Source organism: Apodemus sylvaticus, chromosome 4 (genome assembly GCF_947179515.1).
Source record: "Apodemus sylvaticus chromosome 4, mApoSyl1.1, whole genome shotgun sequence".
NCBI classification, from domain to species: domain Eukaryota; kingdom Metazoa; phylum Chordata; class Mammalia; order Rodentia; family Muridae; genus Apodemus; species Apodemus sylvaticus.
Genome location: NC_067475.1, coordinates 86518055 through 86806412, shown reverse-complemented (window position 1 = coordinate 86806412; position 288358 = coordinate 86518055). Strand labels below are relative to the sequence as shown.

Here is a 288358-nt window from a genome sequence, read left to right as displayed (position 1 = left end):
TTACACATTCAGAAGCAGAAACTAGCACCCAACTATTGGACTGAGCTTGGGGTCCCCAACAGAGGATCTGGAGGGTGGTCCATAGGAGCTGAAGGGGTTTATAGCCCCATGGGAAGAACAATGACTTTGGACACCCAGACACCCCAAGACTCCAAGGGACTGAACCATCAACCAGGAGGTATACATGGTTCCAGCCAAAAATGTGGCAGAAGACTGCCTTTTTTGGGCACCAGTGGGAGGGGTGGTCTTTGGTCAGGTAAAGGCTCAATAGAGGCCACAAGAAAGGGAAACAGATGGGAGGGAGGAAGTTGAGAGGAAGGTGGGACTGTGTCGGGTAGAGGGGCGCATACATGGAGGCGGGGGGGGGGGGGTGGGGGGGGTGGGAGGAGGGGTAGGGAATCATTGTGGAGGGGGGCTTTTGGGAGGGGGGAAATTGGGAAAGGTTTTATCATTGCAATGTAAATGAAGAAGATACTCAATAAAAAAAAATGAAAAAAAAAATAAAAAAGAAAGCAGGCAAGGATTGTTCCCTTTCCCCAAAAGCCTTATTTACACAGAGTACCTGCAACATTCATGATGGAAAGCATATTTCATGCTTTTTATATGATAGGCTGGCACAAAGAATTAATCCATTTCCTTTTCAAGTCTTCCTGAGGTAGATTATTCATAGAATATTATACATAAAGGATTTTAAAATAAACATAAGGAAGTAAAATTATAGCACTGAACAAAAATAGAATATATAAAAATGATACAATTTAGTAGAGCAGCTAGACATATAGATACAGGGATATACTTCTAGAAAGCATACACAGAAAGTAAAGTCTGACAGCTTCAGCACCATGTATAAGTCATCATATGGCAATGAGAGACTTCTAAGAGCTTTCACAGAGTTGATTATTTCAACTTGATAATACCAAGATCAACTTAATTGATCTCAGGATAAAATAGTTTATCTCATTTTTGATATATAGCAACCTCTTATTCTGTTTTATGATTGGATATGAGGTAACTGACTGCTTCCAGATTCTGCTAGTTGGACTACTCAATCATGATGTATAATATGCTTAAACTGTGAAGCAGAATACAACCTTGGCTCTATTTAGAATATAATATACAACAACATAAAAGGAACTAATACACATATTAAAATGAACAAATTACTGTGGTGGTTTGGGCAAGAATAACCCTCATGAGTTCTTATGTTTGACTGTTAGTGGAACTGTTTGGAAATAATTAGAAGGTGTGGAATGCATGCAACTATATTGAAGAAGGTGTGTCACTGATATCAAAGACCCATGCCATGCTAAATCAATCTCTATCTCTCTATCTCTCATCTATCTGTCCAAAGCAAAAATAAATAAATAAATAAAACCTGGTAGACAAAACTTTGAGGTTTTCTGACCAAAGCCAGAAATCCTGCCAAAAAAATTCCAAGAAGAAAACTACAATAGCTCTCTGCTACCTTATCTCTTGCATATAATAAATAAATAAATAAATAAATGCCCGGTCTTTTATTTATATATCAATTCAATCATTTACCCTAGGTTTCCTTTTGATGATCCCATGAGTTAACATTTTCTGGTCTTGGTACCTTGATTCATAGAAAAAGACAGCAAGTACATTTTTTTAAACATAGCAATAAATTCAGATATCTGCCTGCCTTTATAAGTACAGACAATACACTAGCTGGGAGGGATCTGGCTCTGAGATCACCATTCCCAACTCATCTGGGCCTAACCTAGCTCTGTCCCAAGCTGACCTTGAACTCAGAAATCTGCCTGCCTTTGTAAGCTCTTACAATAAACTTAGCTTACTAGGAACTTGCCCTGTGATTACAATCACTAAATCTCATTATATCCTTCTTTAGTATCTTTCTGACAAGCTCTCTCATAGTGGAGCTACCTCTGTTCTTTTAGGTCTGTGAAGCCCCTCAAATAATTGATATTGCACCATTATATTTTGCATAGCTGAGAGATTATATATTCTTGAACTTGTGTTTTCAGAGCCTTAAGGTCTGTCCTTAAGGTCATAGTGTTTAGCATTTTACTGAAGCATACCCTTGTCTCCGGGACTTGGGATTCTTGCTGCTTCTAATTATCATAGAGTCATTAACCTTGGTGGGAGAACATTTCTGGAAGGAAGGATATAAAGTAAATTATGTACGTTATTATACAAACAAGTGCCATGCCCACAGCAATTGTCAACACTCATGGAGGCCCATATCCTTCTGGCACTGTTCCAGGGGTGGAAAACTATGTCACACTGTCCCTTTCAGGTCATTCAGGACTCAGAAAATCTCTATTATTCCAGGAACTTCTGATGCTGCCAGTGTGTCATGATGGTGGTGTCCCCATTATGCAACAAAACATCAATTGAAACAAGTGCTGGGGATTTTCTTTGGCTCTTGGTTACAGAGAATTCAACTCTAATTTGGTCTTGTTGGATTTTTTCTTGTTTGTTTATTAGTTTTTTTATGTGTTTTAGTTATTTTATTTCTCTTGATGATACTAATCTCATTCCCTAGTCCTCCTCCTCATCCCTACCCATGGTCATGCTTTCCTCCCTCATCAACCTCAGTGAACTTCTCCTTTTACCACTTCTTAGGACAACTCCCTGCTCCTGTGTTCATAGAATATAAGAGACTCCATGAATACCATGCAAAAGCTATAGAGTGCCTTCCTCTATTCTCCACCTTGGCTTCTGAAACACTATAATCTAGTCATTTGAAGCCTTGCTGCTTCAGCTATGTTGTCCAGCAGGACAGATGTCTCTGTCCCCACAATGGGGTATGGATAGATACGGTCATGCCTGGATTTTACATTCGATCTAGGGATTTGAACTCTAGTCCTCTTGCTTTTAGAGTAAGTATTCTTGCCTACTGAGCCAGCTCACCACCCTATTTGGCTCCCTGTTTCACACTAGGCCTGAAGTAACATAGTCCATCATTATGGAACATGTGGCAAAGGAGATCTAGTCTCTTTATTGTTGCTAGGAAGCAAAAAAAGAAGAAAGGGCCAAGATTTTAATATACCCATAGAAAGCAAGCCCCAGTGACCTAAGTTCTCCACACACACCATCCCTTAATGTTCTTCCCACCTCTCAGTAACTGACAAACTTAAAACCTTAATACAGGGACATGTGGGGACATTTCAAATCCAAACTCAGCACCATGAAAGGAATTTGCAATATGGTTAATTAATTAGTCAAAATTGACTCTATCTAGTTCCATATACAGCCAGAAGTTTTCCTTCTGGCTGTATAAATTGTATGAATTATATATTTAAATAATATAAGGATAATATATTTACTTACTATTTATTTTCCAATATGTAATACAATGGTTCATTTAGAAAATGAACTTAGCAACAGAATCTTGAGTTTATAACTTATAGAAAGTTTTTGTTTGGGTATGCTATAAACCAAAGGACTTTCTAAAACAACAACAACAACAAAAATTCTTCATTTGTCCCCATTCTATTTTTGTTAAATACAATTTCTTTTTTTTGTTGTTTTTTTTTTGTTTTTTTTTCTTTTTTATATATTTTTTATTTACATTTCAAATGATTTCCCCTTTTCTAGACCCCCACGCCCCGAAAATCCCATCAGCACCCTTTCCTCCCCCTGTTTTCCCACCCAACCCTTCCCACTTCCCTGTACTGCTTCACTGAGTCTTTCCAGAACAAGGGGCCTCTCCTCTGTTCTTCTTGTACCTCATTTAATGTGTGGATTATGTTTTGGGTATTCCAGTTTTCTAGGTTAATATCCACTTATTAGTGAGTGCATACCATGATTCATCTTTTGAGTCTGGGTTACCTCACTTAGTCTGATGTTCTCCAGCTCTATCCATTTGTCTAAAAATTTCATGAATTCATTGTTTCTAATGGCTGACTAGTACTACATTGTGTATATATACCACATTTTTTGCATCCATTCTTCTGTTGAGGGATGCCTGGGTTCTTTCCAGCTTCTGGCTATTATAAATAGGGCTGCTATGAACATAGTGGAGCAACTTCACTAGTCATCAGGGAAATGCAAATCAAAACAACCCTGAGATTTCACCTTACACCAGTCACAATGGCTAACATTAAAAACTCAGGAGACAGCAGATGTTGGCAAGGATGTGGAGAAAGAGGAACACTCCTCCACTGCTGGTGGGGTTACAAATTGGTACAACCACTCTGGAAATCAGTCTGGCGGTTCCTCAGAAAACTGGGCACCTCACTTCCAGAAGATCCTGCTATACCACTCCTGGGCATATACCCAGAAGATTCCTCAGCATGTAATAAGGATACATGTTCCACTATGTTCATAGCAGCCCTATTTATAATTTCCAGAAGCTGGAAAGAACCCAGGTATCCCTCAACAGAAGAGTGGATGCAAAAAATGTGGTATATATACACAATGGAGTACTATTCAGCCATTAGAAACAATGAATTCATGAAGTTAAGTGCAATTTCTAGCAAAAAATATCATATGTGCAGTTGATTGAGTTAATTATAATTATTCAAAAAACAAATTAGGATGTCTGACAAGATGCCTGGTGAGATACAGATAGCTCAGGAAACAGCTACAAGCAACAAGCAACACAGGCACCATTAGGCTAGTGAAAGAAGATTTACAATTGGTAGTATAAGACAGTCTACATTGAGTTTCTCATGTGTACCAAAACATTGGTCTTAACAGATTCCAACTCCAAATGGGGAATGATCTAGCAGAAATTCAGAAAAGGCCAAATTTGAAAACTGTCAAACAAGCTGAGATGTGAACATCAGAATAAAACTGAGGAGATTTAGTATCATTTTCATGTTTGGGGAATAATGTATTAAACTGTCTTTATAGTAACAAATAGAAGTAGTTTCAGGAAGTAGACTTCCTCACTTGCCCAATTCATCAAAGAAGATGATTTTGTAAGTAAATGAGACATTATTGATTTTTGAACTTTAGCTTAAGCAGATAATAAATAACAATTGAGAGTTCTTTCAATACATAGACTTTAATATATTACTTCATTTTATTTAGTTCAAAAATGAAAATCTCATTTACTTATAAAAGTAAAATATGAAACCCTCCTAGATGTGAAGTCTTCTGAAGCAGAGCAGAAGGAATCTTCCCTGATCAGAGATCCTACATAGTGGATAAAGTAATTAATGACACAGAATACAGGGGTTATATACTGTTGTGACTATGTTAAAAAAATAATAATAATATTTTAAAATTAACCTGAAAAAGAGAAGTTAATAAATAAATGAACTTCAGCTTAATGTTCTAAGTATATTTTTAATTGAATTGTTTTTCATGCTGTCTCCAAATCAAAATTCATAGAACATAGAATTGAACCACTGAAATGCAAAAGCTTGGGCCCCAAATATTCTGGAGATATAAGTCCTATAGAGCTGATGATGGCCCTAAGGGAACCTGTGCCTCAAATTAAAAGTAATTATAGATAACAGTAAACACAGGTGAGAACTACCCTGTGAGAAGACTCACAAGGCACCATAAAATGAGGTGTACATGAACATAAGTCCATTTAAGGATTCATCCAAGAAGTTCTGTCTTCTCAAATCAGGAAAGAGAATTGGCATGTAGCCACTAGGATTTTTGTTTGTTTGTTTGTTTATTTGTTGTTTTTTCTTAATTTACCTTTGTTCCATATGATGGTACACTACTATATATTGTACAATAAGCTTCACCTAGAATTCATGGGCATAGAGCAACACCCAGATATCCATGCATTTAGAAATTGGTAAATTTCTGTCATCTTCATGGCAGAGGGTACATGACAAACTTGTATTCCAGTTTACAAACTCTTAATATTGTAAATTTCTGTCTTGTAAAATATCAAGATAGTCTGGGAAACAAGACAACAGTCTTTTTCTCTCACTACTCTGAAGGTCTTGGCTGACTGTTCTGCATTGTGGTAACTCATAAAAATGTCAACTGATACTTTAGTTGACTTTGGTGACCTGATGTATATCCTTAGACAGCAGGATCTTCAGCTCCTACCAGATCTCCTCTTCTTGTTGTGGATGGGCCTGGTGCTGTTCTTGTGAATTAATCCCCTAATGAATAAAGGAGTCAATCATTGGACAAGTAGGCAGGACTTCCGGTTTGGACAGAAGAAGAGAGGAAGAAGGAGAGAGTTACTTCCTTTTGGAACCAAGACAGTAAAGGGGTAAGATGTAGCTGCCTAGTATCATGGCAGATTCGTGCAGATCCACCAGCAGAGGAAACAGTTGTTGTTGTTTCCATTTTTTATTTTTTGGCTTTTTTAAAAATATATTTCGACAGTAATTTTATTAGATATATTCTTTATTTATATTTCAAATGTTGTTCCCATTCCTGGTTTCCCCTCAGAAAATACCCTGTCCCATCCCCACCTCCCTCTGCTCACAGTCCTGGTATTCCCCTACACTGGGGTATAGAGCTTTCTCAGGGCCAAAGGCCTCTCCTCCCTTTGATTTCCAACAAGGACATCCTCTGCTGCATATGCATCTGGAGCCATGGGTCCTTCCATGTATATTCTTTGGTTGGTGTTTTAGTCCCTGGGAAATCTAGGGGTACTGTGTGGTTCATATTGTTGTTCCTCCTATGGGGCTGCAATCCCCTTCAGCTCCTTGGATTCTTTCTCTAGTTCCTCCATTGGGGACCCTGTGCTTAGTTCAAGGGCTGGCTGAGAATGTCCCCCTCTTGTTACAGACCGTTCGTCTGCTTAGGGATATCCAGGGTCCTCTGGTCCAGGAAGGCACAGGTCCAGCTGAGATGACAGACAGAACAAACCACGCACACACAGAGGCGGTTTGAACTGAATGTATTTTGGAGTGATAAGGCAAGGATTTTTATACAGGAAGAGTTGGTATTACCATATCAAAAGATGTAGCCAATGGGGCAGGCACAATTATCATAGCCATTTGGTACAAGGAAATGCAACATCAGGAACAAAGTTTCTCAAGAAACAGATACAGAGGATCAATTTACAGATGCCATCAAACTTCCTGATTAGAATACAGAGTCACTCATAGTTTACAGTAAACCTTCAAAGAGTTTGAAGTTTCTTATACCACCTGGGCCTTAACAAATTCTTGTGAGAAATCCTTATCTAACATTTAGCCTTTTACCTTATAAAACAAAATTTCCTGAGTAAGTCAATGCTTTCAGTACCAGAGTGCCCGAACCATCCTCATATACATACACACAGCCATAAAAACCTACATGTGGTTGGAAGGTAGTAATTATGTAAACAACTATGAGGCAAGGCACTGAAATTCTAAAACGGGGTTTGGCGGTCAGTGAGTTGACTTCAAAGACCGGATTATCAGCCAGGCCTTAGGAATCCCGGTGAGAAGAGAAAAGGGAGGAAGTCAGGGCAAACTGCTACTTGGGAACTAAGGGCTCATCTTAAATAGCCAGAAAGTAAGAGAGTACAGTAAATTGCCAGGTGAGATTATCAGCTTCCACAGCTTCCAGAGAGTTCCGTTCTTCCCAGGAGGCATTTCTTTTCCGCCTCTGTCTGTAAAATATCATTTTTACAGACATCACTGGGCCACCGTGGCACCCTCTGAATTTGTCATGCACTGGCAGACCCTCCCAGGTGACAGCAGATTTTAATAAGGCTTACAACCATGGCTCCAGCTGCATATGTAGCAGAGGATGGCCTTGTTGGACATCAAAGGGAGGACAGGCCCTTGGTCCTGAGAAGGCTCGCTGCCCCAGTATAGGGGAAAGCCAGGACAGGGAAGCAGGAGTGGGTGGATTGGTGAGCATGGGGAGGAGTGATGGGATAGGGTATTTTTGGAGGAGGAAACCAGGAAAGGTGATACCATTTGAAATGTAAATAAAATATAATAAATAAATAAATAAATAAATAAATAAATAAATAAATAAATAAATAAATAAATAAATAAAGGATTAGGTGGTGTGCCCAGAGACAGAGTTACCAGTGTTTCTGAACTAAGTTGGTGTTATTTTCCTTCATGTGGTGGCTCATCTGGGTTCAGGAGCGAAAGGTATGACAGCAAAGCATGGGTTTGCCAGATATGCACCACAAAGGCTGTGGGAAATTTGAAGTACAGGGTTGGCATGGTAGTGACAAGCCATTAGGAATCTCGAAAACTGAGTGGAGACGTTTTGGGAGCTCAGGGCCAGTGAATCTCCATGAATCCCCAGTGCATGGCCGGCCAGGCTGTCAGAGCAGAGAATTAGAGGCACAAGTGCAGGAATTTCTACTTTTTTAATATTTCTCCCAATATCGTCTAGCTTCAATTTCTGGGCCATGTGTGTGTGTGTGTGTGTGTGTGTGTGTGTGTGTGTGTGTGTGAGTGTGTGTGTGTAAAGGAGCTCCAACTTCTACGAGTCACACACTAGTGCTATTGGCATGAAAGGAGAGGAGGCTGATGCAGAATAAAACTTGTCAGCATAAGCTCCAGTTTGGTTTTGCTGTCTGCCATGTTATATCCATTTTTCTTTCCACATCATTTACTTTGCTAGCTGCAGATTCAGAATGAGATGTCAAAATAATTGCTCTACATGCGATTGCTTACAAAAAAAAGTGATCTTTTACAGCAGTACCTATAATTCTTTCTCTGATTAAACTCTGTTTTTCAATCACAAGAAAATTGGGGCATCTAATCAGAGAGGCAGTTTTTAAGTCACCAGATGAATGCCCATCAAATCAATTTCTTCTCCCTGGGTATGTAACTACCTACATAACCTAGCTTTACCTGTCCAATTCCAAGATGAAGAGAGAAGAGAAGGAAGTGGAGGAAGATGAATAACATGAGGCAGAGTTTGGGCAAGAGTCAGATAATCAGTGTAACAGGAAGATTGACAGCATGGCTGTGTCTGCAAATTAAACAAGAAGATGAAGATTCATCTAGATTCTTGAAGCATAAGAAGTTATTACTTTGTATGGAAGAGAATGAAAGAAAAGTAAGGCTGTGTAATATATGAAATATCTGAAATAGTCATTGTTGATTAACTAATTAACTACAGTAGAATAAAACAATAATTACAAACTACAAAGGTTGGGATAAATCTTCCCTGAATCCCCTCATGTTCAAGGCTGGCTGGATCAACAGTCTGTGGCACTATAGGTAAATAAAGAAACATTCAGTAGGTTGGGCCTAGTGGAGGAAAGTTGCATCACTGGAAAGTACCCCTTAAGATAATGGGACCCTATGCCTTCATTTCTCTTTGTTTCCTAGTTGTTATAAATTGCTCAAATATACCCTCCCCACCATGGGTATAAAAAAATCAATGGAATCACTGTGTACTCAAATTGTTAGGTAGCTATGTGGGCCAGAATAGGCTTAAACCCAGTTGTGTTGCATTTGCTAAGACATTGAAACATTCCATCCCCCAAGGATACTGTTAAGACAGAAGGTAAACAACTCAATATAGTTTCTGGAAGTCCTTGAAACTGACCGGTTTCCCCAAGCTCACGACACCCCCAGACTAAGCAATTAAGATGGCTGAGGGTTTCTCTTGGATAAGCTAAGCAGCAAAAAGGACTCTTGAGGCCAGAACAGAAGCCTAGAAGAAGCAAAAAACAAGCTTAGTTGTCTAGAAGAGTTTTAGAGCAACTGAGTCTCTTGGAAAGGATACTCTCCATCCTGTTGAGCTACCTGGAGGCTATGCAGTGTGTTCAGTGTTCCCAGCATTTGTGAGCTATCACCCATACTAGGGTACACTTGGTGCTGCAGCTGTCTTTAAGTCACTTCTGCTCCTCTAAGTAACCCCTCACCTATACACCTTCCACATTCCTTTAAGTAACCCCAACTGAAACTCAGTGGTTCACCAAACTGGTCTTTGGTCTCTGGCAGCTTCCATACTTTGGTATATGTAGGCTTGTTATCTATGATGAGTAAATATGTTGCACCTCCCCAGAAAAATCTTGACATACCACGGACTCTTACATCATCATTGGCTTTGCTTCCTCTTAATATGTAAGATGTTCTAACTTCCTTTCTTTCATGTGCTATGGGGTTTTTGCTGAGACCCATTAAGGGAAAGCTACTTCCTTCTTGTCAGAATATAATCTATGCTCTACCTGCATCATTCTAAGACCCTAGAACATTTCATACTTCTATATTTAAACAAGAAAAGAATGAATCAAATTTTGTTTGGCTGTCATCTGTCCAGGAGACTACCCCTGAAACATCCTGATGTATCTGAAGATACTCTGAAGACAGGGAAATAGTCATTATATTCTTACTGATTATTATTTATTTTTTTATTTTTTGATGTTCTTTTTGTTTGTTGTTTGTTTGCTTTGGAGAGAGTCTGATGTACCTCAAGCTGAACTCAAACATGATACATAGTGGAGGACCTTGAGTTTCTGATCCCTGTCTCTACCACACAAATGAATCAACATTCTTAGCTTGCCTTTCAAGTCTTTCAAATATTCAGTAATCAGAAGTCCTAAAAATTAAATGGTTTATTTCTTAATTTTTTTTACAGTATCATTGATACCTGTTGCATCCTCCTTAGGGAGTATTAATCAAATGTACTCTCATGTTTTCTCCTAAAATGTTTCTGATTTATCCTTAATGTTTTTACACAAAGTCATATGACACTAATATTTGTGTGCTATTGAAGTAAGGGACAAAACCCCACTTTCTCAGTTGGCAGACATTTCAGCTACTAAGTAGCATTCATTGAAAATGCTATCTACCACAAACATATAGATTTATCATATAGATATTTCACATATTAATAGACATGTTTGTATAGGCTGGGAAGAAGATGATGAGATGGAATTAATCAGGTCCATAGTATGTTGTAGAATGCTCTTAGAATCAGGTTAAGTTTCAGGCTAAAGAATAGACTGGACAGATATTTGATATTGGATATATAGCAGGAAGTGAAATTGAAGTGTAGCACCAGTGATAGCATCAGTGAACCACACCAGGCACTCTGGAGTTAAGGTCTGAAGCTGAGGTCTTGAAGATGCTCTTCAGTCCTTTGGTTCAGAACTTAAAAAGAAGCATAGCCTTCTACAGAGATCCTGCCTTTGGCTAAGAATATCCTATTCAATGAGGACTGATAACTAAAAGCCATTTTCTAGCATTACTAATACCAGAGGAGAGAGGATCTGTTGGTAATTTCTGAAGCAGAAGCCATGACCCTGAGTATAACTCTTACACAACATAGATCTACTTCCTCCAGGATTCTAATGAGCCTCCCCTTCCAGACAACTTTAGAAGAGGAATCTTAGAGAAATAAACACTACTGTCCTGGATTTTGGAGATGGTCTTCAGTGTACAACTGATAGTCGTCATTTATTTCTTCTTAAATATATAATCTGCTTGTGTTAGTTAAGGTTTTACTGCTAAGAATAGACACATGACCAAGGCCACTCTTATAAGGACAACATTTAATTGGGACTGGCTTACAGGTTCAGAGGTTCAGTCCATTATCATCAAGGTGGGAGCATGGCAGTGTCCAAGCAGGCATGGTGCAGGAGGAGCTGAGAGTTCTACCTCTTCATCTGCAGGCTGCTAGCAGAATACTGGCATCTAGGCAGCTAGGACTAGGGTATTAAAGCCCACTCCCACAGTGACACACCTACTCCAATAAGGCCACACCTCTAGATAGTGCCACTCCCTGTGCAGAGCATATACAAACCAGCACACTGCTTAATCTTTGTGATAGTGTGAGTCATATCATCTGCAGCAGTGTTACAAAAGATCTCATGCTATTGGACCAAATAGTGGGTAAATGCACATCAGTGGTGTTTGGTGATGCCCTACATATAGAAAACTTAAACTCTTATTATAATATGTAGTTTTCCTGTCAGATCCACCATGATACTTTTTTCTTGACAGGTGCTCTATGCAGTCAACTTCACTGCAGCAATTAGTAGAGTTCCTCAAAGGAAAAGACTCTAAAAATTTGGATTCTATTTTTTGAGGCATAGGCATTTGACAGAAAGGGGAATTCTATGCTGCTAAATGAAGCCCAAACTTCTGGGCCAAGCCATAATTAACCCGAGCCACTATCACTGTTTCTTTCATGAATATACTGAGTAGCCCTGGGAAGCCACAGTGACAGAGGCTGGCTGGAGTTAACTGGATGAAAAATCATGCCCATTTGCTTGTTTCTTCTTTCTTTACAGGTGTTCTCTTGTGGAAACTTACATGTGATATAGAGATGTTTCATACATGGTTCCCATCTCTGTGCACCTAATTAAAAATGCTTCTCCAGAGACTTTTCTCAAATCTCCAACTCTTTTTTCTCTAAACTACTGACTAGCTCGACAAGCCATTTGTTACTGACCTTTATTCCATAGAATTCTCACTGTTACCTATTTCTCTACTCATGCAAAGTTAATAAGCTGGTACTTCCCCAAAGCTTTATTCATTACAATGGTGGTTTTTCCTTACTTCCAAGGACAGACCAATGCAGAATGAATCTTGAAACTTTTACTCCTTTAGACAACAAACTTAGCAATGAGTATGAACAGAAAGAACTGTGAAGAAGCTATTGATAAAATGGGGTCTTGAGTGATATCATTGTTCTCATTTTATTCTGGTTTTGTGACTAACACTGTTATCAAAAGCAATTCATAGGAGGAAAGTATTTATTTGACTTTTCCAGGTCACAGTCCATTGTCAAGCAAAATCATGCAAGAAACCTTGGCAGAAACTTTAACAGAATGCTGGATTTCTTGGCTCACTTGCAGATTCATGCATTTTAGCTTTCTTATATAGCCTAAGACCACACGCCTGGGGTGTGATACCACTTGTAGAGGTCTGGTATCCTATATAAAGAAACATTAAGACAATCTCTGACAATAATACCCACAGACCAATCTGATCAGGACAATTGCTCAGCTGAGACATCCTTCCAGGCAACTCCAGGCTGTGCCGACAGTTCAAGCTAACTAGGGTGTGCTAGCTGGTTTTGTGTGTCAACTTGACATAAACTAGAGTCATCCAAGAGGAAAAAGGCTCAGTTAAGGAAATGCCTTCATGAGATCCAGCTGTAATGCATTTTCTCAATTAGTGTTAATGGTGGAGGGCCCAACCCATGGTGCGTGATGCCCTTTCTGGTCTAGTAGTCCTGGGTTCTATATGAAAGCAGGCTGAGCAAGCCATGTGAAGCAGGCCAGTAAATAGCACTCCTTTGTGGCCTCTGGAGTAGCCCTTGCCTCTTGGACCCTGCTCTGTTTGAGTTCTTGTCTTGATTTTCTTCAATGATGAACTATAAGCTGGAAGTATAACCCAAATAAACTCCCTATTCTTACCCATGATTTTTGGTCATGGTGTTTCATCCCAGTAAGAGAAAACTTATCTAAGACATCGGGTAAGCCTCAAGTACCAGCTTAGGCTTTTCAACATGCCCATCTTTGGTCTGCAAAATGCACTAATTCTGATTCACAGAGGATTATTGGTAGACTTCATTTCATGGCTGATTTGTAAGAACCTGGCTTATCACGAGCAGTTTTTACATTTATAGTTCTCCAGTACTTTCTGAACTGTGATCATTCTATAAGCACCAATCCAGGGATTGTTCTTCAAAGGCATCAAATTATCTAGTGGAGATGGTGTGGCTTTGCTGTAGAACCTTGAGGTTCCATGTGATGTTGTCCCCTCGGAGGTTAATAAGTTCTTCATATTTTTTTTAACTACTGATGATGCATTAACTAGAATAAGGGTGAAAATCACAGACTACATCTAAAGAACATAGGATCTTCTTAAGAACTATTTTCTGGGGGAGGGTCTGTGAATGTAGGACTGGGAGGAAAGTGTTGCAGTGGCCCAGTGATGTCTATAAAAATGATATTTTACAGACAGAGGGGGAAAAGAAATGCCTCCTGGGAAGAAAGGAACTCTCTGGAAGCTGTGGAAGCTGATAATCTCACCTGGCAATTTACTGTACTCTCTTACTTTCTGGCTATTTAAAATGAGCCCTTAGTTCCCAAGTAGCACTTTGCCTTGACTTCCTCCTTTTCTCTCTTCACCCGGATTCCTAAGGCCTGGCTGATAATCCAGTCTTTGAAGTCAACTCACTGATCCGCCAAACCCCCTTTTCAGAATTACAATGCCTTGCCTCATAGTTGTTTACATAATTACTATCTTCCAACCACATGCAGGTTTTTATGGCTGTGCGTATGTGTATGAGGATGGCTCGGGCACTCAGGTACTGAAAGCATTGATTTACTCAGGAAGTTTTGTTTCACAAGATAGAAAGCCAAATGTTAGGTAAGGATTTCTCACAAGAACTTGTTAAGACCCAGGTGGTATAAGAAACTTCATACTCTTTGAAGGTTTACTGTAAACTATGAGTGACTCTGTATTCTAATCAGGAAGTTTGATGGCATCTGTAAATTGATCCTCTGTATCTGTTTCTTGAGAAACTTTGTTCCTGATGTTGCATTTCCTTGTACCAAATGGCTATGATAATTGTGCCTGCCCCACTGGCTACATCTTTTGAAATGGTAATACCAACTCTTCCTGTATAAAAATCTTTGCCTTATAGCTCCAACATACATTCAGTTCAAACCGCCTCTGTGTGTGCATGGTTTGTTCTGTCTGTCATCTCAGCCGGACCTGTGCCTTCCTGGACCAGAGGACCCTGGATATCCCACAGCAGACGAAAGGTCTGTAACAGGAAAGTGGGGAGCTTCAATTAGCCTGTAAAGTGAATAAACATATTAATGAGGGGTAAAGAACCCCCTTTGTTTTGCTGTAGGTCATACCCACAGGGTAGAAGATTCTTGTGATACTTGCTAGTACAATAGTAAAATGGTCATCACCATTTTCCAGTTTAGCATGTAGTATATCCTTAATGGAAATGGATCTACTCAAGTGTCTTAGTCAGGGTTTCTATTCTTGTACAAATATCATGACAAAGAAGCAAGTTGGGGAGGAAAGGGTTTATTCAGCATATGCTTCCACATTGTTGTTCATCACTAAAGGAAGTCAGGATCTGAACTCAAGCAGGTCAGGAAACAGGAATTGATGCAGAGGTCATGGAGGGATGTTTCTTTCTGGCTTGCTTCCCCTGGCTTGCTCAGCCTGCTCTCTTAAATAAAACCCGAGACTACCATCCCAGGGATGGCAGCACCCACAACAGGCCCTCCCTCCTTGATCACTAATTGAGAAAATGCCCCACAGCAGGATCTCATGGAGGCACTTCCCCAACTGAAGCTCCTTTCTCTGTGAAAACTCCAGCATGTGTCAAGTTGAAACACAAAACCAGTCATCACACCAAAATTGTCCTTCATTACAATAGGAGATAAGAAAAACAATAATCTGTCTCTCACTTCTAAGCATAAAGGACCTCTTGACCCTTGAAAATGTTAGTGTTGTAATAAATGCTGATAATCTGTGAGTTTTATTGCAATATATGGATGGTATGAAGGCCTCTAACCATTAGTCACCTGTGGCATATACATTCCAATTAAGATAATGATATCAAACCAATTGAACCATAGAATTTCTGTTCTGTGCTCTATCTAAAGGTACAGATTTTATTGAACTTAATCATGGAACAGCTTAAGAGAATTAACACAATTCAAGAAAAAAAAAACTATAAATGTCTGTGAATATTCTGATTGTTCTAATTAATTCCAAGGTTTTTTTTTTTATGACTCTCCTAGTAGGTAAAGATGGGAAAGAATGCACAGAAAAATCAATGAATCAATGACCACAAATCAAACATCTCCTGTTTTGCCATCCTAAAGAACTTGCATCTGGTCCTGCAGGTGCAAGTAGAACTACTTACGATGTGGTTGCCTTTGCAGAAGACTGCTGTCTTCCATCAGCGAACAGATGACTTGACTCTGGAACCACATTCTAGCATCTGCCTTTTTTTTTTTTTCAGAGTCCTGACACTAACTGCTGCAATTTTGCTTTTCCCTGGAGCAGGTTCTGAAACAAAGATGAGCTTGCCAGGCATTTATGAAGTACTCTTGGGATTCTACTTAAGTATAGATGAATCTGAGAAGAAGTGGCATCAGAAATAGAAGATATTCGGAAAAGCCATCTCTACAAAATCTTTTGTGGATTCCGTGAATAGATTTGGAATCTTCCAGAGTTTCCCAAATTAGTAAGTAGCTGTGCCTTTCTGTCCTTCTGATGGGTGAAGGCTCACTTAGAAGAGGAGCTGACCACTTGTATTCAACTGAAATGATCCTGAAAGGAGAATTGAAGATGGTGAGCTTCAAGCAGCACTGGTAAATGGGAGGATAAGCTTTTTCTTTTGAAGGGAAAAATAGACTACATATAGCTCAGTACATTTATTCACAATGTGATAAGGGGAGGATAGGGTGTTTTTAGATATTCCGTTCTGTTCCATGGTTATTAGGCTGTCTGATTATAGATATTATGCTGATTTACTTACTGTACCTTTAGAATGGTGCCTGATGTTTAGTAGGTCTACTTTTATTTCTCTTCATCAGCCCCGCCTTGGTGATTATTGAATTCAATAATCTGAATTGAATTCATCCGTATAAGTTTTAAAATAGCTTTTCTTTGAGATGGAATCTCTGTATATAGTTTAGGCTGTCTTGGAACTCAATATGTAGACTAACTTGACCTTAAAAATCACAGCAATTCACCTGCCTCAGCCTCCCAAACATTGAAATTAAAGATGTACATCACTACACACTGTTATCAATTTTAATTTAAGATTAAAAGTAGAACCTTTGGGATTTTTGTTGTGTTTTTTAATAGCATCTATGCAAACTTTGAAGAAAATTTATGTTCTTTTTTAATATTATGCCTTCAAACATTATACCATCCAATTCGTATACATCAACATCATGCCTATACTTAGTGTACAGGTTTTGGTACATTTGGTTATAAATACTTGATGTTTATTGATAGTGATAGAGTATTGCCATTTATTATTGTTTCATTTTATGCTTGTTGTCTTATTACTATAATGCAATTTATATCTGCATATTGAACATTTATCCAAAACGATCAAGTGAAATTCATCACTTGATTATAATAGCAATTTTTCATGCCTTTTGACTTTGTTTATCTCTATTATTTTTTATTACTGTGTCATTTTCTTACCTTATTTCACTAGTCATTGTGTCAGTAGTTCTGAGCAAAATATTGAATGGTATACTGAAAGTGAATTTTTAAATTTCAATTAAGTAATTGTTACTGTTTTGAATGAAATATTTTCCACTTTTATATTTATTTAATTTTTTCTATTTTTTAAAATTCTCTCTATAAATCTTACTGGCTATTTTTATTTAAATCTATTTGCTTATAGATTAATATGATTTTCTTTATTACCAATATTTTAGAAATTTTATCATGAATAAATATTACACTTGCTTAAATATTTTTTCTAAGTGTTATCAAAGTAATCATGCTATTTTCCTTAGCTCCCTTTTGCCCCCTTCATGTAAAAATTGCAATCATGTCATTTTTGCAAATGTGAAACTAACTTTGCATATGGAAAGACCTCATCTGGTATTGGAATCTATATAATTGTAAAACATGCTGAATTGCATTTATGCCTAAGAGTGGTGTGCAAATTTCTTTGTAATTTCCTTATTAGAATTTGGAATGAAGATTTGAATATTAACCTAATGAAAATAGGAACCATGCCTGCTGTGGTGGCTATTCTTGGTTGTGAACTTGACCACATCTGGAATTAACTAAAACCCAAGCAGCTGGATATACCTGTGAGGGATTTTTTTCTTAATTAAATCATTTAAAGTAGGGAGACCCACTTTCAATCAGGACCTTTTGAAGTGAGAAGATATGCCTTTAATCCGGATCATTTGAGGTAGTAAGGTCCACCTTTAACCTGGGATACATCCTCTGTTGGTAACCTTTATAAAGGGCAAAGAATAAGGAAGCTGACTCTCTGTCTACTTGTTTTCATTCTTGCTGGCAAGGTTTATGCCTTCACTGGAATCAGAGCCTACTTTCCAGGATTCCAGAGTATACTGAAGACCAGCGGAGAAATCCAGCCTTTTGGTCTAAGCAATTACTGGATCCTTGGACCTTCCGTTGGTAGACAGCCATTGTTGGAGTAGCTCGGTCACAGCTTGTAAGCCACTCAAATAAATTCCCTTCACACACACACACACACACACACACACACACACACACACACACACATACACACACACACACATCATTCATTCTGTCATGTTTGTTTTTCTAGAGAACCCTGACTGAGACATTTCTTTTTCTGTTCTCTGGCAAAATTATGTCTAACTGGTGCTGGTTCTTATTTATATTAATTCTTCAAATATTTATAAAGACATGCTAGTAACTATATATTGGGGATAGGATTTTCATTGTAAGAAGGAATTTGAATGCTACATTTAATTTTTCCTCTTAAATTGAATAATGTTTGGCCTGGAGTCTCTGTATAATTATTGGATATGTCCATATAGCACACTATATATCTACTACATATGAGGAATCATTTGGCCTGAGTTCACAGTAAAGGAACAAGGGAAGAAATGTGTGTTCTTATAGAATTCATATTTTGAAGGGGAGACAGACTTTCCAGAAATACAGTAATAAATCCAAATTTTCAGTTACGATTAATTCTAAGTAGAGAGTTCTATTGCCATGGGAATTGAAAAGTTGAAAACGGGAAGCTTTGATTTAATCTAGACATATCAGGAGTGCTTTTTATGAGTAATTTATAAATTATTATGTTTTCAACTTGAATTTAAGCCATTCCGCTTGTCTTTAAAATATACTCTTAATATAGTGGTCCTTTTCTGTGCTACACTTTCACCTTGGACTGTGAATGTAATTATATCTCTAGTTCAGTACAAAATATCCTGCTTACAAGAGAAAGCAGGTTTTCTATGTGTCCCACAGTTAGGAAAGCTGGTTTCATTATCTTGGCTGCCATTGCTTCTCCCTACCACATGGTGTCTCTATTGACAACTGGACAGCCATAGCTACTGAGCCTTGCAGTTCCCAAGAAGGATGGCATTTTGAAATCTGCATTGCAGGGATTTTGCTACTGGTCACTATTAACCATAGTTTTTGGCAGCCATAGCCCAGACTCTGCTAGTACTGTTTGAGAAATATTTGCAGCAGTGTCTTAACAGATGAGAAAGACTGTTTATAGGTCTATATAGATTTAGTTAGATCTTGTTGTATTCCTCAAAACTCTGGAAGTCTTGGATATTTCTTTCTTTTACTGTTTACCACGGTAAGAGATAATTAATCAGGTATCTGTTTTCTAATACCAGCCAAATACAGAAGATACCTATGTAGTCCATTTCATACTGGGAATACTCTGTTCAGAAAGATCTATGGACCTGCTTTCCAATTTCTAGAGAGACTTATCCTCCCAAGGATTACAGAGATGACATTCTAGCATTTCCATCAGAGAGCAAAAAGGGCAGAATCAAAAACAAGTAAAGGTTGTTTTGTTAAACCCCTTTTGATTCTAGGCAGCATTGCCAAGGTGGAAATATTGATTCTAATATTAGAAAAATGCTCAAGCATCCAATCATAGCAACCAGACTGTTCCTCAGGGCTTTTCTCGGTGTTACATTTTAGTATTTTTTAAGCTTCCTCTAGGACTCGATGATCTTACCTCTTATTGTTCTTGTCATTCCTCGATCAATTTCAGTTTGCATATACCTTTTCAAAAGTGCAGTGACCAAAAGTGCCACAATATCCCAATAACTAGCTTGTGAATGCATAATGTAGCACACAGATTGCTTCCAAATGTTCCACACATTGTTCTGCTTAATAAATTCCAGAATCATAGTGTTGGAGTTTAGTGTTAGCCTCAGGTCTTTCTTGTTTGTGACCATAGTCACAACTTCCAATATTTTTATTTCTTTACTACAGTTTTATTTTGTTTCGGAATCCAGTATTTTTGTTAATGTCACTATGATTCTTCTTTGAACATTCCAGAAAATTACCTAGATTTCCCGATGCCAATATAGCCGACACTCAACGCCTATGTATGTGCTAGACTTATTCAGTAGTTTCAAAACTGAGTTATTTAATAACTACTGTGCAATTTTCCAAATATATCATAACTCTCATGGAGAAAAGCACTGTTGAGACAATAGGTCACGATGTTCTTCTGATTCTCACAATGTTCTTCTGATTCTGGGAAAAAGTAATTATGTTTTCTCCCACTTCAATAAAAATACAATAATTCTGTATAAGACACAAAACAATTCTATGTCCTCCTACAAGTTCTATAAGAACAACTCAATGAAAAACCCTTCTTCTTACAATATGCTGTAAGAACAATTCCATTAAAAACACTCTTCCTATAGTATGCTATAAGAACAACCTACTATAAAGACATCTTCCTACAATGTGTTATAAAACAGCTCTTTTGAAAATGGTCTTCCTACAATGTGGTAATACTAAAGCCTTTCCTCTTGGCTTACATGTTTACAAGCAAACAGATTGATCCAACATTCATGAATATACCTGTTTCCTAAGCTTCTATATGTAAACTGTTTTAAAAACCAAATAAGTTCAATTGCTCATCTAAAAATCACAGAATCAAATAAACCCAGGAAGCTTAAATTTTATTGGCAGTCATTCAATAAAACACCACAATGAGTAATGTAGAGTTTTGGCAATTTTTAAGAGATTTGTCCAAAATCAATGATCAAAATTAAATTAACAAGTAGTTGATGGGTTGTAAATTACAAGGTCTTTTTCCCCCCATACAACACTATCCCTATACTTCCTACATCAATCTGACATGAAATTCAAATAACACAATTAATATACATTGTCAGTTACTGCTTTTTAGGTATGTTAGATTTTGAGCCTTCAATGAGCTCCAAATTAGCCTTTCAACAAAGGGTCTTGTGGAAGTGAAATTGAGATTCAGAAAATTATTTAACTAGAGTTTCCTGCCCACTAGCTTCCCATTATGTCCACCCAAGGGAGTAATCTAGAGGGAGTCTAGGAAGTAGGACAGACTTCTGACCACCTGTTTACTCTCCTCTGCCATCAACACTGAGCACTGTAGCTGGCTTCAAGGTTCAGCCTTTTTCACTTTCTGCTTCTGCTCAGTGATATCAATAGAAGCCCCGAAGTGTCCTGCCTTGTTGTCTTTCTCTTCCATTTGTTTGAGCATTGGGGATGGTAGCTAATCTCTGCTATTTCTTTCTGTGGTTTGTCTCATTGTTTTTCCAAAATGTGGGAAGCAAATTCTATCTTAATTCTTCCTACCTAAGACTGCTTGCTCATGCAGACCAGGGAGAAAACTGGGCATTTTTTGTTTCAATATTCTGAACTTTATACAATTAAATTCAATATTCTTTGATTTGAAAAACAGAGAATGGTGTAAGAATGCTGAAATCAAGTTCTCTAAAAATAGTCAATCCTGAGAGCTGAGGAGTTAGCTCAGAGCAGAACAGTTGTCTAACATTCAGGACCTTCCCACCTAATCCCCAGCACTAATGGGAAAAATAAAAGCATGGTCAGTTGTGAGAAAGGACGCCTTTTACCACAACTGGATTCTAGAGTCAGTGTGAGCAAGCTGGTGGGTGACAGAGGAAAAGAAGAGAAGAGAGAACAGGGGGTTGTTCTTATTATACAGAAGAGACAGATTTCATGCAACAAATGAGCAAAGTCAATATGCATAGTAGAACCTAATCAAAGTATTCTTTCAAAATCTGTTACTATTTTATTAATATAATGCATAAAACTAGTGGTAAAATACTGTATTCAAAGTATTTATCCATCGATGGAGTGAAGCTGATCAATAGGGACTAAGCTCATAGATAAGGTTAGGAGGTTCCAGTATGTAGTGCAGGGCTGAGTAGCCAATATACATAAAAATAACAAACAAAACAAAGCAAAAGCAACAAAAATATTATGTAATATTTTAAAATTGTATATCTCTTGAGTTCTTTATCAGTATATTTTGATTATATTCTTTTCCCTTCCCAAACTCGTCCCTGATGTCCAAATCCTTACCCATCCAATTTTACATTCTCTTTTCCTCTTTAAAAAATGTTTTTATTTAGATGTTGACTTTGGTATGGGACATTGCATAATTAAAATAATAAAGAATTTTGAGAATTTTGACCATATATTCAATGACCACATATGACTCCCACATACATGCATATGCATGCACACATATATAAATGGCTATATATTTTTAATATACTCATGGAAAATATAATTTAAATATCACTACTGCAATTATTTCTCATTTTCACTTTTAACATTTATGGGTAAATGTTATACTTTACATTTAAATGTATATACATACTGCACACTATGTTAACAAATCAGATCTTAGTACATGTGTGAGAAACTGTAGACCTTAAAATGTGAATTTCTTCCCTATAGTAGAGGGAATCCAAACAAATCCAAACAAATATATCATCTAGCCACAGTTTAGTTTCTTGAATTATACGATCATTTAAATGTCGACATAAGCCCATAAGTAATACGCTCATTACATATGATTTAATGTGCATTTTTCCAGGACTTCCAATTCATAAGGCCTCTGGAAGTACTTAATAAGTAGAGAGAATTTGAGCACAAAATAAAGAACACTTCCTATTCATTTGCAAATAACGCAAATACAAATATTCAACAAATACTCTTATGGAAAATAATTATCATGACATTTATATAAGAAATCCAATTCCAATTAATAAGGAAATTGGGTTGGTTTTGAAATGCAAGTGTCTATAGTCAAGAATTTTTCTTATGATTTTAAGTTAGTCTTTTTATTATTAGTTTTTATCTAGGTCAGCAGTTCTCAACTTTCATAATGATGAGACCCTTTAATAACATTCTTCATATTGTTTTGACCCCCAACTACATGATTATTTTTATTTCCACTTCATTACTATAATTTTGCTACAGTTATATGTCATGTAAATATTTGTGGAGATAGGAGTTTGCCAAAAGAGTTGCAACCCACAGGTTGAGAACTGCTAATCTAGGGAGATCCTAGTGATTTCTGTGACAGCCCTACTATGAAGCTAGATTGGGAACAAGTTTTATTCAGAACTCACATCACTATCAGTTTTACACATTCACTTTCTGTGACTAACACATCTGGCAAGTGATTTACGGATTTATTTTTATGTGATAATTCAAATCGATATTACATAAAATTAATAGAAGTATTACAATTTGACTTTGACTCTGGTGATAAACTGTGAGCCTAACATGATTATCAAGAAAAACCCAGTAGTTATTTCATACTGAAGATATTTTTCATTGGTATCAAAAGTTGAGGAATATCTGGGTTCTTTCCAGCTTCTGGCTATTATAAATAAGGCTGCTATAAATATAGTGGAGCATGTCCTTATTACATGTTGGAGAATCTTCTGGGTATATGCCCAGGAGTGGTATATATGGGTCCTCTGGTAGTACTATATCCAATTTTCTGAGAAACTGCCAAACTGATTTCCAGAGTGTTTGTACCAGCTTGCAATCCCACCAGCAGTGGAGAAGTGTTCCTATTTCTCCACATCCTAGCCAGCACCTGCTGTCACCTGAGTTTTTGATCTTAGCCATTCTGACTGGCGTGAGGTCTGTTTCATTCCTAATCACATTAATTAAAGACCCTATACTCTGCCATAGCTGGAGGGAAGCAATTGATAATAGAATGCAATACTACAGTACAGTGTCATATATTAAACAAAACAAAACAAAACAAAGCAACAAGTAAACCAAAAACAGGAAAAAGAAAGAATGGGTCAGCAAGGTGCCTGCACAGGCACTTGCCACCAAGGAAGATGGGAATGGTCAATTCCTGGATTCCACATGGTAGAAGAAGAAAGCTGACTACTGCAGGCTCTCCTCACATGTATCAAGGCATTAACATATAACAAATACATGGTAGAACAACTAAGTATTGTATTTGTTACTTTTATTGTCTCTGTGTCAAAATGCTTAAGACAGGCAACTTGAAAGGAGAAATGTTTATTTTGGTTCACAATTCAAGATATTTTGAAGCCATAATATCAAAATCAAGATCCATAATATCAAGATCCATAATAGCAATCATGGATAAGAAGACATGCTTAAGTCCATGGTGGTAGGAAATATATGGCAAAGGAGTGAGGGGGGCCAGAAGTGCAAAATGCAGTTGAGGCATTCACATGCAAAGGCTCTTCCCTAGTGACCTGTTTCTACCAGGGAATTCTCACCCACCTCCTACAGTTTTTAACCCTTCCTAAAATGGCTCTGCCAGGTGGAACTCCATCAACAGCCTGTGGAATGCTTCAGATTCAAATCACTTTGAATATATATTTGGAAAAGCACCTCAAGGCGTTACAGCTTTAGCGTTGATGTTTGAAGGGTACATGCTTTAGATAAAGTATTAAATTCTCAGTGGTGAAATCTTAGTCTACTTGACCAGTTGAGCCAATGGGGCTGTTTAGGTTTATGCATGTGCCAACATTTTGAGGTTGGTCTCTGAGAATATTATCAAAACAAAGCCAGCAGAAAGGCCTCCATAAGGGCTAGTGAGTGGGGGTCTGTGAACTTAGAACACTGGGAAAAAAACCTTTCACTTTGAACAAGTTCTTGATTATTTAGGTTTGCAAATTGTACTCCTTGAAAGGGAGTTGAGCCAGAAGAAAAATAAAATTAATCTCACTTCAGAGAAAGACATGGACCATCATCTGTCCTCATTAGAAAATAATGTGATTGTTTTTCTCTTTGACCACTAAAAAGTATATATTTTTTTAAACAGTTAAAGATGGAACTTTGGCATGATGTTATAAAATTTGAGCCAGATTATCTTATTTTATTTGGATCCCTGTTTCATCTCAAGAGTTGGAATTCAGGGCCAGCCTCTGTATGGAACTTTCTAATTATTTTCAGAGTCTTGACTAAACCTTCTAGATCTTTAAAATAACTACTTATCTCAGAAGTTTGACTTTTTGTAAAAATAATTATCATTTCCCCTTCAAGGAAATAAATATGTTGAACATAACTGGGTCCTAATGACTTACCTAAGAAAACTTAGTATTAATTTTGGTATTTGACTGGGTTGTACATGACTATATATGTTAATGTAACTTAATTGCCATTGAAATTTGCTATTCATGAAATAAGACATGACATATATAACAGTCAAGTGAGATATCTTTAGGATTCAAGTATTTCCACAATAAGTGGCTCTGCTATGTGAAGAAGTAAATTACTATTTTATGATTTTATAATAGTCAAATATATTTGGGTTGATATATATAAAGATGAGTATGGAATATTTATTATGTTTGCCTCTGTTTACCTCATTATATCCTGTTAGAAATGTGAATATATACTTCTGCCCATTCACAGCTTCATCTTTGTTGGTGGTACTGATCTTTTCATGTTGAACAAAGTATCTTCATCATCCAAAGTGGTACCTTGTAATGAGAAGTTCTTTGCTTCTGATTTTCTCTAGTGTTTTCCTTAATTTCCAAAACTCCTGAAAGGATAAGTGTAGTTTCAGAATATAAACTTCTCAGCATATAGCTAAGCTATTTTGTTGTACAAGACAACTTGGAATAATAAATAAATAATTCTCATCAGAATACATTTATAAATGCTTACTATACCATAAAATGAAAAGCAATGATTGAAAAGGAATCTGGTCCTAAGAATGTAAATCGGAGGCAGTGCAGGAAGCCAGCAGCCAGTGAAGAGGAGACAGCCAGCACAGCCTACATGCAGAGCTGATCAAGGCCACAGAGGTACATACCCAAATACAACTACAAGAGAGTGGGTCTCAGCTGCTATCTTTGCTTCTGTGACTGTGCAGGTCTCATCAGAGTAGAGGATCACTTGGGACACACCACACCAGGACTCCACCTGCACCCAGGAACTCTACACCACCACAGCAATTTGTGCCAGAAGAAAGCAGCACACCCAGGGTTGCTGAGATAGGCCTATAGGCACACACACAGGAGGGGCAAGCTCCAGCCAGTGACAGCAGGCCCAACTAACACCAGAGATAACCAGATGGCAAAAGGCAAACGTGGGAACATTGCTAACAGAAATCAAGGCAATATGGTACTGTCCGAACCCAGTTTGCCCACAACAGCAAGTCCTGGATACTCCAACACACCAAGAATGTAAAACAGAAGACTTAGGCACATTTTAACATTGCATATAACAATAGGGAGGTTATTTAAGAACAGACTTTATATAACAACTTTCCAGCAGGTCTGCCTGTGATGGCTCCTTGCAAGTGTCTCATGAGAGGAGCAAATTATGAAAGCCTGGTTTGGAAGCCATCCACCTGTTTGTCCCATAAACTCTGTATAGTGTTGTCATGACTGGCCTATGGACTATATTTGAATGACAAGGCTCCAAAATAATATAATGTGATTCAGCATAGCTTGGGCAACAATGGAAGTCCCATAGGTGTGCTTCAGAATGTGTTAAACACAAAACAAAGACACCTACTGAGCCCTAAGATATTGTTAATGGGACTGAATTTTTATTAATTTAAAATGGGTTGAATAGAAATTACTGTATATGTTCAGTGCTAATATTGACCAAATACTACTTCCCAAGATTGCCTGAAAGTTGTTTCCTCATTTTGAAGGCATCTAATATAAAGTCTGAGGTCTTGAACAATAAGTTGAAAAAATACATTTACTATCTCTGTACCAGCAGCTTTTTCTAGTAGATATAGCTCCTTAATTTAGAAAACATGAATGGATGCTTTTAAGAAAGCAGAGCTGAATACTGAAGATACAATTAGCATATCAAATGATTCCCATGAAGAGGGAAGAAGAGGGCCCTAATCCTGGAAAGGCTTGATCCAGCATTGTAGGGGAGTACCAGGACAGAGAAAAGGGAGGGGGAAAGATAGGAGAATGGATGGAGAGAAGAGGACTTATGGGACATATGGGGGGGGGACTGGGAAAGGGGAAAGCTTTTAGAATGTAAACAAAGAATATAGAAAATAAATATTAAAAAAGAAAGCAGAATGAAATATATATATATATTTAGCTCCCAAGGAAGTTCTGCCAAAACAAGAACCTCATTCTCACAGGGATGCTGCCATGCCCAGTTTGCCATTTCTAAGAGAAAGTGGTCTCCTGGGGTGCATAAAATGCTACAGTTTGTGGCATACCGAAGTTCATAATTCTTTAATATACATTTTCTACCAGGAAGAATTTGTATAGTATTTTTTCTCTTTATATGATGTAAGGAATTACATTATAGAATGTGAAGATAAAAAACAATAAGGTTAGTATCATGACAAATTGTATCTGAATATAAATAAAATATTTTACATGGCAGTTCCCAAACCACAGAGTAGTTCATTTTCATTTGCTCAGAAAGACTGTGAATGTGACTGTAGGATGAATGGCTGTCTTTTATGGGTTTGATTTCTCTAAGGTATCTTAACAGGAGTTTCTCAGCCTGCCTTTGAAGAAACTAAAATTTAACCAAAGCAGGGCATGTATGGAATCAATGTAGGCACACGGTAACTGTCAGAGATACAAGCATGAGTTGTGGTGTTTTTGCAGATAAACATACATGAGGAACATTGGTACCTTCACCAAACCATCAAGAAGCTCTCGTTGCCTGGAACACGGACCTTGTGAGTTTCTGTGTAAGCCCTTGTGGTCTACATATGAAAGCTGAACTGTCTGGCTGCAAGGCCCCACACAACTGGAAGTCAGTGCATGGCATGGAAAGGAGCCAGCTCTGCCCTGAGTTGTCCTGCATCTCTCTGGGGATGATGCTCTTGCCCCACCCATGGCCCCACTCACAGTAGCTATGCTTAAATAGCAATAGGAGATATTTAAATGGTTGTATTATGAATAAGGAACATGATAGTGCAATTATGAGACTCAGAAAAAGTGTAATTTATCCTACCCAGATAACTCTCATAGGGTTCTATGCAACATCAAACACAAACATGACTCAGGCACATGCTAGGAAGTGTTTCACAGTGAGTTGTCTAGGGAGAGGGATTTCATAGTCTTCACTCTTTGCCCATTTTCAGAAAATAGTACCTTAACAGATATGCCTTAGGGATGCATCTATGACCTGAGGACGGGCTTGGGAAGAGGTGTATGAACTTGGTAAAGTCTACTGCACCTTCACTGTGCAAATACAAAAGAAATGAATTACCTTAAAATAGATAAAATGTAGGGAAATAATAAAAAGAGGCGAACTCAAATTAGTTCTATGTTTTTATCTGTTTGAAGTGTGTCTGTGTGTGTGTGTATATGTGTGTGTGTGTGTGTGTTGTGTATATTAGATATCTTTGCTCTTCCCTACTGCTTGTCATGTACACCAAGCCAGCGCACTGTGAGTTTCACAAGCTTCAGTAGACTTTAGTGTTTCTACCTCCCATCTCTCCATTAGGAAATCTTGGGTTACAAATGTGCTTTGTGTGAGTTCAGTGATTTCAAACTCAGGTCCTTACACTTGAAGAGTAAGCGCTTTGTTGAACTTAATTGTGTTTTCAATGTAATTTTTAATAACATTTAGCAACTGGCTTATAAAATAGCTCCTAAAATGCAGCTATCACCTCTTAGAAGCAGACAGCAATGACCCACAGCACACTCCACCTCGATGAAAATAGAGACAATGAGCATAGAATAGACTGCATTGAGATATCTGCAGGTTCACTGTCCTTTTAAGAAATGTTGGTGTATTAATGTAAAAGGTTATTTGTGATAACCATAAGTTGTTGACCAACAAATTACCAGATTTTTCTCATGAACATAACTGGGTTCTCTTAGTATCTTATTTATATTAGCAGGAAGATGAAAATAATGTGCTGCTACATTCTCCTTTTTTATCACAAACTTCAGTTTATTCACACCTGACAGATTGTTCTTGCTTTTAGAGAAACATCTCTCCAGGGCAGTCCTGTCCAACACAATGCATTCCTCTAGCCCCATTCATCCAGGAAGATGAAACTCCAGCTTGGTTTCCAGTCTTACTTTATCTTATAGCTCAGAACATATTTGTTCAGTATTTCTTATCTATGAAGAAATATATCTTATTGAGTTAAAAATGAAAACCACAAATTATTTTGTCAACATTGTCGAGTTAGTAGACAATTTATATTAATTGTTCTCTTATTGAAAAGCCCTGAGAACCATAAAGTTTGGGTCAAAAAGATTTTACTGATACAGAAAATGACAGAAACCCCTTTTTTCTCATATTGAAAATAGGATGTTTTCCCATACAATATAATCTTATTATAATTTCCTCTCCCCCAACTCCTCCAAGATCTTTCCCACCTCCTCTACCATTGGAATCCATTCCCTTTCTGTCTCTTATTAGAAAACAAATGGACATCTAAAAATAATAATAAAATAAAATAATATAAAACAAAACCAAGCTGGAGTAAGACAAAAGAAGCAAGAGAAAAAGAACTGAAGAAAATCATAAAAAATACATAAAAACCCACAGACATACCTGTTCATACACAGTGGAATCTAAAACCCGGAAGCCACAATATATACACAGCAGACCTGTAAGGTTGAAATAAAAGCAGTGACAAAACATTATGAGACCAGCACCCTCCAAGGATGCCACTGAGTTTGTTTTGTATTTTGCTGTGTCTACTGCTGGAATAAGACCTGGTCTTAGGAGTGATTTGTATCCTGGGTGAGATTCTATTAGAAGAAACTACAAGTAGTTATTGATGATTAGAGATAGCCTCTGAGTTCAGGATGGGAGCATGTGTCCTCTGCTACTGTCAGCTCTCAGCTCACCAAGCAGGCCTATGTAGGCTGCCAATTCTCTGTGAATTCATCTGAGTATTGGCCCTGGGGTGTTTATAAGACCTCATTTCCTTGGTGTCCTCCATCCCTTCTGCCTCTTACAATCTTTCTGCTGCCTCTTCTGCAGGGTTCCCTGAGCTGTGCAGAGAAGGATTTCTCTGTAGTTTGGACTAAGGGTCCCAAGGTCTCCCACTCTATGCACAATAGCCAGATATGAGCCTCTGTATTTGTTCCCATCTACTGCAGAGGAATTTGTTTTCTAGGTACTGGGAGCTAATACAAAGAAATGGTGATGGACTAGAAGTTGGGCAGTCTGAGAGGGTTTACAGGAGGGCAGAAAGCTTGATTAGCCACCATGATCTGTGTATACTCTTTGATACAGAGGCAGAGATGAAGGGGAGGACACAGCAAGTGGTCTGTTACACAGCTGAGGATAAGCCTGGGGCACTGGAATGGATAGAGGAAGAAGACTGAAGATTGTCCATCTGATTCCCTCTCTGGAGTGGTCAGCAGGTTCCCTGGTAGTGCCTGTGTGAGTTGGGTGCTGAGACAAAGGAATGGGCTTGTGGAGGAAGGCTCTAGGGCAAGATCTGCTTGGTCCACTGAGGATATGGAGCAGATAGGAAGACACAGAGGTGAAGCTGTATCTACTTTCTGATCCCGTCATACCATATATCTCTACCATATATATAGTCTATCAATGATGGTTTGTATATGTGGCTCCCTGTGCTAGGAATAATGAAGGCAGTTCAATGTAAAAGAAGAAGAAGACTAAGAAAAACTAGCTAGAGTCACTGAGTAAAGAGGTTTCTAAAGATTACTTTTTTAAAATGAACATGCAATAGAAAAAATTAGAACATTAATGAAAATTGGAAGAGAGAAGTAGGGCAACAGCTGTCTCTTTTCAGGACCTTGAAAAATAGATTTCAATAACTGAGGAGTTTCTTTAGGCCTTGGGCATTTCTCAATAAAGCTCTTTATATCTTTGAATTTTAGTAACACCTAGGCCTTTTGACGTCTTTTTCTGTTTTGTTTTATTTTGTTTTGTTTTATTTCTGGAGCTGAGGACCAAAACACAGGGCCCCATACTTGCTAGGCAAGTGCTCTTCCACTGAGCTAAATCCCAGTTCCCAACCCAGGTGTTTTTCGAATGTCCCTTCTCCTACTCATACCTTCCTGGAAATTTGGAGAAGATACATGTTTATCCATAAGCATATTATGTTTAGGCTTCTCCGATTTATTTTATTTTATTTTCTCATTCATACTCCACTAACTCTAGGACTAGCCTCATTTTAATGCTTCCAATCTGTAATACTATTTTTAAATAATTGTCATTAAAAGGAATAAGAACTTGTAGATGAAGAAATAGTTCAGTGTTTAATAATGTTTTTCTCTTCTGGAAAATCTGTGTAGGTGGCTTACAACTGCCTATAATACTACCTCCAGGATATGTGACCTCCTGTTCTGGCTTTTATGGGTACTTGCATTCATATGCACATACTTAAGACACACATAAAATGCACATAATTAAATATAAAGAAGCTCTTTTAAAAAGAGTCATCAGTTTCAGCAATGACTTATAAAAAGTATAAGAACTTAAAATAGGCAAGGATTTTGCAATATTAAAAATAAAATTCCTTCTCAAATTCATCTGGAATAACAAAAAACCCAGGATAGCTAAAACTATTCTCATCAGTAAAAGAACTTTTGGAGGAATCAGTATCCCATTCCTCAAGTAGTACTACAGAGCAATAGTGTTAAAAACTGCATGGTATTGGTACAGTGACAGGCAAGTAGATCAATGGAATAGGATTGAAGACCAGGAAATGAACCCACATACCTATGGTCACTTGATCTTCAACAAAGGAGCTGAAAGCTTACAGTGGAAAAAAGATAGCCTTTTCAATAAATAGTGCTGGTTCAACTAAAGGTCATGCAGAAGAATGTGAATTGATCCATTCTTATCTCTTTGTACTAAGCTCAACTCCAAGTGGATCAAGGACCTCCACATAAAACCAGACACACTGAAACTAACAGAAAAGTAACTGAGTGTTGAGCACATGGACACAGGGGAGAATTTCCTGAACAAAACACCACTAGCTTATCTTCTAAGATCAAGAATTGACAACTGGGACCTCATAAAATTACAAAGTTTCTGTAAAGCAACAGACAGTGTCAAAAGGACAAAATGGCAACCAACAAATTGGGAAAAGAACTTTACCAACCCTATATTTGACAGAAGGTTAATATTCAAGATATACAAAGAACTCAAGAAGGTAGACTCCAGAGAGCCAAATAACCCTAATAAAAAGTGGGGTACAGAGCTAAACAAAGAATTTTCACTTGAGGAATATCGAATGGCTGAGAAGCACCTAAAGAAATGTTGAACATCCTTAGTCATCAGGGAAATGCAAATCAAAATAACCCTGAGATTTCACCTCACATCAGTCAGAATGGCTAAGATCAAAATCTTTACTTTGTATTCCTAATCATAACAGTGAGCATCAATGGTTTAAATATGTGGTAAGAAGGCCCTCAAAGCCCAGTGAAATGGTTGAATGCTCATAGTGTTCCAGATTAGAGACACTCCTTCATTAGACCTGATGATATATTCTCTGGAATCATATTCAAATCATCCTTCAGAAGAATGGACTATACACCAGCTCTTGATACAGTTTTGTTTATTTAAAAGATTGATAGGTGACATCCTTCAAAATAACCATGCAATGCACTCATGTTGACCAAATTCACTCCTTTGCTTATTTTTCAAGTAAATCCAGTCTTTGGTGCTGATCATTTTTGTTGGCTCATTAATTGCATTTTTCTTTGTTTAATAAAATCCTCGAATGCTCATGTTGAGTTGACAGAACCCGATGAGAGGAATGGCACCGGAGAAATCACTGCTTTTCTTGGCCACAAGCATTTCCAGGCCGAACAATGCCTTTGTTCCTCATAGCTCTCAGCAATTTCATATCATGAGCAGGAACTGGGTGAGGTCAACAAATTAATGGCAAAGGCTGCAGATCTCCGGTAGGTAGTCCAGAAATATGAGATAGATTCTGAGAGCAAAAAGGTATAACAAGATATCTAGGTCAAAAAAAACAAAACCAAACTGCTGAAATAATGCTCTAAAACTTAGGTGATTTGGTCAGCAGCAGCCCAGCTTTTCTTCTGATGGTTTTATTTTTCCAAGGAATGAAAAGAAGGAGATCAAAAATGTTCTACTGCCAGACAATATAAAAATATTAAGAATGCACATTAAAGAAATGCAAAAAAGTTAACTTTAAAAAAAAGAATGCACATTATATAAGAATATAGACATTTTAAGGAATTTTATTTTATTTTTATTTTCTATTTTCTTTGTTTACATTTCAAATGATTTTCCCTTTCCTGGTTCTTCCCTCCCCATAAGTCCCATAAGCCCTCTTCCCTCTGCCCATTCCCCAATCATCCCCCTCCCACTTCTCTGTACTGGTAATCCCCTACAATGCTGCATCAAGCCTTTCCAGGACCAGGGCCCTCTCCTTCCTTCTTCTTGGGAATGATTTGATTTATGAGTTGTGTCTTGGGTAGTCAGAGCTTCTGGGCTAATATCTACTTATCAGTGACTGTATTCAATGTGTGTTCTTTTGTGTATGAGTTACCTCACTTAGTATGATATTTTCCAGTTCCACCCATTTGCCTAAGAATTTCATGAATTCGTTGTTTTTAATAGCTGAGTAGTATTCCACTGTGTAAATACACCACATTTTCTATATCCATTCCTCCATTGAGGGACATCTGGATTTTTTCCAGCTTCTGGCTATTATACATAAGGCTGCTATGAACATGGTGGAACATGTGTCCTTATTGCATGCCGGGGAATCCTCTGGGTATATAGCAGGGTCTTCCGGAAGTGTCATGCCCAGTTTTCTGAGGAACTGGCAGACTGATTTCCAGAGTGGTTGTACCAACTTGCATTCCCACCAGCAGTAGAGGAGTATTCCTCTTTCTCCACATCCTCGCCAATACCTGCTGTCTCCTAAGTTTTTAATTTTAGCCATTCTGACTGGTGTGAGGTGAAATCCCAGGGTTGTTTTGATTTGCATTTCCCTAATGACTATTGATGTTAAACATTTCTTAAGGTGCTCCTCTGCTTTTCAAAATTCTTCAAGTGAAAACTCTGTTTAGCTCTGTACCCCATTTTTAATAGGGTTATTTGGTTCTCTGGAGTCTAACTTATTGAGTTATTTGTATCTATTGGATATTAGCCCTCTGTCTGATGTAGGGTTGGTGAAGATCTTTCGCAATTTGTTGATTGCTGTTTTGTCCTTTTGACAGTGTCCTTTGCCTTACAGAAACTTTGTAATTTTATGAAGTCCCATTTGTCAATTCTTGATCTTAGAGAATAAGCTAGTGGTGTTCTGTTCAGGAACTTTCCCCCTGTTCCCATATCCTCAAGGGTCTTTTCCAGCTTCTTTTCTATTAGTTTCAGTGTGTCTGGTTTTATGTGGAGGTCCTTGATCCACTTGGAGTTGAGCTTAGTATAGGAGATAAGAATCGATCAATTTGCATTCTTCTGCATGCTGACCTCCAGTCAGACCAGCACCATTTGTTGAAAAGGCTATCTTTTTTCCATTGGATGGTTGAAGCTCCTTTGTCAAAGATCAAGTGACCCTAATTTGTGGGTTCATTTCTATTTCTTCAATTCTATTCCATTGATCTACCTGCCTGTCACTGTACCAATACCTTGCAGTTTTTAACACTATTGCTCTGTAGTACTTCTTGAGGTCAGGGATACTGATTCCCCCAGAAGTTCTTTTACTCTTGAGGATAGTTTATCTATCCTGGGTTTTTTGTTATTCCAGATGAATTTGAGAATTGCCCCTTCTCACTCTATGAAGAATTGTGTTGGCATTTTGATGGGGATTGCATTGAATCTGTATATTGCTTTTGGCAAGATGGCCATTTTTACTATATTAATCCTGCCAATCCAATAGCATGGAAGATTTTTCCATCTTCTGAGGTCTTCTTCGATTTCTTTCTTCAACGACTTGAAGTTCCTGTCATACAGATTTTTCACTTGTTTGATCAGAATTACACCAAGATACATTATATTGTTTGTGGCTATTGTGGAGGGTGTCATTTTCCTAATTTCTTTCTCAGCCTGTTTATCCTTTGAGTATAGGAAGGCTACTGATTTGCTTGAGTTAATTTTATATCCAGCCACTTTGCTGGGGTTGTTTATCAGCTGTAGGAGTTCTTTGGTGGAGTTTTTTGGGTTGCTTAAGTATACTATCATATCATCTGCCAAGTAGTGATAATTTGACTTCTTCCTTTTTAATTTGTATTCCTTTGTCCCCCTTTTGCTGTCTAATCGCTCTAGCTAGAACTCCAGTCAGAATGGCTAAGATAAAAAACTCAGGAGAAAACAGGTACTGGTGAGGGTATGGAGAAAGAGTAACTCTCCTCCACTGCTGGTGGAATTGCAAACTGGTACAACAACTCTGGAAATCAGTCTGGCACTTACTCAGAAAACTGGGCATGATACTACCGGAGGACCCCGCTGTAACACTCCTGGGCATATACCCAGAGGACTTCCCAGCATGTAATAAGGATAAATGCTCCACTATGTTCATAGCAGTCTTATTTATAATAGTCAGAAGCTGGGAAGAACCCAGATGTCCCTCAATGGAGGAATGGATACAGAAAATATGATATATTTACACCATGGAAAATATGATATATTTACACCATGGACTCAGCTATTAAAAACAATGAATTCATGAAATTCTTAGGCAAGTGGGTGGAACTGAAGAATATCATCCTCAGTGAGGTGACCCAATCACAAAAGAACACACATGGTATGCACTCACTAATAAGCAGATATTAGCCAAGAAGCTCAGAATAACCAAGAAACAATTCACATATCAAATGATGCCCATCAAGAAGGAAAAGAAGGCCCCTGGTCCTGGAAAGTCTCAGTGCAGCAGTGTACAGGGATAGGAAAATGGGAAGGGGGTGATTGGGGAACAGGGGGAGGGAAGAGGGCTTATGAGACTTTCAGGGAGGGGAGATCCAGGAAAGGGGATATCATTTGAAGTATAAATAAAGAATATATCAAATTAAAAAAGTAAAGCTTCTTAGTAACAGCCACAAAGAAAACATTAAAAACACACATTAAAAATTCAACACTATGTGCTTGGACTCTAGTAACTATGGATGACCTATAGTGAGGGAAGGAGCGAAGTATATTTTTTGAGATGTTAGCAAGAACTTTTTGAAGACTGGAAATTGGGAAACAGAATTATCAGCTGAAGGAAAGATTATAGCAGAAGACAAACATTGAATATGTCTGTTTACCTTGTATGTCTTATTGGATAGAAACTTGCTTTGAGTGGATAATAAATACGATGCACCTTAAGACTTCAGTCCTGCCTGTGGCCTAGTATAAACACATTAGAATATGGGTCTGGATGGTTTTCCATAAGCTCTTAAAATGTTATTCCTGGATTAGTTGTCATCTTCAAATTGAACTCGAAGACATTTTGGGACTATGGCCTACATTGGCTAAATAAATACATGCCCCTATTCTTTTCTTTGTTTGACACAATGCTCTTGAGGGGAAGAGAAGTAGAAAAATATAGGCAACATGGAAATAAATGTTCTTAGCCAGATTTGCAGGAACATAGAATTCTAATGCTGGTCTTTCTGCTTCCTTAGTCTATGGGCAAGGGATGAAACAATTAACAGATCAGTTTTCTTTGTTGGATGAAAATGTTGAAATCCTAAACAGCTAATTAATGATGAAGAAATGCATGACAATTCTGTCATTGTATATGTGCCAAATAGACCCAATTTTCATTAATGTGCTTTAGAATCTGTTAGAGAATGAACATCAGGAAGAAAGATCACTGGACTCCCCTCAGTGGCAGTTTTGAGAGACCTTGCATGGCTGTTATACACGGTCCACAGATTGTCCTGTAATATAACTGATGTGGATTGGCTCTGTTGTGTGGTGATTCTAACTCATCTGAAGCATAGCTATTGCATTCTATGCCAAGTGTTAATCTATAATTCAGATGTTAAATGAATAAAACTGGGTATTTAATTCAGTCTTGTCTAATACTTGACAAATACATGAAGCATGGTTAAGGAAGAAAAGCATATTGGCCTCATTATTTAAATCTCTATGATTTTGACAATGTAAACTACCATGCCTTGGCATTTTAAACTAATAAATAAGACAAATGGTAAAGCAATTTTTCACTTGCAATGCTTTCCTGAGCAAAGCACTTTTTACATATTCTTATATATTCTGGAATATTGTAGAAAATATGGGGAAATTATGGTTTTTTAAATATTTTTATTTTCTATATTCATTGTTTACATTCCAAATGATTTCCCCTTTCACGGATCCACCCTCCCCATATGTCCCAAAAACCTTCTTCTCTCCATCCATTCTCCAATCACCTCCCGCCTTTTTTCTCTGTCCTTATATTCCCCTCCAATGCTAGATCAAAACTTTCCAGGACAAGGAGCCTCTCCATACTTCTTCATGGGAGTCATTTGTTATGCGATTTGTGCCTTGGGTATTCAGGGCTTCTGGGCTAATTAATATCCACTTATCAGAGATTGCATTCCATGTGTACTCTTTTGTGATTGGGTTACCTCACTTAGGATAATAATTTCCAGGTTAAACCATTTGCCTAAAAATGTTGTGAAAGCAATACTACAGAGCAATAGTGTTAAAAACTGCATGGTATTGGTACAGTGACAGGCAGGAGGATCAATGGAACAGGATTGAAAACCCAGAAATGAACCCACACAGCTATGGCCACTTGATCCTCAACAAAGAGGCTGAAAACATCCAATGGAAAAAAGATAGCCCTTTCAACAAATGGTGCTGGTTCAACTGGAGGTCAGCATGCAGAAGAATGAGAATTGATCCATCCTTGTCTCCTTGTACTAAGCTCAAATCCAAATGGATCAAGGACCTCCACATAAAGCCAGACACTCTGAAGCTAATAGAAAAGAAACTGGGGAAGACCCTTGAGGACATCGGTACAGGGAGAAAGTTTATGAACAGAACACCAATAGCATATGCTCTAAGATCAAGAATTGACAAATGGGACCTCATAAAATTACAAAGTTTCTGTAAGGCAAAGGACATCATCAACAAGACAAATCGGCAACCAACAAAATTGGGAAAAGATCTTCACCAATCCTACATCAGATAGAGGGCTAATATACAATATATATAAAGAACTCAAGAAGTTAGACTCCAGATGCAAAAAATGTGGTATATCTACACAATGGAGTACTATTCAGCCATTAGAAACAATGAATTCATGAAATTCTTAGGCAAATGGATGGAGCTAGAGAACATCATACTAAGTGAGGTAACCCAGACTCAAAAGGTGAATCATGGTATGCACTCACTAATAAGTGGTTATTAATCTAGAAAACTGGAATACCCAAAACATAATCCACACATCAAATGAGATACAAGAAGAAAGCAGGAGTGGTCCCTGGTTCTGGAAAGACTCAGTGAAACAGTATTTGGCAAAACCAGAACGGGGAACTGGGAAGGGGTGGGAGGGAGGACAGGGGAAGAGAAGGGGGCTTACGGGACTTTCGGGGAGGGGGGGGGCTAGAAAAGGGGAAATCATTTGAAATGTAAATAAATTATATCGAATAAAAAAAAAGAATGATAAATAAAAATGGGCAGTGTGCCAGTTTCCAGCTTCAAAAAAAAAAAAATGGGGTACAGAGTTAAACAAAGAATTCTCACCTGAAGAACTTCGGATGGCAGAGAAGCATCTTAAAAAATGCTCAACTTCATTAGTCATTAGGGAAATGCAAATCAAAACAACCCTGAGATTTCACCTTACACCAGTCAGAATGGCTAAGATTAAAAATTCAGGAGACAGCAGGTGTTGGAGAGGGTGTGGAGAAAGATGAACACTCCTCCACTGCTGGTGGGGTTGCAAATTGGTACAACCACTCTGGAAATCAGTCTGGCGGTTCCTCCGACCGAAAACTGGGCACCTCACTTCCAGAAGATCCTGCTATACCACTCCTGGGCATATACCCAGAGGATTCCCCACCATGTAATAAGGATACATGCTCTACTATGTTCATAGCAGCCTTATTTATAATTGCTAGATGCTGGAAAGAACCCAGGTATCCCTCAACAGAAGAGTGGATGCAAAAAATGTGGTATATCTACACAATCGAGTACTATTCAGTCATTAGAAACAATGAATTCATGAAATTCTTAGGCAAATGGATGGAGCTAGAGAACATCATACTAAGTGAGGTAACCCAGACTCAAAAGGTGAATCATGGTATGCACTCACTAATAAGTGGATATTAACCTAGAAAACTGGAATACCCAAAACATAATCCACACATCAAATGAGGTACAAGAAGAAAGGAGGAGTGGCCCCTGGTTCTGGAAAGACTCAGTGAAGCAGTATTCGGCAAAACCAGAACGGGGAAGTGGAAAGGAGTGGGTGTGAGGACAGGGGAAGAGACAGGGGCTTATGGGACTTTCGGGGAGTGGGGGGCTAGAAAAGGGGAAATCATTTGAAATGTAAATAAAAAATTATATCAAATAAAAAAAATATTGTGAATTCATTGTTTCTAATTGCTGAGTAGAATTCCATTGTGTAAATATACCACATTTTCTTTCTGTATCCATTCCTGTTTTGAGGGGCATCTGGCTTCTTTCCAGCTTCTGGCTATTATAAATAAGGCTACTATGAACATAATGGAGCATGTGTCTTTATTGCATACCAGGGAATCCTTTGGGTATATGCCCAGGAGAGGTATAGCAGGGTCCTCTGGAAGTGTCATGTCCAGTTTTCTGAGGAACCGCCAGACTGATTTCCAAAGTGGTTGTACCATCTTACAGCCCCACCAGCAGTGGAGGAGTGTTCCTCTTTCTCCACATCCTCGCCAACACCTGCTGTCTCCTGAGTTTTTGACCTTAGCCATTCTGACTGGTGTAAGGTGAAATCTCAGGGTTGTTTTGATTTGCATTTCCCTAATGACTAATGATGTTGAACACTTCTTAAGGTGCCTCTCGGCCATCCGAATTTCTTCAAGTGAAAATTCTTTGTTTAGATCTGTACCCCATTTTTAATAGGGTTATTTGGTTCCCTGAAGTCTAACTTCTTGAGTTCTTTGTATATATTGGATATTAGCCCTCTATCAGATGTAGGGTTGGTGAATATCCTTTCCCAATTTGATGGTTGCCATTTTGTCCTTTTAACAGTGTCCTTTGCCTTACAGAAACTTTGTAATTTTATGAGGTCCCATTTGTCAATTCTTGATCTTAAAGCATAAGCTATTGGTGATCTGTTCAGGAACTTTTCCCCTGTGCCCATGTCCTCAAGGGTCTTCCCCAGTTTCTTTTCTATTAGTTTCAGTGTGTCTGGTTTTACATAGAGGTCCTTGATCCACTTGGAGTGAAGTTTAGTACATGGAGATAATAATGGATCAATTCTCATTCTTCTGCATGCTGACCTCCAATTGAACCAGCACCATTTGTTGAAAAGGCTATCTTTTTTCCACTGGATATTTTCGGCTCCTTTGTCAAAGATCAAGTGACCATAGGTGTGTCGATTCATTTTTGGACCTTCAATTCTATTCCATTGGTCCACTTGTCTGTCACTGTGCCAATACCATGCAGTTTTTAACACTATTGCTCTGTAGTATTGCTTGAAGTCAGGGATACTGATTCCCCCAGAATTTCTTTTGTTGTTGAGAATAGTTTTAGCTATCCTGGGTTTTTTGTTATTCCAGGTGAATTTGAGAATTGCTTTTTCTAACTCTGTGAAGAACTGAGTTGGGATTTTGATGGGGATTGCGTTGAATCTGTAGATCACTTTTGGCAAGATGGCCATTTTAACTATATTAATCCTGCCGATCCACGATCATGGCAGATGTTTCCATTTTCTGAGGTCTTCTTTGATTTCCTTCTTCAGAGACCTGAAGTTCTTGTCGTATGTTTTAATGAATCAAAATCTAATAGTATTTTATCTCATTATGAGGTGTGTGTGTGTGTGTGTGTGTGTGTGTGTGTGTGTGTAGACAATCAGATAGGAAATGGCAGAGACAGGATCATGACTGAAGGGAGAACAAGGCATAATTCCCACTTTCTGCCTAAGTCACATTCACAAACAGAGGGGTGTTAGTGAATACTGAGTGTTCTTGATTGTGACAAATACCTTTTGCAGCATGAATTTCATTAGCATACACTTGAAGTTCTCTCCTGAGAAAGAAGCTACTCTTGAAGAAGACTTGCCTTCTTAGACATCCTGCCATTTTAGACAACTTCTCCCCATACCTTGCATGTGTTCCTCTTCATTGCTCTTCTTATTATAATGATAAAATTTACTAATATACATATGTATCAGTATAAATTTATTTTTTTATGGATGTGATTTTTAAGTTTTAGAAAGAGATTCCTACGCTAAAGTCGAAAAGAACAAATTAAAGCACCTAACTGAAGTTAGTATAGGTTATTTTCAAACTTATGATCCTTCCTCCTAAGCCTATTTAATAGTAGAACTATAGGTATATGTAATCAAACATAACTTGTCATCCTGATTTTCACATTAACCCACTTCCAAGTATATTGTATATGCCAAGCCATGAGGCTCCTCTTTGACTGCTCACTTTTGGCATCCAGACTTGGATTACAAACTCAACGATAGACCAGTAGAACGTCATCTCAGACTAGTGAAAGCATCCCCCAGCTTCCAACACAAGTTCCTTTCTTCCTTCACCAGTTTATCCGAATGTATTTCATTGCTTCTGAAACAAGGAAAGAATAACATTACAGTTATGTAAACAAATACTAAGAAATGTCTTTTCAAATCATTCCTTACCCACCCAGTCAATTGGGATACAGAGAATCTGTCTGACAGCAGAGCACTTCAGAAACAAAAAAGCACAGCATAACTTCCTGAAGGCATTCTCAAGAATGCCTCTCAATGTCCTGATCCTGGAAACGATTGATCTAGCATTGGAAGGGAATATAAGGACAGAGAAAAAGGAGGGAGGTGATTAGAGAAGGGATGGAGAGAAGAAGGTTTATGGGACATATGGGGAGGGGGGATCCAGGAAAGGGGAAATCATTTGGAATGTAAACAAAGAATATAGAAAATAAAAATATTTAAAAAAAAAAAAGAATGCCTCTCAATGATAGATTTCTGAGATTTGGGTAGGCATGAAAAGGGAGTTCAAATTGGAAATTTTATTTTTTGTTTTTCAGTGTTGTCATCATTTCTTTCAAATAAAAAATACATAGAAAGCCAGTGAAGAATATTATGCCCTTGCTTTTTTTTCCCATAGGAATAAATTCCTCAAGCCTAAAAGATAAAAGTTCCCCCATCATCATGAAACCTACTTCTCCCTAATTTTGTGTCCTTAGATGATCATGTGAGAAGGACTGAAAAGCTTTGTCTTGCTCTGACTGAGTTTTGAGGTTTAAGCTCAACTACCTAGGTGAAAGGAAACCTTAAGTCTAATTTTAGTATATTTATTTTGCTATTTATAATGTTGAATGCAATTTGAATGCTCTGCTGATACAGTACTGTGAACATATTGCTAATAAAATCTCTGGAAATGCTCAGTTCCAGTACACTCCACCCTCTGTTCCTTACCCTCATCTCCCAGCTCTTTCTTTCTAATTTTATTGAGGCCTTTCCCCATCCTGTTTTGTTAATAGGTTTTAATACTTTGGTTTTGGAACAAATATATTTTAGTTATTCTTAAGCAGTACTTATGTGATATTTGATGCCATAATTTGAATCCAAATATTCAGCAACTGCCCATATATTAATGTGGTAATCAAAAATCGACTAACAAATTTCCTCATTACTAATGTAGATATCAGGCATTTGTATCCCTTCCCACAACATTGTTTTTCACTAGATGTCTTAGTGAGGGCTTCATTATTGTTGAAAGACATCATGACCATGGCAACTGTTATAAAAGACAACATTTAATTGGGGCTTACTTAAAGGTTCAGAGCCTCAATCCATTATCATCAAGCCAGGAAGCATGGCAGTGTTCAGGCAAGCATGGTTCTGGAAGAGCCAAGTGGTCTACATCTTCATCCAAAGGAAGCCAGGAGCAGACTGTCCTCAGCCAGCTAGGAGGAGGGTCTCAAAGCAAATTCCCATAGTAACACACTTCCTCCTAACAAGGCCTCATCTCCTCCAACAAGGCTATATCTCCTAATAGTGCACCCCCCATCAAGCATGTTCAAGCCATCACACTAGAGTTCCCTAGAGTTGGAGGAATAATGAGCATCTGCAAATTCCTGGAGGATTCTAACCTCCATGAGTAGTTCTTCATCTTACATTCTTATTAAATCTGCAGTAAAGTGGGCCAAGTTTGTAATTCATCCTGCACCTCTTAACCTTCGGAAGCCTAGCTGAGCTATCTATCCTGGAATGTGATGCTCATGTCAGGGGCCAATAACACTAAGAAAGTTCATTAGGCTTCAGTGCATCCAATGCTCGAAATACCTCATCCAGACTAACACAGTGATATTTCCATACCTATTTGCTGACAAAATGAAGCTGTGCATCTCCAACTACCATAGTGAATATAGAAATATATTCTCCCTAAGGGAAGAGTGAATATTTGTTGAGCGATTGCACATTTTTTCTTCCATTTTCCTTCTTGTTCTTATTACACTTGTTTTGGTTTTTGTTTGTTTTTTGTTTGTTTTTGTTTTTTCCTCATACAAAATTCTCTTTACACTTTTTGCAAGAAGATTACAAAGAAGCTGAGTGCTGGGCCCTGGACAGTCTCCCCATAAGGTCCAATGAGGCTGCATTTAACTTCCAGGAAGAAAGATTGTCCCTTTACATCACATTCTCAAACACATTTATAGGACAAAGCACTTGGAACTACATTTAACTCTCAACATAAATAGGGGAAGTTTAAGGTGTGTGCAAGCCAGGTGTTGTGGCACATGCCTGGCATCCCAACACATGGGAAGCTAAATCAAAAGGAACAAATCAGAAACCAGCCTGGCCTACATAGTAAGTTTTAGATTAGCTTCAGAACTGTTTCAAAGGAAGAGCAAAGGGAGAGCAAGTGGAGGATGAAACTATGCTTGGCAATCTTAGCTCCTATTTTATTTCTTTATTTTGAAACAAAGTTCCACTAAGTTGCCAAGGCAGGCCTCAAACCTATGACTCACATACTTCAAATAGTTAAGATTACAGACATGTAGGCATGCTCCACAAGGCTCTGCTAGAGGGTAGTTGTTGCTGGAGGATTTTTCCCCCAAGTTTGACTCCTTGGAATACTTCCACCACCTCACACTTGAAAGCACCTCTGTCCTGTTTCCTATATATTCCCCTGATTATATCTTAAGCTGCTAGTACTGGAAATATCAGGAATGGCTGAAGTGCTTCCTAGACCTTGTTTTTGCTCATAGAACTCGCCTCACACATGTCAATTCACGTTTTGCAGAGACAGTCTCTTGACTACTAGTACTGCTTACTTAGTTTTGAGATTTGTTTCTGTTTTGTTTTGTTTTGTTTTCTAGAAACCCAGTCATGCCAAATTCTTTCTGAGTTATGTTTCTTTATACTTAATCACCAATGCTGTGGCAATTCCCAGGGACACAGGGACTTCTCACTTTTCCTCAGCCATTTTATCCAACTGAAAGAAAAGATTAAAATAAAATAGAAGTTCACAATACTCTAAGGAAATGCATGATTAGACTGTGTTGATTTGGTTTAGCTCTAAAGTTATATCATTGTTGTCAACACCTATGGCCCAAGAAACTTCTCACTCATCAAATTTCTCACTAACTAGATTCAAAAGCCTTCCTTTATTATCCTACACATTTCCCAAGACTCCATACTTCTTATTCCACTTGGGAGCAATGGTTCCTTCCTGAACTTGTTCTTTCTGTATTATCTTGACATACCTAGAGAATGACAAACTCCAAATAGGAAACACATTGAATTCAAGCATCAAATAAAGTTAACTGAGTATTTCTTCTTTAAATAATATGGCTTGTTGTCTTGTCAGCTTGTTACTGCTACACACAAAGCAAACAATTTCAGTCATTTCTCTTTTTTTAATCATTGTGAAAAGGTTTGCTTCTATGTTTCACTATCTCTCTTATTAGCCTTTTTTAATTAATTAATTTTTTTACATCCCATATTTTATTTCCTCCCTGCTCACCATCCAACTGTTCCATATCCCATACCTCCTCCCCACCCTCCTGTCTCCACGTGGATGTCCCCATCCACTACCCCACCTGACCTGCAAACTCCCTGGGGCCTCCAGTCTCTTGAGGGTTAGGTGCATCATCTCTCTGAATGAACACAGACCTGGAAGACCTCTACTGTATATGTGTTGGGAGCCTTAGCTGGTGTATGCAGCCTATTTGGTGGTCCAGTGTTTGAGTGATCTCTGGGGTCCAGATTAATTGAGATTGCTGGTTCTCCTACAGGGTCACCCTCCTCCTCAGCTTCTTTCAGCCATCCCTAGTTAAACAACTGCTTCTGTCCATTTTTTCATAAATGAAGAGATCTTCTAAATTGGTCAGATCTTCATGACATATTTTGTTAGTATCAGCAGCATGATCACATTGACAGTTGTATAATGCAGATGTGCAGTCTGTGGCTTTGAGGCAAGTGTGCCTCAATGTTTGATGGATGCTGGTAATGCCATTTAAACTGCAAGTTGTCAGAGGGTTACTTCTTCCCATGTGCCATTGGTCAGATAGAGTCAAGTTGATGTATCCTGACACTGTTCAGGCAGGAAGATGATTTCTCTCAGTAGCAGAAGACAAAAGAATATAGGGTTTGTTGAACAATAATAATTTATGATTTGGGCTAAGCTGTTATAGGCTCACACCTTATTATGATGAGAATAACTGAAGGCAATGGAGGCATGGAAGTAAGAATTATCTACTAGGATGCTTCTGTTTCTCTGGTGCTTTTAGGATAATTTGTTTTAGTAATGTCCTACTTATTATGCCCATTGTTTTGAAAAAATGAAAAAAAAAAGCTTATCTACTTTTTTGTCCTTTATAGATGCCTCTACTAAAATTGTGGGCTCACCTTCCCAGTGTCAGGGCACATCCCTGGAGGACAGTTCATGGAGAAATGACAGTTAGTTCTGGTACTACACAAGTTACATGTGACATATGATTAGAATAGCAGAGACAAGTGGCAGACCCTTTTCACATGCAATACCAAATGTTTCAATATGACTTCATTCTCTGGACAAATGTCCATGTTGGATAAAAACTGCACAGCGACACTGAACTATATTTGACTGTAACATGGTAAGGAAATACTCAGCCTTCTTTTTCACATACAGAAAAAAAAATGCTTGTGTTCAGTATGAACGAGACACAAAGTGAAACTTTCCCACTTCTAACCCTCCAGCCCTGCCTCCTGTCATCATTGGTGAAGAGTTTGGAATTCTTTTGAATTATATGAAATTGTAGCTTTCATCCTTTAGATAATATTTATGTTCAAGGGTCAGGCTCAGAGCAATCATCTGGAAGCTGACTGCCAAGAGGGAAGTGTGAACAAAGACAGGCTGTATTTCTCTGATGAAGAATCCAGCTTATCCATTCTCAGAACCTTTAGAGACCATACTTTGCACCTGACAGTCATTTCTACATGGTAACAGATTTCTGGCACTCTGCAAAAAAAAAAAAAAAAAAAAACAAAAAACGCCACTCCATTAGAGCAGGCGCCACATGCACGTGTCCTCGTCCCCAGCCATCCTGAGGCTGTTGCACCATCCATCTTTCAGACTTCACAACTGTGGGGTAAGGGATAGAGATTCAATGCTTCCGAAGAAGTCTTATACCAGCTGCTGATGCCAGTGTTCCCCCTGTTTATCTTATAATGAGCTCTGATTTTTATATGGAGACAGAACTGCAACAAAGGGAAAGCTGGGACGGACAGAAAGTCTCGCTGGTTCTTTATTGGTATGATGTCATTTATTTAAGTTACTCATCACAATAGTCTGTTCTCCGTTTGCACATTAGCCCCAAAACATGGAAGGGATGAAGGATAGAGTTAATTGTGACTTTCAGCAAAAAGGTTTTCACCTGAATTTTCTGTACAGGTACAAGAAGTTGGGTGTTAGACTCAAAAAGTGGTGCAAAATATCAAACCGTTAAACCTGATTCTCAGAGGTAAATTTCATTTCTTTACCAGTTCCTTCCAATTTTCACACACAATAAGGAGAGCGTCTGTCTGAAAACTAAGTGACAGGATAAAAAGCCATAAAATCCAACGTGGAGAAGAATTACTATAGCCTTGAGATCAGAATGGCACAAATCCAGAGCGCTGACAGAACTGAGTGCAGATGCGAGTGTGGAGCAAAGAGAAGTCTCATTACCATGCCGGGAACGCCAGAAAGGAATCAGTCACACTTGAAGATAGTTTGGCAGTTTCTAATGAAGCAAAATATATTCATATCATGTGCTATAACATACTCCTTGGTACTTCACAAAGTCATTGGCATCTATATCTACATAAGCACACAGATATTTATAGCAGCTTTGCTCCCTTGGCAAAATGTGGAAGCAACTGAGATACCTTTCACTGGGGGGATTAGTATGGTACACTTATTCAATTGGAGGGTATTTAGAAATAAGAAAAGGGATGTATTTTTGAGATGTGGAACAAACCAAGGGAAATTAAATGTCTATAACTAAATGAAAGTAACCAATCTAAAAAAACCTACATTTGATACTCCTCTTTAATTACAAAGAAAGCCAATGTGTGGACAGAGTAAAAGGGCAGTGGATGTCTGGGTTTCAGGTGAAGGGAAAGTTTATGTGGGGTTTTCGGTTTATGACTGTGAAGTATTATTTATTATAATTACGGTCTGCTGATATTTTTACAAGTTTTATATGAAGTACAATGCAACTCTTGTAAAATGTGAAAAAAATAGCAGACTGAGGTTCTTTTTCTTTGTTGGGTCATTCTGTGGTTAGGTATCAAAGCAACTGTGGCTTCATAGAATGAATTAGGTAGTGTTTTTTCTGTTTTACTATTTTATAGAATAGTTTGAGGAGAATAATTGGTGGTAGTTTTTCTGTGAAGGTCTGATCGAAATTCACACTAAAACTGGCCTTGTTTTGTTGTTGTTTGTTTTTTGTTTGTATTTTTTTGGCTGGGGGTATTTAACAGCTGCTTCTATTTCCTTAGGGGTTATGGGACTGTTTATATAGTTTACATGGTCTTGATTTAACTTTGGCATGTGGTATCTGTCTAGAAAACCATCCATTTCATCTAGATTTCCGAGCTTTATCAAGTATAAGCTTTTGTAGTAAGATCTGGTGATTTTTTTAATTTCCTCAGTTTCTATTGTTATGTCTCCCTTTTCATTTCTGATTTTGTTAATTTGGATATTGTATCTGTGCCCATCAGATAGTTTGGCTAATAGTTTAATATAGTTTGTTGATTTTCTTAAGGAACCAGGTCTTCATTTTGTTGATTCTTTGTGTAGTTCCCTTTGTTTCTAATTGGTGGATTTCAGCCCTGCATTAGGCTATTCCCTGCCTTCTATTCCTCTTGGACATGCTTACTCTTTTTGTTCTAAAGCTTTCAGGTGTGCTGTTAAGCTACTAATATAGGTTCTCTCCAATTTCTTTATGAATGCACTTAGTGCTCTGAATTTTCCTCTTAACACTGCTTTCATTGTGTCCCATAATTTGATTATACTCTGACTTCCTTTTCATTCAATTCTAGAAAGCCTTTAATTTCTTTATTTTTCCCTTGATCATATTATCAAATAGAGAGTTGTTCAAGTTCCATGAATATGTGGGCTTTCTGTTGTTTTTGCTGTTATTGAAGTCCAGCCTTAGTGCATAGAATGCAGGTGATTAGTTCAATCTTCTCTTAAGTCTTGCTTTGTATGATTGTATGGTTAAGTTTAGAGAAGGTACCATGAAGGTGCTGAGAAGGAAGTACATTCATTTGTTTGGAGGCAAAATGTTCTCTTCATATCTGTTAAATCCATTTGGTTCATAACTTCTGTTGGTTTCACTGTGTCTTTGTTTCAATGACCTGTCCATTGGTGAGAGTGTGGTGTTCAAGTCTCCCATTATTGTTATATGAGGTTCAGTGTGTGTTTTGAGATTTAGTAAAGTTTCATTTAAAAACGTGGGTGTCCTTGCATTTGGGGCATAGATGTTCAGAATTGAGACTGTATTTTTCTTTTTATGAGAATCAAGTGCCTTCTCCATCTCTTTTGATTACTTTTGGATGAAAGTCTGTTTTATTAGATATTAGAATGGCTATTCCAGCTTGTTTCTTGGCACCATTTACTTGGAAAACTTTATTCCAGCCCTTTACTCTGAGGTAATTTCTGTCTTTGTTGTTGAAGTGTATTTCTTGTATGATGCAAAATGATGGATCCTGTTTGTGTATCCACTCTGTTTGCTTGTGTCTTTTTATTGGGGAATTAAGTCCACTGATGTTGAGAGAAACTAAAGACCAATGATTATTGGTTCTTGTAATTTTTGTTGTGGGAGGTGGTATTGTGTGTGTTGTATTCTCTTCTTTTGGGTTTGTTGTGAGAGGTGGTATTATGTGTGTTGTATTCTCTTCTTTTGGGTTTGTTGTGAGACAATTTCTTGTATTTTCTTGGGTGTAGTTACCCTCCTGGTGCTTGAGTTCTCCTTCTAGTATCCTCTGTAGGGCTGGATTAGTAGAAAGATAATTTTAAAGTTTGGTTTTGCCATGGAATATCTCACCTTTTGTCTGTGGTAATTGAAATCTTTGCTGGGTCTAGTACCCTGGGCTGGCATCTGTGGTTTCCTAGGGTCTACATGACATCTATGAGAAATCTGATGTAATTCTCATGTTTGCCTTTTTTTTCTTTTTTTTTTATTCGATATAATTTATTTACATTTCAAATGATTTCCCCTTTTCTAGCCCCCGACTCCCCGAAAGTCCCGTAAGCCCCCTTCTCTTCCCCTGTCCTCCCACCCACCCCTTCCCACTTCCCCGTTCTGGTTTTGCCGAATACTGTTTCACTGAGTCTATCCAGAACCAGGGGCTACTCCTCCTTTCTTCTTGTACCTCATTTGATGTGTGGATTATGTTTTGGGTATTCCAGTTTTCTAGGTTAATAACCACTTATTAGTGAGTACATACCATGATTCACCTTTTGAGTCTGGGTTACCTCACTTAGGATGATGTTCTCTAGCTCCATCCATTTGCCTAAGAATTTCATGAATTCATTATTTCTAATGGCTGAATAGTACTCCATTGTGTAGATATACAACATTTTTTGCATCCACTCTTCTGTTGAGGGATACCTGGGTTCTTTACAGAATCTGGCAATTATAAATAGGGCTGCTATGAACATAGTAGAGCATGTATCCTTATTACATGGTGGGGAATCCTCTGGGTATATGCCCAGGAGTGGTATAGCAGGATCTTCTGGAAGTGAGGTGCCCAGTTTTTGGAGGAACCGCCAGACTGATTTCCAGAGTGGTTGTACCAATTTGCAACCCCACCAGCAGTGAAGGAGTGGTGTTCCTCTTTCTCCACACCCTCTCCAACACCTGCTGTCTCCTGAATTTTTAATCTTAGCCATTCTGACTGGTGTAAGATGAAATCTCAGGGTTGTTTTGATTTGCATTTCCCTAATGATTAATGAAGTTGAGCATTTTTTAAGATGCTTCTCTGCCATCCGAATTTCTTCAGGTGAGAATTCCTTGTTTAACTCTGTACCCTATTTTTTAATAGGGTTGTTCGGTTTTCTGGAGTCTAACTTCTTGAGTTCTTTATATATATTGGATATTAGCCCTCTATCTGATGTAGGATTGGTGAAGATCTTTTCCCAATTTGTTGGTTGCCGATTTGTCCTCTTGATGGTGTCCTTTGCCTTACAGAAACTTTGTAATTTTATGAGGTCCCATTTGTCAATGCTTGCTCTTAGAACATATGCTATTGGTGTTCTGTTCAGAAACTTTCTCCCTGTACCGATGTCCTCAAGGGACTTCCCCAGTTTCTTTTCTTTTTTCTTTTTCTTTTTTAATTTTTTTATTCGATATAATTTATTTACATTTCAAATGATTTCCCTTCTCTAGCCCCCCCCACTCCCCGAAAGTCCCATAAGCCCCCTGCTCTTCCCCTGTCCTCCCACCCACCCCTTCCCACTTCCCCGTTCTGGTTTTGCCGAATACTGTTTCACTGAGTCTTTCCAGAACCAGGGGCCACTCCACCTTTCTTCTTGTACCTCATTTGATGTGTGGATTATGTTTTGGGTATTCCAGTTTTCTAGGTTAATATCCACTTATTAGTGAGTGCATACCATGATTCACCTTTTGAGTCTGGGTTACCTCACTTAGTATGATATTCTCTAGCTCCATCCATTTGCCTAAGAATTTCATGAATTCATTGTTTCTAATGGCTGAATAGTACTCCATTGTGTAGATATACCACATTTTTCGCATCCACTCTTCTGTTGAGGGATACCTGGGTTCTTTCCAGCATCTGGCAATTATAAATAGGGCTGCTATGAACATAGTAGAGCATGTATCCTTATTACATGGTGGGGAGTCTTCTGGGTATATGCCCAGGAGTGGTATAGCAGGATCTTCTGGAAGTGAGGTGCCCAGTTTTCGGAGGAACCGCCAGAATGCTTTCCAGAGTGGTTGTACCAATTTGCAACCCCACCAGCAGTGGAGGAGTGTTCTTCTTTCTCCACACCCTCTCCAACACCTGCTGTCTCCTGAATTTTTAATCTTAGCCATTCTGACTGGTGTAAGATGAAATCTTAGGGTTGTTTTGATTTGCATTTCCCTAATGACTAATGAAGTTGAGCATTTTTTAAGATGCTTCTCCACCATCCGAAGTTCTTCAGGTGAGAATTCTTTGTTTAACTCTGTACCCCATTTTTTAATAGGGTTGTTTGGTTTTCTGGAGTCTAACTTCTTGAGTTCTTTATATATATTGGATATTAGCCCTCTGTCTGATGTAGGATTGGTGAAGATCTTTTCCCAATTTGTTGGTTGCCGATTTGTCCTTTGGATGGTGTCCTTTGCCTTAGGTATGGGCCTTGAATTCCTGTTCTCTCCAAGACTTTAAGCATGAAAGAATGCTGAATTTTGTCAAATGCTTTTTCAGCATCCAATGAAATGACCATGTGGTTTTTTTCTTTGAGTTTGTTTATGTAGTGGATTGCATTGATGGATTTCCGTATATTGAACCAACCCTGCATTCCCGGGATAAAGCCTACTTGATCATGGTGGATGATCGTTTTGATGTGTTCTTGGATTCGGTTGGCAAGAATTTTATTGAGTATTTTTGCATCAATGTTCATAAGGGAAATTGGTCTGAAGTTCTCTTTCTTTGTTGGATCTTTGTGTGGCTTTGGTATCAGCGTAATTGTGGCTTCGTAGAAGGAATTGGGTAGTGTTCCTTCTGTTTCTATTTTGTGGAATAGTTTGAAGAGTATTGGTGTTAACTCTTCTTTGAAGGTCTGGTAGAATTCTGCACTGAAACCATCTGGTCCTGTGCTTTTTTTGGTTGGAAGACTTTCTATGACTCCTTCTATTTCTTTAGGCATTATGGGACTGTTTAGATGGTCTAGTTGGTCCTGATTTAATTTTGGTATTTGGTATCTGTCAAGGAAATTGTCCATTTCCTCCAGATTCTCCAGTTGTGTTGAGTACAGTCTCTTGTAGTAGGATCTGATGATTTTTTGGATTTCCTCAGTTTCCGTTGTTATATTTCCCTTTTCATTTCTAAGTTTGTTAATTTGGATACTTTCTCTGTGCCCTTTGGTCAGTCTGGCTAAGGGTTTATCTATCTTGTTGATTTTCTCAAAGAACCAGCTCCTGGTTTTGTTGATTTTTTGTATGGTTCTCTTTGTTTCTACTTGATTGGTTTTGGCCCTGAGTTTGATGATTTCCTGCCTTCTACTCCTCCTGGGTGAAATAGCTTCTTTTTGTTCCAGGGCTTTCAGGTCTGTCATTAAGCTGGTAATGTATGCTCTCTCCATTTTCTTTTTGGAGGCACTCAGGGCTATGAGTTTTCCTCTTAGCACTGCTTTCATTGTGTCCTATAGATTTGGGTATGTTGTGTTTTCATTTTCATTGTGTTCTAAAAAGTCTTTAATTTCTTTCTTTATTTCTTCCTTGACCAAGGTATCATTGAGTAGAGTATTGTTCAGTTTCCACGTGTATGTGGGTTTTCTATTGTTTCTGTTGCTATTGAAGACCACTTTTACTCCATAGTGATCAGATAGGATGCATGGGATTAGTTCGATCTTCTTATATTGTAGTCTGTCAGCGGCTACATGTGAACTGGGTGGCCTGAAAGAGAATTTTGAGGTTAAGGCGAAAAAGATTTGAGTCAAGGCGGTAAATTCCGGTCAAGACTGACTTTAATATTTTTAAGGCAAGTTATATAGTATTTGGGGAATCGACCACCCCTCCCAGAAGTAGGTCACTTCAAAGGCGGGCCTGTGAATTTTCTTGGCTCCAGGTCTCAGCGGGTCACCTGCCTTCAGACTGGCAAGACAGGTGAAAACCGCCTTGAGGCAGTGTCGGTAGTCCAGGTGAGGAGCCTTATTGTTCACAGGAACAAAGGCCAGAGGTAGCCAAGAGTAGGGAGCTGCCAGCCACTTCAGTTGTGGGGGAAGAGACATTATATTTGTTGAGGTCTGTCTTGTGACCAATTATATGGTCGATTTTGGAGAAGGTACCATGAGTTGCTGAGAAAAAGGTATATTCTTTTGTTTTAGGATAGAATGTTCTATATATATCTGTTAAATCTAATTGGTCCAAAGCTTCAATTAGTTTCATTGTGTCCCTGTTTAGTTTCTGTTTTCCTGATCGGTCCATTGAGGAAAGTGCAGTGTTGAAGTCACCCACAATTATTGTGTTAGGTGCAATGTGTGCTTTGAGCTTTAATAAAGTTTCTTTTACGAAAGAGGGTGCCCTTGCATTTGGAGCATAGATGTTCAGGATTGAGAGTTCTTCTTGTTTTATTTTTCCTTTGACCAGCAAGAAGTGTCCCTCAGAGTCTCTTTTGATGACTTTGGGTTGAAAGTCAATTTTATCTGATATTAAAATGGCTACTCCAGCTTGTTTCCTGAGACCATTTGCTTGTAAAATTGTCTTCCAGCCTTTTACTCTAAGGTAGTGTTTGTCTTTGACCCTGAGGTGTGTTTCCTGTAAGCAGCAAAATGTAGGGTCCTGTTTATGTATCCAGTCAGTTAGTCTGTGTCTTTTTATTGGGGCATTAAGTCCATTGATGTCAAGAGATATTAAGGAATAGTGATTGTTACTTCCTATCATTTTTGACGTTATTTTTTAAATTTGATTGCTTAACTTCTTTTGGGTTTGATGAAAGGTTACTATCTTGCTTTTTCCAGGGTGAAGTTTCCCTCCTTGTATTGGTGTTGTCCTCCTATTATCCTTTTTAGGGCCGGGTTTGTGGATAGATATTGGGTAAACTTGGTTTTGTCATGAAATATCTTAGTTTCTCCATCTATGGTGATTGAGAGTTTTGCTGGATATAGTAGTTTTGGTTGGCATTTGTGTTCTCTTAGAGTCTGCATGAGATCTGCCCAGGACCTTCTAGCCTTCATAGTCTCAGGTGAAAAGTCTGCTGTGATTCTGATAGGTCTTCCTTTATATGTTACTTGGCCTTTTTCTCTTACTGCCTTTAATATTCTTTCTTTGTTTAGAACATTTGGTGTTTTGATTATTATGTGACGGGCAGTATTTCTGTTCTGGTGCAGTCTTTTTGGAGTTCTGTAGGCTTCTTGTATATTCATGGGCATCTCTCTCTTTAGGTTAGGGAAGTTTTCTTCCATAATTTTATTGAAGATATTTGCTGGCCCTTTAAGTTGTAAATCTTCACTCTCATCTATGCCTATAATCCTTAGGTTTGGTCTTCTTATTGTGTCCTGAATTTCCTGGATATTTTGGGTTACAAGCTTTTTGCATTTTGCATTTTCTTTAACTGTTGAGTCCATGGTTTCTATGGAATCTTCAGCATCTGAGATTCTTTCTTCTATCTCTTGTATTCTGTCGTTGATATTTGCATCTCTGTCCCCTGATTTCTTCCCAAGGCTTTCTATCTCCAAAGTTGTCTCCCTTTGAGTTTTCTTAGTTGTTTCTACTTCTGATTTTAGATCCTGGATGGTTTTGCTTAGCTCCTTCACTTGCTTGTTTGTGCTTTCCTGTAATTCTTTAAGAGATTTTTGTGTTTCCTCTTTCATGACCTCAGCCTGTTGACCAAAGTTCTCCTGTATTTCTTTAAGTTTTTTTTTTTTTGTGTTTCCTCATTGTTGGCTTTTGTATTCTCCCGGATTTCTTTCAATGATTTTTGTGTTTCCCTTGCAAGGGCTTCTAACTTTTGATCCATTTTCTCCTGAATTTCTTTAAGTATGTCCTTCATGTGTTCCTGTACCAGCATCATGACCAGTGATTTTAAATCCAAATCTTGTTTTACTGGTGTGTTGGGGTATCCAGGACATGCTGGTAGAGGAGAATTAGGTTCAGATATTGCCATATTGCCTTGATTTCTGTTAGAGACGTTCTTGCGTTTGCCTTTTGCCATCTAGTTCTCACTGGTGCTACTTGGTCTTGTCAGTGCTGGACTCACCAGTGCAAGCTGCCCCTTCCCAGTTGGCCTCTGGTGCACAGCTTACCCCCTGCACTGCCTGTAGACAGGGTGCTGCTGCCCAGGCTGTTCAGATCCGGAAGCAGGCACCCGAAGGCTCCCGCTGAGGCCTGCTGGATTCACTGGAGCACACTGACTTCTCCCAGCTGGCCGCCCGGACCTGGGGATGTGGTGCTGCTGCCCAGGCTGATCTGGATCCGGAAGAGGAGAGAGTTGAGCTGAGGGCTCCCGCCTGAGGCCTTGCCCCAGATTGTATCTGTGGACCAGATGGAGCCCGTGTGCACCCCAAGGGAGCGCCGATGGTGTATGCTGCCGATGGTGTATGCTGCCGGGACCTCCCCTGTGTTCCGATCACTCCGCTGGGCAGCCGATCCCCCAACCGGGCTGGCACACACAATGTTAGCCTGGCCGCCCAGGCCCTAAGTCCAGGCAAAAGCCTGGGAGGCCAAGGTCTGAGCCAAGTTCCCCTAGGGCTATGACTGTTAATTGGGTCCGCCAGGAGACCAGGATGGCGGGCGTGTGCGCCCACGCTCCCCGAAAGCGCCGGGAGAGTCTGCTCTGCTAACAGCCTCCTGGGCTGGTTGACTCACATATGGCCCACCAAGCCGCCCAGATCTTGGGGTCAGTCCTGTGCCTTTTGGGGTCTAGACCCCCGCTTTGTTAGCCTCAGGCTATGCCCGTTACGGCTCTGCCCGCCAGAGCTGTTGTCCTGCAGGCAAAATGGCGGCGAGCGCGCAGGCCCGGGCAAAAAACCTCCTGGCTGGGTTGGCACCCCGATGGCCCCCCCCGAACAGCCAAGGGCCTGGGTGCAGGCCAACGCCCGTCGGGCTCAGACCCCCGCGGTGTTGGCCTCGGATTATGTTTGTGTACCTCAGACTGTCCGATGTCACTGGATTTCGAAATCAAGATGGAGAGGCTGAGTTCTGAAGTGGCTTCCATGCAGTGAAAGGCGCCGCAAAACCGCAGCTGTTTGTAGCCCGGCTGGTCAGTGGTCATGGGCGCAGGGCCTAACTGGACCCTATGTCGCCTTGGTTCCACTGCTGATGGCCCTTCAGCTGGACCAGCCACTGCTGTACTACTGCCGCCGCCGCTGCTGCCGCCGCCGCCCCATAGGTCTGCCTTTAAATGTTACTTGATCTTTTCCCCTTACAGTCTTTAATATTCTTTCTTTGTTCTGTACATTTAGTGTTTGGTTATTTTGTGGCGGAAGGATTTACTTTTCTGATCCAATCTATTTGGTGTTCTGTGGCTTCTTTTATATTATGGCCATCTCTTTCTTTATGTTAGGAAAGTTTTCTTTGTTGAAGATGTTTTCTTTGACTATTTTGTTGAAGATGAAATTATATTGGCTTCAGCTGCTTGAGTTCTTGTGTTTGCCTTTCACCATCTGGTTATCTCTTGTGTTAACTGGCCTAGGTTTCTTAGACTGGAGCAGGCCTCCTCTGAGGCAGGTAAAGCTATGTGGTCTGGGTCAGAACAGGCCTCCTGGGAGACAGCCAGTGCTATTTCTGGTTAAGGCAGGCCTCTTGTGTCCCTGGCTAGAGCAGTCATCCTTGGCCCCTGGTTAGGACAGACCTTCTGGTAGACAAGCAGGCTGTGAGGTTTCAGGGGATAGGCTCACTTTTCCACCAAGGGTACAGGTGGAGGTACAGACCAGAAAGGGGATGGGGCTGAGGCAGAGTATCATAGAGCCCATATCTGCTTGGCTCTGTGGAGATCTCAGCAGATGTGGGTATTGGGGTGGGTTCTCACCTGTGTTCCCGGCTAAGGCAGACTTCCTGGAAGACAGCAAGCAGTGGGGTTTTGTGGGAATAGGGGGTGTCGAGCAGGCACACTGATCTGCCATAGGTTCAGGTGGAGGTTCAGACTGGAAAAGGCTGTGACTTTTTTTAACATGAAATTTTATCATGTAATTAAGATAATTTCTGAAGTAGTCCTAGTATTTGTCAGCATGAATTCTATTCTCTGATACCCTAAAATTTTCCCAATGCTATGTGTGTTTTTAAACAAAATAGTATATAAGGTAAATAAAATACAGTCACATAAAAGTTGAACATAGCAAACCAGCAGAAGGAAACTAGCCCCAAGGGAAGCCACAAGAATCAGAGACCCTTTCATTCACATATTTCCATAAAGTGACTAAACTGAAAGCTATAATATATGTACAGAGGGCATGGTACAGACCTGTATAGGCCCTGTGCTTGCTGCTTCAGTCTCTCTGAGTCCATATGAGTTGTTCATTTGATCTAGAGAGCCTTGTTCTCTTGGCTTCTTTCATGCTATCTGGCTTACACACTCCTTTGCCTCCACTTTTGCTGGATACTCTCAGCTCTCAGGAGAGGAATTTGATGAAGCCATGTCATTTACAACTGCGTGTTCCAAGATCTTTCTGTTTAATGTCTGGCTGTGCATCTCTATATGTAACAAGTCAATCAATATACACAGAATGAAACCAATGTAAACAGTGAAGTTTAGATTTATAATGTTTATGCTTATTATTGTTCGATTGAATGGTATTTGTGTACATGCATGTATATATAGCACATATGTACCTAGTGTTCACCAAGATCCAAAGAGGCATCTGACCTGATTGTCGAAGACTGTAGTTACAGAATGCAGGGCCTCTACAAGAACAACAAGCATTCTTAACAGCTAAGGTAACACTCGTATCTAAAGCATTTGATTTAAAAAAACAAAACTCATATTATCTTAACAATGCAAGCTTAAATATATGGAGACAGTAAAAGATCAACATACCATAAATATTTATAACTTTAAATACGTTAAAAGTAAATATTGTCTTCTAAAATAATGTTTAAGTTGAAAACATTTTTGCTGTTTTTTTTTTTTTATGAAGCAATTGATCAGACATAGGAGCCCAAATACACCGGGAGAATGCTCCACCACCAACTATATACCCAGAACATGAAAACATCTTTAAGCATTTATTTTTATATTGATTCATGCCATTGTTTTAGTTACAATGTGTATTATCTCTTTTCTACCATATTCATTTGCTTGTTCAACAATTATTCAATACTTGGCTATGTCAGGGAAAGCCTGTAGTAGACAAGAGGTGACCAAATTAGGGCCTGTGACCTCAGGAAACATAGTGTAATGAGACAAAGCAATGTATTGTTCAATTCCAGGTGGGATCAACTCTTCACTAAACAGTGTTAAGTTTTCAGAATCAAAAGTAAAGGAGATCCATTGTTAATGTGTGCCAAAATCTACCGTGGACTGATGAGCACTTCATAGGAAGCAGAATGTTTTAAGTGGAAAATGTCCCAGACAACAACTCAGAAACTCAGACTTCTCTATGTATTAGATCCCTTCAAGAAGTATTACTAAGATATTTATCAATTGGAAAGAAGAAAGGGGATCTAGGAGATAGAAGAGTGTGTAAAAGCTTGGCTTGTAGGCAGATGTATCATATGGTCCCAACCTAAGCATAAGTCAGCTAAAGAAGAACCGTGTGAGAGAAATGAGTTAGTAACGAGTCTGGTATGGTACAGCCAATAGGAAGTCTTGTGTGTGTGTTAATGAAGTAGCACATAAGTGTAGACAATTGATGTTGACATGAGAAGAGAGTTCTTAAATTTAATCTCATATAATACACTTACTTTTTTCATAAAAGCAAACATCTCATCCCTAGAGGAGGTTAATAGTTTTTTTATTGAATTAGCATGACATACTCTGTGGATGTTTATCAACTCCAGTAATTCTACCCATAAAATTAATCTACAGTTTAAGTGGTTAAAGTATAAATATGCAAAGTTATGAAAGCATGGGATAAAATACAGCCTAGTAATTCCAAATCACCCATCAACAGTCTGAGATCATAAATAGATTCACAGAGTCCCTACTGAGTGTGAGTTGTAGATATCCATCTTCACTACCTATATTGATGCTAGTAGTTGGTGTTTGTCAGATGTAACTATGACAAATTACAAAAAGGAAAGAACATATCAAGTGGGGCTTTAATAGGCATATACCATGGTGGAGAGCACTCAAGCACACAGAGTAGCTTACCGCATGGCAGTCTAGAGGTGAATGCAATGACAAACACCATATGTTCACTTTAGAATTATCTTACCAATTTTAATTATCAGAAAGTTCTTTGGATCTAGGGTATGATTATTAGGAATTTGAGAAAGAAAAATTTAACTCTCTTCATCATAGTTCCAGAATTCAAGAAAAAGGGAGTAAAAATGATTTTTGAGATATAATCGGAACAGTCCATTAGCACCAGGGCTACTTTTCTCCCCTACTCACATCTTCCCACAGTGCTCACTCCCACACACAGAACACTCTAGAATCATGTGATGCTCTCTGGAGCTGCACAACCACATCACAGCATTACTGGATGCTAACAACATCGTCATAGATGATTTTTTTTTAAAAAAAAAAAGAATGTGAAGAATGTCTTTGATTATGAAAAAGATCCATGTGAAATTGTTCCACAGTGGCCCTGCCCTAAGTCTGACTCCGCCCTTTCTTCTGTTAACATAATGGCACTGTTATGATTTGTGCTGATGAGCTGGTAGACTTCCAGAAAGCAAGTCTGTTTCTCATCCTTATTTATATATTCCTCTTTCTTCATGACACTGAGAAATGTTTATTGAAGTAGTAAGAGGATGGGTGGAGTCACAAATACCTTTCAGCTCATTTAGTTTAGATGAAATTTCAGTTTTTAGGCCATTTTTATTTAATATTATCAGAGCAAAACTGGCCTCTCAGGAACTTTTTATGTATGTGTAAATTTTACATAAAGAACCAACTCTAACCATGGATTGCTATGTGTTTCAGAAGACTTTATGAAACAAAGGGTAAATGTACAAAGCTTCATCTTTGAGAGTTCCCTACTGTAAAGCATGTATATAGTATTGTATGTGCTTATGATCTTCCTGATCAAATTAGGCTCTTTTGTTCTTGTATTCCTAGTTAGGAGTTTAGCATAAGTATTTGAACAGAGTGGTACTTATAACATGATTGGTGTGAGGTTCTGTTTTCCAAGTGTGCTTTTGAAAGGAACAGAAACATTGTAAAGCCCATGGGATCCTCTGATGGCATTCTATACACAGACAAGAAGAAAAAAGTTAGTGTTGCAGGATTTTCCCTGTCTAATCACATTAGGGCAGTGGGAGGCCTATGATTGGACTTGAAAAGGGAGGCAGAGCTAGGAGTCAGGGAGACAGGGAGAGATCACAGGAGGAGAGAGAAAGAAAACCAAGATGGCCTTGGATGTGTACCTGTGTGGCATTTACAAGGCCACAAGTTGCTGTGTTTTCACAAGGTTAGAAATATTGGGATAAATTTTATAATTATCAATTGGTTCCAAAATTATTGTATTGACATCTTGCAAATTATAACTGTAATTTGTGATATTATTATGTTATGATGTTGCTTATACATAAATCTGATTGCTAAATTAACCTTTAAGAATCTTGATTCTATCATTCTATTGGGTAATTAGGTGATTGTGGGGTGTATGGGGCATTGCTTGGAAGTGAGAGGTATTCAGGATCTCCACCAGAGAGATGGCCCTGCAGGAGCTGTTTCCAGGCTAGCAGGACCACCAGAAAGCCAGGGTCGCATGAGCAGAACCCTGTCAGGTCGCTTTTTTAATATTTCCTACAACAGGGTAGTCCAGAAACTTCTCCAAAATAGTCATCTGTTTCTTTCCTCTGTTCATCTCCAGATATATGTCTTCATTGTGTCTATAAGACTCTCTATCCATTTAAAACTTCTCCCCACAACTTTGAGCTTTGTACAGTAGCTCTTTTGTCCACGTATCTATTCCCTCAGCCTCCCAGGGCTGCCTTGCCTGAAGCCTACCTATTATGATAACCTCTACTACAATCTCTTTTCATTCTTTCACCTGCTATGTGCTATTATTTCCTACTGAAATTGTTACAGTTTGAAAGTGAACTGTTCGTTGAAATGCTCATTCTCCAGCTGCTACAGCTATGTCCGAGGGTGTGGAAGCTTTAGGAGACAGAGCATGTGTGGTGGGACTAGATTCCTAGAGTTGCGTACTCCTTACTTTTTTTTGTTATTGTTGCTGTGATAAATAGAAAAACCAAAAGCAGCTTAAGAAGGAAGATGTCATTTGTCTTGTGATTCCAGAACAATTAAGCCTGTAGTGGTGGTAAGAGCACAGCAGCAGGAAAAGGAAGATACTTGATAGCATGATCACATTTTTGTCTACACATAAGACTGAAGTAAGGTGAAGCTATAAATTCGAAAAGCCTATCAGAAATGATGCTTTTTCTCCAGCAAGACTCTTATTCTAAAAGTTTCATAACCTCCCGCAACCAGGACCACCAAGCAGGATTCTGTTTCCAACCCATGAGACTTCGAGGAACATTTCCTTTTCAAAGCACAATAAGTGGGACTTTGAAGGTCATACCCAAACCCTGCTTTCCTGATACATTTTGATATGAGGACAATACAGCCAATAGCCCTACTGCCATGTACTCTGCCTTGCCTTCCCCACTGTGGTAGACTAAAGATCCTTGAAAAACTGTGGCTATCTTTCCTTCCTGAGATGTTTCTTATGGTATTTAGTCTCTGCAATTCAACTGTGACCAACAGAAAAATCTTGAGGTTAAGATCATAAATGTGCAGCTCTTTTGCTTTGTGATGCTTTATTGTGAGAAACTTGCACAACAGGTCTACACTTATGACAATATAATTCCACTCATCTTTCCTTTTAGTTGTGACTAAACAAGATAAGTAGTATAGATCTGCCAGCACCACACAAATCTATGGGAAGGTGATTTCCTGAGTATTTTTAGGCAGTGATTACATGTGATTACATTAGGCAGTGAGTACATGGCAGTAGGGCTATTGGCTGTAGTGTCCTCATATCAGAGCTTCTTAGATTACTGTCATGCTATCTGTTTCTGGTTATCTGAAAGTATCTCACTGCTTGACACTAGTTAGGACTTCCTACCACCAATTGTTGGTCATACATTCTATAGGATTTGTGATCATGCTGTTTGCAAGCTGAGTTAGACTGCCAGGATTCTGTGGATGAGCAAACCCTTGTAAGTATGCCCTTGAAGGTGATATTGGGGCTCTATCCCCTTCACACTCCTTTTGTTTCCTACTGACAAGAAGTAAGAAGCTTTCGTCTACCATATGCTCCTACCAGAATTTACCACTTTACCCTAGCTCCCAAAACCTAAGCATGCAGATATGTGTGCATATACAAACACACTCACAGGAAAGCACACACACAAACACACATACACACACACACACACACACACACACACACACGCACGCACACACACACACACACACACACACACGCACGCACGCACACACACACACACACACACACACACACAAAAGCACACACACAGAGCAATATCAGCAACCTGACTATAATCATTTTCTTGGTCCATTTTTTATGACTTTACTTGCTAAACAGCCAGAACAAAGCTAGGCCAGAAGAAGCCCATGGACAGTGAGTTAGAGTAATAGAAAGGAAATGTAGTAGTTTATGACTGAAGCAAACTTATACACAGCCTGAACTTTTGGGGAGAAACTATCCTAATCATATTCGTGGAGATTAAATTAGCATCCTCAAAGGGAAGAAAGTTGTTGAGGCCTCAACTTTTGAGAAACACAGTAACATGAGAGACTTGGAAGATGTTCCTTATCAGTATCTACTCCTTTATACCAAGGAAAAAATTATCTTCTGTATAATTCATAAAAGCAGTGGAAAAGTTTTACATGTCTGTTGGCAGTAGCTTTGCTCAGTTTCTCCTTGGTTCCCTTGATATCAAGATGCTATTTCATTAGTCTATAGAAAAATTTAATTTTTCATTGAATATTTATATTATGTACAGTTTTTAATCATAACTTATTAAAATTACAAATTAATTATAAAAATGGTTGAACAACCAAAGTATACATTTGAAAAATGAAATATATGTATGCTTTTATGCATACACTCCCTAGATGAAGTTGAGTCAGAGGAAACAATCGTAACAATATTATTCAAATCAACACAAATGATAAGGATTCAAAAATTAAAATTAATAGTCACATTAAACCAATAGATTTCAGCAGTAGAAAATGCATTAGATATTGAATGGAGTATTCACTCAAAGGGTTAGAAAAAGCACAATGAAGACCCCCCCACACAAGGAAAAGGAAGGTAGAAAATAATGAAAATCACAAAGCACTGATGAAATACAAAATAAGAAACATTGGCTTCTGCTGTGTTAAAGGTCAAATGCAATGCGTAGAATTTAACCAAGTATAAGAACACAGAAGCAGGGATCCACAATGAGAGAAGGAAAGAAAGAGTTGATAACATTCTTCTGCCCTTTCCACTGCCCAGTCCTTTCTGCTGGGCAGACTCTTGGCTGGATCTGCTCCAGTAAAGACCCATATCCTGATCATTCCTAGAGGAACAGTTGACAACCCGCTGCACTCAGAACAGTTGAGGTCCCACTAAACTCAGAGTAGGTGAGGACCCACTGCACTCAAAGCAATGGAGGACACACTGCACTCAGAGCAATAGAGGACCTGCTGCACTCAGAGCAGTTGAGGATCAGCTGCAGTCAGAGTAGTTGGACAACATTTTGACTGCTTCACTGACAGTCTAAAGGCCTCCCAGGAAATCCACAGCAGCCAGGGCAACAAATCAGCAGCTTCTTTGCCCCTGTGAAGAGCACACAGTTGGAAGGTCCCTCAGGTGGTGGACTACAATCAGGGCTGCAGGCTTACCAAGAGACCTGAAAGAACCCAGGGACAAAAGAGGCAGACTCCAGACAGTCACCCAGGCCAACACCAGGGATATCTAGATGGTGAAAGGCAAGCACAATACCATAAGCAATAGTAGCCAGTATACGTGGGCATCATCAGAACCCAGTTCTCTGACCACAGCAAGCCATGAATACAACAACATAACTGAAAATAAGGAAGATCACCTAAAATCCTGTCTCATTAAGATAATAGGGTCCTTTAAGGAGGATATCAATAACTAAATGAAAAAATGCAAGAAACCATAGGTAAACAGGTGAGGGAATTGAATAAAGCAATCCAAGACCTAAAAGGGGAAGTAGAACCAATAAAGAAAGCACAAATGGAGGAAAACCTGGATATGGAAAACCTAGGAAAGAGGTCAGGAAGTACAGATGTAAGTACTGAATACAAGAGATGCAAGAGAGAGTCTCAGGTGTAGAAAGATACCATAGAAGAGATTGACACAAATGTCAAAGAAGATTCAAAACATAAAAAACTCCTAAAATAAAACATCCAGGAAATTCAAGAAACAATGAAAAGACCAAATCCAGGAATAATTGGAATAGAGGAGAATGAAGATTCTCACCTCAAATGACCTGAAAATGTCTTCAACAAAATCAAAGAAGAAAACTTCCCCAACCTAAAGAAAGAGATAGCCATAAAGGTACAAGAAACCTATAAAACACCAAATAAATGGGACCAGAAAATAAAATCCTCTCATCACATAATAATCAAAACACTAAATTCACAGAACAAAGAAAGAAAGAATATTAAAAGTTGCAAAGGGAAAAGGGCCAAGTAACATACAATGGTAGACCTATCAGAATTACACCAGACTTCTCAACAGAGACTATGAAAGCCAGAAGAACCTGGTCAGAGGTCATGCAGACTCTAAAGGTCTTACTCTTTTGTAAGAGAACACAAATGCCAGCCCAAGCTACAATACCCAGCAAAACTCTCAATCAACATAAATGGAGAAACCAAACTATTCCAGGACAAAACAAAATTCTAATAGTATCTATATACCAATACAATCCTACAGAGGATTCTAGAAGTAAAATTCCAACACAATGAAGGTACCTACACCAAAGAAGGAACAAGATATTAAGCAACTCTCAACAAAGCCAAATGGAGAGAACCACAAGCACATAAAACCACCTACAAAAAAATGAACATATCAGGAACCAATAGTCAGCTCTCTTTATTTTCTCTGAATATTAATGAACTCAATACACACATAAAAAGACATAAGCTACCAGACTGGATAGGCAAGCAAGATCTAGCATTTTGCTGCATACAAGAAACACACCTCAATAACAAAGACAGACACTATCTCAGAGTAAAAGGATGGAAAAAAGTCTTCTAAGCAAATGGTCCCAGGAAACAAGCAGGAGTTGTCAGCCTACTATCCAATAAAGTAGACTTTCATCACATAATAATCAAAAAGTTATCAAGCATAATAAAGAAGAATACTTCATATACCTCAAGGAAAAAATAAACCAAGAGAAATTCTCAATTCTCAACATCTATGCCCCAAATGCAAACGCACCCATATTTTCTAAAACTCAAAGTATACATTGAACCACACACAGTAACAGTGGGAGACATCAACACCCCACTCTCACCAATGGACAAGTCATTGAAACCGAAAATAAAAAAATAAAAACCACAGTAAAACTAAGAGAGGTTATGAACCAAATGGATTTAACAGATATCTACAGAACATTTCACCCTAAAACAAAAGAATACACCTTCTTCTTAGCACCTCATGGTACCATCTTCAAAATTAACCATATAATTGGTCACAAAACAACCCTCAATCGATACAAGATTGAAAGAAACGATACCATGCATCCTATCAGATCACCATAGTCTAAGGCCCATCTTCAATAACAGCAAAAACTACAGAAAGCCCACATACAAGTGAAAACTGAACAACTTTTTATTCAATGATAAGTTGGCCAGGGAATAAATAAATAAAGAAATTAAAGACTTCCTGTAATTTAATGAAAATGTTGACATCATACCCAAATTTATAGTACACAATGAAAGCAGTGCTAAGAGTAAAGTTCATTGCACTAAGTGCCCTGGTAATGAAACTGAAGAGATCTTACACTAACAACTTAACAGCACACCTAAAAGCTCTAGAACAAAAAGGAGTAGAAGGCAGGAAATAGTCAAACTCAGGGTCAAAATCACTCAAATAGAAACAAAGGAAACAATAAAAAGAATCAACAAAACCAGAAGCTGGTTCTTTGAGAAAATCAACAAGATAGATAAACCACTAGCCAAATTAATTTATGGGCTGAGAAGAAGTATCCAAATTAACAAAACCAGGAAAGAAAAGGGAGACATAGCAATAGGAATGGAAGAAATTCAAAAAATTCATCAGATCCTACTATAAAAGCCTATACTCAACAAAACTGGAAAATCTAGTTGAAATGGATGGTTTTCTAGACAGATAACACATGCAAAAATTAAATCAAGAGCAGCTAAACAATCTAAAAAGGCCCCTATTGCAAAAGAAACTAGAAGTCATGAAAAACCTCCCAATCAAAAAAGTCCAGGGCCAGAGGGATTTAGTGCAGAATTCTATCAGACCTTCAAAAAAGACCTGATACCAATATTCCTCAAACTATTTCATAAAATAGAAAGACAAGAAACACTACCTACTTTATTCTGTGAAGCCACAATTACTCTGATACCTAAACCACACAAGGACCCAACCAAAAATGAGAACTTCAGACCAATCTCCCTTATGAATACCAATGCAGAAGTACTCAATAAAATTATTGCAAACCAAATCCAAGAACACATCAGAAACATCATTTACCATGATCAAGTAGGCTTCATCCCAGGGATGCAAGATTAGTTCAATATACGAAAGTCCTTCAATGTAATCCACTATGTAAACAAACTCAAAGAAAAAAAATCACAGGATCATCTCCTTATATGCAGAAAAAGCATTTGACAAAATACAATACCCATTCAGGTTAAAAGTATTGGAGAGATCAGGAATTCAAGGGCCATACCTAAACATAATAAAAACAAGTTACTACAAACCAACAGCCAATATCAAATTAAATGGAGAAATACCTGAAGCAATCTCACTAAAATTGCAGACAAGAGAAGGATGCCCACTCTCCCACATCTATTCACTGTAGAACTAGAAGTGATAGCTAGAACAATAACCAAACTCAAAGAAAAAAATGAAAATAGGCCCATAGTTGTCACCTTTCACAAAGCTCAAGTTCAAGTGGATTAAGGACCGCAACATAAAACCAGATATACTCCATCTAATAGAAGAGAAAGTAGGAAAGTACCTTTAACTCATTGGCACATGGGGAAATTTTCGAAACAGAACTCCAATGTCTCATGCTCTAAGAATCAATTAGTGGGATCTCATAAAACTGGAATGCTTCTGTAAGGCAAAGGACATAGTCAATAAGGTCACCTACAGATTAGGAAAACATCTTCACTAACCCCACATCTGATAGAGGGCTAATATCCAAACTATATAAAGAACTCAAGAAGCTAACCACCACTAAACCAAACAACACAATAAAAAAATGGGGTATAGAACTAAATAGATAATTAACAACAGAAGAATCTGGAGTGGCTGGGAATCACTTAAAGAAATGTTTAAAGTCCTTAGTGATCAGAGAAATGCAAATCAAAATGACCCTGTGATTCTACCTTACACCAATCAGAATGGCTAAGATCAAAACCTCCCACAACAGCACATGTAGGCAAGGATGTAGAGAAAGAGGATTTCTACCAGACCTTCAAAATAGACCTCCTCAATTGCTGGTGGGATTGTAAACTGGTACACCCACTCTGGAAATCAGTTGGAAATAGATCTACCTGAAGATCTAGCAATACTACTCTTGGGAATATACCCAAAAGATGCCCCAACATGCCACAGGGACACGTGTTCTACTATGTTCATAGTAGCCTAATTTGTGATAGTCAGAAGTGGGAAACAACCCAGATGTCCCATGATAGAAGAATGGATTCAAAAAATGGGGTTCATTTACATAATGGAATACTACTCAGCTATTAAGAATGAGGACATCCTGAGTTTGCAGGCAAATGGATGGAACTGGAAAATATCATCCTAAGTGAGGTAACTTTGACCCAAAAGGACATCCATGGTATGTACTCAGGAATAAGTGGATATTAGCAAAAAACAAAACAAAACAAAACAAAACAAAACAGTACAGAATACTGAAGAACTCGAAAAAGGTCATGAAACTGAAGGGTCCAAGTGACGACCATTCAGTCCCACTAGGAGAAGAAAGCAGTATCAAGGGGGGATGGAGGGAGGTACCTGAGTGGGAAAGAAGATGGGGAGGGGATGAGGGAAGCATAACTTGGTATTGGGTGAGGGAAAAGGAAAAGCCCTGGGAGCCAACAAAAAGAATGGAGAGAGGCAACCTAGGGAGGTAAGAGATGGGGGGACCTTGCAGAATGTACCAGATACCTAGGTGTTGAGAGACTCTCAAGACTCAAAGGGAGGGACCTTAGATGAAATGCCAGATAGTGGGTAAAGGGAACTTGTAAAGCCCACCTCAGGCAGAAACACAGAACATCAAGTGAGTGATGGGGTTGCCATCACACAGTCAAAACTCTGACCTGTAATTGCTCCTGTATGAAAAAACCTCATGGACAAAATGGAGAGGAGCCTGAGGAAAAGGTGGTTCAGCAATAGGCCAAAAGTGGGATCCAGCTCAAGGAGAGATCCCAAGGCCTAACACTATTACTGAGGCTATAGAGCGCTCACAAAATCGGACCTAGCATGACTGCCCTCTGAAAGACCCAACAAGCAGCTGAAAGGGTCAGATGCAGATATTTGCACCCAACCAATGGGCAGAAGCTGTGGACTCCTGTGGTTGAGTTAATGAAAATCTGGAAGAAGTGAGGAGGAAGGTGACCCTGTAGAAGGACCAGCAGTCTCAATTAACCTGGATCCCTGAGATCTCTCAGACTGTGGACCCACAACCGGGCAGCATACAACAGCTGATATGAGGCCCCACTCATTTGGTCTCTTCATTTTAGACCCCTTCCTACAATCCATCCATAATTACCTATTCTCTTTCTCTTTCCTAGGAACGTCTATCTATTTGTTCCCCTCACCTAGCCACTTACTCACCTAATCTCTGTGATTGTATTTGGCTTAATATCACCTTAACAGCTAATAGCTAGATATAATGGATACATAACATATTTGTCTTCATGGGTCTGGTTTACATAATTCAGGGCGATTTTTTTAGTATTATTTCTTTTCCCTGTGAATTCCATGATTCTTAACCCAGCTTTGTAACTTAGAGTCTGGGGCTTGTCAAACATACATTTTTAATTTCTTTTTAATGATCACCATAACTGTGTAGTCTTGGATAATGGATGATAAAGATATTTTGTGAAAAATTTCTACTGCCTTTTCCATAGTGGAATTGCTTTTGTTCTATGAGTAAGAATATATTCTTAGAGCACTCCTCCACATGCATGCCCACATCCAAAATATACCCTCACATATCTCTTCCTCCCATTTCTCTGTCTTGAAACTTTCAGGGCTTTTCTTTCCAGGCCCTTGATAAAGTAGCTGTGACATCAGCTCAACCTCAAAGGTTGTGGACCAACTTCTCTGTGCTATGTATCTGCTTCAGGGCTTTTGGCCCCACTTGTGGCAACTCTCTCCACATTTCTGTTTGCACAGAAGCCTCTGACACAATCCTGTTAATCTGCAGACTTACTGCCTTGCCCTAAGGATTTCCCAGTACCAGAATATCTTTCCAGGCCATTTCTGAGAATCCCTCAGGCATTGGACTGTCATCTTTATCCAGAAATTCTTTGTAGCCCTTGCATTACATGGGGCAGTGGAGGACATAACCCACTTTCACACTGAAGTCCAATGGTAATATCAATTATGCCAAAGTGTGACCCCCAGAAGCTGACATCAAGAAAGAAATATAATGGTATTCCCAGGGAAAATACATGTACATAATAAAGAGTAAGGAAGAAAGAAGCAGGTCAGAGAGTCAGCTGATTACCAGGTTGGCTGTAAGAGAAAAAGGCTATGGGGCTGAGCAGGGACTGCTATGCTGCTATGAGAAAATCTAGACTTGGCCAGTGAGATTGTAGCTAGTCCACAGGAAGAACCCATTCTCTCACCCCCATTAGGCAAGTGATAATCTTCACAGTGCATTTAATGCTTTATGACAACTTTGTGATCTACTAATAGGTGGGTACTTGTTTTCCATGAAAGAAGTTTCCTAAAGCAACTTCTCAACACTTCATGTCCTCTCCTAGTATCATCACATGTCCATTACCAGACCACTGTATGCCATGAGAAACTGGATGCCCTCATAGTGTCAGACCATGTATTTGTCCATAGTCACTGTTAGGTCTGCAATAGGCCTGCTCATGTGCTATTCAGGATACTGTCCAGGATCTTAGAGCTGATTTAACATGAAACACTAACATCAATCATATTGATATCGGTCATATGTATACATGTCAATGCAGCAAAGTAATTAGTACTGCAGGTTATGGGTATGACATTCTGGGACAACAGCTTGAACTGTTATGAAAACTCCTAGTTCACCTTTGAAATAAACAAAATGGAAGTTTACTTAAGTGTAACCACAATTCAAAAAAGTATCAAACATACTATCAAGTGAGTTAGAGATTTGAAAGGATCATTTATAAACTATCAGTAACAAGAATTAAATCTGACTATGACACAAAATATCTCTCTGTTCTAGCAAATGATATTGAAAAATAGATCAAAGTATTGATAAATAAATCAAAATGTATATCGACATGCTATAAGAAAAGCAATACAGAGATATATTTGGCACTTAACTTATTAAAATACTGCACAATTTCCTCAGTCATGTTTGTAAAATTTGGTATTAAAATATTATTTAGCTTGGTTAAATATGAAACCTCCTTAAAGGAGGTTTAAATAAGAGAGGTTAATTAACCTCCTGATCACAAAAGAACACACATGGAATGCCCTCACTGATAAGTGGATATTAGCCCAGAAGCTCTGAATACCAAAGACACAATTCACATATCAAGTGATTCCCAAGAAGAAGGAAGGAAAGGTCCCTGGTCCTGGAAAGCCTTGATCCAGCATTGTAGGGGAGTACCAGGGCAGAAAAGAAGGAGGGGGTTGATTGGAGAACAGGCAGAGGGAAGAGGGCTTATGGGAATTATGGGGAGGGGGAACTGGAAAGGGAAAATCATGTGGGATGTAAACAAAGAATATAGAAAATAAAAAAATGTATAATGCAAAAAATAGAATTGTATCACCTCTGATTTTTATAATTTCATTTTATTTCCTTTCAGAATGTTGCAACTTGTAAAAGAGACACCTACACAGACTTTAAACCTACTTTCATAGATTTAAACAATGCTATGGGTTATTTTAATTTCATTTAGACAATACATGCTCAAGGATGAAAATATTTGAAATAGTAGAGTGCAATGCAGTATTGTCTTTTAAAATCCCAATACAAGAATTTAGATTGAATGGAATTATGAATTTAAATAATTTTGTTGGATTAAAATTTAAAAGTTTAAGATGGTCCTCATTAATTTTATGAGAGATTGTTCAGCTTTTCAACATGTACAAAACAGTAGTTCCTGTCCTGCAGGCCTTCTTCAGCTGGAAATACGGATGCCACAGCAGAGCAGAACAAACCTCACTGAAAGTCACCACAGTTAGAGGCTAGTTTTAGTTTTAAAACAAATTAAAGAGTTCTTTAAATTTTCTTTTTCAGTTTTGTCATGAGCTTATATTAGTCTTTTTTCTGAAAGTTGAAAGGACTAAGATAGGTGTCTCATTATTTTAAAATTATAGGAAAATAGCCATTAATTCAACAGAATAAATGGAAACCATCATTATACCATAAAAATATTCTGCTTTTACAATGATCCAAAGCCTATGAAAACTTTCAAGTTCTGTAATGGGCTAGTCAGTTCTTAACATTATCTGTAACAGTGCTTATCAATGTTACATTTAGATATACATATGATTATTATAATTAATTTTATCAATTTCTTAGCAAGAACATAAAAGATAATTACAATTGCTTAATCCAGGGGGACTCTATTGTCGTAGAGATAAGAAATCAAATATTGATGGCTTGGAGGGAATGGCAGTTTTTACTCTTAAAGAACAAACCAGAGGGGAACAATTAGTATGAAAGCCTTGGCTGCTGGAGACTGTCCTAGGCACAAGGGCTGCATGCCCAGGTGGCAAGGGGAGATAGCTATCCTTCCAGGAGTGCAGACAGGACTGAGAGTACAGGTACGACCACTCCTGCTGCTCAGAGGAACCAGCCTGAAATCCTCAGGACACAAGAACCCAGAGGCAGCCTGGGACAGAAACCTTCGGATTTCCATCTGAGTCCAGAGCTGATCCTGGGCCAGAAAGCTATATACACAAATATCATGATGGAGCTGGTCTCCCAGGAGTGCCAACACACCTGAATACACAGAGTGAACTTGCTTCCCAGAAGTACTAACTGGGAGTTAGTCCTCCCAGAAGGACTAACAAGCCATAGTCAGAGACAAAAAGACCAGCTAACGCAAGAGATAACCAGATGGTGAAAGACAAACATAAGAACATTACCAGCTGAAGCTAAGGTGACATGGCAGCATCTAAACTCAGTTCTCCACAACATAAAGTCCTGGATACCCCCAACACACCAGAAAAGCAAGTGTTGGATTTAAAATCACATCTCTTAATGCTGTTAGAGGACTTTAAGAAGGACATAAATAACTACCTTAAAGAAATGCAGGAGAACACTGGTAAACAGGTAGAAGTCATTAAAGAGGAAACACAAAAATACCTTAAAGAATTATAGGAAACAAACAAGTGAAGGAACTGAACAAAAGCATCCAGGATCTAAAAACATAAGTAGAAACAATAAAGAAATCACAAAGGAAGACAACTCTGGACATAAAAACATAGGAAAGATGAGTAATTATAGATACAAACATCAACACCAGGATACAAGAGATAGAAGAGAGAATCACAGGTAGAGAAGACAATGTAGGAAACATTGACACAATAGTCAGAGAAAATACAAAATGCAAAATGTTTCTAACCCAAAATATCCAGAAAATCCAGGACACAATGAGAAAACCAAACCTAAGGAAAAGAGAGCGAAGATTTCCAGCTTCAAGGGCCAGTAAATATCCTCAGCAAAATTTTAGAAGAAAACTTTCCTAATATAAAGAAAGAGATGCCCATGAACATGCAAGAAGCATATAGAACTCCAAATAGATTGGATGAGAAAAGAAATTCCTCCTGCCACACGATAATCAAAACAGCAAACGCACTAAACAAAGAAAGAATATTAAAAGTAGTAAGGGAAAAAGGTCAAGTAACATAAAGTCAGACCTTACAGTCAAACCTCTGGTGTATCAGAATTATACTAGACTTCTCACCAGAGACTATGAAAGCTAAAAGATCCTGGGCAGATCTCATACAGACCCTAAGAGAACACAAATGCCAATCCAGACTACTATACCCAGCAAAACTCTCAATTACCACAGATGGAGAAACCAAGATATTCCATGACAAAACCAAATTTACTCAATGTCTTTCCACAAATCCAGCCCTACAGAGAATAATAGATGGGAAACACCAATATAAGGAGGGAAACTACACCCTAGCAAAAGCAAGTAAGTAATCTTTCAACAAACCCAAAAGAAGGTAACAACACAAATGTAAAAATAACATCAAAAATAACAGGAAGCAACAATCACTATTCCTTAATATCTTTTAACATCAATGGTCTGAATTCCCCAATAAAAAGAAATAGACTGACAGCCTGGATACTTAAACAGTACTCAGCATTTTGCTGCATTTGTGAAATGCACCTCAGTGTCAAAGACAAACACTACCTCAGAGTAAAGGGCTAGAAAACAATTTTCCAATCAAACGGTCCCAGCAAACAAGCAGGAGTAGCCATTCTAATATCTGATAAAATCCATTTTCAACCAAATGTCATCAAAAAAGACATCAAAGGACATTTCATATCCATCAAAGGAAAAATCTATCAAGAAGAACTCTCAATTCTGAACATCTATGCTCCAAATGCAAGGGCACCCACCTTCATAAAAAAAATTTTATTAAAGCTCAAAGCACACATTACACCTCACACAATAATTGTGAGGGACTTCAAAACCACATTCTCATCAATGGACACATCAAACTAAACAGAGACACAGTGAAACTAACAGAAGTTATGGACCAAATGGACTTAACAGGTATCTATAAAACGTTTCATCCTAAATCAAAAGAATATACCTTCTTCTCAGAACCTCATGGTACCTTCTCCAAAATTGACCATATAATTGGTCATAAAACAGACCTCAGCAGATATAGGAAGATTGAAAAAAATCCCATACCTCAAATCAAATCACTACAGACTAAGGCTGGTTTTCAATAGCAACAAAAACAACAGAAAGCCCACATTCACACGGAAACTAAGCAATGCTTTACTCAATGATATCTTGGTTAAGGAAGAAATAAGGAAATAAATCAAAGACTTTTTAGAATTTAACAAAAATGAAGACACAACATACCCAATTTATGGGGCACAATGAAAGCAGTGCTAAGAGGAAAACTCATAGCTCTGGGTGCCACCAAAAAGACACTCAAGAGAGCATACACTAGCAGCTTAACAGCACATCTGAAAGCTCTAGAACAAAAAGAAGCTAATGTACCCAAGAGGAGTAGATGGCAGGAAAAAATCAAACTCAGGGCTGAAATCAAGTGAGGAAATTAAAAAAAAATCATCAGATACTACTACAAAGGCCTATACTCAACACAACTGGAAAATCTGGATGATTTTCTAGACAGATACCAAATACCAAAGTTAAATCAGGATCAGATAAATGATTTCAGCTGTCCCTTAACCCCTAAAGAAATAGAAACAGTCCTTGAAAGTCTCCCAACCAAAAACAGAACAGGACCAGATAGTTTTAGTACAGACCTTTAAAGAAGACCTAATACTAATACTTGTCAAACTATTCCACAAAATAGAAAAGGAAGGAACACTATCCAATTCATTCTATGAAGCCACAATTACACTGATTCCAAAACCACACAAAAATCCAACAAAGAAAGAGAACTTCAGACCAATTTCCCTTATGAATATTGATGTAAAAGTACTCAATAAAATTCTTGTCAACTGAATCCAAGAACCCATCAAAACAATCATTCACCACAATCAAGTAGGCTTCATCCCAGAGATGCAGGGATGGTTCAATATATGGAAATCCATCAATGTAATCCACTACATAAACAAATTCAAAGAAAAAAATCCCACATGGTCATTTCATTAGATGCTAAAAAAGCATTTGACAAAATTCAGCATTCCCTCACATTAAAATTCTTGGAATGATCAGGAATTCAAGGCCCATACCTAAGCATAGTAAAAACAATATAAAGCAAACCAGTAGCCAACATCAAACTAAATGGACAGAAACTTGATGCAATCCCACCAAAATCAGAGACTAGACAAGGCTGCCTTCTCTCTCCATATCTATTCAATATAGTACTTGAAGGTCTAGCTAGAGCAATCAGACAAAAAAAAATAGTGGGTCAAAGTGATATAAATTGGAAAAGAAGAAGTCAAACTAACACTATTTGCAGATGATATGATCTTATGCTTAAGTGACCCCAAAAACTCCACCAGAGAACTCCTACAGCTGAGTAACAACTTCAGCAAAGTGACTGGATATAAAATTAGCTCAAACAAATCAGTAGCCTTCTAATACTCAAAGGATAGACAGGCTGAGAAAGAAATTAGGGAAATGACAACCTTCACAATAGTGACAAACAATATAAGGTATCTTCATGTGACTCTGTCCAAACAATGAAAGGTCTCTCTGACAGAAACTTCAAATCTCTGAAGAAAAAAATTGAAGAAGACCTCAGAAGATGGAAAGGTCTCCCATTCTAGTGGATTGGTAAGATTAATATAGTAAAAATGAACATCTTGCCAAAAGCAATTTACAAATTTATTGCAATCCCCATCAATATTCCAACTCAATTTTTCATAGAGTTAGAAAGAGCAATTATCAAGTTCATCTGGAATAACAAAAAACCCAGTATAGCTAAAACTGTTTTCAACAACAAAAGAACTTCTGGGAGAATCAACATCCCAGATCTCAAGCAGTACTACAAAGCAATAGTGATAAAAAGTGCATGGTATCGGTACAATGACAGTCAGGTAAGAAAATGGAATAGAATTAAAGAGCCTGAACTGAACCCATACAGCTATGGTCGCTTGACCTTTCACAAAAGGGCTAAAACCATCCAGTGGAAAATAGTCTTTTCAACAAATGGTGCTGGTTCAACTGTAACTTTGCATGCAGAAGAACGCAAATCGATCCATTCTTATCTCCTTGTATTAAGCTCAAGTCCAAGTGGATCAAGGACTTCCACATAAAACCAGACACACTGAAACTATTAGAAAAGAATGTGGGGAAGAGCCTTGAGCACATTGGCACAGGGGAAAAGTTCCTGAACAAAACATCATTAGCTTATGCTCTAAGATCAAGAATTGACAACTGGGACCTCGTAAAATTAAAAAGTTTCTGTAAGGCAAAGGACAATGTCAATAGGACAAAATGGCAACCAACAAATTGGGAAAAGATCTTTACCAACCCTACATCCAACAGAGGGCTAATACCCAATATATACAAAGAACTCAAGAAGTTACAGTCTAGAGAACCAAATAATCCTATTGAAAAATGGAGTATGTGGCTAAACAAAGAATTCTCAACTGAGGAATACCAAATGGCTGAGAAGCATGCAAAGAAATGTTCAGGTACCTTAAGAAGTGCTCAACATCATTAGTCATTAGGGAAATGCAAATCAAAACAACCCTGAGGTTTCACCTTACACCAGTCAGAATGGCTAAGGTCAAAAACTCAGGAGACAGCAGGTGTTGGCGAGGATGTGGAGAAAGAGGAACACTCCTCCACTGCTGGTGGGGCTGTAAGATGGTACAACCACTTTGGAAATCAGTCTGGCGGTTCCTCAGAAAATTGTACATGACACTTCCGGAGGACCCTGCTATACCTCTCCTGGGCATATACCCAAAGGATTCCCTGGCATGCAATAAAGACACATGCTCCATTAAGTTCATAGCAGCCTTATTTATAATAGCCAGAAGCTGGAAAGAACCCAGATGCCCCTCAAAGGAGGAATGGATACAGAAAATGTGGTATATTTATACAATGGAATACTACTCAGCAATTAGAAACAATGGATTCACAAAATTTTTAGGAAAATGGTTTGATTTGGAAAATATCATCCTAAGTGAGGTAACCAAATCACAAAAGAATACACATGGAATGCAATCTCTGATAAGTGGATATTAATTATCCCAGAAGCTCTGAATACCCAAGGCACAAATCGCATAACAAATGACTCCCATGAAGAAGTATGGAGAGGGTCCTGATCCTGGAAAGGATTGATCTAGCATTGGAGAGGAATATAAGGACAGAGAAAAAGGCGGGAGGTGATTGGAGAATGGATGGAGAGAAGAAGGTTTATGGGACATATGGGGAGGGGGGATCTGGGAAAGGGGAAATCATTTGGAATGTAAACAAAGAATATGGAAAATAAAAATATTTAAAAAAAGAGAAATGTTCAACATCCTTAGTCATCAGGGAAATGCAAATCAAAACAACCCTGAGATTCCACCTTATACTAGTCAGAATGTCTGAGTTCCAATACTCAGGTGACAGTGGATGCTGGAGAGGATGTGGAGAAAGAGAAACACTCCTCCATTGCTGGTGTGACTTCAAGATGGTAAAACCGCTATGGAAATCAAGTTTGGTGGTTCTTCCGAAAACTGAACATAGTACTACTGGAGGACCCTGCTATATCCCTCCTAGCCATATACCTAGAATATTCTCCAACCTATAATAAAGACGCATGCTCCACTATGTACATAACAGCCTTATTTATAATAGCCAGAAGCTGGAAAGAACCCAGATGTCCCTCAACAGAGAAGCAGATACAGAAAATGTGGTATATTTACACAATGGAATACTACTCAGCTATTAAAAACAATGAATTCATGAAATTCGTAGGCAAATGGATGGAACTAGAAAAGTATCATCCTGAGTAAGATAATCCAATCACAAAAGAACACACATGGTATGCATTCCCTGATAAGTGGATATTAGTCCAGAAGCTCTGAGTGCCCAACATTTAATTCACAGACCAAGCGAAGCTCAAGCAGAGGATGGCCTTATTGGTCATCAAACGGAGGAGAGGCCCTTGGTCCTGAGAAGGCTGGATTCCCCTCAATAGTGGAATGCCAGGACTGGGCCAAGGCAGTGGATGGGTTGGTGAGTAGGCGGAGGGGGCTATGTGATAGGGTGTTTTTGGAGGGAAAACCAGGAAAGGGGATTACATTATTATTATTATCATTATTATTATTATTTGGTTTTTCGAGACAGGGTTTCTCTGTGTAGCCCTGGCTGTCCTGGAACTCACTCTGTAGACCAGGCTGGCCTCGAACTCAGAAAGTCACCTGCCTCTGCCTCCCAAGTGCTAGGACTACAGGCATGTGCTACCACACCCTGCTTGGGGATTACATTTTAAATATAAATAAAGAAAATATCTAATAAAAAAAGAAAAAAGCCTCAGGAAGTCCATATTAGAACCCCAGCCTCTACACACTGTCTAGTCCACTTTTTCTAGCATGAAACTAAAGACTAAGAATAGCTACTGGATCATCAGCCATCCAAATGATGGATCCAAGTAAACACACCTGACAAACTATTAATGATGTAGTGTCTGTCCAGCATATGTTCCTTAAATTTTATTTCCTAGAAATGTCCTTGAACTCTTTGATATAGTACCTTTTCTAGCAAGTGGTTTCTTGGCTAAAGCTAGCTAGAGAAGAAGTTTTCCCTGGAATTCAATATGTCTGCTGAGCATCAAAGTTGCCATCACTGGGATCTTAAGGGGAAGGTAGCAGGATGTGAGGTCATTCTGAACCACAGTGTGCTTGTCTTGTTTTCAAAGAATTTATTGTCATTAAGACTCTATTTCCATTGACTTGGTTAAGTTTGACTCTCTGACCTCAGCTCTTAGCTTTTTTCCCCTGGTTTCTGTCCTGGGGCATGACTCTAGTTTTCTGTTTAAAAGGAGACCAGTTGGTGATGTGTTTGAACATAGGTCTTACTTCCCTATTTGACTTCATTCCAATAATATATCTTAAGTCATTTTCCCAACTCGGATAATCATTTAACCTTTAGTCACCAGCCTCAGAGCTCTTCTCTGGTCACATCTCAGTTACCACAAGCAAGGATCTAACAGCCTGTTCCTTTCCAGGCAAGTTTGTCTTTTAGTTCTCTGAACTTATTGAGGAGTTTAGAACCCTTTCTTAAGCTTTGCTACAAGATAGCTATTCATTTTCCAAACCAATTGCTCAGTAGCTTCATTGCTGTCTTTATTCTCATCTTACTCTAATGTGTAGGACACCCTCTTTGCTCATTGCTTTGAGTAGAAAGCTCCTTTTCCTTCCCGCTGACATAATTTCACAAACATTCTCAAGTCCTAGCAGTGAAAGTGGGATCCTCAGAGATAACTCCTTTCTCTCCAGAACACTTTGTCAAATAAAACAGGGGCTCACTGTGTACTCTCACAATGCCTTCCCAGTCTAATATTTCATGATTTCAAGACAGCTACAGCACATTTCCTTATTTATCTCTATCTTTCAACTGCTGGGTTCACTTGTTGGCAGGTGTTCTTTGGCACTCTTCAGTGGGTTGTCTACACACCTTCCAGCAGGAATGGCTTCAAAGAATTATTCTATTTACTGTTACTGATTACGCAACCCATCATTTTTGACAGCCTTAACACGACTTCCTGGAATTAGGAGAACACATTGTTCTTAACTAGCAATATGTGGAAGAAATTTAAAAACAAATTCCCGAGAAAATAGTCTATGATGAATTCAAAAGTCATTAAAACTAGTCCTTGTATCAAACACTATCTAAATTGTGTTCAGTAATCTAGAGGACGCAATGACGGGTAATATTTGCTGCAAAAGATAACGATGACTAAATGTGCTCCTTAACTTCAGAAGATCAAATCTATGGTAATGATGTCAAGTTCTGCTCAAGTCTCTGAACTTGTAAACTAGGTTGTGAGTTCCCATCAAACTCAGAGATACAAAGGTAAATCATAGCATTATCTAAGAAACAGGGTTAAATTTATTACCCAAAAAAAAAAAAATAAGAAGTCATTTTAAAATAAGTTAATCTTGCCCTAAATTTTAGAACACTAAATAATAGAACACGAAGAAGATCCTTTGCATTGTCTGAAATATCTACTTACTCCTTTCTTTTCTCTACATTATCATAATTCTGTCAAGCAGTAATCTGTGTTTTTCATTCGATTTCTTTGCCTCATGGTTTCTGTCCCCCTTACAACTTATCATATGGTATTACTGCTGGTATCAGATAGCCTATGCTGTGGGGAGAGATTCTGAAAGTTTTGTGGTTTCACAGATCTGTGTGTGCACAAATATATTCAGGAACACACATACTTTCTGTCTGTGGGCATTCTGTATGCAGATCTCTTCAACAACAATCAGGACTCTAGTCTACTGCTATCTGTAAGTACAGAGCCACTATAGTCATAGCAATGACAAAATAACATGCTGGAGAAGTGTCTAAGAGATTTTCTTTACATTATTAATTTACTAGTCTCTCTCTCTCTCTCTCTCTCTCTCTCTCTCTCTCTCTCTCTCTCTCTCTGTGTGTGTGTGTGTGTGTGTGTGTATGTGTGTGTGTGTGTGTGTGTGTGTGTGCATGCATGTAATTTTTCTTGTCTGCTAGAAGTTCTGTGGATAGCTCCGATCATGATGGAAAGTTGTATTTTGTCTTCACTCTTTGGATTAACTTTCTATAAAAATGAGCCTTTATTCATTTCTTTTGTCTTTTTGATCCTTTCCCCCATTGGCCCCTTCCCTTCTCCTCAAAGAGGGGGATTCCCTCCTTGGTTCCTACCCTACCCTGGACAAGGCAATCTTCTCCCATTGAGGCCTAACCAAGCAGTCCAGGTATGAAGAAGAAGAGCCCATGGCAGGGAACAGAGACTGAGATAGCCCCTGCTCTACTTTTTAGGGATTCCACATGAAGAGCAACCTGCTCATTTGCTACAAATATGTAGGGGGTCTAGGTCCAGCCCTTCCATGTTCCCTGGTTGATAGCCTAGTCTCTGTGAGCTCTCCTCACAGGAGGAGATCACAGGTTAGTTGATTCTCTGGGTCTTCTTGGGGCATCCTTAACCCCATGGACTTGCCCACTTCTGTCCCCAACTCTTCTACAAGACTCCTTGGGCTCTACCTGATATTTGATTATGAGTCTTTGTATCTGTCTCCATCTGGTGCTAGATGAAGTCTCCCAGGAGTCATCTATGCTAGGCTCCTGTCTACAAGCATAGCAGAGTCTCATTAATTACGGCAGAGGTTGACTCTTTCACATGGCATGGGTCTCAAGTTGGGGTAGTGATTGGTTAGCTGTTCCTTTGGTCTCTGCTCCATCTTTATCCCTGCACATCTTATAGGAAAGACAAATTTGGGGTTGAAGGTTTTGAGGATAGATGTCCTCCTCTCTCCTCTGGAAGTTATGCCTGACTACAGGAGGTGGCCACTTCAGTCTCTATATGCCCTTCTGGTAGGAATCTCAGCTATGGTCATCCCCATATTCCTATATTCTATCCAGTCCCTGGCCTCCAGCTAGTCACCAGATATACACCAGCCCCCTGCCTCCCCTCTCCCCACACTTGATCTCCATCTCTGTTCCCCTCCTCCCCTCCTCTCCTACCCAATTTACTCTCTCTATCCACCTCTGTTGACTAGTTAGTTTCACCTTCTGAGTGAGATGTGTGCATCCTCCCTTGGGGTCTCCTTTTTAGCCAATTTCTTTGGATCTGTGGATTGTAGCATGATTGTCCTGCACTCTATGGCTATTGTTTACTTATAAGTGAGGAAATACTATGTGTCTATTTCTTTCTAATTAAATAGTTAGAATATTTGGAATTGTTAGAATAGAAAGGTATTGACTTAATATTGAATGAATAAATATGTCCAGGTAAGATGGATGATTAGAAGCTGATTCTATGGGATGAGGTAATCAGAACAGTCACGATAGCAGAGAATCAACTGTATTACAAAGAGAAAAGGAGAAGAGCCCCAGAATTCACAAAGGAAGTGAAAGCAGAGCTGAAAAGAGTGATGAAACAGAGGAAAACTCAGAAATACAAGTAGCATTAAGCTTTGGCCCAGCAAAAATAGGGGCAAAAATGTAGACATTTCACATAAAAGAGAGACCAGATAGACTAGAAATCAAGGCAAACCCACTGTTCTCACAAACCTGGAGTCCAGCTGGAGAATTTGGTCAGACAGTAACTCTTCAAGCATCCCAGGTGAGCCACTGGCTCAAACCAGATCCATCCCAAGGTACACAGTCTAGGGCATCTAGGAAGGGTGCAGGAACCTGTCCAGCCCACAGCTTTAAAGCTTTCTTTCTTTAGACAGGCTGCTCGGATGTAGAGAAGAGAAGTTCAAAAAGTGAAGGTGATGAATAATTTGACTTTGTGATCATTAATGTTGAGAAGTCTTCCTTAGATATATACCTAGTACAAAACAGCACAAGTATTTTTAGGGCCATTTCAATAATTGCTGGAACTTTGGTCTTACTATCAAGCCAAAATTTATTTAATAATTTTGTATGAAACGTTTAGCGATTTAAACCTTTTTGAAAAAAAAATCAACCATTCTAAAACAATGCAATATAAAACCATATCATTTGATACCTACATTTTTATATTGCCATTTTGAGGAATGACAGTAGAAAAATGATGAAACTCTATGTATTCTATAATTAAACCTGTGAGATTCCTATGAGAGAAAGAGGGAGAGGGAGAGGGAAAAGGAGAGGGAGAGGAAGAGGAAGAGGGAGAGGGAAAGAGAGAGAGAGAGACAGAAAGAGAGAGAGAGAGAGAGAGAGAGAGAGAGAGAGAGAGAGAGAGAGAGAGAGAGAGAGAGAGAGAAACAGTCCTGTGTGACTCCTACTATAATCTGGAGTCCTGGAGTCCAACCCAAGCATGTCAGACAATACTTACTTTTGATATGTTATATAACATCAAGTACAGGGTGAGAATGCGTGCTACACAATCAGAGCTGAGGATGCAATGGAGCCACATGATACAACGTGGGAAGGAACTGTCAGAAACAGTTTGTACTCCTTACAACTTTTATTTTGAAATAATTTAGGGCAATTTCATATTCAGAAAACTGAAGCTATTTTTGGTTATTTTCTATAATTCCTCATTCAGTTATATGACCTTATCTAAGATCACAATTAACAGAAGGAATTCCTTCTGTTAAGAAGGAATAGAGGCTACAACCAAGGAAATATATTCAACACATTAATATATCAATAAAAAATAATCTCTAACCCAAATCATCAAACAGCCATGCCTAAAACATTCAGGAACTCTGAGTACTTTAATACATTAAAACCTAAGAATTCGTAGGATAGAATGAAAAACTCTGATGAAAACTAGTCTCAGAAAATCTATTCAAAAATTACACAGAAAAATTCTGATTTTACCAAAAGAAATGAGGGTATTCAAGGGAATATTTTTACAAAAATTTTATTATTATTTAAATTACTGGCTATTGACAATGTATTAAAAAAACAATTCTCACCTCAAATGGAATAGGGGATAATTTGTTCTGGGGGCAAATACAAATGACCAAGGCCTGGGAAAGCAAATTCAGATTTGTCTAAGGACTATGTTTCACTATTGAATCTGATAAATGAGCTTTGTACTTGTTACAGAGGAAAGAAAGTAATATATGAAAATATTTACTAAACACATTGGTGGGAGCCATAGGTAGTTAGATCATTGAAACACAGAGGAAAACAATCTGTTACAACTTTTGTTTATCTGATGAAGTTCTTAGCTTCAGGTTGACAAGAGCTGATTGACTTTGATAGTCATATGACTGTTAAGATCAGACACAGGTGTACATAATGGATGACTTTTAGAAGAATTAAAAAACAGCCCAAAATAATTTGTCTCTAGCCTGTACCATTGATTCTCCATAGCTTTTAAGATTATTTTTAATATCATATGTAAGTGAATGTGGCTATGCCCATAGGTCCCAGGAAGTGTCAGATCACCTGAAACAGAAATTACAGGCACTTATAAGTTGCCTTAATGTAGGTGGTGGTAACCAAACCTGGATCCCCTGCACGAATAGTAGGTGCTTTTAACCTCTAAGCTGTCTTTCCAATGTGACTGGCCAAAATCTGGAAGTTTAATCTTTGGTCCCTGTGGCATCTCTAATATAGGTGTTGCTTTATCATTGTTGTTCTTGGTGGTGGTGATGGTGGTGGTGGTGGTGTTAATGTTTCTCCTTCAGGGAAGTTCTATTCACACTGTGGAATTTGACCAGATATTCTGTTGCAATTTGCCTCTAAGAAGCTATAAATGACACTTGGAAACTGTTTTTGCTGAATATTACTGACATATTTTGTGCCTAAGGCAACAAAAAGCAGCATAAAAGTCTGGGAGGCAGCTATTGTCCTAAACCTACAGTCAGTCACCTCAGGTTTCAGGAAGAATAAGACTAATTGAGAAATACCTTTGTGTAAGAGTTCAAAACTGCTTGAAGCTATGACAGAATTCATGTCTACACCCAAAATGAGGTCAATTATCAAGCTGGCAAGGCTGGGCCAATAGGAATCACTGCCTGAGAAGCATTTTGCTCCCTCAAGCCATCACCTTATAGGGACAGAGTGAGGAAATGATTATATATGCTCCACTTTGATTAACTGTGCAAACCTCTTGCCACCTGCCCACAATTTCCTCTATTTAAACCTAAAGCTCATGCTTGCACCCCAATGATGGACTTAGGCTCACTCTGTCAGAGTAGGCAAGGTGTAAGAAAAATGGGAGGAAGCAGATTCTAAAAAAGTCAGGTTAAGATTTCAATAGCTTACATTTCAGCAGAAAATCCTAAAACTGTGTCTCACTGCTTAGTTGAAAATGAACTAGAGGGCGGTGGTGGTGCACACCTTTAATCCCAGAACTTGGGATGCAGAGGCAGGCAGATTTCTGAGTTCAAGGCCAGCCTGGTCTACAGAGTGAGTTCCAGGACAGCCAGGGCTACACAGAGAAACCCTGTCTCCAAAAAACCATAATAATAATAATAATAATAATAATAACCCCAAAACAAAAAAAACCCAAAAAACCAAAAATAAAAAAAAAACAAAAAAGAGAAAAGCAAATGAACTAGAAGAGCCACTGAAAAATCCACCCCTTAGCTGCAAGAAAACAACAGCAGCAACAACAACAACAAAATGTTCATGTTACACATTTTGTCTTCCTTAACCTCAGCTGCCAATATCCAAAAGGTAGATTCACAGTAATGCATGTGGTTACCTATATCGATTTCAAATATCCAGCCTGAGTTCTAGAACATTGAGAATATTATTCAACTGATTTAAAATCTTGACCAATAGTAATGGTATATGGCTAATTATTTCTTCCTTGTTTGGTCAAAGAAGATGCAGCACAGTTTTGGCATGCATGGTTCATACTGCTCAGAGCAGAACATAATTTCTATGGCATACCTTAGCTGAAACCTCAGCAAAGACTTTCTGTCTTTAATCAGCCTGCCTTTTTATCAATTCTTCACCTGAACTCTAGTTTTACTGAAGAATGTTTAGCCTGTTTTCTGAGTAGATGTTTTAAGTGAGAAATTTCTAACTTTAGGCCCTCTTGTCACTGGAGAAACTGAGATTTTCTTTTAAAGATTCTTAATGTCACTGCTAAAAGAATTTGACTTTATATAAACAGAGGTGAAAGGAAGCACAGGACAATCTCATTATAGTCAGAGGAAGACCACAGAGTGGCTGCCTCAGAAGAAAGGCAGAAAGCCCAAGCATCCATATGGCAAAAGAAGAAGAAAAGGTATGAGAAAGCAACCCTGGGCTTCTGCCAGTGTACAAAACAAAAAGAAACAAAGAGGTTATTCTTTTTCTAATGACTCAGAAGAGTGGACCAACTCTCAATGGCTATGTAGTAGACATTCTGTAAACATTTACTAAGGGGAGGGACTTTGGGGAACAGGCAAGATCATTATCTGATTAAGTCCACAATTAACCCTCCCCCTCTTTAGCATATCTCTAACTGATTCAGTTGAGTCATGGTCAGGTGATTGACAGACACAGAGCTAGATTAACTTTAAAAAAAAAAAATTAACAGCATTCAATACTTTGGATCTCCTCTCAGGACCACATGTAGAATTTAGAATTTGATTCTTTGACCAGCACAGAATAACTCTGTCTTAATAGGTGTCTTAGTTACCCTGTTCTACTGCAACAACAGAACTATAACCAGATAGACTTAAAGAATAAAGAGTTGCTTTTAGCTTATGTTTCTGGAGGGAGAGTCCATATAGCAAGTGCAACACCACTTGTGAAGAAGCAGAGAAAACATATCTTTAACCTCTTTCAGAAAGCAGAGATTGAATAAGAACTGGGGAGAAGCTATAAACCCCCAAAACCTGCCTCCAGGGATGTAGTTCCTCTACTGAGGCCATACCTCCCAAAGACTCCATAGCATCCCCAATCAGTATCACCAACTAGGCACTAAGTATTCAAATGTATAATCCTATGGGGGGGGGGTGATACATCACATTAAATCCACTTCAAGAAACCGCACACATGAATAAAATAAAGGGCCACTAAGGCTGCTCTAACACCCTCACCCCTAGGAAAGAGTTGATTTTCCAACTCTTCAATGACAGCCAGACCCCCTTTGTCTGTTCCTTTTCCAAATGTGTCACACTGATTCAATCTCTTCTTTGTGCTCCTCACTGTTTTTGTCTGTGCTGGACATGGCTAAGTCTAGTCCAGTGGCACTTGTGGATCACGTGTTTTAGCATAAATCCTTTTTAGTGTGACTATTTCCACATCACATAAGTGATGGCATGATGTTAGCATGGATCCTCCACTGCTTTGCCTTCATAACTATGCTTTCGTGGAGTTACCGGAATTCCCGTTTCATAGGATATTATGATGAGGCTTTTTCCATGGTCTGTGAGTTTAGACCAATTTTCAAAGATGCCTTGGCCTCAAGGCATGATAAATACACTAGGAGTGACGATTTAAGGTAAAGAATAAAGTGCTTGTCAACATTCCAGAACCACAGAAGTTGATACACACCCAGATAGGCACTTACGCTATTCACACTCTTCTTCCCCACTTATTGCAGAGATTGACCTGTGATCACCACCAGTCGATCCTGAGTGGGTAATGGAGGTGGGAACAGCTAGGAGCAGAAGAGACCTCAGGCACATGTGAACCCAATGAGAATGAATCCTATGGAGACAGCTTTGGTGATAAAGTTGTTTAATGGGGTGGAACAAAAATTACTTTGGGGGGTGGCTATGAGTTTTCAAGATGAGTGTACATCATTGGCCAGAGCTGGGGTGGGTACTCAGGCTGCCTCATTTGCACAGCGAGGAATTCCAGGTGCTTCTAGGCCAGACCTTATTAGGGGAGAGGAAGTTTAATCTGGCTCCTGGCAGGCAAAGGTAGGGGCGCAGGGCTACTTGCACCAGGACGAAAAGGACCTGGGAGTGGGGAGCAGTCCTATTCCTGCCAATGTCAGAATGAGATTTTGAGAATTTGGACACCTCTGACTCCACTCTTGCTCCAGGCTATTTCTCCAGTTCCATGGCTCTCTGGCCCTACACACTTATCTCAGGCCTTTCCAAGCAGTGGCTGACATTGCTGATTGTGTGATCTCTGGGGCATGAGGGGAATGGTTTCTGGGACTCTGGGTATTAGCTCTTTTCTAGAAGAGTCAAAGTCTAGTCTAGTGCTGAGGCTGCTTGACAATCAGATCAAAGATTGCAGCTGCTAGGGGAGGGACTAGTCCTTGAAGAAATGGGACTATTTCCCAAAGCTGAAGGCAAGAGCCCTGGAAGCTGGCCAGGCATGAGTCATCAGGTAGGAGTCATCAGGAAAGAACTCAGCCCAGGATCACAGAAATACAGCTAGGGCAAGACCTGAGGAGCCATTCTAAAGAAGCAGCAGCACTTTACTGCCAGGGTTAGGAAACTGGATGAAGCTGAAGTTAGGGGGAAGGGAGAACAGAGTGAGGAGTATCCAAGTCCAGCCCTGGAGAAACTGTTTGGTCACTTGCCATGACAGAAAACCCACATTCATGATTGCAAGAGCACCAGTCCCATAAGGACTCATTCTTTTCCTGCCATCCTTGCATGTAACATCAACATTACCAGAGGAGGAGGAGTGGGGGGTGAGAGCTGGAGGAAGAGGATGTAGAGGTGTAGAAGGAGGAGGAGGAAGAGGTAGTGGTGGTAGAAGAGGAGAAGGAGGAGAAAGAGCAAGTGAGACAGGGGATATAGTCAGGCTGCCTTTCTCCATTGCCAAGCTGTCCACCACATGTGAAACTTGGGACCCAGAGATGCTTTGTGAAACTAGAATTATGCTACTAGCCCTACATGAAACTGTGCTGATATCCAAGAAGGACTGCATGATCATGGCCTATGCTCAGTGTATTAGGCAGACACCAAAGAGAAAACCCTAAAAGGAAGGTTTGTGGAGTGTGTTGGCTGTACTGTTTTCAGCTTGCACCAGAACAAACCAACTAATTTTATCAGCTATTTTCAGTTGTCAAAGCAAACCTTCTGTCTAAAATCAAGCTCACTCTTCCCAGTTGCATCCAAAGCTGATGATAGAATGACCCCATAAATCTATACATCCTAACCATTCAGGCTCAGTCACCATCACAATTACAGACAAAGAGGCAGGAAGATGCTATGTAATCAGTGCAACATATTGAGGGGAATAGATAAAAAGGTCATGTGTGTCCTCAAGTCAATCCTTGGGACCCTAGGCTTAAATAAAGGCTTAACTGGAGCAAAGGGAAAGAGGTGGGCATAACTAATCAGTCTTGGCCATGGTATGGTCCAATTGGGTCCTGCTTATTCAGGATGATTCCAGAAGTCTGTTGTGCCTGAGTGGGTAAGCTGGCACTCAGTATATAACTCTTCTCTAGGTTGCATCCTCTTGGTCCTGAATTTTCACCTTCATCTAGGTTATGATCTGTTTCTGTTTTTCCTGGAATGCAAGATTTAAGACAATGACTGGATACAAGGGTCTTCTTTTCCTCTTAGCTACCTTTTAATCAATGCTTTATAGGACAAAATTTTTACAGTACCTCTTTTAGGTGGGGTATTGAAAATATTTTCTGACTCTGTCTTTGTCCTTTGAAATTGAAAATATAATCAATCTTGTTCATTGGTTATATGTGAACATGAATATATTAGTTATTCTTCTCATGTCTTTGACAAAATATCTGGGGGAAAAAAGTGGCTTGTAGAGGGAAAGATTGATTCGGACATACATTTTGAGATACAGAAGATCATTGTGGGAAGGAGGAAGGAACAAGAGTCTAAGATCAGCTCTTGCCCACAGTGAGGAATCAAACCCATGCATGGTGGTGTTCCACTCACTGTCTCTTTACTCAGTCCTACTATGGCACGACATTTGTCAGATTCAAGGTGGGTCTTCCCTGCTCAATTCAATGTCTCTGAACACATCCTCAGAAAGCCATCCAGAGATTTGTGAAAGGGGCACAATGACTGTAGAGGTGACAATGAAGGTTGACAACCACTATCAATTTAACTTATATATTGATATATGGCTGGAGGATTTGTGTCTCCTTCTTCAACTACCTATTTCATCACTGGCTACCAGCCTAATTGAAGAAATATTATTATCATAAAACATGAAATTGTAGAAACATAGATAGATCTGAGTTCTAACTCCTCTTGGTCCCTCAGCTCTAAAAGTACAAAGGGGGCAGAAGAAACAAAGATTGTCAAAGGCCAGAGGTTTCCTGGTAAGGGAGGGAAAGAAAGAAAGAGGCAGACGGATCAAGGAAATAAGCAGTACAACTGATGACCTTTGAACTGAACTGAGGTTCTTGCCTTCTATTGAAAGTTAATTAGCATCAATTTTCCAGCACCCAGGTTTGCTCTTACAATAAAAGTCCTTTTCAGTATATAGAATATACTGAAGGACTTTGTTTATATTTTTGTAGGCTTGTATTTCTCTCTTCTCCCTCAAATATCTATATGTTATTACAGAAAGAAGTATGAACATGAGTTCTCAATACACCAACTAAAAACTAAATTTTTCTCTTTTCAGTTTTGAGTGGTCAAATGGCAGGCATTCATGCAGTAAGTACTTGCTGAGAAGATTGATTTAACATGGGGTAATCCTTTTAGAGAAAGCTACCCCACTGGTGGTTTATCTACAACACTACATCCCTTCTCCTTGCAATAAAACTCACATTAGGAATCACAGTCTCAAAAAGAAATAAGAATACATTCAGATCTATATAACTCTTCTTATGCATTAGCAATTATACCTCTCTTTAGTAATATCTGTAAGTATTAAGTGAAATACAAGACAGAGAAGGTATTAGTTTAAATGGTAAATATATGAATTTATTGCACCACAATGATCTTCCTATCTTAGACTCCAGAATGGTAGTGTCAAGCATGAGCTACCAGGCCTAGATGGGCTCCTGTATATTAAAACATTTTAAAATTTATATGTGTTATACTATGTTTATCCATTTAACAAATGTTTATGAAACAGGTACCATATATTATGTCTAACTCTGGGACACAACTACTCCTATTTTGAGCGTTTGACAAGTACAGTTGTTGGTAGAGTTTGGATCTGGACTGTCCCGCATAAGTCCATGTAGCAGAGGTATGGTCCTTGGATGGTGTTATTTTTGAGGTGGTAAAGCTACTGAGGGGTCAGAAAAGTAGGGAATCATCACAATGGGAGGCCACGCTCTAAGGGACTCTAGATGGTTTCTTGCTACAGCCTAGAGCTGAGACAAACAGATTCTGACACAACATTGAATAAATATTCTCTGAGATCAAAATCCACACAGTGACTAATATTTTACTTTTACTTTTGCTCTATGGTTATTGTATGGTTGCAGTGACTCTGGTCACTGTAAAGATACAGGAGGAAGTAGAAATGAAATGCATAAAACTTGAGGAGAAACAAATAAAACACTCATTTGTAATGAGCATATATCCCAAGGCTTCTTTAACAAAGAACCCACAATAACAAAAGTTCCTGATGCTGGTCATCAGAAATAAAAATGTTGGGGCCCTGAGTTTGTAAGACCCCAAAAAACTGAGGGTGCCCCAGCACCTCATGCCCCGGAAGGCAACACCCAAATCACTTGCCGAGAAACGATCTCGATGCAATAACATGAGGATTTCTTTATTCCAGAATTCTGGGTTCCACAGCCTTACACCGCGCAGGGCTAGAGGACTGTGGACCACGAGTGCAGACTTGCAACAGCTTTTATAAGTTTACAACAAAGCCCTCGAATCACAAACCAATCATTTCTTAGCATGGAGAGCCCGAGAAATGCAAGCCAATCGCGACAGCTTTTATAAGTTTACGACAAAGCCTGCAAATCACAAACCAATCATTTCTTAGCATGGAGAGCCTGCGAAATGCGAGCCAATTGATTTGTACCACTCCATAGCTTTTAGGCCAATCAGTTTAAATTATGGAGCCCGTGCTCAGTGGACCAATTAGTTTCCTATTTTCTGGAATATCTATAGCTGCGTGAACTCCTGAATAGGGGTAATGGCATAAGCAGTTTACAGAAGCAAGATAAGCTTAGCGCATTTACAGTTACCTGGTGGGGCCAGGATCACTTATTCAAGGCCTTTCTGTTAGGTCTAAGCAAAGGATGGTCTCTGGAATGTGACCTTTTACCTAGTTTCTAACAAAGCGAGATAGCATTTTAAACTTCTGACTTCTTGGGGTCATTAGAGTTAGGCTGTATTATTTTCTATCCTTTCAAGTTCTTGGAGATTTCCAGGGGAAGGTGAGTCTTAGCTTTTCCCAGAACCTGGTGGTGGGAAGCAGGGCAGCAACTTAGACAAATGACCTAAAGCAGAGACTGTCAGGGCCTCAACTTAATCATTTATTCTCTGGGTTGCTCTGCTTGATTTCTTATACAACCAGGACCCACCTGCTTAGGGATGATACTGCCAATAGTGAGTTGAGTGGCCCCATATCAATCATCCATTGTGAAAAATCCCTAACAGTCATAATCCATTACCGCAACCTAGAGGATTCAGTTGCTCAGACGAGGCTCCCTCTTGCCAGGTAACACTAATTTGTGTCAAGTTGACCATAAGTACTAACCAGTATAAATAGCAACTGAGGCAGGGCCTGGATTTCTAACCCAATTTCCAAAGGATCACCCAGAAGTATGATCAGCGTCTTCAACATTTTAAGTACAGAATGTTGATGAGAAAAGCATCCTTAGCTTACAATCCCAAAGGAAGACTGGAGGCAAGAACCACAGTCTCAGCCTGAATTAGAAAGACTGACTGCACAGAGGTGTGAATAGCACCTGCGACCTAACCTCCTAAAGGAATGCCTAGGGTTTTGATAAGCATCTAGAAATCCAGGATGGAATGCAGAGCTACTTAGACTGGAACCAACCAGCAGGTTAGACTCTACCTTGAAACAACTCTCACTTTTCCACTCTAACTATCTTGCTCTGTTGTCTTCTACCTCTTCACCTTGCTCTCCTCTCTACTCATATTTTCTGCTGAGCCCAGAGAGACCTTAGTGGGGACAGAGTGAAATCATTCCTGTTCCTTGGACAGGGTCCCCAAGGGTAAGGCTTGGTTGTGTAATAATGTACATATATTCTGGTCCCACCAGTAGTGGAGGACTTTTCCCTTCTGAGGAATGTCCTCCTTGTGAATGTTAATGACTCCATGATAATTACAAACCACATGAGTCCAGGAGTCGAGGGTGTGGCTATGTCTGAGCAAAATGGTAAACACTGTGACTTTCAGGACAGCCCTAAAGGTATGGGAAAGAGCTCTAAATACATGAGTTCAAAATCTGTAATTTCTCAATTCTGAAAAAAAGGAGGGGTAGAATGTGAGTTATGAGGGGCTTCAGGAATCTAAAGGAACAAAGGTGGCTACACTATGAGCCAGCTTGTCAGAAAGACACAAAGACCAGCAGATACAAATGCAGGCAGATTACTGAGTTCAAGGTCAACCTGGGACACAGGGTGTCCAGTCCCTAGTGTGGTGGAAATGGTGGTTTCAGGGCAGGGTCCCACCCAACTAGTTTATCTTCTGTGATTAACAAAAGCAAACAGATCTCTGAACTCTTTTGCAACGTCAAGAAAAAAATTTATGCTGTCTCCTTCCAGGGATGCTGATTTATAAGATAATCAAAGGGAGTAAAAGACTGAATTGATATGGAAAATAAAAGACTGGAGACTGGACAAATATTTTGCTGGAGACTATCCAGAGAAATTTTTAGGATAAACAGAGAGAACTATGTGGAGAACTCACACACACACACACACACACACACACACACACACACTACTCCCATCACAATTTAAACATTAATTTTTAAATTTACTTTTTATTTACAGAAGAAAGCATTTTCAGTAGCCAGGAAGAGTGTGGGAAGTATACAGACTTTGTTAGTCATTATCTTGAGTGATGTGAATTAAAATCAGTGTTTCTGACATCACCAATTGTAGAGCAGATAGAAATCTTATATAATGCCAATATAAATAAATGTAAAGGGTTATAAACCTGATGACAATACTTTAATGATTAGTTTATGAGAATGAATGTTTGATGTTTACAAAAGAAAATGCCAGATCGGTTCCTCAGAAAACTGGGCACATCACTTCTGGAGGATCCTGCTATACCACTCCTGGGCATATACCCAGAGGATTCCCCAGCATGTAATAAGGATACATGCTCCACTATGTTCATAGCAGCCCTATTTATAATAGCCAGAAGCTGGAAAGAACCCAGGTATCCCTCAACGGAAGAATGGATGCAAAAATGTGGTATATCTACACAATGAAGTACTATTCAGCCATTAGAAACAATGAATTCATGAAATTCTTAGGCAAATGGATGGAGCTGGAGAACATCATTCTAAGTGAGGTAACCCAGTCTGAAAAGATCAATCATGGTATGCACTCGGTAATAATTGGATATTAGCCTGGAAAACTGGAATACCCAAAACATAATCCACACATCAAATGAGGTACAAGAAGAACGGAGGAGTGGCCCCTTGTTCTGGAAAGACTCAGTGAAGCAGTATAGGGCAAAACCAGAACGGGGAAGTGGGATGGGTGGGTGGGAGGTCAGAGGGAGGGAAGGGGGCTTATGTGACTTTTGGGGAGTTGGGGGGGCTGAAAAGGGGAAATCATTTGAAATGTAAATAAAAAATATATGGAATAAAAAAAGAATTAATATACAAATAAGAATTGTGTTAAAAGGCAAAAAAAAGAAAAGAAAAGAAAAGAAAAGAAAAGAAAAAAGAAAAGAAAAGAATGCCAGATCCCCTGGAACTGTAGTTTTATGTGGCTGTGCCATCACGTAGGCTCTGGGAGCTGAATCTGGGTCCTCTACAAGAGCAGTAAGTTCTGTTAGCTGCTGGTCCATTGCTCTCCAGCCCCTGAAATCTACAAAAAGTAAAAATGTACATCTACTACACAATTCTATGTAAAGAACTAGAAATAAAGACAAATTTTCTTGGCATTTACATTAAACATTGTGAGATGGATTGTAATGCCAAGAATCCATGGACCTGTGAGATGCCCATCACTGAATGAGTTATATATAATGAGCGGGTGACATAACTACCAGCAGTAAGGAGGATTAACTTACTACCTCAGTGGCTTGGTTGAATGGAAGAACCAGGCCCATGACAGAGGCCATAAGGAGCTGCACCATTCTCTTTCTGCATCACTCTAAGGATGCGAGCTTCTCAGTAGAGATGGAAAGCTGGAGTGTGCTCAGTGGGATGAGGGTAGAGAGAAGAAAGGACAGTGAAACACTACAAAGAAAATTGGAGATGACAAAATTGTTGCATATCTTCAGTGTGCTCATCTGATGAAAACATCAAAGGGTAGCCTTTCAATGCAAGCAATCACCCCAATAGGAATGAAAATCAAAAGAACTTTTCTGGGGATGGTGTCTCCTTCTGTAGCCTAGGTTGGTTTGGAACTCACAAGTTTCCTGCCTCATTCTCTCAAGTGCCAGAATTGCATGTTTGAGCTCCCATACTTAAACGAACATTAGTTATCAAATGTATAATTTACTTTTCAACTCATTCCATTATAGATTTTCTCATTTTTTTTCTTCTCTACCCAATTTCTGGCTATGAGATTCTCAAGGTTAATCAAAGGTTCTGTTCCTTTCTACTTTCTCCACTGTCTTGAAGAATCTTGCATGGTGCCTGATAATCATAGTTAATAGTGGTTTTGGTTTGTTTGTTTGTTTAGTGGAGTGCTTAGAAAACAAGGCACACAGCTCAGTGATAAAGTAACTGGTCCCCTGAATTTCTACACACACACACACACACACACACACACACACACACACGCACACAGAGGGAGGAAAGGAGAGAGAAGAGAGAAGAGAGAAGAGAGGAGAGAGAGAGAGAGAGAGAGAGAGAGAGAGAGAGAGAGAGAGAGAGAGAGAGAGAGAGAGAGAGAGAATAAGTGAGTATAGAGAGAAGAGAGAGGGAGAGAGAATAAGAGAGTAGCCTCACAGACTACTCTCATTCACTACCTGAAAAGAAGTAGCTTTTACTAAGTTAAAAGGCTGAGAGACTGTTGAGTCAGCAAAGCACTTCCCATGCAAACATCTTGAATCTGTTGCACCCTTGCGAAAAGCAGGGCCAGAAGGTCTAAGACACACAAGCCCCTGCAACTCAATAGCCAGCAAGTCAGAGAGTCTCTCTCCAAAATAAATAAATAAATAATGTTCAAAGTGATAAAGAAGATACTTGAAGCAGTCTTCAGGCTTCCACCTGCATGTGTATCATATATATGCGCATGTGCCCATACATGTTCATGTTTATACAAAATGCATGTACACACACACACACAGACAGCACATACCAAAATGCAAGTTAATAATGAAATTTTCAACTGAAAAAAATGAATTATTAAATTTCTTTTTCTGTGCTTTCATTTTAAAAATAATTTTTTTGCACAACACTACATATTATTTATTCCAGGCTCTCTCTGTCACTCTTCCATGTTGTAGCTGGCAGTAAGCACTGGATCAGTGTCAAAGTGAATGATTCAAGACAGATCTGGATTTTTCTCAAAACTGCTTACTTAGAAATGACTTGGGAATTTTCAGAAGAAATGAAAAGTATGTTTATTATTCTTAGCAATCTGATTTATCTGTATCTTTTCTTTTGAAAGAAAAAAATTGAAGAACAAATGACAATAATGATGTAATGCCTACTCCTTAACTACTTGAAAGTAGGTGGACAGTAATGTTTTAAACTTGTGCATGCATGATCATTCTTCTCCTTTTAATTATGCATAGCAGTCGCCATAGTAACAGATGCAGCACCTCTTCTATGTGCCTCCTGGTGTTATCAATGTAAATAACTACACAATATTAGACTCACAGAAAGGCAAAGAACAGACTCACAGCTGTACATAGTGAGATAAGTTTTAATAACTGTAGAGCTCTTAATTCAGATTTAATGTATAGAATACCAATATTTATTATTATATAGTTTTGCAATGATGATGGAACTATTTCCTTTGTACCTAGTAACCGATAACTATAAACATTAATATTAATGTACGCAATTTGCATATGTATTAAAGAATAGACAGAGCTTTCAATAAATATCCATTTACCCTGTTCTATGGAGTTCCAATAACATGGCCTTGTTACCATAAGCAAAACCAAATTAGAAACTGACCACTGACATTTTATAATGCCCATGTACACACACACACACACACACACACACACACACACACACTTACAAATAATGATTAATAATATGAGCCCTAAATTTTTAAACATCAAAAGCAATAGATTTTTCTCTATAAATCAATATTTTGTTAAAAGATTTCAAACTTCCTACATTTGACCCCACTTCTAATCTTAGATTTCATGGATTTTTTTTTTCATTCCTGGATGCATTTATTGTTTCTTCATTTCTTTCCGATTTATGCTTAAATATTACATATTTCTCAAATACAAGCATGTTGACCTCCAGCAATTATCCTTCCACAAGGAAAAACCAGGAGGTGTTGCCTATCAATCATCTGGCACCTCCCAAGCCATCATCTGTCTTACTATCTATCAGTCACTTATCAATCTAAACAGAGAAAGAGAATAAAAAGCAAATTTGGTTGAAAACAAGACAATTGTAGTATGACCTGGAAAATGGGGGAAATGAAAATTCATCCAGGTCTAGTTCATTTTTCTAGTTATAAAAGTTTTGGCCCAGAGAAGTTAGTTAGTTAGTTGGTTAGTTAGTTAGTTTGTTAGTTTTCTTTGTTTGCATCTTTCTTTTATTATCTGAAGAAAAATTCATATTTCTGGTATTGAATACTGTCTGTTGTGTGATGGTGTCCTATAATAAATTAATGTTCTGGACCAACAATTGCTATATTTTAAAACATTTCAAAACTAAATTAGAAATGAAAATTCACTAATAGTTCCAGAAATACATGCGACCTTTCTCCTTTAATGCTTTGCTCAATCAAATTTGCAGGCACATTTAGGTGGTGTAGTGGTTGAAAACTCTATATTCACGTATGAGTTACAAATTAATCATTTAAGTATTTAGCATGTACTTATGTATCTAGAAAAACCTATAGAAAGATTTGAAATTCATTTTCCTGAATATATTTTAAAAGTCTGATATTAAGGTGAATAAATATTTATGAATTTGAACTAATATGCATAATTATATGTTCTTAGATCATTAAGACAGTTGTCATTAAGCTATTAATAAACTTATTTCCTAGAATAAAATATCAATGCACATGCATTTTTTAAAGTAATGAGTTGGAGTTTGCTAGGTAATAAAAGAAGTCACGTTTGGCTTATTCTAGAGCAGTTTGTCTTTTATGATATTAATGTAGGCTGCAGAATAAACTTTTGTAATAAATTAGGTTTCCCAAAGCATATAGAATTTAAATGAATTGCTGTTTAATTAGTTTACTAATTAGAGAAGACAGTTCATAAAATCATAACATCTCATAACTCATTGTATACCTTGATGAGTCTTAGAATCCCTTGTGAACAAGTAGCAGCTTTCACATGTAACATATACCTTAGACTGTAGCATACAAAGTTAAAAGACAATGACATTCAGCATCTTCTTACCAAGAAGCAAAGACATTTTCTTAGAACTTGTTTGCCAAAATGATGACATCTTGGATGAAATGGTTTGTTAATTAAGTAGACAGACACTTGTAAACCATATGTCATATATGACTTCCCAATCAGAAAGAATTAACTCAATCTAAACCAGTCAGACAATATGGGCACAGGATGTATGCCAGGTCTTAGAGACAGCCTAGTGATGTTGAAATGGAATTTAGCACCATATTCGCGAAAAGACATACACATTGTCACTTCCATTTATCTGCATGATTTTCACTTAGGTGTAGGTGTGAACTTGGGGAATCGCACAGTTTGACTGCTGTTTTCTGTAAGTTAGCACTTCCTTCTAGATCCCAGGTTTGACTGACAGCCAAGCAAGAAAATGAAGTCCACATGCTGCAGTCACCCAAGCGATGTCAGAAGTGGTTGCTTTTCCATCTGTGTTTCTTCCTCAACACAAGCATGGGTGAATCTGCATCTAGGAACTCAGGACTATGTTAATTCCCCCTCAACAACATATGTCAAACATGTGTGATGTATGGCACTCTGCCACTCCCAACACAGAGCTGTATATTGGAACAGGTGTTGAAACACATGGCTAACAGAGAGAAATAAAAAGGTAAAATATGAAATTTCTTCCATCAAAAGTTTGCAGCCATATCTAGAAGAATATATCAATAAATCTAGAAAATTAACCCATTGATGCTGAGTGTGGCAAGGTTACGGGTTTGTTCTATGGGTAAAGATTTTAGAAGATGAATGGAACTCAATCTGGTATCACAGAGATGGGAGGAAACAGACAGACTACGGGAAACATTTCTTTGCATAAATAAATGTATTAGTCTTCTCTTGGGTTTAACTCTACTTATCATGAATTTTCCTATTAAATTAGCAATCATCTTAGGAGGGAAGAGGGAAGAAATGACTTCTGAGTATGCTACCAATTAATTGAGATGTCCTTTGTTTGCTTTCATAAATATTAAGATACAAAATGTTAATCTCATCATTTTAAAGTGCAAATATACTCGTAATTATATAGGCTAAATGTCTTAAAACATGCAGGGCACTTCATGAAAGACCTTTCTTACCTTGCTCTATTTAATCCTACAGACTCAGAATTAGATTCAGTTGTTATTTATATGTAATTATATATATATTTATATATACATGTGTATGTAGTAGATATTGGGAATATTTAATTTCTGTCCATTATATTATATAATAAATAATATACAGTATAATGTATAATATATCCTACATAATGTATAATGTATAGTATATGATTTAAAATGTATAATATTTAATGTATAATGTATTATATATATACATATATATATATATATATATATATATATATGTGTGTGTGTGTGTGTGTGTGTGTGTGTGTGTGTGTGTGTGTAAGTGTATATATATGTAGCAGATACTGGGAATCTTCGATTTCTGTCCATGTTTCCTCAGCTAGTTAAGTGCACAAGACATTTCCATTCTGACTCTATTTCTTGAAATTTTGGATATCCTCCATTAAATAAGAAAGAGTGATTTAAAGATAAAGCATGGAGTGTGCATCTAGACTTAGCCTTTAAAAAGCACTTGCACATACTGGGTTAGTTTAAAAGCCAGCCAGGCGGCCGCCGCTTAACACCTGCATGTTACTGGGTGTTACTGCAGCTGCAGCCACTCAGCCTCCCACTAATGTCTTCAGGAGATCATTATGGTTTTATACTGTAGATACTGTGTGCTCTTTTGTGATTATAAACACACATGAAATTCTCCCATCAGTGGGCTTCATAAGGGAAGGGTCGGATATTACTAGTAAATGCTATGCATTAAGTACCAAGAAAGAGACTATAAAAAACAGACAATATAATACCCTGTAGTAAGTACCTACAACTGTGAAGAGAGCATAAGACAAGAAACCCCCCAGAACATGATATGAACGTGCACAATATACTGGGCTGGAAACTGTAAGACACAGTTGAGCCTCGGGCACATAAAGAGAAACAGCGTTGATCAGAGGACAGAGTACCTTTGATCTTGCAGGCAGGGTAGCCTGAAACCCTTTAGTGTGAGGGAATCTAGATCTAACTAGAGCACGCTGGTATTCTGATGGCAGTAGAGGGATAGGGGAGAGCACCACACCGAGAGCAGGTGGGAGGACTCTGTGCAGGGAGTAGATAATTGGAGAAGACAGGGGTTGCTAGACTGGAGGTGGAAACTAAAGTAAGTGCAGAGTGATTGGCTGGGCCAAGGGAGAGAGAACAGTTGAAGGCTGCAATAATGTATTTTTACTTACATTGTAACTTCTCTGGCCCAACCGCTTGCTATTAACGTTCTTGAGAGATGGCTATTTTTGTAAAGTCCAGGATAATCTCGGTGGCAACAGACAATGTGCCTCTCCCACTTGTAACTCTCACATTCATAAGACAATAATCAAGTCATTGCAGCAACTTCTTTGCACAGTACAGTTCTTCAGAACTGTATTTGAATCAAACCTGCATGCTTCCTTCATTTGGTTGTCAGAACTGGCCACACATTTAATGGGGATTTTATGGCTGGGTTTTATTGTGACGAAAAGAACACTAATTATTTATCTTTAGTGTTGTTTCAGAAGATCCATCTCTTGCTTCCAGTCCTGTGAAACAGAGTATTCAATCAAGATGCTGGGACAGTTTCACTGCCTGGATATCTGCTCCCTGTTTTGCCCAAGTCACTATTCTTTAATAGCAGACGAAATCAGGGTCATTTATATTTAGCTCAGAATGTAGTTGTCCTTTGAGCCAGCTGTACTGCTATTGCTATTTTTACTGAAAAGAACTGAAATGAGTTTGTCAAATGGATGTTAGGACCTTCATGTTCATTGCAGAGCAGTGCCCAAATGATGTACGCAACTCATGTGACCAAAGTAAAGAGCACACAAAGAAAATGTGGTACATGCACACGGTCAAATACTTCACAGCCTTTCAAATATTGATTTGTGTCTTCTATGGGGCAATAGAATTCTAACTTGCCTATTTATGACTAGAATTATGTAGGGTCATAAAATAAACACAAAATTCCCAATGTAAATATATTATATATATTTATATATAAATGTATTATATATAATTATATGTACATAAATATATAACATAAATATAAATTTAATATAATTTATAATTAATTTAATTTAATATATAATTTAATTTTATAAATTTATAATATAAATATATAATATAAATATATATAAATAAATATATGCTTATTAAGTTTGAAGCATTTTCCTGAGGCATGGTGTTCTTTTCACTGATGAGATGTTTTGGGACAGCAATGAGAAAATTAGGTACACCTGCTCTAGAACTACTTCAAAAATCTGCCTTCAATCCTTAAACACCCTGAGGCCTAGGTTACAAAATCTTTCTGTGGTTCAGTGTCCTTAGGGAATGTAGAATGAAACCACAGGGAGATACCATCTCATACTCTTGGAATGCCTTTTTTAAGAGAGGGGGAGAGAGACAGACAGAGAGAGAAAGAGAGAGAGAGAGAGAGAGAGAGAGAGAGAGAGAGAGAGAGAGAGAGAGAGAGGGAGAGAGGGAGAGAGGGAGAGAGGGAGGGAGAAGAAGAGGGAGAGGGAGAAGTGGCAGGGGAGGCTTGAGAGAAGGAGGGAGAGGGAGAGAGAGGGAGACAGACAGAAGTGGTGAGCATAATGTAGAGGAATGGGATACTTATACTGCAGGTAGGAACATAAACCAGTGAAACCATCTGGAAAACTCAATAAAGACTCCTTCAAAAGCTCAGAATGTAGTTGTCCTTTGAGCCAGCTGTGCTGCTATCGCTATTTTTACTGAAAAGAACTGAAATGAGTTTGTCAAATGGATGTTAGGACCCTAATGTTCATTGCAGAGCAGTGCCCAAATGATGTATGCAACTCATGTGACCAAAGTAAAGAGCACACAAAGAAAATGTGGCACATGCACACGGTCAAATACTTCACAGCCTTTCAAATATTGATTTGTGTCTTCTGTGGAAGAAACACTAGAATGCTTGCCAATGGGAATAAACAACACATAGACAGAAATACTTTACACTCCCACCGGGTGACAGAACCTTAAGCCGTGGGACTCATAGGCACAAAGATAGAAATTGGGGTAAGTAAATTTTCAGGGCTTTAAGGCCTCAGGAGGAGTAAGTTTTAGTTTATTGCATAATGAGGTGAAAAGTTGACAACAGGGATTTCAATACTTCAAAACAGCTAGGAAAGCAAATTCAAAGTTTCTAACCATGGAATGGCTAAGTATAGAAATGATGAATCTGTTAACTAAATGAATATAAAATATACTGTCAAGTTATAACAACAACAACAACAACAACAACAAGAAAAAAAATATAAGGGCCAGAGGTAGAGGTCCAGGTGGCAGGGCAGGGAGTGGAAAATGTATATATGACAATGAAGCTTAGGTGTGATTCCCAGCATGGCTAAAATAAACAAATAATTAGCCAGACAAGCACACAATAAAGTGATATTAACTTTGTGTGATGTAACATGAAAATAGATATTGTGCTTTGGATGCATGCCAGGTGTGGTGAATTTTTGTACCAGACTGACTTGGCCTTGAGGCCTGAGAAGTTTCGGTCTCTTAGCAGTGCTGGCAGGGCTGAGTGCATTTGCACAACATGATAATAATCTTTAAACAGAAGTCTACACAGGCAGCAAGAAACAAATCTAGATGGATATAGAGGAGAGGCTATTCTGAAGTACTTTGGAGTCTTAAGATAGGTTTTACTTTTTCTCTTTCTTTCCTTCTTTCTTTCTTTTTTCTTTCTTTCTTCTAGAGGCAGAAGATTTTTATTGATTATAAAAAGTGATTATAATAAATTGCTGATTCTTCCATTTTTCTGTCTGTATCATATGTCTTAAGTAATTTGTCACACACACGAACACACAAACACACACACACTCACACATACACACCACATATTTTTCCTCTAGCTATGGGGTGAGACAAAATCCAGCACTACCAAAGACATTTTATAAGTTGCATGCCCTCAGACACCAATGGAATTTATCTATGGACTTTAGAACTTCAGCTGCAGACTTGGCTTGCCTGAGGGCTTAACCAGTCCAAGCATGAAGAAGTCTTTGTGCTTGGAATCCCTCCAACTAATCTAAAATACCTCTGTAAAGTTATCAATGGAGATGCAAATTTGCCTTACCAAACAGCTTAAGAAAACCCTCCACCCAGACTTTTAAATCAGAAACATCTGGCTGAGGGGAGGAGATGTGCTTATATGGGTTCATGAATGATTCTGACATCTTCAGCAGATCATAAGTTGATTCCCCAGAAGGACTAAGATGGAAGACTGGTGACTTCTTCCAGTCATGATCCTTCAATCCAGTGGTAATCGTGAGTAGCAAAAGAGGAATGATAATTCATTCCCTTTGTCCTTAAAATACAGGAGAGACAGACAGTGGCATAACTGCCCCCAGATGGGCTAAGTCCCTGCAGTCGCTAGATGACTAAGGGTGGCCAGCAAGCAGACAACTCTGGCCAGCCTACACTTTGGGTGGGCTGCACCCAGACAGTGACTGCTCGAGGCCTTAGTCACCACCTCTGCCTCAAATGATCCGCATTCACTCTCCTCTTTTGGATTTTCACTTATGATTAGCTGCCTGCTGCTATATTAGTATTCCTGAACTCATGGGACAGTTTGTCTACCTGGCCTGCAGTATTCATTGTAAGGGAAGATACAGAGTCATGAAGAAGAATAGTAAGGAGAATCTAAGAAAGCTTCAGGTAAGGTAGCTTACCAGAGGAGGTCCAACTAGTGCCTTAGGGTGTTACACTGAAGGCACCAAGGAACTATATACCAAACTCTGTCGTTATTGTGTCCCTTTGGAAAGAGTAATGCTTCTTTCATTTTCACTTCTTTACAGTAAAAGAGGGAAAATAGTCAGGCAAAGTAGCTCACACCTTTAATTCTAGCTCTTAGGAGACAGAGGGAGGAAGATCTCTGAGTTCGAGGCTAACCTGGTCTACACAGAAAGTTCCAGGATAGCCAGAGCTTCACAATGATACTCTGTCTCAAACAAAATAAAATAGGGAAGCTATGCCCTGCCTCAAAGGATAGGTAGGAAGTTTAAGTGATGATTTGTATCTGGATGCATCTACCATTTCCTATGATAGGACAGACACTTAAAAAATGGATTGAACAGGACTAGTGCTTTCATTTTCATTCTCTGATTTGCTTTTGAGGAGTCTTTAGAGGAGAACAGGTTTTCCCCTAACTTCAAGGAAGGCAATTCAAAGAAGAGCAAGCTGAGGAGAAACAAGACGACTGTGTGTAAAAGCAGTTCTCACTTCAAAGGCAGGGGGACAATGTATTTTTTCTTGAGCTAAATATGAATGGCTATGGACCAGGACAGATTTGCTTACTCCAGACTCCATGAGAGCTTTTGTTTCCAGGGGTAAGGAGTTCAGGTAGAGACCCACAGACCCACAACTTGATAACTAAAATAGAATCTTTCGAAAGGAAATGATGCCTTTAAAATAATGCTGTAATTGAAGATGGAAGAGAGGAAGAAGCATGCTCATCACTTTGTGTGTATATGTATATTAATATTCTCATATTATATGTATTTACAGGCTATGTGTGGTACTTCAGCATGTACAGGAAAGTCAACAGCACTTTTTAAATGTGTACTGTAAAGTAATGACCTGAGACTGTGTCTTCTACAAAGGCTTGTGGTCAAGAAAAGGATTGTGTTTGAAACAATGGTCACAAAGTAAAAGGACTCTTCTCCCATGACCTTTGAAATAAGAGGGTCACTGTCTGAGAAAAGAGGGACTGTGGTTGTGACTTGACCTCTTTACTATGATTTGTCACGACGAGACAACGGCTTTCATATTCTACAAATGATTGCAAGGGAGAAAAAAAATGACATCATACTGACTCTACGATGGGGCCAAAAGATGTCCTGGGTTTTATGGGATACTCCTTGTGCTGTGGATTTCTTCACATTCCACCAGTGTGACTCTATAGAACAGTATGAGATCAACCTTCTGTCCTTGGCTGACAACACTATTATTTCCTGATTATTCACAAATCAGTTTTTATGGTAGCGATTTCACTTTATTTTGATATAGACTTGGGACTAGGCTTCCTCTTGGAGTTCTTGTCATACCAGCCAAATATTAAAAATTAAAATGTGGTTAGCACGCATAGTTTATTACTGTCCTTGAATGCAATATAATTTGTGATTCTTGCTCTAGCCAGTGATTTCCAAACTCCCTTTTCTCCCTTCCTTTGGGTTATCAGCTGAATATCATTCTAAAGCATAATAAGAATAATAAATTCAATAGGACTGTTTTGGCTAGGCAAGTCTAAACAGCAGCATCTATTCAGCATTTTTTCCTAGCCAACCGTGAAGACATCTGAGACGATGGCTAGGAAATCTCTGTTCTAGTCATTATAGCAGAAGCACACCAAGCTGGAAATATATTGCCATCATTATCTTTAATCACCCAAAGAATCAAAGAATTTGAAACCAGTCAGGGATCTGGGACAGAATCCAGAGCTGATTGCCTAGGAAAAGGTAAAAGAGGTGGAGAGAGCCTCTGCCGTGTGTCGGAGGCACAGCCAGGCTGAGTGCTTGCTCCCAGCGCCCTGTGTGTGCCAGGCTGAGTGCATACTCCCAGCGCCCTGTGTGTGCCAGGCTGAGTGCTTGCTCCCAGCGCCCTGTGTGTGCCAGGCTGAGTGCTTGCTCCCAGCGCCCTGTGTGTGCCAGGCTGAGTGCTTGCTCCCAGTGCCCTGTGAACTCATCTGTCGTTGTGTTGTTGTGTGTCCGAGGTTATCAAGCCTCCTCTTTCTTTGGGGATGGTTGTTGGCTGCTTACTTTCTCTGAGGTCTGAGTTAAACAAGAACTGAGAGTTTGCAAAACTCTGTGCATACTCACTGTGATTTCAAAAAGGAAACAGAAACTGTACTTCAGCGAGAAAGGGCACAGAGGGCAATTTCAACAACTGTCCTTGTCACCTGGGTGTCCCGTCTTGGACCACACACATCTAGCTTCTGACTCCTACTCTCTTACTCCATCTCAAAGTCAAAGTGAACACATTTTCATTCCTTGAAGAGAAGGGCCTTAACAAATTTGTCTTCAATCTGCCATAGAAGGTAAGTTTTGTCTAGAGAGCACTGAGATTCCTGATGCCAAGAGTGTGCTTTGCTGTTTCTAGATTGGAAATCCAGTCTACTACTACTACTACTACTACTTATTATTATTATTATCATCATCATTATTATTATCATCATCATTATTATTATTATTATTTTAAGAGGAGCTTCCACAACCAATATGAGGTGGCTGGAGAAAGCAGATGACACTGAGAAAAGTTTTCAGGCAGCGCATCTCATTTATTTATTTATTGCTATTTTTTCTGCAGGAACAGATATTATTTCTGTTATGGTCTGTGGCATTTTCTTTGCTTAGCAACAATTTCCTGGGCTGAGGCTTTTCCATATGTGGGTAAAATTGTTGCTTGTTAGCATTCTGGAAACAGGACTGATGGCATTTATGAAGAACAAAGGTTTCAGAGCGTTAGGAACTCATGCTCAATTGCCTACCACTGAAATGCTGAAAAGGTCTGTGAAACGTCTTAAAATAATTATGTGTGGGTGTGTGTATGTGTGTGTGTTACTGAAAAGGGACAATACAATTAGTATTATTTTATTTTCTGGTTGAAAAAATACATTTCTACAATCCCTGCCCTTCTTCCCTTCCCATTATTTTAGAATTAACTGGTGGAATATCTTGTCAGGAAGTGTATCTCAGTTTCAAATCTCTTTCTCTCCTCTCTCTCTCTCTCTCTTTCTCTCTCTCTCTCTCTCTCTCTCTCTCCCTCTCCCTCTCTCTCTCCCTCTCTCCCACCCTCCCTTCCCCCACCCACTTATTCTCCTCTCACCCACATGGCCATCCTAAATCAAGTGCATCCTGCCATAATTTCTGTATAGTTTTACATTGCACTCACTGTGCCATTGCAGAGGAACAGGGAGCAGGATTACTATGCCCACAGCTTCCTACTGTTAAAAAAAAAAAGAAAGACAGAAAGAAAGAAAGAAAAAGAAAGAAGGAAAGAAATAAAAGAAAACCACAAAGAATGTTTGAAATTATTTTTTCTTGGTTGGCGGCATGGTTGTCGCTCCTGAAGGAAAACGCCTTGGGCTAAAACAAAGCATATTCATCCAAAATGGATTGTTTAGTAATTACAGGACTCTGGATTTTGTAAAACTGACTTTCAGCTCAAGGGTTTTACTTTCCCGGGGAAAGTTTAAAAGCAAAAGAGAACCAAATACCAGGCGAGGACAAAGTGTTAAAAAGAACTTTGCCAAGGGCAAGAGCAGTTCAAACAACAACCATGTGAGTGCACTGAAAAGAAACCAGCCAGTGTGGCTGTGGTTTTGTCTTGGGGTCACTCAGGAGCACCTGGCTGGCTTTATTTATAAGGCAATTGTCAAATCATTCTGTAGAATATGGATGAGGTGAAACACAGAGGTGGCGTGGTATTGTAGATCATCTGTAACTTTTCAAATATAACCTTCTCTGAAATTCCAGGGAGAATGTGAGTTCAATAAAGAAACCTGTCAGTCAGTCCAGTGTGTTTATTTATGATCCCGGTGTGCCAGGCACTGTTCTAGCCAATCTGAAGTGATACAAAGTAAAGCTGAGTCATCACTCCTTGCAGTCTTTGGAGTGCAAATGGATTAAGTCTGAGCACACAAGTATCCTATGTGGGTGGTCAAGCTCGCTGATTGTGTGGAGATGCATAAAGCTCATTTACAAAACCCTGATCAGAAAACTAAGTAAATTACAAACACTGGACCTTAATGGATTGGATTGCAAACAGATCTATTCAGAAGGCATGCCTTGTGTGTGTGTGTGTGTGTGTGTGTGTGTGTGATTTTGATTAAAATTGGGAGCTCTCCTTTGCACATTCAGAAATGTACAGAACAGTTTTGGAGTACATGTATGGAACTATGGGGTTGCACTGAAGATGAGGCACTGCTAACTTGAATAAAGTAACAAGACTTGTGCCGCTAACATACATGCACTGAAAGTCTAAGCAATGTTTTCTATCCAGCACCATGAAGGTAAGAATCCACGATAAGAATGATTGAATACAACAGGTTTGTAAAAATTTCACAGGAGAAGAGCATCTTTACTTATTTGGTCCCCGGGGACTTTCTAGATGCCAAGCAGGAGTTATCATAAGGAACAACCTGTCAAGTGCTCTTTTGGAGGAAGAAAGAAGAGAAATAAGACCTGGCTAGAACAGGGCTGTTTGGTAGGCCCGAGTGGCATGCGAGAACAAAGAAAAAGCTTAGCATTTTCGCATGTGGACTGGACTTTTAGTCATGCCTGGTTTCAGGAATGTGTTTACTTTGGTGCTATGGTTGGACTGCACGCACTGACCGATTCACCTAAGTACTTGGTGATACATCTATGTGACCCCACACCAAGGCATTTGCTTGATATAATGCTATTTTTATTTTTCTTATTTTCATTTTCTTTTTTATTACCTGTCCCCCTACCCCGAGATGCATCATTTGCTCAGATTTCAAACCCTACTGTGTCTTCAGCAGTTTCATGAGGATTTTCTGCCCCTTGATAAAGAAAGCATGTTGGATCCTGTCGCAGACACATGCATTGCACGTGGAACCTCCCTAGGCCCTACTGACATGTTTTTCTCATTTTAGATAACCCTGTAGGAACTTTAGGTCTCAGCAAGGAAGCACTTCATGCAGAAAGGCAACCAGTTCAAACACCGGGGGGGCTCCAAGACAGCCTGTATGTGAATGACTTGCCACACTATGTCCCAGACAATCTAGGAGCTGGATGTCACTGTTGTGCAGCACCTCCTACAAAGGGCAGGGGACTCTTCTGCTCAGTGGTAGCCTCTACCCCAAGTTCCTCACCTAACAGGGTGCATTTGGATACAGTGGTGCATGGCTTTAATTCATGTTACAACTCAGACTCCTTATCTTTTGATTTATTCATTCTCCTTCAGACGGAGTCATCCTGGAAGGATCTTGAGTTCAACTTCCCTCCTTCAGTGCAGAACTCTGGCCACGAGTCCTGACAAAGCTCTTTGGGAGTGGGGATCCCCTCAGGAATGAAAGACAAGTTACAGCCAGGGAGAGTCAGAAGAGAAGGAGTGGCTGTCCTCTTCTACTTTTTTTCCTCTCTGCGTTTTGCAGCAGCACCCTTGAACAGTCCGCAGGCTCCTTATTTGGGGTTAGGGGCGCCCAGGGGAAAGGAAGCTGGGGCCGCCTGGCGGCATTCCTCGCCATAGTGTGGGCTCCGTCTGCCGCGGGGCCCGCAGTACCCCCTGTCTGCGCCAGCACCTGTTGGCCCGCCAGCTGGCGGCCCGCGCCCCCCACACCCCCCGCGCCCCCCGCGCCCGCCCGGCCGCCCGCCCCGCGCCCCTCGCGCCTCCCGCTGGGGGAAAGTGGAGACGGGGAGGGGACAAGCGCTTTCCTCCGGGCCAGCCAGGCCTTCCCTGAGCAGCTCCTGCTTAGCGGCCACTACTACTCAGCCCTGCGTCCTGCCCTGCCTTAGGGCAGGCATCCAAGCGCTCGGGACTCCGAGCCGCCCTAGCTCTCCCGGCTTCCTGCAGCACTTCGCCGGTACCCGAGGGAACTTCGGTGGCCACCGACTGCAGCAAGGAAGCGGCTCCGCGGTGGATCCGGGCCATCCTCGAGTCGCCCCCGCGGCCTCCTTGCCCGCCCGGGACCCGCGCGGCACTCGCAGGGCACGGTCCCCTCCCCCCAGGTGGGGGTGGGGCGCCGCCGACCGCTCTGATCCGCAGCTTTGTCATTGATCCCAAGGTGCTCGCCTCGCTGCCGACCTGGCTTCCAGTCTGGCTCGGCGGGACCCCGAGTCCTCGCCTGTGTCCTGTCCCCCAAACTGACAGGTGCTCCCTGCGAGTCGCCACGACTCATCGCCGCTCCTCCGCGTCCCCACCCCCTCTTTCCTCCCTCGCCTCCCCCCACCCCCAGCACTTCGGCACAGCTCAGGATTTGTTTAAACCTTGGGAAACTGGTTCAGGTCCAGGTTTTGCTTTGATCCTTTTCAAAAACTGGAGACACAGAAGAGGGCTCTAGGAAAAACTTTTGGATGGGATTATGTGGAAACTACCCTGCGATTCTCCGCTGCCAGAGCCGGCCAGGCGCTTCCACCGCAGCGCAGCCTTTCCCCGGCTGGGCTGAGCCTTGGAGTCGTCGCTTCCCCAGTGCCCGCCGTGAGTGAGCCCTCGCCCCAGTCAGCCAAATGCTCCTCCTCGGCCTCCTCCTGCTGACATCTGCCCTGGCCGGCCAGAGAACGGGGACTCGGGCTGAGTCCAACCTGAGCAGCAAATTGCAGCTCTCCAGCAACAAGGAGCAGAACGGTGAGTCTCGCCCCTCCTCCCCCTTCCCGCGTCTCTCTGTGCGTTCCGGTTGGCATTGTGCGGTGGCATGAGGGGTCCTCAAGCCCTGGAGCTGATGATCGCGTCTCTGGCGCTGTAGATGGGAGTCTCGTGAATCCGCGTGCACTTTCGGAGGGTTTAGGGGTGAGGATATTGGGAGTTTGCAACTTCCGAAGCTCACTGGGCAAAGGGAGCGGGAGTGCCCCGCAACCTCAGATTGGAGCGGACGCGTGGGCTGTGGGACGGATTGGAAAAGTCAGCTGTGACCACACTGCTAGGTGGTATATAGCCAGAGTTACAAGCAAAGCAACTGTCTTTAAGAAGAAATCCCAAAATGAATGAGTCCTGGCAAGTTTGACTTTAAGCAGGTATAGGGAGAGGGAGGGGCAGTTTAAGAATGGAGAGTTTAGGAAAGGTATCAGAGTCCTTAGTTGAAACACTGTATATGGGAAGGCAGCCACCAATAAAGAATTAGGTGAGAAATAGAGAGGTCAAGAGGCCACTTGGACATTTTCAAAGGAATTGGTTATGGGTTTTCTCTTGCACTTTTTCTTTCTTTTTTTTTTTTAGAAGCATGCCTTTGTGCCCTGAAGCCCTCACCTTTTGGTGGTATATTTTTCGAATGTTCATGAATGACTATTTTGTGTGTGTTGGAGGCGATTTAATCCTGCATAGGAAATGAGAATTACTTTCAGCTTTCAAGTGTACCTGAAATGTTTAGAAAACTTTCAGATGCAAGTTCCCCTGGGCTGGGATTGCACAGAGCTGGAGAAAAGCTTCTTTCATAAGTCTAGGGACTCTTCGGGTGTGTAATTTGCTTAGCCTCTGAACCCCATATGATTCACATCATTCAATTTCTAAACTCTTTTGCTCTTGATCTACCATTATAAAGCCATTTTTGAGACTCTTTTGTAAATAGAAATTTTATACCACACATGAAACCACAATGTTAATGTAGGCAGTCTAAAACTGGAATATTAAATGCCCTGTTTACAAGTGGAGGTTCTTGATGCTATTTGAAAGGAAATATACATGTTTTTCTACTTTGTCATCTGTTTACAGTGGGGCTTCACCAGCCAGATAAGATGCCTGCCAGAGACAGCTGAAAATGAGGATGGAGTGGCATTTTCTATATATAGGGGGGGGCTTCAAGGCTTCACATCTGGATTTCAACTCTATAAAGTATACATTAAAACAAAAGTCCAAAAATACCTATGTACTCTTCATCATTCCTATGAGTTGCTGAGCCCGGATATAGCATGGCTTGCTCCTTACCTCTGGCTAACGTGATGGCATGTGGCACCTTAAGGCTCTTGAACTGCTGATCAAAGGGCAGCCTACTGATCTATCTATAATAATAAGGCCTGCAGAGACCTGAGATCAAAGGAGTCATAACATCAGCTATACCCAGGCAGGAAGCAAATCCAACCAACCTTTGTCCTTCCTAATGCAAAATAAATGTCCAGTTTAAAATATTGCTTCTTACTAGGTCTCCATAGCAACATAGCTTCAACGTCTCTCTGCACAGTGCTCCTTTCCATTTCTGGTCCCTCATCTCCTGTTGCTGGGTCTCAGTGTCCCTCATACTCCTTGCTGTCTTTGCATCGTTTTGCCTTTTCCTTGCAGCTCTTTCTTCTGATCCACATGCTACCATCACTTTTCAGTGAGCCCCAGATCTTTCACCTGGCTGTAGCTAGCTACTGGGTAGCTTCATATCCTCAGAAGATGGGAGTTCAGTAAGCCAGGCCACACACATTCTGGTGCCATCTGATGCTGGGCCATTCTCATTCCTAAGATGCATGATGCTAAAAATAGCCTCGTCGTTTCCTAATCTGTGGGCAGAGGATCTGGCTATGTTTAGCTCTTTGGAGGGTTGGCAGCAGGAAGTAGAGGGGAGAGGAACTACTCACCTTAATAGTTTTCAGACTAAGAGAGATAGAACTGTCTAACACTAGGGGGCAATATAGAGCTATTTTTCTGCACATGCTCAGGTTGACTTTTACACTTAGGGTTGCAGGGTTTGAGACAACAGGTGGGCGTGGAAGAAGAGCCCTCTGGAATGTGACCAGATTTCTTAGAATAATAACAGCTTCCTCCTCCTTTCCTTTGACTTCCCAAAGTGCTACTTTCTTACGTTGGTTAACTGCCATCCTCATTTTGGGTTGTGCTTGAGTTTTGACTGCCCTGTTGCTCTTGGTGCTGTTGGTCGGCTGCTTCTGTAGGCATGAATCTTCTTAAAAGTTAGTTCCCTTAGACAATGCCAGGCATCAACTTGATTCCTGTAAAGGCCTTCCAAGGGCCACAAAGTGTCCAAATTGATCTTCTTTTGTGATCAGAGGCTGGTTCTGTTTTCAAGTAACCTCTCTTCTCCATACTGCTCATATTCCTAGGACTGGTTAGTTCCTGTAATAATTTGATGTCATAAGTGGAAATTGGGTGCTATATCTGTTCCATGGTGGAGCTAGATATGCACACTTAGAATGGAGCATGTGGACATGACTCAACATTAGGCATTAGGACTATTTACCCAGTTATTAGTTACTTGATTGTTGTTCTTTTGTTTTTCATTTTAAGAGTATAGCTCGATATTTGAATGTAGCACATTTTTATCTTTTCTTCCAGTGTCAGCAATGGAACTGAGGCCTCACAAGTATCAGATAAGCGCCATCCCAGTGAAACTTACCCCACCCTATGGTTATTCCGTACACTGATGGCTTCTATATGAAGCAAGGCTTTTTAGATTTTCCTTGAGGAAATGAATTGAAAAATAACTTTTACCTACTTGGAGAACATCTGGTTGTTAAACACTAGGAGGAAATACTTATGTTGGCTAGCTCTGGCTTTAGATAACAAGGCCTACTATGAGGTGGTGGAGTTCTTCTATTGAGTTCCAATAAGGAGGATTTACAGAGATATTCAGAAAGAGCAAGAAGAAAGGCTCCATTTGCGCATCAGATGTAGCAAACAGACACCAATTACAAAGCTAGTGGTGGAGGGATGCTTCACTTGTCTTATGTAAGGGGCTTTGGCTGACCCCTAATCTGAAGAAGTTTCTTTTTGCTGTCCTCATTCCCCCTAACCATTACCTTGGATTTTTTGATTTAGAGTTTGTCTTTATTAGGGATCATTTATGAGCAACAGTTACTGCATATGCTCTGGTGATCATGCTCTAAGGGGAGGTTTCATAATTCTTTGGGCAACTTCCCTTGGGGAGAATGGTCCACTGGAAATGCTTTTGAATATTTGATCCCTCTTTTAGTGCTAGCTCTTTACACTGCTGCCACAAGCCTGCACCTAATCGATCAGAGCCCACATTTTACCCTTTAGATAGGCACCTGGAAGCTCTTTTGTGAACAAACTGATCAGTCTTTAGAAAGATGCCCAACAGTACACAGGCTCCGACTGGGGACTCCAAGACTTTCCTGCAAGGCAGTCCCTAAGTTTTGGAATATGACCTTCATAACATTTATTTTTGTTATTTATGAGCTTTAAGAAGAAACTTCCTCCTATGGTTCTGTTCTGTAGGAGAATGCTGAGACAGCTGAATAAAGAACAATTATGTAATGATGAGTGCAGTCCTTTCCTCCCAAGAGATGGAGTTTGGAAGTCCTGCATCAACTGCTACAGTTTATACTGCATCAGACATACAATATATTAAATTTAAAAGGTATTCAGAAAGTATAAAGACCCTGTAGAAGTTTTGCAGATGGGCATAGAAAGTGTTAAGAAATCCTCTTAGACAGATGCTGGCATGGGAACTGAGCTTTCTGAGGAGTTCCAGCATGAATGCTACAGAAGAGTGGCATAGCTTTCTCAGTCAGCTAAGCCAGTCTATGTCTTGACTTTTTTACTTTCTTGAAATCTCCTTCTTACCTGTCTTACACTCTCTTCCACCTTTGTGCTTGTCGTGTGAAAATTATTAGTGCTAGCTATAAAGTTCCTTATCTCTTATGTAAAATTATGATAATCCGATGTATATTAATTTATATAAAACACCCACAAATCAAATATTTCCAAGACCACTAAAGTTGTCCCCATAGCTTTGTGTTGTGTCAGTCAAAATACCATGTGATAATTGAAGTTCCTTCATTAGATTATTCTCATTTCAATGTTTTCAGTCATTTATTTGAAACCATTGTCTGTATTAACAACATCTCCGTATTCTTTGTGTGATTGCTAAGTCACTTATTAAACAATCTGTACTGTGTATTTATTTTCACATCTGGCTTCAACTCCGAGTAAAATACTACCCTTTCCTTTCTCCTATGAATCTGTCTGGAGGTTAATTTCCTGTTGATGTGCCCTAGTACTTGTGCTATAATGTTAAAATGGGAAAATGTTTGTGATGAGTCTACTCTTCCACTAGTGTAAAGGGGGTCCAGCCATTCAAATCTGCCTTGCACTTTCTCAAGTCTGGGAAATGCTCCTTCAACTCTGGGACTCAGAACTGAGCGGTCAGTGTCTCTATCATGCCAATAGTAAAGCTTTCTGACACTGTGGACATCTTTGCAGAGACTGTAGGTAAACTTACAGGAGGGACCTAGATTGAAGAAGGGGTGTGGTTTCTTTTAGTTACCCTTCACCTCCTTGCAACCCTTTGTCTTCCTCTTTTAAGGACTGTTCTTAGAAGAGATGTAGAGCCCCTTCTAGAGGTCACAATCAGTGGCTTAGTTGCCTGTCCGTGTCCCTGGAAAATACTAACCACTATTCCTTTGTATAATTTGTAACTTCCTGTCATGGATGTTAGGCACAGCGTCTCCCAGAACAGATTTTGCTGACTCCTTAGTAAACATTAGCCAATCTTCCTGTCTTATCAAATATGATAGTATATGTATAATTAGCTGCATAGAACTTTCCATGCTTTGATATATTGCTCTTGTTTCTTGATTTTTTTTCTTTTCTCCTCTTTTAATTGTCTATCCTTCCATCTCTTACTATGGAGTCCAAGGTTTTTGAGAGCATGGACCTAGTCTGATATGTTCTTTGTAGGAGCTTTATAACACCTATATCAGAGTATGGAAAAACCTGTGTTTTCACTAAATATCTGTGAAATGTTCTGGATATGGGGTGCCTTTTTATAGTAAGACTGTGATATCTTCTACAGAAGCAAGTCCTTTTGAAAGATGCCTTCCATAGTGTATAGGCCTTTCCATAGGAAGATAAACTTGGAACTAGTGGGACAGATCAGAATACTACTTGATGATGTTGATGAACCTACCAAATCTCCAAGTGTGGTGTACCAACAGTGGGCAGATTTTCTAGATACGATGATGTTGGCTTCTCTCTTAAAAATGCTATTTGTTTATGCATATGTGTTATGTTTACTGAGGATGCGGATTTCATGTGAACCAAGACTCCTGAGAATGGTAAGTAGATGAGAAGCCAGCAAAATCGGGATGCTTTCTGTTTTGTGCTTTGGTTCATAGCTTGTACCTTAAAAGGCTAGAAATATGCAAGCAGTACTATGCTGATGATGTTTGACCTGGGAAAATCCTAGGATCCCCTGATAGGAAAACTCGGTGAAGTATTAAAGGGAAAACATCCCCTGTAAAGATATGAACGGATCGGTAGCCAATTGCTAATGGTGTAATTCTCTTATATTGGAATCAGGCCAACGGCATGGTGCTGTCAGATACATTTTAAAGCACTTTTTCATATAAGAAGGTTTTATGCTTTGCATTATGTTCAGTTTACAAAAGCATTAAAGAAACAACTTCATAATGAGCACATTCAATTCATAGATCAGCTTGTCTGGCTATTACATTCTGTGATAATTCTGCTATATAAACACAGGACAGTTAGGCAAAAGGTTCTTTTAAAGATTCTTACCATTCAGTTTCAGAGCATCACAGCAAGCAAGTAAATTGCTAGGCGAGTTATTCTTAATATTCCAGTTTATATTCAGTTTATAATAATTTAGTTTATAATATTTCATTGTTTAATGAATGTAGCTGACAGTGATGAATGGATGTTTGGCATTGGCAAATTTGGTTCTACAAGGGGATTGTATTTTTTTTTAAGATGTCAATATTTTGGTGAACTCTAGAAAACACAGTGTGTTATTCTGTATAAAAAGACTTGGTTTATTAAAATATTTTACTTAAAATTATTAAATTTGAACACACAAACAAAGGATGAGATGTCAGACTGATAGTAACACAGATAGTAACAACCTTAAATGTGGTATTTTTGTACATCTTAAATATTTTCTACATTTATGCCAGTGCCATCACATCACCTTAGGGGTTGGGCCTCACTGATGTTATTCTGGTTCATTGGAGGTGGCATTGCCTCCTTTTTAGAAAATGATCTTGATTGTCACCCACAGGTCATTACAACGCATTCAACTGCTTTTGTATGAGTGTGTTCTGTGGTAATTCTTCCGAGTTTCAAACAATGATGCTTTTGCACTTTGCTTCATCCCTTTCCAATTGTAGTTGAGTCATTTCTCAGTCAATCAAATAAGGTGTGTTCCTGCACACCTCATGAGGAATCCCGTCTCCCAACTCCAAGAGGCCCACTAATGTAAGTTCAAGGTTATGTGTTTCCATTGCTAGAGTGTCCATTGTGCATTAGTATGCCTACAAGAGCCACCAGGAAGGCTCAGTGTCTTCAGAGCGAGGATGGGTCTTAGAGGCTCTGAAAGTCTCTCATGTTGAGAAGCTTTATGAAGTCCCAGGAGTGCCTGTCAGGGAGCATATTTATGCCCCATGTTTGCAAGGACATCGTCCATCTGCAAGCATCCCATGAGGTATTAAACAAATAGCTTAGTGGAGTTCCCACAGCTGGTGAAAGATTCCACTTATATCTAACTCCAAAACAGGCCTTGGAGTCCTGTGCCTTGTCTTCATGAAATCGATCTTGTATGCTTTACTAGTACATTGCTTTCAATCAGCAAATAAAATGAGCAGTGCTCTGTGCCTGGCTCGGCCCTAGGTGCTGGGGTTATGCTGGATACTTGATGAAGAACTTGTAGCTCCTCCCCTCCCTCTTCCTGCCTCCTCCCTTTAAACATCTAGTCTTGCTTTGTAGTTCAAGCAGCTCTTGATCTCACTATTGTAGCCCAGGCTGGTTTTCAAAATCCCCATCCTCCTGCTTCATCTTTCTCAGTGCTGGGGCCATTATTGCCCTTGAAGTTGGCTACAGAAGGTTGGCCGAGCCATCCGTTACCTCATGTGCTATCAGCTCTGTGTGTCAACAATCATATATGGATGAAAAGGACCGACTATACTTAGTTTCTTTATCTGAATGGCTGATTTTGTCTGGATAGAAGATACAAGGATAAATGTTCCTTTAAGGATAAGCTGAATTGATTTGAAATGAATCTCCGGGTAAAAGAAGACAAACCAGAGAGGGAAGAGCCAGAGCAAAACAATAGAGGCAAGAAGAGTCCAGACTCAGCACAGGCTGGGAGGATGGCAAGTCAGGTTGTCCTAAGATCCTGTATTTGAAATCGATTGCTGGTTTCAGTGTTTGCTTCCTGAAGCCCCTACCATCAGCCCAATGAAAGACAAAGTTATTGTGTTTACAATACAGCTGAAAAAGCACTGGGCTATTTTTTTTTTGTTGTTGTTGTTATTTTTCTAGACAGGCCTGTAAGGACAGCGGTCTACTTTGGTGTTCCTAGTTATTTGCTCCTGACTGAAGTTTTCTGCTCTCACTGTAGTTAGGCATATTCTGAATTGGCTCTGTGAGCAAGCTGTATACTCTCCGCTCCGGCTCCCAAGCCCTACCCACTCCACACACTTCTGTATTGCCTCCTTTAGGTAAACAAAGAGCTATTTTCACACTTCATTCATGGAATAGATGGCATGCAGAAGGCTGGGGGAGGGTTCCAGAGGTTGACAAGAAGCAGCTTCTGTTACAGCCCCTCAGTACAGTGAAGCTGTTACTTAAATATGGGCTACAGCCTGAACACTTTTATGGAAACAGGAATTCAAATTTAGTAAAATATTAATCCTTGTGAGATGTCTTTGCTTAATCAGTTCTCTGGTAAGGTTTATTCTTGGCCCTGTATATATATATATACCAATGCTTACACCATCTTATGATACTTAAGGGCTAGAAATGACTAAATTATGGTGGGTATGCTATGTTTGTGTATTGCCACTATTTGAGGTTATACTGTTTGCACTCCAGGAAATCCTTGCTCCTGGGTGGATGCTATTTTAAGCCTTTCAGTGATTGTAAGATGGAGGGAGGCCTCTGTCTTAAGTACGTCCAGCTGTCCACTGCACCTGCCCTTGCATAACAAATAAATAAGACGCCATCACCAACAGAAGTCAGACTTCCATAACATTTAGGCTGTTTCTGACTGTTCTTTTTTTTTGCTGGCTATTTATAAGTACATCTGTCTTCTAAGAGTCATATCCTTTATCTTTTCTCTCTACTGAGGGATAAATCATACCTTACATCCCATACTGCCACACATGCTCATAGCTAGGGTGATTAGAAATGCAAATCGGGAAGCATTAAAGTGCCATAATTCTCCTTTCTATGGTGGCAGAGGGTATTTACAATCAGTGCACTGAGGAATATTTGCTTGAGGTGTGAGCAAGATGTGAACAGATGAGATGAAAGAAAGGGTCCTCTTTCTTTGGGGCAGGGTGGGAGACATAATTTTTCTACACATCCCTGGCTGTCCTGGAACTCACTCTGTAGAGCACGCTAGCTAGAAATGTCAATTTTCTTATTAGTGGGTACTTTCTCACTAATTTTGGGAAATGGGGACAATTCAAAGTGTTTACTTCTGACTATTATTTTAGACCTAGACTTGATAATGAGCACTGAGGTTCACATTGTTTAAGAACCTGGGAAGCACCATAAGTCCACAGTAATGCTTGGTAAAGTGTGCCCTGCCATCAGATCACTGAAGAATACACTTAGTATGCATAAGACTCCTGTTTCCATTAATAACAATAAAAAAGTAGAGTCACTAATAAATCTGAATTCATTAGAGTGACTTTTAGGTACTGTAAAAAGATTAAAATTTGATAAATTTGAATTGAAATGCATAAATCTATGTAAATATAGCCAAAGAGAGGTGTCCTTGGGGCAGAGGGGAGTGTGCTGTTCATGCTGATATTAATGTTGTTGTTGGTGATGATGATGATGACAATGACAACAGTAATCTAATTAAGCTGGATGCAGTAGTGTCTCAGTCCATGCATACAGTTCCCTGTGCTCTTGCCTGCATTCCAAGTACATGAAGAGCCTCACAGTACCAAGATCATATGTCATACACAGCACAGGCACGCCTTCATAGCCGCTGATGCAATTTTTATCCTTTAGAGGTACAGATGATGACTGCAGCAGAATCTTGCTTGGTGTTGATCATTGTGGTCTAGATCATCTTGACTCTTTCTACATGAAGCAGCCATCTAAAAATAGCACAGCACCACAGGTTGAGATCTGGCCAGGATATTCAGAGGCCAATCCAGAAACTTAATTGGTGACCATAAATCATTAAAGTGTAACTTTCATTTCTGTTTTCTTGAGCATATTTGCAAAGTTGAGGTTTAAAGGCATGATTAAGCACACGGAATAAGGGATTACATAATCTCTCTGCTTCTTAAAAAGAGTTTTTCTTTCCTGGTGGAAATTCATTTTTAATCTGTACTGATAACTTTTAATAGACATCAGTTGGGCACCCCATTAAGCTAACTGCTTTAAAATGATTTCCTTCTAGAGCCTGCATTTACATCTTAGGAATCCAATTAGCTTGTCTGGATTTCCCATTTCCCTTGCAGTCCTCCTCTGCAGCCTGCTCAGCATGGCTAGTTCAGCATAGCGAAACCCTTGGAGGTATGGGCCTTCTGGAAGAAGTGTAAATGCCACACTTATCATTGGAGAAAAACATACACGGGGAAATGGGCCTCACATGCTATATCTGCCGAACATTTAAAATGGCATAAAGCACAGGAAATACTTTTGGCGTGTGGGAATGTGCAGTGTTTCCAAACTACAAACACTGTTCTGCAAAGTTCCCCGGTAGTGGTGAATTATATGAGACCTCGTCCATCTAAGCACGGCTTGTTTAACTACCTTGTGGTTCTGGGGCTCATTCAAACACTCTTAAACAAAATAAAGGGAATGGATGTAATAACTTCTTTATGGAAAGTCCATAAAAAGCTAGAGGGCCGTGTAAACAAATTGGGTCATTTACTAGATGTTTAAGTGATAGATCTGCAGTCCAAATTTATGGCTGCATGTGATGTTTTATAGGGTCGCGCCTGTGTTCTACCTTGAGATTAGGAGGGCAAACGTGGCTGTTTGTGTGTTTGTTCTTGTCTCACACATGAAATCCCACCATTGCTATTTTATAGCATAACACCTTAAAAATACCTAAGATTTGGTCCATGCATTTTGTCCATTAAGTGTGAGAAGTTGAATTGGCCTACTTTTTGGTAGGACAACATCAGTGTTCTATTAAAGGAAAATATGATTGAAATTGAAATTTTCCTTTTGGGCTCAGACATGTCTAAACTAATTATAAAATAATTGTTCTGGCTCATAAGAGTAGACCTATAATTACAGCCATGTAAAATAGAAATCCAACAGCAGTTATGATTTGTGGTCACTGTAACTCTGCGTGTCTTGAATCCAACCTCATATGACCAACCTTATATGACATTGGTTTTTCTTCTTAGAGAATTAGATTTTAGATCTGTTCCCAGTTCTCCTCTCAATAGACTATTCTTTCTACATTAGAGTATTCCTTTTCCTTCTCTGAAATTTAGCCTGATGGTTGTGTCAGACTGGTTCAAAACACAGGGCCTGGAAAGGTGGTGTCATAAACCTTTCACATTAGGTAGACAGCAGAAGCCAAGCATACTTGTGGGCATCAGAGTGAACAGAAGATGTCTAATAATTTCTACATTGATTCTATAGCATATCTTAATTCTCTGGCATCCTTGGTTATTTTGGCTTTAAATGAAGTGAATGTGTAAGTAACACATCATAAAAAACAAACAAACAAACAAAACAATGAATAAATCAACCTTTCTATCCTTTAACAACTGACAGCATCGTACCATACTGGCCACTCTACATGATGCTAGGATTTAGGAGACAGACAGAAGTTTCATACATAGCCTTGGACAAGATTCTGGCTTCCGTAATCATTATGCAGCAAGAAATGCTAGGGGTTGTGCATTCTTCCTGATCTTGATTTTCTAGTTTATTGTCAGGTGATGCACATTTTTGTTGTTGTGTAAACAGTGTGTTTTTGTATGTCTATGAGCATGTGTGTGTGTGTGTGTGTGTGTGTGTGTGTGTGTTTTGAGTGTGAAGGTCGGAGAACAAATTTGTGGAGTCTGTTATCTTCTTTCACTTTTACATGGGTTCAGAGGGCCAGACGTGATGGTGATGTAATACCAGCACTAAGGATGCTGAGGCAGGAGAATTCCTGTGAGTTCTGAGCATCAAACTTATGTTGCCAGGCTTGAGCAGCAGTCCTTAGGTTCTCTGTAGAGCTCTCTTCATGTCTGACCCAGAGCTGATTCTCACTGCAGGGGCAGGAAAGATGGGGTCCTTGATATGTCTACAGGGAAATAGAGAACTGGAAGGTTAAGTTCTAATTATGTTGGATATTAGCCCTCTGTTGGATGTAGGGTTGGTGAAGATCCTTTCCCAATTTGGTGCTTGCCATTTTGTCCGCTTGACAGTGTCCTTTGCCTTATAGAAACTTTGTAATTTTATGAGGTCCCATTTGTCAATTTTTGATCTCAGAACATAAGCTATTGGTGTTCTGTTCAGGAACTTTTCCCCTATGCCCATGTCCTCAAGGGTCTTCCCCAGTTTCTTTTCTATTAGTCTCATTGCGTATGGTTTTATGTAGAGATCCTTGATCTACTTGTAGTTGAGCTTAGTACAAGGAGACAAGAATGGACCAATTCTTGTTCTGCATGCTGACCCCCAGTAGACCCAGCACCATTTGTTGAAAAGGCTTTTTTTCCACTGGATGATTTCAGCTCTTTTGTCAAAGGTCAAGTGGCCAAAGGTGTGTGGGTTCATTTCTGGGTCTTTAATCCTATTCCACTGGTCTACCTGCCTGTCACGGTACCAATACCATGCAGTTTTTTAACACAATTTCTCTGTAGTGCTCGTGAGGTCCAGGATACTGATTCCCCCGGAGGTTCTTTTACTGTTGAGAATAGTTTTAGCTATTCCTGGGTTTTTTGTTATTCCAGATGAATAAAGAGCTAAATAACCCTATTAAAAGTGGGGTACAGAGCTAAACAAAGAATTTTCACCTGAAGAACTTCAAATGGCTGAGAAGCACCTTAAAAAATGTTCAGCATCACTAGTCATTAGGGACATGCAACTCAAAACAACCCTGAGATTTCACCTCACACCAGTCAGAATGGCTAAGATTAAAAAACTCAGGAGACAGCAGGTGTTGGCGAGGATGTGGAGAAAGAGGAACACTCCTCTACTGCTGGTGGGAATGCAAGTTGGTACAACCACTCTGGAAATCAGTCTGGTGGTTCCTCAGAAAACTGAGCATGATACTACCAGAGGACCCTGTTATAACACTCCTGGGCATATACTCAGAGGATTCCCCAGCATGCAATAAGGACACATGCTCCACTATGTTCAGCCCTATTTATAATAGCCAGAAGCTGGGAAGAACCCAGATGTCCCTCAATGGAGGACTGGATACAGAAAATGTGGTATATTTACACAATGGAATACTACCCAGCAATGAAAAACAACGAATTCATGAAATTCTTAGGCAAATGGCTGGATCTGGAAAATATCATCCTAAGTGAGGTAACTCAATCACAAAAGAACACACATGGAATGCAGTCACTGATAAGTGGATATTAGCTTAGAAGCTCTGAGTACCCAAGACACAATTCACATATCAAAAGACTCCCAAGAAGAAGAAAGGAAAGGTCCCTGGTCCTGTAAAGGCTTGATCCAGCATTGTAGGGGGTACCAGGATAGAGAAGTAGGAGGGGGTTGATTGGAGAACGGGCAGAGGGAAGAGAGCTTATGGGACTTTTGGGAAGGGGCGAACCGGGAAAGGGAAAATCATTTGGAATGTAAACAAAGAATATAGAAAATAAGAAATTAAAAAAAGTTCTAATTATGAAGCGCTGTAGCTGACATATCATGGCCATCAGTAGAACATATATGGATGCTATTAATGAGCCCAACATGCTATTGAAAGTTTCCAGCCTTTAGATTTAGATTAGGTTCCTAATTTGATTTCATCTTAAAATAGATACTTAATATTTTTCAAACCATAGTTTAGCATCAAATACAATCGATAAATTAAAAAAAAATCAGTGTATTTACTATATTCAATCCAATGTTTTGCTTTGTGTGCTTACTGGAAAATCATTACCACACAGCAGCTAACTACTCATAACCTCACATACTTATCATTTTGTGTATATGATGTGCCTTTTAAAGTTATATTTTCTTAATATACATTTGTTTGTTTTTTCTTTGCTAGAGGATCGATCTATCACGGTGATTACCAACAGAGAGCTGTACAGAGCACACATCACAGTTCAGTTGCCAGCGTCTGACAATAAGGCCCATTTAGTTAGTGCTTGTGAGTGGAGTTCTTCACACTTCTTCAAAGCCTATAAGCATTAAGGGCCATTTTTCCTGGGCCTGTGCTAAAACCCTTTCCCATTTCTCAGTCTGATGTTCTATTCTCCAAGCTCTAATAGTTACTACTTGTAATTGTGGATTTGAATTATCAATGGCTCTTATCTTCCATAACTTTTAAGTGTTAGTCAATAAAATGTTGAATAATTGTTAGCACAGTGCTTCAGACTGTAGGTTTTGAGTAAAATACAAATAACACATAGGCACAGCACAGCCTGCCCTGCGGCTGTGATCTTTGAGTCATATGCCTTATTTCACAACTGAGAGATGTAGCTACTGTCTGGCTTCATTTTGAGGAACTAAAGGGGTACCCACAGGATGACCTCAGTCTTTCTGCTTAGACTGAATAAAATTGATGAACAAAGAACCTAATGGGCAGATTATAATGATGACTACTTAGAATATCATTTCCTCAACCAGAAACAGAAATGCATTATTTCCAGGAAAAAAAAAACAGTTTTAAACTGTGAACTTTGTGATAATGTTTCATTACAGTTGATTTGCTTAGAGAAGAGCGTGATCTACCGAAAGTCTATTTGCAAAAACTTTAACTTTTGGATTCTCTTCCCTTTCTGAAGTTTCCAGTTAACATAAGATGCAACTCAGGTGTTTTCTTCTTAGTTTTAGTTTTCTCTTTGTGCCCTGGAGTTTTGAAATTGACAATTTTAATTTATCCTTTAGAATGCAAAAGTATTGTAAACGTTTTAAATGTTTGTTTGTTTATTTAAAAGCCACTTGAAGGATATGTTTTCTTCCTCCTTGGAAATGAAGTTGATTTTTCTCAGCTCTGAACATATGAGATTATGGGAAAGTCTTTTGTAGCTCTGGCAAGTAGACAAAACAGAAGCAGGCTCTGGAGAGAGAGTTCAGAATTCATGGCAGGAAGTGCATGTTCAGTATGCCAATATTTACGGTGTCACAGGCAAACCAAAATCACACGCTGCTATTTACATACGTGTCATGCCTAGATAGCACTGCGCTTTGTGGAAGGCAGTTCAATGTTCGGGACCCATAAAACCAGGCATTTATTTCCTATTAACTTCCTTTCTTCATGAGGAAGAATCATTCATTAATGAATCATATTTAGATTTGAAGTCAGCCACAGTTAGAAGCTGTGACATTTAGTCGACAGGTAGACTGGCTTTCTGTTGCCATGGGAACTGTGTGTAGGTATTTGTATTCTGGCCCTCTTCAGGCCTGAGCTAAGGAAGGACTCAGATGTGCTGATTATTCACTGAACATGGATTGCTTCATAGGCACACAGGTAACTCTTGGCTGATTGTATGTTACATCTTATTCAGACTTTTGGTTTGTGTTCCATCTCCTTGCAAACACTGACTCCCATCCTTTGGGTAAGAATACATGTTCACTGCCATTTTTTATGGCAGATGTATGTTACCTTCTGGTAAATTTCTAAAGAGGAAAGTATATGAGAGGCATTATTGGGAGTCTGTCCCTTCTCTCTGCTTTCACAAGACAAATGCATGAGTAACACCATAGTGAAAAGCATGGTGCCTGTATAGTGGTACTGGAAATATTTCCCTTAGAAAGCAATGTGTCATATTTGCTGGGGTGCCGTGACATCAAATGTAACTTCTGAAAGGTCCATGTTCTACTTGGATTCTTTCAGATGTTACCAATTCCTTAGCTGACTCCAGTATAAAAAAAAAAAAAAAAACTCTCTGGCAAGTATCCAACTTACTGAGCATTTTAAACATTTTGTCCGTTTGATTTTGCTCTTTGAGAGAAGCTCCTGTAACTCAGTGTCAAAAGGTTTCTCAACACAGTAGTTATTTGAAAGCCAAGATCTTTGGTGCGGGTATATGTGTGGGGGAGGGAATGTTGCGGTGGGGAGAGTTTTCCTCTTGAAGAATAAAAGAAAAAAATAATATAAAGAGTAACTCCTAAGTGAACCATTGGAGCTTGACTGTATAAATTCTTCAACTCAGCAGACAGAGCCCAATATGTTAAAGAGTCATCTTTCTGTTTTGAGCTCTGTAATTTAAATATTGTGCTTTGGCTTTTTGCTTGTATTTTAAACATTTCATTCTTAGGATTTCCTTTAGTATTTTCATAAGAAGAAAAAATTAGTATGTTTACTATTATCTTCAACATAGATGAAAGACACAAGGAGCTGTTCTTTTCATACTAATTGGTCAATATTCTTTATATTCAACAACAACAACAACAACAAAAATGGAAACGATTATACATTATCCCTGAGATTTTTATTTCAAATTTTGATGTTAGGGAAAAAAAGTCAAAATCAAATAAAACAAAAGTTCTGTGCAGTTTATTCAGAATGTAAGTCCATTAGAGACTAATAAACAAAGCTGATTTTCTTTTGAGAGGTCATTACAAAGTTGAGGAATGGTGCCGGCTTTTTATAAATCAATTTGTTAACTCTTTCATACAGGAGCCTTCGAGGCTTGGGGACACACTGCCTTTTGCCACTCTCATGGTAGGCTAGCCACCAAAATTGATTTCCACATTTTGTGTGACACTTAGGTCTTTGTACTGGAGCTGACAGCAGGTTAAAGACTACGTCACATCTTAAAACATTAATAGGTTTAGTTCAACTGTGGCCCATATTGTCAGTGAGTCACAGAAGTGCCGTGTACTGAGACAATGTGGCATGAATCACAGCTCTAGGAAGTGGTTAAGTCTTAGGATCTTCCTCAGTGATTTAATACCAACAGATAGGTGGGACATTCCTTAAGTCCTTGGTTATCTCTGGAACAGCTGACCTGTAATGCCGTCTCCTCTCCTGCTACTCTGACTTCAAGTTCCTGTTTCTGAGTCTTTTGTGACTTCAGCACACATGTGCACAGAGGGTGTTGGTCAAATCAGAGACGTAGGCAGAACTACAGAATAACGTTTTGCTTAGTTTAAAAATAATGAAATTGGGCAGATGCTTCCTTTTGATTACTTTGTCCTCTGTTGTAGGTAGGTCATACTTACTTTATTTCAGCCTACATATTAAAAACAAGGCACCCTCTCCCGAAGTCAGGATGGTCTGAGTCGGTATTTTACTCATTTTGGAGAATGAAGTCCAGAACAGGATATTGCTGGGAGAATAACATTGTTTTCCTTTGCATGCAAGCAAGTCATTGGCAATTTCCTTGTCCCTGAAATTCATACATGGACGCACCTAGAGATTTTAAACGTGGACTATGTTGATGTTTGATTTAACTGTTTCTAATTAGATGGAGAGTGTATCATCAGGCTCAGATTTTGGCTAGTTGAGAACTACCTTAGTCTACAGTAAAAATCCAAATGCTAAGAATGCTAAGGAATGCTTCCTTAGTTCCATGTCATGGATACTGTACTCAATATATAGTACTATCTGTGTGTGTGTGTGTGTGTGTGTGTGTGTGTATGTGTCTGTCTGTGTTGGAAGGTTAAATTAAACCTCTGGCAAGTTCCATGCCATGTATACTGTACTCAATATATAGTACTATCTCTCTCTCTCTCTCTCTCTCTCTCTCTGTGTGTGTGTGTGTGTGAGAGTGTGTGTTTGTATGTGTGTGTATGTGTGTGTGTGTGTGAGTGTGTGTATGTGTATGTGTGTGTGTGTGTGTATATGTCTATGTTGGAAGGTTAAATTTAACCTCTGGAATGTTTCCTCAGACAAATGCTCAGTGTTTGTCCCAGGGTTTGGGACTTTTCACTTGGTACCTTCTCCTTTTAAAGCAATAAGGGTCATATTCATCCTGATTTGGGGACAAGGGAGTTTCCTGCCATTTTCACATGTTTCCACAAAAAAACCCTGTGTCCACCTTTTTTTCTCCATGCTTAGATTGTAAGCCATCACACACCACAGTGTCATGTTCAGGGCTTGCTAGGCATTCAGACATTTAAAAGGTAAACACTTAAATTCTGATTTCTTATAAATTTGGAATTTTGTTTTGATACATTTGAGAAGTATTGCCATGTTTTATTTTGGATTTTATATAAATAGAATTGCTATAAATATAATTGCTTAGCAATTTAGCACTTATAAGCATTTTAGAAATTTTTATATTTATAACATAAATACCTTTTTCTCATAGTACGTTACTACCTATTATGCCACAGGAAGGGAATAACGGCTTTGTATCCTAGCTTTTCAAGCTGAGGTGTGCAAATTAAGCCAAAAGTGTCAGGTAGGAAGAGAAAAGACAGGGATTTTATTAATCTTTCAAATTTTATAGTCTCCTGGGCTTCACAGAAAGATGTAGAAACTTGAGGAAGCAGTTAAGACTTTATGTGCTGTTATAACCAAAGACAAAAATTTGTAGACAGGGCTAAGATAATGCTAATGGGGATGATTAAGGTTTAGGAAAGTGGCTTGGGAGGGCCTGAGAGGTGGTTCATCAGTTAAGAGCACTGACTGCTCTTCCAAAGGTCCTGAGTTCAAATCCTAGCAACCACTTGGTGGCTCACAACCATCCATAATGAAATCTGACTCCCTCCCTCTTCTGGAGGGTCTGAAGACAGCTACAGTGTACTCACATATAATAAATAAATAAATCTTTAAAAAAACCAGAAAAGAAAGTGCCTTAGGAAAATAGCTAGGAACTAGCAGTGTCACTTGAGGGATAATATGATTTATTTATAATACTCCTGTAGATGAATGAAAAAGAGAAAGAAAAAGGAAAGGACATGACAGCTTCTAGGTATGGTGGGGGAGAATGCATGTTATGAATGTATGTTATAGATCAAAAGAAAAGTATACACAGAGGCAGAGACATCTGGGCATTCCTGAGTAGACATGACTGAGTCCTGTAAGGAGGCGGGCCAGAGGAAAGGAACTATGTGCAGCAGTGTGAAGACCAAAGGGTAGAAGAAAGGGGCAGGTAACCGGAAGTCCTGGATTATATAGGGAAAAGCCTCTGAGGTAAGGGCAGCCCAGCCCCTGGACTGGAGAGTTTTGGGCAGAGGGCAGTTATGTCAGCCACACCTCATAAGAGGAAGTTATGATGGAGGGACGCTGGGATAATCTGGCTGCCAGGTCTCTTTATTTGCTAAATAGGCAGCTCAACTTTTGTCCCAGAGTTTGGGACTTGTCACTCTGTACCTTCTCCTTTTAAAGCGATAAGGGTCCCATTCATCCTGATTTTGGGACAAGGGAGTTTCCTGCCATTTTCACATAGAGAAAATGGGTCCCATGTTTGCAGGCACACCATGAGCAGAGAACTTTCTATTCTGGATCCTTCAAAACCTTCAGTTAAACTGTTCAAACTTTTCTTGCAGCAGGCAGGCTTAGGGAAGAGAGGGTTCAGCCAGTGCTGGTGTCATTGGGGCATGCCTGGACTTGTCCAAAGAGAAAAGCCGCCTCAATTTCTGGCATGGGTCTTTTTTTTCCCTTCCTGGAAGTAAAGCCAAAACTTACAAATTCTGTGTCATTCAATGTGTAATAGCATCTGGCAGGACGGAGCCTGTGTCATCTTAGATGGTCCTCATGTGTGGTGCTGGGGGAAATGGGTAGAGGGGCGGACAGCTCTTTAATTGATGCTGCCCTTGAGTTCCTTAGGACCTGGAGGTCATCCCTCTAATGCACACTTAGGAGCTGTGGGCTGTTATGACTCATTTGATTTTGGCTTTGCATGGTATAGAAAAATTCTTGCCTAGGAAGGAATTCCTCCCTAAGTGCCAGTCTTCCCCACATAGCCCTCAGCCTCTCTGTCTGAATAGGCAGTTCTCTTTACATAGGCATTCTTGTGGGCTTAGCTGCTGTGTAACCTCCTCACCCCTCATTAATAATTTCCTGAGGCCAGGCCAGTTTGTTATAAAGAAACATTACCTTGCAAACAGAGTGTGTGTGTGTGTGTGTGTGTGTGTGTGAGAGAGAGAGAGAGAGAGAGAGAGAGAGAGAGAGAGAGAGAGAGAGATGTGTGTGTGTGAGAGTGTAATAGTGTATGCATTTGTATGAGTATATGTGTGTGAGTGTGTGTATATGTGTGTTTCTTTGTTTTCTACTTAATAACCAACCAGAGTGATACTAATGCTCTAGAGAAGGCACATCAGAGTTCTCATGACTTTGCATGTTAATCAAGGACATCAAACTCTCAGGCAGAATGTTCGGCACACTTTATCTTCATCATTCAAACCACCAGGAGGTTTAAGTTTCTACTTTGCTTACCTTTGGCGGATTTGAGCTTTTAAAGGAATAATTAAGCATCCTTTTTAGGCTTTGCCATTATTAGGGAATTAGAGAATAAATTGATCTTTCTTTGTTTGTTTGTTGCTGTTCTTCTTTATTAAAAGATAGAAAAAAAAAGAAAGGAGGGATGGAGGTAAAGAGAGGGAGTTAGGGAGAAAGGGAAGAGAAGTGGAAGAGGGAGAGGAGGGATGGAGGGAGGGAGGGAAGGAGGGAAGGAGGGAAGGAGGGAAGGAGGGAGGGAGGAAAGGAAGGAGGGAAGGAGGGAGGGAAGGAAGGAGAGAAGTCTTTTCTGGAAGCATTCCTGAGGGTGTGGATGAATTAGGGGAGAGTCGCTGGACCTGGTACCCTCTAGACTACAGTTCCTTCCTATTTTCCTCAGAGTTATACACATGTCACCCCTGAACCTTGTTTGGATGACTGACCCCCAGGGTAGTAAATCTCCCATGAGAAAAGCTGTGAATTATACAATTATATAATTATACAATTATGCCATTATTCATGGGATTCAGAGGAAGGTACAAATAAAGTCCTCCCCACTGAAGAACCCCCATTGCTCACCGTAAATATTTTTTAACTTGCTGTCATAAGTATTTCCGAGAGTGTATAAATATGTATCACTAAAGTGATGCATTGTACAGCATTGAAAATATATTTTATTGATAAAGACCAGGGTAGAAAGTGGTAAAGATACTGGTGATTTTATTCCTAAAATTAATTTATTCTTTTAAAAATGTTCTTCTACAATTAGCCCACATTCAATTAGAAACACCTCTGTGTTAACTAATAGCCCTAACCCAGGGGTTTGGATAAGCGCAAGTGCAAGCAGGATTTTATTTCATTCTGATAGACAGCATCCAAAATCCAGGATTGCGGGTTAGAAACCAGGCCCTGGCATTGCCAAAGGTGGTGTTAATATTTTAAACTTGGCACTGATTTTTAATCCCAGAGGCCAGTGTGGCTATAGTCAAAGCAGGAGAGTGCGTGCCCCATCCACACAGCGGAAGCATACTAATAATTATCTGTGTTGTTGTTGGCACTCAGCGAGACATACTGTTTTCCTGAGATCTAAGGGTTTGGGAGAAAGAAGACAGTTGCTGGCATTTGGCAACATAAAGGGATTTATTTTATTTTATTTTTTCTTTGTTTCCTTTCTTTCTCCCTTTTCTCTTTTCCTTCTCTTTTATTTCCTTTCCTTTCCCTTTCTTCTTCTCTCCCCCTCCTTTTATTGACACTTGTTGGAAGCATTGGGAATATGCCATCTGGTTGCACACAATTATAGGCAAATAAGTAATGGAGTATATAAACTGTAGACAAATTACTGTGTTTCCAGCTTACTTATAGCATGGCAAATTAATTTATAGTTCTCCAGTCTTCCAATACAGATAAATGGATTGAGAGATTGGACAACTATAAATTAATTTGCTTTTCTAAATATAAATCTACCAGGCATACTGGCACCTGCCTCTTATTGAAACAAGCTGCTTTTACTTGATGCAAATGATGATTTCTGCTTTCTGACCTGGACATCGACACTTTCATATTTGTAACCTTCCCATTGAAAAACCAGGTGAATGCTCTTTCAGACCCCAGATATAAAGAATGGGGAAAATTCAACTTTAGGGTACTGTACTTCCATTTGAAAGGAGCACTATCATTTGTAAAACTAATCTCACTCTAGGTTGCTGTGGTTTTTGTTTTTGTTTGTTTGTTTGTTTTCCTGTAAATGCAGCTATACCTCAATGGGATAACCATCTGGGCTGTCATTGATCATTAATGTATCTTCATGTAGAGAAATAAGCAGCTGAGCAGCCTACCCTCTGGCCTTTGGTCTTCCATCCTCTTTAGATCCTACTAGCTTGGACAACTCTGGTCCCCTCCACACACTGCAGTGGCAGTGGTAACTCAGCTGACTCACTGAGAATGCTTTCCTGGCCTACAGCCACAGGCATAGATTGCGGGACTGCCCCTACCTCATCTTCTCAAGCTGTGTACAGTTAGAAAGAGGTCTTTTCCATTCTTGCTTAGGTGTTGTCTACAAGTCTCTAGTGTTTTCAAACTGAAAGATACATTATTCACTGAGAATTATCAGATTAAGAAAATCTTTAAAAACACAAAGACGGATGATGCGAGTGACTTAGATGCCACAATGTCCTGTCTAGCCCTCCTGCCATTTAGCAGTGAGGTCATTCTGGAAGCAGTGAGGTCAATGTCTTACTCATGTAGGTGGCTGGCAGAGGGGCTGGAAAACTAGCTGACTCTTGTCTGACTTCTTTCTCATGATATGCCTTTCAGCTTGGAAGGGCCACATTATACGCAGAAAATCAAAAGACCCCCCCCCCATAGTAAAGTATTATAAATCAATCTAAAATACTTTCTTCTTGAAAAAAATATTTTTAATTAAAAAAAGGGGGTACTCCGTGTGGGAAGGGACTTCTGTGGCTCTTCCTTTAATTACCTTGGCAGCTTTGAGCTCCTTCAGGAAAAGGGGATGTTTCTAAGCAAATACAATCTGATAGCATGTGCAGAAAATGAAAATAATGAGACTTTTTTATACTGCAGATCTCAAAACCTTCTTATCTGGCATATTTGCTTACAGTTTCATTGCGATTTGCCAGTCAGCCAGGGAGAAACACTGCACCGGTCTGCAATGTTGGCACCTCTGGGGTTGCAGGCTTTTGCACTTCTGCTTGTTTTTCTGCTGGAAGATGTGAGGCCAGCACTGCTGTTTTCCCACAGTACAATAGCATACTCCATATTCCAAATACTGAATGTGTTCTCTTCCACACCTTCCGTGCCAGGCACAAGTAGGACTTTTTGTTGGTCTCACTCCTCTTTTTGGTATACTCTGTAACTTTTAAAATAGTGTATGACTCTTACGGATGGATGATATTTGCCTCCTGAAGGCGGGTACTGAGTGGTTGGTTCCTAGCTGGTGGCAGTGTTTTTGGAAGCTTCTGGAAATTTAAGGAGCCAGGGTCTAGTTACAGGATATGGGCAGAGCTTTGAGGTGGTGCCTGGTTTGCAGTTTCTTCCTTGTTCTTGCTTGTGTTTTCCATGAGATGAAGGATGTTTGTTACAGATTCCCCACTGCCCTGACATTTTGCTCAGATACATGCCTATAATCCACTGAGACTGTCAACCATGGGCTGAAATTTCTGAAACTGAGCAAAACTTCTTTCTTCCCTTTAAACTGTTTCTTTGGGTTATTAATCACTGATGAAAAATCTATCACACCCAAGAGTATATATATATATATATATATATATATATATATATATATATGTATGCATACACATATACATATATAATATTGTAAATACATTGGATATACATTTATACATATACACATACATATATACATATTATATATATACACACACATACATAGATATATTATACAGGCTTCCCATAAACATGTAGTTGTTAAAATGACAAATATTGTCAACCCTCATAGAGGCTAGAATATAAATTTTTGACTTATGACTTCTTGTAGTTTATATATATATATATATATATATATATATATATACACACATGTATGCATATACATGCACATATATAATATTATAAATACATTGGATATACATTTATACATATACACATACATATATACATATTATATATACACATACACACATACATAGATATATTATGCAGGCTTCCTATAAACATGTAGTTGTTAAAATTACAAATATTGTCAACCCTCATAGAGGATTGAATATGAATTTTTGACTTATGACTTCTTGTAGTTTATATATATATATATACATATGTAAGATCTGAGTGGTACTGAAATAAAAGCTGAAAACTTTATGCCATGAGCCTTGTGACTGGTGCACCAGAGGGGCTGGTGGGCGAGCAGCGTCATGGAGAGGGCCTGGTGTAGCCGTGGCTGTTTGCAGCGGAGAATTAAAACTGGACTGCAGCTCAAGAAATTCCCAAGATGCTTTTGTCAAGATTATGAGTGTTTAGACAAGACCCCCACTGATGAGTAACTGCCTGTCAATTGTCACTGTGATTCCACTTGCACAAACCAGTTGCATTTACTTCTTAAGCTAAATGGTCATGTTTAGGAGAAAGGGAGTTTGTGTGATCAACAAATGTCAAAATGTGTATCATTTTTGACCTTGCTTTAGAAGAAGAGAAGTTTGTTTAATACCTAAAAATTGACATTCTTCCATTGGTTGATTGATTGATTGGTTGCCATCTTGGGGAAAGCCTACTTGTGTCTCACACTTTCCTACTGATAGATTTGAATTTACCAATAAATCTATACATTTCTACAAATGTTCTAAGGCATTCCTGCACTCTCTTTTTCATTAATTCAAGAATATTAATAATTCAAGAAATATTTTTAAATGTTTATTACTTAGGTAGTAAGATACTTGTTGCCAGAAATATTAACTATGGACCTGCAGTTTTCCTGCACTACCCCTGACAACTGGCGGGCCATATGGCTCCTCCGGCTGGGTGATGTCCACACGGAGGTCTCTCTGAGCCAGAGCTCCTGAGTCCGATGGTGGACTGTTGCCATGCCAGCCCCATGTCATGACTGTTCAACCTTCAGTTAGCTGCCATACCACACATCAACTAAAATATTAGGGCAGCAGGAGGCCTGTGATTGGACAGGGAAAATACTGTCACAGATAATATTCACACATGATACAACAGTTAGCAGGATACATGAAGCCTGGCTTGGAGTTCACTTCATAGTGAGGGCAGAAATGACTAGCCATGCACACGAGTCAATTCTTTCTGTGCTGGAAGAGCAGTACTGGGAATTAGGGAGTGCGGAGGTTTACTTTGATAAAGGTCACAGAAGACCTTCCCAATATGAGGATTCTGAGCACAGATTGTGGAGATAGGAAAGAAGGCCTTTTTAGGTAGAAGCAAACACAACACAAAGACCATAGGACAGAAGTTCCTGCAGGATGTGACTAAAGAACCAGTGAGTGGATAGTGTTCCACAATGGTGATGCAGTGAATGGTGAATGTTGTGTAGGGATGCCTGTTTCTGCTGGCTTAAGAATTCTGTATAGTGACACAAGGATATAAATGTTATAGTAGTGACCAAGACAGGAACAAGAGAGGCAAAAGGTCACACTTTGAACATATTTTGATATTACAGCTATTGAGATCTATGGACTGACTGGAAGGAGGAGCTGTGTGGATTGTGAGAGGTGGGACTAGGGTTGATCCTCTAAACAGCTATGTGCAGATTTGTCTTTGGACACTGTTTCTGTCTCATAATTTGTCAGGGCACTTGTCAATATCCCTGTCATGGCAACACTACACCCCTGGATTTATCAGGACAGTGGAATTAGGTAAGAGATACAGGCTAGAGAGGAATTTGACTGTTTTTTTTCATCGTGATAATGATGTGAGTAAATCAGTAAAGATGAAGGAAACCAATGTTGTATTGACCTGGAAGACTGTTGTAAATCAAGTGGAACTCTGCATTGCTTTAAAATGGAGACCATTATACCAGAACAGTTTACATTTAATAATACAGAAAGGTATCATCAATCAAATATTTAGAATATACTAGTTATATACTTATTTACTTTGCCCTTCTTAATTCCTTCATCCTCACAAAAATCCTATTAGAAGAATTACTAGTATTGTTCCCAGTCTGAGAAGGATCTGACCCATTTAGCCAAGGTTAGCTGGCTGAAGTCTTGTAATAGCAGAGGTCTGCTTTTGAGCGATTCATTCTTAACTCACATTGCCTCTTAAGAGAACTTTAAGTTAGTAAAATTGAACCCTAGCTTGGTTAGGTGCTGTGAAGACTTGCTTAGTTTATAGTTTCATGTCTTATATGCAGACAAGTCACAGAATGTTCTTAAAATACTCTGGATGATTCTTATTAATATTGTACAGTTGTCTTAAGGCAAAGCCTAGATATTTGGGGTAAGAAGAAACTCTGGTGAGATAAAAGTATGGAGAACTGATAGCCAAGCCGAACAGTAAGCTTTGGCTCTTCCCAGTCACATGATCTTCACTCACTTTTTCTCAGCACTTAATTTCTTAATTTGTAAAATTTAAAGACTGCTGACTACTTGAGTAGGGGCTCTCAAAAAACTTCCTTTCCTGATTAACAAAATTAGTTTCTTTCTCCTTCTTCCTGGCAAGATGACTATAAATAAATATAGAAGTTCCCCGAAACAAAATAGATGGAAAGGAAAAAAAAAAAAACAAGTTCAATATAAGAAAAAGAATTGTGAGCATTATCTTAGATTTGTGTGTCTCAGTTTGGGCTTTCCACTGAAATTCTTAATCTTCTTCATATACAGATTCAGTTTGGCATGGAGGGTCAGCTGGTAATAGCATTTGCTGGGTAAGCCTGGTGACATTATTACAATCCCTGGATCTCATAATGGAAGGAGAGAATGGACTCAGCTGTCCTCTGACCTCTGCACACAGGCCCTGGCATGTGTACACATATATAATACAAGAAAATGAGAACATGCCAACTCTGCCTCAGTGAGCTTGAGGCAAAGGAAAGAGTGTCTGTACTGTAACAAGCGAACGTGCTATGATGCTGCGGAAATGTGGATGCTCGTTAGCTACAAAGACTTATTAAAGCAGGTTTATGAAGAAGTCAGTGAGAAGTTAAAGGGAGTAAAGTGAGCCCAGTGGGAGAAATTTGAACAGAATCCCACAGGCAAAATGAACCTCAGTGTAAGTGTTGCTCGTGGACCCAGCCTGAATGTGTGTTACTTCTGACTTGTGCTATGGCTTTCTCTGCTTTACTGGACGTGGGACCAGCTATCGCTTCTTACCAGGGAGGGCCAGCCTTAAACATGGATGGCTAGAGCACTGGAGTGTTACTAGTCAGAAAAGCCACCTGAGCTTCTTAAAGCCTTTCTAATTGTGAACCCTTTTTCCTGTGAAATTTCTGTTCAACCCTGAGAATCTTAGTCACTGTCCTGTTGCTGTGAAAAGGCACCGAGACCAAGCGAACCCTTAGAACTAAAAGCATTTAATGGGGGCTGGCTTACAGCTTCAGAGGTTTAGTCCATCAGCATCATGGCAGGAGGTATGGTGGCACACGCAGGGCAGATGCTGGTATAGTAACTGGGAGCTACAGCCTGCTCTATAGGCTGAGAGAGAGTGGAGAGAGAGGGAGAGAGAGAGAGAGAGAGAGAGAGAGAGAGAGAGAGAGAGAGAGACAGAGAGAGAGAGAGACAGAGACAGAGACAGAGACAGAGACGGAGGGAGGGAGGGAGGGAAGGAGAGGGAGAGAGGGGGAGAGAGGGGGAGGGAGAGAGGGAGAGACAGACAGACAGACAGACAGACAGACAGACAGACAGACAGGCTGAGATTCTAGGCCAAGCATGAACATTTGAAACCTCAAAACCTACTCCCAATGACACACTTCCTCTAACAAGGAACACACCTCCTAATCCTTCTGTTTCTTTTAGACAGTACCACTTCTTGGTGACTAAACATTCAAACAGATGAGCCCATGGGACCCATTCATATTCCACCCAGTGCCCTGTGTATATAGCCTTACAAAATAGACAAATCAGGCATTCTGAGGACAAATCATAAAGGTATTTAAAGCAGTATTTTGGTTTCCTTTAATTTTACCTCTTTTAAATGACAGTTTCTGCACGCTAAAGAGATGAGTGTGTTTATTTCGCTTTTACAAAATTGCCTAATTTTAGCTAAATATTTAATACTATAGAACATAGGTTTTCAGTGTTTTTCAGAATTGATATTTTTCAGTTATCAGTGCTGTGGAAGCCTCTTCACATGAAAATGTAGTATAAAGAGGCATCATAGGGACTGGAGAGATGGGTCTTGAACTATCAGCATGAGAAAGTGATTTTAAATACCCGGCACCACATAAAAACCAAGGCATGCTGGTGCACACATGTAACTCCAGCAGTAGGAGTCTGCAACAGATGGATCATTTTGAGCCAAAAGTCTAGATACCATGTCTCAGAAAAGGAAGGTACAGATGGAGGAAAATATTCTGTCACCAAACTCATCCTTAAGGGCCAGCACATCTGTACATGTGCAGACACATGTACACTGCACACATGTGGTAATTTACACACACAGAGGCACACACAATGACATTCATGTAGGAGATGTTTATGACATAGTATGTAATAAGTATTACATATCTAGGACCTTTCAGAAATGTTGGATATTTTGTCCTACTTGATAAAACCAGTAAACCAAACAGCAGGTTTTAAAATCAAAAGTTCAAACATAATAATTCCAAAAAACCTAAATAATTTGATAGGTGCCAAGGAATGAAGGTAATAAACTATACATCTTTGTTTTCCTTAATTAAGCTATCCTATTTCTGTAAAACCAGAAACCTTTGTATATAGAGAGAAAACACCTCAACTTGTAATGTACCATAGTCTCAGCGGAGTTCTTTCTGGCAGATTTAATTGTTGTTGACTGCTGTGAGTGCATCCCCAGTACAAGGTGGGTAGGCTGTAGGTTTGAGCCCAAAGATGTGGTGAAGTCATGTGAGACAGCATGAGTGAGTGCTATCAGAAACCTCTCAGATCTGTCACATATTTGGTCTATAATTCATTTTTGCCTGTTGTGTGTTCAGAAGCCTTTCCTGTTCCCAACTTTTTTTTTCTTTTAATAAGCTCTGCATCTGTTTTGGACGGTCACATAAAAAGTTGTGTATTAGAAGGAACTGTCTGAACAAGTGGTAACACATGAGATGAATGACCATAAGAAATAGCCTGGAAATTGTGGCATGTCAAAATCAGATAACAGCCAGCAGAGAATCATAATCTGTGTCTTAGGTAATATCCATTGCTGAATAGAAACCTCAGAATCCTTTCAGAGTCTTGAAGAGAAGCACTGCTTACTTTGACTCCCAGTCTCTTGAAAACCCTGTTGTCGCACCACCCTTGGACAGCATCTGTACATGTGTGTGCCTGCTCAATGTTCAGTACCCTGTGCCTCCGGGTGCCAGGCCTTTAATTTGTTGTTTGCTTTTGGCTTTTGACTTTTGGCTCATTTCGATGATTTATACACTACCTGCTCTTAAGAACTTTCAAAGCAGCTTTCTAACTTGCCAAGTAGAATAACTGCACAGCCCACTGTTACTGACCATAAACACATTCTACTTTATTCCTCATTTCCCTGTGGCTGCAGTGTTACTTGAAAGGGGTCTCTAACTATGGGGAACATGTTTTCTGTCCTTCTGAGGAAATATAAAAGCCTTCTTTTGAGTATTTCTAAAGACTTGTTAAGTTATAGTTACTCTGTGTATGTGTGTGTGTGTGTGTGTGTGTGTGTGTGTGGTGTAAAGAAGCTAAGCTAGTAAAACAAAATACATTAGATGTTGGGAGGGAAGTTGGAAGAGTTTTTGAATCCTGTTTGCTTTGAGTCCTGGGATCTCCTGTTCTGCCAGCCCTTTGGAGTGCCTGTGAGCACAAAGACATGGTCTGCATAGTAAATGTGATCCTGTGTGCGGTCTGCTGAGAACATGCAGACAGACCTTTTATGGTCAACCGGGGCTTCCCTCTGGCCTTCGGACAGACCACAGGACTGCATGTTTTAGTATATTTTTGATACCATCTCTAAAAGTAGATTTATAATTTTGACTTTCTTTTGTGAAAGCTTGGATGTATTGTTTTAGATATTTGCCTCTAGTCCATAAGAGATCATCCAAGACCTTTTATGAAGGGTTTTATAGGGAAAAATAGCATTTTAATTTTTTTTTTAAAAAATCTACCCACATTTCTCTTTAATTTGGCTAATAGAGTCTATTCTGAAAGTGGCAAATCACTTTTTTCTTCAGGCTCTCTCTCTCTCTCTCTCTCTCTCTCTCTCTCTCTCTCTCTCTCTCTCTCTCTCTCTCTCTCTCTTTCTCTCCTTACTTCTTTTTTTGAACATGCGCTCCATATATCAGAATTATTCATGTTCTTTTAAAAAATGGACTGTATCTTACTTATCACTTAAGCAATGTCTGATTTGAATTTGAAATGTCCTCCATGAGCTCATGTTTTGACCTTCATTCCTTAGCTTGTGATGCAAGTTTGAAGACTAGGGTGCCATTAAGGGTGGAACCTAAGTGGCATTGGTTTTGCTGCTTAGCCACAATTTCATGATCTCAGAGAAATCTTGTCTCATAAGATTTAGCTAATGAATTTTCTCAGGACACTTGGAAACTGACTAAAGTACTTAGAGGGAAAGGCTGTCTTGACATCACAAAACAACTGTGTGTAATGTAATAACAAGATAGTTTCTTTAAAGTTCTTTGGCCATAAGGTTGATTTTATTTTCTTCAAATAGGTATACTAGGCATACATTTGCAAATTCAAAATGACACTTACTCATCTAGTGTGTGTATAGGAGTGTGTGTGTGTGTGTGTGTGTGTGTGTGTGTGTGTGTGTGTGGCTGGTGTTAGTTCTCTCATTCCATGATGTGGGTCCCACAGATTATACTTAGGTTGTCAGGCTTGGTGTCAAGTTTCTATATGCACTTTTAAAATCCACATTGTTAAGTAACCCAAAGTCCGTTTGCATACTTGTTCCAGTATGGCAAATACTTTCTTCCTAGAACATGATTGTGAGTTGGGAAGAGTGATTCCAGAAAGTACTGTTGCATAGCAACTGAATGAATCTCTCTCCAGTTAGCCCCTAACAGCTTTCCATGTGATAAATTCAAGTAATTACACCCCGTCCCGTTCTACATTTTGTGTCCTCTGAACTGGATCTCTTACAGCAGTTGTATATGGTAGGAATAATATTTAGGGAGTAAAGCTTACAGAGAGTTCAGAGTTAAATCTGGAATCATCGTACAATGTTTGTTTAAAATTAAGTATTCTCAGAAGAATGTGTTCACTCCACTCCATTGGAAGGTGCATTTACATCAACAATGGCGTTGAGAGATTTTATGCACACAGACCATGATTTGTATCTGTAATGTCAAACTTTTACTTCTTACATTTCATTTTCTCCAAGCACAAATCTCTTGTTACTTCCTCAGTGCTACTGAAATGAATCAAATAATTTCTTAACAGCTCAGGTTGTGTGGGTTCTCACTGATGAGCCTGGCTTTATTTCTTAGGTTTTTGAAAGAAAACTTTGGGCAGTTCCTACTTAGTCCTTCCTGACTGACAGATTTTCTTTTACAGACAAGAGAAACTGCATGTTATTTCTTGCTTGTAGATCTGACTCATTGAATTGTTTTTTCTAATGAGTTCACACTGTTCTCGAAGTCAGTAGTACAAGTTGTTATGTAATGTAAGGTAATATTTGGAACTAGAATTAAAAAAAATCACACAGTATAAGTAAAAGTTTTGATATCTACAGTAGAGGTCAGGTAGCGTGAGTGTGTAGCTTAGCAATCTGTAGTTTTAATAGCACAATTTGTTTGGCTAATTAATGGTATGTGCATGGTTTTATTTACTTAGAGTTTGAGAGAGAAGCCATTGTATTCAAAGAGAGCACTGAATCAGAAACCTCTGGTCCTAAGGAGGATCAGAATCTATATTGTTCTTGTCATCTACTTAGTAGGAATTCTAGTCTGCTATTTAACATTAAGACAGTCTATATCTCACATCAACGTGATCTGAAAAGTTTAAATTATTGTACCTGGTCACTATCTAGATATTTTTTGGGAGTATTGAAGATGTCAAGTAAGTTGCACTTTTATTAGTAGTAGTTTCTTAGTGTATTTTGTCAGGTGTGCTCTGCTATTACGTAATCAGCATGCTCATATGGACAGTACTGATGGTCTGGATCATTGACAATTTTCAGATTTTTCTTCTGAATAATAACATTTTCTCACAAAATCTATTAAATATTTCCTTGGATAACATTACAGTTTGGTATATGTGATTTTTTAAAAGATTTATTTATTTTTATGTATATGAGTACACTGCAGCTGTCTTCAGACACACACTAGAGGAAGGTGTCAGATCCCATTACAGATGGTTGTGAGCCACCACGTGGTTGCTGGGATTTGAACTCAGGACCTCTGGAAGAGCAGTCAGTGCTCTTAACTGCTGAGCCATCTCTCCAGCTCATGTGTGAATTTTTAATCTAACTTTTTGTCATAGAAGTAAGGTTTCTTTCTTTTTATCTTTTTTTTGTGGGGTTTTTGAGGGTTTCTGTATATAGCCTTAGTTCTTCTGGAACTCACTCTATAGACCAGGCTGGCTTCAAACTCAGAAATCCACCTGCCTCTGCCTCCCAAGTGCTGGGATTAAAGGTGTGCGCAACCACTGCCCGGCCCCGAAGTAAGGTTTCATGCACACTATTTTAAGGTTGCCTTGTTCATAGTATACACTTTTGTCAGTAGTTTTCTCTATAAATATTTGTTAATGTTATCACTGCTTCAACTGTTTTCAGTCGTTGGATATACTAAAAATATCTGTTGAGTATTTTTTCTCTCATAAAACTTTATTCACAAGAGAGTGTTATATGACGTGCTCAGGGTGTCTGCACTATAAATCTCTCGGGGTAGCACCAGACCTGTTTCCTTCTTTTGTGCTCCATAGAATTGCTGCCTCTACTAACAACTTCAATTCCATTCGGTCAGCACCTTATGTCTCAACCCTGTCTGTATTAAATTTGGACATATAACAGCCTTACAATAAGCATCCAGGCAATGCCTCCCCCTTTTACATAGTTTCTTGTATATTTTATCACATGCTTTTCTATAAGTCAAATTTTTATTTTAAACTAATGTTTGATATATTTAAGAGAGTATGTAAAACACTCATGTATGATTATTGGATATAAATTGGTTAATGCTCCCTTAAATACCTCATTTTTTTTCTTTTACTTATCTCACATGATCTTCTTACTCAATACTCAAATGTAGTTTTAGTGCAAATTAGTATTTCTAGTAGATTATTAGCTTCGGAAGTCAGTACCTCTCTTCTCTTCATCTCCCCTTTATTTATAAGTTTTCCAAAATTTGTTCTTCCTTCTACCTCTGTGTGGATTTCAAGCATTCCATTAATCCTGTCACTAAGTTCAGGATGACAGTATTCCCAGAATACTATGGTCTCTTCTAATTTGGGGGTTCTCCTTAATGTGAGTGGTACATCCCTCATTCATGTCCTCTGTCCAGCAGAGTCACCTCCTGTGGCTTCGTGGATGGAATCTAAGAGTCGCAGCAGTTAAGAGCACTGACTGCTCTTTCTGAAGGTCCTGAGTTCAAATCCCAGCAACCACATGATGGCTCACAACCATCCATAATGAGATCTGACACCTTCTTCTGGTGTGTCTGAAGACTGCTACGGTGTAATTACATATAATAAACATTAAATTAAAAAATATTTTAGCTTTTATAAGGCAAAGGACGTTTCTCAGTATACCAGTTGATTCTGATCCTTCTTCCCTTTTCCTGAGTAGTAGCTCAGGTCTGAGGAGATGGGGGGGAGTAGAGGGTGGAGGTTGTAAGGAAGAGAGACACCAGGAATATAGAAGAAATTCTCTTTTAAAGGTTTCTCGTTTCATCTCATCAAGTGACGATTGCTTCTGGTGTATTTCTTTTCACAAACACAACATTTGAGGTATTGGGTCGCCATTGGCATTTTTAATAAGCTTTGCCTTTATATATTTTACATGGCCTTCCTGGCCAACATTACTGTTCTTGCTGCCAGGAAAAAGCTTGCCTGGCATACATTTTGTCTGTAAAGCACTCCTTACAATCTGCATTCTTATGTTTAGAAGCAGTGGATAGGGCTTCAGAACATTGCATGGATCCATTTTACATAGCACATTTATGGAGAAAAATCCAAAACCTAGGACTAATTGTCTTGCAAACAAGAACAGAGATCGTAACATAATAGAGCTGAAGATGAACATCTGAAGTATATAGATACAGAGCCTGAGAACATGAGCTGGGACAAATAGTGCCCCTGGCTCACTCTATGCAGTATCAGCATGTGTTCTAAACATCACAAATGTAGCTATATACTGGGTATTGATTTTCTTTTACAAATAATTTTTACTGAGTAGGCAAAAGCAGTAACACAGCCTCTGAATAAAGAGACTTTAGTTTAACGAGTCCAGATACATTATTAAATACAGTAAGCCATTCCGTAAGGATGAGGTCAGTTCTGAGGAATGTATTTGTGGGTTATTTTAATTTGAAATTTTATAGAGGGTGTTGGTACAAACCTATATAGCACAGGTCAATGGGATCCATACAGTCTCTAGATGCAATTAAGAGATGCATGAGGCTGCAGCTGGTGTGGCACCATGGCCTGATGTATAGTAAACAGCTCTGTATGTAGGAGGAACGTGACCAACAATAACAGACAATCCTGCAAGTGGGTAAATCAGTTTAATGTTAAGTTTCATGACTATACAGACTGTATGTGAGCAGCATTACTTTCCTTGTTTTTGACGACAGACATTTTAGCTGGTTATAACTACCTGCAGACCAGCATTTCATTAGCTTAATTTCACCAAAGTCTTTAAAAAGCCACATGGATTGTCTAGTGTCCTTGCAAGGGTGAGAAAGCACAAATGTGGGGATGCTTGGGATGGAAACTGGCCCTGGTCCACAGTTCAGTAGGAAGTGCCAGGGCCAAGAGTCTCCATAGGCCCGACTGCTTTACTGTAATGGCTGTCATAATTCTCATTCCAAACTTTTTTTTTTCACTCTTTAAGAACAAATATTGCATATTTGGCATAGGCTTACTTCCTTTACCATTACCATAAGATATATCTGCCAGTTTTGATTTGTGAATGCTAGACTTAAAGGCATGCATTAACAAAATTCTCGGAAGAATTTAAGTTGGAAAGGACAGTCTCTAGCTTAGTTGGTGGTGCTGCACATCTGTAATGTAGACTTTGGGGAGTGGAGGCAGGAGGATCAGAAGTTCAAGGTCATCTAGGGTTACATAGCTAAAGCATCAAACTCATCTAAGATATATAAAACCTTGCTTTGAAAGCAATGAAAAAAGAGGCTGGGGACATTGTTTAATAGTTAAGAGCAGTGCTAATTCTTGTAGAGGATCTGGGTATGGTTCCCATCACAACTATTTATAATTCTGGTTCCAGGAGAGCTGATGGCTTCTTTTGACTTTCTTGAGTACCTGACAACAATGATGTATGATGATGCACATCATATATGCAGGCAAAATTATCATACACTTAAAATAATCATGCATGATAAAACCACCTGGAGAGATGGCTTGGTGGTTAAGAGTACTTGCTGCCTGTGCAGAGGACCGGAATTTGGTTCCTGTAGATCAGCAGCTCATAAATGCGTGTGACTCCAGATCTAGGGGATCTGAGGCTCTCTATGGCCTCTCTGGGGATGCACACATGCATATGCATGCATACACACAAACATAAATGAAAATAAGTAAAAATAACTGAAAACAATATAAGAAATAGATAGGGAATATGAAGTTAATCTCTACTATGTGGGTCCTAACCAAAACAAGGCTTACTAATGTTACTAATAATAGATTAAATTGGTATTACACTAGAAAGCAAACATCTCTGTCTTATCTCTCTTATTTATACATTTTTCTAATGATTTGAGCTATTTTTAAAAGCATAAATGTCATGGATAGTTGTTATAAATGTTTTTAAAGTGTTGATAAGACATCCTTTTGTGGGGGATGTTCAGAGCAATTTTCAAGGGGAGGAAAATTCTAAAATAAAACCTTGAAGAACACTTCACTACCTGAGATGTTTCTGTCCAACAGATGTTTAAAAATCAAAGCCCTCCTATAAATGTAATGTTTAAAAATCCTATAAATGTAATGTTTAAAACTCCATGCAAATATCTGTCGCAGTGTAAGTATAAACCATAATTCTGAATAAATATCTCCACTTTAGTTGAAGAGGATATTTAGCATAGCTAATGTCTGGGTGGTCCAAAGCTTCGTGAGACTGGAACATGCTGGGGTGCCAGGCCGGCAGGCTTCCCCTCTCACAGGAGATCCTTGCGTTTGTCCCTTCTTGTGACATCAGCCATTCCAGTGTTCATAAATGACTAAGGTATATGAGGAATGGCAAGGTTTCTGCGCGTCTGGCTTACTTTAAAAACTGGGAGTGAATAACCATGGCCTCTCCCCCAGGCAGACATCCTGAAGCGGAAGCAGTAATTAGAGGTGAGCATCATCCAAGTGAGCATGACCCTCCCTGGATCTCTGCCTATTATGTAAGCCTCCTTAGCAGCACAAACATTACATGCTCTGTCTGTCCTATAGTCAGAGACATCTAACTGGCTTTGTACTGTCACTGTTACCTCTTCAGATGCTCCACGATTTGTCTTGGGAAGAAAAGGCAAAAACTTTTCATAATGGGAGCTACATGCTTTTGTATCCACCACACAAAAGGAGCCACGCACGCTTGCTTACTGATTTTAAGTTCTAAAGGTCAGAATTCCAAGGCTGCTGCATTCTTTGCTTTCACCCCTCCCCCGTATGTTCAGAATTCTCCTTTGAATCCCATACATGGTGAGGACCACCCTCCACCTCACTCAAAAGTAGTAGGAGAAGGTGTGAAATCAGTGCTAGGATTAATATGCAAGGAAATTAAGCCCAGAACAAATTTGAGACTGGTTTATGTATATTAAAATCTGTATTTTCAGTACATAATTATGATAAGTTAATAATTTAGACAAGGTGTTTCCACTTTAAGTTTTGGTTTTTCTTCACAATTATACAGCTGTCATCACAAGGCCACAAAGAAATGTCTTTTTAAAGAGTCTGCAAGCAGTTCACATTATTTCCTATCTTCAAAACCATTCACATTTGGGGTAGGTTCACAGAACTCCTACTGACCAAGTCAAGTCTCCATCTTTCACCCTTAGGTATACAAAGGAATTCTCTCCGCTCTGGGCTTTGGTGGTGGTGTTGCATGATTTTTGGATGATTGTTTTTAGTCTACTGTCTGACTTTGCTCCACCTATATACATGGAAAAAATATATATGTCAATAGGGTGTGCTATATAGAATTTTGTGAAACGGATTTACCTGTGAACAATTTTAGCTCCTAAAATTATAATTTTGAAGAAGTATTTGTAATTTGCACACACTGTGTATCCACTGTGAATTCCCTGGTATTCATCGAACATTACCCAGTAATATGCTTTTGAGGGGTGTCTGAGGCGCATCAGCAGAGTGCCAAATTAGCTGAGTGAGAAAACCAGATCATTTGGTTTAGAGCCATAATTTAGTGACTGTCTATTTTGTGTTCTAACATCTGGCATATCACCACGTGTGACCTAAGGAATTTTTTAAACATCTCTACTTGTGTGGGCTTTGGTGTAGGGCTTTCTGCTTCTCAGGACATTGCAAGCTCTGGCTTGTCAACACTGGTATCTTCAAAGGACTGTTTGAAATGTACGAGAGCAGACTTTTGAAATCCCCCAGTTAAAAGTGTTATCAGTGATTGCTGATGTCATAGCACAGGGCAGATGAGGAAGCAGGGACTCTCTCCCATTCCTCTCTGCATTGGCAGCAACAGGGACTCCCACTTTGTTATTAGCTGACCGGAACTAACCTTTTTTGAACATCAAGTCATTAACTGATAGAGGCAGAAGAAGAACACAGAAATATTTTTTTCTCTTGGGTTAATTCCTTTGTCTCTTAATACTTCTGTGAGACTGAGAGATTAGAAATTTCACAATCCAACTTCATGGAGCAAAAGCAGCTGTATTTTGTGGAGCTTGGAACTACTACTCTATTTTATTTTTCAAGGAAAAACTGATTTTATGAACTATAAAAGTTTTATAGGATATTATAATTACATTTTATTCTTCTACTTCCATTTTCTTCCCTTTCTTCTCCAATTGGTACCTACTCTTGATAGCTGAATAGAGGTACATTTTTTGTAGTGCGTAAGTTTGGAAGAGATGATATAAATACTCTTTGAACACACACAGATGTATGGGTACTGTATTCACATATCTTAGACAGTGAATAATTTTATTCTTACATTATTATTTTCCAAAGGCCAACTGATTTGCATGTTATCTCACAGGCTTCTCTGTCTTCTGTCAATTTCCAAATGATAGATGTGTCTCAGAGGACTTCATTAGTAGTCTTGTCACAGTGTTCTGTGTATTGCTGGCTTTCTTAGGTTACCCCTCACAGACTTATTGATCAATCATTTTTTTCTTATTTCTTGTTTTGGAGATACCACACATAGTATTTGAATTCTTACTTTTTCTCCCTTCGGTTTCTTTTTATTGCTTTGCTTGACTCTCCTGGACATGTGCTCATGTATTCTCCACATGGCTGTCCTCTTCAGGATCACTCTGGAAGGTCACTCTATCAGTAACGTGCAGAGGAATGCGAGTTTACCCACTCAGGCCTTGTGTAAGAAGCCCTATATGGTAACAAGAATCTGTAGGTTTAGAACAGGGGAAGTGGAGACAGTCAGTTCTCAATGGTTCCTGGTCATCAAATCTAGCTGACTGCTGATCTCTGGGTAGAGTGAGAGAAGCTATTATAAAGACATAATGTGGAAAGAAATCTAGAAGATATCCCATGTTAAGCTTTGGTCTCCATGTATACATACATATATGTTCATGTGCATCAGCACAGCAGGCACATAAACATCTTCTGCATCTGTATGCACTGAAATATACACAATGAAAGAAAGGGAGGAAGGAAGGAAAGGAAGGAAGGAAGGAAGGAAGAAAGAACCACCCAAGAAATCCACACTTAGTCAGTAACTATAAATTTTATTATTATGAGAAAAGGAAAATGTGGTTTATGTACTGATTTGTAAGGAGTCTACTTTGCTAAATTCTGTTTTTCAGAAGATGTGTACTATAAATTCCTCAAGGGAAACCCATACAACAATGTTTCTCAAGGCTTTTTTTTTTTAAAGTATGGGAAAAATAAACCAGAGTAGTGGGTTTAGATGTAGGATACCTAGGAGACAAGAGAGCGCATGCCACGGCTGTAAGATCTCTTCGTGGACTGTGCCTTGGCCGGGCCCCTCCCGGGCCACTTGAGCCTCATTCATCCTTCCAAGCAGCCTCAGCCTTTCCTTCCCTGCTGGACCAGGCATTCTGAGGCCGACTTCCATCTTTCCCTGCTCAAACAAGACCTTTTCCTTTCCTTTTACCCAAACCCAGTAATTTCATCCTTGGATGCATATTATGCATTGATGTGTAATTCATGAGGTTTCAATCTTTAGGAATAAAACTAGATAGCAGTGTAGATGAAAATGTATTAGGAAGTGACCTATGGACTGGAAAAATATAAACAAAGTGAGTCCTGTGAGTGAGAATCAAACGACTGTCCTCATTACCCACAGTCCAGTTGTCTTAAGGGAAAATTATGCTATGAAATGATGGAAGGGCAGGCATTTTTTTATAGCTTTTGTTTTCTTGAGCTCAAACTAGTATTTTGCCACTATCAAAAATTAGCTGCTTTTAATATTCAGTTTTAATGTTTTAATGTTACACAGGTAGTTCATAATAACCCTTTTTTGTTCTCTATCACAGAAGACAGTCAGCTCTGTACTGAACTATGACTTGGAGCCTTGTGTGTGCCTCAGGCTCCTGCATGTTGCTGTGCATTTCTCATTCAGAGTAGCTCCACGTCTTGAGAACTTCCAGGCTAGATTTTAAAAGGCTTTATGTCTTTAAACAGCTTCATTTTTTTTGTTTTGTTTTGTTTTTGGTTTTTTATTTATTTTTTTATTTTTATTTATTTATTTTTTTTGTGAGACTCATCCCTTTCCTGAGTATTCATGGTCCTTTATCTGCATCAATTATAAGAAAATATTTGGTCATTTTGGGGTCTCAGCACTAAAACAATGAGAATTGATATAGGAAATGCCATTACTATCCCACAGCTCTCTGCCTTTGGTCATAATTTCTTTGATGTCCAATATTTATCGAATGAATAAGAAAAATATTGAACTGACCATTTCATGATTTATAGAACAATGAAAGATGGTGGACACAGCTTATCCTCTTTTTCTTTAGGTTAAATTTTTTCAGAAGACCCCACCTATCTCATGCCTTCAAAAGGCCACATTTTTCATGTGCATGTGCATTTGCCTGTGCGTGTGTGTGTGTGTGTGTGTGTGTGTGTGTGTTTGTAACCTAATACACATCTTAACTTTAACATGGTCTAAAAAAATCATTTTGTTTCCACATATGTGCCTTCATCCTCCTCCTCTTCCTCTTGGGAGTGGTCATGGTCTTCACCTCATAGAGCTGCTGCTGGACAAGGGAGGCGTGCTGTGTTCTGCCTCTCTGCCACCTCTTACTACTGTGAGCAAGCTAGCTTTCTGCGTACGTGCTACCCTCACGTCTTTCCACGTGGTGACTTCCTAAAGTGTTTCTTTACTGGTATGGTCACCACTAGTCATCTGCTCTAGAGTAATCTCTTAAGAATGCAAAAGCAACCGATCCTGCCAAGCATTTCAGTCCGGTTCATGCTGCCTTTGAAGTCTGTTTTCTTGCCTGATGTGCTCGCTGCTCTGCTTGCCCAATTTTACATGCATTTCTACTCTGACCCTGTAGTCTGACAGGGCAAGTATGCTAAGCTTCATCCAGTTCGGAGATTGCTTCTGTCTGGAATCATTCACCAGCCTTGCAGCAGATCCCAGCATCCTGGTCCCCAGGAGCACTCCTGTTGGGCTTCCGAGCGAGCGGCTGGCCTCAGGCTGCTTGACAGGCACCTAGAACCCCTGCCTTCTAGGACTATTCATTGTCTGCTTGCTGCCAGCCCTCCTTTTGGAGCTTCGAGGAGAGTACAGGGGGCTCACAGGACTTGCTGTATAGATGCTGCCGAGCTCCCTTGGTCCTCGGGTGCGTGACTCAGGAGCACGGATGCAGAGCAGTCCTTCTCTGCTCTTTCCTTTCCTTGTCCTAGTTCCCTACTTCAGTTTCCTTTAACCATTTGAATAGAATAGACTCTTAGTACTTGAATCTCCATCCCAAAGCCTATGTCTAGGGAAATAAAATTTAAGATACCTTCTGATATTTGGACTTTCCAGGTCCAACCCTTTTATTTGTCTGAATAGCACTTCCGACTCTAACATTTCCCCCAAATTTTTTTGTTTGTTGTTTGTTTTTTTTTCTTTCTTTTTTTTTTTCCTTTGGTTTTTGGATTTGTTTTCTTTTCGAGACAGGATTTCTCTGTGTAGCCTAGCTGTCCTGGAACTCACTCTGTAGATCAGGCTGGCCTCGAACTCAGTAATCCGCCTGCCTCTGCCTCCCAAGTGCTGGGATTAAAGGCGTGCGCCACCACCGCCCAGCAAAAATTTTTATTTAAAAGCTCCGCCTCTACTGGGTTTTTTTTTTTTTGTTCGCTTCTTAAACACAGAATAAATACAAATACTAAATAAATTATTGATGACTAAGTAATGGCTTCATATATACAAATATATGTATATATACATCTACATTACTATATTTACATTATATATTTATACACATATATTTATACACATATTCACACACATATGTATGTGTATATGTATGTATATATGCATGTGTGTGTGTGCATGTGTATATATGTATATGTGTGTATGTATATATATATATATATATTCCCAGTTTTAAGAATGTACATTGTACGATGAAGCAGTTCAACTACTACATCGAAAGACACTTGGCTTCATCTAATGAAGCCTTAGACTTTTTTATGGACCGCTTTGGCAGAGAGCACAAGTTTTAGCTATCCATTGGAACAACATTTAAAACGTGGCTCTTTTGTGAGGGTTAGGCAAGGTTGCTTAGCTGGAATGCCATATTAGGTATGTGTTTAAAAGAATATTATTGTTAGGCAATAAACATCAGCAGTTCCAAACTATGGTGCTTAGTATCAGCAATTCCCAACTGGAAGCCTTTCTCGTCCCCATCACACAGCTGTCTGCGTTAGGTCACTCTAGCCCCTGTCCACCGCTATCATCGCTGCTGATTTCCTGTAGACTGTGACAACGGGAGTATATGAGCTACTTCCCCACCTCCATTCTCAGAGTCCTGCCTGAATTAGCAAACCATAAAGAAATACTTGTTCACTGGTGTGATACATCAAATTTTAGCCATTTTCCTGGATACTTTTTCTATATGTCATTTTAATTAAATTGGACCTTAAAAACACTCCTAGTAAGTGGTCTTTTATTGAATAGCACATGTCTTAGTTGCCCTACCATGCTATAAAATATGTAATCCAAATCCATTTTAATTAATTAATTAAATTATTTTTTATTTTATTGAAAATAGTTTTTTAATATAATGTATCCTGATTATGATTTTCTTCCTCTTTACTACTATTAGTTCCCTCCACCTCCCTTCCCAGCCAGATTCACCCCACTTTTGCTTAGCATTAGAAAACAAGCAGGCACCTGGTGCACACCTGTAATCCCAGCACTCTGGGAGGCAGAGGCAGGTGAATTTTTGAGTTTGAGGCCAGCCTGGTCTACAGAGTGAGGACAGCCAGGGCTATACAGAGAAACCCTGTCTCGAAAAAACCAAATCCAAAAAACAAACAAACAAACAAAAAAGAAAACAAGCAGGCATCTAAAGTATAATAATAATACAATACAAAACAATAAAATAATAAAAAAGAAACATTGAAATAGGACAAAACAAACAGAAAAAGGAGCTCAGAAAGCACATGAAACAGAGACCCACTTGTTTACACACTAAGGAATCCCATCAAAACAGTAAGCTGGAAGCCATTTTATATATATATATATATATATATACACACATACACACACACACACAAAGACAACTTAGGGTAAAAAGAGAAAAAAGACAAAAGGTAAGTTTAATATATATTAAAATATAATAATTATAAAATTATATAATCATATACAGTAATAATTTACAATAATATATAAAATTATATATTATATATATATGTATATATAAAATGAAGAGCCCTGTCATGACATATGAGACAGGGAGCATCTAAAGATGCCACGGAGTTTGTTTTTGTTGGCCATCTACTCCTGGACATTAAAAGAATGATTTGCTTCCTTAAAGAATGATTTGCTCCCCCATGAGACTTCCTTGGAGGAAGCTAAATTTTCACTTGCAAGTGGCTATCAGTTGGGGCTAACTTGAGTGTTAGGGATAGGAGCATACGTCTACATGTCCTTTCAGCTCTAGGACATACCTGCTGCAGACCACGCAGGTCCTGTGCATGCTGCCTCAGTCCCTGTGCGTCCCCATGTGAACCCATCCCGATGATGTAGGGGCCTTGTTTCTCTGGTGTCCCCTCTGACTCCTGCACCCTCTCTGCTTCTTTTTCTGTGAGGTTCCCTGAGCCCCGAGAAGAGGCATTTGATGGAGACATTATGGCTTACTGTTCCAAGATCCCTCACTCTATACATAATGTCTGATTGAAGGTCTGTGTTTTTCCCATCTACTGCCCATAGGGGTGTTGATTAATTATGTCTGAATTTTCAATTTGATTCTATTGATCTAGACACATCTCCTTTTGTGCCAATATCATGATGTTTCTTTTTTCTTATTTTAGCTATGCAGTAAAATTTGAAGTCTAGGATGATGATGTATCCAGCAGTTCTTTTATTACTCAGGATTGATTTAGCTATCCTGTTGTATTTTACTTTTTTACTTTTTGTTTTTGTTTTGTCTGGGTATTTTTAAAGTAAATAGCAACAAAAAGATTGCCATTTGAATGACTTTGAGGATAATTTAAAAAGAGAATTCTTGCTTTTACCTTTAGTTTCATGGGATGGCTTGAAGAAGAAAACAGCTTTTGTGTTTTTCCTTCTTTCTTATTTACAAGCTAATTGCTTTCATTAGCATTTTCCTTCCATGCTAGTAATTAGCAGTATTTGCAATTAATTGCTAATGACGTCGAGTCTTCATTTTCTATTACTAAATTTCCTTTTCTTTTTCCTTTTCAATTTGATTGTCTTAACCATGTGTGCTCAGGATTTGAAAGACATTGACTTTGATTCACAGATAGGAATCTTTCACTTAGCCTTGTGCTGTGTGGTTAGGTCTATCCTCTTCACGGCAGGCTATCATTTGGGGGATAATGTTAGATTAAGGTGTATGGATTAAAGATATTAATAGTAGAGCTATTTGTGAATTGATGTTAATTCTGTCCCTGAATTCAAGTTTTTAATCTTTTAAATTTTTAATTCTTCTTTAAGACTTTTGGCCATACTAAATGATCTCAAACAAATCAAATAAATACATTTTGTTCTGTTTTAAAGCAAATATTGCTCAATGTTCATTACACATCAAAATGAACGCTAGAATTTCACTTCTAATTTGCAAATATTACTGTGTCTATAGAGCTTCTCATAGTGGCTTTTCTATGTGAAAACCTAGAACTAAAAGTGTTTTTAAACCCATCTCTTTAGTGCCTTCCTCAGTGTATTAGAGGTGCTTACCACAGGTTTGAAAAGTGAAAATGGAGATGAATAACCTCCTTCTATTTGTGTTCCCTGCCTCTGGCTTCTCACTCTACATAGGCAATAGGCCAAAAGTGACCTTGGACTGAAACCTATGCAGTTAATGAGCAAAAATAAACCCGTTCTCTAGGAACTCTGGGAGTTCTGGGTTGTTAACACTGTTGCTCCTTTCATGGGGCTGCAATCCCCCTCAGCTCCTTCAGTCCCTTCTCCAGTCCTCCATCAGGGACTTTGTGCTTAGACCAATGGTTGGCTGTGATTGTCCACTTCTGTCTTTGTCAGGCTCTGGCAGACAGGAGACAGCCATATCAGCTTCTATCAGCAAGCACTTCCCAGCATCCACAGTAGCGTCCAGTTTTGGGGGGTGTATATGGGATGGATCCCCAGGTGGGTTATTCTCTGGATAGCCTTTCCTTCAGTCTCTGCTCCACCTTTTATCTCTGTATATCCTCCTGTGAGGACTGGACCGCCAACAAAGGAATACGCCAACCAAGGAGGGACCCATGTTGCTAGCCATATATGTGGCAGAGGATGGTCTTGTTGGACATCTGTGGGAGGAGGGGATGCCAGGGCAGGAAGAGAGGGGTGGGTGGGTGGGGAAGCACCCTTATAGAGGTAGGAGAAGGGAGATGGGATAGAGAGTTTCCAAAGGGGAGACCTAGAAAGGACAAAATATTTGAAATGTAAGTAAAAAAATATCCAATAAAAAATTTTATATAGGACTCAATCCTTGCCCACCTTGAAAAAGAAAGCAATGTTCAGTAAGCTAAATAAATAAATAAATAAATAAATAAATAAATAAATAAATAAATAAAATAGTAAACTATTTCTCTTTAAAGTCTATTCTTCTAGGTGATTGTTTTAGCAGAGACTCAGGGAAGGACTGGACAGGGTGTGTGGAAGGGGACTGCCCTAACTTTATTCACTGGAATAATTTTCTTCATTTGAGATTTGCTAAGAACTAAGTAGATTTGTAGACTGACTGCCTTCCTACCTTGACTCACACACCTTGTCAGAGCCAACATGTTCTTTGTTCTGATGAACTTTATTAAATTTGGAGGAGTCACTGAGGACACTTGCAGTTGCCTATATTTTAAAGGACATGAGTTTTCTGGAATTGAATTGTTACTTTAAAAATAAATAAATAAAAGGAGAAAGTTAGAAAGCATGGCTTGACTCTAATTTTCAGATATCTTGATATAAGATGGCTTAAAATATATTTTATGTTCTTCATTTTTAAACCCGTGTATCTATGTAGGATTAAATATATGGAAACAACCCAACATTTTCATAGGGTTGGGAATAGAAGATTGAATAGATGCTGTTGTAGACATATTCAAACTAGCAGCTACAAAGGCTAAAAGAAGTTTACATCTCTGCCTTAATTTTAGTATATAACTTAACATGTATAATACCAGAAACCTTCAAACAATACATACTCACAGAAAGTTCTCTGAGAAAATTGAAAGCTAATGTTTCTCACATTCTTATAAATCTTTGCTCTCAAGGATGTTATGCATAGCAAATTAGGACACTGAATGCTGTGGGAGCTGATGTATATTTGTGATTTGTCTGACTCCTGATTTGTTTTTCTTTTTAAATGGATTGTGTTAGCTCAATGCCCAACTTATATACAATCAGTCTCTTCTCATCCGCTCCCTCTCCTTTCTTTGTCTCTCTCTTCTCCACTCTGTCTCCTCTGTACACCCCTGCTCCACCTCTGTGTTTTGATTCCAAGGTTTAAATCTCAGACTTTATGGCTATAAGTTAGGAAGTTTACCACTAAACTGTACCCAATCCTGTTATATCCTTACTATTAAAGCAATGATCACTTAGAATTCCCTAAGAATGGGTTTTTGTGAATTGGTGTGTACAGTTAGTATGATAGTTTAAATAAGATTGCCCCCATAAACTCTGATAGTAAAGCATCTGGTCTTTAACTGTTTGGGGAACTGGTGCAGAATTGCTAGAGGTAGACTGTCACTAGGAGAGGACTCTGAGAGCTCATAGCCCCCTTCTATTTTGTCTGTTATATGTTTGTGGTTGAAGAGGTAACTTCTCAACTCCATGTCTGCAGATGCCATGTCTCTCTACCATTAGTTCTTTGGAACCAAAAAGCTAAAATAAACTTTTTTTTAAGCAAGTCTCTTCTGGTCATTTTTTGTTTATTTATTTGTTTTGTTTTTGTTTTGTTTGTTTTTGTTTTGTTTCTTGTTATTTTTGTTTTATCATAGCAACAGAAAAACTAGAATTAGAAAAACTAAACTTAAACTACATTAGAAAAACTAAAATATAATCCCAATACAGATTAAAAGTAAAAGGAAATGTATTTAATCATGATTTAAGAATTACATGGTGGAAGTGTTTGATCTTAGCATGTCAGCTTTGTAGGATCTTAGCAATATCCATCTCCCTAGGAAGGGTCTTTACACAGGCATATACCTCAACTCTCTAACAACATAATAACACCCCTGTCCTGGGTACTACTGACGAATTTAATTAGATTTAGAACAATTTGAAACTTCTCTGGGTGCTCAAGTGTCAAGTACTTTTGAGCCTGAATCAACGTGTGCAACTCATGAAAACAGAAAGTCTTTTCGGTAGTGGGTGCCGAATTTTATTTTAACACTTGGAGTTTGAAAGCTTAGCAACTACAAATGTTGTCTTAAAGCTGGATTAGGTTTATTTCTTTAAGGTTTTACAAGATAAGTACTTTGAAGCTACAATTTAATAACTGCATTTAGTAGGTCTTTCATTATATGAAATTAAAATAAGTCAAAGAAAGATCAGACTCAAGATAGAAATGAAAATTGCTTTAAGCTTAAAGTTTAGCATGATTTATGGTCAAGCAGGATAGGATTCGGATGGTTTTATTGTGATTTTTCAATTATATTCATATCCAATTGACTGTGAATGTAGAGAATTAGCCAGATTTATTCTTGGTCCCTAATTTTCATATCCTGCATTAAATATGAGGATTTTGAATTGAACACATGCCTCTTCATTAGTGACTCTTTGGGGAGTACCCTCCCCAGCTGTGTGGACACAGAAAGGAGGTAGAGGATTGCAGAAGGTCTTAGCTCTCTGCCATTAGACCTTTGGAACCAGCTTTAGCTTTAGCTTCCTTAGTGAATCACCGGAGGGAACTTCATAAACTCAAGCTCAAAGGGAACAATTAGGAGTTAGGGTCACATGTGGGTGACAGGCATTAATTCTTTTAACAGAATCCTTACTTCAGGAAGGTTAGATGTTATGTTGACAATGTACTAAATGTTTTATGTAATTATGCTAAGAATAAAAGTAGTTCTTAAAGGATAAATTAAAAAAATGGCAATTACTCATGTCAACTTAATGATCTAGCTAAGACATTTGGTTGCATAGCTCTTGAAATACACTAAACTTGCTAATTTGTACATTTTCAGTGGATGAATTGTTATGGATGTATTTGCATATCTGTAAAACTGTTTGAAAAGAGAAAAAGCTATTGACCCACCATGCTGGGGATTTCTGTTAAGATTTGTCTGTTCTGCGGAAGGATGAAGTGCGATTTCACACTGGGGAATCTTTACTATCTCGTTATTTGGTGCCCAAGGTGCATATAAAGTCTTTGTGAAAGACTTGTTCTTTCAAGAAAACAGCACAAGAGAGCCCAGGTTTCCCGAAGCAGATACCTTTAATGCCACCTTTTTCATGGAGGCTTTGGTGTTAGTGAATCATTGAACATCAGCTTCCAGATAGAAGCCTGTGTTTGAATAGAAGCAATGAATGGGAATACATCTTTACATACTTTAAAATACTGTAACATCACAGAGATGAAGGCAAAACACTATTTAACATAAAATTTTACTTTTTTGCTCTTCCAGCATTCCTTTTATTTTATCTGTTATTCTACTAAATCTAAGCTAAAAATCTATGAATAGACTATGTTGTATACTACTATGTAGGTCTTCCAAAAAAAATCAGACTATTCAGATATTAAGAATTATGGGTATTCATATAGTATTGAACGTATTCTTACTATTTCTTGCATTTCTCTCCTTAAGATTAAGATAGATTCATGTTTCAAGATTTTGTAATCTCAAGTGGACACAGGAAACCAGCTCCAGTGCACCAGGCTTTTATTTAGAGCTGTCAGTCTTCAGATGTTAGTGATACTTCTGGGGTTTTGTCCTGGGCACACCTTTCTTCACATGATTACCTTGACTACCAGAAAGCAAAGATAGAAGGAAGAAAAGAAGGCAGAGAGAGGTGGAAGAATGAAAATCGGGAGTATCACATGGGCTCTGGCTGGGACACCCTAAACACTGCCTAGAGTTAAGATTGACAGACACTTGCATATTTGAGACCTGTTACCAACTGAGTTCTTGTAGCTGATCCTATATAAAAAAAGGCAGAGTTCTTGGCCTTGGGCTTTCAGCATACTTTCAAGGGGCGGTCAGAGGCAAGTAAATACATGGGATCCATTTACTTTCAGTCATAAATATCACTCACTGTCAGTTTCCCTGCCTCCATATTGAGGTTTTGATCATCCAGTATCTGTAATACTATTGGCTTTTTCTCTTGACTCCCAGAACCCACATCAGTTTTCAAGTTCCAGACTAAATTTGGTCTTAGTATCTTCCTTATTTGTTTTTCAAGTTGAGAGACTAACTTTTCTGCTTCTAAGGTGGAAAGGTGCTCAAACCATTTAATTGTGTATGTATTGTACAATCACAATTAGCTATTAATTAGCTTTAAAGACATCTTGATTTTCCTTTGTTTACTCTTGACAAAGTCTTTTTATGTTACATAAAACATATATGCTAGTAAATGTATAAAGTATGAATAGACTTTAGAGCTACTTTTCTGATTAACTGTGGTGAAAAAATCACATATAAAATGATTTTAGGTTTTATGTGTCAAAGATATCAGTGTTTTACTCAGTCTCTTGATTCAAATGCTCATCTTTTCCAGCAACACCCTCCCCAATGCACCTACTAGTCATATCTACCCAGCTATGTGAATAGATCTTTGTTCAATTCAAGTTGTTATGTAAGATAGCCATGGTGATCTAGCAGTAAAGCTTGAGTAAGAGCTAATGTTAAGCCCACTGCTTGGCGAGAGCTGCATTGTTCGATCCAGTCAGTTATTAACTCTACAGAGATTCATTTTAAATTCTGCCACTGCTTATCAGTTTTGCTGCTTCTGATCTTCGTTTAAACATAAAGACACATATTGCTTTACTGTTTAAATATACAAAACATACCCTTTTGGTTTTCAACTCAGAGTTAGTCTTAATTACTGTCTTCAAAAGGTCTCTTTAAAAAATATGGATGGACAGATAGGTACACGTGAAATTATTTATGTAAGTGATAAATCATTATGGTTTTGAAATTTTTTGTTTTTTTACTCATTTAATTGGATTCTGAGGTTTGAGAAACATATTTCTACTATTTAACATATTAAATATTTTATCTTGATTTCTTCATTTTTGTATTATATTTGAGGAAAAGTTTAAGCTTACAAGTTTCATGTTCCTGTAAAGAAATAAATCATTTTTTTTCTTCCCGGACACTTAGTTCCCAACAATAATGACTCTGAGAATACTTATTTATTAATAAATGCCTAGGCCATAAGCTTTGATTCATTCCCTGACTAGCTTGTAAATTATTTAACCTTTTCAAACTCTTCAGGTCTTCCACATGGTTAGTTGCCTCTCCTTCAGTCCCAGCCACTTCTGCCTGTGGTTTTTCTTCAGCACAACCTTTCTACCCTCAGTGTCTCCTGAGAATCTCGCTTTATCTTCTCAATATTTCCCAGAGTCCTTTCTTCCTTCCAGTATCCCACCTCCTATTTCCTATCTCAGATAATTGGCAACAGACTTTTTATTGACAGGTGATGCTTATAAGAGTCTCTCTACATGTTCCTATGGAAATATTTTCACGTTAATTTTAATATTTGATTTTGAATTTGATAGATGCCAGCATCACAAACTAGAATAGAAGAAGCCACTCATGCTCAGATTTTAAACCAAGTTATAGATATCTATGTTATTACTCTGTGGCACAATCTAGCAAATGATTGACTTAAATGATGTAACATTAATCATAAGTTTTCTTAATGCAAACTGGTAGCTCTTTTTATAACATTTTAAAATACAAATTAGAAGAGACCAACACAGAGGCTTTTAATAGCCACTGAATGTTTTATTGAAAAGCTGCCTTCTCCTGTAATGTAGACTGAAGTACAGTAACTACATAAAATGTACATCAAACCTTACATTTAAACTATTACCCTACCCATGTGAATAAGTATTTGAATAAAAATGAGGGGGAAAGACAAATTTCTCAAGCAGAAGGAATCTAAGTTCTGTACACACCCTCAGTCATGGAAGAAATGGGGCTGATGTTGATAGTAATAAAACAATAGAGGATTTGACCCATTCTTCCTTAGCGTGGTGGCTTGCAGGGGCACTACCAATGACAATTTTGTGGATAGTATATTCTCTTAATATGTTATAATATGATAATATATATGCAACTTTGTTGCATATCCGGATGGTCAGTTCTCTAGACTATGATCTGATTGTGAGATATAGCAAAATTTAAACTGAGTGGCCTTTCACAAAACATCTTTCCCGCATTCGCCAATACAGTTATGCTATCCAGAAAAAAAGGAAAGGGACAAACAGAAACAAAACAAAACAAAACAAATCTATGAAAAATTCCACAGACAAGAGAAACGAGACAACCAACACATTGACCAGGTGTAAATACACTATCTTGGAACAGAAGAACTTTTTTGGCAAAACTGTGGAAACCTGAACAAGATGTTTGCACTGGTTAATAATAGTAACATTGTTTTGCTGGGACAGATGGAGTGTCTGGATACTAACTTGCTAATGAGAGACAAAAGTAAAAACAGGATACAGGAGTACTTGGACTATCTTCCCAGTTTTACTAGGAATTCAAGTTTCTCTGTATTAAAATGATAAGATTGCGCCTTATTACATGTAACTGAGGAAAACATCACAGGTGCCAGGTTTAAGTGAGCTGCCAGCTCCCCCTTAGTGCCGCTCCTTTTCCCTTTCTTCACATCTAACTTTCCTCTGAACAACTGCGAATAACCAGAATTCCAAGTCTGCAAAAGAAATGCTCTCATAACCCCTGTAGGAATCAGAAGTCTATTTACACTTTAATTATATCCCAGAACTTCAAAGATAAATGTTTGCCCATGCTCAGGAAATTTTAAAAGTACGTCATAAATCTTTTTTTTTTTTTAAAGCTTATCCCCCTAAGCTACTTTCCAAGAATTCTAATTACAACAAAGTGAAAACTCAGGAAGTCAACAGCTATTATTCACCTGCCTGCTCTTAAAATGATAGCTTTACATTCCTTTATATCACGTGTTTTACAAGTGGTGCAAAACAACACTGTAAATCAAAAGAATAAAGTGATTATTCCCACTTTACATTAAATAAGAGTAAAACCAGATCACTCTCTTCCTATAAGAAGCAGCTATTCTAGAATTGTAAACAATGAAATTAAATTGACTTTACCATCTTTAGCAATGGATACAACCATAGTATGGATCAAGGAATACATAAAATGTAGTACCTTAAGAAGTGTAAACAGGTAATAATTTTAAGTAATATGCTTTATTGAATTTACTGAACTTGTGGAATATTGTAAAATTAACATTTCCAACTTGATAACTTCAGAAACAGTAGTATGAAAAATGTATATTATATATACATTACTCTTGTCCTTGTAGACGCAGATATACATGCAAAAGCCTAGCTGTTAAAAGCACATATCCCCTTTTGCTTGGCCACACAAATTTTACTCGTTTTGGGTATACAAATTATCTTTTGGGTAAAGGCATTTTGTATGATTTACTTGTAACCAAGAGATCCATGTATATGCAGTCTATTCAGTGTGGGGCAGTCCATTCTCCTACTGTTTCAGGTATAGTACAGTCCTCAAGTATCCCTTGGGCCACCCAGAATAGCCTCTCAAATGTAATTAAAGTGAGACTGAGCTCTTCACTTTTCAAATGGATTTATTTAGTATATGGGAGTGTAGTGTTTCTGAGGGATTGAATCAGAGATCAGATGCATGGTCTAAATGGTTACTGGGAATGGAAGAATCCACACAGTTGAATCAGGTGGTGAAAAGGTCTTGAAGGCTAAGAATATTCTAGACAAAATAGGAGGTTTGCAGTTAGAGACTCAGGTACAAATCCTGCCTCTAGTCCTTTCAGTCTGTGTTATTTCAATAAACTGGATCAATGTCTTTGAGTCACATTTCAGTTTACATAGCTGCACATTAATAATGACCATTGTTGAATCTGAAAATCAGCATAAGACAATTCAACAGAATACCTTACTAGGACATCTGGCATAGAATGTTAAAGAACTCTACTGCAGCCACTCACAAGCTTTTACTGAAATCATGAACATGAGGTGTCACAATTGTCTGGTCTACACAGTAAGTGCATCATTCATAGCTTAGCAGGCATGTTCAGATTTTCACAGTCTTTTTTTCATTTTTTCTTGGTTATTTTATTGATTTACATTTCAAATGTCCCAATTTCCAGTTCCCCTCTACAAGCCCCCTGTCCCCTCCCCATCCCCTTACCTCTATGAGGGTGCTCTCCCACTTGCACACCCACTCCTGCCTCAGCACCCCAGCATTCCCTATCCTGGGTCATCGAGCTTCCACATGACCATGACTCCTCCCAGTGATGCCCGATAAGGCCATCCTCTGCTGCATGTCCAGCTGCAGCCATGGGTCTCCCACACCCCATGTGTACTCTTTGGTTGGTGGTTTAGTCCTTCTGAGCTTTGTGTGTGTGGTGGGGGGTCTGGTTGGTTGAAATTGTTGTTCTTCCTATGTGATTGCAAACCCCTTGAGCACATATGACCAATTCAATAAACTTGATGACTCTGTGAAATTGGCATTTATTCCTAGTTCCAAACCTAATCCCATCCATACCCACACATTGTGTCTTCATTGCTTTTATAGTTCCATTTGAGGAAGGTACATTAATCAGGATCACATATCAAATTTTATTCTTCAATTATGGGATTACTTGCATTACTTTCACCTTGGGTATTCATGTATTAGTTTCTTTAAAACAAATCTGAAGTAGACTTTACAGAATATTAATATTTGCTAAACTGCATAGTAGATGCCACATGTTATTTTTCAGAACTAAATGTCTAAAATAGTTGATAGAAGCCATATGTATATTTATAACATGATAAACTGTCAGTAGCTATATAAAACTAAGTTGAAGTAGTCAGGAATCAGATTATTGACATTGGCTGTGACTTGCTCAACATTTGGGTTTCCTGCATGAGTGTTTCTCCTGTGGTCTCCTTTGTTAGGCATTGTAACTTTGATGATTTCACAGCCACAGAGGAGCTCAACCTCATGCCCCCTGCTTCTCTCACTGAGAGCTTTCTCCGACCTGCTGAAGTTATTCGGGTGTCACTGTGGATTCAGCACGTCCAAAAAGAAACATGGTTTATATTAATCTCTGTGTTTTATTTTGCCTAACTGCCAGTGTAAGATTAGTTATCCTGCATACTCTCCCTTTCTTCCCCTCCTCAGTTTCATGTCATGGTCCCTCTCGAAGCTCTTCAACCCCTCTTTCCTGTTCTTCAGTAGTGATCTTTGCACTGCTCCCCTGGGTTTATCTACTTCCTATGATTTGTCACTGAGTTTTGTCAGGGTTCCTGACCATTACTTTGCTTACTGAGGCTCTTTTATGATTTTCTTCATCTCTAGGAGCAAGCCCTGATGTCTCTGTTAGAAATATGGATTCTGGGCCCATACAATGACTCAGTCGGTTAAGGAACTTGCCACACACGTGATGCTCTTGAGGTAGATCTGCCTTCTCTCACAGAGTGGTAGGAGCAAACCCATTCCTACAGGCCTCCCCAGACCTGCCACGGCATGTTCTCCACTCTAGAATAAATATATAAAATCCAATAAAAAGGGAAACAGTGTGAATTCCTGATATTGCTTCAGAGCTGATGGATCAGAATTCTAGGAGTGACTCTGGTATTTTTAAGAAACACCCTGGATAAGCTACACACACATTGCAATTTGAGAAGTTTCAGTTAGTTGCATAAAACACACCTCTTTGCACAGGTATGGAAGATGAATTGCGTATTATTCTTTTCCGTCTGCCTCATTGATATACCCTTACAACATCCTTTGGGCTATAATATGGCAGCATTGCATTTTAAACTAACATTGCTCACTTCCCAGGCTTCATATACTTACATCCTCTTCTATCCAGTGCCTATTGAAACTTCTCTACAGTGTGGTAATCTTTAGAGATGCTGTTGCTGAGCCCAGGTGACTTTTTTAAAGGTTATATACAACATAGTTCTGTATGTGAGACGGGCCTTTAAAAACAGTTAAATAAATGCCACCATTCTTTCCGTGGCTGAGCTTTCGAGCCTGAATTTTTAAGATCTAACAGAAAAGGAAGATCAAACTTGAACACAGATATTTCCAGTAAGAATTTTGAATTAGATGTTTCCAGGTCAAAATTGGAAATGAGGGTTCAATGAAAACAGAAGTGATAGCATCCTGGAACAGAGGAAGTGGAGGAGTTGGAAGTTTTAATGTTCATATTCCTATGTTGCATATTTTTCATTTGTTAACTTAATAAGCATGAGTATTTTTACTTAGAGATATAGCTCATGACCTTATGTATAAAAATCAAATGTTTGGAAGATATCAGTCTAGTTGGAATCTCTGAAATGACAGATTTAGATTATAACCGGAAGTAGGAAATGGAAGGTTTAAAGTACACTAAATGACATTATTTAAAGAACTGAAGTTAAGACCACAAAGTTAAGGCAGATGAGAGGTATGACTAGAAAAGTGTTGCTTTTATGAAGAGCAAATCAAACTGATAGCATACAATATCACATGCTGCAGAATGGCCACGTAAAATAAAGATAAAAAGTTCTTTTGTATGTTGTAGTTAGCACCTCAGTGGGGAACATCAAAAGGTAATTTAAGAGAGCAGTGGGAATACAAGTCATTAGCTTAGGACAGCATAAAGGTGAAGGTACATTGGTGGAGTTCCCTGTGCATTCCAGAAGCTTGGCTGAGAGATCAGAATCCTAAAGCAAGGCTGGATTTATGACCTTTCTATGTTAGTTTTAATTATGAAATGCTTAACTCAAGCATGCATACATGCCAGCAAGATGGAGTTCCTGGAGAAACATAGCTTCTTTTAGAACTTAGGCCTGACCTTCCCAGTATCATGAAGCACGCAAGTGTGGATTGGTAGCTCATCATGAAGTCAAGGCTGCCTTTGTCTTGTGTGTTCTGTCTCAGCCTACTATGGGCTGGGATTGCAGGTGTGAAGCACCGCACCTGCATGACTTCTTTTCTACTTTGATTGCACAGCACAGCATCCTACCTTACTCACAGGAAGAGCTTTAGGGGCCAAGATGATGGTGCTTCTGAATCAACCAGAAAAAGCCACAGAGGACAGATGATGTTAATTACTCAGGGTCACAGTTATAAAGAGAGGTCAAAGAAATGGCACCAGAGAGGCAGAGGCAGGTGGATCTCAGAGTTCAAGGCCAGCCTGGTCTACAGATTGAGTTCCAGGACAGCCAGGACTACACAGAAAAAAACTGTCCTGAGAAACATAAAAGAATAAGCAATTCCTTGTTATTGCAGTAAATATTAATGGGTCTTCTTTACCATGGATATAAGATTCTCAGGAATAAATCATTTCTGATTATTATAAACCACACCACCTTTTCAGCAAATGGTCAACACATATCTTCTCAAACTAATTTTAAGCCTTGAACTTTTTTCTTTTTAGAAAAGAAAGGAAAGGAAAGTTCCATTTCCACTATTGCTCAGTAAAGATCAGTTTTGTAGGATGTCATGTGTGTGTCCAGGGCTCAGTATGTTGGGGCTGCCTGTGGTTTTTCTGTGCTTCTAGTGCTTAAGAGACTGGGGCACTTCCTGATTTCTCTTCCTTTCAGTTGCTAAATACAGTCACTTGCTGTTCAGAAATCACAGTGTTTTCTGCAGTGTTTTCTGTATTTTTATCTTTTTTTTTTTTATTTTTAGAGCTGGGCTGGAGCTCTGGACTTTTGCCTGTACACAACAGTCCCTGAGTCACACCTTTGTCCACTTCAGCTGTTAATGTATGCTTAATGTTTTATGCATGAATTTTCTTAACTTTTATTTGTTTACATCAAATATTTAATAATATTCTAAATAAAACGTGTTTTGTTCAAAATTGAATAGAAGTTGCTGACTTTATGTTGAAAATGGTTTCTGGCTCAGGATGGAGGAATTCATAGCAGAGTGTACTTTCCTTTGCAGTTCTGTCTAGACAGCTGTTACTCAGGTGCAACACAGCCTTGATCTACAGGAGCAGCTTCTGTATACTGACAATCCTGTTAATACTTAGCTTAGGAGAATAATTGAATCAGTGTATGAGAGCATCTTCTGTGCCTCTAGCTGTGACCAATGTATTTACAGAGACTGATCGAGAGCAGCTTGTCCTCAAACAACTCCCACAGCAATGATTTTGAGTTCTAACTCTGCATGCTGTAGACTGCTAAGTAGTTTTGAATTATCTTTTAAAACTTCTTTAGTGGTTCTCTGTATGTTTCTAAACAATGTATCTGGTAAACATGCATTAGACTTGATGTGATGTGTTTGTTGCTTTCATTAATATTTAAGTAACCAGGATCCTTTAATCCTGGTATTTCTTTGAAGTTTATAGTTAAAATATTAGAACCATCTAATCTCCCTTGTTTTCTGCCCAGGTTTTGGCTACGTGAGATTGTTTTGATTCACTCTGACAAAAATGGATTACTTATTAATGTAGCAGAGCTGACCTTTAATAGGTTTGTGGTGTTTGTTCACTGTCTCAGTGAACCAGTACTCAGCTCTTTTTTGGCCTCATTAGCTTTTCTGTTTCATTCTTCTTTCCTGCTTACTCTGCCTTGCTCAGAGTTCAGTCCCGTGTTTGTTCAAAGACACTTATATGCCATATACATAGAGATATACAAACATTGTGAATATCTGTGATGTCTGTGCATGTTCCTGTGTGTGCAAGTGTACTAGGATACCTGAAGTTGAGGTTGGCTGTCACTCCCAGTCCCTGTGTACCTTCTATATGTATGTATATATGTATGCATGTAGGTATATGTGTGTATGTATGTGTGCATGTATGTATGTATTATGTATTATTTGATAGATATTCTCTCACTTTACCTAGAGCCCATTAATTTGAACAGACTGTCTGGACAATGAACTCCAGGACCCAGCAGCTCAGACCCTAGATTACAATCTCAAGTTGCCCAGTTCATCGATTCTATGTTGTATTGAGTGTTTTCTCTCAGGTGCTCCTGCCAGTCTGATAGACAGTTTAACTTATCTCTCCCCTTAGAACAGGAATGCACTTGTTAGTCACTTTGAGAATCATGTGGTTATTATTTTAATAAACAGAATTTTTTTATTTTTAACAACTGTGCTAGTCATTACATTATTTTATTTATTTATTTATTTATTTTTTGGTTTTTCAAGACAGGGTTTCTCTGTATAGCCTTGGAACTCACTCTGTAGACCAGGCTGGCGTCGAACTCAGAAATCCACCTCCTCTGCCTCCCAAGTGCTGAGATTAAAGGCATGCGCCCCTTCTGCCTGGTTATTACGGTTATTTGTTATTGATTGTTACATATAGACGTATTTAAATTTGAAGGGTAAGATAGCTCAGTGGGTGAGCGTGTTCACTGCCAAGTCTCAGGACTTGAGTTAAGTCCCTGGAATCCACATGGTTGAAGGAGTGAACAACTCTTACAGGTTGTCCTCTACTTGTAAAATTGTCAAAACACTAACAAGGACAATACCGATGGACGTGCCAAAGTGGATGAGGAAAGACTCCAAGACCTCAGTCTCACAGAAAGAACTGAAGAAAGTGAACGTAAGAGAGGTGGTCATCTCCAGAGAGCACTCCTATTGTTTGGTTATTCGACACTCAACTGTCAGACCTGAACATGCACACAAGTAACATTTTACAACTGAAGAAGTATATCAAGGAACATATATATGCTTATACACATATGAACAAAATAACAAATAATCAAAAATAGGAAGTCATGAATTTGAAGGAGAGTGTGGGGGGGATATGTGAGATTTTTGAATGGCTAAAATGGAAGTGAGACATGTAATTATATTATAATCTCAAAACAAAAACAATTAAAGTAAATCAGATGTATAAGAAAATATTTCAAATTATTTTGTTTTGAATTTTGTTATTTGATATTATTTACAGATTGAATATTTTGATAATTAAGCGAGTAGCACATGCCTGTTTTTATCTTATATCATCACTAGCAGAAACTCCACATGATACCCAAAGCACGTATGCATGATACTGTCTGTGGCTGGCCTAGGGTTTTTCCTATATCATTCATGAGGTAGTGGGATCTGTGAGGGAAACATGGAAGCTATTCTATGTTGTCTGAATTTACAGTATGCATACTTTACTTGACAGTATACTACCAAAGTAGAAATGAAGATCGTGTGTTAGATGGGACTCCATACCAGTGTACTTACAAAATTAGTAGACTTTGTATGAAGTCTTGGGGGTAGTTAGCTATCACTACACAAGGTTCAGTGACAAATATGATGCTGTATCCAAATATAGAAAATTTGATGAAATCTAAACCTAAACCAATGTCTTCAAAGGGATCAAGAGCCTGTTACTTTTCTTGTTTAATTTTTAGCATTAGTAGAGTAGCATTTTAGAGAAAAGCTGATGATTTATTAACTGGCCTCTTTTTAATTTCCTTTTGATAGAATTGCAATTATGCCCCTACCTCATGCTATCAATTTTGTATTTATACACACAGCCTATAAGTAAGGAGGTCACTTGGCTTTGAATGAAAATTGAAAATTAAAATGTTCCTAGGACATAATTAATTAGTTTCTATGCTGATTGTGCCTGACAGGAGAGGCAGGACGAGCCTTACTGACATAGGTCATTCACAAGGAACCACTGGAGCTATACGCTGCAGTTTTGTTTATGGAAACTGCTTATGCCGAGTGCACATATGTGTGTGTGCATGTGCAACTGCCTCTGTGTGTGTGTCTGAATAATTAGGCTGTACAGTTAGAAAGGTAGTGTGATAATCCAGGTTGTAATACCCTAGGAATTTTAATTTGGACTATAATTAAATTATTTATTTCTCCAAAGACTTTAAAATAGTTATGCTCTTCTGTTCTTTGTTAACAATAATATGCTGAGATTATGAAAATAAAATATTGTTACTTAAAATTGTTCAGCGAAGGCTATTAATGCAATGCACTTGCTACTCACTAATATGCCTTTGCTGATGAATTTAGGTATAACTGTCCCATTAGGTATTGGTCAAACAATAGATCAGCAGTAAGCTAGCTCAAGAATGCTTTCACAGTACCTGCTACATCTTAAGTACCTGGGCAAAGTCAGTAATATAAGGTAAATGTTACATTATAGAAAGCATTAGGGAAAATACAGTGTAAATCAAGGCCATTAATTTTTCTGCAGAAATTTAATAAGGATACATGCTCCACTATGTTCACAGCAGCCCTATTTATAATAGCTAGAAGCTGGAAAGAACCCTCAACAGAGGAATGGATACAGAAAATGTGGTTTATATACATAATGGAGTACTACTCAGCCATTAGAAACAATAAATTCATGAAATTCTTAGACAAATGGATGGAACTGGAGAACATCATCCTAAGTGAGGTAACCCAGTCTCAAAAAAACAGTCATGGTATGCCTTCACTGATAAGTGGATATTAGCCTAGAAGCTTGGAATACCCAAGATATAATCCACATTTCAAGTGATATCCAAGAAGGAGGAAGGAGAGGCCCCTGGTCCTGGAAAGGCTCAGTGCAGCAGTGTAGGGGAATACCAGAACAGAGAAGTGGGAAGGGGTGGGTTGGGGAACAGGGGGAGGGAAGATGGCTTATGGGACTTTCGGGAAGGGCGATCCAGGAAAGGGAAAACCACTTGAAATGTAAATAAAGAATATATCGAATAAAAAAATTTTTTTTTCTGCAGAGGAAATGTGACAGTCAGCATGATTTTCGCGGTTGACTTTAAAATAGGATGTGGCTATGTAAATATAGATATAATTGAAAATTTCCATCTAAAACATCAGCAAAATTTGAGTGTATAAGTTGCATAATTCAGTCACTACGGCCGTCATTCCTTCAGCTCATTACTAGCCTGTCTAGTTCAGAAACTGATAGACTGTGTCCCCATCATGGCTTCAGCAAAATTTATTTTTAATTGTGATGAGTGATCTCACAAATAAACGCAGTGGGGCTCTTTTATTTGTTGCACGTGTTGAACTGGCCTTGTTTTGATTGAATTTAGAGGCACTTCAGCTTGTCACTGCAGCCTTCACGGTGGCAGGAGAGCAGGGCAGATGCCTCTCTGTCACATTGTGTGAAACAGAGCTGGGGAAAGCAGCAGGAAGAACCTTCCAAGGCAGCATGGTAGCAATCTGCACTCGCCAGACCCCACTTCATGCAGGCCCTACAGTCTTCAAAATACCATCATATCGAGTAGTCAAGCGTTCAAGGCAAGGGACAATTTCAGACCACAGCTTTTCATTTTTCTTTTTCTAAATAGAGTGTCAGATTACCTAATACAAGGTTTGGATCAGTGAGAAGGAAGGTTGTAAGGTGTTCCTGAAAGAACTCCAGTGCTATGGGCAGTAGCCCGTGAGGTCACCATTGGATAGGGGTCATGTTCCTGCATTAACTAAGAAGGTTTAGTCTTCTAAAATACCAGCAAGGAAATAGTTGTGAGAACCTACAGCCTGACTTTGTAGAAGGCTGACACAGACAGGAAGAAATAGCTTGAGTGTCAGCTACCTGGGTTGCCATTTGTAGACAATGGTCATAGGGCACACATGCCTGAGTAATACAAATGTTGCTGTCAGCTGCTTCTGAGAAATTATGAGGCCAGCAGAAATCCCTGCACTCAAGGGCTCAGTTATTGCAGTTCTTCCACGGAAAGTTACTTTACTTTTCAACTGTCCTCTTGAGATAAGGTTTCTCTGTGTAGTGATCCTGAAACTTACTCTGTAGAACAGGTCGGCTTTGAACTCAAAGATCTGCCTACCCCTGCCTCCCAACTGCTGGGACTAAAAGGGCCTGTGTGCCACCACATCTATTTGTTTGCATGTCTTACTTTTTAAATCTCTAGGTATTGGTAGTTTTTGTATTATTTCTTGTTTGTTTATTTCTTTTTCTGAACTCATCTAACCCCAGTTATCACTGGAGATGTTCATATCATGAGGGTTTATTATTTATATTTTTCATGAATTAGGAGAGTATAAATCATGTAACTTCCTTTCTATTTGAAAGTTGGGTAAGAGAGATAGTGCCTTCAAAGAAATTTAAAAATTGTAGAATTACAACATCAACAATGTAAACCCTCGGAGCTATTTATGGGGGAAGAAACCATTAATTCTTTCTGGGATCTATTAAATTTTTGCTGCCTGAGGGATTTCACAGCTGAATTGAGGAACATGTATTGCTCTTGCTAATGGTGCTGGAACTGGAGCATTATCTAGTAAACTGAATGATTACCATTATAGTGACAATATCTGCCACCATCACTTCCCATCAATTATTGATATCTTCACATGTTTTCTCATTAATCTGTGAGAAAGGTACTGTTTACCAGTTCACAGATAAAGTTTCTAGGTCAGAGTTCAGTCATCCTCTTAGCTGACAGCAGAGCATCCCATTCTGCTCAGGGCTGTGTTCAGAGACTACGCTGCTCCTCTACAGAACATTCTCCAAGGGTTAAGTGAATATGTGACTGTGTTCATTGTTTCAGAGAAAATGAATTCTCTGCTCATTTTATAGTGTCAGTCACAGTATGAATTCCAATTTAGGTTTGTGTTCAATTCTTTCAATTATAAACCTTTAATAATGTACATTAGTGTCAGTGGAGAGCTGTTTTTTTTTTTGTTTGTTTGTTTTGTTTTTTTTAAAGAGAAAAGTGATTACCCACAGCTAAACCTTTGCATTACCACCACGTCTTAGGACATGTTAAGAAGGGGGCATGGGTGTGATTTACATTGGTTTGCTGAATCTGCACTCCACTTATTTAACTGAGTACTATAAAAGTCTGACAAAAATTTAATCTGAAGTCCTCTTAGTTTGTCTGCTCTGGCTGGGTGGAAATCACCATTTCTAAATGTGCTTCATCAAAGTGGAGACTGGCCTTGGCTTTGACAGTTCTCACTAGAGAGAGTTTGGATTATATTATCTATTGTCAACACGGACAGTAGTAATGCTTGTCTTCAAATTTTTGTTCTGCTCTTCTAATCTTCTGAAAGTTTGCAAATAAAGTTTAGCAAATATTTTCATTAAACCAACTGTGGTTCTGGCACATGTACATGTACATACATATGTCTATATGCATGTGCATGTGTATGGTTCAAGGGTCTGCTTTTAGTCCGGGGGATGCCTGAGCTAAGCTGCCTCACAAGGTTCTGGGAGGGTGAGTTGAATGAAACTCTATAGGCATAAGAGCTTACAAAATCTGCACTACAGGTTCCTATTTGTAACATAACCCATGTTTAGTATGGCCCTTACATCTGGACCAATGGTTACTAAATGCTTGGAGCTAAACTGTAAACTCAGCTTTGTCAGGTAGCTAAATACATTTGGCTTACATATGTCACAGCAATACCTTCCCCTCCCCTACCCTTTTTTTCTGAGTGATCCTGGGACGCTATAAGAGATTCCTGACAGCTTATGTAGTTATTTATATTAAAAAGGGCAACACATGGCACAATTGAAGCTGAGATTAATATATGAGTACTGTGTTAGGGATGTTACCACACCTGTGTGGGAGAGGAAGTCACAGAGGGCAATTGCTCAGATAAAAAGATGAGAGAAAAGTAACAGTGGACATAATTAAGAAATCCTGGCTAAGGGGAAGAGGGACCTCTGTCAGGATGTGAAATTTAGATTCCTAAGGATATTAACTTTGAGTGAAAGATGAAAGGTTCCAGGATGGATTCAGAACCCTTTTTGAATCCTCTATCACTTGGTTGGAGACATGAAGAATGTTTATTCTTTCACAGTTTTGACTAGAGCTCAAAGGGGGTATCATTATCACGAGATAAAGATCACAATTAGACCACTCCAGAGGACTAATTCAAAATACTCAACAAACTCTTAAATGTGTTTTTGTTTGTTTGCTTGCTTTTTATTCTCTCAGCATACAAGCTTTGGTTAAGCCATACCTTCTCTAATTATGTGGAAGTTACATGTTTTCTTTTATGGTAATTTAAATGTTTACCATTTTCTCCCACTAGAAGCTCATTCAACAATTGGTAAAGAATTTAAAAAAGATCAATAATAAATATAAAATGATACGCGTATAAGTTCCAGGGCACAAGAATAAAACTAAGTGGCAAATGTGAATAAAATAATGCCAATCCAGAAAAACTAAAAAATTATATAGGAATAATAAGAACAACTTAACAAATAAAGGTAATTAATAAAAATGAAGGTAGGTGATTTTTAAAGTGAGAGAATTCTCAATAAAGACTTGTGGATGATACACAGAAGGAAACATGGCAGGAGACTGAGGTGCAGCCCAGTGGTAAAGAACTTGCCTAGCACAAGGAAGTTCCTGGCTGGCCTAAACCCAATTACACAAAGATCTTATTTCCATTTCCTTAAGGGCTCCAGGAATCTAAATAAAACTGCCAATGTTTAGATGTGATAAATATGTGTACAGAGTGGAGCTTCCTAGCAGTACCTGTGCGGTGGTAATTGATTGTAACAAGATAAAGCTTATGCTTTGAGATATTAAATTTTCTTTGTCAACACATTATTCTTCAGCAAGATGCATGTGATAGTTCAAATAAAAACAAAATGAGGAAAAGAATATCCAACTGGAGCAATAGAGCAGAGTTGAAGTCTCATTACTTAATCACTAGTAACAAGCAGTCTACTCTACAGACTCCTGGGGGCCACAGGAACTCTGTCATAACTGACATAAAAACTAAACTACTGCAGCCTTGTGAAATTATGTATATAGCCCTTAAATTTTTGAGCATTCTGTTGATATTTATCAAGGACATGTTCTGAAAATGAGTGGTTTACAAATGAGATTATTTATTTTTACTGTAAACTATTTCAAAGTATAGAAAAAACAATTTTCAATTTTTTATTGGTTTTCTTTCAAACTCACATTTGTCTAGTATTGTTTTTCTTAATACTGGCATGGATACTTGAATTTTTCTTAATTGATGGTGGTTTGTTTTTTTGAAAAATGTTAGCTACTTATTAGTGAGAAATAGTGAAAACCAAGCTTCAGGCAAGTTATAGGAATATTAATATTTCAACAAATGCATGACATGTTTACTCTGTGACATAAATATTATTGTGGATGAAGAATGTCAGAGGGACATGGCAGATCTGTGTTCCAAACATCCAATCGTGTATAATCAGATGAGAGGAAATCTCATGACTAACATGCTAATTGGTTTCTATATGAAAGGCTGATATAAATAATGTGACTAATCTATAAATCTGTAGCAGCGTTTCCCACCTTACACTAGGGATGATACTTGTTGGTTTGCTCAGTCATGTCTCATCCTATTTGATGAGTGATCAAATGTATGAATAGTTCAGCAAGACATATGGCTTTGTCTTAGGGAACATTTTTTTTTGTTCTGTAGGCATCTACAGAAATGTTAACACAGGACTCTAACGTATGATGATTCTAGCTGCAGATAAGAGATCCCAAATCAGACTTAATTGTAACACTTGGTGTCTCATAGAATAGGAAGCCTAGGATTAGGATAGTTAAAGGGTTAATAGGAGGACTCAGGGGTTTCACAATTAGTCTCATAAACAGTTTCCTATTCTTATTCAAACTTTAAGTCCAAGGCTTGTCCCAGCATCAGAACCTCACACAGCTTTGTCCAGACAGGAAAAATCGTGCATTCCTACAAACATTGGCCAGGTCTGGATCACATGACAGGATGAAGGACAATTACGACTTATGGGTCACCAGACAAATTGTATTTGTCATAACTGTATGTTATTTGTGATCCACCACAGGACCTGATATTTAGCATTTCACTGAAGACATGGTCCTTTGAAGATAGAATAAGTATTTTAGATTCTGCTAAGACAGTACAGAGAGCAGAGTTGGTGACAAAATTGTCCCTGCAACATATTAATTTAAAATGTTTTCTAAAGCTCTGTTACTTTCCTGTTGCTGTGATAAAGCACCATGACCAAGAGAATTTACAAAAGAAAGCATTTATTTGGGCTTATAGTTATAAAGGCCTAGAAGTCTATCTAAAAGTCCACAATGGTAGAATAAATGTACAGTGACTGGAGGAGTGGCCAAGAACTTACATCATTAAGGGCAATTACTTAGCAGAGGAAGCGCACTGAGAGTGTTCCCAAGGCTTTAAACTTTCAAAATTTGCCTCCACCAACATCTTTATTCCAAAAAGGTCACATCTTTAATCCTCCCACAATAGTACCACTAACTGGAGACCAAGTATTGAGATGCCAAGTCTATAGGGGGAATCTCATTCAAACCACCATAGCCCATCTTGTGCATGTTTGTAGAAAGGCACATGGGTACCATGGAACATGTGTGGATGCGAGGGGATAATTTTACATATTGGTTCGTGCCTCCCTCCCTATTTGCAGCAGGTTTACTTGCCTCAGTACTCCTTTATACATCCAACTAGCTGGCCTGCTACAATGTCTGGCATTGCTTGTATTCTGCTGATCTGATCTCAGCTTCTCACATTTATGTTGCAAGTGCTTTACCCATCAAGACATCACCCTAGCCCATCTTTCTTCTTTCTTAATAACAGACAAGTTTTAATTTCATTTTGACATGAACTTGTCTCCATTTTCCCCCAAACCTCTTTATTTTTCAGGTTTTCAATATGGACTGTAACAAGCCTATTAGTGATAACTATCAAGCAATAATTGTGAACTTAGCTTTAAGATGAATATTATTATCCTACATGCATTTGAAGGACCTGGATTCAATACCCAAGACTACCAAAAAGAACAATCTCAGTGTTCCTGGATACCTTAGAAGAATTTCTGGAATAGATATTTTTAAAGTGTAAGATGTTGAAAATGGACATCTAGAGATTTAAATTATAATGATTATGAGATGACAGAAATTAGGATTTTTATTTGATGTGGCATCAGCCATTTATTTTAGGACCCATATAGCCTTATATGGCAGTACTTTGTTGGATACTTTTAAAGTAGAGAAGGCAAGATGAAAATACCAAAGTATATCTTTCTTTGTAGTTGTCTATGTATTATGGATGCCCAAGTGCATGTGTGCACACATAAAGAATGAGATTTCTATCCCAGGTTATACTTTTTTACATTAGAACTTTCATTGAGAAGTGTGAACTCACATAGTGAGTGTGGTTATTGTGTCATCTAACGTGGAACACCTGAAGCAACACTACTCACTACTATAATTATGGAAGTGTTTCTGATGGACAAACCTAGACTAGTTTTTTCAAAGGAACCAACTATCTAACTTAGGCTTCCACATTAGCCAACTGAGGCCCACAGATCCCTCCACTCCTTCCAGAAAACTTCAGTCTGGTTTTATTTTGCCCGAATCCATTAGGTGGTTTGGAATCCTTTTCCGAAGCACAGTAATATGTTTTGCACAAGGAACATGCAGTCACATTCACTTGAAATATTGCTTCAGAGATTTAGGTCTTGAGGTTGGTAACCTGCTATGCTTGTGCTTGAGGCTTGGACAAGAAGGGTCTCCTTTGCTCCTGGAAAGAGCTCTTCTGGACGCTAGCTCATATCAGTGGATTTTCTGTCATATAAGATTGGGCAGTGTTGAACTGATTTGTGATAGGCATGATTTAACTTACTTGACTTGGGGACAGAACAAAATCATCCGCTACACTTGTATGCCAAATTGACATTTCTGTTGATGACAGACACTGGGCACTAAAGTTTCTATTCACTTAGCTCCATATTTTGCCATCACAGAAACAAAGATTTAGTACGTTCTATGAATTGCAGCATACTGTGTATGCACTTGATTTTATAATCTAGTTCTCTTATGAGGAAAAGGAAACAATGATAAGAAATCTATAGATTTTTACAAATGCTCCAGATTAACTGAATTCAGCAGAGCTTATAGATTATAAAACAAATAAATTTGATGTTTGTTGTGCATTCTAAATAGATTTAAATGCAAACACAATATATGGGAACTAGGGTGCATTCACTAAATCTGTAATCAATGCATTTGCAGCTGCTTCTACAGAGAGTTTGTGTTTATATTTTTCTAGGGATGCAAAGGCTGAATTTTAATGAGAACTAAGAACTTAGAATTTGAAAGAATACTGCCCCAAATGGCAGAAACAGTAAACATCCAACAAATTTTGGTGCAACTCATAGATATTACATTTGCTATTTAACTTTATTTATATAGTACTGGTATTTCTAGAAGACACAGTTGGTCTTTGTAATCTAGGCCGGCCTTGACTCCTGATCCTCCTTCCTGAATCTTCCAATGACTGTGATTATACTTATGTATAGCTATACCTGGCCATCTAGATTACTTTATAAAGTATAAATAAGAGAACAAAGTCACAGGGTAGCTGTGGGATATATAATCGAATTTCCCTTTATGGAACTAGCAACAGAAGCCATACTAGACCAGGACTATTTTGCCTCACATTTGATGGATATAATCTAGCATGGTAAAGCTGATGTTAGAAGCAGGAGAGTGAGACAGCTGGTCATATTGCATCCATAATCTCTCAGACAGCTGAGAGAGGTGAACACTGATTCCTGTCTCCATTTCTCCATTATCGTAGTTCCAGGACTCTGGTGCATTCACAGAGCTCTTCATCTTCAGCTTGAACCATTTCTCTTCATTTAGAACTTTCTCAAAACGTTGTTTCCGTAGTGATTCTAAAAATAGTCAAGTTGCCAATAAAGATTTACTATCATACATGATCTATCATAGGATTGGGTCACATAGTCATTAATTGATAGTTCTATACTTTTAGTAAGCTATTTTCTTAATATTTGTATGATGTGAGCATATTTAGATAATAACACATTAAATTTTGTAATGCTTTTTAAATAAAACATTTGCTTTTTCTCTTGAGCATAAAAATAGGGATTCTTAAAAATACTTGATATCAGCAAATAAAGTACCAAAATAATATAATTGCTCCTGCTTTAGCCTTCTGAGTGCTGAGATTAAAGTTGCATATTTCTAGTCCCTGATCATCTCTGTTCTGTGTAAGGAATGCGAGGAAGGAAGATCTAATGATTGTTTCACTTATTTTTTTCTGTTACTTAACTGTTGAAAGTTTGTCTTGTTAGCAAGGAAAATATTTATGAAGCCTGCTATTTTCTAGTTAGCAATATGTAACTTTCTCCAGGCTGGACTCTAAGTAGTATATTTGAAGTAGGCATTCCAGAAAGAAGGCAGATGATTTAGTGATTAGGCTTTGGAAGTATTCAAGCTAACTTGTTTTTGTTTGCATTTTATATGTAGAAAGTATAATCAGTTAGGGCAATAGCCTGACAAAATACCACTCAAGGCTTATGCACTTCTACAATAGGGTTAATTAGTCCCCATTTGAAGTTTGTTATTTAATATTGGGGCATGTCAGAAGTAAGCCTGTCAAAGACAAATTAATGCAACAGGCTGAGACAAGCAGCCTAAGAGTTTGACAGTCAACTGGGAACACTTTCAGTCTTGGTATTTACCCTCCCCAAATCCTAATGACTTTGACACAATTATTTCATTGAACAATTCAGTGCTCATCTGTTAATTATAAGGTAGATCTAGTGATTTCTGAAGGTCTTTTTTTTTTTTACAATGTCATGTAGTAATGGAAAATATAATAACATGCAAAGTTATGTATTAGAGATGGATATATATGTTTTTAAAAGTTATTATCAACACCCCATATATGTACTTAACATGTATTCTAAGCATCTGTCCTAACAATTTAAATTCTGGAGATGGCCTCTGTGCTGTCATTTACAGGAACAACACAAACAAGCAAACAAACAAACCTGAAGAAACAATATAGTCCAGCCCGGAGTAAACTATTGCAATACAATTTGGGGGATATGCAGAGAGTAGGTTAGGAATCCCCAAAGGCATGATCTCATAAGCTTGTCCATTTTAATCCTGATTTTCTCCTCTGAATGCCCTAGAACTTAGATGTCTATTGAAGCCATTTTTATTTTATTAAATAAAAACATGACAAAAATGAAAAATAAATAAAAAATTAAAAAAACCCATAGTATACTCTGCTTCACAGCCTAGCTATCCTTTTTTAGAATGTGGGAGTTGGTATTTTTACGACTAGTGTGCCTTGGATGATGCTTTACACATAGCGTGTGCCCAACTCATAATTCACATCTGCCAGACATGTGATGAAGAACAAAGAAGAGGTTTTAATGATAATAACTTACCCAAAGGTAAATGTTCCTTTTCTTGTCATAGTTTAATAATTGCCTTATCAATTTTTCATTGATAAATTTTATATTAAAGAACAGTAATACTGAAAATGAAGCTAGACCACTAAAACCTATATCAGTGTTCGTCTTTACTGATGTTAATGTAGATGATCAAGGAGATGGGCTGTTTCTTCTAGCATTCTGGGTTGTTTCTGCTTGTGGAAGCCACACAAACATAGATTTGCTAAGATGTGCATCAAAACTTATACTATTTTGAAACAGTATATGGTTTCCTTTTGTGCTTTAGTACTGGGCAAAAAAAATCATTTTTTAAAATTTAACAGCATGGAAAGCTTCTATCAACAATATAGTATAAACAGTATGGAAAGCTTCTATGTTCCATAACTTCAAGAAAGACACACATCCCACTATATAATACAAAAAGGAACTTACAGTTATAGAATTCAAGCATCTGTATCAATCAGAATTCTCACATCATGAGGAAAGGTATGTTTCTTCAATATTCTATTTTTGGAAGCATAAAGGAGGTATATAGTAAAGGGACAACTTGGTGACAAAGATTCTTATAAATTCATAGAAGTGACTGAAGGAGTGTGCAGGTGTGTGTGTGTGTTTATGTTTACAGGTGTGTCTGTATACATGTGTGTGGGTGTATGTGTATATTCAAATGTGTTTTGTGTGCCCATATATCTGTGTGTATATTCAAATGTGTTTGTGTGCCCATATGTGTGTTTGTTTATATTCACATGTGTGTCTGTGTGTGTGCGCATGTGTTTTTATGTTCAAATGTGCATGTGTGCCTGTGTGTGTGTGTGTGTGTGTGTGCATGTGTCTATATGTGGAGGTCATAGGTCAGTGTCAATTGTTTTCTTCTCCAGTCTCTTCACCTCCCTGTGTTTTTGAGTTGGAGCTTATCCATTCCCAAATAGACGCTGGCCACAAGCTCCAGGAATTCTCTTGTGTAGCTACCTCCCCAGTGCTAGGAAAGCAAGCGAATGCAACCAAGTATGACTTTTTCCATGGGTCCTGGGGAGGTGAACTCAGATCTTCATACTTACATGGCATGTGGAGATGATGCATCTCCCCTGCCCGTGACTGAAGTCTTCAATGTCTTTATTGTTGATGGCCTTCCTTGTTTGTCAGTGTACCCATTATGCCCCATGATCCAGTGTAATTCTCTATGGATGGGTTTTCTCATCGGTATAGTGGAGGACTAAACAGCATCTGTTCAAAAACTTTAGTGAGCATGAGACAGAATAAATGTCTCAGAGTGAGAACATATTTAGTCCTCAAGGAGTACTCAGTTCCCAAAAGCAGCATTACTGGTGGTGACATTTGCTCCAAGGAAAAGAAAATCAAGAGGCATTGTGGAAGAAAGTAATGCCTGTTCTTAAGGATATTCTTGAATCATTAAAACCCTTTTTATTTGTGCATGATTGGTTCTGTAAGGAGAATCTTGGAGGACCCTCACCTTCATATTCTCATGCTTTAGAATACCACAAGGAAGTGACTAGAAGTAGCTTTTCTTTGGGCAGTAACACCCTTTAATCTGAACACTTCCCTGTTCCTGTCAATCTTGAGTTGTGCTTTGATTCTTTCTTCTGTTCCATCCTTGGGAACAGGTTTCTTCTTATCTTCACTCATCCTTCTGTGAGCTCCTTGTTACCTTCTCTCAACTCTGGGTAATTCATTTCTGAACATTTATTCATCAGGTACAACCTTTTTAAGATTGTTGCCTTCTGTGCTCTATCATCTTTGCTTTTATTTGTGTCTCTGCTTCACCAGTATTGTGTGTCATTCGCTTGATTTTAATGTGTGCTCTTTCCCTGTATTTGTAACCTATTTATAGACCATTGTGGAAAGGTCAAGATTTTACTGCATTTACTGTGGACTATCTTATCCTGTCTCAACGGACACCTGGATGACAATCACACATGTCTTTCAAAATTGACTCCTGAGTTAAGGTTCACAGGCCAAGGTTCAGCTCAATTCCCAGTCGCCAGCATCTTGGGAAATTAAATCGGGGTGTCTTTGTTTGTTGCCAGGCTAGAGATGAAAACCCAGAGGCATGCACAGGCCAAGAGAGTACACAAACTGAGATGCTGCAGCAGTTAAAGTTGGCCTAGTTTAATCTTCACTGCCTCTGATACTATGTCTCTTTGACTGAAAGTAGGCTATAATAGGCATCTATAGATCCTGACCTTATAGTTCCCAGAGGAATTCTTAGAGACACTGTGTTCCTAACACTCCTACATTAGCTATCCTCAAGAGTGTCAGTATCTGCCATCTTTCCTCCCTCCCTCCCTCCCTTCCTCCATCCCTCCCTCCCTCCCTTTCTCTCTCCCTCCCTGCCTACCTCTCTTCCTCCCTCCCTCTCTCTCTCCCTTCCTTCCTTCCTTCCTTCCTTCTTCCTTCCTTCCTTCCTTCCTTCCTTCCTTCCTTCCTTCATTTTTCCTTTCTTTCTTTTTTCTATATGCTCTCATTTTCTTCTTTCTGTTTTTGGCAATGGCAATATTTGAATTTTCATACACATAAGAGATTGGGAAAAATAAAATCTGCAGTTTGCTTGGGATAAACCTAGTGTTTAACTAGAAACTATAAGAAGTGTCCTAAGCACACCCTTTCCTTCTCTCAGGAAGACTGGTATTTTGATTATGGTTTTATTTTTGTTTTGAGATGGATCTAGGCTGAGCCACTAGGAGTGGGGTGCTTTCTTGAGGTGAGTCATGGGTTGGTTCCTGGTTTATCTTTCTACTATTGTTGCACTGACTTTCCCATTTGTGGAAATTCTTTCCTGAAACAATGAATCTCTTTCCTAGTAATGGGTTTCCATCATATTAGAGTTTGCATCCCTTTTTAGTATATATCTGAGAAATAATTCAAAATTATGTCTATCATGTTTGACTCCTGAAAGCTATTTAATAAGGGGTTAAATATTCAAGTAAATGTTGCGACTAAGCCTATGACCTCTGACATTAAAGTTCATTAATTCTAGTATGCACTAATATTCCTGCCATATTTGTTACAGGTAAATCAATTTATAAACTGTGTAATACTTAACTATGCTTTGTTGTCACACTGTGTGAACTTATCATCATTCATTGACACACACTAATGCCAGGCTGCTGATTTTTACTATAACATAGAATGAGCTTCATGCTTCTTATTTGGCCTTTCCAGATCTTCATCTGAGTCATGAATCTGAAAACTGCTGATGGAATGCTAGGTGTCTATGCCACGATAAACAGGAAGTTGGCTGCACACTAGCTATTTGTGGGTTAGGGTAAACTCTTAGTGTTATGTCCTGTAATAACTTGTGACCATTTCAAAATATACAGCAAGTCAGTAGAATTTTGAGGGGGTGTATGACTTTACTTCATAATTTTTTTTTGCAATGTGGGCTGCTTTTTGTCCAGGGGTGCTGTTTTCTTTTCTTTCTTTCTTCTTTCTTCTCTTCCATTCTTCCTTCCTTCTTTCCTTCCCTTTTTTCCATTTCATTTTTTTGAGTGAGAAGATTCATAAGTTCTATACTTTCAGAACATTCTATTATGAGCACAATAAGTCAAAGATTGCTGGAGACTAAAGTCGTGGACACGTTAGCCATGGTTCCATCTTCATGAACCTGTGTGTTTGAGACAGTTTCACACTGCCTGCCAAAATAAAATCTGCTTCTGTTTGTTCTTGTTCGTGAAACATCTGTCCTTGAATTGAGGAATTCTTATCATTTTTTTAAAGATGATATTATACTTTTAACTATGTGTGTATGTATTTGTCTCTGTGTGGTTATATGAATGTGAGCACAAGTGCCCTCAGAGACCAGACATGTTGATCTAGATTTTCTAGCTCTATAGATACATGCAGTTGGCAGCTGCCTCATGTTATTGCTGGGACCTGAACTGCGAGACTATGGAAAAATAGTAAAGATTCTAAACAGTCATGTGATCTTTCAGGCTCTTAAATACACTCTCAAAGGAAGATATGGAAATGTCTATAGAAAACACACACACATACATGCACATACACACACACACAGAGACATAGAGTATCAATGGTAAATAACTCAGTTATATATCATCTAAAACACCAAAATATTTGTATATATTGTCTATTAAGTGGATGATCAGCGATGAGCAACACAACCTAAGTGTTATAAAACAACCACACTCAGAGATTGGAGATGTCATTGTTCACTTTATGAAACAGTGTTCCAGAGCCTTAGTGCTGAGCTAAGCATGCGGAAGAATATTGGTTCTCATGGCTACCTTAGGAATTGATTTGTAGGAAATCAGTGCTAATGTCAAACTTCTCTCAAGCCACAATTAGTAGCTAGTGAGCTTCTGATGCTGTTTTGAAAATATTTCCTGAATAGCAGGGTTTGTAATAAACATTATGTGTTGTTCATATTTGAAATCTCATTATGTAGTAAACATTACATGGAATACATGTAAATTCTTTGACTGCAATAGATCCCAAGAGAAGCCTTGAAGTATAATGTTTTTTAAAAACAGAGCATTTCTAAAATGACTATGGTTAAGAGTTTATTTTGTGCAAGATCAAGTTGAAATGATGTGCCCAGTAGCAGTAACAGAAATACAAATTTTGAAAACAATATATACTAAGTCATGTTTGTAGCCTTAGGCTATTTCCAATTCTATTATAAAAGTGGAATACCTAAAGATATCTGGCAATTATCTTGTAGTAAGGCTTAGAAGCTTCACTTGCACAATATCAGTCTGCAAGATGTACCTTGGGCTTTCAGATAGGATGAGATCATTGTGTGCTGTGTATCCCAGACTTTGTGTAACACATCAGACTCACTGCTCCTTTGAAGTCTTGAGTCAACAAGGAATCCCAGTCGACATGCATTGGCAATGTTTGCTGATGGATGTGTTAGAAACAACAAATCCTTAATCACATTTTTGGATTTGAAGATCAAGTCTTGTTTTTGATTCTCCATTACCAGAGAAACCATTCAAGTTTAGTGATGTGTGTGTTTGTGTGTGTGTGTGTGTGTGTGTGCGTGCGCGCATGCATGCATATATTTGTACATACAATGGTGCATAAATGTGTATGTGCACACACACATACATTTCATTTTATCACTATATTGTGACACATAAAATGAACAAGTGTAAAATTTGTAAACAGCTATGACTCATGATTCAGAGTAGGCAGTAGTATTTTTCTTTATTCATAGTGGCAAATGAGAGTTAGCTCACTTCTTCATACCCAGATTTGTTTGTTAAGATGACTCTTTATGCATACAGGATATATAGATTAATAATACTGTGATTACCTAGAAACAGTATAGATTCCTTAAAAAAGGAGAAAGCATTTAGACTTCTCTTTCTGTGTACAAACATGAAGGACAGTTTGAACATTATTTGTAAAAACCCTTGTGTGTAAGCTGCTACCCTTGTATTACTCAGAGATTCAGTTTAGTCTGAAATACTGTTTTTAAAACAACTAATTTAACATTTAGCCTAAATTTTACAAACAGCTTATTGTGAGCCAGACTTTCTCCTTAATACGTCATGTTCAGTAAATGTGGTTGTGCTTGTGTGTGATCCCAGTGCTCAGAGAGCTGAGGTAGGAGTTCACAGCCACCCTGGGAACTTTTATTATTATTTTATTATTATTATTATTATTATTATCATCATCATCATCATCATCATCATCATTAGTAGTAATAGTAGTAGTAGTAATAGTAGCAGTAGTAGTAGCAGTAGCAGTAGCAGTAGTAGTAGTAGTATGAATAACCTCTTTTATAGATTCTTTGAATTTTCCAATCATTGCACTATACATACCAGTTTTTTGGTCACATAACAAAAAATTAACCAAACAGCAAAACCAGTTCAGAACAAAATAATCTAAACGCAAGAACTATTTTCATAAAACATGCCTTAATTAGTATTCATTTACATAGTAGTGTTTTAAGGATACTTCATATTTAGTCCACATGTAAAATTTATATAAATATGTACACACTAAGCAAAAATTACTGCAGGCTTTGACCTGGCTGACTTCGTAACAGATGGGGACACTCGGGAGGGGGTCACATGTCCACCAGTGAGTGCACCCCCTTATTTGCTTCGACTTTAGGTTGTAACTGCAGCTTTTCGCCTCTGGAGTCAAACTCTCAGAACAACACAGGGATGCCTAGTTTAGAGCCACTGGTTTCTTATCCTTATCCCTTACTTTCTTGATCTGCAGTATTTGCCAGGAAAATATTTTCTTGCTAATATTTGCCAGGAATGTTTTATGCAGTTCCCATTGTAAGTTGGTTCAATCCCTGTCTTCAAAGCTGCGAAAAGCAGCCACAGCTGTGCCTACAATAGCAGTTTATCTGCATGAACTTGAAGGCCTGTACCGTTTTCTTCTCACTTTGTTTCTTTTCCAGACTCAGTATGTAAAGATGCTCCTCCGTGTGCAGTGGTCCTGTTTGCCCCCTGGATTTCTCAGCATCTGAACTTTAACCTTTGTTCCTCTCAACATTCAACATGTTCTATTATTGATGCTTCTGCTGTTTTTTTTTTTTTTTTTCGATTTCACTTAGCCTTTAAAATTTCTTTAAACCATGAATTACATTTTTTTCTTTTTGGTCACATTAAAAAATCTAATGCATGAAAATACATTCTTCTAAAATTAAATTAAACTTTGGATAGCGGTGACAGCTTAGGCTGGAGAGAGTCACCCAGTTAGTTTTAAGAAATAACTTTGTATTAAAAAAGTATCTTAATCTTCAGGTTATATTTGTTCTGACTGCATGAGGCTGAACATTTGTTTAAGGCACTCAACCTTTGATTTATTAAATGCTTGATTTAACAATCTTCTTGAAGAGAGCTTATGATATGAGTTTGTTTATAGGGGAGGAACATGTGTCACTGAAGTGTAGCAGGGATGATTCAATCTCATTCGTCACGTTTCTAGAGAAGAACACTTGCGCTGATGCTGTATGCCTCAAAAGAAACATCCTTAGAAATATAAGATATTTTTTATTTCATTCAAGTCAAGGCTTTGTTGCTTCAAAACGCTAGAGCATAATGTTTATCATAAAGAACTCAGGAGCTTAATTTCTAGAGAGACTCTATTGATTGGGATGTACAATAAAAGATTGGAAAAGAAGAAAGAGAAAACCTCATCCTGATTAAATAATATGAAAACAATTAGATTTATTAAAGGTCAGTAAATATGTAGAGAGAAGTAAAGATAAGGGTCATTGGATAGAAACATGGTAAAGAAAATGGTAATTTTTGTGAAGCTGATTCTTCTGATTCATTGCCTATCTTGGATTTCTTTCATAGATAAGAGGATTAAAAATGGATACAGTTGTTCTGGCAAAGTCTGACTATATACATGTAAACCATGATATTATATAAACATGAATCTATTAATTAAATGCATGTTTTGTGTACCTCCTACACTTAGCTACTCTGATTGCTGGAGATTTAACAATACACGAAACAGACTGTCTCTATTCCCTTCAACGAATTGCCCCTGAAGAGAAGACAATGAAACACATTCTGTTGAACAAGATAGTATCAAAGCTCTATATATACTCAGGACCTTAAAAACTTAATTTCATATGACACTCTATGACAGACCAGTGAAAACAGATCCCATTGATTTAAATAGTATTTTATGGGGATATTTAAAGGTTAACAGTATAAACAGAACTGTTAAGGTGATTGCTATGACTTAATATAGAATTGATATCTTTAAATTTGGTAAACACAGCCAGTATTTAGATTCCATTATCAGGTTATTGCTGAGGAAGGTAGCAGTGGCAAACTTCTACTGCCTCATTGCTTTTATTTCCTATCTAAAATCTGTGATCTGTTTTTGAATAGTGTTCCAGTGTGGCATTGGCAATTCCCAGTTGACAGGGCTCTATTAAGTAACCATTTTTCATTAGTTATTATGGGCAGTTTTATGTGGGGGGTTCATTTATTTTCAGCATCTGCATTCACAGTTATTCAGCTAATATTAAAAGACAAAGGACACAGGAAGTCAGGGTAAGTGGAGAGAGTGAAGCCATTTTATTTATATGTAAATGTAATAATATAGATAAATAAGCCCCAAATAATTTTTATGAAATAAACATAATTACTGTGAGTTATAGTTGTTGACTATGTGTGAAGTTCTGGGTTCACTCAGGGGAATAGGGACAAATAGGATCAGTGTTACCTAAGTTACTGATAACACCTGTTAGAACCAGAAGTGTGAGTCTTCAAAGGAATACGGCAACAGACAGAAGTAGGAGCTGGCACTGTATGGTGAGGAGTTTTTAGAATGTTCCCTCTACAGCATTTTATACTATTCATATTAAACAGAAATAGTTAAAATATTAAGAGATGAGATACAAAAGAAAGCCTTTTAATATTATGAAAGCTATATTTCCTTAATTTAGATATAATGAATCATAATTTGACTATTTTAAGTTAAACATTTGGTATGTTAGTAAGACATTAACAAAGTTTGAAGAACAAGTTAGTTTAGAACTAGCTTCATACTAAAGTTATTTATTCTGTTATTTAGTTTAAAGGTGTTTTTGTCTATCTGCCTGTCATTCTACATGCATGTATGTATGCAATTTGTCTACATATGTGTGCGTATATATATGTAAATATATTTAGTATGTATGTATGTATGTGTGTTTGTATGTATGTATTTTGTGTATACATGCACTCCAATGTCAATGGCAGACATTTAGAAATCAGAAGAAATTCATGAGAACTCAATTTTTTTATTCCTCTACATAGGTTCCTGGTGTGAAATTCATTTAATTAGCTTTGGAGGTAAGCTCCCTTAACCCTAAGCCATCTTGCTGACTTATTTACTCATTCTGTTTAATAAGAACATACAGGAATAGGCTTACTTGTTCAAATGTCTTCACTTTTTCAGTTGATTATTTTGTAAACATCGATGTTAGCTCTTTATTTACACAAGCTTTTAAACTAACACATTGTTGTAAAATATACAAAGTTTCTTAAAGGCAACAAAACATTTTGGTTGGAGGCTGGAACACTTACCTTATATATATATATATATATATATATATATATATATATATATATATATATATATATATTTAAAGGTAGCTTATTGTAAGAGCAAGAATAATAATTCCTGTTGAAGACAGTTGCAGAAACAACTGAAGTGTGGGCTTAGTGATCTTTCACTTAACCATTATCTTGACCATGGTCGGCAGAAGCAATGCCATAAATGAATGATTTAAGGGTCCTGCTTGCTGAAATGGGGAGTCTAAGATGGCAGATTAGGAAGTGGGGAAGGAGCTGAGCTCATAAATTGTGCATGTGTCAGAGTGGGTGTTTTGGATCTCAAGGGGAAAATGCATGTGTGAATGTGACTTTGTGACTTAGAAAGGAGCTGGAGCTTCTAATGCAGATTCAAAGGACCTGTGCTGAGGGGCGGTGTTTATTTAAGTGTAAGCAGTGCTTGAGGGTATTGGGGATTTGGGCTGATAGAAGGGTGATTGTGGAAAGCTTGTGGAAGAGCTACTCCCATAGTTAGGAGGAGGCAAATCAAAAGAATGCCTAAAATAAGATAAAAAATACAAAGTAAGTCCATATAACAGAGGAAAATAAAGAGAGTCAATGATTAGCCAGTCACTGCTGTTTCTCAGTTTGGTAGGCTATTTATAGAAAATGGTCATACAAACAGTTAGAAGGACTTGTTCTTCACTTACCTCTGTTTGTACTAAAAAGTATGCCATGCTTCTGATTGGAGAAGAATTACCCTTTTGTTGTATTGTTCCTTATTTTGTAATTATACATAAACTTTATTTTAAAAAAGGATAGATCCTTCTAGCTTCTTCTGAAAATTTAGTTTTTGGAGGAGAACAGGCCCTGAAGCTCAGGGCCTTGTGTGCATGCATATGCCTGTACTCACCAGTGAACTCCCTCTTCAGCCTGGATGCTATTTAACATTTTTAATATACTTAAATTTTAAGAGTGTTTTGCCTGCATACATCTTTCTGTCCCATATACACACCCAATGATAATGGAGGGCAGGAGAGGATATTGGATCACCTGGAACTGGAGGTATTGACAGTTGTGATCTGTAAACTGGGCATTGGGTCTTCTCCAATATCAGCAAGTGTTCTGAACATCTCTCCAGCCCCATGGTTATTTTAAATTTGTGGTTCTTAGGTATTTTATTTTATTTTATTTTTTGAATTGAAAATAGATTTTTCATAAAATCTATTCTGATAATATTCCTCCCAGACCCTCCCTACTCTGTCATCCACCCAAATCCCCACCCTTCTTTGTCTGTTTCTCATTAGAATACAAATAGTCATCTAAAAATAATGCAATAAAATAATGCAAAATTTAAAAACAGAATAAGACAAAACAGAAAATCTAAAAAAAAATGAGCTAAGGAAAAAGAAATACATATAAATGGTATAACATGTATGTTCACACACACACACACACACAAATGGAAATCTATTGAACACACAATTCTGGTAACCATAATACATACCCAAAACACCTATGTGTAAAACTTCCATTGAATAAGTTTTGCGATGGGCATCTACTGGTAGGCGTGGGGCATGGCCTGAAGAATGGTTGGTATACAAAGTGAAACTGGTGAAGAAAACTAATTTTTCTTTTTTTTAAATTAGATATATTCTTTATTTACATTTCAAATGTTGTCCATTTTCCTGGTTCTCCCTTTCCCCGAAAATCCCATAAGTCCTTCCCCCTGTTCCCCAATCAACTCCTTCCCACTTCCCATACACTGCTGCCTCAAGCCTTTCCAGGACCAGGGGCCTCTCCTCCCTTTGATGTCCAACAGGTCCAACCTCTGCTGCCTATGTGTCTGGAGCCATGGGTCCCTCCATTTGTACTCTTTGATTGATGGTTTTGTCCCTGAGAGCTCTTGGAGTACTGGGTGGCTCATATCATTGTTCCTCCTATGGTGCTGCAAACCCCTTCAGCTCCTTGGGTCCTTTCTCTACCTCCTCCATTGGGGGATCCTGTGCTCAGCTCAATGGCTGGCTGAGAGTGTTCCCCTCTGTATTAGTCATGCACCAGCAGAGCTTCCCAGGTGACAGCTACAACTAGCTCTGGTCAGCAAGCACTTGTGGGCATCAATAATAGTGTCTGGGTTTTGTAACTATATGGGATGGATCACTAAGTTGGGTAGTCTCTGGATGATCTTTCCCTCAGACTCTGCTCTAGCCTTTGTATCTCCTTCTGTGGGTATTTTGCTCCCTCTTCTAAGAAGGACCAGAGTATCCATATTTTGTTCTTCCTTCTTCTTGGACATCATTTGATATGTGATCTGTGATGTGAATTGTGTCTTGGGTATTCCAAGCTTCTGGGCTAATATCCACTTATAAGTGAGTGTATACCATGTGTGTTCTTTCGTGAGTAGGTTATCTCACTCAGGATGATATTTTCCAGTTCCACCCATTTGCCTAAGAATTTCAAGAATTCATTGTTTTTAATAATTGAGTAGTATTCCATTGTATAAATATTCCACATTTTCTGTATCCATTCCTCCATCAAGGGACATCTGCATTCTTTCCAGCTTCTGGCTATTTCAAATAGGACTGCTATGAACATAGTGGAGAATGTGTATTTATTACATGCTGGAGAATCCCCTGGGTATATGCCCAGGAGTGGTATAAGAGAGTCCTCCAGTAGTATTATGCCCAGTTTTCTTTTTCTTTTTTTTATATTCTTTGTTTACATTCCAAATGATTTCCCCTTTCCCTGTTCCCCCCTCCCCATAAGTCATCCCTCTTCCCTCTGGTGGTTTCCCCAATCAACTCCCTCCCACTTCTCTGTCCTGTTAATCCCCTACTATGCTGCATCAAGCCTTTCCACGACCAGGGCCCTCTCCTTCCTTCTTCTTGGGAATGATTTGATATGTGAGTTGTGTCTTGTGTATTCAGAACTTTTGGGTTAATATCCACTTATCTGTGGCTGCATTCCATGTGTGTTCTTCTGTGAATGAGTTACCTCACTTAGGATGATATTTTCTAGTTCCAACCATTTGACTAAGATTTCATGAATTCATTGTTTTTAATTGCTGAGTAGTATTCCATTGAATAAATATACCACATTTTCTGTATCTATTCCTCCATTGAGGGACATCTAGATTCTTTCCAGTTTCTGGCTATTATAAATAAGGCTGCTATGAACACAGTGGAGCATGTGTCCTTATTGCATGTTGGGGAATCCTCTGTGTATATGCCCAGGAATGGTATAGCAGGGTCCTCTGGAAGTGTCATGCCCTGTTTTCTGAGGAACCACCAGACTTATTTCCAGAGTGTTTGTTTGCAATCCCACCAGCAGTAGAGGAGTGTTCCTCTTTCTCCATGTCCTTGCCAGCACTTGCTGTCTCCTGAGTTTTTATCGTAGTCATTCTGACTGGTATGAGGTGAAATCTCAGGGTTGTTTTGATTTGCATTTCACTGATGACTAAGGATGTTGAACATTTCTTTAGGCGCTTCTCAGCCATTCGATATTCCTCAGGTGAAAATTCTTTGTTTACCTCTGTACTCCATTTTGAATAGGGTTATTTGGCTCTCTGGAGTCTAACTTATTGAGTTCTTTGTATATATAGGATATTAGCCCTCTGTCGGATGTACGGGTAGTAAATATCTTTTCCCAATTTGTTTGTTGCCCTTGTGTCCTATTGACAGTGTCCTTTGCCTTACAGAAACTTTGTAAATTTATGAGGTCCCATTTGTCAATTCTTGATCTTAAAGCATAAGCTACTGGTGTTCTTTCTGTTCAGGAAATCTTCCTCTGTGCCCATGTGTTTAAGGCTCTTCCCCAGTTTCGTTTCTATTAGTTTCAGTGTGTCTGGTTTTATGTGGAGGTCCTTGATCCACTTGGACTTGAGCTTAGTACAAGGAGATAAGAATAGATCAATTTGCATTCTTCTGCATGTTGGCAGCCAGTTGAACCAGCACCAGTTTTTTTGAAAAGGCTATCTTTTTTCACTGGATGGGTTTAGCTCCTTTGTCAAAGATTAAGTGACCATAGGTGTATGGGTTCATTTCTGGATCTTCAGTTTTATTCCATTCATCTACCTGGCTGTCACTGTACCAATACCAGGCAGAAAACTAATTTTTAATTTGTATGTTTTTGTTTTTATCAATTGTAGATACTCTGGCTTAGATTGTTTAAAATATATATTGACGATACAGTTATTTCTATACAGAATATTAAATATTTTTATACAGTTGATTATGAATATATGGAGTATCCATTTTCCACAAACACTTGATCCACCCACCATTTCCTCTTTCTTTTTAAGTACTTGAGACAAAATACAAGTCATAGAACACTTACCCATCATGTGCAAGGACTGCGTCCCATCCTCAGAACTACAGAACCCAAATGACTATAATGCTACTTACCTTTTCACATCTTTAAATGAAGAATTTATTCTTTTTTTCTTTATGGTGACACAATATTAATTTTAGAGAAATTATTCTTCACTTCTTTTTAGCCAACAATCAGTTAAAGGTTGGTTTCTGATCATTCAACTCTATTTCATTAATCTCTGAAACTGGACACATTTTAGGGAGTACAAAATTTCAGAATAATCTTTACTTTCAGAGGTAGAATTAATGTGAAGTATAGTGATCCAAGCAATGAAAGTACTCCAGAATTTAGCAAATTAGTAACAACTGGTAATAATGTATCCAGATCACAATTTTAATAGAGACAATTACACAGAAAATATTGTGGGTCACTTTGTTGTAACTGTTTTAACCTACTTGAATAAAATACTGTAACTATAAGAGATGTTACCAAATTTGGGGGGGTTTGGGGGGGAGGAAAAATGTCTACTCAATGAGATAAACTGAACAGAATGCAAATGGCAACATTCATTAGGAGCTTGAAAATTAGACCTACATTTACATTTATTTATGGTAGCAAAATCAGTGGTCCTCCTTTTCTAATTCAATGTATTACATCTATTGAACACACTGTAAAAAGGTGACATTCCTCTTCATTGTCTCCAGTACAGTGTATCATTGTTACTTTTACACATGATCTGTGACATGATCTCCTGAGATAATGTGATTTGGTGGAAAGGGAGTTGCTAGTCATTATATTAGAGTGACTTGTGTTGAAGGTTGATGCTGTCTTTTGTCATTAAGATAACTCTATATGTAAGACTTTCAGAATCATTTTACGATTTATATTCATGGATCTTACATGATACTGTCACTCTTTTTATTCTTTAAATGTGGACTGGTTAGGGTCCTGGACAGGACCCTAACCAGTCAAATGCCCAAGACTTGTTTAAAAGGCTGGACACAGTTGCTCACCTGCCTATTACTGGAATATTGGGGTAGTGTTGGAGACAGGCAGATCAATGATGCATAGTGGTCTTAATTTTAGTACAGGGGTCCATATAAGACCTCGTTTCAAGAGAATAAACCACAGACCGACATAGCAGTGTAGCTGACATTCTCCTATGACCTCTTCATGCTTGCATTGATGAGTTTACTTACACACATCCGTATGTCTGCCCCCTCACAAACAATGAAAACGAAAATAAACTTACTGCTTTAGATAAACTATTATGGCCATTCACATTGGAAAACATAACTGTTTTGATAGGAAAACTCTGATATATATCCTTTAAGGTCATTGTCCTCACTGGAAAATACTTTGGCAACTCAAAAAAATCCATGACCTATAAAGCACTGTTAAAAATAGTGTTCTTATTTGGGAAGTATGATGAGGTAACGCTATAAAAATAGATGTTTACTTTAGTCGCGCTACTTTTGAATAAATTTGTGGGTTTTTTTTTAATTCGATTAGATGCATAGTGCTGTTTTCCCACATCATGCTCTATTAAAATCACGTCGCAGATCATGTCCTTGAGGAATATGGGGACTCATACTCTGAGGCACTGAAGAGGAGTGATGTCCTTTCCCAGTGGGTTCATAGTGTGGACATATTGAATGAGACAAGGAGGACCAGAGAACTCATCATTCCCCTCCATAGTTGTTAAGTTCAGTTAGCTTCCATATTAGCATCCAAGGATACTTTATTAGCTTTTGAAGGTGACAGAATCTGTTTTGTGTTGAGAAATCACTGGCAACAAGTGCAGACTTTTGTGTCTTTTCCTTTGAATTTGATCTCAAGAATGCAGTCCTTAACAAACCATCTTCCTTGTCCCTGGGTTCCCTGTGTTCTATTAAAGGTAAACAATCTAATGTGCAAATGATGGCATTCTGGCTTTATGAATTTCTCTGTGGATAGTTGTGAGAGGATATGTTGATTTGAAACAAAATAATATACAACCTTAGTTTTTATCACTGGAAAAGGGGTTTTCAATTCTAAGGCCCCTTTATCAGTAGTAGTAGAGTCTTGTCTAAAGTGGGGGATATGTTAATGATTGAGGGGGACTGAGAATCATGGCATGCAGGCATTATTATGTGAGCTTTAAGCATATTCAGTGTCTGGAATAGGACAGAAGTGGGGAAGAATACGTATAGGGTTATTACTGAATACCATATAATAAGCATCTGGCCAATAACATATTCAGAGTAAAAATAGGTATTAATTGAGTGAGTGAGCAAGTTTTAAGAGAACAGAAATGTCTAGGTAAAATAAACTACCAAATAATGCTCTTTCTTATATTTTTTTCTATGCCAGCCAAGACCCTGACCTATGAAAATTAGTAATAATGTCCACAAATAAAAGTTCATTTGACTTACTCAGACATTTTTACAAACTTTGTGTTTTTCAATTATTCAATTTTTTTCAATACCCAAATCCAAAATTGAAAATTCTTAACCCCCTAGATTAGGGTTTGAGGTCACCAAGACTCAATTTTACTATCTCCATCTACTGGCAGGGAGGAACTATACCCAGCATCTGGACTGGCATAGAAAAGAGGAGAAAGAACATTAAAAGGTAAGCCTGCCATATGTTTTTATTTCCTCTGAACATGTACACTTTCTGTCACATAGTCTATTGTATGTTCTGCCTTGAGCACTACTGTTCACAGAATGAGAGTTTAGGGGTTTTAGTGCTCTTGACTGCTCCTCGAAATTAACAGATATAGACACCCATGCTTAACTTTCATCACAACAGTTTTTTACATTTGGGTTCTTCTGAGTTTCTATCTGATCATCCCAATAACTAAGTGCTGCCTTCTGGTCATTACATAAATGCATATAGTATATTCTCTCTGCATTGGACCCTCTGGTATGCTAAAGAGAATTTTATCTGGAAATAACTTAAGGTGTGAGGGTTTAGATAGAATATAAACATGTTTGCTTCTGGGGTTTACATTTTCACTCTGGTATTTCTTAGGATCTTTTGCCAGTCTTATTAGTATTTTCAGTTTTAAGCTTCCTAGTTAATTAAAAGGTCAGTCAGTCTTGGCAGTCTTGGCAAATCTTTATATAATTATTTTCTCTCTCTCTCTCTCTCTCTCTCTCTCTCTCTCTCTCTCTCTCTCTCTCTCTCTCTCTCTCTCTCTCGGTCTCTCTCTCTGTCTCTCTGTCTCTGTCTGTGTGTGTGTGTGTGTATGTTTTGGAATTGTACTGGCTTGCTGGTAAAAATGATTACATCATTGTAATGAAAATACAGTATACAATACATACTGCTAAAAATTTAGTTGCAATAAAATAAATAGCTGATGGTTTATGTTGTTTATAGGTGATCTATATAAGATTCCCATATGTACTTAAAATGTTAGAAATATTTGTTCTTAGGCTTATGTCATGCACAGATTTCTTTACAAAACTTTATCTCAACTGGAAATGTGACAGCCATTTGTCAAGCTAATTGCTACTGCTACATTTGATGCTACTAAATGAAGTGTGATTCAGAGAGTTTTCATAACCATTTTCCTCTCCTGTTCATCCACCCCCAGATTAGCTCACCACCTTTTCAATATCTCCTGGCAGTGTTCCATTTCTTCAAAAGAGATATAGATAAGTATATCAGAAATAAGAGTGGGTTGTTTTCAACTTTAAAAATAGACTGCAAGCACAAGAATTTACAAGGAAGTTTTCTGCTGAAACAGGTCTGTTCAAATCCTGGGAGATCATGAATACAGCTGGTCCATTTGTTGGTTGAGGAATTAGCCTAGTGTAAGCAGCAACAATATCACAAAGAGAGATCTCACATCTTCCAGCAGAATCTAACAGTGTCCAACTTGGCAGAAATAGTCACAAAGCCTTCTTGAGATTAGAAAGGAATTTCAATAGTGAAAAAGGAATGATCAATAAGTAGAATATCAGAGGAAAACCTCTCTTCACAGATGGACACTCTTGTGGACTTGCTAAAGTCAGACTCTTTGGAATAAAATTCTTCTGAACTCTAGTTTTTCTTTTCTCATCATTTTTAGACTCTAGTGTTTTGATCTTCGATTCAATTTGAAAATTATTGTTCCAGATATACCTGTTGCCAAGGAAACTAATAATATGTGGAGCCAAACTATAACTAGAATGAAGGAAACTTTTATATTTACACATATTTACTCTTCCTTCATAGTTCCTACTGGTGGTAAAACCTTGTATGCTGTGATTACATAGTTTGGTGAAATTGGGTACTTTATTGATATTAAAATCTATGTCTCTCAGGAGACCCAGTTTCCCATTGAATTATATAATTTTATTATTTTCTTATGGTCTTAGTTTCTCTCAATATCATCACATTTCCTCATCAAGTTAAGATGAACAAGAATTGCTGAGGTAGAGTAGGTACAGAGGCAGTGCTGTCCGCAGCAGAATCCTTAAGGTGTTCATGAGCACATTTGTGTAAATTCTGCCATAAAGGGCAGTCGTGTCTCAGTATAATATTTATTTCATTTTCCTGAAATCACTATGTATGATTACTGATGGAACAAAAACAAGGTCTCTGATGTCCAGCTATCAAGCCTACTTATAGAAAGATTAATACCTTTTTACTTATTGCCAAAACACAAAACATGTAAGGTGTACATCCTTGGATGTAAGTGATTAAATCTATTTGTCTCTGGTTAGTGTTCATAAGAAAGCCATGTGCTGCTAGATAAATAGATAGTTCAGTGGTAAGATTGATTGCTAGGTAAGCAGGGAGTCCTTTTTTATAATGTACAGCTTAACCTAAGAGAATTTAAATATTTCTAACTGCAAAAACTAATTCATTGATTGTTACTTGCTGTGACTATGATTTGAATGATAATTATCTCATTGTTATCTTCATTGATAAATCCTAAGCATTCTCCCATCAAAAGACCACAAAGGTTACATAAGTAACTGATTTTCATTTAGAAATGCCTAGGAAACATCAAATGGATGTTTAAAATTATATACAAGAAAGTTATAAAATTAGTATGTATTGGTTTTCAAAAAATATTTTTTATTAACATATTTTTCTAAAGTAAATCTATGCATTTATTTTGTCATAATTGCATTATTTAGTATAAGTATATTTTGATGAGTAATTTTCAGAAATACTGCATTTTAAAAAAGTATTTGAACATTGTGCATTGAAATATAATTAAACAAAAGGGTACATTTGATCATTTTTAAGATTAATTTTTTTTACATATTTTCACTTCTTCCTAGTATTCTCTTCTATGTTCTGCCTTTTTTTTTTTTTAGAAATGATAAGAAATTTTTATCCCAATTAATACGATAATCAGTCAAGATGACATTAGGATTCCCAGTGTTTATGAGTCAAATTGTAGTATAGCACATTTTATAATAAACTGAATACTAGAAATAAAATACACAGGTTATCAACTCCTTAATGGGAGGTGGTTTCTCAGACAAGTAAAAAAACAAAACAGATAAGTAATAAATAATATAGTACATCAAATAGAGAAGTTATATATAAAATATTCCTTACAAATATCTAAGGTTATATATTCTACTCCATAATCCTTGGTAGCACTTCTTTTTTTTTTTTGATTTTTTTTATTCGATATAATTTATTTACATTTCAAATGATTTCCCCTTTTCTGCCTTTTTTAATGGTATCTAAAACAAAGTTCAACTTAAAAGAATAAAACCAGCATAATCTAAACATCTTTTTTTAAGGCTCAGAGCTTGTTATTGGCATATGACATATGTACAGCTATAGTTATTGCCTAGTTCTTGTGTGCAATTGCTTTAATGTAATGATGTGTGTGTGTGTGTGTGTGCGCGCGCACACACACACGCACGCGCTGCTTGGCTCTCCATGCCCTACCATGCTAGATAAGATTATATCCAGCTTGTCTTCTGTAGTAACTCATTTTCTAGGTTTACCCCCATTGAATCAAACAAGTTTATCATTATCAGAGAATTAAAATACTATGGTAAAAAATTTCTATTTGACAAATCTCAAGATGAGAATAATTCTGTAAACATTATTTACTCAGTCTTTTGTGATGTAAGTGGGGTATTTTTCAAGAAAAAAAGAGACAATATGACAATAATTGCATCAGTGCAGCCTTGAGTCATTGTCTTCCTGGACACACCCAACCAGATGGCCCTCCCAAGTTTTAGATCAGTTATAAAATGTTTAGTTCAATTGTCTTAAAAGTAAAGGTCTTCTTATATAAGTAGCTGTAGACGTCAGAGGCAGAGTGAGCTTATTGTATGATATCAACTTGGATTTAGCAGTGTTATTCTATATTACGATGTATCTGCCCACTTTTGCACATTGGCTTTTTCCCTAGACTGGATTCCATTATAACTGAAGAGCCACCGTAGCTTCAGGATCTCACTGTTCCTCTCAAGTTGTCTCTTTCTCAAATACAGAGATGACATCATTGAATTCATTCTGAATGACCCAATAATGAGCTCTGGACAATGAAAGAATTCAATTATACTAATAATTTTCCATAATGCTTCTGGGCAGGACCAGAACAGCCCCTATTCCATACTTCTGCAATAACTGAAATGGAGGGAAGGCTCTCTGCATTTAATTTTCCTGCACTGTGCATGGGCACTTCCCAATTTCTGCTTTACTCCCTTTGCAAGAATCAGCCAGGATCCTAGTGTGTGCATTCTTATAATTTCTTTAGATTCAAGAGAATTTTTAACGTCTGTAAATGATGGTGTCATAACAGTAACATAATATCTGCTTTACCTAATCAACTCCTAAGCCATTGCCTAGAAGTGACAGCTAAAGTTCCACCAACTTGCTCTTGCAAAATGGGAAGTTTTGTATATATGACTAAATTTGCATTGTGTCTCAATCAACAACCTCCTGAGTAATGACATCGAGTAACTTGACTATTGGTTAACTTTTCCCTCAGTTTTTTTTTTCAATTAGAGTATTATGAATAGTGTTTATCATCCACTTAAATGTAGATATGAAATTATTTTTCTTTAAAAAAACATTTTAATTTTTAATGGCATGTGATTATTTCTAGTTAACAAAAAGGAAGCATCAAGTTAGTTTTCCAAAATACCAGAATTTTATCTTTGATTGATTCATATTATAGGGCTTAATGTATTAAATTTAAAAAAGTAAAATACTATAAGACTGTAGTGTGGCATTCCTAGAGGGTGTAACATTACTGAACATGTTTTATTTTTTAAAATAAGCTGTCATATTAAGAAAATGTCTAATCTCAATATTCACTGTTCTCTAATCGAGATCCTCAACTGGCACATGTATAGATTATGTAGATGAACTTCAGCTAAGATATCAAATACAAATAATGGAAATTAACTCAGAGTTTATATAACATACATGTCTGATCTTAACTGTGTTGAAAGAAGCATGACATGAATTATCTGTGTAACGTTGGGATTTTTGGGGGAATGATTTAAAGGCTGAAATAATCTATAGTGCTCCATACTTCTGCCATGTTCTGAGGCCCACATTTCTTTATAATGTCACTGTGTTAGAGCTAGTGACATCTATAAGACACAGATAAGACAACATTTATAGATTTCCATAAATTACCTGCTTCATGAAAGTAATAGTGTGGCAGAAAAGAAAAAAACATCACCAGAGTGTCAATTATACTCTGTTTGCAGGTCTAAATTAGCAGACAGTGTGAGACCATGAGCATACACTGAAAGGTGTAGAAAGGTGACACTCACACTGGGTTTGGGTTGCAGAATATTCCTTAGTTGTTCTGCATTGCATAATACTAAGATAGAGTTACTAGTTACCATGTTAAGAGGACTAAGCTCTGTTTAGTCTCTGATATCTCAGAGTTCATGAGTAGTTCTTTTGATTGTTTACTCCTTTTAGAGGGAGTAAACAAGAGCGAGTCAGCTAGAGCAAGTCCAAGAACCTTAATTGGGCATTTCTTAAATAATTATATAATTTTTTTGTGCACTAAATATAGTACTCCCTTCTTTCACTCAGTGAGTTGTTCTCCTCACTTGTAAACTGTGATAGACAGCACTAGCCTTGTTGATTATCTCTATCTTACTCCACTATGGTGTTAAAGACACAACAAATGGTAGGTTTTAGTAAAATAATGTGAACAGTAAAACTGAAGCTAGAACCTAGGGTTCCTGTCTCATGTGCTATCTTACACATTTATCCTTATTCAGAATGCAAGACATCAAGAGTGCTTGTGGGGCTCTTCTCCATGGATGGGATAGATAGGAAGTGTTGATTGTGCTGTGAAGTACAAGGTTGACTTTGAAGAATCCAATAAAGGAAACGTAGCATCATTCTGATTTTTCTAGAATAAAAAAAACGTTTGATCCTGGACTCAATGAGCATATGTAAATACACTTCCATGTTGTATGCCATAGGGTTTCCAGTATTCTTAAGATGAAACTTGTTAATTAGCTATGTAAATAAACCGTCTAGATGAAGGTAAGGACGGATAGTAGGGCAAAAAGGAAATATGAAAATACATCTTTAAAGACACAAGCAAACTAAAACACAAATGAGATTAGTGAGTTCATGAGCTTGTTAAATAAGGATTAGTAAGAGATGCTCTTGTTCATAACAAAATGATTTTTGAGCATTTAAAAATAACATGTACTTGGAATCAAGCACAATGCACATTTAACAGGCCATCTGTGATGCCTGCTAGCCTATGGTCCGTGTCATACTGCTGATAACTGGCTTGATTATGCCAGACAGACACAGAACATGTTAGAGTTCATAGATAAAGTCAGATTCTAGATTAAAGGCAAAACCTTAAATCCTACAGTTCTTTTTGCTAATATGATGGTAAAATATTAATTTATTAGAGCTGGTATGATGGCATACTCTTGTAATCCCAGCACTTAGAAGTATCTGTGGGACAAACAGACAAGAATGATTATCTCTTATCTGAGTTTCATATTATCAATAAATCATTCAAATGTTATCTTTATCAATAATACACATTGAAATGTTACAATTTTTGTTGATTTTATGATCTTCCAACTCTTTTATTCTCTGTCAAACATAGTAAATATGCCTTTAGAAGAGTCAGTAATATGTAATTCATGGAAAATAAGATGGGATTTCTTTGATTTTAATTTTAAACTAGTCAAATGGATAAAGAGCTTAGTTGCTTCTGTATATATGTAGCCAGTAGTTTTACAGTGCTTACGTTACTAATCTCTATTCTTTCTTCTCAGCCCTGACATTGACTCATTTTAGTTTGAGGGTTTTGTTTGTGTGTTTGTTTGTTTATTTGGTTGGTTGGTTGATTTTTGTTTTTTGAGATATGGTGCCTCTGGAATTTGCTCTGTAGACCAGGTTGGCCTCAAAAATTAGAGAACCACCTGCTTCTGTTTCCTGAGTTGGAATTAAAGGTATACAACACCACTGCCTGGCTTCATTTCAGATCATAATGCTGTTGCCATAAGAAAGTTTGGTCCAGATAATATGACATTAGCTATAAATGTGAATTCTAAAACCAAATGAACCAGTTCTTTTATGTAGTTTTTCCTTCTGTCTGAGACATACAAGATTTGCTATTTCATGCACAATACAAGATTTTAAATTGGTTGCTGAGTCATTTGACTATAACCATGTGTTTTCTTGGTAGTTTGGGTATGGTGGTCACTGGTTATAAGCAAATCAAATGTTTATTAAACTAGGCAGATTCTCTGTATAGTACTGCTTGCTTGCTTTCTGCTTACATTCCCAGCAAAGTTATATTTTTGGAATGATGGCTGTAAAACCCACAGAATTGTAGTGTAGAGTCTTCCTTTGGCAAAGTATAATGTAGTGCTTGCGGGTGTGGGCACCCTCTCTCTTTTTCTCTTTCTTTTCATTCTCTGATAATAGGTCTGGCTGCTTGAGATTTACACGAATCATTGATTGTCCCCTGCAAATTACATATGTTTAGTGGGACATCTCATTCTTCTCACGTTTTGATGTAAAATTTTGAAGCTGAACTTTTAACTTAAATGATAGTACAATCTTACAACCACAAACACGGAGTAGAATTTTTTGGTTTCAAATGATGTTTAATGAAATCATAAATTCTAAAGGTGAAAAAAATTAAATAGAAAGTTTAGTTACAAACTTTTGATAGGTTTGTGAAAATAGAGTTCTACTGTCTCAGTAGCCAGCAGTTTTGTTCTTGAGTCATGGGTCTCAACTTTACCAATGCTGTGACCCTCTTGTACAAGACCCTCATGTTGTGATGGTCTTAACCATAAAATTATTTTGTTGGTACTTCCTAATTGTAATTTGCTCTGGTTATGAATTGTAATGTAAATATTTGTGTTTCCTGATGGTCTTAGGCAACACCTGTGGATGGTTCATTTGATGGCCAAAGGGGTCATGACCCACATTTTAAGAACCACTAATTTATATATAAAAAGACTGCTATATTTATAAACCATCTATTTCATATAAGGTATTTTGAGATATGTAGAACATATATTAAATATTTAATTAATTATTTTATTCATTTACATTTCAAACGATATCCCTCTTTCTGGTTACCCCTCCACAACTCCCCAATCCTCGCTCCTCCATCTCCTCACTCTCCTTTGCCTCTATGAGGGTGTTCCTCCACCCACTCACCCACTCCTGCCTCAACCCCTCTAGCATGCACCTACACTGGGGCATAAAGGCTCCCTCCTCTCCCTCTGATGTCAGAAAAGTCCAGCCTCTGCTACATATGTATCTGGAGCCATGAATCCTCCATGTGTACTCTTTGGTTGGTGGTTTATTCTCTTGGGGCTCTGGGTGGTCTGGTTAGGTGATATCGTTCTTCCTATGGGGCTGTAATCTCCTTCAGCTCATTCAGTCACTGCCCTTACTCTTCCGTCCGAATCTCTGGGCTCAGCCTGATGGTTAGCATATGCAGCTGTATTGGTTAAGTACTGATAGAACCTCTCAGGGAACAGCAATATCAGGCTCCTGTCAGCAAGCATATCTTTGCATCAGCAGTAGTATAGGAGTTTGGTGATTGATGCGATAGACCCCCAGGTATGGTGGTCTCTGAATGGCCTTTCCTTTAGTCTCTGCTCCATTTTTTTTGTCCCTGAATTTCCTTTGGACAGGAACAACTCTGTGTTCAAAATTTTGAGATGGGTGGGTGGCCTCATCCATCAACTGGGGGCTGTGCATATAGTTTGAGAGATATATAAATATCTCGTTTTACAGATCCCAGCCAGAAAGCCTGGGGAATTATATTGTCTGGTACATTTTTCTTTCGGATTTTGTAGTGATAAACTTAGGCCCAGAGAGGGAATGCAAGCATCCTTATGTTTTGTTGTCTTTAGATGATCACGAGTTCTGTTACAAACCTTGCTTTGCTCGAATTGCACCTTGGAACAATGGTTCTCAGCCTTCCTAAGGCCGCAACCCTCATACAGTTCCTCATGTTCTGCTGCCTCCCAACTATGAAGTCATTTCCTTTGCTACTTCCTAACTGTGATTTTGCTACTGTTATGAATCGCAATGTAAATGTCTCATATGCAGAACATCTGACATACAAGCCCAAAGAGATCATGACCCACAGATTGAGAATCATTGCTTTGACTGGTTGTGTGAGTCTTGGATTCATTTAGCAATTCCAGCTGCTGTGAAATTCCAAGCTTATATTGGATCCAGCTTGATAGAAACTTGAGCAATAAGTTTTTAATGACATCACTTTGTTTGATCATTTTCTAAGGTACCAGGTACTACTAAAGCAGATAGAAAGCTTTGAATACTTATAGGGTTGTCTGCTGTTGACAATCTCATCCAATATGAGATATGCTGGTAACTGTGGGTTAAAAGTGGTGGCCCTCATCTGGCCAGGGCTAGGGCCACAAGATGAGGCAGATGTGCAGGGAGTTTGATTGAGTACCCCTCACACACACACCACTGTGGTGAGAATCCACAGGACCTGCCCCCCCTACTCTGGGGGTGGGAAATGGAAGTCTGGTGTCATTCGAGCCGAGCTTGTGTGTCCCTGGGCCTCAGGGAGGCCAAGGACGACAGGTTCTCAGTCTTGGACACTTCAAACACCTCTGGATGTTGTGGAAGAACTGAGAATAGGGTCGGCCAAGGGGTTGGATCTAGCCTGGGACTGAAGAGGAAAGAGTGAATGGAGGCCTCTGACTGGTTCCCGAGGGGGTGAGTTTCTTTGGCTTGTCCATTGGCTCCACTTGGCTTGGTGGTGACTGTGGCTGGAAGCAGAGAGTTTTCCCTGCTAGAAATTAGAAGCACCTCTTTAGAGGAAGACCATTGCTCCAGCACTGCGGAGAGGAGGCAGTCTATGGTTTTAAAGCATTTATTGTTGGCAGAGAGCTGTGATGAGTGAAAAGTAGAGGCTGGCCATGGCCACATGGAGAGACGGGGAAGGGAGAAGAGCCCAAGAGAACGAGAGATAAACAGTAAAGGTGAGGGTAAGGGTGAGGGTAAGGGTGAGGGTGAGGGTGAGGGTGAGGGTGAGGGTGAGGGTGAGGGTGAGGGTGAGAGTAAGAGTAACAGAGGAAGGAGGGGAAAACAGCCCCTTTTATAGTGGGGAGGAGTAATTGTGGGGAGGATCAAACCTGGCTGTGGGTGTGGAGTCCAAGCAGAATACCAGGAGTTTGTCCTAAGTGACTGATGGCCACAGAAGTATGGAGTTGGGGGGCTCTTGTCAGTAGCCTGGTGTCTGAAATTATGGCAAACTGACCTGTTCCTTCCAGAATTATCTGGTGGAGCTCCAGTGTTTAAACCTAGCTCAATCAGAACAGAGGCTGCCTTTCATGGTCCCACAGGTGACCTCTTCCTATATTGTTCCATTTTCGCTTATTTCGTTTCACATTTCTCTTTTTTAAGTTATTTCATATTTTCTCATAAATAAAATTAATGCAAATTGTGACAAAACTTCTAGGCAGTCATGCAATCATTTTATTATTTATGAAAGGAGTCATGATTTGTATTTTTTAAAGGTAATTTTACTATTGAGCTTGATGCCTCAAGCCTATTATCTCAACACTAGTAATATAGACCCGGGGACCCAGAAGTCTGTCCCTAGGTCTATAGTGAGTGTGGCAATAGGGCTACATTGGATCCTGTCTCAAAATAAAAATAACAGTGATAGAAAATTATAGAATTACAACAAACTCATTTAGAGTCCAAAATGTTGGTAATTTACATTTCAGTAACTAGACTTAGAAAGATTACTTTTCTATTTTCTTTCCAGTATAAAATACATAGTTTTGACAATATTTTTGATATATTTTGAAGAATGATCATTGATTTATATTATAGGAGACATTCTTTTTCTTTTTTTTTTTTTCTGAATGGCATTGTACTTTGCCATTTCACTTTTTTTTATTCGATATAATTTATTTACATTTCAAATGATTTCCCCTTTTCTAGCCCCCCCCCCACTCCCCGAAAGTCCTGTAAGCCCCCTTCTCTTCCCCTGTCCTCCCTCCCACCCCTTCCCAGTTCCCCATTCTGGTTTTGCCAAATACTGTTTCACTGAGTCTTTCCAGAACCAGGGACCACTCCTGCTTTCTTCTTGTATCTCATTTGATGTGTGGATTATGTTTTGGGTATTCCAGTTTTCTAGGTTAATAACCACTTATTAGTGAGTGCATACCATGATTCACCTTTTGAGTCTGGGTTACCTCACTTAGTATGATGTTCTCTAGCTCCATCCATTTGCCTAAGAATTTCATGAATTCATTGTTTCTAATGGCTGAATAGTACTCCATTGTGTAGATATACCACATTTTTTGCATCCACTCTTCTGTTGAGGGATACCTGGGTTCTTTCCAGCATCTGGCAATTATAAATAGGGCTGCTATGAACATAGTAGAGCATGTATCCTTATTACATGGTGGGGAATCCTCTGGGTATATGCCCAGGAGTGGTATAGCAGGATCTTCTGGAAGTGAGGTGCCCAGTTTTCGGAGGAACCGCCAGACTGATTTCCAGAGTGGTTGTACCAATTTGCAACCCCACCAGCAGTGGAGAAGTGTTCCCCTTTCTCCACACCCTCTCCAACACCTGCTGTCTCCTGAATTTTTAATCTTAGCCATTCTGACTGGTGTAAGATGAAATCTTAGGGTTGTTTTGATTTGCATTTCCCTAATGACTAATGAAGTTGAGCATTTTTTAAGATGCTTCTATAGGAGACATTCTTGGCTTCAACACCTGCAGTGAAATGTAGCCACTTGTTTTGAAGCCTGTAATTTTGGAAATATCTATCTGTCCTAACAGTATGTCTGTGTCTCTGATTTAGGAGTGCAAGATCCCCGGCATGAGAGAGTTGTCACTATATCTGGTAATGGGAGCATCCACAGCCCGAAGTTTCCTCATACCTATCCAAGAAATACGGTGCTGGTATGGAGATTAGTTGCAGTAGATGAAAATGTGCGGATCCAGCTGACATTTGATGAGAGATTTGGGCTGGAAGACCCAGAAGATGATCTATGCAAGTGAGTGACACATGTGGAGTTCTAGCAGAGTGTAACGTTGCTGTTCTCAAGTTGCTTCTGTGATATGCGTTCAACTGGAGACTAAGTTTACAAGCATGCTCAACTCTTATTTCACCTAATGTCTTCTTTTAAAAAAAATTAGAAGACTCATACACACACATACTCAGTGATTACTTTTTATCTATCCCTAGCTATACAATTCAAAGAAAACTTTGGTTTCCAGTTTATCTGAGTGTTTCTGCATGGAATAGGAAAGAGAGAAGAAAAGCTATGTAAAGGATTGTGGCTATACCAAATATCCTGAATCGCCGTTGACATTTATCTTATATTTGAGCTTCTTGAAAGCTCAAATATAAGATAAATGTCTTATATTTGAATATATATATATATATATTGAACTAAAAACAGTATTTAAAGAGAACTGGGGAGATAGCTCAGTGGGAAAAGTTTCCATGCTACACAAGGATCTGATTTCAGATCTCTAGCAGCTGTGTAGTTTCTGTATAATCTCAAGGTAGAGTGAACTCTTTGGCCAGTTTATATATCTGAACTGGTGAGATCTAATCAAAGAGATCCTTTGGTGGAGAATGTTAAGGTGGAGAAGCAGTTGTGCAAGAGAACCCTTATCAAATTTTGGCCTCCACAGACTTGCACACAAATGTTCACTCATAAGTCACTTACACATACTTTTAACACATGCATACACACACACACACACACATTTGTGTTTGCGTGTTTTTGTGTTTAAAGGTTTACATTATGTAAATGATACATTGATACATAATTGCATGTATGCAGAACTAAGAAACCTGAGTTTCATTAGGAGGAAGGCATACAGTTTAGAGAGCAGGATTTGACATCTAGTATGAGTGCAAGGTAGGGATACACCATGATTCCCTTTAGCATTCAAGATCCAGTTAGCTGATGTATTTCAGCCACAGATGATCTACTGTAATTTGGACCAATATTAGTCTTTCAGTGCCATGTGAATATGTTTGTGAAGGCTTGGTGGCATTAAGAATTTTCACTTCAGTGCCACTCGTGCAACATTCAAATTATTTGACTTGATTGTCTTTGCTGTGTCTTCTTTGGCAAAATGCAAGTTGAAAGAGAAATTTCTTTTTGCCCTACATGAGATAAATATTTCAGGACGCAGGAAATATGTTTAGCTTTAGCATCTGTATCCTTTCAACCCATTTCTTCTCTCTGTGACTGTGGTTTACATTGTGTTTTCCTTCCTGTGTTTAATGTCAACCAGCAGAAATAGGAGGTATCCCAACATGTCTGGGATTTAGCACTCTTTTATACAGAGCATCATGTAGGTGAGAGAAATCAGCAAGGTGCCTGGAAGCTGATGCAAATTATGTAGTTAAAACTAATGCTTCTTGTTTCTTATTTAGATGATTTAGCTATAAATAAGAATTCTAAATTTTCTGAAACATATAATGAGTCTGGGGTTTACTCAAGTGAGTAGAAAACAAATAACTTAGATTACTAGAGGGAGGCCCTATGGATCTCTGCATAACTGATGGATATAGTATAGAAGAGGGCAAAGTATGTGTGTATATTGCCTAAGTACACACACACACACACACACACACACACACACACACACACACGTTAATGATTAGAATATAGCTATCATCTTACCTACCACAAGCAAAGCAAGATGTGATTTTATCTGGCATGGAGGTCGACTGTAAGAAACCACCCTTTCTGTGGCTTTGATGTCCCTCCTTGATTGCAATGTCTTGTTCCTGAGCGACACCCACTGCCCACAGTCAACCTTTCCTGTTTGTTCTACTTTAGTAAATCTTTGCGATAGCTGTCATTTTTTCCTTTTACACCATTGAAAACAATCTTTTCATCATGCCTAAGAGTGGTCAGAAAGTGGACCTAACACATTACATTCACAATTTGGCTAAATAGAATTAAATTACTTTTATAACTGACCATTTTAAGCATCTATAACTGATAAACAGAGATTTCTGTTTAATATTATACTTACTGTTATATTTTTGATAATATAACAAGTATGAAATAGTATGTGGTCAGTAACTTGAAATTTTTTTTCTAATGAATTTCAATTCTGATGAGACTGAGTTATTTTCATATCCAGTAATCGCCACTCTTGCTTCCTATTTTTTGAGGTGCCTACACATGCCTCTGGTCTAATTTTCCTTTTTCTGTTCAGCTATTCAAATCTTGTGTCTCATATTTAAGGCTTGCTGGCATGTATTTCTGTGATTGTGCAGGTTTTCCCCAGGGCATGTAATAGCATGCTGTCCTCACTGACTAAAGAATCATTCTCACCACAGGTGTGCAAAGCCAGATAGCTTTCATAGCAGTAGGCTTGTGCTAAGGATCCCTACACTGGACTGCTTGGTTCTTTTGGTCAGCATTATCTGTTTTACTGTATGGTTTTGTGTTAGTTACATTTTTATAGTAAACAGTTCTGTTAGGGATGTCTTGTCTTGCCTCCTTTGGGACCATCTTGGTTACTTTAATTTTCAATATATATATATGTTCCAATAGAGTCTTTTAAAAATTATATTACTAGAGTGTATTCCTCAGTGTTTTTTTAGAAGAAGAGAACTTATAGAATGAATAGATAGACTGATGCTAGACAAATGGACATACAACAGACAGATAGATGAGAGAGAGAGAGAGAGAGAGAGAGAGAGAAGTAGGCAGGCAAACAGATACTGGTAAATCAATGACTGTCTAGCAACAGAAAATTCAAGAATAAAATATTTGTTTCTATTTTACCTGGATATCTTAGCTAGCATAAGCTCTATAACAGTAAAGAAATGGATATGTCAGCAGGAATGATGGGAACCAGGTGAGGAAAACAAACTTCCTTGCTACCTGACAATGTGGTCCATATTAAATGTGTATCTTCCCACCTCAAAAGATCCAGACTAAAAATGGCTCTTCACACTTTAAATGATTTAGTTTGAAAGAAAAAAAAAATCCCTCACCTATGGACCCAGCCCCCGAGGATTTGGTTAATACCAGATGTAGTCAGATAACAAGATGGAAGAACCATATATCACTTAGGCACTAGGCCCAGCACCTCTCACAGGCTAGACAATTACTCCACAACTGTACTTCAACACAGAACTCTGTTCTTTTTTAAATTGGATATTTTCTTTATTTACATTTCAAATGCCCCTTTCCCAATCCCCCCCCCTCACCTTCCTGGAAACTTCCTATCCCATCCTCCCTCCCCCTGCTTCTATGAGTGTGCTCCTTCACCCACCCCACTCCCACCTCCCTGCCCTGGATTCCCCTACACTGGGACATCTATTGAGCCTTCATAGGATGAAGGACCTCTCCTCCCATATGTCTGACAAGGCCATCCTCTGCTACACATGCAGCTGAAGCCACGTATAATCCTTGGTTGATGACTTAGTCCCTGGGAGCTCTGGGAGATCTGGTTGGTTGATTTTGTTGTTCTTCCAATGAGGTTGTAAACCCCTTCAGTTCCTTTAGTCCTTTAGTTCTCTAACTCCTCCATTGGGGACCTCTCGCTCAGTCCAATGGTTGGCTGCAAGCATCTACCTCTGTATTTGTAAGGCTCTGACAGGGCCTATCAGGAGACAGTCATATCAGGCTCCTTTTAGCAAGCATTTCTTGGCATCCACAATGATATTAGGATTTGGTGACTGTATATAGGATGCATCCCCAGGTGGGACAGTCTCTGGATGACGTTTCCTTCAGTCTCTCCTCTACTTTATTTCCATACTTGCTCGTGTGAGTACTTTGTTCTCCTCAGAAGAACTGAAGCACCCACATATTGGTCTTCCTTCTTCCTGAGCTTCATGCAGGGTGAGAAAGAAATTAGGGAGAAAACACCCTTTACAATAGTCACAAATAATATTACATACCTTGGTATGACTCAAACCAAGCAAGTAAAAGATATGTATGACAAGGACTTCAAGCCTCTGAAGAAAGAAATCGAAGAACATCTGAGAAGATGGAAGGATTTCCTATGTTCATAGATTGGCAGGATTAATATAGTAAAAATGGCCATCTTGCCGAAAGCAATCTACAGATTCAATGCAATCCCCACTAAAATTCCATATCAATTATTCATAGAGTTAGAAAGCAATATGCAAATTCATTTGGAATAGTGAAAATCCCAGGATAATGAAAACTATTCTCAACAATAAAAGAACTTCTAGAGGAATCACCATCCCTGACCTCAAGGTGTAATACAGAGCAATGATGATAAAAAACTGTCTGGTATTGGTACAGAGATAGGCAGGAAGATCAATGGAATAGAATTGAAGACCCAGAAATAGACCCACAGTCCTATTATTATTTGACAAAGTAGCTAAAACCATCCAGCGAAAAAAAGGCCGCAGAACTCTTTTTATTTGGAGACAGAATTAGGGAAAGTTACCCAGACTGTCTTTGAGCAGTGTAGCTCTAACAATAGTTGACCTGTGACCTTCCTGCCTCAGTCTCTTGAGTGGTTGCAATTACAGGCTGATGTGGCAAACTTTGTTTCCTTCTAATATATTCTTTGGAAATAGTTTGTGAATTTTCCTTTCAAGCTATTAACATTTTTAGCTCATTTACCTAAAATTTCTAGAAAGTTTTGACTAACACTGACATTGTAATCCTGGAGAATCTTGACTTTAGGAAGTTGACCATGGTTCTGTGGCTATTGGGATCCATTCATGTCCATAAATTGTAAAACTTTTCTTCATAAAAGGGTTATGTGTACATACACATGCCCATTTATACATGTCTGTGTACATAAGTGTATAATTTAGGTTTATTCTTAGATTTCTTTTTATTTTGTATTCTTGTGGATTTGAATAGATATTTTTCTATTGCTATGTGACCCACGCTGTCCTCAAAAACTATGGTACTCTCCAAACCTCAGCCTCCCAGCTACGGTGATTAGTCGTGTTCCTGTTTCATTTTGATATTTTCTATAGATTGGATTTCCATTACAAAATTAAACCTTCTAGTTATATGTTGTGGTTACATAGCAATGAAATCATTTTTTTTTGTGTTAGTCTATTTTCTGGCTAACTTGTTTTCTTATTTATTTCATAATTGTTCTGGAGGTTAATTTGAACATATACAAAATGCCATATACTTTTTTAATTAAATGTTTTCTCTTTTATTGTTCTATTTTTTTCTGCTGGCCCTCAGGGCTTCTGTCCTTTCCTCCCACCCAATACGAGATGAGATAATGTTCCCCTCTTCCCCAAGCCCTAGTCTCCTTTCCCACCCAGGTCCCTCCCTCCCTCCCAGCTTGTGATTGCTTTCTTCTCCCTCCCAAGTGAGATTAAGGTGTCCTCTCTTAGATCCCTCAGCTTGTTGACATTTTTTGAGTTTTACGGACTGTATCGTGGGTATTCTGAATTTATTTATTTATTCTAATATCCACTTATTAGTGAGTACAGACCATGCATTTCCATTTGGGTCAGAGTTACCTCTCTCAGGATGATATTTTCTAGTTCTATCCATTTGCCTGCAAAACTCAGGATGCCCTCATTCTTAGTAGCTGAGTAGTATTCCATTTTGTAAATGAACCACATTTTCTATAGCCATTCATTTGTCATGGGATATCTGGGTTGTTTCCAGCTTCTGCTATGAACATAGTGGAACATGTTCTCCTCTGGCATGGTGAGGCATCTTTTGGATATATTCCCAAGAGTGGTATAGCTGGGTCTTCAGGTAGATCTATTTTCAGTATTCTGAGGAAGCTCCAGATTGATTTCCAGAGTGGTTGTACCAGTTTGTAATCCCACCAGCAATAGAGGAGTGGTCCTCTTTCTCCACATCCTTGCTAGCATGTGTTGTCACCTGAGGTTTCGATCTTAGCCATTCTGATTGGTATAAGGTAGAATCTCAGGGTTGTTTTGATTCGCATTTCTCTGATCACTAAGGAATTTGAACATTTTTTTAAAATTTTTTAAATTTTTGTTGAATATAATCTTCATTAACATTTCAAATGTTAAAACCTTTCCTCTTTTCCCTCATCACTGACAACCTCCAACCCCTCCTCCCACCCCCTGCCTCCAAGTATACGCCCCTCCACTGAACCCACTCCCACCTCCCCACCACAGTTTCTTTAAGTGCTTCTTAGCCATTCAAGATTCCTCTGTTGTGAATTCTCAGTTTAGTTCTATATCCCGTCTTTTTTATTGGGTTCTTTGGCTTTTTGGTGGTGTTTCTTGAGTTCTTTATATGTTTTGGATATTAACCCTCTATTGGATGTGGGTAAGTGAAGATTTTTTCCCAATCTGTAGTTTGCAGAATTGTATTATTGACTATGTCCTTTGCCTTACAGAAGCTTTCCAGTTTCATGAGGTCCCATTTATCAATTCTTGATCTTAGAGCATGATCCACTAGAGTTCTGTTTAGGAAATTTTCCCCTATTCCAATGAGTTTAAGGCTCTTTCTTACTTTCTCTTCTGTTAGTCTGAGTGTATCTGGTTTTATGTTGAGATTATTGATCTACTTGGACTTGAGTTTTGTGCCAAGTGATAACTATCAGTCTATTTTCATTTATTTACATACAGACAGCCAGTTAGACCAGCACTATTTATTGAAGATACTTTCTTTTATCCATTGTAATGGCTTCTTTGTCAAAGATCAAGTGTATATAGGTGTGTGGTTTTATTTCTGGGTCTTCAATTCTATCCCATTGATCAACCTGCCTGTCTTTGTACCAATACCATGCAGTTTTTAATCACTATTGCTCTATAGTAGAGCTTGAGGTCACAGATGGTGTTTCCCCCAGCTGTTCTTTTATTGTTAAGTATTGTTTTCACTATTCTATATTTTTTGCCTTTCCAGATGAATTTGAGAATTGCTTTTTCCATGTACTTCAACAATTCTACTGGGATTTTGATGGGAATTGCATTGAATCTGCAGATTGCCTTTGGTAGTATGGCCATTTTTACTATGTTAATTCTGCCAATTCATGATCATGGGAGATCTCTCCATTTTCTTAGATCTTCTTCAAATTCTTTTGTGAGAAACTTGAAGTTCTTGTCATATAGATCTTTCATGGGATAACTTGGTTATAGTTATCCGAAGATATTTTATATTATTTGTGCCTATTGTGAAAGGACTTGCTTACCTAATTTCTTTCTCAGTCTTTTTATCATGTAAAACAAGTATAAAGCTGCAAATTATCTCCTTCAGTTGTCTTATTGCATACTATTTTCAATAAGTATGCAGAAAATAGATATCCTTGTTCTGTTCCTGATTTTAGTAGAAATACTTTGATTTTCCAGTTTTGGTTTATGTTGGCTCTAGGTTTATTATACATTGCCTTTGTTACAGTGAAGTATGTTCCATATATCCCTAGTCACTCAAGAAGAAAGTTTTATTATGAAGAGATGTTGAATTTTGTCAAAGACTTTTTTCTGAATCTAAATAGATACTCATGTACTCCCCATCTCTTTGTGTGATAGATCACATCTATTAATTTATGTTGAGGCAGCCATGCATTTATGGCATGAAGCCAACTTACACATTATGGATGATCTTTCAGATGTGTGCTTAAATTTGGTTTATAGATATCTTGCTGAGAATTTTTTTTAATCTATGTTCATAAGGGCTATTAGTCTATTCCTTACTTTTTTGTTTGAGTCTTTGGTTTTAGTATCAAGGCAATACCAGCTTTGTAAAAAGAATTGAAAGTTTTCTTTTAGTTTCTGTTTTTGCAGAATAATTTGAAGAGTATTGGTTTCAATTATTTTTGGAAGTCAATAGAATCCTGTTCTGAGTCTGTCTGGTCCTGGGGTTTTTGGTGGCCAGAGGGAGGGCATTGGTTATTATTTACATTTCACTAGGGATTAAGAATCTGATTGAATTGTTTACTTCTTTTTATTTCCATTTCGCATATATAAAAAGTCATCTGTTTCCTTCAGATTTTCATATGCAGATGTTTTGAAAAATAAAAAAATGTGTCCTTAAAAAAAAAAGGAAGACTACTGATTTATTTGAGTTAATGTTATATCCAGTCACTTTGCTGACGTTTATCTGCTGCAGAAGTTCTCAGGTAGAACTTTTGTTGTCACTTATGTATACTTATCATATCATCTGTGAATAGTGATACCGTTATTTCTTCTTTGCCAATCTGTATCCCTTTGATCTCTTTTTGTTGTCTTATTGTTCTAGGTAGCACTTTAAGTACTATATTGAATGGATATTGGAAGAGTGGAATCCTTGTCTTGTCCCTGATTTTAGTGGGAATGCTTCAAGTATCTCTCTATTTAATTTGATATTGGTTGTTGGTTTGCAGTAAATAGCTTCTATGTTTAGGTATGGGCCTTGAATTCCTGATCTCTCCAATTCTATTAACATCATCTTTTAAAAGTATTTTGTCAAATGTTTTTTTTTTCTGCATGTAAGTATTTTTGCTTTGATATTCATAAGCAAGATTGGTCTGAATTTCTTTTTGGTTGGGTCCTTGTGTTGTTTACATATCAGAGTAATTGTGGTTTCATTGAATGAATTAGGTAGTGTTTCTTCTGTTTCTATTTTATGGAACAGTTTGAGGAATAATGGTATCAGGTATTCTTTTTTGTCTGATTTTCCACCTTCCATGGTGTGGGCTTTGCACTTAGCTGTTCTGTCTCCCAGCATCCTCCATCTCTAACTGTTCTTATGTCCTTGCCTTTCATAGCCTGCATTTTCTGAAGAAACCTCTCCAGGCACTTTGAAGAGGTTGGCTCAATTCTATCATGATTATACGGGGACTGGGGTCTTGAGAATAATTATGAAGTTATAAGTGCTTGTCATACCAAGAAGCCACTGCTAGCCAAGTCACCTATTATTGACTTTTAAGAGGTTACACTTGATCACATAAGTTTTCAACTCGGATTCTTCTCTAGGAAAATAATGTATTTCTTTTTCATGTCCTATTATTTGGAGTTAAGTAAGCAAGTTCCACCTCTTCTTAAGAAATGAGTAAGATTTGCTCCCTAGAGGAGGTGTGTGTGTGTGTGTGTGTGTGTGTGTGTGTGTGTATCGACATGTGCTCATGCACCAATATATTTATATACTTTGAGTATGTATATAAGCATATCTACTTGATTGTATAATAGTATAATAGTTGAAATCTTAAGTAAAGATGTTCTTTTCTTATGTCTGTTAAAATAATATTAGTTAAGCTCAGAAATATGACATTGTCTACTTTCATTGTCATTTTATTTTTACTTTAAGATATACAATTCCTAATATAAAAGACTCTTCTTAAGTTATTATTTGCCTTCATTCTTTCTGTCTTTCTATGCGTATGCATGGAAGAGTTTTTGTCTATGTGCACTGGTCACTAGTGTTTTATGAATATTTAATTATATTCTATTTTTATGTTTCATTATTTATGCTGTCTTTTCATTCTATTTTTTCCTTTTAATTAAAAAAGTATGTACCAAAATCTTTTTAATTACTATCTTTAAAATACCTTTTGATTAAACAATATATAAAAGTAGATGTCTTAGTAAGGGTTTCTTTCTATTTCTGCACAAACATCACAAACAAGCAAGTTGGGGAGGAAAGAGTTTATGCAGCTTACACTTTTATATTGCTGTTTATCACTAAAGGAAGTCAGGCCTGGAATTCAAGCAGGAATCAGGAGCTGATGCAGAGGCCATGGAGGGATGTTACTTCCTGGCTTTCTCAGCTTGCTTTCTTACAGAAACCAGGATTACCAGTCCAGGGATGGCACCACTCCACAACGGACTAGGCCCTCCCCCTTTTAACACTAATTGAGAAAATGCCTTTCAGCTGGATCTTATGGAGCCATTTCCTCAAGAGAGGATCCTTTCTCTGTGATAACTCCATCTGTGTCAATTTGACACACAAAACCAGCCAGAACAGTAAACTATATATTTTTTTCCTTCTGCAATTCAAAGCATTCTTCTGGAATAACCATTTCCTTTATATGAGAAATTGTGTCTAATGTCCCTTGAGACTGAATAAGGCAGCAGGAAGATCCATGACTTCCTACAGAACAGTTTATTGGGAACTTGTTGGTTCCTGACTCCAGAACATCAGTTGAATCTCTATGACTTGGGGTAGAAAGAAGGTCATGGATAGGGCAAAAGCCGCCTTAGTTAGAATATTTCTGGCTTATCTGAAGCTCACATCAAAGGTTGCATGCAAATTCTTGGGAGTCCATGGTACTAGAATCCTGTTGCAATGTTGTATCCTGTGCTCTAAAGGCTTGTTTAATTTTAGATACCAGGGAATTGCCAGAAAAACCAAGAAAGGTTACACAGCAGTAGGCAGTCATGGCTCCTATAATTCTAGATGGCTGGTCATGTAAAAATGAGTGCCTACAATGATGGTTTTCCCTTCTTGCTCTCAGGTGTCACATAAGTAAACTGCCTCTGACAAAGTACAGCTGAGTTGTTTAATGTGGTGATTGAGAACACCATTTTACAGCTTTGCTAGAGTTTAGGAGGAAGTTGTGCTAAACCAAGTTGTATGCACTTGAATTAGGTTTCAAATGGTTCTTTCATTGTGGAGATATGGATGTGGGAATTGGATTTGTCCTGGGTTCAGTTGCTGTGGTATCATACCCTGCCAGAACAACTTTATGAAGAAAGGGTTTATTTGGCTTACAACTTCAGGTTACAGCCCATCATTTTTGGTATGCCAAGATAGCGACTTAAAACATGTCATTTCCCCTGTGAAAAGCAGAGACAGAAATAAACACATGCCTTTTAGTGTTCTGCTAACTGGCTATACTTACACATTATCCAGGATTCTCTGCCCTGATAATGGTTGTAACACACCAGGCTAGGTTTTCTCATATCAATTAAGATTTTCTAATCAAGTCCTGTCTCTAACAGATATGAACTCAGGCTCAGACCTTCCAGACAGCCCCTCACTGATACTAGCTTCTTTCTAGACCATGTCAAGTTGACAATTAAAACTCAATATTGCAGTTACATAAGGACCATGTAGCAGCATTGAATTGGTGACATAACAGGCTAGCTCTGAGATTTTGTAAATGTCAGCTACTGCAGCTTTATAGGAAAAAAATAGGCAAGTTCCTAGGATAAACAATAACTTTGCCTGGGTACAAGGAGCGTCTCTGGCTTCTATGGAAGGCAGCACTGCGGTACTAGTGTGAGGATATACACAGTGAGGAGGACTGGAGTAGTGGCTTCACTCAGTACTGTATGAAGCCAGTGGGGTAGGACTGGGAGGGGATGTATATATACAAACACACACACACACACACACACACACACACACATACATATGTGTGTGTGTGTGTGTATGATAACTCCATACATATACATATACACATACGCATATGCATAAGCATACGCATATGCATACGCATACACATACATATACTTCACTAATTTACAATCTCAAAAGCTGTCCCCTTTTGGTCCACCTCCCAGAATCCCTTTCCAATCCCCCTTCACGTCTCCTCTGAGAGAATGGAACCCCCCCCCATGCTAAGTATTCCCCCACCCTGGCAAATTAAGTCTCTGTAGGGTTAGAGGCATCCTCTCCCACTGAGATTTGATAAAGCAGCCCTATTGGGGAACTGATTCCACAGTCAGGCAACAGACTTAGGGACAGCTCCTCCCTCCCTGGAACCAGTTGTTGATGGTCCCACATGTAGACTGAGCTGCAGGTCTGCTACACATTTTCTGGGGGCTTTGAACCAACCTGTGTATGCTGTTTGGTTGGTCTCAGTCTATAAGAAGTCCCTGGGGTCCAGGTTAATTGCCTCTGTTGGTCTTCCTGTGGAGTTCCTATTCCCTACAATGCTTTCAATCCTTTCCTCAACTCTTCCATAAAAGTACCCAACCTCCCTTGAGTGTTTGGCTGTGGGTATCTACATCTGTTTCAGTCAGCCGCCCCATAGAAACTCTTAGAGGACAGTTATGCTAGGCTCCTGTCTGCAGATATACCAAAGTATCATTACCAGTGCCAGGGACTGGTGCTTGCCCATGGGGATGGGTCTCAATTTGGGGCCAGTTATTGGTTGTCCATTCCTTCAGTGTCTGTTCCATCTTTGTCCCTGTGTTTCTTTTAGACACGACAAATTTTTGCTCAAATGTTTAATGGGTGGTTTGGTGTACTTATCTCTGCATTGAGGGTCCTGCCTGGCCCCAAGAGGTGGGCACTTCAGGTTCCATATCCTCACTGTTAGGTATTTCAGCTACGGTCACCCTCAATGACTTCTGGCAGAGGGTACTTATAAGTACATATATATGAATCTTTCTGCATTCCTGTAAACAGGAGATATTTTGTTTTTCATTTTCTCTCTTTTCATCTCTTTCTGTCTTTTTGCCTCTCTGTTATCTATCTGTCTATCTATCTATCTATCTATCTATCTATCCATCACTCTTTCCCTCCCTTGCTCCCTCCCCCATCTATCTATCTATCTATCTATCTATCTATCTATCTATCTATCTATCTATCTACCTACCTATCTATCTATCTATCTATCTATCTATCTATCTATCATCTATCTATCATCTATCTGAAGAGATGGGCTGATATGGAGAAAATGAGTACATTGATCGCCTGCTCTACACTCATATTTAATGTGTCATTTACTGACCCTGCTCCTCCATTGCCTTTGATGTTACAGAGATGTGATGTAATTCTCTGGGGAAGATTATAGTAGAAAGCTCTTTTGGGTATTTTTGTTTGTTTGTTTGTTTTAATGTTTCTTTTTTTTCTAGTATAAATCCCCTCATGGCCCATACATTTCTTAAAACAGGATGATAACAGACAGCCTCTGAAAAGGGATTTGTGAAACACCAATCTGAATGAAAATACTGCCTTCTTACTGCACATTTCTTTTTAAAGTAGGAATATTTGTACCAACCCACATCAGTTGTGAAGAGAAGATAATGGATTATGAAAATAATAAATTTGCTAAATTAAGCAGATTTTTTTAATATTTAGAAGTTAATATGATCAAAATGTGTAGACTTTCTCTAAAACGAACCATTTCTTTTAGACATTTGTTTGTCTTCCTCCTGTTTATAGTAGAGTTAATGTGTCCTTATTATTTACTCAGTTATTTATTCCCACATTCAACAAATATTTATTGAGCACTGTGTTGGGTAATATAATGTCAGCAGTGAGAAGGAGATGACTATGCATTCGCATAGTCCACAGTCTGGGTAAAGACTAGATAAAATGCTACCCACTCTAGTGCATAGACAGAGCAGTTGTTACTTATGAGTTGAGTTTATACTGCTTTTCTGTCCATTTTCTAAATCAGACCATATTGGGTATTTGTGCTGAAAACTAAATAAATATTATTTATACATAAATGGTTAGACTAAACTTGCCATGCAGACCTCAAATCTCACATATCCATTTTCCCTCTGTCATGCCACTTCTTTATTTGAGAGTACCATTGATTTAGTAGCTTAAGATTAGCTTTATCAGCTTAATAATACCTTTGCAAGTTGTGCAGTATAAAAATTTTAAGACACCATCACCTTATTAAGCTTTTAAATCAATAAAAACTTGCCTTAGTTGGTGGCCATAGAACATTAATAAAGAAATGTTGTTTATGTGACTGATAATGATCACAGAGACATTTAAGTGTACCATAAGGACTTCCCAAGTGAAATGTTTCCTTAAAAGGACTGATAGAATAGATGCTATAACAATTAATAGTTTGTATTTGGTTTAAAAATCATTTTTGATCCTGCAGAAAGCCAAAGCTATATCATGTAACCTTTTAGATATCCAATGCACAGCTTCTCTTCGACCTGAGGCAAGATTAAGTCTCTGAGAGTTGTACTGTAACTCATTACTGACAGTTTTTATGTTCCTGCACACAAAAGACAGATGAAGCAGGCAAAGCAGTGCTTCTGGAGGTGTGCTGTGGACACCCTGCTCGAAGACGAAATGGTTGCTGTGCTGGGCCCTAGATGCACTGAGAACTCGGTGACTGGCTTGTCCCCACAGAGACAGCCAGAATGGCCTGATGCATTACTGACCTCTCTGGATTTTGTCTTAGGAGGCACCCTGTACTGAGGCATGAAGCTGTTGGTTATTATCTCTGCCCACAGTAACACAATACAATAGAAATGTGGCTGATAAATGACAGAATTTTATTTCTCAGTTCTGGATGGAAGCAGAGTTAAGGTGCCAAAAGATCTTGGGGATGATGGCTACTTGGCCACAGGTGTAGTCTTCCTCCTCTTTCCCGACATAACCCAAAGAATGAGGGGCTTATTTTAATTTTATGGAGACAACAATGGCCTTCATAACCTCATCATTTTCCAAGGTACTTCATCTTACTACCACCACAGTCTTAGGAGTTATAAATTAACACTGGGATGTTGATAAGATACAAGCATTCCAATCATAAAAGTTCTGCAATGGTGAGGAAGAAGAGGCAGCAAGGGCAGTACCTGGATAATGCTGTGTTATCGTTTAAAAAAAAAAGACGTATACACTGACATGTAGGAGATCAGGTTCTCAAAGAACAACCAAAGAAGATGGTACAAATGAGGCCTGCTCCTTAACACTTATTGAAAATAAAATGATGCTTGCATGATGGGGAAGGGAAAGCTCGGTTTGCCAGATTTGGGAAATGCAGGCACTATATGAGAATAAGGAGTTTTACAGGACCAGGAGTTATCTTGGGGGCAGCTAGTGGAGAGTCTGCAGTGCTAGCTTAGGTTTAGCTAAGGTGAAAAGCCTTGGATCTTGACTTGGCTCTGAGCATCTTTTCTCATGCTGTCTGAAGACAAGCCTATTGTTGATGGAGGGTCATGTGCTATTCGATAGAAAGTCATTTCTTTTTTCTTTTTTTCTTTTTTACTTTTTGAATTTTCTGTTTTTTATTGTTATTTTTTTATTCGATATAATTTATTTACATTTCAAATGATTTCCCCTTTTCTAGCCCCCCCCCACTCCCCGAAAGTCCCATAAGCCCCCTTCTCTTCCCCTGTCCTCCCTCCCACCCCTTCCCAGTTCCCCATTCTGGTTTTGCCAAATACTGTTTCACTGAGTCTTTCCAGAACCAGGGACCACTCCTGCTTTCTTCTTGTATCTCATTTGATGTGTGGATTATGTTTTGGGTATTCCAGTTTTCTAGGTTAATAACCACTTATTAGTGAGTGCATACCATGATTCACCTTTTGAGTCTGGGTTACCTCACTTAGTATGATGTTCTCTAGCTCCATCCATTTGCCTAAGAATTTCATGAATTCATTGTTTCTAATGGCTGAATAGTACTCCATTGTGTAGATATACCACATTTTTTGCATCCACTCTTCTGTTGAGGGATACCTGGGTTCTTTCCAGCATCTGGCAATTATAAATAGGGCTGCTATGAACATAGTAGAGCATGTATCCTTATTACATGGTGGGGAATCCTCTGGGTATATGCCCAGGAGTGGTATAGCAGGATCTTCTGGAAGTGAGGTGCCCAGTTTTCGGAGGAACCGCCAGACTGCTTTCCAGAGTGGTTGTACCAATTTGCAACCCCACCAGCAGTGGAGGAGTGTTCGATCTGGGGATGAATGCATCAGAGACAGACTGCAGAGGTCTGAGTTCTCAAAGGGTTTTCTGTTTAGATTTTCTAAGCACAAAACTTACAAGATTGTAATTCTCCATAATTGCACTTTGCCAGATTCTTTCTCAATTGACCCAAAATCAGAACATTTTTCCCTTACTAGAATTTTTCCCTTAGTGTACTGGGAACTGTGGTACCCATATACTTGAGTGCAATGAGAATCTACAAAGCCCCAGTGTTTTCCATTTAATTTCTAAGTTATCTTCTGCTTCAAGACAAAATAGCCACTTGTACATTGTCAACAACTGCAGCATCTTCATTAGATACAGTTCACAGAGAATGCGTTGTTTTATGATCATAGGTCAAGGTGTCCTTTCTCTGCCTTCTCCATTACGGAAACAGAAAGAAAACACCAGGGCAGCCTGGAGCCCTTACTGCTTAGTGTCTGGGAATCATCTGACATGCTGCTGGAGCTGCACAGTAACAGTACACATTTCCCTAGTTAGTTAGTGATATGACTGGAAAGACAATGAGATCTATCCAAGGATTGCTACTGGGATTTGAAACAGCCACAGAAGTTCTCTAGTGAATAAAACTAGCTTGAATCATGCAGGTGGAGGGTTCAGTGATGGCTTTATCAGATGCCAAAATGACAGGATCTGGAGTCTGCTGCCCTCTTCTGCCTCTGTCTATCTCTCTCTAGATGACTTTTTTTTCCTAGATCCATATTCTTTTCAGATGTCAGTCAATCAAGAGGAAAGAACCTTCTTGTATAATTGTTTTGGGAGGGATTTTGCTGTGATAGTGTGGGTGTAAGCTGAGTACTAGAATCCAACAACTTACAGCAGCAGGAACAGGAAACTGTGAGACAGTGATTGGCAAGCTCCTGTTCCTTGGCCATTCCCCAATTCTAAGTGATGCCCTGTGATTTGAGTTCCTGAGAGCAAAGCCCTCTCTCCACTCAAAGAGGAGTAGGTGATACAAGCATAATAGTGCCTTTTCGTGTTGCTCAGGACAGATGAGGTTGCCAGGCAGCTTTCAAATTCCCAGTTACTATTTTCCCACCTGTACTTTTGGCCACAGAACAAAGCTCCTTTGAGAGTGCAGTTGCCCTTTCCAACAACTCTTTTGAGTATACTTAGCCCAGTGACATAATTTATAGCTTTCTTATCCTTTGACCTCTGTAGAATATAGTTTTGTAGTTAAAAAAAATCAGCAAAAACAAAACAGAAAACATTCCTCAAAGGACTTAAAATGATGGGTGGATTTCTGAATAAGGCCCAGATCAAAGGACTATGCTTTGGCTAATGAAATGTTTTGGTTTTATGTTTTGAAATGTTCAAAATCAACATTCCGAGTAGAAAAAATATGTGTCTGCAATGACCCACACTCCCGTCTGTCTACCCCAGAATTTGTCTGTCTGTCACTCGAATCTGACTTTTTTCCTGTATCCTCTTCTCATCTCCCAGCATATTATTCTGCTCGTGGAATTCCTTTCCCACCTTCCATGGGATTCTTTTGCCAAGACCAGTTTCCTTCAATTACCCAGACAGAGCCTTATCATTTGTAGACTGAAGTTTCCATTGTGACACGCCCTTAATTTAGGTTGTCTTGCTGGGAGTCAGGATGAAGCCACTCATTCAGGCTATTCAAGTGGTATATTGGCTTCTACTAGAGCAACCTCTAGGATTGAAGAAATGTTAGTAAGCTTCCTTGTTTGATTGATTAACTAATGCACCTGGATTTCTCTACCTAGAAGGAAAGCACTAGCAAAGGAAGCAATATATCCTTGCTTGCTAAGGAGGCTGTGGATCATTGCTCATTGGTTGCTAAGAAGGACTTTGGAAGGAGGAACACTCTGCAACAGCCTTTCTATTTCAGCTTCTCTTTTCCATGCTGTGTATATTTCCATCTCCAATAGTAAAGCATTCATTTCATTTTGCCATATGAGCTTTTAAATGACACATCTTCCTTAATATTTGCTTTGTGTGTGCGTGTATGTGTTTCGTGTGTGTGTGTGCATATTTGCACTTGTTTCAGCACACGTGGAGATCAGAGAAAAACATCCCCATATTCCAGGGTTGGTCCTTCCCTTATGCCATGTGGCTCCCAGGGATGGAGCCACATCCCTGTGGTCATTAGGACATTATCTGCAGAGCCACCTTAGAGCTCACATATAGCACACTTGTGTCACCTATACCAACCTTTTAAGTTACTGACTGCTGGGAAGCTAGATTTCGTTGAAGTAAGTCCCACCAGTCTTAATGAAAAAGGTTCTCCTTTAATAAAGTTAGTCTCTCAGTAAAAGGCTGCCTTCCCAGTCTTTTATAATGCAGGTAGATGCTGGTGTAAGATATTTTTCTGATTGTTTGATGGATTTATTTCTAAATTATTTGATTTTTTTTACTCTGAAAACTGACAGAATAAATAAATAAATAAAAACTTTAAAGAGCAAAAGGAGTGCTACTTGCTGTGCATCTGACCAAGGTTAAATGGAAAGAGGGATATGCACTATAGAGGGCCACTCCACTGCGTTTGATTACTTGGGAGAGACGTGGGTGGAAGTGCCTCATCCTGGATTCATGGATTCATTTTTATCCTTCCACTTTAAGGGCAGGCAGGCTGAGGATACCACCTTCTCACTGGTGCTTCCTTCAGGGACAGCTGTGTGCTGGTGAGCACCTGCTTACTGTGATGTGAGTGAGAGGCAGCTGCAAGCATGACGGACAACTAGTAACCAAACAACGGGAAACCTGGAAAGATTTCAATATGGTTGAGTAGTTGTGTCCAAATCTCCTCCCCTACATAGAAGTTCCAAAACAACAACTCTGTTACAGTATGTTGAGGTGAATGCTGTGGAAAGGCTCTGGATGTCACCCAGCGGAAGCTAGGAGGTCCATAGGACCAGAAAACCAGGGTGGCAGCAGAGAAGATCCCAGTGTTCAGCAGCCATAGACTTGGCTCCACTGTCTAGGAAAGAAAGAAGGAAAAAAGAAAGTGGGGGAACATAATAATATTTGGAGAGCAGCTGAGAAAAAGATAAGGGTTGACATGAGTGGGGCCATGGTAGAGGGTAGCTGAGGTAATAGAATCATAGTACATTGTATAAGAACATGATATTTTCATTTTTAAAAATAATCTAAATTGACAATAACCTTCATTGTTTGGGTAGCCTCCAAAGGTTTCAGCAACTGGAGAATAATTCACAGTTGTGTTCCATACCTGGTACACATGTGCTCTTATTTGAGGAGATAGAAGTACCACCATTCTACGCTGTAATTGTGTGTCATATTAAAATGAAGAGGGGATGGCATAGGGGGATTGCAGAGGGGAAGCCAGGTAAGGGGATAACATTTGAAATGTAAATAATTAAAATATCTAATTAAAAAATAAATGGTATAACCTTAAAAAATGTACAGATCCTGTGTGTCAGAAAAATAAATGTTGAAAATGAAAAGCTTTCTATTGTAATATGGACATGAAATTAAAGAAATCATTCATTATCAGATCAAAACTATGTGAGTATAAATGTCATGGAAAAGCCTCATTTAAAAGTAACATTCCATTAATTCACTTCAAAGTACAAGCTGTGTGCTGTGTCCTAAAGAAATGATATATGGTGGTTATGGCTTGCTTAAGATTTATTGAATGTTGGTCATGGTAGATGCTTGTATAAGCCATGCCCTGCCTTCTTCACAGAAACTCAAATGCAGGCAGTGAAGGAGGTCAGGTGACCAGATGTCCTTTTTCCCATCCATAGCTAGAACTCTCTGTGAACACAGTGTTAGAGTATAAACATAATAGACAAAGTAGTGCTGTCCTTTTTATGTGGATGCTGAAATTTTCCCAAGAGAGTTTATCTCTTATAATTATCAGTTATGCTAAGTATGTACTTTCTTAGGTTAGTGCTGTTGTTCCATTGTAGATGCTGGAGTTTGATCCTCAGCACTGCTCCTCCCCCACCCCATGTGTGTGTGTGTGTGTGTGTGTATGAGAGAGAGATCCTGTGTGTGAATGTGTATATGAACATTTATATGTGTGAGAGAGATGATATATATGAGTGTATATGTGTGTGTGTGTTTGTATATGAGCAAACATCCTCTTTAGACATAATCTTTAGTTTTTATGAGGATCTCACATAGGTAATTAGCACACAGATATTTGTGTTACTAGGCCTGTTAAGGTTACCAGGATTTAAGAGAGCATTTGAGTGCCTGAGGAAAGATGGTTGTTTTATCAGAATCAGGGTCAAATCCTGAATGCACCTTTCAGTACCCACACATGGGAACAACTGGTTTGAAAATGAAAAGGTTACTTCCATTCATCATACTGATTTCCTTGATGTTGATTAGGTTGAGCTAGTAGACTGTTTGCATGGAGAAACTTAATTTCTTGGCAGCAATGCCCTCTAAGGATGCCTGTCCTGTCTCAGATTCATTTAGGTCATGTGCTATTTGCAGGATGGTTTTGTTTAAAACACTTCACCTGTTTAATCATGATATTCATTTTGCTCTTGTTTTATGGTATTGTGAATGGAACCAGAATCTTACATATGTGTGATGGTTTGAATAAGAATGGCCCTGCCCTCATTGGCTATAGATTTGAATTCTTAGCCATCAGGGAGTGGCACTACTTGAGCAGGATTAGGAGGTGTGGCCTTGTTGGAGGAAATGTGTCATTGGGGTTGGGCTTTGAGGCTTTCAAAACCCCAACCCAGGTCCAGAATCTCTTTCTTCCTGCTGCCTGGGGATCTGCATGAAGAACTCTCAGCTACTTCATCAGCACTAAATCTACCTGTGTACCAACATGCTCCCTGCCATGATGAAAATGTACTAAACCTCTGAAACTATAAGCAAGTCTCAATTAAATGTTTTCCTTTATAAGAGCTGCTGTGGTCATGGCATTCTCTTCACAGCAAGAAAATACTAAGATAATCCGTTAAGGAAGCATCCTACCTCCTGAACACACCCAGTCCTATCAATTTACAATATTTAGATACAAGATGTAATATTAGGATTACATCAATTAGATATAAATTAGAATACAATATTTGCATATAAGATGCACTTCTTTTCTAGTACTGAGTAGATTTCTGTTGTTGCTTGTCCTTTTGAATCTTATATTTAAATATATATCAGTGATATATAATAATATATACATGCATATTAATATAATAATATAATAAGATACTAACAATATTTTTATTAAACTGATTTGAAAATGTTAATGATCTTTACAAAAATGTTTTGAAAGGCCTAGAGTTGAAAATACACTACTCAGGTTTCAGTTTGATATGTGAATGATTCCTTGCACTGGAGTTTATCTCTAATCCAGTGCTAGCTTTTAAATGGAAAATGTTTAAATTAACAGCTACTCCACATTGGAGTCAGCTCATGGAAAAACATTTCTTTGCAGTGAGTCTTCTGTGACAAACCGCTGACATTCTTTCCTCTCCAAGCACCTGTGCTCAGGAAACAGGCAGTGTGGCCCTCCCCTAGCGTTTAACCATAGGGCTCAAGCCTATGAAACCAAAAAATCTTCTTTCCTTCCATCCTGCTTTATGAAATCTTCTTTCCTTCCATCCATTCATCTTTATGAAATGCTAGCCTCTCTCTTGTCACCTTGAGCACATTTGAAATTCTTTGTCTTCAGAAGATACCCTCATTGCTTTTCAAATAATTTAAAAATGACTGGGTAAATTTTCAATCCTCAAGTAAAATTTCCTCCAAGTCTGTGGAAAGACCAAATCAATGTCCCAGATGGAAGCTGATTTAGCCCCCTGTTCAGTTCTCACCAGAAAGCCCATACTGACTGGAAAACCAGTCTCTGTGTGTGCTCTCCCTCTGTAACCTCCATCTCAGTTTGTCAATTTGAATAAACAAGCTAGTTCATGATAAAAAAAAAATGTGTAAATGGAATGAACCATAATTTATTGCTTCTAAAATTATTTCATGGGATTGTGGTAGGCCTTATTTTTGCTGAGGCATTGGGGTTAATCTCAGTGGAAATGAGACCTGTAGTTTATGTTAGTATAGTGATTTTGAGGAGAAAAAAATTTCTCTAATCTCAGTTTCCCTAATATTTGTCTAGATTAAGAACTTCCAAAAAGTGTCTACAATGATTTAACAAGTTGCTCTCATTCTTCTCCATTAAACTTCCTAAATTTCAGATGCATGTGTATCAGTCTCCACGTCCATAGTCTGAGGGTTTTCTCCTATGATGCAAGGAAACACCCAAAAGATTTCACATAACATGCAAAGAGAGAAAAGAAAAATAGAAGTGTAACAGTAGAGAGGGAGAAGGGGGTAAGATTATAACATGTGTAGGTTGACTTCTTGTACATTGTACAACTTTCTGATGATGTTAATTTTCTGGCAGCTGAATTATTGAAACCAAGGAAACCAGATGTGCGTATCACTTCTTAGGTCACTGTTTCATAAATTATGATAGTTATTAACAGCAACTTTTACTGTGGGAGAGATTGCTACTAGTTTTAATTCAATAATAATTTCATGGATGTATGCAGGCAAAACACTCTATGTTATCTATGTTATCTATGTTGAAATATGCATTATGTTATGGTTGGTTATGGCCACACTATTGTGTAAGAAAATATCAAAAACTATTGTTCTTATTATGTTCTCTTTTGTAATCATTGGCTAACCCTTCTCCCTCCCCCACCCCAGTCTCTTCACTAAATCTATAGGAAGAGCTTTTAGAATCCACATGGAGGTGACTTTCATTTAGTCTTGCTGTTACCTGCTCAGCAAGTGATGATGCAGACTGAAGGAAAGATGAAAGATACCGGAGCTTGCAGAGCTAATATGAATGGACTCAGATATAAGTGTAGTTATCACACAGCAACAAAATTACTGGGGCTAAACAGTTAAGGTCAGTTACTGCTCAAGCAAAAGATGACCTGGACTTTGTTTCCAGCAACCACATGCCAGGTGAAAACAGTATATATCTATAGATCCAATTCCTTCCTCTGACATATTCATATCATTAAATAATAATTAATAATAGCAATAATAATAAATAATGGTGATAAATCTGTAGTAGCCCCACGTGTTCATTATAACTATTGCAGTATTTGCCACAGTAAACAAAATCCACTCCATTTTCTGTCTTGATCCCTGAACTAAATAAAAAGAAAACTTATTAGAGACTATGGTTTGTCTAATACTGAGCTATCATGATTTGATAGTGGCCTTGCTAGTGGGTCAACATGACCTTGATGTGATCACATGTTTAGAGGATATCACTACATGCTCAATACTTTAATAATGATTTATGATTTGTCAGTCTTTTTCTATTGGCACATAGTCACTTATGCTGTGTGAGGGTTATGTGAAAGTCACCATTCTACATCAGAGCTAATATATGCTTATTGCATGTTTAGGGAGTGTATGTAGCTTGAGTGGCAGGTGAGAAGCATGAATTTCTCTGTCAGCAGAGAAATACTTATTTGGCCTGTCAAACGAAAGCAGAAGCAAGAGTATGGAATAAAGGGTATCTTGCAGAGACTGAATATACAAAGTATGTGAAGAATATGGGATGAACCCCACCATTGGGATTTGAAAGTGTATCCTACTATTTGGATGGCCCTCCACTGATACTTGTATTCAGTTTTGAGAGCCAGGATGACATTACTGGGAGATAGTAGAACCTCTGAAGGTAGAGTTTAGTGGGAGATCCTTAGAACTTTTTGGTCTGCTTTCAGTGAGGGGTTGTGTGTCTCCAGCCTATCCTGCTGTATTCCCTTTTGGTTAATGATAGAAGACATTTTGCTGGACGCTGCTCTCCTTCCATGTTATTTTACCTCAATTCAGTCTGGACATATGGTGCATGACCAGCCATTCATGGAGAAAAACCTCCAATGCTGAGGGTCTAAATAACCCTTCTCTTATACAAGTGGATTGTCTCAGATATGTTATAATGGCAAGATAGATAATGACTGATAGTATAGAAGTGTCAACAAATATATAATCTCAAAAGGTTTCCTTATTGCGCACTTAGGGAGTATAGGTAAGCTTGATTGGCAGGCAAGAAACATGAATAAGCTCTGATTTCTGAGAAATACTTATTGGCATAATCAGCAAGCTGGCTGCAAAGAAAAATTTGACTTTTACCTTGATGAGTTCCCCTTCTAGGATATGACCTTTAGAAGAGGTGACTCAACATCTTCTAAGCAACCTCCCCCAACCTGTTACTGAGTTGCTTAATAAGAGTCTCCTGGAAAATATCAGTGTCGAGAACAGAAAGAAATGCAAGGCAAATTAATGAAGGGATGATCCTAGAGATCCAGAATGAAAAGAAAATACCTGTTATTGACACCATGATCTATGTTTTAAGAAGGCAGTATGATCAGTTAAGGCCTGTTGTTATGGGAGGTGAGCTCTAATTCATGATGGGATGTGTCTTAGTTAAGGTTTTATTGCAGTGAAGAGACATCATGACCACAGCAACTCTTATAAAAGAAAACATTTAACTGAGTCTGACATAAGGTTTCAGAGGGTTAGTTATTGTGGGGAGCATGGCAGCAAGCAAGCAGACATGGGTGTTGGAGAAAGAGCTGAGAGTTCTATGTTTGGATCTGGAGCATGGCAGCAGAAAGAGATTGTGTGTCATTCTGAGAGTAGCATGAGTATGTATTTGTAAGAGACTTCAAATTTTGCCCCCCAACCATAAACTTCCTCCAACAAGGCCACACCTCCTAATAGTACCACGGCCTCTGGGCCAAGCATCCAAACACATGAGTCTATGAAGAGCATACCTATTCAAACCAGCACAGGGGGATTTCAAGATAAGTTGGTTTTAGAGGTCTTATGAAGGTCTACTGGAGTCCTTTGTAGTAAACTGATGAAGACCTCAGATTATGAGAGTCTAATGTGTAGGGGGAGCATAGATAAAATATTTTAAATAAAAAGCATTTGAAGTAACAATATCTAGTATCTGTATAAAGATGGTTAGAGATTAGTCACAGACTTCATAATTCCTTCATCCTTGTCTTCAGCAGACAAGGTGTATCAAAACATTTAACTTCAATATCTATAGTGACTTCCTAAAAGGAAAGTTATTTAGTCTGAGAAAATGATTAACCACTACTATAAGATGCTTGTGAAAATGTAATTAACACTTTCTTCTGAGATCTGTGTTCAGTAGAGTACAGACTACCTAGCTGGAATGTGTACGCATAAGTATGTTCTCAATTAGTTGCCTGTCCAGTACACTTTGATAATGTACTACATAAAGATAGAGTCCTTAGAAGGTGGAACAAAATACCCACAGAAGAAGATACAGAGACAAAGTGTCGAGCAGAGTCTGAGGGAAAGACCACCCAGAGACTACCCCACCTAGTGATTCATCCATAAAACCCAGACACTATTTTTTCATTCTTTTTTTTTAAATCTTGATTGAGGTTTTTGTTTTTGTTTTGTTTTTTATTTTTTCTTTTTTTTATTCGATATATTTTTTATTTACATTTCAAATGATTTCCCCTTTTCTAGACCCCCACTCCCCAAAAGTCCCATCAGCCCCCTTCCCTTCCCCTGTTTTCCCACCCAACCCTTTCCACTTCCCTGTTCTGGTTTTGCTCTATACTGCTTCACTGAGTCTTTCCCGAACAAGGGGCCATTCCTCTGTACTTCTTGTACCTCATTTGATGTGTGGATTATGTTTTGGGTATTCCAGTTTTCTAGGTTAACACCCACTTATTAGTGAGTACATACCATGATTCATCTTTTGATTCTGGGTTATCTCACTTAGTATGATGTTCTCCAGCTCCATCCATTTGCCTAAGAATTTCATGAATTCATTGTTTCTAATGGCTGAATAATACTCCATTGTGTATATATACCACATTTTTTGCATCCACTCTTCTCTTGAGGGATACCTGGGTTCTTTCCAGCTTCTGGCAATTATAAATAGGGCTGCTATGAACATAGTGGAACATGTATCCTTATTACATGCTGGGGAATCTTCTGGGTATATGCCCAGGAGTGGTATAGCAGGATCTTCTGGAAGTGAGGTGCCCAGTTTTTGGAGGAACCACCAGACTTATTTCCAGAGTGGTTGTACCTATTTGCAACCCCACCAGAAGTGGAGGAGAGTTCCTCTTTCTCCACATCCTCGCCAACATCTGCTGTCTCCTGAATTTTTAATCTTAGCCATTCTGACTGGTGTAAGGTAAAATCTCAAGGTTGTTTTGATTTGCATTTCCCTAATGACTAATGAAGTTGAGCATTTTTTAAGATGCTTCTCCGCCATCTGAAGTTCTTCAAGTGAAAATTCTTTGTTTAATTCTGTACTCCATTTTTAATTGGATTATTTGGTTTTCTGGAGTCTTATTGAGTTCTTTATAGATATTGGATATTAGCCCTCCATCTGATCTAGGGTTGGTGAAGATCTTTTCCCAATTTGTTGGTCGCCGATTTGTCCTCTTGATGCTGTCCTTTGCCCTACAGAAACTTCGTAATTTTATGAGGTCCCATTTGTAAATTCTTGATCTTAGAGCATAAGCTATTGGTGTTCTGTTCAGGAACTTTCCCCCTGTACCGATGTCCTCAAGGGTCTTCCCCAGTTTCTTTTCTATTAGCGTCAGAGTGTCTGGCTTTATGTTGGAGGTCCTTGATCCATTTGGAGTTGAGCTTAGTACAAGGAGACAAGGATGGATCAATTCCCATTCTTCTGCATGCTGAACTCCAGTTGAACCAGCACCATTTGTTGAAAAGGCTATCTTTTTTCCATTGGATGTTTTCTGCCCTTTTGTCGAGGATCAAGTGGCCATAGGTGTGTGGGTTCATTTCTGGATCTTCAATCCTGTTCCATTGATCCACCTGCCTGTCACTGTACCAATACCATGCAGTTTTTAACACTATTGCTCTGTAGTATTGCTTGAGGTCAGGGATACTGATTCCCCCAGAATTTCGTTTATTGTTGAGAATAGTTTTAGCTATCCCAGGTTTTTTGTTATTCCAGATGAATTTGAGGATTGCTCTTTCTAACTCTGTGAAGAATTGATTTGGGATTTTGATGGGTATTGCTTTGAATCTGTATATTGCTTTTGGCAAAATGGCCATTTTAACTATATTAATCCTGCCGATCCATGAGCATGGAAGGTTTTTCCATTTTTTTTGAGGTCTTGTTCCATTTCCTTCTTCATAGTCTTGAAGTTCTTGTCATACAGGTCTTTCATATGTTTGGTAAGAGTCACCCCAAGGTTCTTTATACTGTTCGTGGCTATTGTGAAGTGGGTCATTATTGATGCCCACAAGTACTTGCTCTCTGGAGCTGGATATAGCTGTCACCTGGGAGGCTGTGGTAGTGCATGACAAATACAAAGGGGGACACTCTCAGCCAGCCATTGATCTAAGCACAGGGTCCCCAAGAGAAAGGACCCAAGGAGCAGAAGGGGTTTGCAGCACCATAGTAGGAACAATGATATGAGACACCCAGTACTCTCAGAACTCCCAGGGACAAAACCATCAACCAGATAGTACACATGGTGTTACCCATGGCTCCAGACATATAGGCATCAGAGGATGGCCTTGTTGAACATCAAAGGGAGGAGAGGCTCTTGGTCCTCAATGTTCAATGCTACAGTGTAGAGGAATACCATGACAGAAAAGGGTTGATTGGGGAACAGGGGGAGGGAGGATGGCTTATGGGATTTTCGGGGGGGGGGGCAGGAAAGGGGAAATCATTTGAAATGTAAATAAAGAATATATCTAATAAAAAAAAAGATTAAAGTATACCAAGTCTCACATCTAGTGTTAAATTCAGAGTGGGAGGCATGTATACAAAGCTCAGTGGTCACCATGGTGATTGTGAGTGAATGAGAATTAGAAGACTACTAACATCAAAATAAATCCCGGAACATTATATCCAATTCATTACTCTAAACAAAGTCTAGTACCCTCATTTAAAAAGCCATGTGTAGTTACAAATGAAAAACAAATCTGTTAGCTTGTACTTAATGTGAATTGGATGGAATACAAGAATGAAATGTTTAAGAGAAAAATAGGAACTTTTATTTGAATGGAGTATCTAATTTTGTTTTTGCCAACTTGATCTCCTGATATTTGTTTTTGGATTTTTGAATCCTGTTTCCTTATTATCTTTGCATACACTCAGTCATTCTCCCATATAGCTAGCAGTCATGTACCTTGCTATCTATCAACCAAATATCATGTTATGGATCAGGGATCCAAAGAATATTCAGAACTTTTTTGACCTTCAGAAAGCATTGAACAGCAAAGAAATGCTCATGAAGAAATAAAATTCAAAACTGTGATGGGTGTGGTATGGACCGTGTTTCAAAGAGGTCACTGCCTCTGCCCCGGGGACTCCCAGAAGGCCTGAGGACCTCCTATGCAGCTAAAATCTGAAGATGTAGAAGTGTGTTTGGTGAAGTAGAAAGGTAATCCTGCATTAGGTGACTTCATATATAACTTTCAAATATTAATGTGGAATCCTTGAAAGTTACTATGAGGCATTTTTCTATGTACATTCAATGAAATGTACTTCTGTGAAGCTTGGAAACCCTGAGTAATAAATCTGGTGACATAAAGTTTTTGACCTATGACAGGGCCATTATTGTTGGAATCATTGTACCAAAAGATGTGGTCATATTTACCATCTGGTGAAATGTACTGTCTCGCCCAGGTTGAGGTTCATAGTGAGTAAAGGCTTAAGTAGCCCACAATGACTCAGTTGCCCAAAATCCCAAAAGTAGTTGGAGAACTGTCTTCAAAATTTCACAGTTTTCTGACTGACGTCTGAAGGATAAGAGGGAGCAGTTGTTTATGTTTTAATTCTGGGTAACATGAAGACTTTCTGTACTCTGACTCTCCCAGTGGAGACTTTCTATGCTCACACTGTAACGATAAACAGCCAACCAAACAGGAGTCATGAAGATATTGTCCCAAAAGTACATATTATCTTTTTAAGATTATAGTTCAATGTCTGTATTTTAAGCTCTAGGTTAAATGAAAATATAAACAGGTTAACAATTGAAATTACAGTACACAAATTGTTAAAAAAATACCCATTTATTCTCCCTTAGCCTTAACTGCATGTATGATAATTAGCACAGGTTTTCAGATACATATGTGAAATATCAGAGTTCATTTTCTATCTGCTTCTGTAAAAATCATTGAAGTGTTGCGGATGGAAGCTTTCCTATGGTAAAGAGCTTTGGAATTCATACCTATAACTAACTTATTAACAAACTAATGAGATAGATAGATAGATAGATAGATAGATAGATAGATAGACAGACAGATAGATAGATGATAGATAGAAGATAGATGGGTGGATATAAGATAGATAGTTTAGATAGATAGATAGATAGATAGATAGATAGATAGACAGACAGACAGACAGAATGGAGAGAGAGAAAGAGAGACAGAGACAAAGAGAGGGATAGAGATTCAGTAGTGAAATATATCATTTTTTCTGGGTATTTCCAGAGGGAAATTTAGGACCATAGAATAAATGGGGAGATAAAAATTTATAAATATATGAATAGAAGTCATAAGATAATTTGTTTAAAAAGTATCTTCTGGAGAGGAGGAAGATCTAAGAGAAATCAGCTGGAGCAAAAAAGAGGAATGTAGCAGTGTATGGGAAATTGTTAAATCTGCTAAGGTTCCTTTCAATGTGCCGACCTGTGAAAGGCTATGATGGAGTCCGCTATAAAAGCACCTTGAAAGGATAAGGCAGAGAGGAAATAGCCCAAAGGAAAGCATATTTCAAATTGTCCAAGAAGAAATTAAAATAAAAGTACTGCAGATAATCCCTGCCTCGGGATCTTGCCTAGGGAGTGAATTATCCAAGTGGGCAGTGAGCCTGGTGTTTCTCATTTCTTTTTTCACACCATCAAATATGAAGTAATCTCCTTAGCTGGACTTACAGCCACGATCACGTCACCTGATGACCACACCGGCTCCTTTGAGATAAAGCTTTCTGCTTTGTTTCCCTTCTTTGGAAATGAAAACATTAAAAGACTAACCCCTCCTTATTTACTCATTGGGTTCAAGAACAGAATCCTACATATCAGCTTAGTCCCATATCCTAGTAAACAAAACCATGTAGTAAACCCAGAAAATACACCAAAGGGAAGCAAAATAAAAAAAAAAAAAAAAAAAAAAACTATTTCTGTGCTTTTCTTGTTAGTTGAATAGGGGATTTTTGTTTATCTGCTTTCTGAGGTCCAAGTCTTTTACTGAAAGGGATCAATTATTGTCACATGTCAAGACTTGTGCTCTGAGTGTGATGACTGCATGCACTTCAATTCCCATTTGCTGATTTCAGTCTCCATGGGTTCCCTTTATCCAGTGAAGATGGACTGTGGCAGACAAGCCAATTTTGTCATTTTAGATTGTTTTGTGCATATATGAGTGCCTATATGTACAAATGTGAAATGCATACATGCTGTTCCCCACAGAGGCTAGAGGAGATTGTTAGAACCCCTGGAGTTAGAGTCACAGGCTAATCTGTGAACAGCTCAATAGAGTTGTTACCACATGTGTAAAGGTATCATATGTAAACTGGTATTTAGTTATGGTTGATTTATTAGTGCCTCACAGAATCTTTGCTTAAGGAACAGGTGTGTATCACAAACCATTCCCTGTGAATGAGATGCTTCTTAAAATTCATCACCAGTTAGACTGTCAGAGTGTTAGGATTTGCTCTTCAGAGGAGAGGGCTCTGAGTAGGTTGCACCTCATCTTATTAGTAACATGTTCTATTCTCCTCCTTGGGACCCATGCTGAATTGGTAGTTATAACTACTGTCCAAACCTTGGCTGCTTGTTATTAATAATACAGTGAAACAAAGTGAACTTCCACAGTAAGTAGAAGCAAACTGGTAAGTGTGTATTTCAGAATCTGTTCAACCTTTGATACAAGATATGCAGCCTTTGAAGAAATGCTTTTTACCTATTGTTCTATAGCCCCACACTAAGTATAACATTGATAATGCAGGAAACAGGAGAAAGTACTCAGAGTTTTTTTTCTTTAAGTGATCAATAAATGTCTCTTCTTACAAGGGAAGCAACTGTTAAGAGAAAATATCTACATCCTAATCTTATTCTAGATGTGCTAAATTCAAGACAGCTGTTTCCACGGAGGAAGTAACTACAAGAGCTGGGCTCCCCCTCTGTTGCCACTTAGGGCTGTGGCTTACTGTCATCATGCAACACCCTGATTAATAAGCTATTCCTTTACCATAATTGAAACTTCCCCTTGTGGTCAACAACTGCCGTTTCCATAGCCCCTCCCTTTGCCCAGCCTCTGGTTGTCATCTTTTTACTCTGTATATATATTACATTTCATGTATAAGTGAGGCAAAACAATATTTTTCTACATGTCTGACTTATTTCATTTATCATGTTCTTATATATTGCAGTAAATGACAGGAATTTCATATTCTTCCTTTTTATAGGTGTAACGCATCTCACTCACACACTGGACATTTTATTTACTCATCTGTATATTATAGCTAAATTTCTTCCATGAGTTTGCTATTGAGAATAATACTGAAGTGACTTAGTATACTGCCTTATGTTGCTGTGTATGTATCCCCAAAGTGGGATGGATATACACAATTCGAGATTCTGTACCCAGTTTTTTGAGAAGCCTCCATTTTACCTCTTAAATTAACTCTACAAGTTTGACTACTTAGCCGTTTTGGATAAGTTGTCATATTGTACTCACAACTATATCCAGGTACTTTCAAAATAAATTCAATATTTTAATTAAAGGCAGAATGTCTGCTGTGCTTATAATGATATAAAAGTTTTGGTGGCTTGTTCTTCCATAGGGCTGAAGTCTTTCATTAAAAGTTATATGTCAGATTCATGGCAATTATTGTCTTTAAGAACTAGTGGTTACCAGGATGAGAAGATGGTGAATGTGTAAAATGGTTTCAGCAGAACCAGGAGGATTCAAGTTGCAGAATTCAAGTAAGAAGCCAGGTGTGGCAGTACATATTGTATCCACAGTGCTGGGGAGGCACTGAGAAGGATCCCTGAAGTTTACCCATCAGCCAGTGTGGTTTAGAGGGCAAATTAACACACACACCTACACTGGTATATGCACACCACACTTATATACACCTATCCCCATCCCCAAAGCACAGGTAAATATTAATTAAGCAGTATGTTGTTAGAAATGATGGTAGTACCATGCACAGGTACTTTCTCTCATTTAATCCTCACAAATCCTTTTTAGAGTTAATCACTAATTATCTTTGTTTTGTAAAAGAGTCTCTGAAGTGTTTAAAAGGGACTTGCAGAGTCATTTATGAATAATGCCATTTAGGGTGGAATGATTCTTCATGTGCTCTGTTTAACCAGAGAAAGTGTTCTTCAGCTATGAACTCCTAGCCTAATGTTAGGCTTCTGCCTCTGCTTTCTTGAGTCTTACCTGTATGGTTTTGATTTATCTCATAGCCTATTATATCCTGTCCAGGCATAGTCAGAGTAGCCAGTTGAGTTTTGTCTGGTGATGGAGCTGATACTGAGGAGCAGAGGTTCCTTGTATGTGTCTCATTATGTTTGGTTTGTTAGGTAATTAACTAATTTACATAAAATTCTAGAAATATTATCAAGATTTTGAAAATATATAAACAAATCCATGATTTCTTGTCATTCAGTTATACATTTTTCAGACATTAAGTGTTCATTCATACTGACTAAGGGTATTTTTATATATTTGGACATCTGCAGTGACCTATATTTTCCCCTGAGTTTCTAAGTCTTCAGTCATAAACAAAACATATTGATCTTTGCCTATTAATCCCATATTCAGCCTTTTGACTGAATTATCTTTTTAGGTTCCAATTCTTTTTCAAAAGCCTAAAATTTCAAATAAATTTTGATTCCTGTTTTCCTTATCGCACATCAGTTCTTTTCAGATTTACCTCAACATAAATGATGTATAACAGTTACCTACATATGCTGTGTATAGCTTTATGCTACCTAGCCTGAGCTCCAGGAATGGGCCCTGCTACCAGCCCACGCCCAGCTTCCTTTGAGTCCATGGAGCAAAGATACAACCACAAATGTTCCTTTTCAACTTGCCTTTGGACACAATGGCTGGGCATTATTTTCTCCCACCTGGAAACATTATCCTTAACAATAATCTTACTTCCTCACCTCCTACCTGTCCTAAACTTTAGTTGCTAAGATATATCTAGTCCCTGCTACACATCCTTGACCACCCACCTGTAGGAGTGGCCACAAGCCCCTGCTCCTCTTGCAGACCTCACATGGCTGCTTGGCTCTTCTCTCTGCAAAGCATGGCGAAGCATCCCTTGTGTCTGTCTCTTTTCCTCCAGGTACCTGGAAAACCCCGACTATGCCTTCTGACTAGCAATTGGCTCATGGGTTCTTTCCTGACAGATCAAGAACCAATTGGGAAACAGGATCTTAGCATTAGAACCACCCCTATATCCATAGTATAACTCAATTCTTTTGCTCCAGGTCTGAGATATTTAGCCTCTATACTAACTGCTGAATTTTGTTCTCAAAATGTATTAGCTGAGAGCACGTAAGGCTCTGCTTGTAAAATGATTTATTTCAATGGTGAGGATCAGCTCAGTGCACAGACCTGATGTGTAAACAACAGGTCTGACTTATTCTTATAATAGCCCGGAAGGAAATGGCAGGGGTATCCACAGACTTGCTGGACAGGCAGTCTAGCAGAAACAGCAACCATAGGCTTCAGCAGGGGACCTTGACTCAAAAACTAAAATGGAGAAGCCATTGAGGAAGGCATCATGATAACAACCTCAAAGTTCCACAGTGAAGTCCTGAACAATGAGAAGCCTTGTTTCAAAGGAAATGTGCAGTACTCCTGAAGAGAGGACACCCAAAATTAGCTCCTGGTCTCACAGATGTACACACACACACACCCACCCACCCACCCACCCACACACACACACACACACAAACACACACACATACACACACACACACACATACACAAACACAAACATGCATACACCTACATTCAAGTTTTTGAATGTATTCAAAGATATTTATTGTCTCTGTTCTTATTATACTTTTCTTTTTTCTATTTTTAATTTCTATCTTCTATTTTAAATTATCTATAGCTCCTTCTCCAAAATTCCAAAATTCCAAAATAGTAATGAGAGCTTCTCACTATGTTGTAATGTGATAATCAACATAGTTTCATTTCAGAAAATGCATGTGGTTGCTTTCTGGTAAGAAAGTTTTCATCCAAACTTCTTATTGAAAGTCTTCTGCTCTCAATTTTTAGTGACCAATTAATTAAGCCTTATTGGTGATAGACCTTGGAGTCTGAGGTTTGGCTTTCAAAATTAAAACTATAACTTTGCAATTAATTACTTTGTAAACTTAAATCACTTAACTTTTCTATATTTAATAACCCATAACTGGGAACAATTAGAAATTTCCACTTTCATTTGCTAGCAGGGTCTATTGAGAAAATATTCAGAAGCACCTAAAAATGTGCCTAACATGTTGTAATCACCTAATAAATATGATAATTATTCCAAAGTATTTTCATTATTAATTGGTGTGTATAAGAGCATGTGGTGTTTGAATAGGAGGAGTCTGAAGATTCTGTTTGTGTATGGATAGCAAAGGCCTAAAGCGGATAAGCTCTGTACAGTAATTGTCATCTTATTATTTTTATTACCTATCCCAACATGCTCCTGAACCAGTTGACACTTGCAGAGCCAGGCTTTCTATAATCCACATGCACTTGGCATCTTTTCTCACCACTGTCAGGCTGATAATTCATGGGGCAGGTTTAATTGACAGGGTTTTATTCAGTATGAACTAGAGACGGCCTGTTCTGCAGGGTTGGTTTATTTTTGTTGAAAGAAGCTGGGAGTTTGACAATTGTGTTTACCTGTGAATTTATTTCCCTGGTATACTCCTTACATTCTTAGGAGTAAGAAAAGAGCTCCCATATCCTCACACTTCCTACATTCCCTCAGGAGAACAAAATTTTTGCCTACAACATTAGACTTGTTTATTAAACATAAAAGAACATAAATCCTCCCTGGGTCCCAGGGGTATAGCAGAGAGGGGCAGCGACCATTAGCCACTTTGCATTGAGTGTGCTGCATCATGTTGCTCTGGGAACGTGATGTTTGGTTGGCTCATGCTTGGTAAATCCTTTAAATAGTGGTGCGGGCAATTGTTCACCTTGAAAATTAATACTGGGAGTGTATTGTGAGGATTACTATGTCTCCAGCATGGTCACCTGAGCACAGTTCCTTACCTGGATCAGTTCCTACGCCCTTTTACTAGGACCTGGAGTTAGGGTATTCTCATTAGTTTCTCTCTTCCTTTCTTTCATGAGTTTTTAAACAATGTTAGTAAACATCTAACTCCTTTTATGAATCCCTTATTCTGCTGAAGGCCTCAGGGAAAACAAAGTGAGACACCTAATATGTAAATCATTAGAAAACATAATTGGATTAACATGCATTATGATTTTCCAAAACACACTGAATGTACTCTGTAGATTGAAAGCAAATATTGAACCACATGTTAATCGTATTTTTGTTTGTTTGTTTTTCCTTTACAATATGATAAGATATGAATAGTGAGATAGGCATATACATTTCAGGTATGACCTCCCAACCACACACACACACACACACACACACACACACACACACTGCCTGTTCTATTTTATTCTATTTTGATCTTTATTTAATTTTTAAAAATGTTTGTGGTGCTGGTAGATTGAACCCAGGACCTAGTACAAGTACAAGTGTTTTGCACCTGAGCAATATCTTCATGGACAATCTCTTTACCTGGACCTTCAGTGGAAGATTTTAAACAAAAGTATGTTCATACTGGCCCTTTTTAAAAAAAAAAAGATGGAAATGTAAGCCTTAATAAGTAATTGTTCTATTCATACTATTAAGTTTCTTATATGCCTCACTGATTATTAGATAGGACTGTGAAATTTACAATAATTAAATACATTTTCTAATTATATTATTGCATAATAATAGTTGTGGGGATCAAAAGTTTGAAGTGCCTAATTTACAATGGAACAATTAGTAGTTTATATTAAATTTTCTGTTTCATAGACAGAGTATACATTTTGATATTTCTTTCTTTCCTACAAAGTGGAAAACTCTATAGCTCCTTCAAAAAAAATTGGTGAACAGAACGTAGGATGTGTCTAAACAGGGCATGGTGAACTGCCAATATCTGGTCATAAACCCAGAACTTGCTTTAAGTCTGACACTAAATTCATTAGAAAACCTTCATGAAGTCGTAATGTACAGGACACCTTTCTAGAGAAGGGTGTCTGCATAGCAGTGAGTTCTTCATCAATATGTAAATCAGACAAGGCCCAAATTAAGACTTTTTGTTGTTTGCTATTACTGTGCTGGACATCAACCTCAAACTTGCTGCCCTGATGCCAGACATAGTTGGTTCATTATAAGGTCTTAACATTTATAGCCCCAGTGTTTTCTTGTGCTTTAGGAAACCCCTTAAAAGTGTTTTAAAGGAAATTGGCAATCGAGTAAGCCTATATGGTGTTTAGTTTTGAACGTAGATGAAAATTAGCTATAATGACAGTAGCTACAGGAATTGTTATACTTTTTCCTTATAATGTATTCTATCCAACAGTTTAATAGTCATTTTGAAAATGATCCCAAGAAACTATTGAACATAGTGTGTGCTTCTCAGTTTACTTGTTGAAAATGGCTTGCAGTTGTCAAATCCAATAAGTGCTCTTGACTAATTTTGAACTTCTTTGAGGTTTTGTGCTGCAGGCTGCTTCTGCTTCCGGTGAGAAGTCTTTTTCCCCACTCTGCTCAGTTTTCGTGCCACTGCTTCAAGATGGCACCCAATTTTTTTTTATTTCCTTGCAAGTTGCTTTTGAAAGGACCCTTTCTTTATGCTCACACCTGAAATTTCTTCACATTTCTCAGATAGGTGATGATGGTGTATCTGGTACTCTTTCATTAACTCTGCTGTTTACACTACAGGGATTGCAAACCCAGATACAAAACTGTTTCAATTAGTACAAATAATGAAATCTGCATATGTAAACTATGGAGAGCAGATCCATAGTTCTAAGACTGTTAAAACAGCCGGTCTCTTCGGCTATTTCCATCCAACTCTACTTCAGTTCAAGTGCACATTCACCTATTCACTACTCCATGTGTACCTGTCAAGCCTTTCCTGTGTGCTGGCCTACAGGTGTGAAGGAAAAGACAATAAAGTGAACAAAACACTCATGTCCTGGAACTGACACCATTCAGAAGCCTGTGTGAATCATCAGAGTAGCGATAGACGGCATCACCAGATCTTAAAATTTAAGGAAACTAGGAGCTCATACGTATGAAAGCATCAGACATCTATTGTATAAATTAAATATTTTAAGGAAGAATAGGCCTTATTACAGCTGTGCCCGCCTCTGTTCATGATCTTGTATGGCAAGTAAAAGTTTGACCGCTGATTCTGAAATACCAAAGTCTTAGTGCTTACACTGATTTTTCCCAGGTTGGTCTGTGTCATTGTCTTTGTTTGCCATCCTGTACTCACAGTTGACCATGCCTGGCCCCTCCCCTCTTGTATCACCTATCTATTGTGCTTCTTGCTAGTATACATCTCTGCTTCCCTCCTTTTTCAGTCCAGGTCAGGCAATCAGCACACATTCACAGCTCAGATATTAAGCCCTTTGTAAAAGGATCCTAATCTAGCCGTGTAAAGTTGCCCTTGCTCTTCCGGCATTCCACAGTGCACTTTCATTAGAGAATTTGCCATCTGATTTATGAATCCTGAGCCCAATGAAATGATCGTTCCTCCTTGTATCCTGACACTCTTAAACATCTCTGTAAGGAATGGGAGAAAACCAGTTGGACAGGTTTACTTCCTCAAACAGAACATAACTCCCGAAGTAGGAACTCTATTTTCTGTGCAGTTTTGTTATAAAAATGGTAAAAACAACTGTTTAAACAGTGATATATAAAATTTTAGTTAAGTGTGCCCTACTCAACTGTGTCTATTCTTGCCACCTCAATATGGACCCCAACTTTCATCCTTCTAAACTCCTGTGATGAGTAATGGCTGCCTGGAGCCACTATCACTTAAAGGTCTGAATTTGTTGTTAGATATTGGCATAACAACTGTCCTCTTTTGTTATTGAACATTTTGTTTTTGATACTTTTAAATTCTCCAGGTTATCTTAAAATATAGGTCTATGGATGTGGGTATGATGGGGGATAGATCTGGAGCAGGCTTCATTGAGTGGCAACTCTGGGACAAGAATTCTTCAACTCTGAGTGCATATTGTCATTTTAAAGGATCTTAGTTTCTTAGTTTTTATGAGAAAAATGAGCCTTCCTTAGTGGAAGATTCATAATTATACTTGGTTTATATTGTCTTTTTATTAACAATTTTGTCTTTAAATCTAATACTACATAAAATGTTGGTTTTGATTATTGTCTAGTATTTTTATATTCCATTATATTTTAAAATCTGAAGATAGAATATATCAGACTTCTCTCTCATTTAAAGGGTTGTAATATTCTTTTCATTATTTTGAAATTCAATCCAAAGAAACTCTAATTTATGTGTAAGTGCAATTATTAAAGAAAAATTTAAAAAATAGTCTGTGTTTTACGTAAAGCTGGAGAAGTATTACCCAGTAGTAGAGCAGTTACTCAGCATTTGTTAGACACAATGTCCACCCTAGCAAGCAAAAGAGAGCAGTAATAATGTCAATGATTGGTGAGGAAATATGTATGTTAATATCCAAATGCATGTTGTCAACTACCCCCAACATCAAAATAGATAGCTGGTACAGTGCTTCTACTTGATAAGTATTAGCGGTATTCTCCCTATTCTTTTGGTACCATGCTTTTCTAAATTAGTAACTGTTGGTAAAGTCCACAAAATACATCGTTTTTTTTTAACTAGGAAATTTGAACAATGATGGTAGGAACTAAGATAGGAACTTGAATAATTCATGAATTAAAAGTCATATAATTTTTCCCTTTGCAAAGTATATGTTTTAAGTGTCTCATCAATCTCAATTTTGTTACCATATTTTTTGAACTGGGTCTGCATTTCTAATTTCTCTTTACCTTTTGCACCTCAAGGGTTCTCTTTTCAAGCGTAATTGGGGACAACTCACAGAGTGCTCCATAGAAACATTGCACATGCAAAGTTCCCATTGCCTAGATAAGCAATGACGTCAGTCTCTGCCCCCTTTGCCTCCTTACAGGTATGATTTTGTAGAAGTTGAGGAGCCCAGTGATGGAAGTGTTTTAGGACGCTGGTGTGGTTCTGGGACTGTGCCAGGAAAGCAGACTTCTAAAGGAAATCATATCAGGATAAGATTTGTATCTGATGAGTATTTTCCATCTGAACCTGGATTCTGCATCCACTACAGTATTATCATGCCACCGGTAAGTAGAACTTTGAGATTCTCCTTAGTTCACTGAGTCAGTCATGTTTTTTGTTTTGTTTTGCTTTGTTTTGTTTTGTTTTGTTTTGTTTTTTATTTCCCCCTTTAAAAATGAGAATCAGAACAGCAACCATCAGATCCTGTTCTCTAGTTTGGATTATTTTTACCACAAAAGTTGAATTATAACTGTCACCTCCAGTATAAGAATTCTTTGTAGATTATTAGAAATACCAAGTGCCTTATCGATGTAGTAAAATGAAATATATAACTGTTTTAGTCATTTTAAGAAGATAGCAGAGTAGGCGATGGCTCAGGATACAGTGTTTATCTTGAAAAAAATGAGGATCTAGTTTTGATCCCTAGAACACAACTGAAAAAGCCAAGTATGACAACTTTAGCTCTCAGAAAACAGAGAAATGCATATGCCTGGGGCTCTCTGGCCAACCACTGTAGCCTAGGTGCTGAGCTCCTGCCTCAGAAATTCAAGTAGACAAATTCTGAGGCATATATGAAGTATATGTCTGCCCTTCAGCTTCTCATACTCACATATTCTCATCTACACACATATCTCCCAGAAACAGGAGACAGTGTACTCCTCAGGCCTGACTCATTAACTACCTTGATGGGAAATGACATATGAATTTTTGTCATATGAATAGAAAAATATGTGTCATTTCTCATTCTTTTATGATTTAATGGTCACTGCAATCTTTTTAATTTATTCTAATGGAAGTCATATTAAATAGTGAAATACAGTTGTAGCTTCCTAGTATTCGCTATGGCTTTTGGGTATACAATATATTTATGTATTTTGCTAGTAATGCTCTCAATTTATAGATGGAATTTTTGAAAGTTATTTAATGCTGTGTTTTTTAGTGTCAATTTTATGTGTAGATTTAGGGATGGATATAATGAAGAAATAGAAAGCAAGAACTATTTGCAATCAATAATACTTTACCTCAATCATGTTTATATTACATTTAAAAACCAATGTTTTTATGTTCTATTTTAACTTTTTTGAATATAATCATTTACATTTCAAATGCTAAAAACCTTTCCCAGTTTACCCCCTCCCCCAAACACCCCAACCCCTCCTCCCACCTTTCTGTTTTAATTTTTTATACTTAATATAGCACTATTTCTTTATCCCTCAGAATTAATTTTTATATCTATTGTTTGTATAAGCCTAACCATATCTAACTTTGCATATTATATTTATGTTTCCTAGTTATGCAAAAAATTACAGCCTTGACTGCTCATTATATACAATTTACATCACTGATTAGATGGAGAAATTTTAAGTATTGGTTGATAAGACAACTGACAGGCAACAAGAGAATGCAAGCTGACGTTCACACAGACTGCTTGTTCACTTCATTATGGAACCCTTTATAGCATGTGACTGATGTTAAAACAGCCCGAGATGTCACAGACTTGTACTGTGAATCTTCATTAACCTTCTTTACAGATATTCAGGTGCTATCCCATTCTTAATGTCATTCCCATCTTAGATTTCATAGTATTTTCTTTGTTACATTTCAAAATTTTTCTTAATTAATAATATTTTAAATGTTAAATTTGAGATGATTTAACAGTTTAACACAACCTAGTATCAGAGTCTTTACAACATCTTCATCTGTTCACATGCATCAACTTCCTGCTGCCCAGTTCAGGTCAGTTTGGTGGCCACAGTAGGGCGTCATGGTTGAGATATGCTGTGGGAAATGAAGACAGAATTCAAGGGTGGCATGCATAGCTCATCAGACTCAATGCCATTTAAACATACATTTAATATAATTTTCATTTGTCACGCAAAATTGACCGTGTGGGCAAGTCGCTTGTGAATTCCAAGTAATGAGTGAAAGTAAGATCTCTGGTCTTTCCTAATCTGAAGAGTGGTAGAACTTTCAGTAGGATGACATGGCGCTGAACCACAACACTCATCTGATGATCCTTATACATATTTACAGACACAACACAAATGTCAGTGGGTCCTCTTGAATAATATCTGGGAACTGGAGTGCATGACCAACTAAGGATTTAAGAATACAGTGGGAAGTCATAATGTGGTTATAATTATTCTAATCATATCGAGGGCAACAGTGGGATCTGGAATGAAAGAAATAAAGACATGTGAATGTAGGAATGTAGGGTCTTGCGTATCCTAAGAAGTGCAACTTGATGATGTTAGACAATTGCTTTTGTTTCAACTTTACAAACTTCAGCTTGTTTTTGTTTCCACTGGTAGCTGAGCTGGTACTTTTTGCTCTACAATTTTGGTCTCTTGTAGACCTCACTCCTTACTGTAAATACATCCATTCCACTTTCACTAACTGTCTGCAGAATTGTGACATTTGATGAGTGAAAATCTGAAAGGTGATGATGCTTTTAAACCTGGAAGAATGCTTCAAATTATCACTGTATGTTGCTAAATGTCGCTCTCCCTTCACCCACCCACACATGCATTAGCACTGACCAAGCAACAATTCATCAGTGTTAGTTGTCACTCAGATAAAAGAAAGCCCAAAAGAAGAAAGTATGCTTTTTGGAGAGGCAACTTAAAGGATCTCGTGGCATTTGCTCAGGGCATTTGCCCTTGCCTAACCCCCATCCCCCATGCACTTATTTCTTTGTGTCGTGGATGAACTCTCTTCTTGGAATCCTCACTTCCCTACACACAATGATTGGACTGACAGCAAACTCACAGCTATGAAGCCAGACATGCAGTGATGCAGACCACAATGGCTTCCTAGTTTTTAAAGATACAAAAATCGTGGGCTGCGGGCCTCAGTATTAGCTTCCTGTCCGAAGGAAGGAAGGTGTGCTACATACGCTTTGCTCAACACCATGCACTGTAGCTGCTCACTTAGATTTCTCAGAAATTCAGCCATTTTCCCTCAGACTCGCCTAGGATCTGATGGCATATCCTAGTGTCCTTGCTGCTCTGCATTACCTTTGATGCAGCTGAAATAGATGGAAGGCACATTAGAGAGCCAGAGTAACAGGGACGTTTTCAAGTGTTCTTCAGACGCTCATGTGTGTCCGAGGCACTAGGACCACAATTGGACAGCGATATAATTGGAGTTCCAGGTTCCCTCATTCTGGTAAGGAGAAGTCAAAGTGGAGGAAGCTAATGAAGTGTCCACTACAGTCAGTGAACTTAGTACACACTTTCTGTTTTAAATCAATGACTTATAGAAATTAATCCTTATAATCAGCCCTATGTGCTTTTGATAATCGAGGTAATGAATATTTTACACCTACCAAACACAGAAAGCTTGTGTCAAGGAAGTCTTGTTTTGTTTTGTTTGGTTTTTGTTATATATTTGCTTTATTTATATTTCGACAGTTAACATTAACCTTTCTACATTACCCCACTGAAAACCCCCTGTCCCCTCCCCCTCCCTCTGTTAACCCCCCCTCCCCAATTTCCTGACTTGCATTCCCCTATTCTGGGGATCCAAAGTGTGGATACTTTGATCCTTATTGGAAAGTGGATCAAAACACCCATGGCCCACAGCCAACCAATAGAATAAGAATAGGAAGGTTTTTAAAACTCAAATTAAAAAAACATATATCATATATATGCATATATACATATATATGTACTTTAGACTGACTTATACTTTATAAGGAGCTTATTCTATAGTTTTATTTGGACATAGAATGGACATCAAATTCTTGTCTGCCATTAAATTCTCTGTGGTTCTCATTACCATGTCATAGTAGAAAATGTTTCTCACAAACACGAATTTCAAGTTCCCAAATAACTTGTAATAAGTCAAATTAAATATGTTTCTCCATTTTGCAATGTTAAATTGGTGTCACAAGCTTAAAAACAAGCTAGGCTTAGTTTTAAAACAATCACTGGGAGATTTTTTTGTTACCACAATGAGTTATAGCTTACAAAATTTATTAAATATGTTTAAACTTTGACACTTTAATTAATTATATTTCAGATAATTATTCATAAAAATATGATTCTCTTGTTATACCTCATTGACAAGTAATGAGAGATAAATTTGTATAAATTTGTTAATAAATGATATATTATGCTTTATGATAGTTCACAAGAAGTTAATAATGTCTTGGATTCTTTTCTCCTTTTTTGATTAGAGGATAGAGAGAGAAAGGGGAGAATGCTCACACACATACCCTGGTTGATTCCTAGTGAGAGATTGTTTAAGGAAAAATGAAAACAGTAAGACCTTGTTTTCCTCTAAGGCCACACACAGTGAGAGCCCTGAGCATACCTCACATCTCTTAGAAAGAAAAGTTCTTGTTAATGTTGTAATTTGCATTAGGTTATATATGTCCTACTCTGCCATGTTGCATAAACACCATTCTTTAAAAGCCTAAGAAACAGACAAAGGATAAACAGGACAATGTTTCATCCAGTATCAAAATATCTGATCAACGTTTTCTTGTCACTTTTGTTAGGAAACCATTTCAAAAAACTTACCAGGGGTTTTAAGCAAAAATGTGGAAAATCAGATCTGCTCCACTTTGGTAGTCTTTCTTTCTTTCTTTCTTTCTTTCTTTCTTTCTTTCTTTCTTTCTTTCTTTCTTTCTTTCTTTCTTTCTTTCTTTCTTTCTCTCTCTCTCTCTCTCTCTCTCTCTCTCTCTCTCTCTCTCTCTCTCTTTCTTTCCTTCCTTCCTTCCTCTCACTTAATATATAAGTTTTCCTTGAGTATAATGCTGTTCTCAATGCTTATGAAATGTGAGTTCTTTAATTTTCTCCTTCCAGTTGGCTGCAGTATTTTGAATAATTTTTGTACTAATATTAAACTTTCTTAAATAATTTTTATGAAACCTCAGTTTTAAGTATTTTGGAGTTACTAATCATGAATAAGATAATACTTCTAGCAACTTATTTACTCCTTTTCCATCTGATGGGTATTGGTATAAATGAAAGGAACTTGACCCTGCAGTTATCATGACAGTGACTCCCACGTGTTGTCACGATTTTATTTATTGTTGGACATCTGGATGTCAGCCATGGAGAGAATGAACAAGGCACATCACTCACAACCACTCCAGGCCCTCTCCCTTTAAGTTCCTATCAAATTTTTCCTACTTGGTGGGGGAGACAGAGGCTGAGGAGTGGTGGAATAGGGGGTTTCTGAAGGGAGACCTAGAAAGGAGAAAACAGTTGAAATGTAAATAAAGAAAATATCCAATCAAAAAATGTTTTGTTCTTTCAAAGAAAAAAGTTATTTTTTTATTTGTTGAATTATATTAAAAGAAAACAAAGTAATGCCACCCCACCAAATGAATACAACGAAATCGTGCAGTGCTACATGGAGAGAGTGCCTTCTGGGTTCTGAGCTGCATCAGCACCCAGTTGAGCTCTCCTTCATTCTAACTTGCAAACGACTTGGGCTTGTGTGGAGTTAAGTCGGTGCACAGCCATCATGGTGGTTTCTTCTGTGGGAGGGGTTAGAAGGACACTTGGTGCCTCAGGTACTGCTGAAGAATGCATGACGGATTGCCAGACAGTGATTAATTATGTGGGCAAAGAGCAAAGCAGTTCAGTGGATACTGGAGTTGGGGAGAGGCCCTTGTCCCTTCCGTCTGTCTGTGACTGTAGACATTTCAGGTCAATGCTCTGAAGAAAGAAGTCTATCTAACCTAGGACAGAATTCATTGTTTTAATCAGGTGAAGAAAAATTCCAGTTGACTCTCAAAGAACCTTTTAAATTAAATTTTGGCTTTTTAACTTAGGACAGAACAGCATGCTCCTTGGAGTGTCCCTACACATAGATGTCGTGCGGTCATATTCTATGACCAATATGTCATAGACATATGACCAATAGTCTTCAAAATTTTAAATCTTATAACAATTTCAACATTATCCTACCTAACTTAAACAGTGGCGATTGATATAGAACTTGCATTTCAAATAAATTATTATTTAAGTGGCCAAAGAAAAGAGAAATTGGTCTTGGTATTGATCTTATAATTTTTGGTAGGACTGAAAACCTAGAGGGTTCTACAAGAAGAGTTTGTCTACAGTCATCAGAAGCACTTGTCCAATGACTAGATTCTTGTTACAATGCACAAGGCTTGTGTGTGTTTAGAAAAGGAGTCATGGAATCACTATTTTACTACATCAAGGATATTATACAATTATTGCAGAAGCTAAACTTGGCTAAGAGAAGTTTACTCCATTTTCTGTCTGACTTCTATCCATGGGTGCAGTATTCTCCTTCATAAGACATGATCCTACCTCTCTTAAATTTCTGCTGGCTCCTTTTGTTGCAGCTATTTTCATGTCTTTTAGGAAGGAGCTTCACATGTACTGCTTAGAGAAAGTAGCTAGAACTCTTGCAAGAAATGTGGAAATCAAGGGGGTGGGGCAGTGGTGGTGCATGCCTTTCAATGCTAGCACTTGGGAGGCAGAGGCAGGCGGATTTCTGAGTTCTAGGCCAGCCTGGTCTACAGCCTGAGTTCCAGGACAGCCAGGATTATACAGAGAAACCCTGTCTCGAAACAAACGAACAAATAAACAAACAAACAAAATGTGGAAAGCAGATAAACATTTGAATGGATTTGTAAGGAAAGATCTCGAACAATTGGAAGCTAGAACCTGTGAGGTAGGCCAGGCTGGCCAGCTAGAGAGTGCCTTTGACCCTCTGTCATACTTTTTGGTAGTAAGATTCCAGGTATGTGACAGTGCTCAGTAGAATTGGGTTTTGTGGTTGTTGATGATAATGCTTTGGGGGATGGAACCCAGGATTTTACTATTGTGAGGTAAACGCTTTACCCAGCTTGCTAGCTTTCCAACCCTTATGGGAATTATTTCAATGAACTTCATTGAAAATGTTTGATAAGTTATTTTGAGAAAAATTTAAACAAGTATGATAATACTCCCCCAAATCTCTACTACCTTGCCTCTATCTTACCTTAGAGAAAAAGTATATCTGTATATGTATATAATTTGCCATGTAAGTGATTTGGAACAATTTTAATAAATTGAGAGACTATTGAGGGGAAAAGAATGCCATGATTCTTAAAGAAAAACTAAATAGTCATATAAATAAAACCTTCGAGAATGATCCAGCATGGATTTGGTATCAGTTATGTAGCAAAATCTCTAAAGACCGTATCACTGCTCACTCACTATTGTCGATTGTCCACTCCCTCTAAGTTCACTCATATTCACCCAACTCCCTGTCATATTAATGATACTCTCTCTCTCTCTCTCTCTCTCTCTCTCTCTCTCTCTCTCTCTCTCTCTCTCTCTCTCTCCTCCTCCCTCCCTCCCTCCCTCCCTCCCTCCTTCCCTCTCTCTCTTTCAGTCTCTCTCTCTCTCTCTTCTCTCTCTCTCTCTCTCTCTCTCTCTCTCTCTCACACACACACACACACACAAACACACACACACACACACACACTACTGAATTCATGTAGTGCTTTTATATGGACAAGGGTTTATGGCTAACCTCTTGGGAGTAGATTATCAAGGGTTTCATCCCCAAAGGCTCTTACTTCCTCACTCAGTAACCATTGGCTATATCCTTTATATTTCTTTTAGCTAACCTGGATAAGGGTTTGTCAGTTTTGTTTAATTTTTATAAGGAAGAAAGTTCGATCCTTTGCCCCTTTTTATTTCTTGAATTTATACCCTTACTCGATCATTTCTCCCCATCCGCTATAATTGGTTTTTATTTGTTTAGGGTTTTTTCAAACTCTTGAGGTAAATCAATCAGTTATTTATCCATGCTCTTTCTGATGTTTTGATGTAGACATTTAGAGCTACAAATTCACCTTCCCAACTGCTTTTATTATATATCAATTGCTTTGTGTTTCATTTCATTCCAAGAATTATTTTATTTGCATATTTACTTTTTCAGTGACACTTTCATCATTCAATAACTCATTGTTCATTGAATGACTTTGTGCAATTTATTGTTTCTTCTGGTATTCATTTCAAGTTTTATTGAATTATGTCCTAATACATGGTCTACATACTTATAATAGGAAAATTTATATTCTGTTGGGTTAGGCTGGAATACTTTGTGGATGTCTATTAGGTCCATTAAATCCACAATGGCATTTAGCACAAAAATGTTTGTGTACCTTTTACTCTAAGGCAGTACCTATTCTTCAAGGTGAGATTTTTTTTCTGAGACATAGCAAAAAGGTGCCTCTTGTTTTCTGATTCAACCAATAAGCTTATGTCTTTTGACTGAGAGACTGAGACCACTGCACTTCAGACTTATTATTGAAAGAGTGGTTGCTTAATTGCTACCACTTTGTTGATTTTGTGTTGTTTTCTTTGGTTTAATTCACACAAGCCCTGTCCTAGCATCATTCATTTCTCCCCACAGTATCTTCCCTTGTTCTCTAGTCAAATTTTTCCTTCTAGTACTCCTTAGAGAGATGGTTTGATGTTTGTAAATTTCTTTAGCCTATTCCTATAGTGGAAAATTTTTCATTCTCTTTCAATGGTAACAAATAGTTTCGTCAAGTGAAATAGTTTAGTTGGCAGCTTTCCAAAGTTGTATCAACCACATGGCTCCAAGTTCTTCTAGCTTTTAAAGTTCCCATTGAAAAACCTGCTACGATTCTGATGGACTTGTTTCCCCTGCCTCTTGTACCTGACTGGGCATTTCTTTTCCTAGATTTGGGAAGTTTTCTTCTATAATTTCATTGAAAGTGTATTCTATGCCTTTGACCTCTAATTCTTTTTCTTCTATGTTCACAACCTATAGATTTGGTCTATTCATGATATTCCAGTGTTCATGAATATGATCGTCATTAGGAATGAAGAATAATAACTATCATCATATTCTGTGAATGATTCCATTCCTTTATTTCATCTTCAAAACCCCTAATGTTCTGTCTTCTGCAGTTTGTGTCATGTTGCTAGGGCTTTCCATTGACAAATTTTAGTTAAGTTTATTGAATGCTTCATTTCTAATTTCATTTTAATTTTAATTTTTCTCACTATTTCTATTTATCTTTTCAATTTTCATATCCTGAATTACTTTATGTGTCTACTTGTTTGTGTTTTCTTAGACTTATATGCATTCTTCTCTGTAACTAGTGAGATAAGAATCTTGCTTAAATGCCTTTCTTTTGAGGTCATAGGAAGGACATTGATAGGAATGAAGAAGGAAAAGCTACTTCTTAACCAAGTAACAAAAGTTATAGATTATAGGGAGTTTTGTATAACAGTATGTAGTCATCATACTTCTTCAGGAGTAGCATGTTTCCTTTCAGTTTATTTGCCATGTAACAGGGAATTTTGACCCTGTGTCAATAGAAGTTCAACTGTGGATGATGACTTCCCTTGCGTATGTTCAGCCAAAGATGACTATTTTGTACCTGGACTACTTTAGAAAATTTCCTACAAATGAACCTCAAAGAGATTTGCACCTTAGTTAATTGATACCTGCTTTCTAGCCAGCCCCACTATGATACTGATCATCCTTTGTTCATTAACTGCGGTAGGCATAACCAGATAACTCACTGGATGATCTATAAAGCCTTGTCTGCTTTCATGTTACAATCTTTTGTCTATTTCAGTCATACTTTTTAGATGTTAAGATTAATTCAAATTCACATTCATATGCATATATACACACATTTTTTATATCCTCATCTAGTAGTTGATTAATATTTAAAAAGTAATCTAATTAGCATTGAATACCCTTACTGAGTTCCTGTAGATAGGTACTAGCATTCTTGTTGTAGACTCTATATCCATTTAGGTCAAAGTGATGACAGGACAATGATTCCCTGGCTAGTTTATAGTCTCCACTACAGGTAGTCTTTTAGGTGTATGATTAGGGATCTTAACTTAAAAGGCCATGTAGACTATCTTCAGTATTTCTAAGGCACATAATTTAAGTAACCTAGAACTTGTGATAAAAACTCCTTTTGTCTGGCTTGGTTTGGTTTGGTTTCATCATTTGTTTTTTGAGACAGTGTTCTTCTGTGTAATACTAGCCCTGGATGTCCTGGAACTGGCTCTATAGACCTGCCTTTGAGTCTCTCGTGCTTGAATTGAAGGAATGTGCCACTAGTGACTTCTTTTTCTTTTCAAAGTAAAAGAATAATAGAAAGCCATTAAAGTGACAATTATCCAAGACTCTAAAGTAAAATCTGAGGTAGGTATTGGTAATACATTGCAAACAAATATATGCAGTGTTTAATACTGCCTCTGAAATTTTATTTTGGTGTTATTTTGAATTCCTATGAAGGAAAGGCTTTTTCTAATAGAGTAGCATTTTGATTCAGTAAAAAAGAAAAGACTTTTTCCTGCTAGTGTAAGTTAATGAAATAACATTACATGTAATTAGTTGTTGTAGAGAAAGAAATGGGCAAGTCCTTGAAGTGAGAGGCACACTGCATGCCTGGGCTTCACTTCCAGCACCTGAATGATGGGGTATTAAATTACATGACACAGTTGCTGGATGAGGTCCTTAGAAGTCATCACAGGCATTCTGACACAAATATTTTCCTTCCTGTGAGGCGTATGATGAGTGACAAAGCCCTGGGTTGTCTTTATGGGTATCAGTAATACCATTACTGATAAATGTAACAAAAGAACCTCCAAGGTTACCAGAGATTTCTTTTCTTTTTTCTTTTTATTAGTACCCCCCAAAAACTTTAACCCATCCCATCCCATCCTCTTCCCCTGCTCACCAATCCACCCACTCCCACTTTCCTGTCCTGGTATTCCCCTATACTGAGGCATCTAACCTTCTCAGGACCAAGGGCCTCTCCTCCCTTTGATGCCCATCAAGGCCATCCACTGCTACATATGCATCTGGAGCCATGGGTCCCTCCGTGTGTATTCTTTGGTGGTGTCTTAGTCCTTGGGAGCTCTGGGGTTACTGGGTGATTCAAAATGTTGTCCCTCCAATGGTGCTGCAAACCCCTTCTGCTCCTTGGGTCCTTTCTCTAGCTCCTCCATTGGGGATCCTGTGTTCAGTTCAATGGTTGCCTGAGAGTGTCCCCCTCTATTTATTTTCTTTTGATTTCTTGGGACCCCTTCTAACTTGCTCTCTTGCATGGAAATTTTTAGCTAACTTAAGTGTTATGTGTCTATTGGAGTCACCTTTAGAACCTGAAAAGAAGTTTACTACTCACCATTAAATGTCACATCACTAAAGTAAGTAATTGAAAGACCTTGAAAAGATCTGTGGAATTACTGTTTATTTAAGCTGTTTTCCCAAAGTCATAGTATCTTGTGTTTCTGTACATAATAGACTTACTAATTCCACTTTAAGGGCTTCAGTTGTTCTTCACTATTTCTTGTCACCTCAAACTTCATTAGACATTAAGAATATCAACTTTTAATTTATGAATTTTAGGGTTTTGGGAATGAAAAGGTGACTTGACTCTTAAGAGCATTAACTGTTCTTTCTTGAGTTTGGTGCTCAGAACCCACATGGCAGCTTCAGTTCAGAGGCTCTGAGAACATCCTCTGATATCTGAAGCACCAGGCACATTGGCAGTACACAGACATATATGCAGAAAAAAATCCATAAACATAAAAATTTACTTAAAAAATTAAAAAGACCCTCAACTTAAAAGTAAAACGGTAACACGATTGTGGCTCAAACCTGTACTCCCAGCACTTAGGAGGCTGAGTTTGGAGACAACCATAATAGTGAGTGCCTAGTTAGCCTGGGCTACAGTATGAAACCATGACACCACACACACACACACACACACACACACACACAGAGAGAGAGAGAGAGAGAGAGAGAGAGAGAGAGAGAGAGAGAGAGAATCATTGGACTTTTTCTCGTGATGTTTGTTTCTGATTTTTTACTTCCTTATGGTCTGTGGTAAAATGCAATTTTTGCTTTTTGGAAAGCACTAATTCATTAGAGCTATGTTTTTGGTGAGTTTTTTTTTGTTTGTTTGAGGATGGAAATTTAGTATATTCTTAGCAAGGACTTGACCTCTGAACTTCACTACAACCTTATACTATTACATGCTTTTATTTTAATATTTGTGTTTATTTTCAGTTTCACAGATGAATATACTGTTTTTTGATCAAATCCCCTTCCACTCCATTTCCCCAGTTCCTTTCTACAACTTTTCCCTCCCATCCTCATGTGCTCCTGATGTACTGGCATAGAACTGATTTGTACTGAAGAGTATAGGTATAGTATAACACAACCTTAAAATAGAGATTGAGATGTCTCTGTAGTTCCTCTCTCACAAATCTTGATTCCCTTTTTTTCTCTGCATGAAGAAAGTTCAGAGCACCATAGCAAGTGGTAAATAAAAGGTTATATGAAAAATCTTTCATAAATAAGAGTGAAAAATACATCCTATCTGCACATAGTTTGAATAGTGGTTCAATCTAGAATTGCGATCACATGTTTTGGTTCAAAAGAGGCTTCAGAATATCAACTGGTTCAAGAGAAAACTTTCACCATCAATTTTGTGCGTCATAAACATCCTCACCTAATATTCTATGCTGTGGTATGTAAGCATATTTCAGCATAGAGTAGAACACCTATCAGAGATTAATGATTACAAAATAAAAATAGTACCACAAAGCACTCCCCTTGATGTTGGATCCAAATTGAATGTGTGAAGCATAAATAGTCACATTACATAAATCCATGAATGAGCCCCTTCTGCCTGCAGGACAGAGATTAATGAAGTTTCAGGATGCTAAGAGGCCAAGATATAATCTATAGCTTTAAACTGATGTCAAGATTCAGAACTGATTACTTAAAATGCCTTCGTGTCTCTGGAATAGATTGATGACTTTAGTTTTACTAAATCTCTTCTCATCCAAAAATTTATAGTTTGGTTCCAACAGGTATGGAATGTGGTAATATTTACATATTAAATGTAACTGCATCATATGTAAAAACCAAAGTAATTTTAAAGTAAAAGATAGTAACAGAAGACATTCTCAACATGTTTCTTCATTTAGAAGTGAATGGAAGCCAACTCAGGTAGCCTGTGGAGATATTAGCTGGTGCTGGAGGTGACCTCAGTGTTCAAGTGGAGAACCATTAAAACGAGACACATATCGTAAACCCTGGATTGCAATTTACTCCTCTTAAGTTAGGTCAAGGGACTTTCTTTCTTAGAAGCACAATTTGTTATGTTAAATTCTATCCTCTTTCTTCCAAAAATCACAGTCATAATGCTTTGGTTATGGGACGTTCATCTTGGCTTTCTTTCAGTACAAATGAGAACTCCAATGTGAAAGCAATCTGTGTGTGGACCCTTCTAGTGTTTTATGAGGTCCTTCCCTCCTACATTCTACAGTTATATCTTTCATAGCTAATTTAACACTGAATTTTATAGCAGCACATTTGTATGGAGTTCTTCCAAAGCATTCACGCTGGTTTCAAGGAGCAAAGAGCACTCATTTGATTGGGTTATGCTGTGTTTAACTGGCTTAATAATTGCAGTAAAAAGTACTACTGATATGAATACATTGGGAACAAAGTGCGGATCACTATGTGTCAGTTCAACTGGTTGGAAGGCAATGCTTAGTGGATTCTGAGCATCATCATTCAAGCTCTTCTGGCACTGGGGAAGCAAATTACAACAATAAGCTAAGTGAAGGGCACTTCAGGTAATGAATGTAGCCTTTGTGCAGTTTCCATACAGCAATTGCCTGGTTCAATTTCACTCACAAGTGCAGGTTATATAGGTCAACAGGAAGGTAGTTGGCAACTGGGTCCTCCCAAGGCATCAAGGTAGCTGAAAACAAGCCTGATTTAATGTGGACATCTTAAGAATCTTTGAGCCCTTCCATAATTTTCCTGTGATTAAAGTTCAGCATGTCTCTATTTGTGTGTAATAGTTTGGTTCACTGGAGGCTTCTTGGCATTGGAAGGAGTGGGCTTACTACTAAACTAATGATCATGTGTATAGAGCTCCAGATAGACCTATGGGTGCCTTTCTCTTTGTTCCCACTTCTTATCTCACCCCATCTTCCCACTGATTCTCCCTCCTCTTCCCACTCCTCCTTCATCCACCTCTTTCTCCCCTCCATCTCTTAAACCCTTATAAACTGCTTGTATTATTTTACAATTCATATTAAACTTTTGTCAGTATTCAACCACACTATCTCTTTATAAAATAAAGCCAAGATTTTTTGTTTTGTTTTTAATGGTGTTGCCATGTAATGTATAATCTGCTCTTCCATCATGGGTGAGCATTATTTTCAGGAATAAGTAAAAAAGCAGGAGAATATGTAAACCAAGCTCCTTTATCATTTTATTTCTCGATTGGGTCTTTATACCAAGGCTGCAACCACACAGATCCATCCAAGAACAGGGGTGAATGTAAAGACTTATTTATTTTCCTCATATGCTGTCAGAACACACACAGTGCACAGCTTGAGTCACAGAACTCGGAAGCAGCAGTGGCTACAGTAGTTTTTCTGGGCCTTCTCTTTTTTTCCCTGTGGCTTTGAGTGTTTCCCATCTAGCTTGATTTTCTAACCTCTATTACCTGTAGTTCTCCCAGCTAATGGGCTTATCTACAAAGTGTAGAAAAGAAAAGTTTCTACCAACTTTGTTGTAAAGACTAATTATCAAATTCTGAGCTCAGTGCTTTGCATGCAGTGGCAACAAGTATTTATTACCCTTATTCCAATGTCAGACATTCTGACAAGTTCTGATTTAAAGACACTTTTCTTCTAAATAGGTGTTTTGTTTTGTTTTACTTTTAGAGTAAGACCTATAAGAAGGAGAATTTGAAAGTGTTTATTCTAAGACATAGTCTACATATTTTTTCTTTCCAGTTGTTTTCTTCAGTTCACCTATCAATCAGTCAGTCATTTGCAATCCCACATCTTTCTAAGCCTTTATTATTACACCTTTAGGGTATATTATTTACCTTAATTTTCATATTTTTTCTATTTCCTAAATCTGGTATTATATTCTTAATTGAAAGAGACTTGGTTTTTTTTTAGGCCTCTTGGGGTATGTAAGCCTCAACACAGTCTTATTTTTTTAATCTAAGCCCATAATAAAGGCATAATGGGCTGAACACAACCACAAAAATTAGACATTGTCAGGATCAACTAGATTTTAAATGCTTTCATGTCAGAAATCTACTTTATTTCATATTATAACAGTACCAGACATGCAGGAAACTAGCACAATTGCAAACAAATGAATCAGTGCTATATTGCTGTTCTAAAATTCTTAATGAGTGCCTTGCAAAATAGACAGAATACATCATTCCATTTGAAATCCACATAAAGATGGTTATTCTATATTATTATTTTGATCTATGGCCAAATAGTCTAAGCCAAGAAAAAATCATAGTGTTTTTTTTTTCTAATAATCACAAAGACAGGTAGCAAATGGGGACAACTTTCCTCATTCCCCATTCAAAATTACATGCCTTGCTATGCCTCTGAAAATTCAAAATATTCTTCATAGTGGTGTTCTGAATATAGGTCAATCTTCTACACACCATTTCCAAAGTTCCTAAGGTATCAGGTAATCTCTTCATTGTCCTATGTGTGTTTATGCACACACATGTGTGCATACATATTTTTCACAAGCAACCTGCAGAAAAGTTAATAGACCTCAGGCTAGTAATCATAACATACACAACCTTTGAATATCCAGGCCACTGGAATTATTATACTATGTGAGTCTCATCCATAAAATTCTTATTTAAATATTTTAAAGCCTATGCATATACCATTTACAGGTGAGTCCTAACTTGTCACATGGAGAATTATCTTGTACATCTCAAGTCAGTGCAATCAGATATTTTTATTTTTCTGGAAATCTATGTAAGAGTCTCCTTGTACTTGATTAAAGAACCACACAAAGAAAAAAAAAACCCTCATATCTTAGAGTTTGAATCATTCTGGCCTACATGGCAAGTATGTGCTTTCAGGGTGTAGACTAAACTAAAATGTGTCTGAAGCTCACCAAGAAGCTGTTCTCCCTAGTAGATGTAGGGTTATATAGTGTTCTGACTCTCAAAGAATGAGGTTTCTCGAGTGTCAACAATTACACAATCCTGATCTCTAATCATAGGAACAGTGTGAGCCACTTCCCAGACTATCAGTAGCAGCATCAGAGCAAAAACTGGGTGCATGGTGGGCACATAGAAAACTGCTGTCTTCTTGATATCGATATAAAAGTTTCTATAACAATTGATACCGATATAAAAATTTCCAGAACAATCCACGCAAAATTATTAGAAATCAAAGTGCATCTCTGCCTTATGAAAAGAAGATCTTTACAAAGATAATTAAAAATAACCCTTTCAGACAATGGGTTTACAGTATTTAATGTATGCACAATGCCATCATCAGACTTAGATGACCCTCTTTAAAAGGAGATATGCTCACAGCAAGAGCTTCAAGTGTCTCATGTATTAATCGTTTTTAACCAGATAGCCATGTGGAGGCATTGACTATTTCAAATCTAATCTCACCATTTTTTTTCAACTTAGAGAAGTAGACTATTGAAGAACAGTGAGATTTCTCATGGGTAAAGACACTGTCTCCTAATCCTGATGACCCGAGTTCAATGTCTGGTCCTCACATGGTAAAAGGAGAACACACACACAAAAAAATAGCCCTGTTAGTCTCACTATTGCATCAAATGAGTGCTCAACTCATGTAAGGGCTTTTCACAATTCTGAGTTTCCAGTACTGAAAAGTTTAACTCAAACTGTTGCTATCTGTTTGCCTTTAAAACAAACTTACTGTGAACTATTATTTAATCTCTTATTGTCAAGTAAATCGAAAAGAAGAGTCATGGTTATTAGTGGTGCCTACTACAAGAGCAGATTTCTCTACTGGTGTGTAATGATTCCCATATAGCAAAGGAGGAAGGAGATTTCCCACAGAGGGAAATTCTGTGGCTCCGACCAGAGAGCTCCTTCTTGTGGAATAGCTCCTCAATGGAGTGCATGTGATAGCCAGCTGTACAGGCTTCAGATCCTCTCAGCTTCCTGGACTACACCATTGATAGCCAGATTCCATAGTTAGACACTCCAAGCAGCCTTGAACTCAGACCACTGCCGTCTTTGCAGCCTCACAACCTGCATCTTTTTCCCCAACCCAGAGAAATGTTCATGAACATACTGAGAAGTCAAGCATTAAATGTCTGCAGCACTGCTAATCTATGCAAGTGATTTTGTATTCTTAAAACTCTAGTTCAACATGTATGTTTTTAGTCTAGTTGACTCATGCTGTACCCCACTGTCTGTAACCACCTATTTTCGTTTGTGGTTTTTTTTTGGGGGGGGGGTTTGGTGTTCATTGGGTTGAGTTTATTGATTTATTTCTTTTGATAAGGAATGTGACAGACACTGCTTGCTCGTTGCTTCAAACTAGGTCTCTCTATTGGTGCAGATTGGCTTAAAATTCACAGTGATTCAGCCCTAGCTTCCCAAGTGCTATGATACTCTGACTGCTCTGCTCTGCTTTGTGAATGGTTCTAATATACTATAATTGCTTACATAGTGTTTGGCACCTTCTCTCTGTTCTGGCTCTTCCCTAAATGTAATAATTTGTCCATGGAGAGACAAGAACCTTATAGTGGCTGTGGAATTCATCATCAGTATCCTAGAGTGGGCTGTACTAGTTACATGGAACATTTGGTTGAATAAATTATCCTCCTGATTACTCTCCTTTAAAAGCCATTTCACACTGTAACAGCAGAGTTCTCTCTGGAGTGTGGGCGTTGAGTAGTAATGTTTCTCAGAAGTGGGCTTTGTGTGTGTGTGTGTGTGTTTTCGGTTGCCATTGGTGATTTCTGTTACCTGTCTAACTTTCAACTGTGTGATACAATCCCTTTTTAGTGGAGTCTCTGACATGAGAGATCACAACACAGGAATAGAACATTGGTTATTCTTTCAGGAACTGTTCAGATCTGAGAAAAAACAGGACAGACATCACAGAAGAATAGGAATGTAATAGAATGGTTTCAAAATATGAGAATGGATGAAATAACCGAAATAATTGCCACTGGTGCCTTAGCATCCTGTTGACATGAGAAGTTCATGTTCACTTGCTATATTATGGGCATCTTTTGAAATGCAATACTCTGTAATTACGGTAAACACACTAAGGAAGCAGATTAATGAAATCATGATTTTTGGTGTGATGGTGTAAAGAAAAGCAGTGTGTATGTATTCAGAAACTGATAGAGGGTATCTGAACTAAAGAGATTGCAATTGTTTCTTAAGTTTCTTAATCTATAGGTCACCATAGCCACAAACAGACTAAAATGTCATTTCAGGAATCACCATTATGAAACACTAATTCCCCTTTCAGCACAACAGCTGCTGAATGTAAATCTGAGTTAGCAGAGACAAAGGTTTGCTCATAGATCTCTGTGGAGCAGGACAAGCTATGGTTTGCCCTGTGAGTACACAAAGGACTGGAAAGAGATGTCATGGCACACCAATGGGTCATATCACTTCTTACAGCACAGACCAACATAAGTTATCAAGTTATGTTTGATAATTGTTTACCCTTGCTAAATGTTACTACTTAGATAATTAAGTACATTATCCATGAAATTTCTAATATTAAATTTAATAATAGAAAGGGCTTATTTGCTAAAATTTTTAACTACTATTGTTCATAACTTTATTACCATTTTCCTAGGCACATGGTTTTCACCGTTGCTTGGAACTTGAATCCCTGCAAATTCACACAAAAGTAAGCCACGAACAGTGCAATCTACAGGGCCACTTCATCTTCATGTTTAGTGAATCTGGCTCTCCCACCCTAAAGAGCAGAGCACTGTCCACATCTCCAGCACTGTCCACATCTGCAGCAGTCCATTGCAGGGTTAGAGAACACCTTAGCATGAAACAATGTATCTCACTGAGCACAACATATTTCATAAACCTCTGGGAAAGCTGAAATTTATGGAAGCTGTGTGTACCCCTTACATGGTAAAGCATTTAAACTGTATTAAAAATGAAGGGCAATTTTGAAGTTTAAATTTTTAAACCAGATAAATGTTTCTAGGAAAATATAATGGGAATTTTATTAAAACACCTCTACCACATCTGATAGAATATCTTATTTAATTAAACAGGAAAAGAGTTGTCTTGTTTAATTTCCAAGAAATGCAAAAGGGACAATAATAATACCACATTAGAGGATTGCCAGAATTGAAACCTGTCAGATTTCAGCTGTGGTCTGAGCATAGGATCATAGTGATCTTTGTGGAACTTTATGCGTTAGGGAAAGGTGTAAAGGATGGCCACAAACTACAGTGATGCTGTTGACTGAGGCAGCAAAACATTCAGACTGATGTTCCCATGTACATCCCAGCCAGTGCTTTAAAGCTACAGATAATCATCAGAGGGAAGAATGAAAGCAAACTGCCACCCTGAAAGCAAAGCCTCGCAGTTGCAAGGCATCCCTGCAAGAAGAACCTGGAGAGGGGAGTGAGATGCAGACTGTCAGGCAAACAAAAACGCTTCACGCACACTGCACTGAACCCTGAACCCGTGATGCACTGTCAGGTCAGCAAGGATAAAGGCTAAGGAAACAGCACGAGATTCAGGTCACATGTGACCTGCGCATTCATTCCAATCACCTCTGTTGGCAACTGCTGAGGCATGCTTCAGTACTGTCTAAATAGTCGTTAGTTATACTCTGGACTGCTGGTCCACTGAGACTATGCATTTTATTTTACGAGTCTGAGTGTTTGGCCTACATGTATATATGTGTATTGCGCAGGTGCCAAATGGTCTTGGAGGTCAGAAAATGGTGATGGATCTCAGATTGGCAGATAGTTCCAAGCTGCAGGAAATCGAACTCAAGTCTTTTACAAGAATAAAAAGTGCTTTTAAAACCGGGCAGTGGTGGTGCACGCCTTTAATCCCAGCACTTGGGAGGCAGAGACAGGTGGATTTCTGAGTTCTAGGCCAGCCTGGTCTATAGAGTGAGTTCCAGGACAGCCAGGGCTACACAGAGAAACCCTGTCTTGAAACAAAACAAAACAAAAGAAAAGAAATAAAAAGTGTTTTTAACTGCTGAGACATCATTCCCCTATTAGTCTCTTTTAAATAAAAATATTCAAATAGCTTCCTTCATTCAAGTACCACATCACATTAGAACGAAGTCTCTTTTCTGACTATTAAATATGTTGAATATATAATGGAAACTGTCATATATCGTGAGCTCTCTGTGCTAGGATCCCTCTGCACACTGCACAGCTCTGCTCAAGGGCTGTTGCATGATTGAGTGAGGTGGGGGATATCTGTGAGCACTTCTTTTCTAGAGCTCTGGGTGAGGTGAAGACCATCTCAAGCTTTGCAAGAGGGTATTACTTCTTTTTCAACTATCCTTACTTCATATTCGTTTCTACTCCATCATTTCTTGAGCAATTATAAATAGCAATTTCATGTGTATTCAGTGTGATAAGGTAAAGGTCACAAAACACGTTGTTCTTAAGTTTTTTCAATTGTTAAAACTATTCCAGTTTTTTCTTGGTGGTAAGTTTGTTGTTGTTGATGATGATGATGATGATGATGGTAATGGTGTAGGTGGTGGTGGTGATGTTGTTTCTGGGTTTTGGGGCATGTGTGTGAATTTCTCAGATCTTGGAAGAAGAGACAAACAAACCCTGACTTAGGTTAGCACAAATGTCACTGAGACAGGGCTTTGGGGACTAATTTGCTTAGTTATTCAGGGGAATCCAGTGTTCAATATAGATAATTTATACTGTACAGTTTTATCTAAGATGTGGAAACCTGGTGAATTACACTCGTCAGCTCCCAGCTCTCTCACCCTGAACCTGAAGGCATCTGCTTCCGAGGAGCCGTCCCTATAGCCTAAAGCTTAAGTGCAAACATCGTGCTGCAGTTCCTTCCTTATCTTGCACTGCACACAACTTAGGGAAATAGGATTAGAAATTAATGGTGTCTTGGTTTGCAAATGTAGCCTGTTACTCAAGTATTCATGGGATGCGAAACGGAGCCCCTTGAAATTGTTAGCCCATCAAGGTAGGAAGGAGTCTTACTTTGGAACATGAGCAGCACTTTATTTAAGCCAATTTTGGTCAATATTGCCATTCCAATTTTTTTATACTTAAGGCTAGACGAGATCCTGGTGCTTTGGAGATAGTCTGGGGCTGTGAAATGATGGCCTCTGAACACTCAGTGCAGGAAGTCACTCTCAAGTGCTGGCTGGAGTCCTCTGTTCTTTTTTGGTCTCAAAGCCTGATGGAGACATAACAAGGTAAATTCAATTGTAATGCTCATTTTATAAGACCCTAGAGTCTCTAGAGTCTTGAATATGAGTACAACTGGCTATCTTCCCTGGGTTTTTTTTTTCTTTACTTAAATATCTAATCTCCATCACCCACACAGTATTTAACATCTGTTCTTCAGTCGGAATGCAAGCACTGGCTTTTCTTTGCTGGCTTAAAAATAATTTAAAAACAAAACCCAGATAACTTTTTGGGTGGATTTAGATAAGAGAAGGGGGAAAGTAAAAAGAAGCATGTTGAAAAGGATTGTTCCAGGGCATTCCTGTGTCTTTACAGAACTGCGTGTCAGTTGTTCCTGGCAGGCAGTTTTGTCTGCATGCCCTGTCTGCAGCTAAAGCTCTTAAAATCAAAGCTATGTGCAATATATCAGCTTGACATTATATAAATGAGGCTGGACACACCTCTAAAAAGGTTGTCGCCCAAGGCTTAATTTTTAAAATCCTTTCCCTTTTGAGAAGAGGTTTCTCCATATTGTTTGGGCTGGCCTTGAACTTCTGGGCTCAACCACCAAAGTAGGTGGAAGTATGGACGCATATCCGACTTTAGTTGTTCATTTTTAACTACAGCAATATACTATGCATTTTTAACTGTGTTAGGCACTAGTGAAGTGCAATCTTTATCAGTATAAAATACACTGTGAGCAGTTGATAGAGAACAGCGCATCGTAAATCACAACTGGCACTATACTTTTGCAGTTGCCAGGCTACGTACACAAGACAAACATTTGTGTGAGTGTGTTTGTCCAGAGATGCCTCACTGTCAGTGACATGTCTTCAAAATAGCCCATGCAGACCCTAATGAAATGACAAGCCGGTCGTTTAGAAAGCAGTAACTATTTATTGTTAACTTACCAGCAGTTCAGATTGTACTTTTCCAAACAGGGAGGCTGTTTCTCTTTATCTTTTTTAAAAAAAGGAAAGATGATAAGTGCAGAAAACACTTAAACGTAGCCATAATAAACACATCCTACCGAAGCACTCACTCTCAAATCTCCCACTGGAGAAGGCTGTAAGGAAACTTGCTTTTGCTCTTGGGCTTGCTGCCTGGCTCCAGTAACACGAGGACACTTCATCTGACTAGTACTTGGACAGCAAGGGCAGCTAGATAATAAATTTTTAATAATGAATATAGGAATATATTTGTTTCTCAGATCTCTTTTATATCAAGTTCACTTTTGTGATCTTCACCTACTAAGTTTCTGCGATTTACAGAAACAATTGTCAGTTTGGCTTTCTCTAGATGAGAGAAGATGGTAGAATACTCAGCTTAAGAAATGTGAGCATCGCTGGGCGGTGGTGGCGCACGCCTGTAATCCCAGCACTCTGGGAGGCAGAGGCAGGCGGATTTCTGAGTTCAAGGCCAGCCTGGTCTACAGAGTGAGTTCCAGGACAACCAGGGCTATACAGAGAAACCCTGTCTCAAAAAATAAACAAAAAAAGAAAAAAGAAAAAAAAAAAGAAATGTGAACACCGCCAGGCCTGAACCTTTCTCCCTCTGAACAGTTTACGGTAAATGTTTGTTAAATCATCCGATAGATGTTCTATAGTAAAATTGGTAATGTCACTGTCCTGAAGGGTGGCATTGAAAACCATGTTGTAGATCACACTAAAGTGACTGTTTTTGTTTGTAGACATCCCAGAATATGGCATCTGCTGGCCCACAATGAGTTCCTACCCTTATGTAGATAAAGGAAATAGAAAACAGTGAAAATCAAGTCCAATGGGCCTTCTTTATATTCAACAACCCAATCATTAGCATTTTAAAATGTTAAAAAATATTTATTTGTTTATCTATTTGTTTATTCATTAGTTTGTTTGTTTGTTTGGGGATTGTACCTGCAGAAACAGATATGCAGAGGCAAAGCATAATTTGCCGAGTTGGTTTTTCTCCTTCCAGTATATGAGACCCGAAGATCAAACTCTGGTCATCAGGCTGTCCTGCAGGTGCCTTTGTCATCCTCAGAGTCATTTGGCAATTATCTAGCCCATCCTAAAATACTTTTAAACATACTGTTTGAATCTTCCCTTACTAAATATGGCAGAAAAAGTCTGAAAGTCTGGCCTGAACAATGGCTTTTAGCAAAAGGAAAATATAAATTGATGAAATTAGAGGATGTTCTTTCCTCTAACTTCTGTTTTCCACTCACTATGTCTTCTGAAAATCCCCATAAGCAACACAGGAGAAGCAGAACTCTGCTCGGGCAGGCCTTCCCTATCCAGGGACTGTTCACGGAGCCCATGGGAGGGCACTGTTAGTTTTCCATGCTTTACTATTGGTGGAGAATCTTCTGGGGAAGGGCAGGGGCTTTGTGCTTATTCGGTTTGAATCTTACTCTGTGCAAGACAGTTTTGCAGATGTCCCAGTCAGTCTAAACATGTACATGACAAGAGTCTCTGCTTCCAACATCTGTCAAGTTGGGGAGGCTTTGAAATTAAGGCTTCATTGAACTCGAAGTGCCTGTGCTTTGCTGCTACAACACCACAAGCATATTTTTGCTGTATATTTTATATTAGTATTATGAACCATTTTCTTTGTTTTTTTTCTTTCTTTTTTTCAGGTTTAAACAAGCACTAGCACGTAAAGTTTTTATTTTTTATTCTATATATTTTTATTTACATTTCAAATGATTTCCCCTTTCCTGGATCCCTGCGCCCCAAAAGTCCCATAAGCCCTCTTCCCTCCCCCTGTTCCCCAATCCACCTCTTCCCACTTCCCTGTTCTGGTATTGCCCTATACTGTTGCACTGAGCCTTTCCAGAACCAGGGGCCACTCCTCCGTTTTTCTTGGACATCATTTGATATGTGGATTATGTCTTCGGTACTCCAAGTTTCTAGGCTAATATCCGCTTATCAGTGAGTGTATAGCATGATTGATCTTTTGAGACTGGGTTACCTCACTTAGTATGATGTTCTCCAGTTCCATCCGTTTGTCTACGAATTTCATTCATTCATTGTTTCTAATGGCTGAATAGTACTCCATTGTGACCCTGAGATTTCACCTCACACCAGTCAGAATGGCTAAGATTAAAAACTCAGGAGACAGAAGGCGTTGGCGAGGATGTGGAGAAAAAGGAACACTCCTCCACTGATGGTGGGGTTGCAAATTGGTACAACTACTCTGGAAATCAGTCTGGTGGTTCCTCAGAAAACTGGCCACAAAACTTCCAGAGGACCCTGCTATACCACTCCTGGACATATACCCAGAGGATTCCCCAGCATGTAATAAGGTTATATGCTCCACTATGTTCATAGCAGCCCTATTTATAATAGCCAGAAGCTGGAAAGAACCAAGATGTCTCTCAACGGAGGAATGGATACAAAAAATATGAACCATTTTCTAATTTTAACTCCTACTGTAGCTTCTCTACTAAGATTCCAACAGACCTGGAAGCAGCAAAGAACACAGATCAACTGGGAATGTGTATAACTTAAATAACTGCTCATCCTACACCTTCCATCTGATACTTTAATACATACATTTTGCCTGTCTTTTCAAAAAAATATCATGTAATTTTTTGTGAACAGATTGCAAAACTTTGAATTTTCATAATCATGAGATGTCTGCATTAATCTCTGAAAACTTTCTTATTTTGCATCTCTTATAAATGTACACATTCTGGCTTAGATCTTTAAAATGTTCGAATGTTTTTCATTTAACTTTCATATTAGCAATCTGAGGAACCTAAGTCAAAGTGGTTAAAAGAAAAACAAAACTTTTTCTAGGCCATTGATTATACCCATAGCATAGTTCCTGGTCATCACGGACATTCTATCAAGGAAATTTTGTGTTACATGGACAATTAGAAAACCGAGTATATGAAAACATATGAAAAAGAGTGAATTTCTACTCTGAAAACTTCAGCACTGTGTGGGGCCTACCTACAGTGACAGTTCAGTTGTTGACATGCTTGCTTTGTGTGTATCAGGACCTGAGTTAATGTCTCCAGATCCTAAGGAAAGACTCAAACTTTGTTTTAAGTCCTTTTAGTTCCCGTGCTGACAAATCAGGTGCAAAGGCACGTGAGGCACTGGGCATAATCCATGAGTCCTGGGCCAGTGGGGGACCCTGTCTCACAGAAACAAGATTATTGGTACCTGAGGAAAGATAACCAACATTGATTTCACACCTCTGTATGTATACAAATATTCCCACACACTCACATAGACACAATTTACAATATAATTGGCAAATAAAAATATCATAAAACAACCGAAGAACATGTTAGTCCTAATATTTTAATCAGACCTTTAAAATAAGTCCAAAAACCTTATCCAAAGCTGTCATCTGCATTGTTGATAATCATACCTGTGGCATCATCTCCTGCTTGTTGTGGGAGGGATCTGAACTCACAAAGCCTAGTGTTCCTGGAAGGGCCACCCCTGCCCAGGGAAGAGTGCTGCTTGTTTTTAGTGTCTAGAGCAGCCATGCCTTCCAAACAAGGTCCCATAAGGTGCATGTAGAGTGGCACATTGTCAAATGGGCAGAATTGAAATACAGTTTTTAGTAAGGTATAGGCTGATGTTGCTGGATACGTAGATGCTCTTTAGAAAGCTCTTATGGGTCAATTTGAATCAATAGAAGGAATCAGTGTGCAGGGGCTGTGAGCAGCTGTTCTCTGGGAAGGAGTCTGGAATAAGTGTAATTAGTGTGGTGGTTAGGAAGACACTGGATGAAGGTAATCTACTAAGCATGAGTTGGCATTAGTCAGAAGGCCTGATCATGGGGCCCACATACTGACTGCTAAGGAATTTGGATTTTATCCTTTAGATGAGAAATCACATGGTCAGTGACATACTATTTTAGGTAGATAAAGTCACACTTCAGCAATGCAGGGAGAAAGCAGCACAGAACTAAGTCCAAAAGGCTTGCAGGTAGTGTAGAGAAGTATTCACAATGAGAGGATCTGATGCAGTTGTACTTTAGTGTAATAGATGATGTTATTTTCATTGGAGTTCCCAAAGAAATCCATGAACATAGAGAAAATGTGAGAAAACAACAAAAGCACTCACTCTCATTCCTTGACCTTATTGTTCTTAAATATTTAATTTTGGATTAATTGGTGCATGTTGAAATCACCATTTCTTGAGAGTGTTTTAGGAGAAATTTTATCGTTTATTTTGTTAATAGGAATTCTTGAAGGAGCTCATTTTTAATGGTTAGCCATCATTCTGTAGTTTGGATACAAACATATATTATTGCAGTCTTATATTTTCCATGCTTTCATTATTTCACATATCATTATAAATGAACACCAAACAACATAATTCTCTAATTAGATACTCTTCTTCCTGCATTGATTTGGATGGCTGGTAGCAATTGCAGTGTAGAAAAATTGTATTTGTTTTTTACACTTACTTTGAACTGTTCTCACATTAACTGTGATATGATACGGCCCATCTCACCTTGAGATAGCATCAAAACTATCTCAAATAGGGGACAAAATGTGAGCTGCTTTATATAAAAGTGCTCAATCGTCCCCACCCTTCCTGTGTAGGTTGCTTCCCTTTTTGTCTGTTTCAAGCCACAGTGTGATGGACATGTCAGCACTTATTTCAATTATAGGAGCACAATAATGCTCTGGTCTCCACTGCCTACAGCTTTGTCTCTGAGGATGCATGTTCCCATACACACACTTCTCTAGGCACTGTTCAGGAAATTCAGTTTACTCACACCATCAATAATATATTTACAGCTTTTCTAAGCCTTGTATGTATGGTAGTATGTGACCTCACTTTGTTTGGCCTGGATTAATGGATTTTAAAGTATTATCTTCTTATGCTTTTAGACCTTTCAGTGTCCTATTTGGAGTTTGCTTATTTTCTTTCATGTTATTATCTTTTTTAAAATATAGTCTAGATAATAGCCTAATTAATAGTCATGATTTGATAAGATATTCTCCACTTACCTGTCTTCTGTCTTAATTTTGTCTAAGTCTATGATATTAAAAGTTTGAGGAATCAGTTCCTCAAACTGATTTTTGGTGGTTTGGATTGTTCCAATAATTTATTTTTAATGTTTAATTATGTGTTTGCATAGCTTTCGCCTCTTCTGTCTGCGTGTGTATGTGCCTGAGTGCAGTGGCCTTTAGAAGCTAGAAGGTGACACATCCCCAGGAGCTGGGGTTACAGAAGGCTGTGGTATTGGGAACCCAACCGGTGCTCTCTAAGAGCAGTTTATATATACTCTTTACCTCTGAGCCATTTCTTCCACCCATGTGTTTTCACTTCTTCTTACATTATCATGCATTAACCACTAGGCTATATTCTAATGTGAGGAGAGGGGAAAGGAAAGGACAAAGGGGTGGTGGTAAAATGTACAGTACAGACTTCATTGTGAGCCACTGTCTGATCTGTAGAGATAGTATTAATGTCATTCTTTGAAATTTTCATACATCTCCTCTCTTCACTCTAACTGCATGTGTTTGCTAAATAAATAAATAAATAAATAATCAATCAATCAATCAATCAATAAATAAATAAATAAATAATCCTACCTAGCACACTTAATGCTGCCTGTATGCTTGGCTATAGAATCATCTACCCGAGCATAAGTAGGGACTTCTTTTCTGAAGAAAATGAATGTCCGCCTCTCAACAGCCATCAATTGTAAACAGTTCCTCAGTGACAGATGGAATTTCATGAACACTCCCTCATTCACGCAGGCTTTGAGGCTGGTTTGATGCTGTTTAGGTCTTGTGAATATATTCACAAGCCACTATGAGTTCACATGTTCAATTGCCTTCTCATGTCTACCAAATATGTTACACTGTAGATGTCCAGTACCTCTGGCTCTTACAATCTTTCTGCCACCTTTTCTTAGATGATCACTGAGTCTTGTGGGGAGGGAGTCTGACATAACTGTCCCATTTAGAACTGAGCACTCAATTTCTTTTATTCTCAGCATGCTGACTACTCTGTTTTCGTCTTCATCTTTTACATTACCAACAAAATTCTTCAGTTATGGAGGTTGAGAGGTACTATAACCTATGTGTGTAAAGATAAGAACTTAAGGCCCTGGTTATTACTATTGGCATATTAATTACCATAGGTTCTCCTCTACACTCTATTTGTCAAACCGTAAGCTTTTGAACAAATAATGGGATCAGGTGTCGGTTTCATCTTGAAGAAAGGGACTTAAATTCAATCAGAGAGGGGTTACTTACATAAAATTTGTGTCGCTATTGCAACACTGGGTATAATTTAGAGGGCCATGCATTATTGTAGCCCACTATGTACACAGCTCAGTAAGATTGTTATGTTTCCCAAATTGTATGCAGAGCATCTTCCAGCATTGTAAAAGAGATGAATGCTCCAAGTCAGGATCAGCTTGATCTCTGCATGTCTTGTTATTAAATAATGTGGTGTCTTCTGCACCCAAGTCTTTTTTATCAAATTCTGGAGGATGAACAAAAGGGAATATCCTGCATTATTGAGGGGTCTATGAGGCCTCACTAAAAGTAGGTGCTGGTTAGAAGATTTGTAATAGTCGAATAGATCGACAAGTTATTTTTCTAGTGTTTCTCTTGTACCTTACTCATATATTTACATTTTTAAATGTAAATTTATAAAGAATATAATTCAAACTGATTAAGCCGATGTTTTATTTGTAGTATTTTTTGCAATTGGGGGGGGGCAGTCATTGTGTTTCCTGAACTCTTGATTTTAATCTCTTATGGAAATGAGAAAAGCCCATTATGCTTTTCTAAAGACGTAATACATAATAAACCTATACTTAGGTCTTTAGTTATCTTTCTGTCTTTTTATCTCTTTGTTTAAATTTCAAAACTCTGCATCTGGACCCAGATTCCAGTGGAGCCATGGATTAGCACATAGTGCACGTGCTCTCAATTTTCTAGTCTCAGTAAACAGCATTCACATTAAACTTAGGTCCTTAGACTGCATCTCTCATACCTTATAGACCATTGCACAGAGCTCATCTACATGAAGTTTTGTAAAGTAATTAATTTTTGCTTTTGTTTTCAGGTTTTTTTTCTAGATAAAATATCATATATGAATCCTAGATTGGCCTCTCACTTGCCATTCTCCTGCCTCAGCCTTCTACTGTGTCATAGTATTACAGATATATACTACTAGACCCTGTTGCAACAGGATTACTGGTGACTTGAGATGAACGTGGTCTTGTTTCCTCTGTTCTTCCAGCATTAGTCTTGAGTTTCTTGTTGTACATGAGGAAAAGGTATACACTGACATTTTTTAAAACAGTTAATGTGGGATTCATTTCACTTTCAGCAAGTCACAGAAACCACAAGTCCATCAGTGTTGCCCCCTTCAGCTTTGTCATTGGACCTGCTCAATAATGCTGTGACTGCCTTCAGTACCTTGGAAGAACTGATTCGGTTCCTCGAACCAGATCGATGGCAGGTGGACTTGGACAGCCTCTACAAGCCAACATGGCCGCTTTTGGGCAAAGCTTTCCTGTATGGGAAAAAAAGCAAAGGTAAGCTTCCTCTTCAGGTTAGAACTCACTTAGTTCTCTTAGCCGTTGACATTTTCCATTTCCTTTGCTACAGTTTCTAAAAGGGAGAGTTTAGAATGCCTTCAGTGATATGCTTAAAGAACTCATTTTATTATCCTCTAAACACATGACTTAATAATGAGAATATAAATGAGAGGAAAACCAAGAGATACTTCTGTTGAAATTTTTAGTCACTTCCTATCACATCAAATATAATTTTGATGGGGCACTCTTTTTACTTTGACAAGAATCAATGCTTATTCTTATCTACATTGTGAGATTTAAAAGAAAAGATCAGAGCTTAAAAACATTTAGGGCTAGAAAATGGGGATGTTTCTCCACATACTTGTCAGCACCTGTTTAATCCTGAGTTTTGATCTTAGCCATTCTGATTGGTGTGAGGTGAAATCTCAGGGTTGTTTTGATTTGCATTTCCCTGATGCCTGAGGATGTTGAACATTTCTTTAGGTCCTTCTCAGCCATTTGATATTCCTCAGGGGAAAATTCTTTGTTTAGCAAAGTGGGGTTGCAAGCTGGTACAACCACTCTGGAAATCAGTCTGGTGTTCCTCAGAAAACTAGGCATGATACTTTCAGAGTACCCCATTATACGACTCCTGGGCATATACCCAGAGGATTCCCCAGCATGTAATAACAATACATGTTCCACTATGTTCATAGCAGCCCTATTTATAATAGCCATAAGCTGGAAAGAACCCAGATGTCCCTCAATGGAGGAATGGATACAGAAAATGTGGTATATTTATACGCTATGGAATAGTACTCAGCTATTAAAAACAATGAATTCATGAAATTCTTAGGCAAATGGGTGGAACTGGAGAATATCATCCTAAGTGAGGTAACCCAGTCACAAAAGAACACTCATGGTATGCACTCACTGATAAGTGGATTCTAGCCTAGAAGCTTGGAATACCCAATACACAATTCACATATCAAATGATGCCCAAGAAGAAGGGAGAGGCCCTTGGTCCTGGAAAGGCTCAGTACAGCAGTATAGGGGAATACTAGGACAGGGAAGTGGGAAGGGGTGGATTGGGGAACAGGGGGAGGGAAGAGGGCTTATTGGACTTTCAGGGAGGGGGGATCCAGGAAAGGAAATCATTTGAAATAAAAATAAAGAATATATTGAATAAAACAAGAAAATGGGGATGTTTTATAGAAGTCATTCTTGCTGTGTCCTCTGGGTCAGAGTTGCATCTATTTTGTAAATTCAGAAAGGTTTAAAGGGCAAGGGAAATTGTATTGATTTAAAATAGAAGTATGCAAGGTAGGATTCTTGGCAAAAAAAAAAAAACAACAGTCTTAGGGAAGATATAAAAATGGGAATTTTCTTATCTGTACGCTTTCCTTTGCAACCATTACTTTTGACCCAATTAGTTTATCTTCTTTGAATTGCAAATTTTCTGATAATTAAACCTAATCTCTCATGGATATTAAAAAACAACAGGAATACTAACCACATTTCCAATAAGGTTAGCTAATTTTCATGGGAAGGTCAGAAGTGTGAGGGAGGTGTATCCTACACTGATGATGATGATGATGATGATGATGATGATGATGGTGGTGGTGGTGGTGGTGATGATGATGGAGAAAGTTAACAGGAAAGTGGGGCTGCTCTTAGAAAGCTGCTCTCCTTGGGATCAGGTTTGAAAACAGTAAGGAGAATTTATGTGGAAGGAACAGTGTTTAGTTAATTTGAGCCATTCACCATTGCAGATTGCACCAAGCTTTTTGTAAACCCTGTCAGAAGAAACTTGACTCCTGCCTTTCTTGCACGCCCTTGCAGCCTTCCTGATCACGAGCTTTCATCTCTGAGGGTCACGTTTGGACCTGCCCAGGCCTGGTATTTCACTGTGCTGACAGACGTGGTTTCCTTTGAAAAGTGTTTGAACATGATTATGTTCAAGGGCATGGGCAGCTGAATCCTGTCCAGATGCTGAATGCTGCTACATATTTATCAGATCTGATCTTGATGAACAAGTTACTGACAGCCAGGGCTTCCCTTTTCTGCACTTAGAAACAGGAAGCTGGAGATCTGCAAGAGTAGCTGGGCATCCATGAATTATACCTTTTTAGCAATATAAATGAGACTATGAGGTGCATTCATAGGCAGTAGAAGTGAAAAACTGGTTTTAAGCTCACATGGAGTTTTTAAAGCAGTGATCCTGGATTCTCGGCTAAAACTGTTCCTTTGAGTCAAGTCTTCAAGTCTGGATCCCGATTTGGCCACAAGCTGACTTATAGTTAAAAGAATCTGGTAGTGACCTGGATTCTTTTAAGTATAATACCTTCATCATAGACGCACTTTGCAGTTTACCAAAAACATTCGCTTTTTAAGCATAAACTGGGTATGAGGAAAGCAGAGTGCACTTTTAGAACTTTACACACTAAAAATGCAGGTGTGGACTAATATCTATAGACAAGATCAGCTCCCCTGCAAGAACCTCTCTACAAAGGAGCAGGGAAACACTTCTAAAAGCCTCTAATTAAACATTGAAATAGATTTCCCCCAGAATAAACATATTACAATGTTACCACATTCGTCTTAGAAGGGCCACCCTCAGGTTGCATTACTGTAATATGATAGCCTAGGATTGAATAGCTGAAAAAACAGGAACAACTAACAAAGCAAAATGTGTCTGTAACTTTCATCAGTAGTATCCTTTCTGGTAAAACTTAGTGTTGATCAGATTTCCTTGAGAAATTGTGATTTATATTAGTGATAGAGTCAGTATCTTTATTGTTTAGAAAGAAATTATTCCATTTCTCAGGAAGCAATATGGAAAGGTAAAGGAACCCAAAGGCTGTTTTTCTGTGTTTACTTTGCAAATATTTTGCAGAGAGAAATTCACATAGCTTTTTTTTCCTTTTCTTTCCTCTTTTTCTCATTATTTTAGCTAAAAATTTGAAGAATGCTGTATGGTTACTTCTTTGTTTTGATGAGGCTGATGTTAGTGTGAAGGCTTTGGAGGCACAGGCCCATAATTGATCAAAATGATATGCAAATTTAACCCTTTAGCTTTTTTGTCCAGGAGAGTCTGTTAGCATGCAGCAATGGGTTTTGGTTTATTTTCTTTATATCCCTTTCTCTAACTCCAAGTTTTCATTCATATTGTGCTGCTACAGGGGAAAAAAACTGAAATAAGGTATTTTCTAAGTCAAGCTTAACAGGAGTTTCCAAGGGGGCTTTTGACTTGTGAGTCAAGCATGATAAATGAGAGACGTAGGGTGGAAAGTGTGTTTAGAATTTCCCATTGTAGCAGGTACAAAGCTACACTTGGGAAATCCACCCTAGCCTTTCACTGTGGTTAAGTAAACATTTTAAGGAGAACACAGGCAGACCCTTTTCTAATTTTGTGAGATAGTATGTTTATAAGTACATGTGTTAGGTGAGGGTCCTTTTAAAACTGGGAGCTTTATTAAGCTGCTGAAGCCTTAGATGAACCGTAGCAATTGTGGCAGCCTGCTGGGAGGCCGTGTGCTTTTAAACATTCTCTCCCTTCCAGTCCAGATGTCATTCTCATGCATAAAGGGACCTGGTCAATCACATGTAGTTTTGAAATAAAATGGTAATGTATCTATATCACAATCATTCAGCAAAGGGGATGCAGTAGAAGCAGTGATGTCATTAACACAGCAACCCTATTAACGTTACTAGTGGTGATTGGTCTTTACTGGGAGTTTGAAGTTGTTCACTCTTTTGCTTTCTGGTTCTTTGTTTGTTTTTTTAACTCAGCTTTCACAGGTTTGTCTTCAGATGAAATTCTTAAATTCTAAAAGTTATGATTTTAGATGGAATTAAAAGTACTTTTTCAGCTGAGTAAGTCTTTGACATGAGCCCTTGAGCATTGCTTCGGCCATTTAGCCACTTTCCCTAGCGTTTTCACCACTCTTACAGTTAAATATGATTATAATTTTCAATTAAATATTCATAACCTAATATACTCCTTTGAGAATTTAGAAGTATCACTTATCAAACTATAGAAGTTTAATAAATTCAAGAAAGTAAGTACTTTATTATTATTTACTATCACGTGTTAAAACTATTAAAAATTGCTGCTTTTATTTATTAGAATTGAAGTGTCACAATCATCGTTCCTATGTAAAACTGTCCTTACATGAGAAAAACAATAACGTTTATTTCTATTTTATAACCTTTCCAATGCTAGTTTAAAGATACTTAACCCAATTCTTATACTTTCTATAACAACATGTTTTAGATAGTTACTTAATTTAAAAATTAACCTCAAATAAATACAGGAGTCTGAAAGATTAAGTTAATTTCACTTGAAATAGTTCTATGGAAAAAGCAGACATAGCTATAAGACAGAAGCTTATAGAAATATAGCTTTATACCATCTTAGAAATATATATCCTGTAATTACTCTTTATGTTTAAGCTTGTAGAAAACCTACCATTGTTTTAACATAAGTTTCTTGAGACAGTATTTATGATTCTTTAAGGAATTTTCCTGCTCATCTAATGAAAGGATATTGTGTTTGTTCATCACAAGCAAAAACTAAAGGATAATATAGTTAAACAACTCACTTGAAATAAAAGAGTCAGTGGTTAACTGGTTAGACACTTCTCCATCTTTCAAAAAGGAAACAATAGAAATCTGAAGGAAACTAATTGTTCAACATTTTAAGTGACACCAATACCTAAGACACTGATGCTCAGTCATTGAATGTCTGCTCTTACTCTGACATGTGTCGTCTCTTTCACTGACTGTCCATTCTGCTGTCTTCAAACACATATTCTTCCCTCTCCTTATATTTCGTATTCCTTACAGCCAGAACTATTGCAGAATCTCCAGGGTTGGACTTCAATGCGCTGTTCTGCACTAGTTGTAAGAGCCTGTAATCCATTTTTAAAATTACATCGCCCTTTGAGTCAAAGCGTTCATACTCCTACGTGCTATGCCTCCTTGCAATGCTCTCTTTGTCTGCTTTCGGACTGAGGTTAAAAGGTGTAGCCCCTGTTCTCTATATAAAGTTTCCTATTTGTAGTTCTCAACTGCTTCGTTGGCTCTGTTCTTCATATTGCACAATGCCACCTCTTCATTGGTCACAAAGTCATAATGAAGCTTTGTTTACTATGAAACAGAAAGTCCAATTTGTGAGCTGTGGAGCCATACAACCTAGCTAAGATGAGAAGGGATATTGTTAGGGATATCATTCATAGAATAACCAGATTGCTTTTATAAAAGGAGCTTAAAGAAATGGAATCAGGCTCAAAGCATGAGCATTTTCTTTCTTTGCCTTTCTCTATGCCCTGTAGTGGTAAATCTGAATCTTCTCAAAGAAGAGGTAAAACTCTACAGCTGCACACCCCGGAACTTCTCAGTATCCATACGGGAAGAACTAAAGAGGACAGATACCATATTCTGGCCAGGTTGTCTCCTGGTCAAGCGCTGCGGAGGAAATTGTGCCTGTTGTCTCCATAATTGCAATGAATGTCAATGTGTCCCACGTAAAGTTACAAAAAAGTACCATGAGGTAAGTACATCATTTTCTATACAGTTTCTATGGGAGGTTTTCTTCCCTAACAACAAAATAATGAATCTAAAATACTCTGGTGATTGAGATGGACATGTTCTTGTCACAGAAATACAGCACCATGTCTAGAAGGTGTTCCTATTCTCACTTTTAAAGCTGGGGCCTTACATTAAGACACAGACATTGGAAATGTAGAAAGAGCATTGTGTAATGGTGGATGATAGCTGAACAGTGAAGCTTTGATCTGTTTTTTTTGTTGTTGTTGCTTTTCCTGTGATATGGTGATCAAACTCAGGATTTGTGTATGCTTGTCAAGTACCCTCTTACTCTACAACGCCAGTCCGAGTCATACAAAATTTATATTTCTTATATTAAGCATACAACATCTTTTTTTAGCATGAAGCTCTTCAACTATAAATTTTCCAAACTATTAAAGGTGAACGGTTTAAGGACAAGCTTAGAGTACAAGTCACTGTCTAATTCTGAGCAACAAGTTCTTTGATAATTGTTTGTACATATGGTCCAATGTCAGAAAATAAATACTGTGAGGACAGTTATACCTCACCGTTCATATTACATTTGTTGCCTCAAATAGCATGCTCTGTGTTAGCCTTCACTGTTTTCCTTTGTGCACAGTTTTTTATGACGGTGAATTATCAGTGAAGGGGTGAACTTGTACTGAGTAACAGTAGTGTGATACTCTGTAGCTGGAATGGGTTTGTTGCTTTTTCTACTTTCAGAATTGACCTGGTGATTCTATAACTATAACTTCATAAATTTAATTGATTGGTTATTTAATGGTGACAGGAGAAAATGGTGGACAGGAAGAAAGAGCTAAAATGAGAATCATATGATCCATTGCCCCTACCTTTCCAAACTAGGCTACACCACATAAAGCTTCAGACCCTTCGTGGAATAGCTCCATCACCTGCTAACTATTCAATCCATGAGTCTTCAGATGGAATTTCCTGTTAAGCCATAGCAGTAATGAACCCAGAGTTTCATGCATTCTACGGGAACATCATTTCCTACACCTGAGCCCCAATTCAAGCAGTTCTACAAATTCATTAACTCATTTATTGATTTATCTATTTCTCTCTCTCTCTCTCTCTCTCTCTCTCCTTTCTTTCTTTCCTTATTTCTGGTGTCCTAACATACATTCTAATGTCCATGTATTTCTACTTAATATTGTCTAGGATCTGCAGGCAAATTATCATTTTTAGTTACATGTTCTAAATATTACAACCTTCAACAGAGTTTAAAAGAAACAACAATACCCATCCCTTTACTAGAATTTCTTATTTCATTCTTTAAAATTACTGTAGCCAGAGTCTTCTGCTTTTTTCAAAGTTGTTCAGAAAACACATATTAGGAGAGCCAGGCAGAGGGAGGCAGAGGTGCATCCTGAGCCCACCGTATAGTTTGGAGTAACTTCACCAGTTATACTATATTTCTTTGCTGCTGAGTGGAGAACCACATAGAGGTGGAGCTGGAAACTCATGACACTGGCTCTACTGATGCTCTGACTTACCAAAAACCAAAACAAAAAAATCAACAATAACAACAAAAACTCATTCCAGTAAAGGAAAAGAAATATGAAATAAGATTATGATAAAGAATAACACCATCATCAATTTTATAAGTCATGAATCCCCAACTGATTTAAAATCCTGACATTGGTGATAACGAGTAATATCCAATTATCTAATTAGTCAATCTTACATTAAACAGATACAAATACACTGAGTATTTGTCCAAAATTATGAAATGTAATGGGCTGAGAATGTTCCTTTCTAAGTCCAACATTTCTGATACTTCTTGTAAAACGTTGAAGGCCATCATTCAATAAAGCAAACAAACTGATAAACAAACTGATGATGAATGATATTGAGGCTTCATCAAATTATTATTTATTATTCAAGTTTTAATAACTCATCCTTTGGCCTAGGTGCAAATAACAACTATTTCCTTCAACGTGTCTAAATCTATTTATTCATGTTTAAAGGAAAGCAATAGCTACAGATTACATCATAGGATTATTGTGAGTTAAACTATGTAAACACATTATTATTGTGCCTGGTACCCAGTAAGTATTCAAAAAATGTGATCTAATTAAGCTCTGCTATAATCACATGCTCCAAAATTATGTATGCATTCCCCCAGGTTTCTTTTGTAAGTCTTCAAACCAACAGTCATAAGATATGATGTGGGTCCCTGTGGATTAATGACAATTCACAGGAATAGAAAATTTTCACAGTCACTTCTTGGAGTTCTCTATGTTGCACACAGAAAATAGGGAAGCTGAACACTTTTATGTTATTATGTGCTCTGGGCTTTGTTTATAATCCAAACAATATAAGTTCTAGAATTTATAGTTTCTGTCCCAAAAAGCATTGACTCTCTGATATTTCAGGTACTTTTAATAGATTGCACAACTAGATCCTTTTGTCACAGTACTATAGAGATACATTGTTAATTTTGCCATCTATAGTTTTTGTTTGAAACCTGAACAACCTAAATTGTGAAAAAGTTTGTTTAATAGAGGCCTCATTGTTACTGCTGGATCTCCTTAGCGCTGTTCAGTAAGAGCTAGCTGCAGAAACTGAGCTGTGGCTGAGGCTGACGCCCATGGAGTATATCTAACCCATCCCATCACGTTTATAGAGGACTTGAAGTCTAGCCAAGAAAATTAATGAGTGGCATAATTGAGCAAGCTCAGCAGTTGAATGATCAAGTTTCTTTCCACACTATACCCATGGTTGAATGTGTTACATCAACTGTAAATATTTGCGCAGTGTGAGAATAAATGTATGAGAAGAAGAAGCTAAAACAACAGAAAAACAAAAAAGTCCATCAGGGCTTTCAAAATCCTGCAGGTGAAATTGTCTCTTGTATGATAACCTTTAGAAAGCAGTAAGCACATGGTGTGTCAGTTGAAGAGCTGTTCTGTGTGCTTTGAAACTTGTGGCATTAATGTAACCTTTCTTTTATGAAATGGCAGTAGTGAATGACTGGGAGGGGTGGGCTAGAGCAGAGGACTATGCATATAACTTCATTATGCAACATGAAAGAGTGTGTATGTCTTTCTTAGGCCCCCCAGTGTTGTGTGCTTGTTTGTTTTGTATTGTTGTTTTTATTTTTTGATTTTGAAGTGTTATTTGTCTGTGAAGTCAAAGACAATAAACAGTGATTTTTAAAGGTGACATATTTATTCTCCTATAGGTCCTTCAGTTGAGACCAAAAATTGGAGTCAAGGGATTACATAAGTCTCTCACTGATGTGGCCCTGGAGCACCATGAGGAATGTGACTGTGTGTGTAGAGGAAACACAGGAGGGTAACTGCACCCTCCACAGCAGCACATGTCTGCACTGGCATTCTGTGTCCCCCACCAGCATCCCCCATCCCCACCAGCGTTGGCCGCAGGGCTCTCAGCTGCTGATGCTGGTTATTGTAAAGATCTCACTCGTCACCATCCACAATCCCAGCCTTCCCCTGCAGGACTTAAAGTGTCTTCTGAAGGACCCAAGGCACCAAGAAGAGTCAGTCACACAGCACTGCCCTTTAGAGGAAGTCCAAACAATGGTCTTCTGACTGCAGAAACAAATGAAATGAATGTAGATCGCTAGCAAGCTCCAGAGTGACAGCCTTCCTTTTCCACGGACAGCGTGCTATAGCTTAGTTGTCGTGATATGGGCAAGCGAAGTCAGCACAAGAAAATGGTGAAAAACGCACACTTGATTCTGAACAATGCAGAAAAACTTGGATGTTCCCCCATGTTTGCATATATTGATTTCTACAAACTCATAGCTTTTAGAGAGCAGCTATGTTGCTATGAATTAAATATGCCATGCTGACAGGAAAGACTGAATTTTTCCATGCTTGGCAACTTCTCTGCCGTTTGGAAGAAGAGAGGTACGATCATGGTTTGCAGGAAGCACACCTGCACAAAGGAGTGGCCTTCCCTTTCCTTCCCTCTGAGGTGGTTTCCGTGTTTCATTGTGTACATTTTTATATTCTCTTTTTGACATTATAACTGTTGCCTTTTCTAATCTTGTTAAATATTTCTATTTTTACCAAAGGTATTTAATATTCTTTTTTTATGACAACCTAGATCAATTATTTTTAGCTTGACAAATTTTTTTCTAAACAGAATTGTTATAGCCAGAAGAACGAAGATGATTGATTTAAAAAAATCTTGTTGCTCTGACAAAAACATATGTATTTCTTTCTTGTATGGTGCTAGAGATTAGAGTCATCCGTATTTGAAAAGATGGAATGGGGAGAATTTTAGAATTGGTATGTTGCAGGGACATTTTGATAACAGCTGAATCAACATCAATTCCCGATTCTGTTCTTAGAGATTAAAATAGAACAGAGCATGTGTAAACACTCACGTGGAGTCATTGCTAACCTACCCCTTTCTGTGGGAAATAGGAGCCTAGCCCAAAGAAACACACCGTCCAGAAACCGTGACTGCATCCAGGCTCAGTGTTCTGGGTTATGCTGTGCTGTATGGACATATCCTATTTATTTCAATACTAGGGTTTTATTACCTTTAAACTCTGCTCCATACAATTGTATTAATACATGGATATTTTATGTACAGAAGCATATCATTTAAGGAGTTCACTTATTGTACTCTTCGGCAATTGCAAAGAAAATCAGCATAATACATTGCTTGTAAAATGCTTAATCTGTGCCTAAGTTTTGTGGTGACCATTTGAATTAAAATGTATTGAAACATCAAATAAAAGAATCTGGCTATTTTGGGGACAAGTGCAAGTGTTTGTCTAAGTGGTGTGTGTGTGTGTGTGTGTGTGTGTGTGTCCTCATTTGTGTGAACATGTCTGTGTCTTTCATTCCAAGGAAAGGAAGATCATAAAGTCCTAAGTTACCATCTTTTGTATTGTACAAAAATATCTGACAGTTCACCTCCCCTGCCTTCTCTTTCTAGTTACGATGATGCAATGATTTTCCTTTTTTTTTTTAGTGGTGTTAATAGTAATTTCTGATTACATAAATTGTACAGAACATGAAAGTCACAGGTGCATTGTAAAATGTTTAGTGATATATATGATTAGATGAAGTGAGGGGCAGATTCCATAAGTTTCTATCCCTGTCTTCATTTTCTATGGCAACATCTGAGAGCAGTGTGTTGTAGTTGGCCCCGGGGCATTTCAAAATATAGTCCTTCCCTTTCAGGCACAGATCTCTTGGGGTCTGATTTCTTCAGTACTTGGCTCTGGGCTTGGTGGAAACATAGCATGTCCAGAGCCAGTCTCTCCAGACTGAACTTCCAAGCAGAACCCATGGACTGTGCTCCTGCTGCTGGCTGCTCGGCCCTACCGCCCGCTATGTGAGAAACAAGTAGACAAATAACCATGTTCTCTGCCCCCTTTCTTTAACCTTTTGCCCTTTTGTCCCAGCACTATAAAGACCGAGACATAGCTTCACCAAGCCTCGTGGAAAGTGCAGAATAGCTAAAAGTTTACAAGTCTTCCCGGTAAAGTAAAAACTGTGAGAGATTACACTGAGTTACCTACTACACGTGTTTACCTTGGTATTTCTAACCATTTCCCTTGTATGTTTTAAAATATTTCTTGTTCTGTTTGGTGGCCAAAGGTGGTCATAAAAGTAGCATTCTGTGCCCTACTGCCAGGGAATAATGGTAAGTGTGGAGCTTAATTGTCTATGATCAATTACACTCATGATGCTTATTGTAGTTACTAAAGGCAACAGAAGGTAATGCATTTGCAGCACATGTGACCTCATTTTACCATAAGTCTAGGAGGTGTTGACTATATTGACCACCAATTTTTTGTATGCTATATCCGTGGCTCAGAGTTCTGCCTCTGTGGCAAAGGTTTATTTTGCATAGTG

At 38.4% G+C, this 288358-nt stretch overlaps 1 protein-coding gene across 1 annotated transcript; it reads left to right on the top strand.

The window, feature by feature from the left end:
* Positions 1–109554: 109554 nt before the first annotated feature.
* Pdgfc (platelet derived growth factor C) lies at positions 109555–287244 on the top strand. The gene is made up of 6 exons (XM_052180306.1): positions 109555–110860; positions 208131–208326; positions 247090–247273; positions 276734–276941; positions 282260–282477; positions 285700–287244. Exons 1-6 carry the CDS (start codon positions 110743–110745, stop codon positions 285814–285816), a joined length of 1041 nt encoding a protein of 346 aa, XP_052036266.1. The 5' UTR covers positions 109555–110742; the 3' UTR covers positions 285817–287244.
* Positions 287245–288358: the final 1114 nt, after the last annotated feature.

What these genes read in the sequence shown, in the direction of transcription:
- Pdgfc (XM_052180306.1), top strand. Translation starts at nt 110,743, where the DNA reads ATGCTCCTCCTCGGCCTCCTCCTGCTGACATCTGCCCTGGCCGGCCAG. An exon ending in CCAGAAGATGATCTATGCAA is followed by an intron (nt 208,327 to 247,089) that starts GTGAGTGACACA and finishes GCCTCCTTACAG; the next exon opens with GTATGATTTTGTAGAAGTTG. An exon ending in ACAGTATTATCATGCCACCG is followed by an intron (nt 247,274 to 276,733) that starts GTAAGTAGAACT and finishes TTTCACTTTCAG; the next exon opens with CAAGTCACAGAAACCACAAG.